The sequence below is a fragment of the Chroicocephalus ridibundus genome, chromosome 4 (assembly GCF_963924245.1).
Source record: "Chroicocephalus ridibundus chromosome 4, bChrRid1.1, whole genome shotgun sequence".
NCBI lineage: Eukaryota > Metazoa > Chordata > Aves > Charadriiformes > Laridae > Chroicocephalus > Chroicocephalus ridibundus.
Genome location: NC_086287.1, coordinates 44,812,232 through 45,100,589, shown reverse-complemented (window position 1 = coordinate 45,100,589; position 288,358 = coordinate 44,812,232). Strand labels below are relative to the sequence as shown.

At 44.1% G+C, this 288,358-nt stretch overlaps 5 protein-coding genes across 25 annotated transcripts; 3 read left to right on the top strand and 2 right to left on the bottom strand.

Annotated features, from left to right (window-relative positions):
- Positions 1-63,993: 63,993 nt before the first annotated feature.
- Positions 63,994-108,461, bottom strand: RPAP1 (RNA polymerase II associated protein 1). Of its 2 annotated transcripts, none has more exons than XM_063332510.1 (26): positions 108,397-108,461; positions 103,196-103,475; positions 101,396-101,544; positions 100,736-100,828; positions 99,208-99,388; positions 96,944-97,120; positions 93,712-93,918; positions 90,048-90,163; positions 89,535-89,633; positions 88,978-89,079; positions 88,012-88,179; positions 86,199-86,381; positions 84,287-84,421; positions 83,911-84,090; positions 81,761-81,918; positions 80,221-80,400; positions 79,239-79,434; positions 77,180-77,289; positions 75,099-75,294; positions 74,211-74,360; positions 73,597-73,739; positions 71,519-72,323; positions 69,337-69,513; positions 68,612-68,668; positions 64,352-67,848; positions 63,994-64,240 (listed from the first exon to the last, which is right to left on the bottom strand). In XM_063332510.1, the coding sequence occupies exons 2-25, from the start codon at positions 103,383-103,385 to the stop codon at positions 67,693-67,695; spliced, it is 4,308 nt and encodes a 1,435-aa protein (XP_063188580.1). In that variant the 5' UTR covers positions 103,386-103,475; positions 108,397-108,461; the 3' UTR covers positions 63,994-64,240; positions 64,352-67,692. The 2 variants fall into 2 exon arrangements, with proteins under 2 accessions (XP_063188580.1, XP_063188581.1); XM_063332511.1 differs by having other exon boundaries at positions 103,196-103,435; positions 108,397-108,455.
- Positions 108,462-120,886: 12,425 nt separating this feature from the next.
- On the top strand, positions 120,887-147,081 carry LOC134514278 (transmembrane protein 151B-like). Its single transcript, XM_063331849.1, has 2 exons — positions 120,887-121,253; positions 141,075-147,081. The coding sequence occupies exons 1-2, from the start codon at positions 121,164-121,166 to the stop codon at positions 142,503-142,505; spliced, it is 1,521 nt and encodes a 506-aa protein (XP_063187919.1). The 5' UTR covers positions 120,887-121,163; the 3' UTR covers positions 142,506-147,081.
- Positions 147,082-148,661: 1,580 nt separating this feature from the next.
- On the top strand, positions 148,662-193,946 carry TYRO3 (TYRO3 protein tyrosine kinase). Of its 8 annotated transcripts, none has more exons than XM_063331887.1 (19): positions 148,664-149,179; positions 152,718-152,866; positions 155,210-155,310; positions 159,397-159,567; positions 162,357-162,443; positions 166,584-166,699; positions 169,510-169,687; positions 170,177-170,319; positions 171,578-171,722; positions 176,011-176,140; positions 178,426-178,526; positions 179,580-179,675; positions 182,016-182,096; positions 183,829-183,921; positions 184,670-184,791; positions 185,290-185,399; positions 186,863-187,022; positions 188,493-188,629; positions 191,494-193,946. In XM_063331887.1, exons 2-19 carry the CDS (start codon positions 152,763-152,765, stop codon positions 191,864-191,866), a joined length of 2,448 nt encoding a protein of 815 aa, XP_063187957.1. In that variant the 5' UTR covers positions 148,664-149,179; positions 152,718-152,762; the 3' UTR covers positions 191,867-193,946. The 8 variants fall into 8 exon arrangements, with proteins under 8 accessions (XP_063187958.1, XP_063187959.1, XP_063187957.1 ...); XM_063331886.1 differs by having other exon boundaries at positions 152,683-152,866; XM_063331893.1 differs by lacking the exon at positions 148,664-149,179 and adding an exon at positions 154,022-154,115 and having other exon boundaries at positions 152,727-152,866.
- Positions 193,947-206,529: 12,583 nt separating this feature from the next.
- MGA (MAX dimerization protein MGA) lies at positions 206,530-271,110 on the top strand. 13 transcript variants are annotated; one of them, XM_063331659.1, is made up of 25 exons: positions 206,530-206,860; positions 220,311-221,452; positions 227,065-227,995; positions 228,336-228,423; positions 228,558-228,653; positions 233,368-233,496; positions 234,923-235,021; positions 235,888-236,531; positions 237,182-237,539; positions 238,514-238,737; positions 239,637-239,777; positions 240,191-240,263; positions 241,752-242,200; positions 243,690-243,987; positions 245,687-246,322; positions 246,910-247,203; positions 248,620-250,319; positions 258,010-258,134; positions 259,516-259,567; positions 261,251-261,436; positions 262,151-262,262; positions 263,816-264,049; positions 265,141-265,317; positions 265,743-265,895; positions 266,518-271,110. In XM_063331659.1, the coding sequence occupies exons 2-25, from the start codon at positions 220,389-220,391 to the stop codon at positions 267,816-267,818; spliced, it is 9,564 nt and encodes a 3,187-aa protein (XP_063187729.1). In that variant the 5' UTR covers positions 206,530-206,860; positions 220,311-220,388; the 3' UTR covers positions 267,819-271,110. The 13 variants fall into 13 exon arrangements, with proteins under 13 accessions (XP_063187729.1, XP_063187728.1, XP_063187727.1 ...); XM_063331658.1 differs by having other exon boundaries at positions 241,680-242,200; positions 246,913-247,203; XM_063331657.1 differs by having other exon boundaries at positions 241,680-242,200; positions 261,254-261,436.
- On the bottom strand, positions 216,211-217,703 carry LOC134514828 (proline-rich protein 2-like). The gene is made up of 3 exons (XM_063333144.1): positions 217,609-217,703; positions 217,108-217,399; positions 216,211-216,924 (listed from the first exon to the last, which is right to left on the bottom strand). Exons 1-3 carry the CDS (start codon positions 217,701-217,703, stop codon positions 216,211-216,213), a joined length of 1,101 nt encoding a protein of 366 aa, XP_063189214.1.
- Positions 271,111-288,358: the final 17,248 nt, after the last annotated feature.

Here is a 288,358-nt window from a genome sequence, read left to right as displayed (position 1 = left end):
CCAGGATGAGGTTTGCCCTCTTGGCTGTCAGGGCACAGGAGTCATTTGTGCACGTCAGTACTATCCTTGCTGTATTTTAGAGTACCCATGTTATTGATGTTTGACAACAGGACACCTTTAATGAACATGAGTTTTAGCAGTTTGCAGTGAAGTACGTACAAGGCATGTCAGTACAAGTCTCCATTATTTCCAGTACAACAAGTCAATAGAAAGTAGTGTCAAAATAATAAAGCACCTACTAATGAAAAATGATAGAGTCCATATTCAGCACTGTTAAATCAGAGCACGGCACCAGCAAAGCATGGCTTGTCATGTGCTGACATTTGATTCAATGGAAAATTGAAAATGAGAGTGCCTGTGCTACTAGAAATGGATGTCAAAAGCCCTTGGGGACTTGTAAATATCCAAGGAGACAGATGAGGAAAAACAGCAATCAAGAATGACTCGGAGTACCTGGAGCTCCTGCCATTTGCCCAAGACATAAAGCTCATAACTGTGAAGGCAAAACAGCAGGAAGGCAGCCAAGACAGTTCGCAAGTCATGGGAGTGTGTCACACAAGAAAACCGATGAAGAAAAGGGCCACCCTGTGAGTCAGTTGCTGTGTAACAATCCCAGGAAACTGTGCTTTCTGACTTGCCTGGTGTGTACAATTAGAATCAATAAGCCTGCCAGCATCTGACAACATATATGACGACAACTTACTAAAAGCCTGTGGATGCAAAAACACTCTTCTTTCATTAGCACCTTAAGCTCACAGACCACCTGAATGACACACAATTTCTTGTTGAGATCCTAGATTTAAATCACATATCATATCCCATGGCAGTGGTTGGACCACCTGCTCTAGCAGCAACATCATGAGACTGATACAGGACGAAAGGTGATACTTAGTGTTTCCTATAAGGGCCCAATGTCACCTAGTACAGGAAACAGGTATGAGGCACAGCCTGAGTTCAGTGAGGTAACAAAGCCTGGTGTTATAATTTAGGCTGGGCTGGCCACTAAACGAACAACAGATGATCTCTTTAACCTCTCTCCCCTTTCCCAGAAGAGAAGGGAGAGAGAATAGGGGAGAGTGAGTTAAGAAAAGATAATAATATCAATAAGAAAATAATGAAATATATACAATATATACAAAACCAGTATCAAGCTTGCAGAATAACGATCACGTCACCGGCAGGCACTGGAAAAGTCCCAGGCTTGACTCGGCAACTGGATGGGAACTGGATTCAGGAACGCACAGATTGGGGTGAAAGGCAGATGAACAGACAGAGTCCTCCTCAGATGCCGGCCATTGAAGAGGCTGACCCCTTTGATCCCTTAGCTTTTATACCAAGCATCATGCAGATGGGATGGAATACCCTGTTGGTCAGTTTTGGGTCACCTGTCCTGTCTGCTTCTCCCTGCAGGTGCAACCCCTTTATGCTCTTCCACTTCCGGACCTCCAACATGGTACATAACAAAGGTATCTCACCTTGCTTGTTATAGCAATAAGTATAAGCAAGAGCTTCTCTGCATACCATTCTTTGGTATTAACTATAAACATCAGACCTTATCACTGCCAGAAGCAGACACTGTCTGAAAAATATACCATTAATTTCAGATGGTGCTGTTAATTAGGAGACTTAACTGAAAATTAAAATTACTGGAAAGAAAATTGGTTCTGTTCTACCTCAAACCAGGACACCTGGCCACAGAATGTCTTTTCATCGAGTTGTAAGGGAGTTGAAAGAGTGGCATGGGAATCAATATTTACCCTTCTCTTAAACAAGGACACCACTTCTCCTGGTGTTTTCACTACTTGCCTCTTTTTTCCTCCCTTCTTATGTGATCCATTTCACATGCTCCATTTTTGCTTGCATCCTACTAAGTCTTTGCTTCCAGCTGCTATTTCTGACCCTCCAGGTCAGGGCTGAGAAACTGGATCCTTTCGATGATCCAACAGCCACAAACAGGCCTGATTTATGCCCTATTCCTTATTATCTTTTCTGTAATGCCACTTAAGAAAATGTTTCTATGTTTCTCCAATGATACTGTCTTTCACTTTGTTTATTTTTACTACACTTTTTGGAAGCATTGCTTTAGAAGATGGGAAACTCTCCTGTCATGTCTGCACAGAGCTTTCTCCCTTTCAGTGCTAGACACCATCTCTCCTTTAGAAGCAATAGGAAACTAGTTCCACCACTCTGAGACAGATGATTTAAATAGCTTCATTTCTCAGTCTGACTTCCCTTGAACTTGAACAAAATCTTGAACTTCTCCTAGAGGCTTCAACCTTTTAGGAGTTATATGACCATTTGATGTCTATACAACAGTCTCTTCCAAACAAGATGGAGTTAAACAAAATAGTTTAAGGTCCTTATACCTATACAAACTTCATCTGTAGCCATGAGGCAACATAAACTGTGTTCTGGTTTCTGAACATCCTTCTCCCACCCTGCACAGGGTAAATGACCAGACTAACAGAAAGCCTGAAGAAAAGGTGCTGTAAGGCTGTGTGGGGATGAGGAGAAATTTATTTAGAAATCTTTTAATTTTCACCTATCTGATCGAATACATCTGAGTTTTCTCTGTCTCAAAGCCATCTTTTTCTAGTTCATATTCTAATATAACCTTACGGTGTGAAAGCCCTTCTCATGTTTACCATATGGTAATGAAAAGAGACAGGAGAGTGCACCTCAAAAAAGTTCCACCTTGAAGCCCTGTTACAGAGGAATGTATTTGTTATGTAATAAAAATAACCAAGTCTGCAATTTCATTGCAAATATCTCCATCACTGTGTTATAAGCAGGATAAAGGATGAAGCAGAATTCTATGCTCATTGTGTCCCCCCATATTATAAGAATTGTATCATAAATAACTAAAAAGTTAAATCAAGTAAACAAACCTTTGTGGAACAACACTAGACAGTGGTAAAGTGCTGATTCAGTATTTTTACAACAGGACTCAGCCCGAGGAACTCCAGCCAGTTAAGAAAGATGAAGCACAAAGCTCACAAAGTAGTTCCTTTCTGATGCTCTGAGGCTGAATTGTACACGCAAGTAGAAGGCATGATTGGGATCTTCACGTTTGAGACTCTGCCTGTTCAAACATTATTTTTGGCATATGCTGTGAGTGTGGGCTTCCCCAGTAGGATTCTGAATAACTGATTTTCAGGTGTTGGCAATTTAACTTCTCTAAACCACCTTATGTAACACCTCCCAAACAAAAATAGCATATATTTAAGCTATGTCTTTAAAACTTTCTCTACAAACTTTACATATAGATGATGTCAGTCATCAGTGCAATGTATCAAATTTCTAGAATATCTACAGATTATTGAAAGTACCTTATACATTCCACCTTTCTAATACATATTCACTATGAGGTGAACATCACCTGTGAGCAGCATAGTTTTTGGGATCGCTTGGCCCAACACACATATGAAGTACAGATAAGACAGAATAATTGTGACCTAAGGTTGAGTCTAAGTATTATATTTACAATCTTAGCCAATATATACTTACATTGGCAGTGTCTCAGTGCACCATTCAGTTATACTGAGGAAAAAGCGGATAAGAGTTGATTTTCTGGTAGGAGTGGTGAAATGATTTTTCAAGGAGTGGTTAAGATAGCAGCAAATTTCATAAGTCCTACCATAGTCCACAAGAAACAACTTTTTAGGTGCTCCTAATGGATTGTTAGATGAAAGACAGGATACAAAGTGGGTCATGACAGTAACTCCTGCACAGCTGCAAAGCAAAGATTTCCTAAAGATTTTTTTGGTAGCCACTTCAAAGTAAAGGAAGTTTACCATAAAATCATCTATAATTATTCATATAGGTTATTGTAGCAGGAAATTATATGTATTTTCCCCAAGATTCATCAATACAAAAATTATATACCTGTTAAGTCAAAACCTTCATATATTAGAGACATTAGATTGTCTCCTCTTTCTGTTGTTAATTAAACAATTAAAGAATTTCCACAAAAGAAGTATTTTACTCTTTTGCCTCTGATCTCTCAATGGACAGAGTATCAAAATATTTGTGCTAATTATTTTGTCAGCACACAGCTGAAATAGAATAATCCACTATCTCCTTGAGTGTTCTCAAGATAGCAATAGAGCTGCATTAAGAATATACAAAAATGTAAGGAGTATGCTAAAATAAAATGGTATTAATGTTGTCAATGAATTAGTGCTTATACTGAATGTTATAATAAATGTTAATTCTATCTGTGGATGATCAAACGCCATCTACAAATTAATGGAAAATGAGAATGGTTAATTACTTTCAGCTTACTGCCCAGGACATACATGCAAAGCAAGCAACAGGTAAGCCAACATTTTATCTTGAAGGCTGTGGTGCCGGATATTATGTCATATTTTCTCATTTACCAAAATAGTGTCAGAATTAGAGATTTCAATTCATCAGCCTTACGTACATGAAGAAGTTAAGGCATGTCCCTGAAGATGGTAATCTTTATACCCTGCATTTTAAAAGATACTGAAATACTTCTCAGCAATTAAGATGTATTTTATTCATGTTGGGTGAACACGGCTTAGTTGCAACCCTTGAGTTGTTTAAGAACAAAGATGATGAGCAACAGTGGAGAGACTTTTCCACTGATGAATGCTAATTGCTAGTGTTTACCTAAAAAACCACAACAAGCTGTCAAGACATGCTGTAAAACCATTTAAATAAGCAGAGAGTGACTATGCAGTGGCTATAAACAAAACTGGCATTTCATTAGCAACATTGGCCAAGTGGTCTTGTTGACTGACGGTGTGGATTAGGCAGGTTAAATGAGTTCAAAAAGAATTCTTATGATACATTTTTTTCTCTATGATACAGTCATAAAATTTCATGCATATTCAGAATCAGTCATTTCTATAAGAGTTGTATTACTGTTCAAGTATTTCATATACATCTGACAGATGATGTGGTACCACCACCCTCCTATGTTAATAATTTATTGGGGTTTTATGCATATTTCCATCATTCCAGCACGCTTATCTTATCTATTGTTCCAGCTTTGGGTATTCTTGAAGTGATTCCATATGTTACTACTTAAGCAGGTAAGTGTTATTACTTTCCACTAAATTCTAGACTGGTAAATGTTAACACTGTGCTGACTTAAATGTTGTTTTATTTTTCTTTCGCAGTGTACTAAAAATATTTTTAAGATAATCCTAAAATTAGAAAAAAAGGATCTTGTGGACACTGAAGTTTATAACATAATGCATTCTTAGACACCTAAGCTAAACAAAAGATAAATGGCAAATTTGTTTTATTTTTTTAAAAGTTTAATAGTCTGCTTTCAAATTCTAGTTCTGTTAAATTTCAGTAATTTATTTGTAAAAAGAGATATAATAAAATTTACTCAAGCTGATATTTACCAGTTTAAATAATAAATTTAAGATTACGTTTACATTACATCCATTCCTTTAGGTCTAACAACACATATAAGGTTCAGCTTCTGTACTGAAAAGCCCACCAAATTCTGCTTATTCACAAGTGGATAGCAGTAAAAAAGTCTAAGCCACTGATCAAACCAAACTATTGGTTCAGATTCTCTCAGTGAGAATGTCAATATCAAAGTATCAGCAGTAATGCAGACATACAGGAGCTGTGTGCCTGGGTTCATGGTACAGGGAAGGCTGAGGTCCTAAGGGCGTACAAGTCCAGCTTGGAGGGAGACAACAGAAAGTCTTTGCTCTCTCTCCCTCTCGTGACTGAAAAAAACAACTATAAGCGTGACTGATCTTTACACATTAGGGTCCAAGGAAAGGCTGTTCTCGCATCTGGTGATCAAGGACCAAAAGGCAGAAAAGGACTTTCCAATGATGGTAATAAAAAGGGGAGGGAGGAAGTAAGGATTTCATAAACTTGCTGGTTTGAACCGATCATATTGGCTAAGTGGTTTGCGCACCATTGTAGGAAATCAAGGCTGATGCAGAAATTTTCTTAAGTATCTATTAAACCTCTGTCATGTCTGAATTCCTCCAGAAATTATTCTAGTATTTCATTTCTGGGCTATGGGGAGGCAACTAGCGGCTTCATTCTTAGGTGTGTGTCTCAGTATTTGTATTTGAGTCATTAGCACTCAATCTGCTTCAACGTCATTATGTGCACAGTTGTGCCAGGAGACAGATGATCAGTATTCACAGCTTGCTTTGCTTTGCTGAGGATCAACATAAGGCCTAGCAGAAAGCAGTGGTGCCCTTCCCAGCTCCTTGTCACTCCTACCTCTTGAGCTAGAGCAAAATGTCTAGCAGTGATGCCTGCCTGTTACTATTGAGACTTTCAAGGGTGCCTTTGAGGTGGCTCCTGGAGATCTCTATAACATCCTGCCTCAAACAAGTTGTTTCATCAGCTTTGGTAATATACACACATCGCTCTCAGCCCTTACAAGTATTTTCCTCTAGAATTTGTTAATGCCCCTGTTATTACATTAAGCACCCATCATAACAACAGTTTCTACTCAGGCTACTCATTTAGTCACCTCCTAATGACATCACAGATCCAACTCTCTGCGTAGATATAAAAACAAGCATTTTTAGAGATTACATTTCTGGGCAGAGTCCTTCAAAATCTTTTTATTTTCTCCTATATTTCTTCTCCTCCTCTTGCCACCAATAGGAACAAATATCCATAGTCCTCAAGAATTTTGGTGTTTAAATGTGTGGTAGGAAAGTGCTTATTGTTCTTTCTTGCTACTTACAAGAAAGAGGAACCTGAAGCACAGAGAGATGAACAACCAAGTTTTAAAGGCATTTAGACACCTAGACAAACAGATGACTGTTTATAGAAGTAGTCCCATTAATATCTATAGGATTTAGGCCTTAGAAAAGGCAAGTGATGAAAACAGACCCTTCAGATATTGCTACTGTCAGTTGATGGAAGGTCTCCTTGGATTTCTTCCAACTTCTGCCAGATCTTGAAATGAAGGGTGTTGGGTTGGTAGCCTGGGAAAGAGCAGCTCTCTACAGATGCTAGGATCGGAAAAGGTTTTACCCTGCTAGACATGCTCGAACAACATTAACATCTTACAACTTGTTAACTCTTGTGATAATAAGGCACACTGTTAGAGTGACTGGCAGGGTTAGTCTCTAGGGTCCACCCAACCACTGCCCTCTCTGCCTACTCTGTAAATCTGTAGTCTTTTGTAATACATTGGGTTGTTACAGTGGTTTTTAATGTCATATGTTTTACACTTTCCATTCTAAACGCAAGGCATAGCTCTGCTACCTGAAATTAAATACAGGGAAATATCTACATTTAGAGGTGGGGAATAAACTCCTATCCACCCATGCCACTACGTGACACATTCTGTTCATCTCCTGGGAGACGATAAAGGATGGAAAAACGTGCATCTGTCTGCACTGAGCAGACATCAGATGTCAATGGATGGCAGTCACTCTTCAAGTAAGTTCAAAGCCATCTTCTATATTAATCCCTTAAACTGTTTGCATTCCCTCTGAGGGAAAAATTATATATAGAGAGACAGACACATGCAAGTATAGAGAATACATCTCACCTCTTACAGAATTTCCATAAAATAAGACTGGACATAGGGTTATTTTTGGAGTCTATGAGTGCAGCTTTACGCTTGATTCCTGGCACAGTGTCACCTTTAAAACAACTGATTTTTATCAGTGTACTCTCCCACGTGCCTCTTGTAGCACCGAGTTCCTAAACTGTCTGCTTTAACTACAACAATCACATGGGGCATTAGAAGGGCTGTAGAGGTCTCTGGTGACCTCCACAGCTTGGTATAGCCATGAAAATGCTCTCATCTACACTGAGAATTAATCCGTTACAGAGACAGTCTAGGCTCTTGCTGTCCTGGCTTCACAAGACTTCCTTGGGCTCAGCTAAGTAGGCTCTGTGAGCTGGTGAACAACAATGAATAAGATGCATTTGCAGTATCAGAAGGTTGCTTTCCATTTCTAACTAATAGAAACACTAAATCTCAAAATATCACTGGGTAATATTAATCCAAATACAATGAATGCAAGCAAAACTGATCTTATCTTGCTGACACGTAAAGTACTTTATTTTATAGAGGAAGCAATCCTGATATATTTTTGGAAAAAAAAATGCAATCCCAAGAGAGAGACATTTGCTAAGGATTTATCTGCTCCAATCATTCCTATTTCATTTAACATGCTTTTAGTTAATTAGCTCAGAAAGTCTAGTGACCTAATGGAAATTATCGAACCAGTCAGCATGAAATGAGTTGGAAATGGTCTACACGACGATAAAAGGAATCCCATAGAATCTAGCTGCTGCAACTTTGTCTGTGACTTGTTTATTTTTATTCACAGTGCCTCTCCTGATTGTTTTTCCCCTCTTCCTGTATTTTATTATTTAACTCTTATCATAATCTCACAAACTCGTGTCACTGAGTGTAGGCTGGCAGTCTTTGCCCTTGACTTTGGAATGTTCCAATCTTTCGCACTGAAAATGTTGCCACATTAAATATCTTCAAGCTAACAAGAGTCTTGATGATTGTAGAACTAATTCGACTTCTCATGGTCTTAGGCAAGTCGCAAGACACTTTGATAATCAGAAGTACCGTCCATATTCTTTCTAATTCCAAGAACTGATGCTTGAAGTACTTTTGTTCTTCTATGTCAGGTAGAGATTCACAGGCCAGGTAAAGCAACTTTCTTCTTGAAGTTTTAATTTTAAAGTATGTCTACTTAGTTTCACCTCATGACCAGACAGGTCAAAGGAAATCCCCAAAACCCATATAACTGTAGAAAAGGTGACTGATGATGTTTTACACAGACTGACTTCTTTTCAAGAGTGTACAATGGCAGGACTCAAACAACAAAAAGTTGTGCTATCTATGCATAAGCTTGTATCCCAGCTGGATTCAAAGGTGACTAGGTTGATAATGAATGGTGAGATGTGTCTTTCCCACCACCATCATTAAAGCTGTAAAAACAGTGATTCTATTTGCAATGGAATATATTTTCAGTGTTTTCCATCTCCTTGAGTTTGGGACTGAATCAAAGGCCTTCTTGCAGGCTACCTGCACAAACCCTAGGTTTTCTGCACTCAGAATTCCTCTTAACCAGTCTAAAAAAAAAAAATAATTATGCTAGGCTGGCTTGCACAGCAAATAATAGATTACCGGCTCAGGTCATTTCCCTACATATTTTTTTGTTTATTGTTCCCTTCCCTTGCCTTTTCTAACTTGCAATTTCTCCCCCATGTATTTTTCCTCTTGTTTTTTTACCACAGTGTTGAGGAACCCTAGGCGTTTGCTGTTTTACCTACTGTACAGCAAGCTTTTTTCTCCCTTTCCTTTTGGCATTTTTTGTATAGCTTTGTATCTCCTTGTTCTTATTAAGATTTTATCATTGGTTCTCTTTGATATGTGTTTTCTAACCTCTTCCACATTCCTTTCTTCTTCTTTTGAAATATTTTAAACAAATTCTTACATTATTACAAATTAATCTTGTATCGTTTATCTTGATTTTGGTGCTTTCCACTGAGGGAGCTCAAAACACTTAGCAAGTACGAGTCCATTTATCTTCTCAAGTTTCCCTATTTGGCATAGGAGGAAATTTAGGCAAAACCCTTGCCATTTTCAAACTGGTCTAAAAGGATTTAGGCACTAAAAGATTCCTACTGGACTTTATTTGGAGTGGGACACCTAATTTCTAGCTAGAGGCAGCTTGGGAGCCTGTTCTGCGTTTTCATCATGACATCATTCCTTCTTCACAGATGTCTAATCATTACTTTTCACAAAGGAAAGCCCACTCTGGAAAAAGCATTTCAGAGAACACAGTCTAGTGTCTTCAGCTGGCACTAACTGACATTGCTGCACCAACAAACATCATAATGATTTACACGAAGCTTTTAATGATCCCATCCCAATACAGTGGCACCTGCAACCCTGACTAGGCTTCAAAAAAAAAAACTAGACATAATATTTTGGATTACAAGTGTGAAGAGTTTTAAGAACTGCAGGAAAAAAAACATGACACAGAGAGAAGTCCCTGTTTTGAACACTGTGCTATACCATCATAAAAGTATATATAGAGAAATTAAAGAAACGTTTTACAGAATAAGTGATGCAGGGCAGCAAGATAAATTAAAGCTAAGGAAGGCAGCCAAAAGCAATAAGAACTGTTGCAATTCCATCTGTCCATGTTCTGTACAGTACACAGGTAGGCTGAAAGAGTTTGTTTATGGAGGTAAAAGTGGCAAGGCAGCCACTAAGCAATGCTGTGCTACATCAGGGGGGAAAAAGAAATCTACATAAAGGGCTACATAAATGAAGGCCTGGAGCATCCACCGTAGATATGGTGCAGCTTGTCATGTATGCCTCCACTACATTGAGTTCACCAGATTTCTACTGTTGGTTGTTACAGAGCTGTCAATGTTTCATTGACATTACACTGAATGACATAGAACTTCAGTCTGACATACAATGATTGTTTTCACGCAGTGACACAGAACTTCAGTTTGACATACAACAGCTGTTTTCATGGCTACCAAGGACACTCATTTTCCCTTTGATAAGGAAAAACATTATAGCAGCAGATAGTATCTGTATACATAGCTAGTAAACTACAGGCTGAACCCCTAGTAAACTACATTGGAATGCAATATAAATGACTGACAGTTGATGTATCTGTCTTTGTTTACACACAAAATTCTTTCAGTGAAAACTTTCAGGCACCCACCTTCTCCATGATAATTCTGTACTGCAGCAACTTTCCATGTTGTCAAAGGCGAATTGGCAGCATTCTTCCAGTGAGCTGCAAACACTGACCATCATCCTCCGTTGTAGGCCTCCAGTTTTCAGAGATAATGACATTGTCTGTACATCTCTCCTAAACCAGTGGAAAATGAGCTATTAGTACAGATTATTTTAACGTATTCTTATAGTAAGTCATTACAACAACCTGGCATCTCTCTTGAGTTACAAGAGACGCCAGTAACTACTCTGATATTTCAAATGCTTGGTGAATATAACAACATATGTTTATATTTTACATGCTTATTTTACCAAAATGAGATGCTCAAGCTCATTAAATAAATTCCAGAATTTTCTATCAAGCCAGGAAAAGACTTAAGTTTCAAAAAGAAAATGTAGCTGGCCATAAGGCCAACTTCTGTTGTAACTTCTGTTTTTTCATGATTTTCTATTCAACTTAATTTTCAGATATACTGTAGAAAATGTGTGTTAAGGCTGGTTTGTGCTTTGCATGGAATAATCAGCCACAGTCTTTCACAAAAACTGTGAATATAAAACAAGAAATCATTTGGCCGAGAGTCAAATACTCAACAGGTCTATCTCTTCAGAGAGCAAGATGCCTTACACAAGACATGCTTTGGCAGAGATTCCGGCTATAGCCACCAAAAAATATTTTTCAAATATGCATGATCCTGACTTTATAATAGAGTTACTGTGTGTTCTCTTTCAAGGACCAGAAGAATGCAAGGCCATACACCACCGCCCCCCGCCTCCTTTGAATTCTCTCATAAAGCAAAGCCTACGCTTACCCCATCTTTTAAAAAGTGACTTTCTGCATACCCACAGACATTACAGGGGTCTGTATGGCAAGCTTGTTTTCACTGAATTTACACATTCACTAATAATACTTGCTAAAGGTGACCATCTGATTAGCGGGAAGCGACGGACCAGACGGACCATCATTCATGCCCAGGAATCACTAGTAGCTTTACATCAAAAAGCTATCTGGTGTAGTTAAGTCAGGTGGGGAAGCACGTGCATTAATAAGAAAATATGGTACTGTCTTCTAAGTCTTCAAATGTTAGGAAGAACAATAGTGGTTGGGAAACTCTATCTGGTTAAATGATATTTCCTCTCAATGGTACAATACCCTGGATTAAGAGTTTCCTTAAATGCTTGGGATTTTATCTACATCATTTCCATCACAAGCGTCATGCACCCACACCCTATAGCTTCTTGATGACCTTGTCATGTGCAAATGTCAGTGGTTTAGATACAGTATAGGTACTAAAGTTATAAGACACTTAAGTACACCATATTGCAGGCCAGTTAAGAAAATAATTATTCCATTTAGGCAATCACTTACAAAGGCCAAACCCTTCTGAGACTAGTTTGTCCAGAAGACGGTGCTCCACAGTGAACAGCAACAGACAAGGAATACAGGAAAAAACAAGGTAAATAAAGTGTTTCCTACAGAAAAGACATCTGTGCCCATGGCACCTGAATATGTAGCAAATACACGTCTCAAGCAATGCCAAAAGATCCCCTGTATGCCCAGCTGCAAGTTAAAGCAGCTGAAGCTACAATACACTGAAGGGTCGCATCAGCTGCTTCCTGTGGACATAAGCCACTGAAGACCATCTCCCAAGTCACCTCTGGGGAAGAAAGCTGCAAGAACATAGTAAAGTGTTATCAGCTTGGTGAAGTAACAAAGACAAGGGAGGGGACATAGATTCAGTGCAGAAAACAGTGCAGAAACTCCTAGGAGTTGGTACAGCAAAGCTTCTTTCAATGAAAGCTAGTTGAAATGAGATGGCTTTGCTGAACTTTTCTGATGCTGCATAATCCAGGACTAACTGAAAGAAGAGTGAAGCTTCTCATCAGCCTCTCTGAAGATTATTTATGCTCCACTGCAAAAGACTATAGGTACTCCTGCAATCCCTTAAAATTTACTATGGAAGGATACCACAGTGCATAATATTTACAGAATTACAAAAGTTAATTATCTGATTCAGCACACAAAAACCAAGGTTCCTTGTTGTTGCAGACAAGCAATTCCCTTTATCAAGGTGTTTAAAGGTACATTTAGGATGGATTGCATCTTTTTTTGTGCAAACTACTCTTACTATATAGGTTTATTCACGCTAAAGGCCTCTATTGTGAAACTGACTTTGGTATAAGGTTTCTGTTCCCATAAAACAAATTAATGCATGATCCCAAAAAATTGGCTTCAACAGCTGGCCATGTTTCCTCCCCATCTCCTTCTGTAGCTTCTACATCTGTAAGCTTCTCTTTTCTCACATTATAGTCTCACATCTTTTGCAACAGCTCTTGCACTAACACATCCAAATCTCACTTACCACTTAGAATGACGCTCCAGAATTTTGGACTCCTGATACCCACTTTAGTCTCACGGCTGGTCATGGCCGTTTTGCATACGTCTGTAAGTAAATAAATCAAAGAAGGCAAATCAAGGTTACATTACAAGTTTGTACAAACTCACATTGCAGCTTTTACTCCTCATGCCCCTGGGTTTCCTAAGACCACATTTCCTTCTGATGCAATTTTTCTACACCTGACAAAAATAGGCCACTAGAGACGTACCAGGTCTGCCTTCTTTTTCCTCTTGTGAGTGGGTTTTGTGTGAAGGGGAGCAATTAGACTGTCAGTTGTCTTGTTTCACATCAGTAGAGGCAGAAGGGAACAAGTTCTCTTGCATGAGTACACCAAATAATCGATTTAACTACAATGCAGTATATGTATATTCTTTGCAAATTATTAAACTTCACACTTCATGGAAGCTTTGCACTATTAGAATACATAAGGTGGGTACATAGTTTTAATGCATTTATATAGACAGGCACAAAACCACACAGAGATCATAAGCAACTTTTCCCAGCTCAAATAACAGTTGACAAAAGGACAGTGAAGAGGACACAGAAATAAACACTTCCCAAATCCATCTCTAATTTGGTTTTGGCATCAGGCTCCAGCTCACCATTGCTGCCATGTATCTCATGCAAAAGCAGCAATAACAGGATAGATGGGAAAGCTCCCATCAGATTTTTAGTCTTTCATCATTTTCTAGCAGGGAATAGAACTTACGCTTAAGGAAATATTTTGGGGTTTAAGGGGGTTTTTTTAGGAGTGCAAAGTTTATAAGCATTGTTTTTAGGTGAGAAAGGTGATCTTGTAATTTATTTCTTTGTAATTTTTCACTTAATACTCAGCAAAATTATAACCACATGTTCTGAATGTTTAGCATATGACAGATGGTTCGACTCCAGCTGAATCCAACTCAGTCTTACCCAGTAAGGAAGAAAAAATTACTGGGTGTTTTTACCTTTCTGCCGTCTCTAGTTTTTCTTAATTTCTCATTGTTGAACAAGAGGAATACAATAACTTCCCCAAATCAGCATGAGTTTATAGCCTATTTAGGAAGGGAAGGGAAGGAAGAAGGGAGGAGGGAGGAGAAGGGACTTCTGAAAGGGTTGGTGTTAGAGTTGATCAATACTGCTGGGAATGGTCCCTTCAACAACACCCCCCTCCAGATTCCCCTTTCTGGAATGTTCAGAGCACAGAAAAGTGTGCTTGTGCCTCAATGCCAAAGAAAATATTTATCACTTTTAATCACACTCAAAATAGGCATAAAAGAATACATTAGCACAATGGAAAAGACAGGGGAAATCTGTTGAGAAAGCCTAAACTTGTTTGTTTTTTCAAGCTTCAGATTTGAAAACACACCTGCTTCCAAAGAGAGCTACGCTGACTACTTTGACTCAGTGACACAGGCATCGGAGCCTGTACCCTTTTCCTATGATCCATGAAGTAATCCCCAGACCACAGAGTTTGGTTACAGACATTTCTTTTAATGAATTATTGTGCCAAATGCAAGGCGAGCAAGTACAACTATCTAACACTACAGTGAGATTATGGTAACAGTCTCAAAGAGATTCTGAAAAAGAGGACTGTGGTTAGTATAGGTGATGAAGGATTTAACAGATCACTTCAGCATCGATAGACACTGAAAAAATATACTAGAAACACAAAATAGTTTTCCATCTTTGTGGGCTTAAAATGCATCACTTTATGGATGTGGCAAATGTCACCAATTCTTCAGCCGGTTTCCTACCTCCCTTCTTAATTGCAAAACAAAGCTCACATTTGAAGCCAAGACCCAGGAATTTGGGCCCTGGGACCTGAAGTTAGAGCAGAATCCCTGAAGGCTTTGAGCCCTGGCTCAAATAAGCAGTTTCCAGACTTCTGGCTACCAAAAAAAAAAAAAACCAACCCAAAAATAAACCCCCAACCTGAAAACATAGTCATGTCAAAAAAAGTAAGATCCTGAATCCATGGTAAGAGGCCCAGAAACCTGCAGCATGCAAATGTTCATGAGTCACATACACTAGAAGCTGTAGAGTTTCCTAAGTCATAGAATCATAGAATAGTTAGAGTTTGAAGGAACCTTAAAGATCATCTAGTTTCAACCCCCTCAAGCAGGGACACCTTCCACTCGATCACGTTGCTCAAAGCCCCATCCAGCCTGGCCTTGAACACTTCCAGTGATGGGGCATCCGTACCTTCCCTGGGCAACCTGTTCCAGTGTCTCACCAACTTCACAGTAAAGAATTTCTTCCTAATATCTAATCTAAATCTACCCTCTTTCAGTGTAAAACCATTACCCCTCATCCCATCACTACAATCCCTCATAAAGGGTCCCTCCCATCTTTCCTGTAGGTTGCCTTTAGGTACTGGAAGGCCTCTATAAGGACTCATAGGAGAGGTGTTCCAGCCTTCTGATCATCTTCGTGGCCCTCCTTTGGACTTGCTACAACAGGTCCATGTTCTTCTTATGTTGGGGGCCTCAGAGCTAGACACAGTACTGCAGGTGGGGTCTCAGGAGAGCGATGGAGAGGTGGAGAATCGCCTCCCTTGACCTGCTAGCCACGCTTCTGTTGATGAAGCCCAGGATACAGTTGGCTTTCTGGGCAGTGAGCGCACATTGCCGGCTCACGTTGAGCTTCTCATCCGCCAACACCCTCTAAATCCTTCTCCTCAGGGCTGCTCTCAGTTCATTCTCTGCCCAACCTGTATTTGTGCTTGGGATTGCTCCGACCCATGTGCAGGACCGTGCACTTGGCCTTGTTGAACTTCATGAGGTTTGCACAGGCCCACCTCTCAAGCCTGTCAAGGTCCCTCTGGATGGCATTCTTTCTCTCCAGCGTGTTGACCACTCCACACAGCTTGATGTAATCAGAAAACTTGCTGAGGGTGGACTCAATCCAACTGTCCATGTCGCTGACAAAGATGTTAAACAGCACTGGTCCTAATACTGACCCCTGAGGAATGCCTCTTGTCACGATTTGGACATCAAGCCGATGACCGCAACTCTTTGAGTGTAGCCATCCGGCCAATTCCTGTCAAAGCTTGTTCGTTTGCATGAGAAACTGAGAAAGATGTAATAGAGCTATGGCCGCTGAAAACCCAGGCTCCCTGGCAGCCTGTCAAGAAACCCGACACACCTGAGCTATGACCTGACTAGTCAATAGTGAGCCAATGTGAGGAATGAGGCCCAGTGCATGCTGGAGCTGAGCACACTTACCAGTGAGGGCTCCACACAAGCACTGCTGAAACCAGCCACCCAAGAAAGGAGGCTGAAGTGATAGCAGCAGTATGTTCGTCACCTTTGAGAGACAAAAATCCCAGCCATGGATATTGTGTGTGCTGCTGGCATAGTGTCAAACACTGTGGTGGCAGCCCTAAATGGCAGAGGTCTTGGAACGGTATGAGGGAAGACTGCTTGGGCCAAAAGACTGTAGACTACACTACATACTGTGTACGAGAGCCCATCTAAGCCTCTGGGAACAGGCGGAGTTGCCAGGCGCCACAGGTACCTCATTTGTCTCTGGACAGGCCTCCCTCTGCCAAGTGCATGAGCAGACCCAGCACTGGGTTTTGGTGAAAAAAATAAGCTAAAATAAAATAGCACCATTCTGCAACAAGTAACTACCAGAGCTCTCACTGTCTGGGAAATCCATATGAAGGTCATATATACCAGTGGACTACAAACATTAGGCATTTAAATCAATCCAAGTTTGAAGCTTTGGGTTTATCCTGCTAGCAGCTTTAGGTATCTCTTTCTTTTAAATATCTAAATGTGCTTTACAGAGATGAGGACACCTGCAGGTTAAAAGCACAGGACCAGCATTATCATTAGCTTGAGTAAGTAGGAGATAAGCTGAAAATTTAATCAATCATTCTAAATAACCCTCCCACCTTTTTCATTTAATGCATACCTTTTTCAGTGACTTTTGCTGTAGGGTAGTATTTGCATATGAAGTGTGCAATTATGAGCTCAGAAGAGACTACTGAAACCAGCTACCAACTTTGTGAAAATTACTTGAAAATGTAGTTCTAAAAAATACATGATTATTAGTATAAAGTATATCCAGATTGTCCAACACTATTATAGGATATTTCCTTCATTGAACATTATCTTTTTTTAAAAAAAAAGTCTGTTAAATTGCAAAGAATTTGTGCAATTGGTATTATTGCTATCTCACTAGTCCTCATTTTACTGGGAATTTGTCTCTAAAGCAGAAAGGACGCAGATTCAGTTGTCTCATTGCTCTGAAGAAACTTAATGGATTTTTAACAACATACTGACATGGTTTCTCATACAAAAAAACCTCCTTTTTTACCCTAGTATCAGTCTGCATTAAATGGTAGTTCCTAAAATTTCATCCATGAATCATTTAAGTTATTAACAGGTTTGCACAACAAATCTCTCAGGGGAATACCTTGTGGAGAGTGTGTGCTCCATTGACAGACAGACAGTTGTTTTTCTCCTGGTTCATGCGTGGCTTTTTCAGAATCTATCAATGTTCTACATCAAACTAAATTACCAACTAAGTTTGTGAGCTGAAAAACAACGTTTCTACCTGAGGACACTTTTTCAGCCACAGATAATGTTAGACACGATTGCAACTCCCTACCGACAAAAGCGGTGCTAATGAAATCAGATCCTTTCACTGGAACAACTATAGGGAATTAGGAGTTAAAATCTCTTTAATTTAAAATCTACTGTTATCTTCAGGACAACTGTTAATTATGGACACAGGCTCACCTGATGAAACTACTGAAATCAATAAGACCTGTTCTTACTGCTAGCATTTAAAAATTCAGTTAACCACATTTAATCAAAGCAAGATTCACACCATCACTCTTTCTTTACTGAAATAGGGCCATCAAATTTTGAAATTGTGGCACTTTTTCTGTTTCCTTAGGAAACGGAGTTAATTAATTTTAATGTTATGTTTGTATCAACATTTTATAAAAGATGCATCCAAAAAAAAAAAGCTACATATACAAAATCTAAGGCTTCCAATTCCAGATTCCAATGTCAACTGCAGCTGAAGCAGTTATGGGAAAACAGCTTCTCTGGTACACTACAGAGCAGTGAGAACAGTGGCTGCTATTCCAAACCCAGAAAACAGACATCACTCAAAACACACACAAGCAGGGGAGGGTGCTTCACTAAATTATTTTCCAATAATGTTTGTGTCTGTAGAACATGCTGAAATACCAGACAGTTCAATAGTTTACAGACATCAAATAAAGGACACCACACAAATTGAACAAATACAATACCAGTCCTCAAAAAAAAACCCTTAAGAGTGTTCCAGCAGTGGAGGACTGCCTGCAGAAAGTTACCCTTAAACTCTGATATTTGCCTGATGCTCAGTAATATCAACTTCTGAATTGGAAAAAGAGTGCTTTATCTGGTACAAACTGAAGTTCAACTCAGAGCAACGGGCACATTCAGGCACCACAGTTTGACATTTGTCCCAAAGGCACATAGTAAATTGGCATCCAGAACACAAATAAATTAAGTCTTCCGTCTTCTAAGCTGCTGTACAGACTACCATGCTGCTATTTACTCCTAGATGCCCATAATCAATCAATCACAGGATTCTCATCTGCTCATCTAAACCACAGGTTTTCCAAACAGCTACTTTTTAAGCTGCTTCTTATGCTGACTACTGCATCTGTTGCACATTTTAACTACAGGGAAGTACTATGGACCTTTGTAAAAATTTTCTAAAAGTACTTGTTACACACAGCAGAGATTTGCCATGAGGGGTGCATATCTCAAATGCACTTCCAGGAGTCAAAATTCTTCCACCCCTATGTTAAACAAAGAAGAAGAATTTTTTCAGCCTGTGACCTGGTTAGCATTTAGAGACTGAAACAGTTAGCTCTATGCACTCCTTCTGCAGTGCTGGCTAAAACTGATAGATTATTTTGTGCACTGGTTTGACAGTGGAGCTGCATATATAAAGAAGACAAAAGTTATTATGAAAGACTGGTTCTCCCTAAAATGACATTTCTAAGATGACATTGTGCTCAATTAGCTTGTTACCTGAAAGGTTATGCATGCTGTTATTTTAGCCCTTAATAGTAAAAACTGTCTCCTGTGGGCTTGAAATGTCAACTCTTTCTAGCAAATATCAAAATATTATTTCTGTCATGTACTTGTTTAAGAGTGTACTCTTTAGCAAGGTTTAAGATTAACCAGTTACTACACATTGCAATTAAACAACTGCCTTCAGACAGAAACATTCTCATAGGCACGTGTATGGCTTCACCCTTTAGAACATCTCTCTGTTATTTGTGCAAATCCCTAACGGCATCTTCATGACAAATAGGGATGAGCAGTGACATTTCTTTACTCAATTATAAGGAATGGAGTTTTTCTCAACCATGGGTTTTATTTAATACTAGCTATATCAATTATTGAATTCTTCATGGAGATCTTTAACGCATCAGGAGCCCACACTGCACATAAATCACTAAACAGTTTTATTCATCCAGGCACAACCCAGCTCCCTTTATTTTCTTGGCAACTGAACAGTTTTAGGAAACTCTAACAAGGAAAATTGAGAAACTTAAGCAAGCCTTGGCTCAGCCTACCTACTGACCCTTTTTCTGTCCATATAGACCCCCCTGAAACAAATAATTTAGCTAAAATTAGGTTTGAAAGCACACAAAGAATCACCGTGGAGCTTAGTGAGTTAGAAGGAAATCACAGCATCTGATGACTTTTCAAAACTCACATTAAATAAAAATTTAAATTGATATAACTGCTATGAAACTTTGTGAAAGATCTTTTAAATCAAGAAATATTGCTGATGATCACATTAAAGAGGCATTGATTCTGAAGTCAATGTTTGTATCACCTGCAGACTTTAGGTTTTATCATATACTTTATTTCAAGAAGATCAGTGCTTGATGCAATTGTCAATTGCAGCGCGATCTAATTAAGGCAGGAATACTTTCCAAATATTCATCCAATGCTACCAATTACAGACAGGTAGGCAGGACAACCAGTAGGCAGTACCAACCAAGAACTCTAAGCAGCAACAAATCAGATCAGACAGACCACACTTCTGGGATGGGAGGAATAAATTGCCCTCTCAGCACAAACTCGGCCTCAGTGCCAACAGAGACACAGCTTCTTCCGTCTGTAAGATGGAGTACCACCACTCCATTGGCAACAGGCCCAAGGCAGAAAGCAGACAGCTGAAAGCAACATCACTGCAATCAGCTGAGCTTGGTGGAAACTTCTGGGGACCATTTTCTATACAGGTGTGGAGACACCTATTCTCCCAAGTCCTGTCCCTGAGATTACTGCGCCTAGGAAATGTAAGAAAGAATAGTTTCCACTCTCCCTTCTACTATTTCTGCATTTGCTGTGTTGTTAGGGAGAATCATATCTTGTAAAGAGCAATTCTTTAACCGGCCTTGAGTCACACAAGCACCACAAGCATCACTTGCTGCTATTCTCTAGAGTAAGAGGCTCAGTGAATGGAAGAGAATAGACAGGTTATCAAGGAAAATATTTAGCATCTGATCCAAGCTGTAACAACAGCTGGCAGAGAAGCTGGAGGCAGCAGCTATATGTAGAGTCGTGCCTTACATGCTGTGTCATTTTTCAAATTTCCTTGGCTTCAGAAGTTAAAACAGACTGGATGTTACCGGGGATGTAAATTAGCAATGCTAATAGGGATCTACTCTTCCTGATGTTTTCTTACTTGCAGAATACCATCCTGTTTTGTCTTGCTTTCCCTGCCATGCAAGTGAAAACATCTGTGTTAGAAAGCTTGCTTGTAATAAATATTTTGAGAATAAGTTATCAGGATCAGTAGCATCAATCTTTGAATTTAAAATGAAATACAACTTCTTGGCCTAAATTGAGATGGATGGTCACACACTGCCTCTTATATGCATATAATGACTCTAATCTTGTCTGGTCAGCTTTTGCTATTAGCATCAACGGGAGATAGACCCAGGTTATTGCCGGGCTTTGTAGCCAGAAATATCCACATGGCAGCCTATGGGAAGAAAATATGCACGTCCTGAATTCATCCCCATAGCAACATAGCCTAGACATGGCCAATAAGCCAGTGAATTGATGGACTCTGATAATCTGGAGGATTCTTCTTGTCTCCAGGAAGTACAGAGTCGCTCAGGCATGCACTTTGCCCACCATCCTGAAATCCTGTCCATCCCCACAGCCACCTCAATGCTAGCATTGGTACTCTCAGATGGTACTCTCAGCCGTAGCTTGCACCATCTCATGGACTTAATTAGTTTACACAAGCAATGCTAGAGCAGAATTTAATATGCTGTTTGTCCACAAGCAGCTCAAGGCCTAGCTGCATTTTTTGGTGTACCAAGAAGCAGGAGTGTAAAAATGCTTAAATACAGGTGCTAGTGCTCTGCAGGGGCTGATCAGATGTCCTCCCTCCCAAATTACCTTTTTGCCACCTTCTGGATGACAGCAGTGGCACAGCTAAGGAGGAGTTACCATCTTCACCCCCTCACCCCCACCCCCCTTATTTTTGGGGTACTAAAACTGATCTGTCATTTTTCCCCATGAGAGCTGAAACCATGGCTGCACGTTTTCCTGCACTTGGGAGTGGATATGCTGAGTTTTCAGCCCTTGGGCTGGGTATTTAGGAGGCTGAGGAAGACTATCTGTAAATATAAACCTCGTTGTCAGCTAAAGGTTTCTCTCCCTGTTCTCATCAGAACTTCCTCCCCTTATCACAGAAGGGAACCAAAATTGATGGATACTTTATGACTTCTCATCCTCATATACCATAGAGAAGGGCAATAAAATTAGAGGTCATCTCAAAATTTAGTAGCATATTTCAAGATACGTATTTACTTTAAACATCTCCATTAAATGGATCACTAATAAATAAAGCACAGGGAAAGAAGATCGGGTTACATCAATTCTCTACCATGCTACAATTTAAAGATAACTCTTAGCAATTGGGACATTTTCCACACACTACTGCTCCAGAGGATACCACAGCTCAAGATAATGTGTCCTGCATGAGCAGATAAGCATACCAAAACGATGAGAAGTAAATCCTACAAAGCAGTACACATAGCAACCTTCAGGCCAGTTCCCCCAAGCCTTCAGCCTTGTTGCCTGTTTCATTCTCTCTTGGGTATCCACAGAGCACCAAGAGAGAAGGAAAGAAGAGGTGCAAATAGGGAGTATGCAGAGCAGCCAGCCTGATTTTCTCACTGTGTCTCACATTCCTGCTGCTTCCACTCTATCATTCTTTCCTTCCTGCCTTGTTTTGTGTGTGCGAGTGTGTTAAGAGCCCTCTCTTCTGCATTTCCAGCTATAGGAAACAGATCTTTTATATATCCATGCTTCATGACGATTGTCCCATTCACTGATAATCACAGTGGGAAATCACTCTCTTCTATTCCTAAACTCTTCTTTTTATAATTTGAAGCCTTTATCTAAATCTGAAACTATTACTGATGTAAATAATCCCATTGATGCAAATGAAACTACCTGTATGTAGATAACTCCTGAAAATTGGAGGACATTTCCTAATCATTTAACACTTAACGTTAAATTCTATTATTTTCCTCTCTTTTGACAGTGCATTAAATAGAAAGAAACTACAAAGACAAGTGAACCATCTCTAACGTACTCTCAAATTATAATCACGTTTAAGCTGTTAGAGAAGGTGCTAGAAGCAGTTAGGGTAAGGTGCCCCATTTCACATGTATCTAGGATTCAAGCCAGGTTTTCCACACGTTAGTTCACCAGCAGTTGAGGACATTAAACAGAATAACCTGATTTAAAGAAAATAATATTGCTAAATTTCAGACCACTGACAGAATCCTGAAGAGGATTTTGCTCTAGGATATAGTTTCTTCTACAGAACAGTTTCTTCTACAATTGGGACACAAGGTTACATTAAGTTAGAGTGGCCAAAATGACGTCTGAGGGACCTACACCATCTCCAACTCAGCCTAAAGCTATGTTCAGCTCAATACCAGTGCCAGTCCACAGTATCCATGCAGTCCTTTCTTAGGTTTCTGGAATTAATGAGATAATTTTATTCCAAGACCTGTATTCTCTCTAGAAAGTGCTTTTCATGCTAATAGGAAGAAACATGAAATATGTTACTTACAAAGACTAGTACAACAAAAAGACACCAACAAAAAGCAGCATGCTTTGTATTTGGATAGACAACTTTTAGGCTGTCCTGTGCTAAACATATGGAAAAAACAGCTACTGGTAATAGGAATAATAAAATAGCTGTTTAACACTGTTTACGCATGCCTGCCCTAAAGGAAGGCAGTTGTCGTGGTTTTGGCCAAATTGGCCAATGGCCAGCGGCAGATGCTCCCTCCCCCCAACCTCTTGTACACGGAGAGGAGGAGGAGAGATAAAGAGATTTATGAGTTTAGAAGAAACTAAACTACTTTAATGAAATATTAATAATAAAATAAAAAGGAAAATAATGAAATAGATACAGAGTATACAAAACCGTATTAAGCTCCCAGGATGATGTCACCGGCAGGCACTGGGGAAGTCCCAGACTGGACTCAGCGACGGGTGGGAACTGGATTCCACAGATGGAGTCAGGAACCCATGGATTGGGATCAAAGGCAGATGAACAGGCAGGGTCCTCCTTAGACATCGGCCACTGAAGAAAGAGAGTTGACCCTTTGATCCCTCAGCTTTTATACTGAGCATGGGGCAGATGGCGTGGAATACGCCTGTTGGTCAATTTTGTGTCACCTGTCCTGTCCGCTCCTCCCTGCAGGTGGGACCCCTCTATGCTTTTCCACTTCCAACCCTCCAATGGGGCAAATAATGAAATTAGTTGACCTTGGTTGTTATAGCAATAAGTATAAGCAAGAGCCTCTCTGCGTACCATTCCTTGGCACAAACTTGGTCTTATCACTCTGAACGAACTGTTTTAGACACAACGTGCTGTTAATTTCAGAGAGTTAGAAGACGCCTAGCTAAGAAATAAAATTACTGAATAGAAAATTGGTTCTGTTTTACCTCAAACCAGGACAGCAGCCTTTAGAAAAAGCCTTCTTTCCAAGCTCTAATGCCTAGAAGATATTTTTCTAACATTTCTGACCACTCATTTAAGAGAAGCAGAGATTTATTTTTTCATGAGGAACAGGAACTAGAAGTGCTGCATGCTAGGACAGAAGTTTTATGTAGTTCCAGGCTGATCACAACAAGTGTATTAAATAGTTTTCAATTCTTTAATACCAATACTTAATTAAAAACTTCTGGCTGTAACAATTTATTCTGTAGCACAAAGGCATTGCCATGTCTATTGTTGTCATCTTCAAAACATTTCTACAAGAAACGTAGAAAAAACATTCGACGTTGTTCAAAACATTTCTACAAAATGTAGAAACGTTCAAACCATTTCTAGAAAAATTTTCTACAGAGGAACACAGCTTACAGTGGAGTAAGTAACTGAGTTCAACATCTCTGAAATCCTAGATCGCTGCCTCATCCTTAGATCACCTGTGCCCTTCGATTACTATACATCCAGCAATGATGTTCCTGAGAAACACGTGCCCACTACATGTAGTAGGCATCACCAGAAGTAGGCATCATCAGAGAAGGTTTCTTTGCTTCATGTGGAAACATGTCAAACCCTCAACAGGAGAAAGAACTGCAGAAAATTACAAGGAACTCTGTCTATGAGGCCTGTTCAGCCCTCAACATCAGTGCTGAGGCTAACTATGAGAATGCCAATCAGTGGAAACTGTGGTTTAAGAGCTCCCTGGACACATGACCAACACAAAGCTAAACTGAACCTCAATTTATTTTCAGAGAAGGAAGTTTTATTAGCCAAGAAATAACATATCTCTGCTTGCTTTGTTGCTGAACAATTCTCTTGTGCGTGCTTCCCTGATCATAGCTTCGCTCTTGCCTTAAAAGGAACAGCTTCTTCTATAACCTCATAAATAGGCATAGAAAAAGAGAGAATTTCATTCTGCCACAGTTTAGTGTAATTCTTTTAATTTTCTTCAAGCTACCTCACTTTTGTTGCATCTGCAGAGATCCTCCAGTCTGACTTTGTCCTCTTCTCAACTCCTACCTGCACATCCAGTACTGCATATATTAGCTACTCTCATCTGATTGCACATCTTGGGTTTTTTGTTGTTTTTTGTTTTGTTTTGTTTTCCAGACCTTAAATGCAACATTGATACATAATCGCTCAGTTTTTCATATTTGCTGCAGTTTCCACTGTGGTGGGAGATTTAACAAAGCAGGAAAAAAACCCTGATGATTCATTGAAGAAAAGAATTGGCAGCCAGCCTTTTGATATATTTTCACATTTTACGATCTCATACAGCTGAAATTCTGTCCTTCGGTGGCAGTTAAAGACCCTAAGAAAGGGAAACCATTGCTATTTGGCCAGGAAAAGTGAATTGCTCTTGAACAGCAGCACCTCTACTCTCAATATCCTCTTCTGCTTGACATCTGTGCCACAGGAGGTGAATACACAGTACGTAGAAGTAGCAACTAAGAGCAACGTTTCAATCATTTTTTTGTTGGTGTAATTTGAACAGCCTCATTGAGTTATGTTGCTGTACTTGGTGAATGTAATGATTGTGCAAGCGGATGGTGAGGGTTTAAACTGCAGATGACATCTCCATTAAAGTGATTCATGTTGTCATGGGATTAGGTCACAATAACAGGGCTGCAAATGCCACAGTACTTGTCAGAAGCATCTCGCTGCACCCTCTCTGAGTGGTGCCAGTGACACATTCAGGACTTGTTCTATGATACTCCAAGTGTTTAGGGACTAGAACATGACGCACAGAATAAATGGACATCCCAGGGGATCATTAACAGGCTATCAAGCTTTCACTTTTCATTTTAAGTTGACATCCAGGGTGGGTCAATGACAACCATGAGCCCTTTCTCTCCGGCCTTGATGGGTTACCCGTGGTACAAGAAGCCACAACACAAAAAAGGCACTTAAAATTGGAAGTACAGTAGAATCCAAATCCTAAATAAGCCAGCTCATGGGCCAGACTTTCAGCTGTGAAAACTTTTGTCATTCGCTGTGGACTGCCAACAGTCTCTCTCTTAGAGAGACTGGGGGCTACAATTGAAGCAGTATCACTCACCAAATGAGATCGAGTGTCTTGGTCCTGTCTTACCCTGATCCATCCCTTGCATGTGCTGTCCTAGATACTCTCCAGCTTTTATAGAAAGGAAGTTCTGCTCCCTACCAATGTGCAGGTCCTCGTATGGGCTTATTCAACCCATGGTGTAGATGCGTAGGGTCTTTGTTGGCACCTGCTACATGCTGAATTAGTAAAGGTAAAAAGACAGCAAAAGAGGCCTTCAGAGACACCTTTTGCATTTCCACCAGCATGTTGGTATGATCTAAATCCTTCCCTTGCACAGCTGTAGCATGAATCTAAACAACTTCCAAGGAACATAAATGAAAGTGAGAGAGAAGCACAGAGGTACTGATTTTTGTCCCTTTCCTCATACCCATACGCTTTGGAAGCGGAACGTTTATTTTGCTACCTTTTGCCCAGTGGTTGGTTGTGCTGCCTTCCTTTATTGAATCCATGGATTATTTTGAGTAGTTCTTAAAATCAGGTATACATAGCACTGTGGATTTACACAGTGGGTTATAAATGCAGACATATTTGTCACCTTGGATAGGATTACAGACTAAAAATAAACACTTCAAGCAAATACAACATAAATCCAAAGCAAAGCCATCAAAATACTAATCAAGAGATTAAAAAAAAAATTATTTGGGGAGAGGTCATTTTAAAGTTAAAATCCGTGCAGAAGAGCAGACAGGTGAGCAGAAAGAGCGAGTGTCTTTCAAGAGTAGGAGAAACTCTGATGGGAGATGAAACTCATGGGATACTGTGTAAAAATGGAAGCAGGCATGGACAAATACGAGGTGGGATGAGAAGTGAAGGGAAGGACTACTGCAGAAATTACACCAAAAAAAAGAAAATTGAAGCAAGGCTGGGTATAAGAAATATACAAGCGCACACTTCTCTCTAGCCAGACACAAGCATACTTGCAAGCGGCACAGAACGATACATATAGGCAGAGCAAATTGAACCCAGGGAAATCCACTTTTGCAAAGCCGGAGCTTGTGTTCGTGCACTCTTGATTGTGCCCCACAAAAGTCTGTTTTTTTGAATGTAAACATAGCCCTCAAAATTATACACAGAAGAACAGGGACAGGACAGAAGAGGACACAACAGACACCCACATGAATCGAGCAATCAGAACATAACCTGGAAAGGAAAGAACAGTCAACTCATCTCTTGAGGACAAAGCTACTTGATCTCCTTTCTCTGTGACCTGCAGGAGAAGCTGCTTTTACATATCCATAATGCAAGCTGCTGGTGGCAAGGTCAAGCATCAATAATTTAGCTAGTTTGTCCACAAGAAGAAAACTAAAATCATTACATGACAGCTTTCTTCTGCTAGCATCTCTCTTGTTGTGAAGTACATGGTAACATGTGCTTGCCCATATACCAGCACTGCAACTGACCTGTTAGTTAGTTCTTCTATCGTTCAAATACTCTATGAAAATACATATACTTACATACGTGGTTATACATTCTATGCACATTTTTTTATGTATAAGAGTCTCCATAATATGTCTAAACATGTAATCCCCTGTGCATGGTTTCTCTCTGGAAATCGTTAGTTATTCTAGTGATGCCTAGAGGCACTTGCAGAACTCCCCTCCCAAGAAAGGAGAGTTTCCTTGTTTCTTGTTCAGTCTGTTTTAACGACTTGACATTGGGTGTCAGGGTACCTTGTCAGGGTAAGCTGCCCCTCAACTAGATCTATTGGGAACGTATTAAGTCAGGCAGCAACAGGAGGTGGCAAGGTATGAACAAAACATGTAATAAGAAAAGGCACAACTTCTTCCAGGATTTTTCCTTTTACTTTAGATGCTCCTGAAGTCCAAGAGAATATGAAGCAAACAGGGCTAAAATCAAGGGACTGCAGAGGAAGCAGGGACAAGTAGATGTTGGAATATCTGCAGTGAGGCTGTTTGGGAGGACTATTTGTTTAAAAGTAGATTAAAAACTGCAGGGTATTCCATCACTTTTCCTCAGTCACTTTACATTAACAGTCCTCTGATTTTAGTTTCACTGAAGTCACTGATTGACTAATCTAAAAGGAAGAGGAAAAACAGCAGAAAAGCAAGGCAGAGTACCATAGCTTTAAACAGCTATTAGGATGGGGTTGGCAAGCCTCTTCACAGCACAGAACACGTTTGAATGAAGATGAGACTCCCAAACAAAATTAGTTACAGCAATAGTAACTCAGAGGAACTTATACAGAGAGCACTGAGGGGAGAGGCAGAGAATGTAATTTGCATCAAGATCTCCCTTGATCCAGAAGAGCAAGTTGAATGTCAATCTCTCAATCTCTCTCGTTATCTGAAAATAAGAATATTTTGTTGTAAATGAAACATTACTTTGAAGCCAAATGTGCATTTTTCTCTTTCTAATACGGGGGGTGCGTGTGTGTGTAGAATTAAAAATACGTTACTTCAGTCTGATGTTTGCTTCACAAGATTTAGGATTTGAAAACAGTGTTAATCAATAGGCCAATTTCTGTACACCTTTTCTCAGAACCTACAGGATTGTATAGGGTTATCAGTGAAGCAGCACAGACATCCAACTGCTGCTATACAAACGATGAGCAGACTACACTGCTTTGGCCTCTTATGAGCCTTGTAACTCACAAGTTACGTAGGCACCACCTAGCAGAAGCCAACTAAATGGCCAAAAGTAACATAGGAAAAAAAGGATGTTAAGTCTGGTATTTCTTTTGTTACTGCTGTAACTAAACATTGTCAGGGCAGGGGTTACTCTTCAGTTAGCTTGCATATTCAGTGCCTCATACGTGTTTATTATTCATAGACTAGCTGACAACTAGGTAGGTAGATAGTAGGTAGCTGGTACTGCCCACACATGGGCTGTAATAAGCCAAGGAGTAGCTATCACTGAGTGCTAACCTGTTACCTATTGGGAACACAGTTTGTAATCAGTCTTGGCTGCCAATACTGGCATCACTATCATTTTTAAAAACCTTTGATAGATAATTGCAGAAGACCAGAAGTTGCTGGGAGAGACTCTCGGGGCATAGGTATGTACAGTTGCCAAAAGCTCTACTGGAAAAGCAGAGATGTGATGGCAGCACCCTGCTGTTGCACAATCAAGGACATGATCTGCCTGCCTACAGGTGTTCCCTCTTGACCCAGGCTCCACAAAAGGCAGTGCGATTCAAAACAATGTGAAAGAGCCCATAGACCATCTTCAGTTATTTCAAGAAGAACCACCCACCAAGTTGGTGTTGGCTGTGGTCCTGGCAAGAATATGATGGGAGGGTGAAAAGGAACAAGAATGAAGGCTCAGGAACACACTGGTCTTTGGCATGAGCAGGATTTGGCTTCCACTCTGCTGCCACCTGGAATGAAGAGAAATTGCTTCCACTTCACCTCAGGATTTTCTATAAACAAGACACAATTATATATGAAACAGGCTAGAAAAAACAAAGGCTGCACTAATGGAGCACTAAAAGGATTTGGTTAAAGTGGAGAGCATGATCTTAGCTGTTAATGGCAAAGCCCCTGGAAATAAAATGTCAGCAGATTCACACCTGTCATTTGCTCTCCCATCCTGTGTCCCCCCCCAGCCCCAATCTCTGGGAGGCACAGAGTCAGCAAAACTCACACAGGCACTGTGCTTAATCCACTCGGGCAGCTGGAACCATACACTTCCACAAGTCCTTCTCTCTCTCTACCATTTTCTCTGCTAAGCAATGATGCCTGCCTGTGAATGGTATGCACTCCAGCAGGAGAAAAGCTCTTCTCTACTTGCTCTCCCAGTGCGAAGGGGAGAGCCTGAACAGTGAGAGCTGTCAGTTCCTATCTTTCTTTGCCACTCAGCTTATTTCCTGATTCCTAAAATGAAGCTGCAGCTGCACTGGATGGATGTGCTTAAATGCAAGCCTCCGGAGATGGGGAAGTGCTGACTGGTGAATTGCCTTCTTTCACCTTGTTCTGATGCCATCCTCTACTCTCTCAACTTTTCTGCTCTCCCCTCCCCCATTCCAAAGGGTGATCAGAAACCTGTTGACTTTAAAATTTTTGTACAAGTTAGTTGTCCTTGCTGAATGCTCCCCCACATGCTTCTCTAAAATGACATCTACTCCAGCTTCCTCGAGCTTAAGGGATTTGAAAAGTCTAGGAATTAGGGCCCTGTATGCAGTTAACTGTTCCCACCATCCCACCCCACTCCATCCCCTTCCCCCAAAGAAACATGTCCTAATGATTTCATGTTCTCTATTCCCTGAAGGAATTATTTCAGGTTCCCTGAAGGAAGCAGTTATACTGCAGCCATAGTCCTTCAAGGCACCAGCCTTGAGACCAAAGCCTTGTTATTATATTGGGTTCCCAAGTAGTATCTAAAGTACTAGAGATTTCCATTCGGACATCAGTCCTTCCAAGTGATCTGACTTACATCTTTATCTGTAGTTTTACAATTGTGCAGCAAAGGGATAATATTAGGCATTTATTTTTAAACCTAAAATGAACACTTTTCAAGGATTGCTAAAAAAAAAAAGTGCTATGAAAAGGAGGTCAAAAATAATAAATATGATTTTTAGAACCTAAGAGAAGACAACGACAGAAATTTGGTCAAATCTACAATCTTTAAATGAAAACATATGAAAGTTTGGGGTTTTAAAACACCTCCTCCCCAGCCAATTTCCTACATGATTAAAATCATACATTTAAACAATCTGTTCTTCCTTCTTCCCTCTCCTCCACCAGAAGATATAATTTAAAGATTTTGACTCCTAGCTGTCCAAACAAAATGTTACACAGCAACAGCCCCTACTGCTATCACCAAATCAAAATAGATCTGGGCCATGAAATCTCAAATTTGAGCTTTTCCCTGTTTTCACATTGTATGGGTGAGAAATTCAGAGTCCACAGGTCAGACAGTTTACCACCGCGTTTCAGATAGACCCAGTAGAAGTGTGGTAAAAATGAACCCCAGTAGTTTCTTGGATTTTAATGAGAACTTAGTCTGTTACATGTGTTACACCTTAGGTATCTGAAAGGTCTATATGGACTTCAGCAAGAAGCAATCTACTATCCTTTTCAAATAATCAGTCCCCCATCCTTATTAAATACATAGACCAAATCAAAATTTACAGTTTGCCAGCCCTAGAACCAATTCAGCCTCCAAAGACCAAGTGCCGTTCTAGTTACAGCACAGAGTTATCTTAGCCAAAGAAACAGTGAGGCTACCCCTCTACCAAAAGCAACAGGCAACAAATTGGTTAATGTAGCTAATGAATGTGCCCATGAGGAACAGCCTGAATATCATCCCGTGCTGCCTCCTAAACCTGAAACTGAAGGCCTTACTGAACCGGCCCCCTCTCCAGTCAGCTGTGTGCCAGGCTGTCACTGGAGCGGGCTGGTCACAGCGTCCTGTCAAACACATCATGAAGTCATGTCCGATCAGCCTTTTGCCTTGGAGCTGTGGGGCGCCAGTCGCTTCTCCTTAGAGCACCAAGAGGGATGCTAATTCTGTGAGTCACGCTGATAAATTTATGGCATCCTGAGCTCAAAAATGAGAGGTTAATTCACGCAAAAAAGAAGAAATAAGTGAGTGAGACAAAGATGACAGTAAAATTGAGCTTTGCAATCATGAAGCAGTGCTGCGACAGAGGAGGGACTCCTAACTGAATGGTTCCTAGCACAAAACGCTACAGAAGGCACAAGTCCCTGGTACCTCCCTGTTCTTCCTCAAGGATTTTGGAGGTGGCAGACCCCCTCAGAATCATCCCAGAACCCCCTCTCCTCCCACCCATAGTTAAAAGCTCTCAATCTGGCTTCTAGCTAAATCAGCCCCCTGCCTCATATATGCACACCCCATGGCTCCTACACAGCTTTGCTCTCTTTGAGTTTGTTTAGCGCCAACCTATGATGTAAAATGTACTGTGAAAGGGCAAAACATTCTGGTTTTACTCTTTTCCTACCTGCCTTTCCAACTGTAAGATTATACTAGGATTTTCAAAATAGCTCAAAAAAATCTTTTCACTATCAGTGTATGTCTGAAAATTTGAAAAAAGTTTACTTTAATTTTCACATTACAAAAACCCTATGATGAAAATCATTCAAATTTTCTTGAGCCTTGGTTCATTTTATAGTGAAACTGAAGAGTCTGGCTTGGCAAAAGTAACAGAGGTAGGAGCATTAAAGTATAGAAAATAAAAAAGACTTACACATTCAAAATTCTTACATAATCTCAGCAGAAGGTAATATAAGAGCTAGAGCAGCTGACATATAATGTGTCCTAAATAGCCTTCTATGAGGGAGGCTACTGTATCCAACCCTTAGATACATGCATCCAACCAAATTTAAAAGAAAAAAAAAGAAAAAAGGAACAGGCTTGCTTCAGGAATAAGTCTCCATTAAGGCTTGGTTGCATTAACTGAACCCAAATGCTTTGGAAAACCACTTTGAAGTTAGTATTACTCTTGGTGACACTGGCAAAAGTACATGATTGTGCTAGCTAGTTAAAATTCGGAGGTTTTTTTCCTCCAACTCTTGTGCAAGCCAATCCTAACTGCACTGTAGCAACACCAAATGGAGACCTGACAAAAGCATTATGTAGATGAGCACACAACAAGTTTCAAGAAAATTACTGGAAAAATATATTTGATTGCTACTGGTACCACTCAAACTTCTCAGAATTTCCAATCATCTTACAGGGAGTTTGAAGGAAAATACTGAAATGTCCAACTCTCATAATCATGGTCAGACTTCTCACAAAACAGGCACTCCACATTCACATACTCTGCCATCACCACACAAGTACAGTTCACAGCCAGAGGTTAATGCCTAGGAATCTTAATGAATATATATGAAAGAAAACGATACATTCAAAATCAGGAAGGAAAAACTACTCTTAAATGTCTTTTGGAGAGTCCCCATTCTGGTTTTGTTAAGAAAATAGGAGGTTCAGAGTTAAAGTGGTTGAAAATGAACACTGAATTCAATGTCTAATAAGTAAAAAAAAAAGAGTGGTGTTTTCTCAAAAAAAAAAAAAAGGATGAAAAATAGGTTCTTTGTTCAATCAGAGCAAGCTTTTGATCAAAGCAAAAATTCATAGAAACCACTACTGCAGGTAACTGGAAAGGTTTTTAGGGTGTAAACAGAGTTGTCATTCCAAAAGCCACGCCAGTATCAGCAAAGTTTAAAAGCCATTTCCTGCCCAGAGAAGACCCAAAATGACTTCACATATAAGGGAAGATGTCATTCTACACAGGACAGATTGTGTGGTTTAAGTGATGGTGGTGGGAAAAAGGTAGATACTGTAAAGAGAAGCACAGACCACATGACTTGAGAGACCTCAGAGTCTGACTGAAGCAGGCCAAGCTGGTACACACACTATGCATTATCAGTAGGAAATTCTCTGAATCTCATTTCCGAGGCCTTTCTTGCAGAAAGTCATTAAGCTCTAATTAATGGCTCTGTGAGGTGGAGGGATCCGCTTTGGCATCCATTAGGGTGGAGGCTCAAATGTCAGACCAGCAATGGCATTAGGCAGACTCTGGCATTTTGCCCAATGCATTGACGCATTCAGCATCCTTTGAAATCTTTAGCCCTGTAAGAAAATCTGCAGGTTTTCTCTCTGCCTGTGTGACAGATAACATCTCTAAGTGATCTGCTGGTCCATTACCAAACACCAACTCTCCACCCCAGCTGAGCAGGAAGAAAAGACTCAGCATGGCCCAGTTGCACAGTCCCTCTCCAAAACAAAGTTAAAAACAGCCACAAATTGAACCCTGGAGATGCCACAGGCCTGGAAAGAGCAAGACCTTTACGTGAAGCACTCCCCACAGTTTGGCTAAGGAAGTAACAGAGGAGGAGAGGGGGCAGAAAATGGCCTAAAAAGCTGGAATTGAAGTGCTGCGCTGTCAGCAGGGGCCAGCGGTGGGAAGTTTGGAAGAACCTGCCTGCAAGCAATGTAGGGAAGAATAGAGGGACCACAACTCTCCTCGTACTACATCTGGAGGCATTTCAAAGGCACTGGGCTATGAATTGTCAATTTGATGTTCATTTTCGCTGGAACCTGCCAGCCTATCAGAAATCACTGTTAGGCAAGGAACTAAGCCAGAGACCAGCATGCTGACAGCCTACCCTTTTCCACACCAATCATCATCTCTCATTCCCTAGCTGCCTCAGCTCTCTGTCCTTGGCCTCTAACTCCCGTGATCTTCCCTTCTTCCTAATTTGCAGAATTTTGTTACTAAGTCACTCACCCTTAATGAGATAGCCGATTCAGAGTTGCATATTGGACTAACCCAGGTAAAAGATACCAAGCTACCAGTTCACTTCTACTGTCTTGAGTAGCAATGCAATGGTAACATTAAATGTATTTTCCCCTACAACTGAGATACATCACTAAGAGTTGTTCAAAATAACTCTTGTAACTTCCGTCCAACCATGTTTTGCTCCTGGGTTTGCCTGTCCCGTTCCCCAGCCTGTAAAAACGTAGTTCTACTCAATGAAGTAGTACATCCAAGTCCTGGAGACAGAGGAAAGAAAGATGCTGAAACCTCATACTGCTAATCCAGCTGGATTATCATTAACTAAACCCCAAAGGAAGTTCTAGCCAGTGGTCCTCAGGCACCCATAAAACAAAAAATAGCCCTTGTGAAAGATAAAATACATGACTGCATCTCTCTCCTGTCAATGATCTCAAAGCACTTCCCTAATACAATCACAAAGCAACTCTGAAATACCATAGAAATGTGTAGCAACATGCCAGTTTCCTCCATGGGAATGAGGCATGGGATAAGTGAGAGGTCTTCTCCAGATAAAGAATGCAAGTAGTGTTTCCAATGCAAGTTCTAGACAGGGTTGTATAAAACCCGTTTTCCAACAAACAATGGTCAAAGCAGGAACTGAACTCCCACCTTCTGACCCTAAGTCCTGTCCTTTTTAAGCCCTAAACTTCCTTCAGGTCTGCAAAAGATCAAATTATTAGTTTAAAATTCATGACAGAAACATTTGAGAGTTTGGAAGTTTTACTTGCTTTACTTTACTTACTTGCTTGGGAGCTTTACTGATTTAATTTCAGTTCACGGTTGTCATGGGATCTTTGAAAGAAAACTCTTTCTTTGTCCCTTTATTTTCTCACCTGTAAAATGTACATTATATTATCTCCCCTGTGCTTCAAAGTACAACTACAAGAGAACAACATCTTTATTCAAATGTGAGGAGTCACTAAGATGCCTATGGCAATGAGTACAACTATCAGCCTCTTGTCTATCAATGATAGAGAATTTGAAAAATTGAAGGACTCACTGACAGCAGGGAAAAAATTTCCTTTCCACCACAAAAGGAAAGTATCGGAGTAACTGCATGGACATTCTGAAGTTCAGTAAAGTCAGTCTGACAGCTTCTGTCAGTCCATTGTTTCCACTTAATACTTAAGAACTGCAGAATCAGGTAAGTGCATTACCATGTTAAACACCAGCAGTATGGACCTAGCAAGTGAAGAAAAAAAAAGAAAAACATCATCAAAAAACCAAGATGAAATTTTCCCCACTGTTTGTATTTTCTGCTGCCACACAGGCCTCTTCCTTGCAAGTGGAGACCCTCACAGCCTATGAACAAGTTTTCTCCCTGCAAACAGAACAAAGCCATCATCCATCCTCATTTATTTCAATTATTTCTCTGTCCTCCCACCAGTCACCACCACTGAAAACAAGCATAGGAGATTAGGCTGGGCCAGCAGTAAAATCAGACAACTGGCCCTCAGATATGCATATGCAAATGCCAAGCTGTGCCGGCTCATTAAGCAAATAGATGCTGGCTGGGAAGAGGGCTCTGAGGAACAGGCAGAATGATCTCTATTGCGCTTGGAGCAAGCAAGGCAGCCGGAGCGAGGCCCAATGCCAATTGCCATTCATTCAGATGGACACCAGTCAACACAGGGATGTAAAGTTTAACCTGGCAGGAAGAAGAGCAGTTTGGCCAACTGAATTTTTGGTAACTGCTGTTAAAGTCATGGGAGAGAGGCAGCAAAGAAGTGAGACAGCCAGTGAGCTGGGCACTGTTTTAAAAGGCCCAAATGGAGCTATGATCAGGGCAACGGTGATGGGTAAACACAAACCCACAGAGCCATCTCTGTCATCTGATACACAGTAACTCTCTTCCACACCAAAAAATACCAAACCAAATGAAGATATGAAAATATTTGCACATGTTCCAAGCTGACAAAACCAGACCAAACTGCTTTAGAACTGTTGTTTAGAAATAGAGGTACATTGGCTTGAGGTAAAACGAGACCCAGACTGAAACATCACACAAAATTCAAGCCAAGGCTGTGGAAAGGTCCCGCAGAGTTTGACTTTATGTGGTAGAAGTGATAACCTCAGGGTCAGAAGCAGAATGGAGCTACACTTCAGTCCAGGCATTTTTTGGGCTTGTTATGGTCCTGCATGTTTCTTATTTCCTTTGATTTCTTCCCTTCTTCATGTCTCTTCTTCATACCCTTAGCCCAGAAGCTGCAGCAGAAAGAGCCTGACAAATTTAACTGTGGAAAAGTCTCCGTGTTGCTTTGTGGAGAAAAACAGAAGCAGAGAAGTACAGAAAAAAATTATTATCTAGCTGGATTTTTTTAAATATGTTTGCTATTAGTTTGAGCAGCCATCAGCTTGCGATACTATGGGCATATTGACATGCAGAGGTGGAAAGCAGGTGATTAATCAACAGCAGTGAGACACAAAGCCAGGAAGATCACGAGAAGTTGAATCTTATTAGAAAGAATCAACTTAAAACACAACAGCTAAACAAACAGAACACGCAGACAACAGGGGGCATAGAAACAGTAGCTTCGTTGCACAGCTTTACAAAGCAGACACAACAAGTTTACATGACATGCCAGAGACCGCACAGCCAGTAACAAAGCTGAGAACTCAGGTACCTGCACCAGTCCCAGCGTTTTGATAGCATACCACCCCACCATTGGTCACTTATTCCACTTTCCCCACAGAAACTGTGTTTCAAACTTAAAGTGGCAAATGCAGGAAGAGCTGTATTGGTAGCCAGTGCTCCCAAGTTTGTCCTGTTAGACAGGGGCAGTGTTACAACAACATTTCACTTTCAGTAGGCATGAAAAGAAGAAAAAAAACCCACTAAACTATTCTAGCTGAATTCCAGTCAGTCATTTACAATGCATGTCTTGACCTAGTCTTTGAGAGACAAGACATATTTTGCTTATTACTCCAAGGCAGCAATGTAAGCATAGTGTTACAACAACTGGAGACTGCGGCACAACATGTTCTATATAAGGCGGACAGACACGTCATGAACTGAAGTTTCCCACATGCTTGAGGCTGTGTAGTAAGAAGACAGACTTAGGCCTTGTTCATGTATGTAAAATGCACTGAATTAGCAAATCCAACAGTGGATTCAGTTTTCCTCAATGAAGACTTTCACATCAGCTTAAAGCCACCACAAACGTGCCTTTAAACAAGCAATCCTAAGGGTTCTGCTACACAAGAAAACCGTGCTACCTTTTATTTAGCACAGGGCTTTGATTCACACACCCACATTGATCTAGCTGTGGTCATACGGGCAAGCAGACCCCAGTTTGCTACCACACCTCCCTACTCATGATTACCTTCCCCACAGCAGATCCCACAAAATATTTAGTGCATCCATCTCCTAATCACTGTAGTTCACAGGCCAGCCAGTGAAGTCAACAACTTACCACAGGCAAACAGTAACAATAATAACTGGGAGACAGACACTCTGCAAACTTACTGTTGGGTGGTAGACTGCAGGTTGGATGGGGCAGACTGTGAAGGCATAGCTCTTCTTATAACCTTGAGCCCTTAAGCTGGACCAAACCCCTGTTTTTCAGTCCCAGTGGTTTGTTATTGTCTTTATGTTGAATACTATGCATAATATTTATGAAATCCACAGAGAGACGCTTGTAGCTGCCTCCAAAAGCAATACAAAGAGGCTGTCTGTAATTTCAAGAAGGTAGAGTCGGCATTAGTGCTGTTAATCAATACATCAGCACATCAGGATGAAGGAAGCTCTGCAAGTTTTTGAAAGCAGACCAGCAAAATAAATAAATACACAGTTCTCTCACCTTTTTTTATAAATGTTCAGTGTGCATTGTACATGCCTGTTCTACAGTCCACATTTAAGAGACATTTAGAGTAGCACAACTGAAGGACAGTGAATATTGTCTGGCCAGCCATGTGTATATGAAAATGAAGGACCCATGCATTGCCCTGCTTGCTACAGCTTAAAAAAGCTTACGTGCAGCACTGGAGCAGGAAATATCACACAGAGACAGAGAAATCTGCCATCAGTCAGAGAAAAGTATTGCTTGAACAAAAGTCATGTAGGGAGGTTGCCTTCAGTTTCCCTTCTCACAATGCATAATAAAGAAAAGATTTGAAATTCAGTCATATCCTGCTTGAAAAGGCCTTCATGGACCTATAATTTGCCTTGAAGGAAACAAGATGGGGCGGGGAGAGGAAACTAGCAGGTGGTTGCATATGATAAGACGAACATAGCTTTGCAGTATTCCTGTGGGCCATATTCTTTCTACCTCACAGTCTGCCTTGCATTCCCAACCACACTGTTCTTTAACATTGTGCTATCTACCAGCATGCAGAAGCTGTAACTCCTTTGCTTGGAGAGAACAGAATTCATCAAGCCTATCATTTGCCTGTGCTTAAGAGGCTGCGTACCTGTGAGTGTGTAGTCCACTAACTGATGCGTTCATTCCATTCTTCATGAGTACCAGGGGTGATATCTGATAATCTGAACTTCCCCAGAGAACTAAAATGGAGTTCTCCAGTGGAAGCTGCAATGGCAGGGATGAGCAGAATGCCATTCTGTACTGCAAGACAATCACTTGACTATTCATCATTCAGAACTTCAAAATCTTAAGCATCTGAATCAACATGCTAACAAACCTCTAATGGTTGTGCACTGGTAAGAAGGAACCAGAGTGTCACAGAAGTCTAGGGGCTATTCAGGAAATTGGCCAGTTGCTGCAGCAGAGGACCCTTCTATACAGCCTGTGGATCAGTGTGAGAATATACAACACGCAAGTCACCGGGCAACTCAATTTTCATTTTGAAGCCATAAGCAAAGATACAGTATTACTGGTTCATGCGGCTCCATGAAATAGTTTTTCAGAAACAAAAGCAATTTTCACAAATGCTTCAAGCTTCTCCAGCTATAAGCTAAGCATGAAGATCATCCTGTTACACATTTTGTGCTGTCTCTTGACCTTCAAGCTATTCATGCATTGTCTCACTCTGACTCATGATACAGTGTACTGTGCCATATCCTGCTTTAAATTTAATCTCCGTATTTACGTTTGAATGGGAGACACTTAGCTGTCCACCAACACAGCAATATACATGCTCTTGGTTTGGTATCAGCTTCAAGTCATTAAATGGAAAAAGCTGGTCACAAAGTGCAATCATTTTTATATAGTTGTCATAGGTGATTACTGCCTGATATGCTGCAGACAAGCTCAAGTGAATGCCATCAGTTTTCTTGTAACTGCAAGTAAGCATGCTTTCTGCATACCATCCACTGCCATGTTCTCTCCGAACTGGCAAATTTACCAAATCTTTTAAACAGCTCTGAATTCATTTGAACCTGCCCATTTTTATTCAAATACTGTGTACAGCTTCTGCCGATGATGTTCAAAGAATGTTTGTTATGCTTTCCTAATGGAATTATTTACATGTTTTAAAATATATCAATTTAGCATACAATACAAGGACATAAACAATTTATCTGTCTTTTGCTGTTCGCACAACCTCAAGCAAGATTAACCTTTCCAGAAGCTGTTATCTATTTGGCAGTAGAAACTGTCGGATCTTTTTCCTCACAATTTTGGCAGCAAGAGCTTTGGTAGATCTTGGGGCACCCAAAGCAGATTCACAGGATAACTGAGGCTGAAAGAGACTTCTGGAGTCAACTAGTCCAGCCTGCTCAAAGCAGAAATAACTCTGAAGATAAATCAGATTGCTCAGGGTCTTGCCCAAATTATTTGGAGACCACAGACACAGAACAGCCTCCCATGAGGAACAGCATGAAAGCAAAGGTGAAACTACACTATGGGACAAAAAGACAGATACTTCTACTTTTAAGACGTTCACTCCTCCACCCTCATTCCCCTTTACATCCCTGTCTAGCTTAGATTCATTGAAGAACATCCACTCAATCCGTCCCCTCACATGAGGCAGGATTGTTATGTAAAAATCACCATAGGCAGACGTTCATCTCACAGATTCTTAAAAACCTCAGATTTCATAACCTCCGAAGGTAGCTCTTCTTCTAGTGGTGTCTTCCTAACTGTAGAAATAGCCTCCCCTTAAAATCTAATCCAACCCTCTCCTTGCAAATACAACTCATCACATTCTTACCTTGTTAGATACTGAGAATATCTGATGAGTATCTTCACTGCAACTACCCGGCATATATTAATATATTTTAAATCATATTCTTTTCCACCCAGTCCCTTTCATCTTTTTACATAGGTTATATTTTCTAGAACTCTGATCAGTCTCCCATCTTTCTATAACTCTGAAAACATGGTGTCAAAAATGGATACTTGTGTATTTGTATATTTGATTTTTCCGTTTTCTAACCACTTGTCTTTACTGAATTTCATCTTATTGGATTTTACAGAATTTCTTCAATTTACCAAGATCATTATGAATTCTAATTTTGTCCTCCAAAAGGCTGACAATCCTTTCTGGCTTGGTATTATCTGCAAATCCTATAAGCATGCTTTTCCTCCCATTGTCAAACTAACAAATGAAAATATTGAATAGTACTGGACCCAGGACAGATTTCTGATGATTTCTGATGACCACACTTGAATGTTCTCTCATCTTGACAAAAAACTATTGATAGATTACTCAGTCTAGTTTTTCCACTGGTTGTGCCAATCTTATGTGGATTTTGCTTCCTGAATTTGCGTACGAGAGTGCCATGCAGCACCGTGCCAAGCCTTACTTAAAATCAAGACGCATCACAGCTGCCACATCTACTTGTCCATTAGGCTGACAACATGAACATGGCTGCTTCAAGCTCTGATACTAATTAAGAGATAACAGATATCAGTTTGAATATCATGTTTAGAAGTTGATCAGAAACGGTTATTTGCACAGGTACACGTGGGTTCAGCTGCTCAGCATGATGTACTGCATGCAACATTTCTGCCAGAATTTCAGCCTCTGCCTAGCAGGCAGGCACCCGACTCGTTTGCTTACCCCATATGCTGGACACTCGTCAGTTGTTGGAGAACCTCTATGTTGCATCCCACATGCTGGTAGTGGGCAAAGCCTAGACTCCCATGGCTTCCCACTTGAAAACATGGAAATCCAGTTAGGTGCCCATGAAGCTTGTTTAGCTGGCAAAATTATGACAGGATTTTGTTATTTGTGTGGGTTTGTTTTTTCTTAAAGGAATTCTATTGTGTTTCTTGTATCTTCTGACTTCACCTTTCCAACCTGTTGTGCAAGTCTGTTACTATTCCCACACATCCAAAAACATGGTTTTGGTCCTTACTGCTATGACTGCTCTCTCCTATTTCTTCTACCTCTTGTTGCTCTTCCAGCAATGAGCTTATCCCTCAGCCTCTTAGTCAAATGTCTCCTGCCTGTGCTGGCTCTGTCCCTTGCTCTGTTCTGTACAGGACCTTCTTACTCCAAACCCCACCAAAACTCCTGTCCCCAGCACAGCAGCTCACTCCCAATACCTTTCAGTTCACACTTTTCCCAGTGACCATCAGAAACACATGAGATATCACAACAGGCACTGTCTATAGCTTTGAGACTTTAAGGATGATCTTTAGTGCAGAATACCTGATGCATCCTGAGGCAAGGACTGAAAGGTGCTGTGATTCAAATTCTTCAGTTCTCAAATGTGTCCCATTTCCCTTTAAAGTTGCCACAGTCACTCCCACACGTTAACTGCAAGTGTAAACTCTCCCATCTTAAGTTTAATTCTCTAGCGATATAGAACAGCAAGAGCAAACACATTCAGAGTTAAAAAGAAAGTTTTCTAATTCAGTTGTCATTTGCTTAAGGGACAAAAGAAAGATAATGCAGAGAGTGAAAATTAGTAAGTGATTTCACAGCAGTTCACCTTCCTGGAGAGTTTCTGTGTTCAGATAAGCAGAAGAGCCTTTACTTATCAGGCTCCTACTAAGGAGTCCTCAGCCACTTTCACAAAGAAAGCTGAGGAAAAGGTAGAACAGCTTCTGCCCCAGGTAACCACAGACCCTGCCAGGCAACCTTGTGGCCCTTTTCCTGATGCGCTGATTTGCCATAGGTGGAGCCAGCCTATTATCTAGGAGGTCCCAGTTTCAGCAGGAGAGTACCAAGAGTCACCACCTCTGTTGTAGATTGCCACTACTGTCTTGGATGTACAGTCCAACACAGAAAGAAAAAAGAATGAAAGAGAGAGCAAAGAAACCCAGAGTCAGGTATTCAACTGCACACAACAAAAAGAACCCAACACCAAGCAGAAGTAAACAGATAGCAGAAGCAAACATATAGGTGGATTCCCAAGCTAGTGCAAGTTGATATGGATGCTCTAGTGTCATTGAATATCTGCTATGCAGGTGTAATTTCAACAAAGATTCAAGACACTCCACAAAGAGGAGAAGCTGAAACTAAAGATATTTAGGAGGCTAACAAACAAGAGTTTCCACAAATGCATACTCACACTTAAAAAAAAAAAGAAAAAAGAAAAAAAAGAAAAATTCTTTCCACTGTAGACCCTGCGCTTCAGCATTCAATAACCTTAAAAGCACAACCTTAAATCTCACTTTTACATATACATTTCTATTCACTCACTTCACAGTTATATGAAGCACCAAGTACAGCTAAATGAAACTTCAGTGATTTCTAAATACGAGCCATATGTTCAACCTTTCTGACCTCTGTCGGATTCTGACTGTTTTTTGCTTCAAAAATGTATGCGGATAGTATTTGCATGTAAATTATGGTACAACATCCTAAAATAGGACTGCATTGAAAACTGGGTCTAGGGCTCTCCAGAGATGGCTTAAATTTAAGTGAACATTCAGATGCACTTTACAGATAGCCTGAAAAAATGTCAAATGTCTTAAACATATCAAATGGTATTTTCAGTTACATACCCTCAGCATCTGCTTTATTTACCCTATTTCCTATTGTAATTCTGCAAACATAGCTGTAACCTGACATCTTTGTACATGAAACTGGCAAGTTTAAACTGGTGGGTAATTTGATTTGTAACAAAATACAAAGCCAGCTGAACTGGTTCTGGGTTCAAATTTCTCTGTAAATATTACATGCGTCTGGTTATAGCTTAAATCGTAATGCGAGGACAATCACGTGGCATCACCTGTCCATTGTCACCTGCACAAGTTCCCTGGGTGGAGCTGATCAGTGAGCTACATGCCTGACCTTTGTATCTCATACTTGGTTCCTACGGAAACTGCTATAAAGCCATAAATTCTATATCAGAACTTAATTGTTTCCTCTGAAACTAATGGTCAAGTGCATTTCAAAACAGGAGAGAAAATACAGAAAAATACAAGAGGACAGATTTACATGCAGGCCATTATGTATTTGAATATCTTTTTAACCTTAAACGTGGTAAACAATAGCAATAGCATAGTTTTGAAAGAAAACGAAGATCTAAAATAATAAATGGCTTAAGCTAGCTAGATCTTAACTGACAATCATTGCCCTAGGATATACTTTAGAAAAGCGATTTGCCAACACTGTAAAGTTACTAATCTTTGGAAGAGCAAGTTGTGGAGATCATGTATTCACACTGTTGTCTAAATGCTTATATACTAGAAAATGACAGGAACCAATTAAGACCATAACTAGTGTTTATATAGTAAGTAATGTTAAACTTTGAAGTTATATTCCTAATACTCACATTGGGACCAAAATCAAACACGAAACCAAAAACACTAGTACACTGTACTAAAAATATGCTTTTTAAATATAGGCGTTATTCGGGGGTGGGAAAGCCTCTCAAAAGAATAATGTTAGGACATTAAAATGCCTAGCAAAAGCATCCAAGACCGAAATAGAGACACACATATTGATGCCAGTAAATAGAGCGACCCTATTTCTCACAAAAATCGTGGTCACTCTCCTGCCCTGATCCATCCAAACATTTTCAGGAATGACCTTGCTCTCCAAGCATTGCACTGCCCCATGCAAGAGCTCCCCCCATCCGACTCTTCCCAAACTTCTCTCCTTAAACCCCCTTTCATTCTCCTCTCTCCCCTTTCCAAGACCCCCTCTTAGAAAGCCTCCACCTCTTTAGCTCTCCCAGCCAGAGATCCCTCCTTCCTTTCACTTATTCGAGCTTTCCAACTCATCCAAGCAGACGCTTCTCAAAAGTGTCTCATATCTCAGTACTTCCCTATCCCTGCCCCTTGCCAGCCTATCCTCTTTTCACTCTGCATAGACAAGACTGCTACCCTCACTTTAGACCTAACCCTCTCCTGCCAGCAAGCTCCTTCCTGCCGCTGGCAGTCAATGTTGCTTTCCTCTGGCTGCAGCAGCCAATCAAACTCTCCTCTTCCCTGGGTCTCCTAATGGTTCCCACCTAGAAAAGGTTTCACTTTCCCATATGGGTTGCACTTCTTGAAAAACCCCACACATCCCTGGCTGCCTCAAAAGGCAGAAAAAACAAAATTAACAGATAGACATAGGAAATGCTAAAACCAAGCCTTTAAAAGCTTTGCTGTACGCATAAATAACAAAGCATCTATTATATAAGGGGAAGGAGGGAAAGGAAGACTCCTCCACCCTGGTGTGAGGTGGGATGGGGGCAGACGTTTGTCGGCAGTCATTTGCAGCTTTTAAATCTGCTGCTGATTGCAGACCCAGTGTGACATTTCCACTCTCCATAAACTCCTGTGAAAATGTTTCCACTCGATCTAATGAAGCTTGCCATGCTTCCTCTTCACCCTCGGTCTTCAGCTGCTGCCTTGTATGGGAACTAATGAGATAACTGGCCACATTTCCTATGCATGTTTGCATAGGAAAGCTTAAGCACCTAAAGCAATCGTATACAGATGCTCTACCAGAGCAGAGCAACTTTGAATGGCTCAGAGGCACCTGAGAAGAGTGGATTTACATAGGTTGGAATGGTGTATCTGTGTCTCCAAGGGACCTAAATACTATCTTGTGTTTGTATTGGGAGATATGGGGAGGAGTACCGTGCATTCTCTCAGCTTTGTTTTGCTGCTTCCATTTTATCTTCCCAAACCCTCCTCTCTAAACTTCCACAGGACAAAGTATAACAAAGGTCATGTTACTTCCAGAGGACTTCTCCCAAGCACACATCTAAAACACTGCATGCTTAAGAGCTTTTTGCAAGTCAGATACACACTTGGTGAAATAACGGGTCTTAAATCCTACAAGCCTTGCCTCTTCCTGGAAGGCAGGGACAAGGCAGGAAAGTGGGTGAAGCTTTGTGAAACTGCTGGGAAGGAGCCAGGGAAGAGTAGTACAATTTTTGCTTGTTATTGCTCTAAATCTCCTTTTGCAGCTCCAGAGAGACTTCTTGGGATTGGACATTAAGTGTTTGTTTGAAAACTCTCCCAGTGAGAGATAATTGTTTCCGCAGCCTGATAAAGGCAATGTAAGTTAATCAGGCATATCACTACTTAATGCTTAATAGATGCTGGTGCAGAGTATAGAGAGGAAAAAAAACCTACTCTTAAATCACTGTACTTTTGACACAAGATTACATAAGTGCCCCATACTGCAGCTAATTAGATATGGCACTGGATCAGTGCTAATGAATTTAATTTCTTCCTCCTTCCAAATTAAGATATGAAGGGAAAAAAAGCCAGGGGAGGGTGGGGGAGGGGGAAGAGAAGGGGAAGATGTATTTCCACTACTGTTTATTGCTGTGGTGTATTCCTCCAACAACAGGATAACATGATTTATTATTCTTACTTATGATACTTTTCAGCAATCTTTTTAAACTCTTCTAAATTCTTACAGAAATGGGGAGGTTGCAAGTTCAGCTTAAGGATGTTGCAATTGAGCCAATATTTATTTCAAGCTCAAAATCCAATCTATCCGTACAGAAGACTAGGACCTCCATGGGTCTGAAGTGACAGACACATGGTCCTGTATGAAACTCATCTACAAAGTACTAACATGACTTGCACTCATTACACCGGCAATTCTAACTGGAATTCTGATAGGAAACTTTTTGAACATGACTAGAAGGCTGATAAGATTTTTGATCGGGCCATTCAGGTGCTGTGCAGATACTCTTGAATGATCCATATAAATGGAGTACATTCAATAACAGAAGATAGAAGTGAATACTAAACACATACCCCGAATTATACATACATATTACATCGTTCACCCAGATGGGCAACACCATGCCAAAAGTTGATAGCTAATTTTGAATCACAAGCAGACTAAAAGCTTCCTTTATAATTAAATGACAAAAGGAGGGTTTTTTTAATTAAGACAGGCTTTGCACTGATCAATGTAAGCTTACAGTTTACACGTCCCCTTTTTGCTCAATAATTGGGAGACAAGAAAAGCTGCTGCCAGGATAGACAGTTACATCCTATCAAATGACCTGTGTCTGGGATTCACCTTTTCCAGTCCATCTCCACCATGATCCCATGTTTACTGCTGACCATCTGAAATCCTAACAAGCAATAGCAGTATTCCATCTTCTGGAATAAAAAGTTGGAGCTACAGCTCTGAAGAGACATGTCTTCCAGAGTCATGTCTGAGAAACAGTTGAACATGGGCAAAAGTGAAATGGAATAAGAGGGCAAAGTTAAAATTATTTAAGATTCTTTACTTGGGTTACTTGAACACTACTGAGAACCCTTCCAAATATACATTCCCTTTCCTTTATTGCCCAGTGCTGACCTCTCCTGCTAGTGATTACGTTTTCAACAGCATAGGTATATTATATTAATCCCTCCCCTTCCTCCATTCTTCTTCAGGGAAGTCTCAGTTCAAATGTGACAATGACAACTGACGCATCAGAGCCTCACGAGTATAAGTGCCAGGAAACCCTATTTTCTCCAGTGAAAAAAGCAGGGCTTTTGTGAGCATCTGCACATGGCTTCAGATCAGGCTGCATAGGAAAACATAAGGTTTGCATTTAGGCAATCGTCATTTTCACTCCCTTCTATCACCATCAATTTGGAACAAGGTTGGGGGAGGGGGGAGTGTTGTTGTTTTTCTTTTCCCTCCTTTTAACACAAATGGGTCAGTGAACTTCACAGCTTGGAACCTTGACAGAGCCATATGTTCTTCATTAAAAGCCATTAATGACAATGATAATAGCACTAATTAGGCTGCATGCAAACATGCACACACTTTAACAGCTCCAGAGCTACAGGCAATCAAAGGTCCAAATTGAACCAGCGGCTGTATGGTATTGATGAGTACCAACACCCACACCCCCAGCCCCTGCCTTGTCCCAAAGTACAGGGACATGCAATCAGCATCCAGCTGTACACATGGAGCAGGTCCTTCTGATACACACATTGGTCAGGGTCTTTTGCCTTTGCTTCCATTGTCCTTCCACCATTTCCTCTTTGTTGTGTGTTAAGAATGATTGGGAAGCACCACCACAGCCTGCGAGCATGTGTACTCCATCACCATCTGCCATTTTTACTTCTCTTATGGGTAGAAGTGAGTCTGCACGCAGGGTTTAAAGAAGAACATAATTGTGTCACACCTGAAAACTATTGCCAGCAAATCGCACTGACTTGCTACTTCCTCTGAACCTGACTTCTGGAAGTCACTTTGTTATTTCCTGCCTTGGTTTCCTAGACTGTAAAAGTAGAAACAGTACTAGTGCACAGGCATCTGTCAGAGCTTCTTCAGAAAGATCAGTGCTTTGAAATCCTTGATGTGAACAACATCTGGAACTTGGAGCTATACTAATAAGAGTTTCCTTTCAATATAACAGCTCAATCACAATTATCAAGTGATCGAGACACTCAAAAAGACTGATCCATAGAAACGCCATCCATTGCAGCAAGGCCTGCTGGATCAACTGGTGGACTTCTATGTGGAAAACCAGAAATCTAGGCTTGCCTCTGGCCTCAGTTTCCTCTGTAACGTTAGGCAAGTCTCTTACCTGCTCTTACCTTTGGGAATAACTATCTGTAAAAGAGGGATGAGGAAACTGACCTCCTTTTGTAAAATGCTTTGAGATATATTCAAAACAGTATTTATTAGAGTCCAAAAACAGTACTCCCAGAAAGTATATCAAAGCACACGCTCCTAACAGATATATAGTGTTGTTCATTTATGTATACTTAAGGTATAACGTTCAGGATGTATAGTAGCAAAAGAGGAACATACTAGTTGCAACATAACCATACACTCAGAGAATTATGCATTCAGAGTCAGCGTAATTGCTGCGACGCTTCAGACAAGTTACTATGGATGCAGAACTGGCAGAGAGAAGCAGCCAGAGCAGCACTGCTATGCAACTGGTGAGAAACCTCAGTTAAGCCCAGGCAATCAATACCGGGTTTTAAAATTGATTCAAAATGTCAACAACCAAGTGCCTTGATGAGTCTTTGAGCCAGAACTGAGAGAATAGAGACCTCCTCACTCTCCACTACCGTGTCTTTCTCGGAGGGGACCATTTCAGACTGACCACACTAACTCTTTGCTAAGGCCAAAAGCTTGAGTAAGGTCCCAATGAACAAGCTTCTGGCCACTCCCTCACCTTCCTGTCTTAGTTTGTCAAGGCAATAGCACATTGCTACCGTATTCATAATGAACTAACAAGTACAAAGAAAGGAATGGAAAGCAATGGCCAGGAGATTTTTAACTCAAGTGAATCTGTAGCATAAAGGACAGGGACTTATTGGAAAAATAAAAATTCTGAGAACAAATGTCCCAGCTACGAAGACAAGAACCTCCTGGTTAGAAAGGTTCTCCATTTCTTCTATTACCATTCTCCTTACGCTCCAGGGATTATTAGTTCACTTGAACCATCCTTCTCTGATAGAGGATGTTTCTTCAGCTTTTGCTGATAAGTCTGTATTCTCACAGCCTCCAGACAGGAACTCTTAAATAGACTAATCCATTCCTACCATTCTTTCTAGATCATAACATTATAACAGCCAGGCTCCCAAAACTTTCTTTTCAATTTCAAAGAATGAATAACTGGATCAGAAGTAGTTTCTTGATATCACAGTATCTGATAAGCAACATTAGAAAGCCGTAAAACATCACCTAGCTGGTTTGCAGAAATATCTATTAATGCAACACCTCTCCTGTTTAACAGGCTGGTGTATAAAAAACACCAACTGGGGGACACACGCATGAGTGCAGCTATAGAAAAAGTAGCTAGACAACTTCAAAATCAGTACGCAGCTACTTTCCTTCTTGTTTCATCTTACAGTGAACTTTTTTTGACAAAAAGTGCAGCATAAACCACATGAGAACTCAGCATGCACAGACTAGTTGTGCTAGAGGACAATACTTTATTAACTTTTCACACAGCTGAGTACAACATATATCAGCTAGAATCATGCCTGCTTAAATGTGACGTGAATTAGAAAGCTCAAATAGAACTGATAGCTTGGTTTGAAAATCTTCACGTTCTGACCTCCAGGCAATGCAAACTAGAAATAAATTTTTTTTAAAAATCATTCTTTTAGAAGGCAGGAGCCGGGCAGCATCACAGCATCTATGTTTTAACAGCATGAGTTTCTCCAAATGTATCAGTGTCGTTTATTCCAGTGGTAATTTTGTATGCCCTGCGCTTTTTTCAGTGACATATCCATAAGCCTCCTGGATCCATTTTCACCATATAGTATTGCCCCTGCCCCCTCTCAGCCCTGCCCCAATCCACAGCAATATTTCTTTATAGTCAGATGTTAATAAAATGGTTCTCTCTAGAAGCAAGTCATTACCCAAGCAAGTTGAAGGAGGTTATCAAGAAGGTGAAATTACTGCACAGTGACCTGTGAAGGTTATTACTCCAAGACGAGAGATCATGAGGAGGGAGTACATGAGGAATATGTCTGTGGCAGAGTCATGTCACTATGCAGCCAACACCTGCTTTTAAACAGTTTTGTTCCTCAATTCCTTTTCTTCCCCAGAGGGTCAGGATGAAGCTACCTGCTAGTCTATAAGGGGTGCCCCCCACACAACAGCAGCAGGCTGTGAAAGGGCTAATTCCCCACAGGCAGCCAAGGGCGAGGTACATGGGCAGAGAGACTGGCAGCTTCTTGCTGACAACATCCATTAGGGAGAAGCAGGGAACACCTGTATGCCAGGTCAGATGGGCTAAGCAAAGAGAGCTCGGCGACCAGACCACGAACCATCCCAATACTTTGCAGTGAAAGGAAGTAACCACGGTTCCGTCCATGTGGGGTTGGGGTCCCATTCGTGAAAGGGCCAAGCTGGCTTAGGAGGCGGCCCACGTGAGTTGGTACTGCTGAAGGCTGGTGAGGAGTGCACGGTTATTCTGGGCCAGAGGAGTTGTCACAAGTCAGGCTACACACAGATCATAGCAGTGAACTCTTCCCCGGGCCCTGCGCTCCGCTGTTGAGACCACACACAGAAACAGCTGGGGAATAGGACTTAACCACTGTCATGGGACAACCAAGCTATAGGACAGGGGAGGAGCTCGCTGAGGAGCTCGCCCTTGATCTCACAACTGTCAGTTATTAGTGAATTTAGGGCTTTCAAACAACAAATCCAGTCAAAACATGTCAGCCAATTCAGATGAACTGACTAATTATGATGATAAAGAAAATGCATTTTTTCCCAAAAAATCATTATTCACAAAATGATTCCACACGGTTGAACTTAGGTCTCAGTTTATCAAATACCTCTTCTCTTCCATTCCTTTTCTCTTTCGTTTTGCCTAGACCACAAGCTCTTCAGAACAAAAGCTGCCTCTTCTCGACTTTCTCCCTTGTACTACCACGCTTAACCCAGAGGGCTCCTGATTCTGACAAGCGTCCCCAGGCACCTCTCTAATTGAAGTAACTTTGTTAAGCCACAGAAATTAAAAGGAAACAAAACAGCTTCCATTCATGTCATAGAAGTTTGAACCCGCTGAAAGTATAGATCAGAAAGATCAGAAGGTGTTAAAATTCCCGTGGCAGAACGGACTCAGTGATCACCTTTTACAATTTATACGGTACATGTTCTCAAAACAACATATTCAAACTTCATGTTTAATAGAAAGAGTATGGATAGGAAGTGCTGTGTAAGCACAGGGTGCCTTTCAAGTATAGGAAAGGGACAGCCCTGTGACACTGGCCAGGGTTCCCCTAAGCTCAGGTGGCATTTGGGAACAGCTCACCCAGGGGATGGCTCCACTGAGTACAGCTGGCAGATGTTAAACTCATTTTTACCTGTACTCTCAGACAACCCAAAAATCTGGTAACTGCATTAGCACAGCACTGAGCTTGAATTAATTATCCCAATTCTGGCTTTAATTCAGGTTTTGGTTGGCAATACAGGAAACCTGAATTTTTGATTCCTCATAGCAGGTTAGTAGTGGCACAACTGCATAAAGCAAAATACTGAAGTATGATATCACTCTGCTGGTTCACAATTTATACTGCTGAGACCCAGCAGGGTTGGAAGCACAGACTAGTCAGTGGGGAACCACAGATTTAGGCTCATAGCTGGCTAACAGAAACATAAATCGTTCCGCTTAGAGCATATGCAGCATGTACCCATTTTAATCCGAACGCTGTGCGGATATTCCCCAAAGTATTAAAATGCCTATCCTGCTTGCATTGGAAAACTTTCCTTCTCCTGGCGGGACAGCGTAACCATCCTTATGAAGTTTAATGAAACTAAGAAGGGAAGGCTCCTGGCGGGAGAAAGGATTGCAAAGTCTAATCTGCTGTAATGGATTAATGCTGTCCTGAAAAACATGCTGGGCTGAGCTTTCAGCCCCTTTCCTCTTAAATATCTAGGACAGTATTGAAAAATGCATGTGCCACCATTACTGAGAAATGGACAACTTCTTTCCATTCCTCTTCCATTTGCCGGGTAAACAGGCCAATCGCAGAGTCAGCAGCCATGGCAATTTCTGAATCAATATTTATCAAGCCCTTCTCCAACTGCTATTTCATGCCTCATTGGTCAGAGAGCATCCTCTTCAAGTGAGCCAGAAAATCCTGACCTTGCAAATGACAGAGGAGCTGCTTGAGGATCACAAAGTACAGCAGCTCCTCTAGCTTAAAAAAAAAAAAAAAAAAAAAAAGAACAAAAGGAAAAAAAAAAAAATCACAATTCATGTGAATGTCCTCATGGCATTACACATTCTTCTTCCACCCCTTTCCTCTCCCATCCCTTCTTTCAGTGGCAACCCTTGAAGCTAAAGCTTCAATTAAGAGCCCTAAAAAAACAGCTTGTTCATTAGCAAAAATCAAACTATATGTAAAGGACATTAAAAGCCATGGATACCTGCAAGGGAATTGTTTTGGGTGGGGGGGTGAGGGGATGTCTGTACTTTTAGTGACATGGAAGATTGATTTCTTCTTACACCTCCTCTAGGCATAATTCACAATTATTCCATCAAACAAAAGCAACTACAACAATTAAGGGGAACAGACTGACAGAAAGGAAGGTATTTGGGGGCACAAAGATGCAATCCTCCATCCTGGCACTCCCCAGAGGAGACTACAGAGGGCAGAGAAACCTGAGAGAGGCCAAGTGCTGTAAGATCACCTCGGGAAAACAGATCACCAAAAAAATCAGCTGATAGCTCAGGGATATCTGTAAGGAAAAAAAGCGCTGTCCTTCCCTAGCGAAAGAAAATAACTTCTTATAAAAACAAGTATGTCTGTGATGCTAAGAGATGAAGTGGTGTTACCTACCAGCACACCCTCTGAAATGTATGGATTGTCTCCAGGACCAATTCAGACAAATTAGCATTAACTGTGCACTGTAGCCCAGAAGGGATTCACAGTACCACACAATCTGGTACCACAGCACGTTCCTCTGCTGCTGCTGGACATGCCTGAAGTTTTCTGGAAAAATACACGTGTACCTGAACACCCCATCAAAATATACACTGAAGGTGAGGAACTGCTCCTGCCAGAAAGAGACTGAAAACACAATCAAAGTGCAAATGTGAAGGACCAGAGAGGAGTCATGCCCCTAAGCACACAAGGAAATTGCATCTTTGAGTTTCCTCTGAGCCCCAAGATAAGCAGAGAATTTCTGTATCTTTGACCACTCTAGTGTAGATGCCTTAGGCCTTCTCTGTACAAGTCCATTATTCAAAACAAAACAACAAACAATAGGTATGATTTCAGTACATTTTCCTCCCATTAATCCCCATTACTCTTCTGGGAACACTTCTCCCAAAACAGTTTCTCTCTTCACTATTTCTTACCCCTCTTTTGCTTACAAGCTAATATAAAACTGCTCTTTTGATTTTCATTATGTTTGTAGGGTTTAGCGATAACCTACTTTGTTCTTTTCAACTTTCCTAAACAGGACCGCCCAGTTCTTCAGTCTCTACTCTTTTCTGAACACTACTCAAAAGATCACATCACCACATTTCAAATACTACGCTGCACTCTGTGTTTGAAGCTCTCTCTACTGATTCAGAGGGTAGTCTTGTTCAGGGCTCTTTTGCCATGGGATATCACTTGGATACCAGCTCCAAATTACATAAAGTGATATAGCTTATCACCACCTTGATCCCTGGGAGAGGCTGCTGTCTGTAATATGTACACACCCAAGCTAAACAACTCCAATTGGCACTTTGTTCCTAAGGAGCCCAAGATGACCTCTCTCAGACTCTTTTGTACAGTTTTATTTCTCCAGTTAAGCCATGTTTCATATGACTTCCACTGTTTGAATTCTGCTGTATTGACTTCTGTCCAGATTTCAAGACTTTTAGTTGCCTTTGTATTTATCTGGTACTCACAATGCTTTCCACATTAGCAGCATCAGTGAACTAATGGGCTATTTGTTATTTCCCAGATCATTAGTCAAGGCCTTCAACAGAAAAAGCCCTTCAGCAATACTCATCCCTGCCCAGGAAGGGCTCTGCTTCTCAGCTTCATTGCTACCATTTTCTGTTTCCTTACATATACCGCCCTCCTGCTCACTAGCAGACTATGTGATAGCACCTTCACACATACCAGTGCAAATGCATTTTTCATTGCTTTTGCTGCATACAAAATGCTTTAACAGAATCCCAAGTGTTTGGGATCCTTTCTTCCTGCATTTCTGCCAGCCAATCAATTAGCACCATGTTTTCCTTGAGATAGATGTATATAGATATAGATATGTGCCACAGATATAGCAGTTACTGCAAAGGAAAAAATAATAAAAACCAAATCTTATTACATAAACAATGGCATGGAGGAAGTTCAGTTTCTTTCACATTATCTCCTGCTACATTCTCATCCACATCTCCTGAACCTGACTTGGTAGTTTCAGGCTCCTGTGCCTTTCCCTGTTTTAGAGTGGCACGCCAGAAGGGCAGGATTCTCTGTGGCCAATCTGGACCCACAGAGCTACTGAACAGCATGCCAGTATGCACGTGTTAACTGGCTAGTTGGCTGCTACCAGACTGAGCAGAAATAGCCAAGCTGTTCTCTCAGCAGAGACACTAACAGATGCCTACTTCTCTTCTACTCGGTCACCAGTTCCCATGGAGCACACAGAGACTTGACTTACTTGCTTTCTGTTCTGTTACATTGGTTTCAAATTGACCTGTGCGTTCAAGTGTTATGAGAGAAGCTCTGAAGGGTGGCAGGATTCCCCAGACCTCATTCCTGAAGAGCCAGCCTAAAACCGTATTTGTGTTGGTCCGCACATGCGCACACTTGCAGCATCAAGTCATTTGGGAGTCAATCATGGTGGCAGATGCACCTCATCAGGATCCTAAAGACTCAGCAAGAGTCAGGCTCAGCCTGCAGTCAAGCTCTGTGCAAGTTCAGGGACTAAAGTTTGAAATTACAATGAATTAACAATGTGTTTTAAAAGGTGAATGTTGAGGTGAGGTAGTATCAAAAGACCTTATTAGGGCTTCCAGAACTAAGAGTCACTGGCAAGTCCAAAAGCTGTAAAGGCTGAAACCTTGACAAAAGCAGTGAGGGGAACTTCGTTATGGTGACAGGAGAAGAAAAGAGAGAAAGGCTTGCACAGGGATTGCTCTCCCTCTGTCACATACTTCCAGTGAGACCTTCACAGTCTCTGCTGTGTTTTTCCATTTGTCAAAGAGGAGTTTATAGACTACTTTTAGATATACTGATGGGGGGAAAAAGCAGGGGCAGGGGGGAGGAGAGGAATGGCACAAGTTGGGGATCAAATTTTGAGGCATCAACTTTAAAGGTGTTCCTCAGGGTTCAATTCTAAGGCCAGTTCTGCTCAACATATTTATCAACGATCTGGTTGCAGGAGCTGAATGCACCATTAACCAAATTTGCTGATGATACCAAACTGGGAGATGCTGTTGACTCTCTTGAGGGACAAAAGGCCTTGCAGAGGAATCTAGACAGACTGGAGTATCAGGCTATGATTAATGGGATGAAATTTAACAAGTCAAAATGCTGGATTCTGCACCTAGGATGGAGTAACACTGGGCACAAGTACAAACTGGGAGACGAGTGACCGGAGAGCAGCCCTGCAGAAAGGGATCTGGGGGTGCTGGTCGAGAGCAGGCTCAGTAGGAGTCAGTAGTGAGCCCTGACAGCCAAGAGGGCAAACCACATCCTGGGGTGCATCAAACACAGTATAACCAGCCAGAGAAGAGAGGGGATTATCCCACTGTATCCAGCATTGCTGTAGCCTCACCTTGAACACTCTGTGTAGTCCTGGGCCCCGCAATTTAAAAAGGATGTGAAGGTCCTCGAATGCATCCAGAAGAGGGCAATCCAGTGACAGGACGTGAGGAAATGGCTCAAAGCTGTGCCAGGGGAGGTTTAGACTGGACATTAAGAAGCATTTCTTTATAAAGGTAACACACTGGAACAGGCTTCCTAGAGAGGTGGTCGATGCCCCAAGCCTGTCAGCATTTAGGAAGCATTTGGAGAACACCCTTAACAACATGCTTTAACTTCATCAGGCCTGAATTGGTCCGGTAGTTGGACTAGGTGAACATTGTAGGTCTCTTCCAACTGAAATAGTCTGTTCTATTCTATTCTAAACAGTAGAGTGCACTGGCAGTAAAAGCGTGAAGCAAGCCTTTCAAGTTCGCTGTGCCAGCTCAGAGCTCTGGGACAAGAAGTTTCCTCTAGACAAGCAGGCCTTGCTGACTTACCTTCCCCTGATGATTCAGAAACTCTGACTGATCTACAATACCATCAGTGATATTTTTTATTTTTATTTTTTTTTACTTGGTTTCCTTCTCCACCCACCTCTTCCAAAAGGACTGATCTGCTCCTACATTTCATTACAAGCTCATCCATTCCTTTTCACTGCTGGTGCCAACCAAATTCCTCAAACATGGCTGTTGCATTTGACCTTCAAAGTCCACAAGTCAAACAATATTGTGTGATCAACTCACAGTCTGCCATTCATGGACACATCAGTGATGAGGCTACCCAGACTGACAGCCAACCATATGACTGCAGCATCCTAAATAGCTTCCATATCAAATCAAGGGTAATAATATATTGGTGACTCAAGAGAGAGAAGCCTTTTGTCTCTGAACAAATTTGTTTCTCTCTGAAATTAAGAGCTTCTGATTTCAATTTCACCTCCTCTGCTGCTGCTGAAACGAAGCTGCTAAAAGCACAGATGACGTGCAGCAATGTCCTCTTTGGGCTAAACAAAACTTCAGAATAAACAGATAGAAGGACTTGGCACAGCTCATTCCTTATGCACCCAAGAACAGAAGAGCATTTTCCTTTGTCCATTTTCTCCTGTCTCAGATAACATCTGGCTTGGTCAGGGAGATCTTACTGCAGAGGCACATTTCTTTGCTGGAGGCCAAAAAGGCCCTTGACAAGAACCACATGAATACACACTTTTGTGCTATCAAACAATGTTACAGCAATTGTGTTTTTGTAGGCAATGCAGACATCCTATGGCCACATATGAATGCGCATGCGAGAGGGTGGAAATCAGGTGGCCACACCATATAAACAAAGAAGTTGTGAACCAGGTCCGTGCTCTATACCTCTGCTATAAAGAAAAGCACTTGCTAAGTTATACATAACATGCTAAGAATAGTTGCTAGGGAGAGCTCCTTTAGTTTCCTAGCACATGCCTCTTCAGAATGGAGCTAGGGTACCAGAAAGGTTTTGCTTATAAGATTCCTAGAGGCTTTTTAATGTGTGTACACATGCACAGGCAAAACACAATTAACTGTGAAATCCTTAAAGCAGGACAAGCATGGCATACAGACCTGCTGCATTTATACAGTTTGCTATGGCTGCAGTTTTCCAGAAAGCAGGAGTGAGGGGTGCCTTTCAGAGAGGTGGCCATGTAGACAGAAAAATGAGCTCACCCACAAAAAGCATTGGGAACTGGATACTCTCCTGAACAATCCAGGAATTAATTGATTTTTCAGGTTTAAATCAGTAAGCAGTTCTGTGCATAGCAACAAATGACAGACATACAAACTGGAAAATATTCTTTGTAGTCTCACTTTGGCCTGCCATAAAAAGGGAAAAACAAATCAGAAAGATACATCAGAACAAAAACTTGTTAGAAACCTCCTCAGGCAAGCAATATGGCAAGGACTCTAAGCTTTGATGGCATTTAGACTCCTGGCTACACAAATCTCTTCTAAAATAAAGCAGTCTCTAGAACAGATAGTCAGATCAGACAATGACAGATCAGTAGTTATTAAGTTCATGATCTTTCAGATGAGACATAAAACTGGGTCCTGACCTTGTGTGATCATTAAAGATCTCATAACGCTTTTTGCAAAAAGAGGGTTGTTAATCCCACTGGTCTGGAAACAATCCAATTTGGGTTAACTACCTAAATCAATCTTACAGATTCATCTAAATACAGTAGTCTTCGCTGTTCTCCAGGCTAAAGTAGTGTGTGGCATTTCTGTGTGCTGTAATACATAACTAAAAGAGTCCTCCCTATCTCAGCATTAGGTGAAACAATCTTTGTATATGCATTCACTGCCACTCCTACAAAGGGGTTATGAACCTTAACGTTTGCTAAGGAACCTGGAGATGCATAATACAATGGATAAGAAATTTATTACGGTGTTCAACACGGTTCAATTTTTCATTAAACCCTTTCCACACTAGAGTAGTTAGAAATTAGAGCTTCCCAACTTTTGAGTGCTAACAGAGAAACTACAAATGCAGGGGAGTAGAATGCTTATGCCTTTGCCATTGAATAAGCCTATTGGACAATATTCAAAGGGAGACAGGGACACGACTTGGACACCTCAATATTGCCTGAGTTATGTCTGCTGAACACATCGATGGTCAGCAGGTGAAACTATAGGCGGTCCAAACCAGTAAGTTTTCGAAACAGAAGTATGGGGCTCTTTGATAGGCATTAAAGGAAAACACACAGATTCATCCTAAGCACAACTTCCAGCTTCCACCCAGGATGACTCATAAGCACATCTCATTTTCAAGACTTCTTTACAAATACCATCACTATGGGTCCCAAAACTCCTCGTGGTTCATTCAATATGGAAATCCATAGAAGCGGATGAAAAAGCAGACAAAACCAAACAACAAAATATCAACAGTGCTATTCAGTAAGGAGTTAGTCTCCCAACGTAGTCAATAATTATCTCTTAGAGGAATAAAGCAGCACCCAAATCCTGCAAGTACACACAGCTTGAGCTATAGAAGACATGAAATATGGATGTAGTAAAACAGCGTGGATTTTTTACTCTAATAAAAATGTAAGAGGATAACCACATCTGCCACGTGAAAGATTAAGTTTTGAGACACACAGCATCTTAACATGAGCATTCCTGCACACACATAAAAGAATGCCTGAGTCAGGGTGTGCCTTTGGATACTAACAGCAAAGGCTGATTTTGAATTGAGCTGTCTGCTCACAACTATCTTATTATTTTGCAGCTAGATGAAAAGGAGAGCTCATTATCAAAGAACAACTCCATTATGGTTACTTACAGCACTTACCTCTTGTGATCCTTTGGCATTACTAAATAGAAGCCATGATACCATTCCCATTAAAAACCTAAGAGTAGATTCCCTGGGGAAAAAATTAAGACTAATCTGCAGATGATTCTCACCTGCATCTTCCTGAAGCAGAACATCCATGTTTTCTTCACCAGGAAAGCCTACTAGGTTACCATTTTCCTGGTCTTCACTGTCTATTTACCTCAACAGTCTTACAATGTAACCAAAAGCCAAACACAAAAAAAGAAGGGATCCAAGAACAAGTAGTTTCTTGTAGTGAAGCTTGCTTCTTTGATGAGCTTGCAGAGTAAGAGCATGTGACAGGGTTTTTTGTTTTTTGTTTTTTGTTTTTTTTTTTTTTTTTTTTTTTTTTTTTAAACACATGTAACCTCCTATTAAAACATTGTGCACTGAAATCAAGAGCACAATCCCAGTAGGACTCTTACGTGGTCACTCTTTCCTGTTCCTCAGTACAGGAATGCAGTAAGGAGCATTCTCCAGTTACTGATTTAGAACGATTTGTTGGAACAATAGGTCGTTACCAAAAAAGAAGCCTGAATGAACTAAACCACAAACTACACATCACACTTTAGGAACCTTGTTCCTATAATTCTTTATAATTAATTCTTCATGAGTATTCTGTTGAGAATGAAGCAAAAAGTAAGAATTCATCTTTGGGTACCATTTTGACACAGTCACACTTAAGTGCACTGTAGCATGAGAACAAGGTGGAAACATCAGAAAATTGGGAACACCTTTCACATCAGAACAGCTGTTAGCCCAGCAGTTTGGGTCTCTCACATCACAAGAGATTACCCTAACCTCAGGCTATTGGTCTTTCTGGGGTGCATCATATTTTCTCTCTAGTTTAGACCAGAAACTGCATTCTGGAAAATGCTCCTGGCAGGGGTTTAGTATGACTATAAAATTGCATTTTCTGTTTAAATAAAGGTCAAGTATTCTATGCTAGCTATAGGCTTATCGCTTCTTTCTTTGATGTGCAGCTAGCTATAGGATTGACTGAAACAAATAACTCCAGAAAGCAGTAAGCAAAGATTGCTGGTTCAAAGGGAAAGTCAAGTTGCAAAATAGAGAACAGTTTCTTAATCTTAAGAGTATCTTACAGTAGCAGAAGACTCATGCAAGAAGACAAACAGTTTATTGTCCGTAAGACAATATTGACAATTACATACTAATTCTAGAGGAGGTCTGCAAAATGCACATGGGCATACCTGCTAACTTTTCCAACAGTGGAATGCTGGGCCTTCATGGCACTGGTGCATACAGAGAATGAAACTGTTTGACTCACGATGCACAGGAGTAGTTATTCACAGTCACTGCTGAATAAAAGTACCCAAGTTCTGCACCCTATTTTTAATGTGCAAATTGCACTGTTACAAAAAAGATAAGCCCCATCACCACCACCCAAATTTGAGCTTCAGAGACAGCTATAAAATATAAACTTTGCTGATAAGAGCTCACTGCAAAGAAGCATGGTCAGCAAGCCCACGCTCTCCTCCATAAATATTTTAAGTGTTCATGAAACAGTACCAAAGAGAGAGAGAAACACACTAAAAAGTATACTCTACATCCCCTTTCCTCCCACTCCTTTTCACAGTGGACAGACAGGAGAAGAGCAATGGCAGCTCCTGCCCAAATAATTTCATCAGTCCAAACCTGATCAATGTTACTGCAGACAGTACTAAGAGGAACAAAAATGAGCCACCATCTGTGGCATCTTCTGGGTGGCAGCAAAACTAACATTTTGCGAGTGAGCTGACACTCATGTCAGAGACAAGAGACACATGACGCTTTAGCAGAAACTTTTGTATCATTCTAAATTTACTTTTGATAATCTATATGAAAGAAATATTGATGCCAGGAGTAGCAAGCTGCTTTTCTGTGAAGGATGCTAACAACGTGTCTTCACAGTTGCACAGCACACTTGTGTGGCTGTCATTGTATCGTTGCAGTGTGACACAAACCAACCCCCCCTCTGAAACTACAGTTGATTATCAGCAACACAATACCTAAACTTAATTCAGAACTCTTGGGCTTCCTGCTGCTCTGAAGAGATCAAAGAGCCACCTGAATGTGCACTGTGAGGGAAGCTGCTAACAAAAGCCCACATGCACTGAGGAAGCCTAGAATATTGTTTTGGAGACGTGCTCATTGATTTTGTGAGGCAAAAAGTTACTGTGGTAGAAGGCATAACAGTGTAGAAAAGTCACTTGATATACAAGCTTCAGTCTCCCTTTCAGCAGACAGATCCAATAGGTTAATTGCTAAAGTGCCGTCAAATATCTGACGGATCAGACCCAAACAGCGTGGTGTGCTTATACCACCTACACAGCAGGCAATCTGAGTCTTAAAAGTAAAGTTACAGCCTCCTTTGCTGTAAGGTTTCCAAATGGACATGTCACGCACATCATTTATGGACATCTGCCCAGACCTTCAGATGAACACGCCAAGAGACACGAGGTTCCACCTCAAACTCAGCGGCTGCATCTCAGTTCTCCAGTTTAACTATTGAATTACTGATTTTTTCTGCAAACAGCTAAAAGAGTGAGAAAAGCCAATGGAGAGGAACTAGAAGTTACTATGATGCGGGAAAATTCAAAATAGAAAGGCAGACAGAGACAGGGAGGGAAGGAGAGCCTAGTGGAGGAAAACAGGGATAGGAAAAAAACGCGAGAGAAGACAGGGAGGGGGACCCTGTGGCGAAAGAGGGGGAACCACAAACCTCACCTCAGCATGAGACACCCAGAAACAATGGCACCTGAAAGCTGAGCCATCCTCCACACTCACCGGCTCACTCAATCCTTCCCTTGGTTCCTTCCCAAAGCCTCAAACCAGCCACTACAGTCGGGGAGCAAGGCTGCGCTGTGGTGGGACCTCCAGTACCCGCTTTCCTGCTCCCCCATCCCCTCAGCTACCGCCAGAATTGGCCTTCTCCCGCCTCCACACCAGGCAGCTGGAGGAGCCGGGGGCCTGTCAGAGTCGCCTCAGACCACCCCAAAGCGAGGCCTCACTGAGGGCAGGATGAGCACAACACTGAGGACTTGGGCAACCCTCCCTCCCTCCCTCCTTCCTTCCTTAGGGAAAGCACAAGGCAACCACCAGCATAGCCCCAAAAACACAGCAATCACCTCAGCCAGGCAAAAGCCTCGACACAACAGGACCGCCCCAGTACACAAAACACATGTTTTAATGTTGCCAACCTGGTCCGCAGCCTCTACAGCCCCTGCCAGCCACCCAGTGCTCCAGAAAAACAGATAAAATGGATGAAACACAGTATTTTCCTCCCATTGATGCTGCTGCTGGCCCCTCTACAAGCTGTCTGAGGGATGGCCCTGCCCCTCCCTGCTCCAGGTTGGGCCCAGGTGTCCCCCATTACCTGCCTGGCTCCACAGCTGCCACCACTCAGGGCAGGCTCCCAGCCTCCAGGCTCTTGCAGAAAACTTCCTTCTAGGCTAACAAGCAACTAATGCACCAACCTCAGACTTCAGCATACACAGGCGTGCCCATGCTTTGACATGGCAGCACTTCTAAGTCACACAAGCCCCCCTCCTTTTTTTTTTGTGGCTGGGGGACATAGAGGGTAGGTGCCCTGGCCTTCCTCATATACCTTAGACTTTGTTATGATCTCCAAATACAGTACTTACTGGAAACATCCATCGCCCCAACAGGACTTTTGAGCTGGTTGCTCAACAGAGTACCGCACAAAAGGTGCCCAGAGGCAGGATAAAGGCTATTGCTCTGGTCTCTGGAGCCACAGGTGTCTGCTGGTATCTGCTAGTTATGACCCAGCAGAAAATAAAGAACTGGACCCAAAGATGGACCAGGTGTCACTGTCTAAAACACCCTTTATCCGTTAGTAACCTACACATAGCTACTGCTTGGGGTCTGCTGGAGGCTCACCGCAACACTGCTGGTGCAGCATCTGGTCCTTTCAGACCACACAACCTCAGCTGGGTTCAATTTGGTCTCTTCAGGCTCTTCTTCCCCTCCTTGGGCTGGGGCTGGCCAGAAATCTACATGCACCATTTTTGCAACAGCTGTTTTGAGACTCAAGATTACCACACAAAAAAGGGAGGAAGGCGAGCACACAGTGCCCATTTCACCCCTGCGTACAAACACTGCTCATCACGCAAAACAGCAACTCTGAGAGCATGTCTTCACGGCTCATTCTTCATTCAAAGTGGGAGGAAAAAAAGCCAGATTTTAAAAACTAGGGCAAAGGCCAGTAAATTACCATGAAGTTATTTTTACAAGGGATATCAGAGGCCCAGCTTTGTGAACGGAAAGCTTATACAAGGTTCTGTAAGGGGAAAGAAAACATGTTTTGCCCCCAGATTTGATTATCAGCTGGAGGCAGCACCACTTCATTGATTAGAGATTTCTAAAGAGAACTTTGTAGAGCCAGGAAAGAGCAAAAGCCAGGATTAACAAGCTTTTCTGCTCTACTTTGTCTGACACCAGAAGAAATGGATTTGTCTGACCCTAGTATATTTACACACCCACATCTTATGGCTTGTTCTATCTGTCCGTGACTTAATCAGCAAAAGGTGTTTAGGCTTTGCCTGATACTAAGTGGCCAGACAGAATGCATTAGTCTAGAAATGGATTATTAAATTCCACTGTCAAACCAAAGTAGTCAATAAATACAAGTCCTTTAATCATACACTGCTTCACGTATACAGTTCCCATACAGTGGGGTTTCAGTCCTATTTTGATTTCTTCCTTGTCTAACTCTTCACTTTCTTCTGCCAGGCTTTGCTCTGCCCTACTGTGTGGTACAGCCAGCTACTGAGTTGCTTACATCTTCTTTGGGAACTGCCCCTGCTCAACAGAGTGGGTCAAGTCACCACATAGGGATTCAAAATCCAGGGAATTCAAACCACTCACGCAGTGGAAGGATCACAAATGAACTCCATTTCTTCTAGGTAGAAAAGGACATGCTTCCAAGCTAATGGGGAGACTCTCTCTCCCCTTTCAAAAAGAAAAAAAAAAAAAAAAAAAAAAAAAGAAAAATCAGTAGAATTCAGAAAACTGCTGCCAGTAAAGTTATGGAATGCAAAACTGACAGCCCCACCATCTTACCTGCCAACTCAACAGCAATACCAGAAGGATTATCTTCAGCTCATCTCCAGTCCAATCAACTGCTTGTTTTTAAAACCACATTGTTGCTGCCTTCCAGCACAGCCCCATCTGAATTTGTCCCATTACAGATTCCTACTGTTCCTACATGGGATAACATCTGTAACTGGGATGAAACCAAGCATTTTCAAGTCACAAAGGACAAGAAGATGGTGGATTGTTTTTTTTTCTTTCTGAGAATTAAAAGACAGCACCTGTAGGGATTTTTTTATTTGGTTGTTGGTGTTTTTTTTGTCTTCTGATCACAGCTACCAGACAACATACACTGTTCTGAGTTCAAACTACTTCAAACCCAGAAACCTACTTGTGGGTCTTATTTCAGCGGAATTATTTTCTTCTCAAAGAAAACTTAAGCTTTTGACAAAGAGTTAAGAAGTCACATCAATTATTGGGACAGTTTTCATTTTCTTCATCTCCTCACTTACTCTGATCAGCATTAAACTGGATTAACAGAACTGGCACACTTTGGTCCTACTTCAGACTGCATTCAGTTTAAATTTTAAGCTTATACTCACTCTATCAGGATTCTTCCAACATGCTCCTGCTGGCAAAGCACTGAACGATTCTTAAAAACCAATCACATCAAAAATTATTTCGTTCTCCACACTTTCTCCAAAAGTATATGCAAAAATTAAAAATGCAGAAAATTCAAACCAGGTTTAAGGGTTAGTTGTTTTTTGGTTTAAGTCCCAATTGCACTGAGCTGAGAAAGTTTGCATTTAAACTAGATAAAGCAATGCCCTCTAGCGTTCTGCGGAGAAATCTGGCACTAGGCTGCCCAAAGCCGTAAAAAATTCAAGTTTAGGATTGCTGTAACATCTCAAGTGACAGCCAGTTTTGAAAGCTTACGGCTCACATACAGTGTCCTTAGAACATTCTGCACACAAGTGTGGCCTGCAAAACGATTTGGGATCCTTTTGTTTCCTTCCCCCCATTGCTGATGCTTGCATCAGAGTTTCATGTCAAAAGATGCAGGTATTTTCTGGGGATACACTGATGGCTTCAAAAACATCTGGGAAGAGAATCTGGCATAAGCCTGATCCTTTCCTTCCCTTCCCAGAGTTCGCAAAATCCACCTCCTCTCTCATCACCTACAAATACCACCCATGGACAGTTTTTTTAAACTGTGTTTTAAGTCACATAATACCCACACCACCCAGTACCTTCCCCCAAGCACACACAACATTTGGTACCCTGTGTTACTGACCCACCACGCAACCAAGATGATGCGTTTGGCTTGAAAAGCTCTCTTACAGAGCTCCAAAGCTTAGCGCATTTCCTCACAGCGGTGCCCTTCCCAAGACATCAATAAATTGCAAACAAAACCATCCAAACTCAAGTAAGATTTAAATAAAGGAGAGCATTCTCATAGTTCCAAAAAAAACCCTGCAAAGCTATCAAAATATTTATTTACACCCTGTACACATTACAAAACTCAACTTTGCATCGCACAAAGGACTGGAAGAGGTTTCATAACTGGAGGTCTGAAAAGCACAAGGTGAAGTCCTTGATGAAGGCTGCTCTTAAACAGGCAGCTAGGAGTCCTTAAATATTACCATCTATTGCTCTTGAAATGACAACTGCAGGGCTCTATCTAGACAGAATAGAAACTTGAATGACTTCAATTAAACTTTTAATCACAACAAGTACTTTTAAAATAATTAACAATAAAGAAAAACACGTTGACCACTGTGCTTTTGTTTTGTGCCATTGATCTGCAGCAGAGAGAAACCACAGATCAAAAGCTGCAATAGAAGGAAAAAAAAATAGGGATTAAAATGAAACATCAGTTCCGCCCATGTCCTATCTGAAATAAGGAGAAAAAAAGACAAAACGGTCTATTTTCTGGCAACCTGAGGGGGACTGGTACACTTAGAAAACTGCAAATGAAAAGACAGCACCACAGCCATAAAGTTGCTAACTGGAATTTGTTTCTTGTCTGGAACAATTTCAACAACTACAAGCTGGCCTGTTAACAGTGTTTCACACTGTTATTAGGACATTCACTGGAGCAAGGTTAATACAGGCAGGGTTTCTTTGGAGGGAAGCTACCTTGGCCTGTTTAATAGATAAAGAGAGAAGCTTAGATCTTCAGGGTAGGCATCACCCTGCACCTTCCAGAGGAATTTATTCATAAGAACAAAAGAAATAACTTTAACAAGTTTTGTTCATAAAAGTAAGTTCTCCAAACCAAAGCCTGCCAGAGTGACTGTTGTTCTGCAAAAATTATTGGATATAAATGAAACATCCAGTGAGATCACACCTAGGGTAAATTCTGGGCTTGACCTGGCACTTGCAATGAGCCTTTAGGCCACTGTATTTGTAGCCCTTGTGTCTGAGGCTGCAATACAGAATTTGGATGAAGAAGTGGGATCAAATTAGGAATTTTTAAAATTAGGTTTAAGCTTAGGAACTCCACTTTTAAATTTAAATTACAATCCCCTCTACTTAGAGGGCAACCAATACATATTCTATTTAAACAAGCAGATATGTTTCCCCCCACCACCACCTCTAATGGGGAATGATTACTGCCAAGCATCCTGCCCTGCAAAGAAATTATTTTTGATCTTGTTATACATGTAACCAAATTAAAGGAGAAAAGAAAGCAGTTTAGAGGCTATCCAAAAGACAGCCAAGGGAGGATATCCAGTGTTTGTACCACTGCACTAGGAACTATTATTTCTTAGAGGTCTGACACAATATGTCCGTGTGACTGACTGTGTGCACAGAACACTGTCCTGTGTGTGTCCTGTATATAAGCAAAAAAAATGCTTATCCATATAAAAAAAAAAAAAAGATCTCAAGATCAGCTTCTTCCCTGCTGTATTGTCATTTTATTTGCAGGGGATAGAGCGAGGAAAGGACCACTCAAAACTCAGGATACAAAAAAAGCAAGGGAAAGATCTGGAAAAAACAGACATCACCTTGAGAACCCACAGTCTCCAGCCTGGCTGAACAAAATAGCTTTTCCACTTCCTTCAGTTTATTCAACAGTCCAGTGCCCCTCAGCCACATTCTCGCCTTCTCTGGGGAGAAACAGAAAAACCTGAAAGGGAACGGACGAAAACGCTCCAGCATTCATCATGGAGAAGCCGCACAGATGTATTGCCGATTCTTGAGATGATGTGCATGGGAGCACTCTACTAGTGCTTCACTTTGTGAAGATGCCAGAAGTGTCCAGATACGACACTGAAAATTTCTGAAGTACATGTAATTTCGTTAGTGAAGCATAAACTGAGCTCTTCCATTCTTCCCCTTGGCCCTCTTCTTGCCCAAGTGTTTTGCTATGAGACTAGCGCTGGTGCATTCTCCTTATTTTCTTTCTGTGTCACCATCTGCAGGTACTTCAGTCGCATAGCAGGGAGCTGCTCATAAAGGTCAAATCCCAAAGGGCTCTCTGCATTCAGCAGTCTGTAGTAGAGTAGGTGCTTTTTCAAGGTCTGAAGAAAGAAATAGCGGCCATTAAGCATGTCTGAAAAGAATCTAATCTTTTCCACCGTGTCTCCAACACAACATAGCAACCTGACAGATAGTACAATTCCATCATGCCCACCACATTTAATTGCATCATCTTCAATAGAAGAGCTATAAAAGATGAGTTTCTTCCAAGAAAATTCACATTTGATTTGCATGAGATTTCCTCTTCTGAACACAACTGCACTGTCTCTTCAACAACCCCTCAACAACGACTTCTTGCCAAAAGCCCAAATGGGGTTTTGAGTGGGAGCTAAGAATTTACCCTGGATGCTAAATATAAAGGGCCAAATGACCCAGCTCCGTCACACACATAATAGACCTTGGCAAGCTCCCTGAGAAAAAGAGAAACCTTGCATCTATTTTGTCCTTTTCAGGGAAAGCATCCAACTAAGAGCTAAGGGCCACCTATTCATAGTTGTGCTAGAATCATCCCCGTAGGACCTCTCACTATCCAGATATAACACTGCTTGGGCAAGAGGCACGGAAACAGAGTGTAGGAGATTCACCTAGGTTCCAATAGGCTCAGTGCTCCGAGTTCAATTACTACAAGAACTGGATAACAGTATTTGTAGTCATCACAGGTCAAAATCCCGCTGCTAGTCTCTTCTCATTCTCAAATTAGCAAGGTAGTTAAACAGAAATTTCAAAAGCCAAAGGTAAACCTGTGAGAGCACCATGTCTGAAAAACAAGTCCCAGTGTCGCAGACAGAACCTTACATATCCTACCTCATCCACCAACAGCCACGTCTTCCGCAGCATGCTTTTCCGAGCAGCATCAATCTCCTGGGAACAAAACACATACTTTGGTTAACATGGCACAATGCTATCTTTGCCCCTACAGCACTCCAGGAGGATGCTTTGCTCATTATGATGATGCCCCAAAGAGCAGCTTGTTCCATCAGAAAGGGCTTAGGATGGCTTTTGCTTGGATCCTGCCTCTCTCCTGAAACTCAGCTGACTTCTCAACTTTCAGGTAGAACTGTAGATCAGAGGTGACTGTTAGCACAAGTAACCAGCTGCTAGAGGCCCCAAGGCCATGGGAGGGCTTCTGCTCGGTTATTCAAGCAAAGTGAAAGGAAAGAGTATTCTGCACCTTAAGATTGCCCCAGGCAGCGGCTAAATCTATTACAAGCTCTCTCTGCCATATCAGCTCCCTCATCCTCTCTGTTTTATTCTTTCCCCACCACCACCAGAGCCCACACAGTTACTGACTTCAAAGATTTATGTAGGATTGGCTACCATTATTGCAAGTGCTTTAGGGTATAACGAACAAAAGTTGTCGTCTCATATGTGAACTCTCAAACAGCTGACCGGTACTCAAAACATTTGCTTACAATCTTTGTTTTCAAGCCCACGGTCAGTGATTCACCACAAGACACACTGGATTCTTGGGAAGAGCAGATGCAAAACCCAAAGCTTCCAGCCCTGAGGCTCTGCTATCCATTACCTACCTGCGTAGTGCTGTCTTGGGAGAAAATAAAGCTGTTCACATGAGTCACAGCCACCACATAAAGAACAGGGCACCAGCTGTGGCGCAGTGCACCAGTGACCAGTGTTCGGAAGTAGAGTCGCAGGAGGTTCAGGTTATCCTCAGGAGGCGAAGTGTATCGCTCAAGAGGCACAGGAAACTGCAAACACACACACACAGAGGCAACATCACAATTTTTGTCAGGGTTTAAGTAGTGAGGGGAAGTTCATGAATTTAGGGTGCCCTTCCCCAGCTGCTTGTGTGTGCACTCCCATATAACATGATGGGCCTCAGTGGCACAACCCCCATTTGGAGCAGAGTTGTTAATGCCCACACCGACTAATGTGACATGCCTTTGACAAAGCATCCTCAAGACCTCTTCAGCTTTATGGAGAGATGTTTTACTGGTCAAATCACTGCAGTTGCTTTTTGGCACAGGTAAGAAGACTGGTTTCAAAGGGAGGAGACAAAGTGCTTTCAACAGCACTGCATCCTGACAGTGTACCAGAGAGGCTTACACTGGCCTATGGATTTAGCCAGAAAATGAAAGCAGATATATGTGCCAGAGTCAATGCTGTTAAGCGAGGTTTCCAACATTTTCCGACTTCACTGTCTTGCTTTGAAAAATAGGTTAGAAAAGCTTTAATTAACAACTTGATTTTGTTTGCTTCTCCCCTCTTCAGAAGCCTAATTTCCATTCTTCTCAATTTTGAGATAAGTTCTCTAGGGCCATATATTTCACTCTGGAGCATCTACATGATTAAAGACAATCGTTGGTTTTACTCAATTCAGAAAACAGTCTGCCTGCTAGGGCATTTAACTCAACTTAAGACAAAAAGGAAAAAAACCCAAACAAACACCACCTCCTCAAGGGATCTTGCTCAAGTTTTCCAACACAAAGTATCTGGCATTTAAAAAAATTTCTCAGCACATGAAAATCAATCTGCTTTGAAATATTCTCCATTGTAACATATGCCGCAATTCTGATGGTACTGAGGGATCTGGCGTTGAGGGATCAAGACAAGATAAAGCATGTGACATAGAATCAAGGCTATGGTTTTCATGGATCATGGTTTTCATCTCTTTTCCTACATATATTTGTGGAACTGGAGTAGAGACAGGGAAGGGCTACTGGGAACATCAAGAGAACAGAGAGCTTACTGTAAGATGCAGGCCAGAATATTTTGGTTTACCTGGCTTAAGAAACAAAGGCTCATCTGGCCATAATGATATAGAGAAACTGGCCGCAGGGATACTACAACCAGAGCAGAAGCACTGCAAGTACACAATGGAAAGCACTGATCTCACATAAACTGCTGCTTCGCAGTTGTTTGGAAAACAGATTTTGAAAGGTTATCTTTGTATTAGCAAACATTTTGTCTAGATTGGTTACTGTCTGTCAACTGACAGAGAACTTAAGGCCGCCCCTGCTCATTCAAAAGAAATGCAGTCCCGCACTTCAAATTTTTTCGCCGAGTTACCCAGCAAAGCACAGCTCCATTATAATTCAATGCGGAAATAGGGCTGAGAGGGAAAAATGACTGTCCATGCATTGCGCAAGGAAAAACATTTTTTTAAGGGAAAGGTTATGGCTGGCAGAAGAACATGGGGTGCAGACTAGCCCTGCATATATATAGGCCATAAATTAGAAGGAGGTTCTCAATTGTTAGACCAAGCAGTGTCTGGGACGGTTTCCATTGAAGACTAAGCAACTTCACAGCTCCTGCCCTCCACATATATGCAACTATCTGCTCTCAAAACAAAGTTCAATAGGTTTCTGAAAATGATTATGTGACAAGGGCCTGCACCTACAGGGGCTGGGCTCTGTTCTTCAGACTGACAATCAATCAAGCTTTTTAATTAAAAAAAAAAAAAAAAAGATAAATAACCACCACAAAAAGAGTATACACTGCTGTCACAGCCTTAAACCAAAAGAACATTGCTCTCCGTTCTTATTCTGTTTTACGTTCCATGCATTGGACTTTCTTCAGGGAGCATGAAAAGCTTCTAAGCAAAGAAAGCATGATTATTCTACTGGACAAGGAGGGATGAGGAAGAAGGGAAAGTGCTGGGAGGATGCCCAAATCAAGGTTGGAGAAACACAGGCAAGAGCCTAGTAACCCAGAAATACGCAGTGACAGGCATCTACCATAAAACAGGATTACCTGCTGGAGCGGCACTCCCAGTGCCCGCAGGATACTTGTGTGCTCCCCAAAAACAGAGAGACGCAGATGAACGCTGAAACGCTTCTGTAGAGGCAGAAGAACAAAGACTCCAAAGAGTGGATCTCCAAAGGAGACACCTTCAAACTGCTCCAGAAGACTTATATAGAGATCGTGGAAGGACGCCAGACCAGGGAGAGGAGCATCCAAGTTCAGGGAGTCCAATGCCTTGGGTTGGCAATACACAGAGAGAAGGGCAGCTGTGTAGCAGTGGATCGGTGCTTCTAGAAAGAGGTCACCACCTGTGAGGAAGACACACATAAGCCGTGCAAGTTTGGCAGCAGTAGGGATGCTCTGAAGGGTTTTAGCACGCCAGGTTTCCAGCAAAAGGACCCATTGCAGGTTCCAGGTCACAGTGTTGACAAGATCAAGTGGGAGAGAATTCAGTACAGCCCCACGTGTCTCTGCATTAGTCACTTTGTTGTAGAGGCTGATAAGTGGAAAGAATGGCCAGTCTGAAGGCAGGATGGGCCCTTTGACCTCAGGAAGCAGCATTGACTGGATGAGGTAATTCCGTCCTTGGTAGGATGCTTGGGAACGCGTAAGGGCAGGCTGCAAGTGGACAAAATGAGAAAGGTAGCAGGAGCGGATGAAAGGCAGATTCTGGTACGATTCTCTCAGCAGGGCACCACGAGTAGGTTTTGAAAAAAACGCTGCCACAGAGCCAGGCTGTGCCAGTTTGGCACTGGTACCCAGATGCAGGATATCAGAGAAGTCAGCTGCTTCTGGCCCTCCGGCTTTCCCTTCCCTGTAAGATAAAAAAACCCCGTAAGTTTAAGAAACAAACAAACAAACAAAACTCCCATCAAACAAATGAAACACCACAGAAATTCATCTCTACAATCTTCCTGGATCAAGGAGAATAGCAGATGCACAGCATTTCCAATGCTTTCCAGCATTCAGCTATGGTAATACTCAGTGCCTGTAAAGCATCGGCTATCTTGGTATTTACAGGAAATGCACAGAACTACATTTGGAGTTGGCAACGCTAAGGCCTTGCCATGAAAAACCTCTACACAATGCCAGTAGTCTGGTGTGGACACTGCAACTCCTTGTCCAGAAAGGCAGTCTTCTTACCAACACAGCTGTCAGGGTGCTGAGATGAAATAGCGCATATCATATAAGGCCTACATGAATCAATAATACAATTCTCGAAATAGTAGCTTTGCCACAGCTGGCAGCGGCAAGGTCAGGGGAACCATACAGACTGGTACTTAGAAATTGAGGGGGTCAAATCTACGTGCCACAATCTCAGACCAGAGACCAACCACGGTCTCAGATTACTCGCCAAATTCTCAGAAAATGGTAGCTCTATAGCAGGTATTTGTAAAAAACAAAAACTAACACCCCAAAAAAAACCCAAGAATTCACTCAAAACCACCCACAAACTTTCCTTCTTTCTGGAAAACTACAGTATCTCCTTGCAGCACCTTGGTCCAATCTCCTATAGGGATGCACCATGGCAAATTTTAAAGAGATTATGATGAACATGATAAACTGCTACCATTTTCTTGGCCTGATACGTGAGGCTTCACATTTGAGATGCTCATGATTTCTTCCAGTGCAAGGTGGAAGACATCACAGTTGTCAAATCAGCAAAAAGCTGTATAAGCACTTGTATAATAAGGGTTTGAGGAAAATTTAATATGCTTTTCAGGCTATGTCAAATTCCCATGTATTTTCTAGACTCACTACTCTCAGGACAGCTGATGCTGGGCCTTAGTGAAAATCAGTTCTGTCAGGAATCACAGGACTCTTGCCACAGAGGAGATCAAAAGAAACCGGTCACATTTCTCAACATTGGTACATTGGAGAGAAGTGTGCAGCCACACTGCTGCTCTGATTAGAAGGCTCCGTGACTGCAGAATATGCCAACGAGTAACTAAAATCTGAATGCAGGCCCTACGAAAGGCCAAAAATGATGACAAAATTGCAGTGCCAACATGTGCTTTTTCAATTTTCCCAAGTTTTCCCATGAAAGTGGGAAAAACTACAGAAAGGAAAAAAAATGCAAAGCTTACGGAAGAAACTCTGGATTAAAGGCAACATCCAGTAGGACCTCGTAAGCCAGATGCTCACTCCCTGGCAACAGACGGCTTAGCAATGCCATGGAAACGCAGTGATGGAGTGAGGTATGCTGGGTGTAATCCGGACAAGAGCCTACCTGTACATGAAACAAAAGAACAGATAAAAGCACTGGATCATTTGTCAACAAAGCAATCAACAGGAGAGTCAATCGAGACATAGATCTCGCTGGAAAGTGAGATACTAAGGCCAACTGCAAGAACTGTCAGCATTCATACTGAGATCTTTCTGCTGCCCCTGATTGTCTTAGATAGTCAGACATCTTTCTAGCAGCACACTTGAAAACTTTGTTCTCACTCTAACCCGAAGACAGGCAAAAATATAATTTTGCCATCCAAAGTATTTTGGATGTAAATCCCCACATCAGTAACTGTAAAGATATTATTTGCTATTGGGGCACAAAAGACAGTTGAAGAGTCACCAGACCTAAGTCAGGCAGGAAAAAGAACATGGATGCAACAAGCAGTTGCCAGTCTGACACACTGAGTGGGAGAGGCCAGCGTGAAGTCAATTCCTTGGGTAAAAGAAATGAAAGGACTAATAACGATACCATTCTCCGAGTCAACGCTAATACAAAGTACTGCAGATGATATTCATGGCGCAGGATCCACGCAGATGAGGGAGTTACAGAGGGAGGTCCGGTCTGCCAGCTTTGATGCAGATAATCCTTCAAGCCTCTGAAGCCCAGCACAGAGCTGTACTATAAAGGAATCAGAAGTGGAGACAAATACTACTAAGACAGTTCACGGTCGGAGGAAAGTAAGACATAGCCCTCTCCAAGGCCTACCCCGTAACTTCTCCCATAAGAATTCCTGTTAGCTACTCCAAAAGCGATATTTAAAAATAGCCTGATAAATATCTGCTTTTCTGCCTCAGGTCTCACCTGCATCCATCATGACCATCCCCATCACAGGTAGCCAATAATCACTGTCTACATAGTGCTTTGTAAGGCAGAAGTCTGGCCAGCAGCTTAAGAAGTTCCCTTCAGCCACTATAGCACTTATTCTCTTGTTTAATTTTATCTCATTTTTCTTTGTTATATATGCTTAAACCATCCCTTTTCTCCTCTGACTCTCAGTTATTTATTTTGCTTAGCCAAACAACGGTTATTTAAGCCCTCTCAACGTTCTTTATAAATCCATCCTCTAAGTGTCATCATCATTCATCACCCGCTCTGCAAATCCAGCTTCCCAGCGTCAACTGGATATTAGAATTCAAAAACAGAAGACATTTCTCAGATCCTTGTCCTACCTGCTCTGAAAACAGGGGTATTTCTCTCTGTAGTAGTTTGATATTTTTAAAATCAAAATACACAGCTATTCCTTTTTAATAGTCCTACTAACATCACTCTTAAGCCTGGGAGGATACAGATACTAACCTCCCTCACAAGTGCATCATCATTCACCTTGAACTTACAGTGAAAAAAATCTATTCTCACCTTGCTGGTCAGGCCCTTGTGAACGTGAGTGATGCTATTGATGAGAAACAGGAGGGCAGTGAGGAAAGGGAAAGGTGACTTGGAGCCAACCAGGCTCAAAGGAGGTTTGCCTCCAGTGCAACTCAGGGATGCAATGCTGAAGACAGATTCCGGTGCTGGGGAACAGGACAGAGGGTTGCACAAAGCAGAACATGGCCTGTGTGAACAGATAAAGAGAGAGGGGTCACGTCAATAGCACTCATACTGCTGAAGAATTATCTTGTAGGAATGTTACTATCTGGATTGTGCCACACATTGCAGTAAAATGGAAACCCTGAAGACTGTGCAAGAAAAAAAACTAGTATTACTGCTGGTCAAGTAAACACTACCGCCATACAGACTAATGCCAGTGAACTGCCCGGAATTCTAATCTTCAGCTAAATTGTTCATGACATGCAGAAACACTGATGCAGTGACACATCTCTGATGTCAAACATTTGAAAGCATCGGGCCTTTGATTAGAAAAAAAAAATACACACATTTCCCCATGTACATACGTAAACCAGGCTAATAATGCTTCCCACCCACTCAAGACATTTCAGTAATAAACTGGCAAGCAAAGCCAAAAAGCCAGCTTATATCTAAAACTGACATTGCAAAATGCTGACCCTTATGTACTCATGAAATGCATATTTTTAAAGTCTATTCAGAAAGAATCTAGCTTTAATGTACATGAAGATGACCATGCATACCACTCTTGGTGCGTGTGTGTGTGTGTGCGCTTACTCTCCACAAGCAAAACTAGAACTTTTCATACCAACAGTGCTTACAGGGCCCACATTAGACATACCATGTCTGTACAGGCAAAACCACTACAAGGAACAGTGTCCACAAGAATGTTGCTCAACAGCAGTGGGGCAATAGGGAAAATCCTGTCAAAAATTCATATCATTATTCTATGACAGAATTAATCCTATAAATGCACTGCTCTTCCTTCCACTGGCTTTACCATGTAGGAGATGCGTGAACACATCTGGGGCTTACACGGTACCCTGAACTTTTGGTCCCAATCTGACCAGAATGTTTACAACAAGATTGTCAAAATATTAAGGCAAAGACTCTTTTTAAGGCTGACTCTTCATTTTTACCAGTCAATGTTAAGAACAGCCTAGGAGAATTCTTGCCGATGGGCTTTTACCGCCTGACCAAACCCATTGTTTCCAGACCTCAAGGACAGGCAGGAAAGGGTCTAATGCACGTCCTTGTGTTGGAGGCTTTGGTGCTAAGAATTTCATACCTCATGAAACTGCAGTCATGAAAGAACATGGGCCAAACAGTTTGGTGACCATTCAAATACCACTTAAAACCAAAGAGTTACAAAGCCCTTATATCAGATGTTCTCAGAAGTAGCAGGATGTCTCCCTGACAACAAGTTAAGCCTTTCAGGTTACCCTCTCCAGAGGACTGATCACAAGCTAGTAGGAAGGCTCCCTCTACAGCAGAAAGACAGAACATCTGCAGAGCTGAACGGTTCCCAGAGCCAGAGACAAAGCTTATGTTATCTAAATGTCTGAATGAACAGTTTGGTCTCTAGCCTTAAACTTTCCTGCAGGGACTTTCAAGACCTTAGTGAAGCTCTGCAGGAGCTTAAAGACCAGAGTCTAAATTATTTTATATAAACAGCATCACACAGAGCATGTGAATGGTACGTGCACGCACACACACTCACCTCCCTGATGTGAGAGGGGCTCAAATTGATGTTACCTTTTTTTTTAAACCCATGAAACCAAAGAAGAACCAAAGCCAATCTGAAATTGATATGAAATATACAGCTACATGGAAGGGCAGAGATGCAGGCCCTGCAGGAGCACCAGTAGGAAAGGAGGAACTGGAAAACCTCTGTGGCCATTAGGCTATTTGCTGTGAGGAGAGAGAAGACAAAGCAGGGTGTAGACAGAGCCCTGCTGCACTCTAATTCACACATATGGGGCACATATGTACAGGGGAAAGAAACGGAAGGGGAAATCTGCCACACAGTACAGTATAGAAATGAGGCTCCCTTAGCTTCTGGCAACAGCATCTTAGCACTGAAATTATTTTACCTGAGCAAGTCCCACATGCTGCGTACGGCTGGCTGGCTGAGAAGGGGCTGCAGCACCTCAGATGTCAAACGTTCCAGTTCCTCTAAGCAGTCAATTGGATTGACTGATGGCTGCAGAAGACAGAGAAATACAGGAAAAGATGATGAATGAAGGCATTCCAGTGAGGGCAAAAAGACAGGTTGATCTAAATGCTTTCTCTGTGTTTATTATCTTTTTGCCAGACCACATCATCTACATAGTGATACTGCTCTAGGTTAGAGGCGGCCTCACTGCTGACAGCATGGAAGCTGAAAGCTGGCACCTCAAGATGTTCTCACACTCAAATATTAAAATGCATTTCTTAATTGGCTGGATTTCTTAATTGGCTGGAAGTAAGGTTTGGGATCCTTGGGACCAAGATTCCCTAAATGTAAACTTGCCCTAAGTGTCTAAACCCCCCAACCCATACCATCTATGTGCTGATCTCTCCGTTTAACTTGAAGATGACACAAAGGTGATTAGAACTACCTTGAGAAAGCAAGAGTGGCACCACGAGGGTCTCAAAAAAAAATAAAATTAAAAAAAAAAAATCAACTGTATAAAGTGCGATTGACCTACCCATCAAAGCATGACTGTGGATGAACACTGTACAGAGGAGGATCTGTGGCTTTTAGAGAACCATCCGAATTCTTCCGACCCTAGTAAGCAATATTCCAGGTTGAAGGAACATGCTGGCAAATTTTAATGTTCTTTCCCTTCACTAGAATGCTGCTTTAGGATATAGAAATACTAATTTCTATAAAATAGAAGTCTAACTTTTCCCCAGCTGAAATCCCGCTCCAGAAATCGGTGACATCTGCATGAAGATGTTCTTAGTGATGTAACAAAAATAATCCAATGTGCCAGAATACACTATTCTAGTTACTAGACAAGTTGATTTTTTTTTGCACTCGTCCATTCAAACATGCTACATACAACTTTATTTTGATTTTTTTTAATCAGATTAGCTAATCACAATCGATTCCAATTATTTTTAAGTGGAAATAAAGAAAATCTTATGTTGTAGTTCAAGAACTTAAGTTATTTTGTCAGACACTCTTCTAGGATATCTATAAAGGTTGAAAAGGAATATTAACCTCTTGGTTATCTTGGTCTCTAATGCTCAGGCCCTAATTACAGCATGCGAAGAGTACTACTAAACTTTGGTGCGCTGAAGACACATTTGAAAGATACTGGCGGTGCCCACCCCAGCCACAGCTAACTCACTCAGTTGCTTTGGTCAAGTTTCAGCGGAGTTGCAGAAGTGTGACTAACTACAGACATTAAATTACCCCCGCACCTTGAAGACAGCTCTCCCAGGTCATACCTCAGGTACATCAGTTTGGCAGTAAAGAGGAAACTTCCATTTATCTTTAGAACGTGAATCTTTAAGGTAACTGAAGTATAAGGCATTTTTCTTCAACAGCATCGCACTGATGTGTCACCTTCAGAAAACTCACTTTAAAAGACTCTATGATTCTACGGTCACATACAACAACTGTAACTGGGTTACAGATTTTGACCTGGAATGTCAGTGGGGCAGCAAATAAGTTTATCTTTATTGTTTGCTATCCAAAGTTCATATGGCATGACCCTCAAATGCTCAATCTTCCAACCAGATTATTGCAGTGTAGCTGTCCACATGTAAGCTCTCAGCAAATGCAAAAATTTGCAACTTGATTTAGCCCACAAGGAGAAATGACTGCCAAACTAAATCAGGTCATATTTGCTTCATGCTTTGGATCTCTGCAGTACATCAGAACAGTCACAGCACTACCACATACCTTGATTGAGACTCTGAGCCCAAAGGAAGAAAGGAAGACAGTGATATTCAGTACTGCTAAGGTGAAGGATTAGCAGGCTTATCTGACCCTAAATGCCACACAGCCTAGATATGAGCTGTGGTAAACAAAATCTAGTCCTCAGCTAGATGTCTCAACATCTGTCTTTTTCAGCACTGCCCATAAATTCAGGTTTTCAGAGGTAATTTACAAGCTGATGCTGGTGAGATAAAAAGCCACCCTGTATTTTCAGGCCTTACCTGTTGGCTGCAAGCACTATAATAAACTCCCAGGTAGATCAGATAAGTTGTGGTCAGAGGCTGGAGAGTTTGCCAAGTTTCTGTCTGGGATATCTCCTGGAGGCATTTTTTCAGACTGGTCTCAAGGAAGGGCTGTAAGCCTGACACTTGATTCCATGCTACTGGAGGAGGTGCAATCGGTTCAGTATCTTCTGAGCTATTACGGAAACACAATGGAAGAATGACACAGGATAGAGAATACGTCTCAGAAACAATTGTCTCTCTAAATTATCATTTTTAATAGAAGATTTCCAATTGCATGTAGTCTGGAAGGCGACACCTGGCAACAGCCACTAGGGGAAAAAAAAGTCTTTGCACATTCCCACAGACCAGATCAAATCAATTTAGGCAGAAAGGACAAATGCAGAATTTACTCATGAAAGCTGAAGTTTCTTCACCTGCACTACTCTGTCCTTGGGCTATGCTCTAGTTTTAGCAGACACACCACCTCAGTATCCAGCTTTAGTTAAAGAGTATCTTGCTTTTCACCAGAAAAAGTACCTGTGTCTTCAGCAAATCCTACTGCTTTGATGTCTATCGAAACAATCTCTTAATCCTGACCCACCTTGGTCTCTGCAAAGAGGTTCTTTCCTCCAAACTTCAGGGAGATTACTTTTTTTCCCCCCAAAGGGAAGGTCAAAGGAAATTCCTAGCTTCTTTCAGCAAGGCATTCAGCTAACACTGCCCTTCTGCCCCATAGCTGAATGCAGATTCTTTCTCCTGCCTCTTACTAGACTAGCAGTTATACAGCTATCAGACTAGATACCCCTTCTGACTTTGTGTCAGAGGGAATACGCTCCACCATGCAGCGATTCATATATGGGACAGTAAACCACCCAAAATGAAGTAAAAAAAAGGTGATAGCCAGGTCTCCAAACCAAAGAGTGGGAAGACAGGACGCCAACTACTCAGATTCACAGAACTGGTGACAGAGATGGCCTACCTGCTCAGCTTGGCCTGCAGCTCTGCTGTGTAGCCTGCTGTTTGCGTCACATATATCAGCAGAGTAACTACTGCGGTAGCTCGCTGGACTAACAACTCAATCACAGGGCTCTTTCCACGACACGCACTGAGCAATTCAGGCAGTGACTGCAGTATCCTCACCAGCACAGGATAGAGATCCCTATAGTACGAATCACAGAATAGATGAGGTTGGAAGGGGTCTCTGGAGATCATCTATAGTTCAACTTCCTGCTCAAGCCAGGTCACCTAGAGCAAGTTTGCCCAGGAACATGTCCAGTTGGATTTTGAGTATCTTGAAGGATGGAGAGTCCACAATCTTCCTGTACAACCTGCTCCAGTGCTTGATCACCTTCACAGTAAAAATTTTTTTCTTACGCTTAAGTGGAATTTCCTGCATTTACATCTGTGTCCATTGCTTCTTGTACTTTCACTTCATACCACTGGAAGAACCTGGCTCTATCTTCTTTATACCCTCCCATCACATATTTACAAAGATTGCTAAAATGAGATTATGAGAACCATCACCAACATCAAAACAACAAAAACAAGCAGACATGGAAAAAAGATAACAAAGAAAGAACACTGTCATTCCAAATTGATCTCAATGGGACCTACCTAATAAAATATTCCAACAATCTCTTGGAAAAACTACTTTTATTTTATTCTTGTTTCCCTAGTTCTCAAATTCTCTGCCAAAGCATCCACAGTTATAATCATGCACATTTAAGGAATCTTCTGCTGTTTCTCTTTCCTCAACATTATTTATAGTGCTGAAAAGTTATACACAGTTTTTACTCTTTATTAACCAATACACCTGATTGGGCTGGAGAACAACCCAATTGTTGGGAGAGCCCAATCTGTTGCAGAGAGAGAGAACCTCTCTTCTGAAACTTAATACTAGTCTCGCTTTTACTTCTCTTCAGAGCAAATGCATAGCCATCTTTGTGCTTCCCAGTCAGTGCAGTTATAGGAGGAAGATTCAATGCTTGAGGTAGGTCAGACTTATCCCAATGCATATCTTCACAGTAAAGCACAAGAACTTGTACCGAACTGAAAGCTGACACAGCGTGCAGAGTTTGACTGCATCTGTCTGCCTCACTTAGCATGCACGCTGGTGACTGCTGCCCATAGACTGCCTTTAGGTCATCAGATTCAATCCTAGGTGTGCTGCAAACTATGCGTCTTGATGTCGCGCACAAGCATGGGTTATTCATACCTTCAAGAGGAAAAAGATGCAGCCCAAAAAAGTTACGGTGATCTCCCATAGTATAGAGGAGAAAAAACAAAATACCAGTGCTTAAACACAGGAGATAAAGAACTACCAGAAAAAAAGACAATACTCAATACAAATACCTTTAGAAACTGTGAGTTTTACTGCAGGAGGCCAGAGAAAGGGAGATAAGACACCATGAAGGGAGCAGAGACTCAGCATGGGGATCCCTATATTTGCCCCTCTGGAAGAGGATGTCCATTTTCTCTGTTGTGCCCTCCACCCCCATTTCTCCAGCTTTGCACTGTACCTGTAGAGATCACAGCCCTGACCATAACCAGCTGCCACAGCCCACAACCGGAACGCTTCGGTGCTTAGCCTGATGGCTTCTTCCCTTGGCAGGAGCAGATCCAGTGGGTCTTCAGCTATAAATCGACTTAACCGACTTTTCATTTCAAATTTGTTAAGCTGTAAGAAAAAAAACAAACAAAAAAGAAATGAACAAACTACAAAAAAGACAAAGGAGTAAGAGACAGTTGCATGCATCATTACTCTGACACACTAAGAGAGCTGCAGATTTCAATTCAGCTCATTCTAAACTCCTCTTACGCTGTTCAAATCTGTCTTTATCTTGTGTAATCTTAAGGAGCATACTATGGAGGATCAATAAATGGTGAATGGCTATTAAGAGAGAAGTATTCCTGGAAGAGATGCTTAGGTGTTATGTAAACCATTCCTAACACAAATCGACTACACCTAAATCATTCCTGACAGAGGTTTGTCTAGCCCACACATACTCTTGTTTTGGATGCTTACTGCAGCATTTAATTGATTTTTTAAAAAAATACATAATTATTCTTCTTTAAGTAGTCATAAATAGAACTCTATTAGCCAAGATTACATGCAAAGATATACCTTATGAAAAACCATGTACACAAAAGTAACGAATTGATGCAGACATTCTTTTGGGAGGTCACGCTATATGGCTTTCAGAGGTCCTACAACCTAATTCTTTCTATGATTCTGTTTATTTTATAAAAAGGGTACCTCCTGCCTATTACTTTTATAAGATTATAGAACTTTGATGCCTTGGAAGTGTTCTGAGGTTACTTTAGTATTAAGCATGACACGACTCATTTGCAGTTCTCTAGAAATAATTTTTCTCCTCCCCAACAACTGGGTATTTTTGCTTAAGCATAAAAAAGAGCTTCTCTTTCCTTCTCCCACGCATCCTAAAGCTTGTGTGTGCTCTGTCTAAACAAATGAGCTAACAATGTCTTTTTCACAACACGAGGACATATTTATAGATAATTTAAAATTCAAATACTTTAGAGACATCTTATAGGGAAATCAATGCACACTAGCCAGAAACCAAAGGAGCTGATGACTCAAACTACGAATTCTGACACCCCTCCTACAGAATAGGGGGCAAAGTCAAATTTACTTCCAGAGAAGAAAGACGGAAGAATTCAGCTGTTAGCTAAAATAAATTCCTACATTGATGATTTTGATTTAGTTTTTTATTATCTTCCATTCCCATGCCTAAGTGCCTGTAACATGCCAGATGACAGTGCAACAGAACCAAAGACTGAGTGGCAGGAACCTTGTAAGCAGTTTTTGCATGCCTTGAAACACCTGGAGTACACAAAGCCTGAAACAGAGTAAAATTCAGGGATTTTCTATTATGTTCCTAGCACCACTTAACAGCCTTTAAATATCCCACTATCCATTATCAGCACATTATTCTATATATTTTATAGCACAGACTGGTGTTCTTCTGCTGAAATTCGCAGTTTTCTGTATGGCAATTTATTAGGTGCTATTACAATACTGAACCAAAAACCCTAAGAGGTGCTCATTGCACTGTAATAGATGCTGCTCTAGGTAGATATTACGCATTTGTAGTGCCAGTATGATGACCTATATGAGTGAATGCAATTATCTCTGAAGTGGAAAACCTGTCCAAAAGTAGATAAGAGGGGTTGGAAATACTGATAAACGACCTCAGAGTTATTAAGACAAATGAATGGCAGTAAAGTTCAACCAGGGTTGTAAAACACAAGGATAGCAATTAAATCTCTGGTTTATACAGTCCTAAGCTGCCTACCACTGGAACATGGGAGAGTACAGAGCATCACACACAAATGTGTGCTCTAAACGTCTGCTGTTAGTCAGTATCATTGAGTTGTGCTATATGATTTTGCATAAATGCACTACATAAAAAAAAAAAAAAGCAGAAAAAAGATTGAGACAGCTCTTCTACTGGTACACAGCAGAAGGCATCATTATTATGATGCTGTCAACAATTCCTTCAAAATACACATATCCACCTTATTCACAATGATTATTTCAGCTTCAGCTCAGAGTCACCTCCGTTTAATCCTTTTTCTTTACTTAGAAAGTAAGGCACAGAGAACAAAGGCCTTTGCAAGCAGAAAAGCTCTTCTGAGAATCACTCACCAGCCTGGCTGTTGCATTTCGGCCTCCAGATGCCAACACTCTGATGAACTTCATAGCAGTGGCACAAGCAACTCCATGGAGGCTGGTGAGTAAACACCCTGGTTCAGCCACTTGGGAATCCCACTGAGTAGGAAGAAATTCCCTGACAATGGTCTCAATCAACCGAGGACAGTCAAGCAGCTGCAAAGAAATAGCAGAATATTTGTGCAAAATAGCAGCACAAATAACTAAAGGTACACAATTATACAGTCGTGCAGAAGACATGCAAAACACACGAGTTTGTATAGTCTCCTTGCCATAACTTTGCCTGCTCCTTTCTTCCCTTTTTCAAACCTTTCTCTACCACTCCAGAGCTCCTGCACAATGGGAGATTTACCTGGCTGCACGCTTCAGAGGAGTGCCTTGCTATGTGGGTAAGGATGTGCAGTATATCCAGGACTACTGTTGGAACAGGTCGTACCACCTCCAGGATGTACCTCAGCCGGTGCTGGATCCGTGTCTTCAAAAGTCCCTGAAAGGAGCAGGGTGGGGTGGGGGAAATAACCCATTATGCTCTTAATGATTGCTTTCTGAACTGCAGTTGCTGGAAGACAAAAGCAGGTTCAATTACATCTTCTGCAGAGAGGAGGTTTTAGAACTACCACTGGGGAAACAAAGAGATAAGTTTCTGCGGATTTTCCAGTACGCCAGCAAATGAACAAGAGTTAGCTCAAGAGAGCAGGAACAACTGAACATCTGTTCTGAATCCCCAGATGGTGGGATTGGATACTTGTGTCTTCCAGAGTATGAAACTGTAAGCAACAGGGAATAGGAAAACAACCTTACCTATAAAGGACTACTAAAACTTAATGTGTCTGAAAAGGATTCTCATGCTCCTTCAATCACTTTGGCTACACACCACCTCCACCTAACACGGCACTCTGTCCGATAGTACCTGTTATGCCAGAGAAAGCTGACAGAAGCAGAGAACAGATGCCAATCCCTATTTTGCAGTATGCAAAGAGAGATGCAGAGAGATGATGTGATTTTTATTTTACGGTTCACAATGCAGAAGACCATGATCAGTGGCTGTGCTAGGAAACAAACCTTGAATTTAAGTGACAGCATTATGCATTCCTAGTTCTGGGGAAAGGCAACTCCAAAACACCTGAGTTTGTAGTACTGATACTTCTAAAAAGTTGCAGCCAAGCAAGGTAGTAGTTCCAGGCCTGACCAAGTTCAGCTGCTAGTTTAAATACTCCTTTTTGAACTGTGTGGAGTTACTGGGTTGTAACAGCCAATAAGCAGGTGTGAAATGGAATTTTACAACAATTGTAACAGTGGAGAATTTCATCCCAAATATCTTCTGAGTTCAGGCCACTTGGAACAATTTAAAATCCATTATGCTGAACCACGCAACTGTTTCCAGAATCAGAAACCAATCTTATCTCTTCTGTCTATAACTCTTTTGTTAAGCTTTTTTAAGTGTCACCTAGTAGAATACATCTGAAATCATGAAGCCTCTAAATGAGGCCACATGCACAAGTACAGTAATTCATTTTCCCAGTGAAGCTTTTAACCAAGTTCCATTCGAACACAGCCTCAAGCACATGGGCTAAGTGATGCAATCACAGGTTTTAATGACTGCAGCAGGCAAGAGAATTGCATTAGCACCACCAAGGTTGGGTTTGAGATAACAGAGATTGCTATTTTTAGATCTCAGGAACGTGGGATTAGGCTTAAACATGTGAGGAATTCCTTCTTAATGCTGTAACTCTTTATCTGAGAAATGCAAACATGAAGAATGAAATTGAGGAAATGCTAAGTAGCCACCTTATGTCAATTACAAAAAGAATGTCACTGTACAAATCTAACTAGTTCTGAATTATCTAGCTGTAATGCCCACATTTAACTTTACAAAAGTGCATACAGACACTTTAATAGTGTCTGGATCCTTTTCACTTTTAGCTCAAGTAAGCAAGCTTGAAAATCATGTTCATATGCAGTCTTTCAGCAAGTCTTACAAGGTCATCAGTGTGCTTGTTGCCAATTTCCCTAGAGGAAGTTAGAGATACTTAATGATACTGAAATCACACAGGTCAAGTCTCAACATTTTCAGAGATCAATGAAATTACCCTCCTGGTAATATATGACAGAAACATAACACCCAATAGCCAGGGAAGAGTTCTATTTCTTGTGCAGAATGTTCTTAACAGTCTACACAGGAGTGCTGACATTTCAAAAGCACACATAGCCACTGTGCAGAGCCTATTTTCCTAAAAATATTTCAGGTCTAGCTTGGTGCTTACCTTTACAACATCATATCGGGCCACATCTGGATCTGGCTTGTTTTCGTCCTTTAGTTTTTTATCTTGAGACTTCTCTGTTCCATTTAATTCTTCCTCTTCCTCCTCTTCTTCCTCCTCATTGTTGGGGACAAAGGGGAATGCACCCATCCCTTGGTACCATGAGAAAGTCCAATCAAGATATTTCTATAAGGAGAGTCAAAGCACATAAAAATAATAAATTCTCACAGAAATCATGGCAGACAAAAAATTTTCAAGGATGCTCTTGATTATAGAATGCTTTATTGATTCCCACCTAATCCCAGGAAAACAGGAGCACAATAAAGGATATTCTTAACACGTACAAGCACATTGCAGTGCTTTTTCAGAGAAGTGATTTTGACCTATGACCCACACACACTTGGGAAACCATGAAAAGCAATAACTGTGAGGTGGATTAAATTCACTACATAGGTAACAGAAATGCAGCTTAAGTGAAAAACGTTTTGGATAAAAATAAATAAATAAACCACAAAGGCTCTAGAAGTTAAACCGGAATTCAGCATTTATTGGTTCTATTCCTATTTCTGGACCTGTGTGGAACTTAGGTCACAAATAATACAGAACGATCATGTAAAAAATGGTACGTTAAAATAAAGACTGCCTGGTGTATCTGTTCATGTTTGATTTAGCTTTTGTTTGAACAACTCTCAGCTTCAGCAAATAAAAAATACCCCTTTTTTGTTCATAGCTAATGACAGTGTCAGATACTCTCAAGTTCTGGGACAATACTGCAATAAGCGAGCTTTCAGCTTTTCAGAGAGGGAATTGCTCCCATAGCAGAACTACTTGCCCCAAAATGTTTTAGAATATAAGAGACAGTCAAATCTAATGCTTGCACTACTTCATAACTGCTTTGAATTTCCATTTCTTAAACTGGCAATCAGAAATAACTACTGCATTAGTTAGAAAAGAAGTGGCAGACTTCAACTAAACCCAAAGCTGTTTTGAAAAATTTCAAATGAAAGTGCCAAGGAAGGGCAAATTATTATCAGACATTAAGAAAAAAAAAAAAAAGAAAGTGCAATATTAAAATTGGCAAGTGAGTGAATGACATGGTCAGAAGAGGCCTAACTTTAGGGGATGAAGCTATGAGTCCATCAGGAATACAGAGTTTGGGACTATAGCCTTCCTTCCACCAAGAGAAGGAAAAGCAGAAGACAGAGTATCCGGGTCTTCGAAGGAAACAGAGAAACATGCTTCTTCCCCACACAAAAGAAGTTTGAACCTTCTAATTCTCCTTCTAATAGGAGAAAAAGCATCAAGGAGAAAACAGACACACAAGAATGCAAAATTAGGTATTTATCAGTGTAAGAAAAGCACATGAGAACAGCAGAAAATGGACGAGAGAAAAAGAAAACAGCATCACTATGAAGCATAAGAGAAAGTAGGGAGAATATTTAATCTGTCCAGAAGCCAGAAAACTACAAAGACAATGACATAAGAGACTATATTAAAACAATTAAATTGTACGTATACATTTGTAGTGGCCTGATCTAGATTGTAAAGATGTCAAAAGGAAGAGAACCTCAGCAGGCTGCACTGAATTTAATCATGGGACAGAGCTAATTCAAGCAGGATAAACGATGTCTGAATCTGTCAAACTGGGATAACACACTCCCTTGTCTGTCCCGAAGCACAGCAATAGCATTCTACTGATGATTAAACTAACCCATCCAGCAAGCCTTTGTTCAATCTACTTACCATGTCTTCTCATTCTGATTCCTGTAAACAGCTCAGCATGAAATCAAACCCAGGCACTTAATGATTGTCTCACCTCATCATCAAGTGACACCAGCAGAGCCTGGAGAGCACCAACAGATGCTGCCATGACATTATCCACCGCATCATCCAGCGAGAAGCGCAACAAGAAGAGAAACCCAGCATCAAGCAGCAGACGCAGAACGCTGCCCTTCAAGGAGGAAGCAAACTCTCCAGCCCTGGCCTGAAACGTATGCCATACAGAGCCAGCGTTAAAGCTGTCTCATCTCAGCTGGGTACACTTCAACATTCTGCATGTTTGCCTCTTCCCATTTTTACTGTAAAGCAGCTAAACCGTATGCAGGGTTTTTTCCTTTATTTTCTCCTCCTTTCATTCTACAGAGGCATGCAATTAAAGTTCCTTAAGGCAGGAAACCTTTCTTTCTAAAAATCTGAACCCATCTTCTGACTTCACCCTGTTCCGCACCATCATTCTTCTCAAAACCACACTCCTACTTCTTCTCTGCCTCCACTGCTGTTGGAGGGAAGGTTAGCACTTCCCCTAAGAGTTAGGTGAAAACGTGCACAGAAGTAAGTGTTCATTTTACTTTATGCTATTGGCATATTTATTTATGCTTTATGAGTAGGCTGGTTCATTCTCACCTCCTACAGAAAAAGCACATCATGAAGCTGGCTCAGGCAACAAGAGTGAAAGGGTCATTGCCAAGACAGGTTTGTCACAAAAGTAACACCAAAAAAAAAAAAAAAAATAACTTGCATCCAAAGCAACAAGAGAACTGAAGTTGCAGCACTGCTGCTGAACAACACGTGGAAGCACCTCCCCCCAAAGAAACCTGAAACTCAGTTTGTTATGTCCCAACACTTAACTCTTCTATCAGTAAGGAGACTGTCAGTGAAAAAGAATGCCCAGCTCGTGATTTTGCTCACCTTCATTGAATAATAGAAGGCAAACAACTAGTTCTGGGCCCTGATCCACCAGAAACTTGAATTACGGGGAGAAGTTCCATGGAAAGTGACTTACCTTTTGAACAATACGACCCAAGACCTGCAGAGCCAGTGTCCGCTGCTGAATAACTTGGCTGCGAGACAAATGAAAGAGCTCTTGGAGAGAATAACCAGCCCTCTAAATGGGGGGAGGGAAGAAACAAAACAAAAAACACCCACACTCAGCTATAGGAAAAAACAGGCCCCTGAAAATAAGATTAACTGCAAAATACTGCATCAGGTGAACTGAAATGCAATGTTGTTTGCTGCTTTGTGGCAACTGCAAAAGAAATTCTAAACGTTGATGTGACAGGAGATAACTGAACGTCTTAAGAAAAGGATACATGTGCGCTTTTTACCAACACAACAGATCCTTACTGGCACGAAAGAGAAAAGCATTAATGGAGTTTTCTGAAATTAAAGCAGTTACTGCATGCAGACCCAACTTCTCTTCAGGAGCTTGTTTCAAAAGAAAATCACCTGGCCTCATTTCCTAAGCTTTTTGTCACTAAAAAGCCTCAACACAAAAGGAATCTGCCAAACCAAACACTGAAAATGGAAATGGCTGTGCTCTTTCTACTATATTACACCTACCTCTGCCTCTTCGCCATGGTGATGCAGGCCTAGATGTGTCGGTAAATCAGCATCCGCAGGAATCAATTCTCCTTTTAGACTGAATCGAGCTTGCATTCCCTACAATGAGTGGAGGGAGAAAAAGATTATTTCTATTGCCTTCCACTCCATTCATCACTTAAAACACCACTTTTTACATCAACTGCTGGAAGGCAACAGTTCAAAAACTCCCCAGGTCAGGCCTCAAATTCTTAAAAAAACTTTACTCCCCTTTCCTTTTTTTCTTAGCTTTCAGACCTGTTCAATCCCCGATTACAATTGCTAGTCTCTCACTTCCTAGCTGTCTTGAGCTCTACGGACTGAACTGACAGTGTATCATCCCACCCTGTGGAAGAAAGTGAGGAATCTCTCAGCCTGATGAAATCTTACAAATTGAGTAACCAGAGGACTAGTTTTTGAAGCCTTCAAAACCATTATTGCTGAGAAGCATGATCCAGACACAAACATGAAAAATATCTGTTTCTGCATTCAAACCTTCTTGGTTTTCTTTTGCCGGGGTGAGGGCAAATCTTTCATCCATTCCAGCTTCTCAAACTCCACATTGTCCATGTGAATCCATTCCTTCTTGGGCTTCACAGGCAGATCATCATCTTTGTGGGGGGGAAAAAAATGGCAGTCTTACCTTCTAAGGCAGGGATGAAGAAAATACTGCTCCCTCTTTGCCAACCTGCTTGGCTTAAAGACTGCATCAAATATGGAATTCATGTAAAATAATAAGAAAACAATTTTCAAACTGACTGTTGGCTGATGCATACACATCAAAGGTTTAAAGCTGTTTTCATCTTTCATGAGAGCTAGAAGAGGAAGTAAACAGCACTGTAATGAAATTCACAGACAAGGCTAATTTGGGAGAAGTTGAACAGAAGTCAGGACATAAATAAGGCAAGTGATCAGAACCAGGGCAGAAAAATATCAGCCCTACTTTTGAGAAAGCAAACTAATATCATCCAAGGAGGGGGGCATTAAGAGTAGATGTGAAATGATTCAAAAGTGTTAATGCAGAGAGGTCCAAGCAAATTATTGGAGGCCAGTATGACTTCAGCCTAGATACACTGGAGAGGGCACAAACACTACCATTCGGGCTTTTGTCACATTTGCTGTGCTGCTCTTCATTGTATGTCCCCCTCTAAAGGCTTGAGGGGATCAGCTTAGGAAGAAAAGATCAAAACAGCTGAAAATTTACAGAGCTTGCCTAAGAAACACCTCAGCAAGGAAACTGGGGAGTTGAACAAGAACTTCCAAGGTACAAGTACTAAAGGAAGAAATTACTGATTTAACTTTATAAAGAGCTTTGACTAGAAGAATTTGAGAAACAAGACATTTTTGCCTGCCATCACAAGAACTGCCCTAGGAAAGAGACAGATCAGCATGTGGAAGAATCTCACAAGTGAACGGACAGAAGAGACGTAACTGGAAGTGATCTGAACACTAGGAAAGGTAATGCTTTGCTACTAGGATACTATCCCATACCAGTATGAGAAGAGATGAGCTAAGAAGTCTTTGCTATCTCAAGAGAAATTACACATAAGGACAGGAACAGGCAGTCTAAGGGCACGAAAAGCAGCAGCATCACCCCTGCTGGAACAGGCCAGAACTCTTTTGCACTGCAGCTATTAATCCTAGTGCTCTGGTCTTCTCTTGCAAGGAACGAGTCCCACTAGGATGCTCTTCTTTCATCAGATCTTTTCCTGCTGGTAAGTGGCCTGAAATCTAACCTTCTACTTTCCTCCAAATCACAGATAAACTTTCAGGAAGGGCACTCAGCCTTTCTAGGATGAAGCTTCACCCTTATGATCAATGTGGTACTGAGTCAGGCAAGGAACCAAACACAGAGTTATCTTCCTCAGTCAGAAAGCTGTTCCGCAGAATTTCAGCCAAAGGCTCAGCACACATTTTAATTGAAGACAAGGAAAAAGCATCTGAAATGTAAGAAAGTGGAATGTTTGTGGGTGGTAGGTGCAAAACTAGAGGAAATAAAATCAGCAGAAAAATGAAATCCATTGACATTTGTAATTCAATAAATTGTTTTCTCCATTAATCATTAAGTTGATAGGGCTGAGTTAATCATTCTATGAATAGGATTACACATTACCACCAGCCCTTGGTATTATGATCTTGTCAACAAGAAAAGACAGATATATATTCAAAGGCATCAGCAGATTGTTCAGTTACCAAGAAATCCCTTCACAGAAACACAAGCTGCCAGTGTGAATGCAACATTTGCACTGAACTTTTTCAGACTTGGGTTATATTAAAGGCTATCAGCCAACCTCTTCCCTTTCTGCTTTACTTCCCTTTTTGTCTGGGTGCCAGAATTTACTTTTCCATTTGCTAAGATTGCAAGCTGCTGGATAAAGTCTTCACCATCTTGTTTATAAGCAACAGTAGCCTTTTACCTCATTAGAGAGGCAGGTTTGACTTTTGAGCAATCCCATTGCTTTGTGTTATCCTCCTCTCCCTGGGGAAATTCAGAATAACCATTTCTGCTGGGTTATTCATGATGAAGTTACTTCTGAGCACAAACAGATGCAAAATCCCAACACTAAGTGCTAACATCAAATTAATATTTTACATCTGCTGTGGCCAAGATGGGCTACAGACACAGACTCAGGTGCTGAAAAGGCCTCCCTTGGTTCTATAACTCTATTCCAGCTCATCCTTTCTTTGTTATTTCAAATATCCTGGGAAAACTCCTCTTCTCCTTTCCTGTGCAGTCTTCCATGGGAAGCAAAAGATGTTGTCAGCACATGATGCTCTGAACACTGAGCTATTCCCAATAGCACTGCTACAATCTTGTTCAGCCTGTAAAGGCTTCTTCTATTGCTCCCAGGTGAGTGAAAGAATGTCACTTAACCTGGTGCTACTTGTGCACTTGATTGTTCTGGAACTAGAAAGAACTAAAAATAGTCCTTTTGATTAAGATGGATTCGTGGAAAAGCAAAACTTGGGGAGAAGCAGTAAGGGACTGTTCAGTGAAGTGTTTTCCTTAATAAGAGGCTAATCAGCTTTCCTCCTTCTGCACGTGTATGCACATATAGACTCACAGACTCATCCCTCTCATCAAGAAAATGGTAAACGGTTGTTATCGCTTGCAAACACCAAGCTGAAATCCAGGAGTGATTCAGAGACCTCTTTAATCAGTCTGCTTGTTGCACTGGCACACAAAGAATACATCAGAAGAGAAGATGAAGAGATGAAAACAGCCAAAAATTGGTGGGGGAAGCATGCTAACGAGGGAGAGAGACATGCTACAAACAAAAGTGTGGGGAAGACAAGAATGAGAGCCTAAAGTTGCCACAGAGAAAAAGAAATGGCTAAAGAAAAAGCTGCAGTGAGGAAAGCAACAATAAGAGCAGGAGCTTAAGGGGAAAACACTTCTTTTCTGTGCCATGAGAATATATGGGTTGCTCTAGCTGCTGGGGATAAAGCAGCTTTCTCCTCATTAAAGAGTTCTGTCGTAAGAGGCAACAGCTCTCTATAATTCTTCAAAAAAAGCAGAAGAACACTCTAAACCTTAATAATTCCCTCCATCCACACCACAAAGAAAGGAACCGTATCTTGTGGAAATCACCACATGGGCTCTGAGATACAAGCCGCAGTGTGGGGCCATCAGGAGCAGTGGACATACATGCACTATATGAGCAATTTCCCTGAAGTGAGATTGACTGTCATCTCCATGCTATCCTGTGAGCAAATTATTAACTCTTACCTACCCAACACCCCCTTGTCTCCAACAGGTCCTAGTTAAAAGAAATTATTCAAGCAGCAGATGAATCTCACTACCACACTCTTCTGTTTGCCCTGTTTGCACAGCTGAACAGAAGAGCAATGATGCCCAGTTTAACACACATTTTCCCTTCAGAGATCTCAGAAAAAATTTCAGAAACAAAGACCTCCCCCACTGAATAGCTCATCTCCACTACACAGTCTATCACCCACCTTTCTAATCTATGGAGCCCAGCTAGAAATAACACAAATGTTCTTTCTTGAAACCAAAATATATGTATTTTTTAAATATGATAAAATTCCGAGTTGGATAACTAACAAAGCACCACATCAATCCAATCTGGATTGATGCAAACACCACACAAACCTTACATTTATGTTCAGAACATTAACAACATGCACTGTTTCTTACCTGTGATTTCTACCTTCATGTTTTCTTCCTTTCTTACAGATTCTTCCAGACCTGACTCCTGCATGGAAAGACATGATCCTACACCATGCTGAGCCACAGGCAGAGATTCCACAAACTCCTCCAGTCTGTTCTGTTCCATTTTTAATTCCTTTTTTTGGCTTTCATTGCCACTACGTCGTGACTTTAAGAAGGCCACTAAACTGGAATCTGCAAGTATTGACAGAGAGATAGACAGAGGAGTGACAGAAAGCCTCAAAATACTTGATACACCTATAGCTCCTGCTGTTTATGTTTTAGCTTTTTGATTCCCATTCCACAAGTCCTCTAATTCTGTACCAACTGTCACTTCTTTTCAAACTGAGGCACTTAACCGCTTTATGACTTCTTCAGCACATAAGCTAGGTACAACTGACCAGCAAGGCAACAGCACAGAAAGAGCTGATAAATGCCTTTCAAGGTAAAGCAACAACAAAAATTCTAGTTATTCTCCCAACTTACAAATAAGGAGATAATTGGTGTCCCCCCGCCCCCCACCTTACTGTCACTGAAAAGGCACATCTAAAAAAAGACTACTCATTGTGGAGAGAATTCTGGTCTGTGATTTATGGGAGGAACCCAGTTTGCCTACCCTGCCTGTGGACCGCTCCATGGCATCAATCTGAATGCTACGAGAATACATCGGACAGACACCACAAAAAGAATTACCTGCTCTTTATTGAGCTGCACTAGAGCTGCAGTGCATGGTCTAGATATTATGTTAGGAGAAGATCTTATTTGTTCTGAACTGACTCCCCACCCTGAGAGTCAATTATGGTCTGACAACATACAGAAAACAGACAGGGACATTCTCTTCATGCTTTGGAGGAAACTAGGAACATTTGGGAGGTAGGGGTGTTTTGAAGGACAGATAATATTCCTACGGCTCTGAAATAGGAAAATTTCAGAAGATCATCATTTTACTTTCAGATCTGCTACAGATATTCCACGTCATTTCTGATGGAGCGCTCCATTCTCTCTGAATATTCTCCACCTAGAAGATGGCACTGGGATGCTTATGCCAGAAGTGAACAGTAAGAGCCTGTACTTTGTGCCTCTAAAAGGTACAGAGATACTCCGATAAGCAGTGTCAGAGATGTATAAAGTAACAGAATATAACACCTACATTGGTTATTTATTCTTTGGACAACAAAAGGTCAAGCAATTCAGAAATGCTCTGTACCTGGGAGAAGTCATCCCAAAAAGGAAACAACTCCCATGTCCCTGAAACAGTTCGAAGATAATGGAGGGATCTATCCCGTACTTGTGATTGCACACACATTATCCCACACTCTCATGATGCAGTTTAAACCTCAGTTGGCGAGGGACAGGCATTCAGACCAATCTCATTAAGCACCCATATTTTTTCCTGACTGCAAGCAGAGCTCTCATTTTCTCACGCTTCACTGTACACAGCAAGGAAAAGACTGTATTTATTACTTCCTCATTTCACACAAACAGTGAAACAAGTCATTGATTATATTAATCTGTGCACGGTATGTCAGAAAGTAAGCCTACTCCTGCCCAGAGTCTCCAGGACCAAAACCAGAACAGTATCAGCACTAAGACCCTGAAGACACTGCCCAGCATGGAATTGTCTACCCACCCTCATAGTCCACATCATGGAATCTCATCTGCCTCATAACTAAGAGGTTAATTCAGAGGCTGGGCAGCATTAAACACCCATAAATTATTCTCGTCCTGAATATGCAGAAAAAGTCTCTTTAATCCACACCTCTGTGCCTGTCCAGCTTCCAAGTTCATCTGTAAGCCAGCAATTTAGTTTAGGAGTTGCTTCATCATGCATAATTCCCTAACCACAGGTATTTTGGGAATGCCAAAATTACTCACAATTTCCTTAAGGCCTAAAAGACAGAAAGATCTACAATTTTAACCCATAGGGCATATAAACAAACACATTGTTCTAGAAAATAATTTATTGTTCAAAAATACTTAAAATAAATCCTATCCTTTTAAAACTCCCTAAGCATTCACTTCACTAATATCACAAAGGACAGAGAGGTGGGGACAAGGAGCAAAGATCACAAATCAGTCACAAGAAGAAAGTGCGTAAACAAGGTATTTTTCATATACATACCATTGTTATAAGCAGTGAAGTTTAAAAAAATATTATTTTTTTTCACCTCAGGTAGTTTGGAGAGCTTAGCTCTCTCAGTGAAAGATGTGCTTAAAGATTCTGTCTACAATCATTTTGCACAGTTCCTTTGCCACCTTTCCAGTTATATGCAGGCTGCTTGGACTGAGGTCAAGACCATTAATATGATCTTTAAGCTAAATCCCCAAGAGACATGCATCTAAAATGCCACTCACATCCAAATTTGATGCTAGAGAATCCGAAATGATGAGAATTTTAAAAGCCCTTGTCTGCCACCCACATCTGTATGTCTGCTCTTCAAAAACCATTGAAATCAATGATCAAAACCTGCATACAAAAATTATTGAAACCGATACCAACAACTTTTACAGTGCCCTAGATCACATAAGTCTTATCAAACATACCACACTCAGTGTTCACGCCCATCTTGTCATCAGCTGTCAGTGACAGACATTCCCAGAGCATGACTGCAGACAGGGCTCCAAACCAGAGACTACACCCCTGCACCCAACAGTCAGGTAATTAAAACACTTTTTTGAGAAGTTTGAGACTAGTTGTTAGTTCTTCTGCTCTACCAAGTACAGATTCGACTTCAAATCTCCCACACGCCCACACGTTTCCCCTAACCACATACTGACAGTTCCGGCCCATAGGTATTTTGGAGGGCAAGACCAAGGGCTCTCTCTCACCTCAGCATTGCTACAGCCATCCTAATAATAGCTTTGCTTTCTTATCTGCTTCAGAGAACTACATTTTAGGACCTCAATACATGTATATGTAAACGTGTATTTGATGTGCAAAGTAACAAAGTGCATGGACCATCTTATCCCACACCAAAGGGGAGACAAGACAGACTTAAGCTAAGCCCCCTCTCAATGAGGAGTAAGCGCTCTAATTCTTTCACACTTAATCTTACTCATAAGCTACTGATGTGACATGGAAGCTAGATCATCCACGTACGCAGTGAACAGGAATTCCAAGCTCCCATCTTCAATCTGTGAATTTGGTAAGACTTCAGGACACCTACACATTCAGTACACTTCCATGCCTCTAGGAGAATTCACCCTGGGAAGCACGTACCCAGCTGAGCCAGAAGCTTTTCCTGCTCCTGCAGTATCTCTTCCTCAGACATGGACTGCAGCTTCTCCAAGTTCTCTTTGTGAATAGCTTGAGCTTCCTCCTCGCTCTTTTGGCTTCCAAGACCCTCTCCCGTTATGAGACAAGGCCGTTGAGAGGTCAGAAAGTCACCAGCTTTATCTGTAAGATCCAACAGAGAAAGCAGTTAGTGACTTAGGTTCTACAGCATTATGAATGTATCTCAATTTTATCATTACCAGGCTCGCATAATTTCTTTTTTCCTTTTTTTTTTTTTTTTTACATTGGTAGATGAGTTAAAATACTACAAGTAAAGAAGTTTAGTTTAGCTTCAAACCAAATTAAAATATTTGGACTTTCATCCCATGTCACAACAAAATCCCATTTCCACCTTGTTTCTTAGGAGTTAAGGGAGGGATGGGGGAACGGAATTTTGTTTCTTTAATGCAAAGCAACAGCAAGAAAAAGTAAATTGGAGCATAATTCACAATTCATGAGTGAGAGCATTCTTCCAAGTTAGTGAATACTAGATTCTTTCTCTGCCCAAGAAAACCTGAACGCACATTTGTATGTCAGATGAACCATGACCTAGTAAATATGTGTTGAGTGAGACAGATAATTAAAATACTATGTAGCCCAGTTTCTGGAGCAATACCGGATCCATTCTTAACACAGGCATGTTTGCTTATAACAATGTCCTGCATTCACCTTTAAGGGCTAAACGTATTAGAAGTTCCGGCATGAGGGCACATTTTTCCTACCCTGAACAAAATCAAGTCTCCTTTATCACCTGATCTAAATTCTTTTTAAAGTCTCATTTCATTTAACTCTAGCAGCAAGGTAACACGTTCCTTTGATCAGAGTGACCCTCCAGCCGCCCTGTAGCCAAGGACCTATACAAGGACCTGACTTAGTGGCTTCATTCCTTATGTTTTGTTCATATGCTCCTTATAATGACTTGGAACACCCCTATGACCCTAAAGCAGCCAACCCTGAAAGCATCAAACACCTGTTCAAACAGCAGTAATAACGCTCATCACAACATCAGCAAGGCTTGGTGTCATTTCCACAGAAGTTGCCTTGCACATTGAGCAGAAAGAGATGAGAAGCCAGAGTGACCTGGTAAAAGATTCAGTAAGTTTCCCACTATCAACAACTGAGCTGAGGGTTACCAGGCACAAACACTTTGTTACTACAAGAAATGCAGCACCACCACCGCCCCCCTCTTCTCCTCCTGCTTCTAGGGATCCTGCTGCAACAATATTCCTGAGGAGGCCAGGCCATTTTCTGATCCATCTGTTGTGCTACTGCATTTTAAAAGCATTCTACTTCACGAGGATCACAGCCGTAGGGTTGTGACAGGACAGGAGTACACATGCATGACTGTAACAGGATATACAGTAAGCACAGTATATTGACTTGGATGGTGGATTTTTGCACACGTGGCACATCTTGGGGTTCTCTTACCAAGTCTCTGACAGGGCTCAAGGCAGACAGAAACCTTAGCCAAACCACAATAACCCTCAAATGACATTGAGCCTCTATTTCAATGTGAAAAAGACATTGTCAGGGAAAAACGCAGACACATGGTGGTCCTAAGCAAACAGGACCGACCAAGCCATTAAAAAAAAAAAAAAAAAAAAAAAAAAAAAAAAAAGCAAGCCCGGAGATGCTGGTACCAGTTGAATTGGTTTCATCTTTCCTTGTCACACATCTTTCCTGTCAGACAAGCAACTGCTGGAGGTGGCACTGACTCATCAGTACTGCCTCACAGAATTCCTTATGGAGCAAAGTCAGTCTCGTGGCAGCAGATCTGGGGATGGAAGACTGAGCTTTCAGCTTCTAGGCAGGAGTGGGAACCTGCATCACAGTGGTCTCAAACACCTTCATCAGACACAAGAACAACCCTATTCCTAAAATTATGGAAATCAATGATGAAATGAGAAAAAATTTACATATAACAAAGAGAGAGGAAAAGGAAGACGAGAACCTTGAAAAATAAATCTGTTTGGCCCTGTGTGAAGCAAAAAGGAAATCAGTGAGAAAGCTAACACAATTTTTTGAATGTTAATTTGAGTCTCAGACCATTTCAAATCTTTGTCATGCCACAGACATTCCAAGCAACCTTGAGAATTCCTGAACAGAGGACAACAGCGCAACCCTAATTTAAAAATAAGGCACACTGATGTTATGATTACTAAGGTGATGTAAATACAGTAGACTGGATAAGTAGAACCTTCTTCACTTACCCTCCCTGATGCTGGGGAGAGGTGCCTCTCCTGTTGATCCCTCAGGATCTGGAGCATCTGGAGCAGCTGATTTTATTTGCACGCACTCGGCAGCAGAGGGAGTTGTTGCTGCCCTTTCAGCAGCTCTTCTCGCTGCCATCTTTTGTGCAAAGATGCTTTTTCTACCAGATCCCACCTTCACCTGCAAACACGGAAGCCATGTGTCACCACTTTCTTCTCCACACTCCCCCTCACACCTGCCACTAACAAATGTATAGATCTGATCCCAAAGACACCCTCAGATCAGACTCTGGGACACGACACAGAGAAGCTGCTGGCAGCCGCATGCCCTTTTCTGTGCTTGTGCTATTCTTTTTTTAACACACGGTTTAATGCTAGGACAGAGAAACAAAAACGTGAATTTTTTTGCTACCCAGAGAAGGAAGACGATTAATTACAAGAGAATTCAAGTCAAGCAAGTACACCTAAAATATCACCAAACACAACAGTTCCAGCATTCCTGCTGTTTGGAAACCATGCATAGCTTAATACTTTGCATTTCTGAGGATAAATGGGGCTGTACTGTACTGTGCTCACCACATGCTTGAAAAAGGCTTCTTATAAGGTGATTAGAGAGCAGCAGGGTGAAGAGATTTACACAGTAAGAAGTGGGCAAGTGGCGCTAAAATAATCCTGACTAAATTACTCTGCTGCTTGTCTAGGCGATGGAAGTGCACGGCTCTCAACAGCCTTGCACAGGAAATCCACAGCAGACTAAGCAAAAAAAAAAACCAAACAACAACTCTTGTATGTCCTCAGTCCAGAGAAGCAGCTTAAAAGGCAGTCTGAATATTTGGTAGCTGCTCTATGCACTCCTGCGTCAGGTAAACCGAACTGGTAGTTTAAAAAGTATTACTCTCTCCTTTCAAAAAAAGCTTTCAAAACAAGCTACCTCTTCAAAGCAACCACAGCTATCAACAACATATCCGATTCCCAGCATCTGACTCCCACTCAGCTAGCAGCTCTTGCTACTATAGCAATGTCTGATAGCAGCCATGGTTTCCAGTTTTACAGCCTCAGAAAAAAAAAAAAATGTCAAAATCCAAAAAGTTTCAAGAGGTAATCTGTGCAACCCTACTCAAATATCATGCTGGGAGGAATCTGGTACAACTTCAAAAGTACAGACTTAACCAAACCCGGTGGACAAATTAACAGAGTTTGTTCCTCAGAGTAAAACAAGCAGCAACCCTACCACAACAGTGAGATTTGATCCACCTCATTAAAGAAGGGGGTCGCCTTTGTTCCTAAACCAAAAGGATTCCAATATTATTTAACCGCAGGGTATGGACTACCTACTTGATGGCAGGTGGGTAGGAGAACTCTCTCCTACGCTAAGGCGGCAATGCCAGAGATACGTTGAGCCAGCTCCTATCTCCAGCACGCCGAGTCACTTATTCTGAGTCCTACCACCCATCAAGCATTAGGCTTTGTCATGGGGAATTTTTAATAGCTAATGAAGGTAGCATAAAACAACTGCTCCCAATCTTACCTCACTTTTTATCTCAGAGCGGTGAAATGTCCTTGGAAATGGGTCTCCCGTGGGCACTGGCATGGTTACTGCTACTGCACTTGTGTCTCGCTCCTGCAGCAAAAAATTCAAACCATGTAGAAACCATTGCAACACTGAGACATGTTTATACCATTTAGCTAAGACAGGACTCAGCTCTGCAGCTCCCAAGCTTTCTGCTACATCGCCATCAGGCTCAAAGGACCTTGTGCTTAATTAGAGCCAAAGTGAGGCTACTTTCCAAAAGGCTGGGCTGCCAAACTCCACACACCACTCAAAGAATCAGCTAAAGGAAAACCTGGGCCAGTGCAGAGAATGAGAATGTCTCCCTTAGAAAGTCCATAAACTCAGCCAAATCCACACTAAAGCACATGCCTGCAGGCAAGCAATGTGACCTGTAGGCAGTCTGGACTGGAAAGCAGATTCAAACCCACATTTAACTGACAGCAAAAATATACCCAAAGACCTTTTTCTTTCAAGGTGCCCCAGGACACTGGTCTACAGTGCTACAAGTGCTTCATTATACTGTAGAAATAAAAAGCAGCAAGAGAACCCTTCATCCCTGTCGACTGCTTAGTTCACAGCATTCCAAAAAAAAAAAAAAAAAACCACACTACACCATCACATAAAAACCAGACATACAATAATTTTGCTGAAGACTGCCGTAATGTGTTGATCATGACTCTCCAGTCTTTCCTCTGGATCTTCATCCTCGAAGTGGACACAGGCACTTTTAATCTTGGACTTTTTTGGAGGAGCTGGAGTTAGAGCTGGGAGAGTATCAGGAAAATCTGGGGAGAGGAAGGAATAAGAAAAAAAAAAAGCACTCAAGTTACTCAAATATAACTACTGTGCAATAGGTACTAGACCAAAGGCTCCCTAATAGCACCTATTATTGCTTTGATGAGAAACAAAGATAAGGAAGCAGTAAGACAATTAATTAAGAGTCCTCTATCTCTGACTTGTGCTGGCTAGTGGTGAGAAACATGCTCAAGAATTTTATTATTTATGTATTGGCACCAAGGTCTTCTTAAAGAGCTGCATAAGCAGGAAAGGGTAGTGAGGCCTGACTGCAAGTATTAAGGCAAGAAGCAAGGCTGTGCAGAAACAGATAGTGTCCTTGCACGTTGTGTTCAGACACAGAAAAGCACATTTCCACTGTCAGCTCTAACAGTGATTGATTTGTATGATCATGAGCAAGACCACCTTTTCACAATGTATAAACTGGAATCATATTTCCTTAACTGGAACTAAACACTGCAAGATTTAAATTCTTGCTTTTAAGAAAGCACCTTGAGCTTCTGAGAATATTAAGCACATGACAGAAGTGTTACAGTTACTACTGACAGAGGAAAACAAAACCACAGGAAGGAGGCTTATCAAGCCAAACCTGCTGGCTGAAAGCTGGAGCTGTTAGCAGAGCTAAATCTCAAAGACACTGACTGAGAACAGGGTCTGGATAGATGGCAAAAGAAGCACTGAGTGTCCAATGGGTACAAATCACAGAAAACACCTCTTGCGTTGAGGCTGGCAAGGTACCACAGACAGCTGATCAATGTAGACAAAGGTATTATGTTGGGAAGGTGGTTCTACTGGATGCTACTAGCATTGGACAAGTGCGTTTTCCAACAAGGTGCTACAGTTTGAAGAACACGCAACAATTTATTGTCATTTAGACAGTTATCATCCGATGATCACTCCCCGCCCAGAAAGGGGAATGGGAAAAACAAGAAAACCTGAGGGTTGCAATATGAACAGGTTTAATAGAATAATACTAAATAATTAACAATAATACTAAAGAACCAATATTGATCCCGATATCAATATAAAATATAAAGGATTATACTCAGCCAATTCTATCAGCAGGAAGCTGTGCACTCCCAGCAGCAGACAGCAAATGTTGGACACTGAGTGCTACAGCTTCGGGAGAAAGGGAAGGGCTCAGGGGTCCAGCACCAGGGCAAGAAGTTCTCAAGGAGGCAGCCATCAAGGAAGAGTGAGACTCCTCAGCAAATTTTCTTATTTATACTGAATGTGACACTCATAGTATGAAATAGCCAGCTCAGGTCAAGTGCCTGGGTCTCACTCCTCCTCATCCTTGCACCTGGCTAGCTTGAAAACACCAAGACCTTGAAACCCACATAGCATAGCTGGCTATAAAGTAAGTATTTTCACAAATTCAGACACTGGAGTCTTCTAAAAATGCAGTTTTCCCTAGCATTATAAGAGACCTTACTGAAAAGTAAAAATCCTGAAAGAGAAATTAATCCTGTGTTGCTCAAACCAGGACACAAGGCTACGAACAAAGAATACTGCAAGGAGGACACACATGCAGGGGAAAAGCAACACTGGGTTGAGAGGGATGCAAAAGGGCAAGCACTGAGGAACACTGAAAGAAACCGAGAAACCTAGTAATTCAAAGAACTCCACAAGGGGAATTACCATCCAACATCACTACATCCTTGCAGTCCTGCAGTGGGGGTCTCTCAGCATCTGTGCTGCCTTCCTCCCCCTTCCTCTTGTCGGCTTTCTTCACAATCTTCACTGCAGGTGAAGCTCTGGCTGCCAGGAACTGGTTTTGAAAGTGCAGCAGGTCTGCCTCGGACTCCCCAGGCTTTGGTCGTGACAACATCCTGCCTTCTTGCTCTTGGAGCCCAGCCCTGTGTGTTGTTCACATGGAACCTATTGAAGACGTGGAAAACTGGTTACAGAACTGGATTTCCTGGGGAGAGAATGGGGACAGCAAGGGAAAACTATTAATTTTTGTCTCACTCTGCTGTTCCTGTACATACTGCAGCCACCATACTTCAGGATCACCCCAGGACACAACTAGTTGTACCAGGGTCACAGACAAACTGTTTACCTTGTTCTTCATTGCCAGATAACACACTACTAGACAACTCAACACCTGGTGTACCAGCCAGCTGGGAGCAGAATGGCATCCATCCAGCAAAAAGCTAGCCAACAAGTGTATCGCTGCCAGAATGCCAACAACACGGCCTTGGATTTGCAAAGCCAGAGAAGCACCTGGTCCAAGACAACAAGTGCTGACTTACTCTGATGTCAACACCAACCAAGAACATCAGAGGCACAGTAGCATGCAAACCTCCTCCCTTCAGCATACGGTCTTCTCAGGATCCTAGCATTAGCATCTCCGTCAGGATGCAAGAGCCTGTCCACTCAGTCTCACTGACTCCGCTCTCCTTCTCACTCAAATCTCCCAAGTGAAAAAAGTTTTTCTTCCTTATCTAGTTCTCCTGCTTTTGTTCTCTCTCATTCTTTCACTGCCCTCTTATTGGCAGAAACCATGCTATTTCCAAACATTTTCATTCACTGCCCAGGCCAGTTTGGGGTTGAAAGCCAAGGGTGGTATTTATAAAGACTTTTACCCCTGTGCATACGAGAAGTTACTATGAAGGCAACTATTCCATTTCCCATCTACTGGGCATGAAAATACTCATGCATATTACTCCTCACCTCTTATTCCCAGAGCCTGGGACTGTCAATCCATTTCTCGCAGGCAGCAAGTAAAGTGTTTGCAAATACATTTCACATTAATTGAATCACTGATCAGCACTAATGCTACAGACTTGACACCCTCCCACACTTGGTATGTTGAAATATTTTGTACATATTTGATCTCTTCCACTTTTAAAAGCCCATCAGAACTTGATGATTTGTTGGGAGGCTGGAAAGGGAAGTGGCTATGGGTTTTTAAAAATACAATTATCTGCCATATGGATAGCTGTACGCAGGAGAAAATGCAAGGCTTGGAAGTGAATCTCTGTCTTAATCTCAGACCAAAACAAAGTTCTGTCATTGTGTAGGAATAGCCACTGCCCTGAAGTGAATGTTTTTTCTTACGCTATTATCATACTTTATTATAAAATGTGTGGGGAGATACCTTGTGGGAAGGATGCGAACAGACAGAAGAATTGCCTCATGCAGTATTTATGACCTACATTTGGAATATTTATACCCTTTTCAGGGATCTCGTTCTTGATGAAGGCTGGTTAGATGCGATGCTGCTGGTTCGATGAGCACAAAGAGGTCCAAGGGAGTTTTATATTTGGTGATTGGCATTTTTTTTGGTGTTTTTTATTTTTTTTTAAATCAAGGCCTTAGTATAAAACCACCAACCACGTAAGACCCACTGAAATTCTTTTTCCTGCCCCTCATTTTGTGCAAAAGCTGGACTAAAACCATTCAGACTTAAGAATTTTGTGCACCAAACCAAAGTGGATTTTCAGAGGTTTCGAGATTTCTGGGGACTCCATTCACTTCAGCACTTCACGACTAAGGAACCAGACCTCTTCATCTGATGCCAGCATCATGAGTTAGTTGCTCAATTTCAGACATCTCAAAACACTGACCTTAATGAAAGCTATCAGCTCAAGAGTCCCAGACCAACAAATTCCATTTACATCAAGCCCACATATGGCACAAGGAGCAGCAAGGGGAACTTCCCTGTACCCTCTGAACCATAAAACCCTCCCCCGGCACACAGTGAAAATGCCAGACTTCTCTGCCAACACTCTCAAGGACATCTGTGGAACACAGCCACCAGCAAAGGCTACTTCAGGGCAGGAAGGGAAGGGAGCACACTGCTATGGTGCCTTGCTACAGTCGGAGAAGGGCTTAACACAAAAACACCTGGGATGTCATTGCGGTTCTGACTGATGTTGAGAATGCTTCTGCATTCCATTCAGCCCAGTTCCCTTGCAACTGCACAGCAAAAATCGCAACTTCTGCAGACAGCTCCTTTTTTGTGCATTCCTAGCAGAAGCATGCACCTATTTGCTCTTTATTTATGGAGCTTTCTGCCACAACAGGGGCTCCAATAGTCACACTTCAGTTGATAGGTCCCTCTTTGATATGCATAAGTAACACCACACACATCAGAAGCCAGGTGTTTCATGCCCTATCATCACAGGCTTCAAAGCCCAAATGAGGATGATGCTAGGATTAACAGACACAAAACACCTAGTTATAAGCAAAGTGTGCTGCTAATCTCTCTGCAACAAGCCTCATCCACACAGGCATGTACATACACTCGTCCGAGTCTCTGCATATTAAAAACATTCAACAAAAATAAAGCAGGCCTTGAAACTGTCTTCATTTGTCTGGGGAACTGTCAGGCACAAGAAGCCAACTATGCAGTCATTTCCTAAAGAGGTTAGATGTTGTTCCAGGAACCATTTCCTCAAAGTCACTCCTTCTTCCACATGGATATAGAGGCCACCCAAATATAGAGAGCTACACGATGGTAATACAGAGGTGGGCATTAGTCTGGTGCAAAAATAGATAAGAGCTTTAAATGTGTGCATTCCACGTTCTAACTGAGTCTAGAAACTTAATACAATCAAGGCCTTTGACTTGGTCCTTCTGCGCTCCAATAAGCTAGAAATTGCTTATATACGTATAGCACTTGCAGACAGACAGAATGCAGTGAAAATAGTTTGTTTTCTAATCGTACCTTTTTCCGTTCCCTCTGGAAGCCATCTATGCCCATTAGCAATGCTTACCTGGCCATCACAAGGAATAATTCTTATCCATCAGTGCTCAGAGAAAACAGGCAAGAAAAATAACACGCTACTGATGATCAGCATCATATAGTCTGGTTATCCCCCATCTTGCAACTGGCTACTTAAAAGCTAATCGCAAACTGCCTAGAGGGACCACCATATGCAACCTGCCAAGAATATTGTCCTATGAATGCATGTAAGGGATCAGAAACGCTGTCAAAGGACCATGAGCACCTACACACACCAGAACATAGCGATTATGTGAATACACTATGATCTGCTGTTGTATCCTCTGTCTGCACGAAGAGTCTCAATAGTTTTCTGTCATGCTTTGGATTTTCTATGGATACTGTTAGAAAAGCCTGTCAGTGATGCAAGAAGTATTACAAATGTAGCTGGGACCAGTGGTCTAAGACAGACTAAAAGAAGACACAAAAAGCACAGAAGGCAGTAAAGCCACAGACTGCTTCAAGTACCAAGATACACTTTTGGATTAACCAACTTCATCTCAAGCGTAAGCCTAAGAAGGAAGGCCAATTAGGACAGTAAGGGACCCTAATCACCAATTAATGCAGCACCAATGTTTCACAGAGGATAGCATTTACTTTACAGAAAAGCTGAGGTTTATAATACTCTTCCAACGGTTTCCAGAAGCAGCATTTAAACTTCTGAGGCGTATATTACCAACCTCTGATGCCACTCTCAGCAGACATAAAACAACATAAGAATCTGGCACAGCATCTGTTTGAGCAAAGTACCACGCCACTGCTGTCCAAGGTTTTTACAGGTGCCACCAGGCTATAAAAAACTGTACTTACTTGATACAATACAACACCACTATGATTTTTATTTTATTCTAGCTCTTGTGCATTTACAATCCATTTTTCGTCTGCAGCAGCAGAAGCCTACAGCCCATGGGAGACACTTACATCACCACAGCAGCCATGAACTAGACACAGTTAAAAGCAAAAAGGTAGCAAGTACATGTAAAAGCAAAGAGTCATCTCTGACTCATACTGATTTCTAAACCCTGTCAATTTTTTTTCCCGCACCCTCAAGTCTACAATTTTGCATTATTTTGCTGAAGTTATCAGTTAGGGGTAAAAGAAGAATACCAGGACCTGCTATCAAATCAGTGCCTCAAATTAGCATATTTCTTCAGACCTTGTTGGTTAAGATAGGGAATTAAAAGGAGAAGCGTAGCCACATCTCAGCCTCTCCAAGGAAGCTCAGCAGTCAATGGAAAAGTACAATTTCTCTGGTCTAGATGTGCAGTCAATAAAAGCCTCACTTGAGGCTCTTGGCTACTTTGCAAAACGGTGATGTGCATGCTGTCCTCTGTCACAAAAATGCCTTCTGCAGACAATACTGCAATGAGTCACAGTCTAAAACATCTAGGTTTGACAAGACAGGTGGCAACTTTAATCTGCTATAGAGAAGGCAGATACTTGTAAAGACCCTCCTCCCAGAAGGAAAATCACAGTCAAAGGCTGCAAGAATGACTCTTCAAAGAGACTCCACAGCTCACGCTGGTCACATAAGACTCTGTGACTGTTTCTTTGCCTGTCAGGCACATACCACGTACACACATACAGCGCCTTGTCTCAGGAAGCACTGCTTTCCCCAGCTTGCCTGAAGAGTCTCTGCAACAAAGAAGCACCACCACAGCACAAGATAAAATTAAAAGCAACGAGCTGCCATTAACAAACTAAAGAGCTGATGTGTCCCGACGCTCCCACCGCGCTCACAGCCCTCATGGGCTTTCCCTAAACAAGTCTGAATCGAAGCCTTAAAGACGCACACGTAGGCTAAGCCTAGGGGCCCAGCGAGGCCTCTCCCTGACGGGGAACTGCTCGGGGGAGGGACTCGGCGAAACAGGGCCCCGCAGCAGAGCAGGCCTGGGGGGCACGGCTGCTGCCCCGGGGGCCGCACGGCGCCTGTAGCCGCGCTCCTCCTCACATAGTAAAGGCGAAGCTCTGTGGCCCCGCTGGCTGTCCCAAGCGAGACCTAGCCTATCTCCGCCGTCCCAGGGGACCTCGCACCCCCAAGACCTGGGCGGGGGGGGGTGGGGGGCGGCGGGAAGGCCCCACCGCCCCCTCAGCTCGGGCGGCGCCTCACCTGCGCTCGGGCCGCGCCGCTCTCCGCCAGCACTTCCGCCCTGCCCCGAGGCAGCTACTTCCGCCCGGAGAGGCGTCACTTCCTCTTGCCCCTGAATCCGCTGGCAGGGGCGGAGCGGCGCCATTTTTCCCTCCCTTAGGGCTTTCGGTCGCGGGGTGCATGAGGTTTCCCCGCGGGGTGTGTGCGCGGAGTGGCCCAGCGGGTACAGTCTCGACGTGACCCTGAGGCAGGTCCCGTGCCGGCTCCCCCGCTGACCGCGGACAAGGTGTGGGGAGGCCGCCAGCTGCTACTGGCGGCTTGGTGCCTGTGGGAGAAGGTTCTGCCTCTGAGCGGCCTCCCCAGGTTCGCTCGTGGCATGTGCGCGTTCTCCCAGGCCTTTTCGTTGGGTCTAAATACAGGGCACCATCATCCCATAGCGTATGTCTGCAAACATAGAAATACACCTATGTAAATGTATGATCTGTGCCTTTTCACTATGAGAGGGTGTTGATGTGCCTGAGACTGGAGGTATTTTGTGAGAGCAGATACATAAAGCTATATAAATACAGCTGTAATTTGTTATTTGTGTCTGATTGTTCACTTATTATATATGCCAAGCTTTATTAAAAGCTACTGGAAAGCTGTCATAACCTGCAGAAACATTGATTTTAATATTGGTCATTAGTTCTAAGTGCTTGGCTTTCAACTTTTTTACCTGGAAGATTAATTCTGTGGGCGTGAGTACAGCCGTAGATCAGAGGGCTTGAGCTGGACCCCAGGGGCCAGTGGGAGGGACTCATAGTTTTATCCCTTCAGAAAACTGTGATTCTACAGCAAAATTACAACCAGACACAAGTTTCATTCATTGTGAGCATTGAAAGCACTTAAATGTATATAAATTAAGGTAAACCTTTACCTTAGCAGCAGCCAGCCAGTCTTAAGCACAATATCAGGGAACCAGCATTGTGCTGAACTTGTCCAAAATAGAAATTCTCAGTGAAAATGCTGGGCAGAAAACATCTCCCTCAGCTGTGCATCTCCGAATGAGCACCACTTTTCCTGAGATGGTGAAGTTGATGACTACACTATTTTAGGTTGTTGAGCACTTTTTGACGTAGGAACCACCAAAATTACTTGATGAGATCACTAGACCAACTGATGAAGCAGCCAAGAGTGACCCCAGTTCCACCCTTGTGAGTGGACGTTTTTCTGCCACCTGATTCTGGCACAGGTGTTTGAGCAGTTGCTACTATTACATCTGGTGGTTATAGGTGCCCCTAGCAGGAGGAATAAATAGAGCTGCTCTTAATTACATTTGGAGATTCTCAGAAGGGAGCCTTGAGAGTGCTTGGAGTGCTTCTCTGACACTGCCCTGCCAGGCTGCAGTTCATCAGCTGGTGGAGCTCTGCTTTGCACTCCCTAAAGGAACTGGAATCAAATTAAAGTCAAACCTAGTTCAGGAATAGCAGTGACTGCTGAGAAATACAATGTCCCAATTCTCCATTTCACTGAAATCAACTGTTACTCTACCACCACTATCTGCCACTTAATTTTGTCATTCCCAGTTTCTGCTGGTATGGGATGCAAGAAACACTTTGAAATAATTGTTCAAGTTTCTTGCAGTTAAACCTGAACAGCTGCAGTTTCTACTTCTTTCTCTGTGGAACTGCCTGATGTTGATGGTGGCTCCAGAACTCTGTTGATTGTATAGGACTGCTCCAAAATCTACTGAAATCAATGCATTATGCCTCTGCTTGAGGCAAAAGGTGAAACTAGGATTTTAGTTTATCGCACCGTTCCTCTTCAGACCGGCCAAGAGAACACCATTAATTTTACAGAAGGGTTCGGCAGATGCACTGGTGCAAGTACAAGAACTCGCACTCTCTGAGGCTTTGCTGGTGTTGAATTTAGGAACAATTTTCCGTGGACCCTGATGAAGACATTTGAGTTCTCTTACCTGGACAATAAGGCAGGGAGGCCTTGGCACTGGTTGTGTTGGAACAAACTTGGGTTAAGTGTTGCGACTGTTTAGACTGACAACCGCTTATGAGGTTGAGCTGTCCTGACCCCAGGGAATTTAATAAGTTGTTGTAAGGTCACTTTGACCTTACTAATGTTGTTCGTCTGTAAGTGATGTAAATGAATTACTATTTGTCCAGTGAAAAAAATACCCTAAAGGTGTTATAGAATAATTAACCCTATGTGTTTTTAACTGAGTCAATTCAGTAAACTAAATGTCTTGAGTCATGAAAGGGCCTGTTTGAGTTATGGTTCTTCAGGGTGCTCCACCCATCATCCTTTCCTCTTAAACCCAGGAGAGGCGCCTATGGAGACATAACCAATTGCTAGCTGAATTTTGCTTTGCCTGAGTAGTCCTCTGATTCTAATCATAAAAAATGTTAACTTTGCCTCTTGCTTTCTGCTGAAGAAAGCCTGTGCCTTTCTGTAATACTTCTCATGTGAATGGTCAGCACTGAACTTCACAAAACTAACGAATGTTATTTGAGTTATATGTAATCTGAAATTAATCTGAGGGTCAACCAGGCAGAACTGGTCAATACCCACAGACGGTAATCTTACCCTGAGCGCGGGGTGGCATTCAAGCCATAAGCATTTTTCCTCCCCGATTTCTGTCACGCTGGCTGCACAGGTTCTGCAGCCACACACACTCATTCTTAGCATGCATGTGAAGTGGGCAAATAATCTTTTTTTGTCAGAAAGATATAAAAATACACTCAGAATGTATTCAGTTTTAATTACTGCAAGACAAGAATGCTTCCCATCAAAACTGCCAGAGTTTTATGTTTCTTTTCTTCATTCCATTAATTATTTACCTTTGGTTTTAATAATACAGTTAAGGGCACTATATATAGCTTATGCTCTATCAATAAATCATGCTTGCGCGTCTTCATATTTATCCTATAAATTATAAGTACCAACACACTTGCGTGGATCTGCTAAGCTATTCTAGGAAAGAAATTCCCACCAGAGCATCTCTAAGAGTTGTTGGAGGTGAACTCAAACATTCCTCACTTAAGGAGAGCTATTTTATGAGGTTTTTAAAAGGTCGTCAGTCTTGTCACAAACCTGGACAATCTCCCCCTCTCCCCTTCTTCTCGTTTGCCACAAGCAAATAATTTCACGTGACTTTCTGGAGGATGGGTTTGGTGTTCCAAAGCAGAGAGAACATGAAAGCCCACAGCCAAATGCTTTCACACTGGATTATAACAGGGAAGGGATCAGAATGACAAAGACAATGTGGCAGCGGCCTTGGTGGGATCAGAAAGGGTAAATCTGTAAATGCAGCAGTACTATCTATGTTGCAGAGATGATAAATATTAGGATGAGTTGTCTAAGAAGCAGGTGACCAAAGAGACAGATAATCCTAGTGGTTTGTTGCCAGAAGACAGAAACTGAAGTCGAGAACAGAGTAGCTGGCAAGCAGGGTGGTGGCCATCATGCAGGTCTGCTTGGGAAGGGAAAACAGATGATAATAAGGGATCAGTCCAAGATACAAGTCCTTGCTTGTGTTCCCTTGGAAAAAAGAGTTGAGTCTGGTAGGACAAAATGTTCAGTAGTAAGTTGTCACCTGTGCTAAAGGTTCAACTCTGAGAGAGGCTAAGCATTGAACTCAGAAGAAATGGTAATATATCATGCCTCAAAGGAGTGCACATCAACACCAACGACTGCAGGAATCCGCCTGGAAGAGCGAGAGCCCTGAGCCAGCAGAGCAGGGACTTGCACACAGCGGCGTCATGCGCAGCACATGGGGACTCTCTGTGGTAGTAAAAAAGCTACACGTGTTCTTAAAGAAATATGCGTGTGTGAGAGCAAAACTGGGTTGTGAGCTATCAATGGTGGCTTTCTTGCTGGTGGGACGACATGACAGGTGAGCAGAGACAGTGTGTGTCCCCAGATATCCTCAGAGGTCCACCCACAGAGCCTTGAGTGGCTTTTTCTGCAACTCTGGTCTACTTTTGGGGTGGAACCTTGGGACTCTGCAGCAGTAACACCTCATGGAGCAAAGGCTGCTGGGCATCCCTGGGACTAGGTGAAGCGGGGATGTTTTAAATCAAACCCCGACTTGCTCACCAATAAAAAGCATGCATCCACGCATCAGTGTGAATTGATTTAACCATCTAAGTGAGGGGGAAGGGTTGTGTGCTTTAAAAGCCCAAAACAGCAGAGTATTTACTCATCTCTAGCAATGCATCTGGCAAACATTATGTTGGCTTTTGACAGTTAGCATGGGATTTCCTCTTTGTTGTTTGTTTTATCAATTGTTTCTATAGAAATGCCATTTTTATCAGACTAACTGAAAATATCCTGAAATAACAGACATCTTCAGCAAATAAAGATATTTCTCACTCAGTCCATGTCATGTATCTGTATCACACTGGGTTTTCCTCCCCTCATTACAACATCGAAATAAAACCCAGCTAAAAGCGAGCTGCTGTACCGCTGAGACTCCAGAGAACAGACTGCTGTGGAAATTAGAAGGGGCAGTCAAGCAAATGTGTTTCTCAAGTCTGGTCATTCAAACACTGCCTCAGAAGAGTATTGCAGGTGAAAATCAGTGTTTGCACAGATGGTGAACGTGTCGTCATTGACAGAAGGCTTAAATGAAAATGGTCTCCCAGCTGATCCTCCCTGACAATGCCCTCTGCCCCTGCTACCACCGCAGAAAGCAACATTTCCAAAATTTCCCCCCCAGTCTGGGCCGAGGACAGTGCCTCTCATGACTGCTGCTGCGGGATTCTGTCCGCCAAAATCTGAGTGACGTAGTGGATGCATTCAAGTCTACTGTCATAGATTTTAAAGGAAGCCTGTCAAAGTGCCTAAGCCTGATATTTCATACAGTTTAAGACAGTTTAAAGTACTGGATATGCTCAGATGATTATCCTCTGTGGCAAATCTCCTGAAGAAGTGGCTGTTTTGTTGGCAATTCAGGATTTGTTCCTTTGTTCTCTTCAGATTATTGAGTGTTTTATCATGGGGAAAACCTTATATTTCTGCACCTGAGCAGAACAAGAGAGCGATGCATCCAAATCCCACCTGTACTAGCCAGAATATAGACTGAAAGGAGCACCATGGGAAGCTCACCTCTCCCAGTCTCCAGCTCTCGCACCTTGGGAAGGGGAAGCGCGGCCTCCGCGATGCACTCGCTTTAGGGAGCTTAATATTCAGCGTAGGTGCGTGCACAGCAGCTAGCTCATACTGCCAGCGGACCCAAGCCTGAAGTACTTAGCTCTGAATAGCTGTGCTAATGCTGTGAGATCTACCAAGAGTTTTTAACAGTGATAACGTCCTGATGATTTAAGTGGTCTGGCAGAACCAACTGCAGTCACACAGAGATGGGATTTTGCCTTCATCTTTGGCAATGTGAAGGGCTGTGGTGCGTAGCTGTGCCTCGTCTTTGTGAGTACTTGCCCATGGAGTCTTATGAGGCCAGAGCTGGTTTCCCACCTCCTTGGGAGCGACATGAAAAGCTGTGGGTTCCCAGAGGAGCGTGCTGGTGGTGTGCGTTTCTGCTTCTCAGGTAGCAGCACACGCTGCTTCGCCCAACCTTCTGGGGAGGAAGACACAAGCAGCCTAATGAGAAACAACTGTCTAAAAGGACAGACCATCAAGGTGGAAGAGACACCTGGAAGAGGGGTGTTCTAAGGAAACTGCCAAAACTCTATTGTATCACATGGGATATCTAATACCTAGATGTGACACTGGTACCTAGTGTCGAGTCACTTTTGAACTCTGTTGCCACCTCATACACTGAAGAAATGCTTTTGCCAGTCTTCTGCGGGGTAGGAATTTGCGCCCTTTTCTTCCAGAGGCTCAGTGCTTGTGAAGTTTGGTGTGTGCCTAGCCCCAGGACGGGACTGTTCCCTCACTGGTGGTACTTGGTGATGGAAATGAAGTCATCAGAAAGCTTCGGCTGTACACGCTTCTCTACCAGGTTGATATGAAAGCATCTTTCTAGTGTACTCTCTTATGCTTATTATTTGTCTGACAACAAGTTCTCTTCAGTGTTGGGTGGGAGTTTTTTTATTTTATTTTCAGAGGTATTTATAGCTGCCTACGTCATATATCCTGCCTACGTCAGGAGCAAAGAAGTTGACAGTGGCCAGAGGAAAGCTCACAGGCAGAGAGCCCCTCTCCTGATAGTGGCAGGCAGTACCACTAGCAACACCAACATTTAAAAGCCCCTTTCTTCAGCAGCACAGTCTCGGGGGAAACAGCAGAGATCACCCCAGTGCTTGCTCAATGTCACTGTGCGGGAGCATTGATTGCTCAGATGCGCGCGTGCACCTTTTCATTTCGGTTTGTCACTGAGGGCCACGCATTTTAAAAGTCTCTTTGGCACTGGACAACAGCCCTGAGCGCTGGCAGGCTGCCTTCTGGAGACATACAGCAGCAGCAACTGCCCGGCTTTCTTCCCATGGGAAAATGTTGGGAACTCTCCAAATTATCAACTTGGCTCTGGAATGGCACTGCCCAGATGGCCGTTCTGCATCAGAAGTCGTGAGCCATGGAGGTCAATGGATAGATTTGGGCTTCAGAGTTTAACTTGGGAAAGAAGCTGGCCAAGCCTCATGATAGTTAGATAATTCCTGCTAAGAACCAGAGGTATTTGCTCTTCTTCCAGTCATACACACCATATTTTGGTGCTTGGAGCCACTGGTGATTTGCCTGGCCTAGGATTGCTCCTCCAGTCAGCAACGGTGTCTAAGGACTTCTCTTTCCTATTTAAGATAACAAAATGTTGTGAACAGATTCTTCCATCACTACTCCCTTTGATTTACAAAGCCCCTCAGAGCTGAGGAAAGATAATCTGGGGAATCAAATTCCCCGTCATTGTCCATAGCACCCCCTTAAAATTGGGGTGCCTTTACAGTATTTTTTAAAGTACTTTGTCCTCATTTGCTGCAAAGCACTTTGTGGACAGGACCTGGGTAGCATTAAGCTGAGCTACCAACTCCCACTGAAAAGCAGGGTACATCAGCTCAGGCTTGGCACAACATGAGCAGCATCGTCAGCCTCAGAGGATGCTGGTGGACTCTTGTAGGCATGGCCTTTTTGTGCTGCCTGACTCTCAGAGCATCTGGCCAATTTTATGCAGGTATGTTTAGCATACATGAAATAGGAAATGTCAGCACCAGCAGAAAACAAAACTCCTGTGTACAGAGGAGGGCAGAGGCAGCTCTAGGTTCTTCATACTGCCCGTGGCCCTCCATGTCCTACCTAGGGCTGAGAGGACAGTATCCGTTCTGTCTCTGTCAGTGGAGGTTGGAGATGTCCTTCCTCACCGGCAGCCCCAAAAGGGAAGAATAACAGTTTGAAGAAGCAGAAAAAGTGAGGTTGGATTCTGCTTTGATACAGTTAGCAGAGGAATACTCTTACTGATTCCTAATACTCTGCTTACTGCTAAGTGCTTCTTGGGAATGACTCAAGGGAGGGCTGTAAGAGGAGATGCAGCTCTTGGTAACAGTGATGGGGACAGAACTAGGAAAGGTTTCTCAGGACTCAAAGATTGAAAAAGCTGGGAAATTAGAAGTTGTGGGAGATGGTGATTGTTCAGGTACTGCAAATAGCACATGGGAAGGAGCAAGATAAGGAAAAGATAGAAACGGGAGACAGGTGCCAAAATTGAAAGGCAGTGCAAATTCTGGCATGTCTGCACAATGTGGCAATAACATTACTAAGCCTCGAGCTTGAGAGTAGGCATCACTGCCACCAGAAAAGAGATGGTAGGAGGCGGGGCAGGGACATCTAAGAGAACTGGAGGGAGACAGTGTGGAAGCAAAAAGCCTGAAGTGTAGAAATGGGTTGAGAAGTAAAAAGAAGCCAATGAGCAGTACCAGGAGGTGACGATGGCAGGATGTGGCAAGGAATGAAGAGCACTTCACCCCTCTAGAGATGGCCCTTGTCTTGGGCCTCATGTCTGCATGGGTGGTACCCATGCTCTCCATACATGTTGGGTCCCCAGAGGTTTCGTATGTTGGCTGTTAAAGCCCAGGCCTCTCTGGGCACCAGGCCTGCTGTTTACACCGGGGGTGCCAGGGTGCGACCAATACCACCCGGCTCATTTCGTGCTGTTAATTGGAAAGGCATCACACAACAGGCTGGTTGTTCACCCCACTGTGATCCCTGGAGCTATGACCATCAAGTTGAAAGTCATTTACATTATTAGAGTCAGAATGCCCCTCAAAATGTGGCCATCCTTTGTCAGCATCAATGTATTAGAGTATGCAAAGACTTTACAACCCAAGAGACAATATTGCCTTTGTCCTCTCTTCCTCTAAGAAGGCAGCAAACTACAAGCACCAGAGGATGTAATCCAAGTGCTAATAAATTATTGACGTCTCCCTTCAGCTTTTTACTTACTAAAAGGATATCAAAGCTCGTTTTGTGAATGGTCCAGACAGATTCCCTTTTGCTATATCCACAATTTAATTCACAAATATTGCACTAAGCGTTAATATTGAAGCAACGCAGTGTTCTCTCTTTACAGGCTTTGCAAAAGATAATAGTCATGTTTTGGATTACACAGACTCATAAACAGATACAGTGAAGGAAATGCCACTTGTGACTCCAATAGATGTTTGAATTTGTAATTTAAAAAAAGGCAGAGCTTATTATGAACTAGGAATACACTTTTTTTTTTTTTAATTTAAATTTAAAGCCTGTTGAAATCCCTGGACTTGCTCCTTATGGATAGTCTGCATAGTTCTTTGGCACTCACACAAGTCGTAGGACAGTATAACTTACTTTATAATTAGTAATAGCTCCTCTCTTCCAATATGCCTATTTGCATAAGTCAACTAATGAACCATCTGTATTAAAAATACTCTTTCCATTACTGTCAGCTTTGGGGCAGCATGTGGCAGTTCGGCATATATTAATTTTCGCTATTTTTTGGAGCAGCAGCGAAGTAATTTGAAGTCCTCATACTGCAATTTCCCTGGTAGGAGTCTCCCCTGGACAGAAAGCTTAATGTTCCTTTTTCAATAAAGTGCTCTGCAAGTTTTGATGTCCAGAAATGCTCAGGATCTTGATAGCTGTCTCATCCGAAAGACACCAAGCTCCTGGGCGTATCATAAAATGGTACCGGATCTTTGCAAATTTAGCCTAAATGCCGTGTCTCAACCGAAGAGCAGGACAAAATCCTGCCTGTTAAATCGGTGCCATGGCCCAGCTGAGCTCAGAGAAAAGATTGCCAACGTTTTAACAGAGGCACGCTCTGAGTGGCAGGGGGCTGATCTTAAACTAACACAAACTGCAGTTCCTGACTGCACCAGTTTCTTCTTGCTCTGAATAGGGGCGGCAGCGCTGCAACTGCATGTTGTTCTTTGCTAGCTATTTAGAAAGAGTGAGTGACCAGGCACAAAGCCCAGAAGAGAGAGCTAATTTTTGCAATATGGTATACGCATTTTGCAAGCCAGCCTGCAAACTGCTTATCTCATTTTTGGTGCTATATACATAAATATTCATAATTAATCTGTGTTAGAATGGAGGGAAAAGCTTCTAAAGAACAAAAATAGCCCCTTCAGGCAGCTCATACTAGTGACACTGATCCTCTGCATTTTGGAAATCAACAAATGAGCTTCTTTGCATAGATTTTGCAGTACTCTGAAATTCAAGCTTCCTTTTCTCCCTGTTCCTTCAGGTTGTGAAGGCGACCTTGATAACAGAGATTGATGCCTTGAATCTGGAGCTAGAGAGGTGGAAATAAAGGCGCCAAGTGAGAGATGACATTTCCAAAGCTTAAATCTCAGGGATAGCAACCTTCATTTTCCCTTCTCCAGGTCTCTCTCATCTTTAGGCTTTTCCCCATGTTTTGGTTTCAGGTGCTAGCAGAACGCTGACAGCGTGGCAGGTGGGAAGATTTACACGCCGGTGCCTTACAGATCGAAAGCCTGAATTCAACTGGGGGCTACATACCCTCAGAGACAACTTCATCCCTTAAAGGTGGAAGAGCCAACTAGCCAGTCCTTGGGACTGCTTGAAGCCATAAGCCAAGCAACAGTCAGGATTGGTTGAGTTGAAATAAATCACAGTTTATTCAACATCAAAAGCAGAGTGTCTGTGGAAATGAAAATAAATTAAAAACCTTCATTAAGCTGTTCAGGCTGCCCCAAAGCTCCGTGGGTGTTAGATGTATTTATTAAATAGAGGTGACTATTCGGACGGGGATAGCAGACAAATCTGACAGGCTGAGCTCTGCCAGGTCTTTGTTTTCCGTCCTTGTCTGACTCAGCTTTTCAATGTGATGCTCCTGCTCCTGGGCTGCTTGGCTTGCCCGGCTGGCACCTTTCTGGTGTGCAGCCTCTCCTGGCTGTCTGTGCAAACGGGGGCCCCAGCTTCAGAAAACTGTCACCCCTTCTGCCTTACCGAATGGGGGTGCTTCTTCACAGCTGCCTTGCGATACACTGAAGCCCATTTTTTTCTACCTCCCTTCATGGTGCCTTTAACTCTTGCTTTTTAACAGTCCCGACAAGTAGAAATTTGGCACAAATACAACTTTCAGCCCAGATTTCTTAGTGCACAGTTCTCTGGCTTGGCACATTTCCCCTCTAACCACAGCACTCCATCATGCCCCAGCGCGGCCACAGACACCCATTTCATAGTGTATATAAGGTCACTGAAACCATCCAGAGACACATATACAGGCTGACCAACCAGAGCAGGGTTTTAATTTCTCTCTTGTCCTATAGATTTTGGTGGGTAAGTCACCGGCACTCCTTATGCATTCTTTACAGCTCCTTCCCGTGTCCCAGATGTGACCTGCTCCCTGCCCATCTGCTGCTCTTATTCCCAAGAGATCATATCCCATTGTGCCACTTACAGAAAGGAAACGGGGTATTTTAAATGTGCATTTTTGTGTGGTTTATGAAGCTGGGTTGTGCTGCCTTCCACTGTGTGCATCCGTCAGGGCTGACAGGAGGAAGAGCCAGACTACTTTGTACGTATATATTGGATGGAGGCAAACAAATGCCACTCCTGCCAGGAGGAGATGTCATCAGGGGAGGACAAGGCACATGCGGCTGTAACTACAGTGGCAGTGGATGCACTGCAGTGTGATCCAGAGCCACGGGGGGGCAAAGGGAGTTTGTCAGTTGTCTCTCGTGGACATCCTGCACCTCCAAAAATGGGTGAGTTTCTCCATCTGGCATCAGCCAAGACTTGTCCAATGCAATGAACACCCTGAAATTCAGATTTAGCAGACCCCAACACTTCTACAAAATCCCAGCCTTGGGGCTTTTTTTTCTCTACATTAACACGCAAAGCACCGTTCCCTGCTCTACAGTCCTCCTAACCAACCTCTGACACAGCTTGAGTGCCTTGAAACTGGAGTGGAGTTTTCCAGAGCAGCATGCCTGAAAAGCAGCAAGCATGTTGTGGCAGGAGTTGAGGTGCGAATATTAAAGTGAACGTTGATGCTTCAAGTGCGCTCACTTGCCTGTTTGCAAGATTTTATGAAGCATTTAAAATATACACTGCTTTAGGGCACAGCAAGAGAAACAGATCAAATGAGACGGGCCTCACGAGGCAAAGAGTGTAATGAAACATGAAGCAAATATGCAGAGATAAGATGGTGCAGCACACCAGTCCTGGTCAGCGGGAGAGCAGATAATGACTGGATGCGCTGAGCAGCAGGATGCAGGCGGGAGGGAGAAATATCGACAGTGCAGGGAGTTTGCAGGAGGCTGCAGTTGTGCGGGGGGAGACCTGTGCTGGAGGCAGATGAAACCGTAGGAAAGGCGCAGGCACCAGGGAGGGGAGGAAGGGGCAGGAGCAGCAGGGTGCCTCCATTCCCTCTGCCAACTACTTCTGCCGGGAGAAAGGAGGTGAAGGTGGGCGGCAGGGCCGGGATGCTGGGGCGGCTCCGCGCCAACGCTCCTCTCGCACCGGGGGCAGCAGAAATGCCACTGCGGGGGATGCGGGCGAGGGGGGGCGGCTGCTGCTGCTCCCCGGCTCAGCCTGGAGGGGCCGGGACAGCCTCAGGGCTCCGTCCCGGCAACGTCGCCCTCTGCTCCCGGTGGCGGCGGGCAAGTTTGTCTGGCTGCTCCGTGCGGGAGCGCTCCCCTGGGGCAGCCTTCCTCCTCCTCCTCCTCCTCCTCCTCCTCCTCCTCCTCCTCCTGCTGCCGTGCCGCGTCCCGCCGGGGGTGCCGCCGCCAGCCCGGGCGAGGTGCGGGCTCTGGGGAAAGGCGGGAGAGGTGGCCGGGGCTGAGGGCGTGAAGATGCGCTGAGAGAGGGCGGCCGGCGGCGGGGGTGCACCCCGGGGGTGGGAGAGGTGGGCAGCGCATCCCGGGGCGGGGGGGGTGTCGGCGAAGCTCACCCAGAAAAGAAGACGAGAGTGGGCACCCCGGGGATAAAGGCAGGAAGGGGCACCGCTGGGAAGGGGAGGAAAAGGGTTCCCCGGGGAGGGTAGGGGTTTGGGAGGGCGTCCCCTGGGAGGGGGAGGGCGCACCCCGCAGCTCCCAGCCTCCCGCAGAGGCGCGCCGGGAGCCGCCGGGCGGTCGCCTGCCCACTTAGGGGGGCCGGGAGCGGCAGGGGCACCCCCCCTCCGCCTCGTCTTTCTCTCCTCCCCTCCGCCGCCTCCCTCCCTCCCTCCCTGCCCGCCTGCCTGGGATGGTGGAGGCAGCCGGGAGCACCCGGCGGGGCGGCCCTGGGCGCGGGGGGCGGCTCGCCCCGGCCCCGGCGCGGGGGGGCGGCCCGCGGGGGGCACCGCCGTCTCGGGGCCCCGCAGCCCCCGCCGCCGCCGCCGCCGCCGCCGGTGATGGCCAAGGATGTCCTCGGAGGGGGAAGCCGAGGCGGCTGCTGAGAGCGGGCCGGGCAGCACCCCTGCGCCGGCGGCCGCCGCCGCCGTGCGGGAGGAGGTGAGCGGCGGCGGGGGCGCCCGCCCCACCCCGGGCCGGGCCGGGGGGACCGGGGGGACCGGAGCCGCGGGGGGGGTGGTGAGGGCAAAGGCAGCCCCGCCGCGGGGATGGGGACGAGGGCGGGCGTGGGGAGGAACCGGAGAGCCGCGGCGGGAGGAGGGTGCCCCGGCTGGAGGCGTCTGCGGAGCTGGGTGGAGGGAGCCAGCCACAGCCCGTCCGCACGCCCGGCTACCTGCAGCCGCGCCGCGGGGGCGGCCGCCAGCCGCCGCGGTGCGGTGCGCGGTGCGGTACCCCGCCGCGCTCTGCAGTGCCGGGGCCGCCGGCGGGACCCCCCCGCCCCCGCCGCCACCCGGAGCCCTCCGGGCGGCCGCTGGCTGCGGGGTTTTACCGACGTGGGCCCGGCGCCCGGTGCCGGGCTCGGGGCGGCGGCTCGGCCCCTCGGCCAGCGGCTCTGCACCGAGACGGTGCAGTGGTGGGCGGAAGGGACCGTGGCCAGTGGAAGTTGGGGTGAATATGCCCCTTGGGTTTTGGCGTAGGAGAGCCTGCTGCTGCCCTGGGACTTTCGAAATGGTCTCGAAAACTGGAGCTCTGCGAGGCGCTGGTGTAAGTGGCAGGAGGGGCACATGGAGCGTGAGAAGGGGTTTGCAGCCGGGGCTCGGGGGCTTTCAAGTGTTTTGGGCCAAAGGAGGAGGTCATCCCTCTCCTGGTCCCCTGGGGCCTAGGCACTCCTGTTGCCTAATCTGCGATGGAAAACACTGTAGAAAATACGGCTCAGTTTGTTTCTTCAGATCAGCTGGGAAGTGCTTACTGTGGCCTTGCGCATCATGGGGAGGGAATGACGGATGTGTCTGAGGGTTGACACAAAAAATCCTGAGCCACAAGGCATTGGTCAGACAGAACTGCAGGGCTCTGTGGCAGTAAGTGACAATGCACGTACAATCCTGCACATTCAGGACAGCAGTCTGTCCTGTATCAGGAATGCCTGAGATTTTCTTCTATGCCTAATGCAGCCTTTGCTCCTTTGCTCCCAACTGTTTTGACAGGTCTGCCATGTACATCGTGTAATCCATGTGCAAATCATGGAAGTGACTGAAGTTTCTTCATAATACGGAGTTAAAAACAACTGTACCTGCTCCTAGGGATGCAGAGAGCAGCCTTAAAGCAGGCAGAGAAAACTGAAAACAGAAGTGAAAGCAACCCTGGAACATTGCTGTGTGCAGTTAGTCCGCTTAAAGCTTTTGCTAACGGGTTCTGTGGCTCATCAACAGTCTTGTGGTCCTGTACTCAAAATCCAGTAGCCTCAACAAAGCCGACGTGAAGCTGCAGTATACTTAGGCTAAAACCAAACAGCAGTTGTTAAAGTACCTGTAATAGAAAATTGACTTTGCAGCTCAGGTTGAAAAAACTGTCCTCCGTTGGTGAAAATTAGGGTTTTCTCCTGTATAATTGCTTTTTAAACACCTGTGACATGGTTCACCGCAAAGAGCTGTGGCTGGATCCAGGATACAGCTGCTGTTCCAACGGTAGAGCTCCCCAATGTAATTATAGCCCTGCAGAAGATCAATAGATGGTTAATGCTGGAAGGGTTTTTTTGATTTATTTGGTCTATGACCAGGAGCTACAGAAGGCTTTCCAATATATCAAGTCCACCATAAAAACATCCAAGCCATTTCCAGACATGAGAGCACTTGATCTCTCTCTCTGCTAAGCACATTATATCTTGCTTCACTCACCCTGTTCTCAGTTTTTCTTCTGTTCCAACACAAACATTTGCACATTTGAGTCTATATCTCAAATGCCTCTAACAGTGATATCTTAAGACTGCAGTCCTACAATATTGGTCTTTTCCTCATGCTTTCTCCATGTCCATGTAAATAGTCTTTTTGTGCTTGGACCTGCAGTTGCATTTAAATGCCCAGTATTAAATGGGCATTTCATGGGCTTCTCTATTAGTCTTGTCATTTATGGATTTCACTTAGATCAAATGCATGGGCTTAAATCTTAACAGTAACTAAAAATTGCCTTAATTAGGTAATAAATCAATATGAGATAAAACCCTGAGCTGGTAATAGAGAATGTGTCTGAAGTCTTTTTTCGTGAAAGCAGGACAGTGCAGCTGCGGAGCAAGAAGGAGAGAGGCAGTTTGCTTACCTGCCGCGGCCCTCGTCCTCTTCTGCCAAGGGCCACTTAGGTTTACTGATGACTTTGCTGAATGTCAGAGCAAGCCCTTGGATTAGCTGCCAGTAGTCTGGTTAGGGCTTTTTCTGTTGAAATACCCATTGCTCAGTCTGGATGATCTGGAACAGCCGTGCTTTTGGTGGTGGTGTAGGATTTTACCATTCCATCAACTCTTGCAAAAAACAATCAAGATCTTTGAGGGGAGGGAATATAAAGTACAGGTTTTTCCAAACGTTTCAGCAGTTATTGCTGTAGATTGGTTCTCTGGACGTATTTGCCTTTTCTTTCCTCTCAGAGGCAGCAGAACCTGCTGCTCTGTACTGCCCTGGTTAAGCTATGGGCTGGTGGGTTTTCTTCTCTTAGTTATTACTGTGACAGCCTACACCTACGCTGAAGAGTCGGTAGGGACTTTTCTGCATTTCTGCCAATTTACACCTCAATCTCGAAATGGTCTTAAATATTTGAATCTTTAAAACTTAGTTGGAAACTGTTTTTCTTTTTCAGCAAATTGAAGCTGGTGAGTACAAACATTGTTTATTTGCTACCGTAGCCAAGTAATCACTGAAGAAAGCTGAAAGCAGCCACTTGACATTTTGAAATACGTATTTGTCTTGTCTGTACCAGCAGAGTCAAACAGCAGTTGGCCATGCCCGGTTTTATCTTCTCTTCCATATGTAAGAACTTTAATTGGGCGTGACGTAATGTAATCAGTTAAGCTATTTACATAAAAGGGGGAAAGCCTCATGGGGTGATGTTCCTGAAACTCATGGTCATCAGCTCACTGATGGAGATGTTGCAGAAGAGAGAGGGCACTGAAAACTGTCTCATCCGCCTCGTACTGCCAATGCAAAATGCAACAGCGAGTTCGTTTCAAAAGTGATGTTTGTGGTCACAACAGCACCAAGGCGTGTTACAAGTTAAGAAAATATACGGGTTGTTTGCAGGCTACAGCTTTACACACTGTCAGGTCAAAAGATAGCTGGGTCCTTTCCTCTTAAGCATGCCACTGGAGAGATATCCTCTACTTGAGAGATTAACTCCATTTAATTTTCTGGTTTGAATGTCAAACATATTTATTTTACTTGTCAAGGCTTATTTTACGGCATTGAAAACATCAGGCATAAAGCCCTTTAGAACTTAGACCGAGTAGCTTTAAATTGTCCCCATCTATGGGTTGAGGCATACTCGTGGGGCTGAGAGGTGGCGGAGGGGGCGAGGCAGGAGACCCTCTCAGGTTTATCAGGTCTGCTGTAGGTACACCTTCCTCACCAGCAGATCCCCATGGTCTGATGAACCGCTTTCCCTTGCAGATCTGCAGGACTCTGTTTGCTCCCCACTGCCTCTCTGATGAGCTCCTCTTCCTCTAGAGGCTTGTTGCCATCCCTGAGACTTCTGTGCTCAAGAGAAATGAACCCAGGAGCAGGGGGTGGAGAGGAGAGAGGGCGTGGGGCCTGTGATGGAGGTTAATGTTGTTCCTTGCCATGGGACCATTGGGTACCAGTCGCCAGAGGGGGGCTATTTCCCTTGTGAAGCTCCCCTCCAAGAACTGCGCAGGACACTGACCCAATGGGCACTGCCCAGAGGAGAGCAGGAGACGTGAGATGTGGCTCCTGAGGAAGCTCCGCTTTTCCTTCCCCTCAGCTCTTCCAAACCTCTTGCAAAAGACCTGCTCAGCTAACTAATAATGATAGCTGCTGGTTAGCCTGTTGGAAGACTGTCACCATCCCAAGCAAGTATGATTGAATAGTTATTTTTTATGTAGTGCATGATATTCCCCTTCTTGTTTGGGGGTCAAACAGGACAAGCCCCTTTCTACCGCTCCTGCCCGTTCATTCAGCCAGCATAAACCAAGGGGTGCACCTCATTCCTTGATCTAAATGGTCCCTCTCATAGAGACAAAGGAAAAGGTCCAGCAGTAGTGGCATCGGAGGAACTGGAAGGCATTTTTTCATGATCCTGCAGTTCCAGGGAATATTTGCATTGCAGATCCTGTCACAAGAAAATCCATGCTGAGGCATCGCTTCTTTTTTCTGCTTTTGTTCTTTTCGTTGTCCCACTTTACCTTCTGATCACGTGTCTGTTCTTGGTGCCCTGAAGTTGGCTGTCTTCTCTGCACTTCACACGAGAAGCTGTCGAGAGTTTAAAAAAAATAGATAGGAAACATCAAATGGATGTGTCTGAGCTCTGAAGGGCAGCCGGGGCTCCAGCTGCGTGAGCTTCTACAGGCAAAGTCTTCCGTCCTCTCTGACAGATAGTGCTCCCTCGCTGCCGTGGCTGAGACTGAAGGGAGTTGCTCCTTCTGGCTGACTTTCCCAATTCCCTCCAGCTTGGGAATTTCGTCAATGGAGTACTGGGCTGGAGTGACAGGGGAGCTCATGGAGCTCTGCCATTGGAGGGTTATAAGGACAATTTAGGCAAATAGCTGTTAAGTATGTAGATGTTGCCTCGCAGGAGAAGGAGAAACTAGGTGACTCGGTGGTAGGTCCCCTCCAGAGCTGGGTTCTAATGCTGTTCTCTCAGGTGGACAGACAGTCACGTGATACCAGTGGAAAAGCAATGGGCCTGCACACTTTTTTGAAGCCCCAAATACTCTGCTTGTTCTCCCTTTCTCACTTCAGAGACCCCAGAGGATGATCTCCTGCCAGAAGGGAAGTGCGGAGACCAAGGATGCTTTTCACTCAGTGCAAGCCATTGCAAGAGTGAGGTAGGAGGTATCTTCTCCCTGGGAACAGAGCGGGAGGCTTCCTCTCATCTGTTTCTATGCCTTGGAAGAAAACAGCTCAAGTCATTGCCAGTGACCAGGAACACTGTGGAAACGGAGATTAAAAAGAGTGAAATGTCCGCAAGTAGTCCATACTTGTTTCTAGGTGTGTCCTAACACATGGTAGTGAGTTAACACCAAAAGTAGTGGCTGCCAAGCTATCGTCAGCACTATAAGGCCCTTTCAGTTGTTACAGTGACACAGTCGTGACAATACAGATAAGGCTGTGTTTGATTTTTCACTTAGAGCAGGAGTTCTACTTTTTGGAAAAGTGTGTTTAAGTTGTTAATTAGTTTTTAAATTCTAATCACGGGAAATATAGTTCACTTTCAGACTAATCATTCATCAGGCTCCTCTGAGTTTAAGAACCACAAAGTTAAAAATAGCACCCAGTGAAACTTTGTTGAGGTCAGTTGCTATAATGGCTTTTTTAACTACCCAAAACTCTTCTAACGGGCTAAGCAGCTTTGCACAGAATGGCCGACGAGGTGTTAGAGCGGGGATGCTGCCTGCAGCGGAGCTGGCAGGGTCTCTGCCATCAGGAGCCCACAGCGCAGGTCATGGGTAGAGGCTGCCTCCGAGAGCTGCCCATGCCGGCTCCTCCCTGAGTGCCGACCGCTCTGCCCACACCGCATCTCATCGGCGGCCGCAGAAGCAAGGAGGAGAAGTGCCTGAAATGAGCAGGACAGATGGCGAGTGGGAAGCTGGAGGAGCCTGGCTGCATGAGGCACCGGCAGCTCCATAGCACCGGGAGGCTGGCAGCCTTCCCGGAGTGGAGTTAAGGTTGTGAAGCGGTGTCTGGTGTACCTGGCAGCCGCTCTCACAGTGCCACGTGTGCCACCGCGAGAGGACGGAGGGGCTTACACCCCACAAAACACCTGAGCTTTTGACTTCTGTGACTTTTCATCAGGTGAATAATGTAAAGGCAATCCCGGCTCACACATAGCACCGCTTCTATACAGCACATCCGTGTTCAGCATCCATCCAGCAGAAGCCTGGTTAAGGAAAGGCTGGTAATACAGGGAAGACATGGGCTGGAAACAGCTGGCTGGTGAGAACAGGGACCGGTGGAAGCTGACAGCAAAGGGCAGAGAGCAGGTCACAAAGTGTCACGCTCCTGGCAAGGAAGCTGACAGTAGGTAATGGGGGTGACTTGCAAATGTGAAGTCTGCATAACCTGACCTTACCAGGGAAGAGGATGGTCTCAGTCAGAGACTTCTACAGGTCACAGCTTATTTGCGGGAAAGAAGTGATTTGTGGCCACGCATCTATGACTGGAGGCCGTCTTCATACCCATGTGATTGATTGCCCTTAGGAGCTGGACTGGGAATTGTGGAGTACAGCATTCAGTTAGTGTGGTAACAAAAGTGATTCAACATGAGGCATCGGCATCTTGCTTTGAGCAGCTCTTGCAAACCAGCATGGTGTGTCCTGCACGACACGAGCTAGAAGAGCCTGAGTGCCATCAGGCACAAGCTGTGCCATCTCCCCTACCCTGCGATGGGCAGGGAGAGCACCAAGCACCATGGAGGCTGGGGTGGTAGCATCTGCCAGTAGGGTCCTGCCAGTATGGGGGTCTCTCTGAGGACCAAACAGATGGAGAACAATCCCCTCGTGTCTCCCTGGAGGTGAGGTGGCCAGCCAGAAGTGCCAGTGCCTGGTGGAGGTAGGGGGTAGTGAGGGCATGTGTTAAAAGGGTAGGAATGACAGTCTGTCTGCAGGCCTGAGGTGTGCCATGGTCCTCTGCAGGGGACTGTCTGTCAGCAGGCCAGGGTAGGAGCTAAATTCCCCGATTCCCACCAGCTGGTACTCTGAGTTGCGGGATGTGACAGCTCACATGCAGATGAGACGTCTTCTTGGAGAGTGCTGCTGCAATGCTCGTGTGAAAGCATTTTATAAATGCTATTTTTTCAGTGTCTTCAGGAGGTATAAAATGGTGTGCTGAAACCGTGCCATGGGTCAAAGTCAAGTCAAGAAATAAAATCCAGGTGTCCTGGCTTCCAGGATCCCTTTTAACCATTAGGTGTTTAAATGAATTTCCAGTGAAGTTTTCACCTGCTGTGCTGTCACATGTTGTTGCAGAATGTGTCACAGAGAGAGAAGCAAGAGGGAGAGAGAAGTGGTATTTATGATGAACCTTCTTTTCTCACAGGGAAGCATTAGCTGCTGGGATGCTATCATCTCATCTTAACAGAAGCACCATCATGAAAAACAGCTGATGGCACTGAGGTCCCAGCTGTGTTCAAAAAGATGCAGAGAGGGGGAAACACACTCCCCAAATCTGACAGAGTCGCTGAAGCCCGAGCAGTGGCTGGGTGTTACTGTGAGGGATGATGAGCTCAGCAGTGCAAGGGACCTGGTGCGGCCGCAGCCTGAGCCGCACCAGCCCAGCACCGCGGGGCTAGCGGGTCCTCTGCTGAAGTGTGGCTGGCTGGCTCCAACTGGGAGGTCACACGCGGGAAATGGGAAGGCTGGAGGTTGAGAGGTCAAATCACAGAGCCACCTTGTCCAGGTTTTACTAGGCAAAAGGACGGCTTTGCAAAAAAGTGAGAATAAAAATAAAACCTCATTGTTATTGACAAAGCTTGATTCACAGTTCACTTTGAAAGACTTCCCCTGACTTCACTGGAGCTTGGATCAGTCCCGGATCACGTTTCTTCTGATGACTTGAGAGATGTTTTTATACCCCATTTAATCTCAAAGTGTTCCTTCAGAGTAAGCAAAGATTAAATGCTATTAATAACAATAATGAACTACTTTTCTCATTTGCAAAGTTCTAAACAGAGGCATTCAACAACCAGGCTGCAAATAGCTGGTGAGGAACTAAGACTCCTCAGGCTTCCTCCTCACAAGGCTGCCTCCTCCCGGCTCCCTGCTTTCACCCCCAGGGAAGCTGGTCTGTGGCTGTTGTCCAGCCTGGCTCCAGGTCAGTCCCTCACTTCCCCATGTTGAGACAGGGAAGGTTGGGCAGGGCACACAGGACCTGTGGCAGTGGTGAGAACACTAAAGCACAGGACGTGCACTCTTCAAGGATGGGGAGAGCACCTGCGACCCTAGCGACCCATGACTGGGAAGGGATGAGCTTTAGTACACCACTGAACTATGGCTCTGACACCCACTGCTGCAGGCTGCTTGTTTGCACAGCACAGGAGAAAATACACCTGCTCAAGGACCACCAGTATCTTCTGGCTGCTTGCTTCTCCCCCCCACTCCCTAGGAGCTGCGTCTCATGAGCAAAGGTGGGTGCGAAGTAGGTGTTACGGGATTCCTGTTGAACCCAACTGGGACTTCGTCAAGCACATAGAAGCTGGCAGCTAGCTACTGTCCCCTTCTCCCCTCCCTGCTGTTCCCATCCATCCCAGACTGAAGCAATGGGAGCTGGTCCCACCAGCCCTCCTGTTTTCCCTTGGCCGATGCCCGTTTTCCCTTCATGTCAGCAAAGCCGCTGGTAACACCGGTGCCGTCAGCAAGTTGCACCTAGCTGGTCCCCTGGGGCTGTGGTTCCTTTCTGTTGCCTGCAGCTTGCCCAAGGGTGCAGGGAGCTGTGTCTGGCTTTCACAGACTGGAGCACGCTGGAGCCTGCTCCTGCCCAGGTGAGGATCACTCCACCCTGCAGCTGTGGGATGGACGGACAGACGGATGCTGCCCTCAGCCCTTCCAGGAGCTCCCTGCAGTGCAGGAGCAGGGGCAAGGGCACCTGCCCAGAAACCTCCATGCAGTGGGGGGCAAGTGGCCAGCTAGGCATGAGGCAAGCTGCAAAACACCGAGCGGCACAGCTATGGCTCATGCCAATGATTCAGTCTCGCTAATCTGGCTGTTGCTGGGAACTGCATCCCAGGAGCTTTCCTGAGGATATGTGATGCTTTTATTGGTTGACTGATAAGTGTTGAGGTAAACCATGTTGTTATACCTGTAAAATTCACCCTGTGTCTACTAGGAACCAGTGATATTCAAGATGGGGGAGTGGGTAATATGAGCTAAGTCTGATGGGTATGCTTAAAGTGCAGGGAAAAAAACTGTTATTGGAGCTACTCACTTGCTCTGAGACAACTCTTCTCCCAGCTTTTCTTTCCTGATGAACTCATTACCAGCATTGACATTACTGGGAAAAATCCTCTGCCCCCAGAATGTGCTCTTTGTGTGGCTGCTGAGTTGAAAGCCAGTGGCAGCAACGTCAGCAATTTGGGGGGAAAAGGGATGAATTTGTTAGTGTAGTTATTTTGTGAGCATGTAGGAAGCTGCCATGAAAATAGCTCTGATTTCTCTTTTGGAAATGGTGACCACTTTGTTGCTAGGTTCTTTGGCACTGAAGATGCAACTGCACGACTTTCCTTGGTGCAGCGTGTGGGAGCATCACCAGCAGATGTGGCTTGGCCCAAATTTCTCACACCACTCACATACCTACCCTTGTATTTTAGTGAGCACCTTTCCCATCCTGCTGCATCATGCAGCATATATATTGTCTGGGATCTAAATGTATTTCTTTTCTGGGATTTCCTTTATTTCTGCTTGAAGAACGCAAAAGTATCCTGCAAGAGCTACTGCTGAATCTGACATTTTAGAGGACTGGAGGCTTCTTCTGTCCTGACCTCTGCTTTCCTCGTCTCCAGATGGTGGCTTGAATTCATGGTGCGAAATAACAGGCTGTCTTTGTATGGTACTTCGGGGGGCGGGGGGAGGTCCTAGCATCTGAAATTTGTGTAAGTCAGCAAGATTTGTGCCTTTTCATAGTTTGTCTTTTCCTGCGATAGGCTCTGCTGGGGTGAGAAATTAATGCTACGATTTTGTGCACCTTCCCACCCTGAGACGTTCCCTCTGACATCTCCATCGATGGAAGGAGGAGATTAAATCTCTGCAGTGACTTAAACAAGAAACCAAGCGATCTGTGCTCGCCACAGGAGAGCAACTGCTGAAGTGAATGCCTGAGTCAGTGATGCTACAAACACGTGGAGTGCATGCAGGTTATTCGTTATAAACCAAGTAACATCGTTTCTGCTTGTCATTGACGTCATGGCCCCCGCTTGCAGGAAGTTTTCATTCTCACAGAAGGTTTCGTGGCAGAAGAACAAATGGTGCATCCAAAACATACGCGCAGCAAACAATGTGCTACGTGTTCAAGGACTGGGGGGAAATTCTCTTTGATGCAAAACGGATTTTTTCTGCTGCCTTCCATCCCTTATATTTCCCTTTCTCTCCATGCTGGCAGCCATGCTGAGAGCACTTGCTACTGGCTCAGCATGAGCCAGTAATGGGCTTCTTGCCGTTCAAGATGGATAGCAGGAGGGATTTTTTTCAGGCTCCCCAGGAGGGGATTTATGAGGTGACTGTTGTAATATCTCCCTTTTCCCTCACCAGGCCTTATTATCAATGCCCCATGCGGAGCCCAGATTGGGTCACATGGTGGAGGAGTACTTCTGCCCATCATACACCAATGTCTGGTTTACCACAGCCCTGCAGGCTCCTTCCTCACCATACTAATGAGTATCTGACCTAGGAGTTCATTTGGGCTTGGAAAGCAATAAGAGCCTGTACTCTGACGCTTCTCCTGCAGTTGTCTTCTCCCTGGTCACCCCAGACTTCTTTGGCCAGTCTTTCACCAGGATTACCTCAGGAGCTGGAAGATGATTTCTGCACCCACGTCTGTCGTGGCTGCTTGGGGAAGGGGGGTAGAGATCTCCTTGCTCTTCTTGCATCATCCCTGTCTGCTGCACAAATGGCGAAGCCTTTCTCAGCACCAGAGGTTGGTGTCAGGGCTCACCTCAGTTATGGTTAACAGCACAGCCTAGGGCTTGCCTAGCAAGGACTCACTCAGTGGTCCTTTCTGTGTTATGTCCTGCCGTGTCTGTTAGGAGGTGGAGCATTTTTCATTGCCCTCTCTTGATCAAGATAGAAGAGGTCTCATAGATAGAGACAAAAATCTGCTTTCATCCAGGCAGGTCACCACTTGCCAAAGTGTGTGACTTGTGGTTATTGATTATTCTTTCCCTTTCATATATCTCATTGGAATATATTCATCACTTCTATAAATCCTCAGAGGCAAATGAAATTGTGACTGGCATTAGTTTATCCATGTTTTTTTTTCTTCTTGCTTCTCTACTTTTATTTCTTTTCTTCCAGTCCTATGTCAGTCTTTCCCCCACTCTTTTTTTTCCCCATGGATAGGAAGCTTGTTCTTGCTAAAGAAAAAAGAAAAAATAAAGAAAAATATAAGATTGACGCTTTGCTCACATGAGTAATCCTGAGCTGTGGAGTCATTTTGTTGCCAAAGACAGTGATAAAGCCACCCTGTAGCCCCGAAGCCAAGTCTTGACGGAGAGCAGGAGCACGCTGTGATGCTGCACATCTCCCTGAGACACAGCTGCACCCTCAGCCCTGCAACGCACTGTCGCTTCTGTGGGAATCTCTGCCCCAATGTAGCACAGCCTTATCCCACCCCCCAGGCTGTGGGGAGAAGATAAGGGCATAGATTTGTTTTTTGGAGAAGTTCCCAGTGCCAAGAAAGCAGCCGTTTAGGAGTACTGCTCTCCAGGTCATAGACGGGCCAGGAGGACTGCTGGCTCATATGATGCTTTGGTGCTGTCAGGTTGCGCGTTTCCCCCATTTGATCCTTGCCCAGGTCCTTTCTCTGGGTCTGATTCCCTCCTGCCCCTGCCCCGGCTGTCTGGTCTCCATCGCCACCTACCAGAGCCCTTCTCCTGCCTTGGTGGCACTGGCATTTGGAGCATGTCTAGGCTATCCTTTCTCTCCACCTCTTACCACCCCCCGTGTTTCCCCCTCATTTCTCTATTTCTATTCGGGCCACATCTTCGCTACCCTCCGTTTTCTCTCATTCTTTCATTCTAGACATGATAGCATTTTGCTTCAGCAAAATTGCAGCTCTTGAGGTCAGCCACCAAGGGCAAACACATTTACACAAGGGGTTTAAAAGGAAAGGAAACGTTTTTGGCATGATTTCCCTGAAGGAGAATTTTAATGCTTTTGAAATTGGGGAACCCAGATATCTGGCTGCGAACCAGACACGGAGAGTCAAACTTGGGCCCTGAACTGTCAACAAACCGAACATTAGAATAAATTCATGCTGTGGCAGCATATTTTCTGCTTTTACAGCTCATGCTGGGGTTTTGAAGGAGACTGAAGCATGAAGTCTGACAGAAGAGGAAAAAGCCATATTGTCAATAGGGAGCTATGGAGAAATAGTAAACATAAGGCAAAATTATATATCAAAATTTTAAAGACTGTAACTCCAAAATAGACGGGTCCATATCCTTTGGACTTTGCAGACTGTTTCTCCCCACCTGTTGGGGAGTTTGGCAACTTTCGGTTCAAATTTATTTTGCCAGTCAAAATCAGAGGTGGACAAAATGAGAGGTTTATCATTGTCACCGTAACCAGCTGCATGCCACAGTACTGAGGCATCTAGAAAAAGAAGAGATGCTTCAAGCCCACACTGCCATACTTTTGGAGTAAAATACAGCTACTGATGAAGAGCATACAGCAAGCTAGGTGATAATGTGCTCCACTGAAGCTTTGGGAGGGTTTCTCTTAGTATTGTATCTAGACCTGCACGCGGGATGACTCCTGGCAGTGAGCACTGGAAGTGTGAGGAGCACCTTGGTGTCCACATAATGCCCACAGCCTTGTTTTTATGACTGACACTTAGCTTTGTGAAGACAGTTGTCTTGTATAAGTTAATGGGGTATTTAGCCATTAGGTTGGCAGAGTTCTGCAGGAATAATTACCGTATTTGACACTATCCACTGGAATTAAGCATAAAATCACTGCTGGTAACATTCACAGTTGGCACAAACATTAGCAGGCTGGTCTGTAATGATGAGATGAGCACAGTCCTACAGAGGGATCTGCTTCATTTGATAATTTCATTATTCGATCCAAAGACAAATCTGAAGTACACATTTCAGGGTGGAGACTGCAGCCAACCCTTCAGCTGTCCTCAGAAACAGTGACTCAAAAAATACCTGAGAGCAAGGCAGGTGAATGGCTGAACATGAACTCCCAGGGTGGTGCTGGGCAAAAATCTACTGATACAACTCTTGGAGACAGTAAAAAGGGGAAATGAGTGGGAATGGGAGGTATTTTATGTTTTAGTAGGGTGCCAATGAAATGTGTTGAAGTCCTGTATCCACTGGCAGGGTGCACATTTAGGAAGGATCTTAAGATGCTGGAGAGAGAGCAGAGGACCAAAAAGAGCTAGGAAAAGGGCTGTGCAGTGAAGGACTTCAAGACCTTGACCCATTTAAATTGTCAAAAAGAAGGCTGAGAGGTGTCATAATTAGAATGAAGAAGCATCTTCAGAGAGAGAAGGCACACATGAAAGGAGTCTTTCATCACCCAGAGAATGGGCATCCCCCACTGCCATGAATGGGCGCTGAAGTGAGGCAAAACTACAATGGCAGTGAAATATCATCACCAGAACAAATTACAAAGGGGATTGCAGGTTCTTCATTTCTTTTAGTCTATCACTTAAAGCAGAGTGTCTTCATGGAGGATGAGCTTTTACCAACCACTAGTAACTGGGCTGTACATAGGACTGTAGAGTGAAATTGCATTGCCTGTGAGATACAGGAGCTATGGGGAGAAGGTGTAGTGTCTCCCAGTCTTAAGGTGTAAATGTAGTTTGTGTTGTAGTAGAAGCTGAACCTTCCTGACGCAGAACAGCCTTGCAAAGTTGAGAGGAGAAATTGCTGTGACTATCTGTAAGTGCTAAGGAACCGTCTGGCTGTTTACTATATCATAAGGATCCCCACCATCACCGAGGGACAGCCACGTGGCTAGTGGGCGAGTCCTGCGACTAGACATGCTCATATCCAGAGGTCAGCAAAAGCAGCGGGCCATCACTGGTAAAACAGAGGCATCGGAGTTTCAGGTTAGGCACCCAAAAACCTGGGCTGCTGGAAGCAGCCTGGGCTTCTCTGAGCATGGCCCTTCCTCCTCCTGCTAATGGGGGGGGTTCATTTGGAAGAACAGGAACAGCCACACCACCTCGACCAGTGTCCCGGGAAATTCGGTAGTCCTTATGTACCCATCAAGAGGAAGGGACCTAGAGACACAAGCACAATTTGCGCACCCAGAAATATGTTGTTCTGGTTTTCCAACATCAGTTTTGCATTTCAACATCAGTCTTTGCTTTTTAAGGTGAAATCAGGGTTTGAGGAGAGGTAATTTTTTGCATTCTTGCCACCCACAAGGAAGTTACTTGCAGGCTCACTTAGAACGGTTACCAGCTACAACTTACCTGCCCATGTCTTAATTCTGGTTACTTGTAAGGAGTCAAGGGATGGGTCAGAGAGCTGAAACCCTGGCCACCAGTCCCTTGCTCTTGCCACCAGAGCACGCTCGGCTCCAGCTGGTAAGAGGGGGATGTGCCAGGCTGTGCACTCCCCCTCCGCTCTCTCTCCACCCCTTTGCACTGGGGGAGATTAACAGCCCAAATCTGCATGCTGCTACCACACAGAGCATGCTTTAATGATTTTAATTACAGTTGCTGCAGCCAGAACCTGACCTGGCTGCTCTTGAGCCAGGACGAGCGTGGGGTGGGTGTGCCTGTGCAAGGGAGGCTCCACACCAGTCCTTGCATACCTGCTTTTGATCTTGGGTATCTGCCATCGGAGGGTGTCTTTGAAGGCAATTGCCCTTTCAGCCACTGCCTGGATGTTTTGTCATTTGCAAACTAAGTTTTGCACAGAACTTTCTTGAAAGAGAAATAATCCAAATGTTGCCAGCCTGGAAACTCCTGTCTGCTACAGGTGTCAGTTGAAATTCCAGTTCTCCATTGGCAGCTAGGGCTTTCCAGACTATTTTCCAGGAACTGCGGCAACAAATTAAATAGCATCTATCATTTAGTGTCTCGGAAGGCTCCACGCCACCAGACAGAAAACAGACCATGGGAGGATGTGGAGCTGTGGTACACAGATCCTCCCCTCTTCCTGAGCTTTCTGGAAATGACAGGCAAAAAAAAACCCAACGCAAACTTGGAGCAGTGCTGCAAGCACTGTGGAGCTCAGTGCAGGGCTGTCCCCAACCCTTGTCCCTCTCCGTAAGGCCCCCAGCAGAGGTACCCCCAGTCCTCCCCACACGTGTCACCTCTTTCCCATGGTATTTTCCTCATTCATGCTGAGATCTACTAAAGAATTTGGAAATATTTGTTTGTTGCTGTTTTTCTGTGTGGAAGAGTAAAGTGAATTTTGGCTTGTGATGATGGATAGTTTGGGTAAGAGGTAGCAGGAGCTTCCAATCCAATCAGGTGTGATGAGAAGGGAGGCCTCTGAAAGGTGTTCAGCAGCATACCAGAGCATAGCAAGTTATTTATAGCATGTGTTTTTAACACAACTTGAAATTCATACACAATAATACTGACAGCTTGGCTGTGCTTCTTCACAGTATTTAATCCAAAACGTGAGATTTTTACAATTTGTACTGTCGTTGGAGCTGTTTGGGACCTTTTCGGTGAAACATTTGATTTGGCAAAGCCATCCCTCTTCACAGAAGTGGTTGTATAGTCACAGAACCATTTGGGTCGGGAGGGACCTTCAAAGATCATCTAGTCCAACTCCCCTGCCATGGGCAGGGACATCTTGCACTAGATTGGGTTGTTCAAAGCCCCAGGTTGTTCAAAGGCCCAACCTGACCTTGAACACTTCCGATGATGGGACATCCACGACTTCTCTGGGCAACCTGTGTCTCATTTAATCTTCTGTCAGGAGGTTTCTCAGGTCAATGCTGGAAGCAAAACCCCAAGCAAAACCCCCAACAAACAGAAGAGGAAGGATGCCTCTCTTGATTTGGGTTAGAGATCCAAATCCGCAAGTCCTAGCTCGCAGGCAAAGTACCTGGTGGCTGAGCCTCCATCTATTCTGGGACAGTCTCTGTTTGGCTCTGGCTTTCTGTCAGGCTCTCTGTCTTTGCCTTCTTCAATTATGTTTCTCTATTAACATTTTTCAGGGGTTATGCTTTTGTTCCACATCAAACAACACAGATCCCGCAGCATTCCTCAAAGGACACAGTTCCTGTTCGCTGGCTGGCCGAAGTTATCATGGAAATTATTAGTTTCCTTAAGCATTTATTGTACTCATCCAGAAATACAAGCTTGCCTTGTTTCGATCTGAAACACTATGCACGGAAAGGAGAAAATTCCACGTAGTACCACAAACATCATGCTTGCAAGAAGGTGGTATGTTAATTAATAAAGTCTGGGAGCCACTGGTTTAACATATTAATGAATTTGTTATGCAGAGAGAGATGGAAAGATACATTTCCTTATTAGATTGTTGAATGTCTGATACTTTTATTATAATTATGTTCTATTTTTTGTCTTTCTTACAAACGCTGTAATAGTGTTTCTAATAGTATAACTGTGTTAGATAATTATGTCAGCAAAGGGAAGAAGAAATAAGGGTATATAGACCAGATGAAACTATTCAGAACTTGAAATAGGAGGGACAGCTGTGAGGGTAGACCCTGGAAAAGAGATCCTTTTATAACCGAGGACCTGCGGAGAGTGGGATCTGCTTAGGAACAAAGGAGGGTATGAGACAGTGGGTCAGAAGAGCCAGGAGAAAAGAATCATGTTTTCCCAAAGGGTTTTGAACATGAAGGCCCTGCTGAACTGGACTGGTAGGTGTGTGAATCAGAGAGATGCAGTGGGCTCTCTTGGCTGCATGTCTTCACTAATGCAAGGAGGAGAGGAGCTGTCTTTTTTACAGACTGCAGTGAGAATAGTGAAGGTAATCCAGCTTGGGCTGATCCAGCCTTTTCAGTGCAGTGGGTTGAAGACCATTTTTGAAGTGTCTCCAGAGGATGCATACAGAAATGTCATGTTGGACCTGCAAGTCTCGGAGCTGCTGCCAGCCCAGCCCAGTGCCAGCCAGGACCGGTGAGACCAGAGCCATCTCTTCCCCCAAAGGGGAGATGGCATTTCATGGAGCTAAGCATTTCCCCCCTCCGATATGGCCACTGATAGCCCTAACCAGCAGGGCTGGTTGAATCACCCCTCGGGCAGAAGCCAAGCTGTGGGTTGTAAGTTGGACTACAGAGCTGCAGAGAGCAGAGAATTTGTTAGTCAAGGGAAATGGAATAAAGGGAAGGTGGGGATTGCAGTGCCTTTGGCAAATAGTGCCTTAACTGACGTGGGACAGCCCTCTTGCATGGCTGTGCCCAGGGCCAGGCTGACAGTGCTTCAAACAAATATTAGAAAAAATTGGGATTCCCAGAGCCACAAGGAGTACTTAAGCACTCACATTAAAGCTGCTGGACCTCTTTTGCTGGATCCACTGGCATTCTTCACAGTGTTAACCATCTGTGATTCTACATGAGATGTACCTGTGGAAACCTGGCTGTGAACTTAAATTCCCGTGTTAGAATATTGCCCAGCTGTTTTCATATGCACAGTCCCAGTAAGTGGAGTAGAGAGATGTTCTCTTCTAGAGTTTTCTTCACCTCAGAAGACCTTCACGGGAAAAAAAAGGGAGAGGTTTGCAATTCTTCATTACAGTCTATATTTTTTGCGTTACTGTAGCACTTAAAAACTCAGGTCTGTGTCAAGAAGAGACAAAGAATAGAAGACAGTAATTTCTGGTGGACTTTCCATGAGTCGGGAGAGCCTGGGGCTCTGACCTGGGGTACAGTGTATGGCTGGAGCAGAAGCCTACACTGGGGCAGTAACCACACTGGGACAGAGCAGTGGGTATTTGACAAGAGTTTCAAGAAGTTAAACTCTCCATGACTGCACATAGACTCAGGGATTCACCCCCAAAACTCCCATAGTTATTTTTCAGCTGATATGGGGACTCCCTGAAGCCACTTTGTGGCTTTCCTCAAGGTTTCCTGCAAAAGACTAAGGAAAACAGCCTTATTCTTACCCATAATAAGGTCTTTTCACAGCCCTACCTACAGAGAAGTTATGTACTGGGTCCTTTATATCCCACCTAGCTTCTCTACACCCATTGTGGACACTGTAAAGAGAATACAGCCCAGAATAATTATTCTTTATTCCGACACATACACACATACAAATGGTTCGGGATAAGAATATAAATTGTTTACAGATTCCTTCTGGATGCATCAGGAAGAATCAGGGGCCAGATTCTGCCCTTAGTCCCTGCAGATGAATACGGGTGTAGCTCCCTAAAATCAATAAAATTACTCTGCACTTACAGTGTCAGATTAGAAGCTACAAAATCAAAACCAAACCCCATGAAGTCTAGTTGTCAGTGCTCACAGCAAGCCAATAGCCACTCTGTAGTTACTTAGAAGTGGTTCTCTGTTCCAGACAAAAAAAAAAAAAAAAAGAAAAAGCAGTACTAAATCTGACCTTAGGGTCAATGCCAATGCTTCCATCTCATTCAGAAGACAGTAAACTCTTCTTCCTAGTGGTGAGGCGCTATTATTTCCTGAGTCATAAGATGCTGCTCCTTAAATTCCTTGCTGGTTGAAGATTACTTACGGAATCCTAACTGCTGTGGGTCCGAGAAAAGCTATACTAGGCGAGAACTTTACTAAGGGAGAAAGAAAGAAAAGACATTTCCCAAACCTAACATCTATTGGCATCTATGGAGCAGTTTGATGCATTAGAAGTGGCCCCTTGGGAGAAGAAGTTACAGTGTGCTTCTATTTTTGCACGAAATCAGGCTCGGCAGAGGGCATGATGATGCATGAATATCAGTGTGTTTCTGCTTTCTCACTGTCATTTCCTCAGAGCTCGGGGGGAGATGGCAGTAACAAGAGGGACGCAGGCAGCCCCTATCAGGGCAGTGGGGGGTCTTGCTTCACACACTTTCTACAGACGGGCAGCTGCCAGCCAGTAACGTAACTCATGCTGCTGCTGCACTTTGCAGGGAGACAACTCCATTTCCGCTAGCTGCTTGGCTTGATTTGGCATTTTTTATTATAGCCCAACGTAGCATGACAATGCAGCTGATTCACTGCGCCATGGCGAGGGTAAGGGCTGCAATCACACCGTCTCAGGGGATGCAGTGGGAGTACGAGAGTGCGAACTCTGGCTCTGCTCCCAGTCCAACTTTCAGGACTTGAAAGAGAGGGATGTGCTACGTTTTAAATATTCACGCATACACCCTTAGCTCCAATGCTTAAGCTTTCAGGTATTCTAGGTCGGAGCTAGTCTTCTAACCAGCCTGAAGCTATGCTGCACCATGCTGTAATCCTGACAATTTTTTCAACTAAATGTACTTGAATCTAGTAATTTTCCTGATGGCTCACCTCCAAGAAAAATGGTGTCAATCACTTGGTAGGTTTCAGGGTTGGGTGTGAGTCAGCTCTGAGTCAGGCAGCAGCTCCGGCTCCACAAAGTGCTGGTCCGCTTGTGCTGGCACAACCCGTGGGGCCACAGCCCTGCAACGGACGCTTCTCCCAAGCCTCCCCAGCAGCACCATGTGGGAACCCAGGTGCTGGGCAATCACAAAGCAAAGGGGCAAGTCCACAGCCCCACACTTTCACCTGTTCATATGCTCCAAAACCCTCTCAGCCTCGGAAGATGGCAGGGTGCGTAGATGATGCTGGCTCCAGGCAGGGAGAAGGTGATGGGGACTTGTCTCACCCCCTGCGGAGGGGCCCATCCAACCGGGGAGCAGGCACGGCGAGTCACTGCCGCGCAAAGAACTTCCCTTCCCAGAGCCAGGAAGAAGCAAGGAAGGAGTTTTGTCCTGAGACCTCTGTCCCTGGCACAGTGTTTCTGTTTGTATTCACATTTATATTAAGTAGGGTGTCTCAGTCCTCCGGCAGTCGAGAGCAAAGCCAGACACAGTCTTGAAGGCAACAGTCACCGCGTGCATGGTGCAAAGTGGTGTGACTGATGGGTTCCTCGCTCTCTCTTTGTCTTTCTCTCCCTCTCTCTGGCACTGTGATTGAAGCAACGCCCCGTGAAGCAGTCCCTGAGCGCCTGCATGTGCCGAGAGTCCCACTGGAAATGCCTCCTCCTCTCCATCCTCATGTATGGCTGCCTGGGTGCAGTGGCCTGGTGTCAGCTGTCCCGAGTCACCAAGCTCAGCTTTGATAGCTCCTTCAAGGGCAAGTCCATGATCTACCACGACAGCCCGTGCTCGGATGGCTATGTCTATATCCCGCTGGCCTTCCTCTCTATGCTGTACGTGGTGTACCTGGTGGAGTGCTGGCACTGCCACGTTAAGAGAGAGCTGCAGTACAAGGCGGATGTGGACAGTGTCTATGAATGCATCAACCGCATGCAGCAAGCCACTCCGTGCATCTGGTGGAAGGCCATCAGCTACCACTTTGTGCGGCGAACCCGGCAGGTGACCCGGTACCGCAACGGTGACGCCTACACCACCACGCAAGTCTACCACGAGAGAGTCAACACCCACGTGGCTGAAGCTGAGTTCGACTACTCTCACTGTGGATACAAGGACATCTCCAAGGAACTTCTGGGCCTGGAGAGCTACACAGCCACCAAGCTGAGGTTCACCAAGTGCTTCAGCTTTGCCAATATTGAGTCTGAGAACTCTTACCTGACTCAGAGGGCTCACTTCTTCACAGAGATCGAGGGGCTAGATGACTACATGGAGGTGAGGGAAGGCATGCAGCTCAAAAACGTGGACTTTAAAGAGCTTATGATGGCCTACGGGGACCCGGATCACCTCCCCTGGTATGTGTCCCACTATGCTTTCTGGGTGGCAGCTATCCTGATGATCTCGTGGCCGCTCAGGGTACTCATAGAGTATCGGACTGCTTATGTCCACTACCATGTGGAGAAGCTGCTGGGCCTGGAGTACACGGCGCCTACGGCAGTGGAGGAGCCCTTGTACCGGTACCGCATGCCCCGAGACGCCACGCAGGACAGCACCGAGCTGGAGTGGCACATCTGCACCAACCGGCAGCTGATCCCCAGCTACTCGGAGGCCATGCTCATGGACCTGGCCAACTCCCCGGCCTACAACAGCTACGCCGTGTGCCGATACGGCGAAACAGCCCATGGCTGCGAACGCTGCAACCGTGCCTCCAGCACCTCCTCCATCTTCTCACGCCACGCTTTCCACAGCTGCAGCGGCAACTCCCGCCTCTCCCTCAACACCAGCCGCTTCTCCCTCTGCCGCGTCCACGGCTCCCACAGGACAGGCCTCTGGAGGAGCCGCAGCAGCAGCATCGCAGACCGGGGCTGCCAGGACGAGCAGTGCTGCTCCTACTCCAGCCAGCTGGCTGTCAACGAAAACCCCCCGACCTACCATGACGCCCGCTTCTTCCCCGTCCTGATTGTGCACAGGCCGGAGGGGCACGATGGGCGGCATTTCTATGTCAGGCGCTCCTCCTGTCTAGAAACCTCTCTGTGACAGGCCTTTCTCAGCTCCTCTGCCCTGGGACAGGGCTTGCAGAAGTGCCGCCAGCGGGGAGCCTGCAAGCATTGGTCTCCACAGCAGGTCGGCAGGACAAGCTTCAGCTCTTCCCCTTGCCATTGCAAGAGGACGCAGTCACTCCGACCAATGGCTAACTTCATTTCCAGGAGCTTCTCCCCCTCCTTCGACTGGTCTCCCTAGTCATTTGTTCCCCCCTTCCTTCTGCTCTTTCGCTCCTCACCCTTTCTCTGCTCCTCCATTCACTGCCTCTCCTCCCATCCCACCCTCAGTCTGTTTTTTCATGTTTCAGTCACAGCATTTGACTGCTGTTGCCACTGGAGGATTTATAAAGCCTGTGCTTTGCAGTGTATTTGCCCTTTCGGATGCCCTGCATGATAAGAAACTCAGATAGAGCAAGGCGAAAGGCACGCGGCCAGCCAGAGTCAAGTCAGAAGGAGAATTCAGATCTGCAGGCGCTGAGTCACCTCCCGCAAACCTGAAACAAGGCACTTTTTTATTTATTTTATTTTCACCAGTCTTTTTTCCTCTTCTGTCATTTATTCTCTCCTTTCTTCATGTTCTCCTCCTCTCGCTTTACCCTCATCTTCATTTTTTTTTCAGTTTTCTTACTTGGGTTGTCCAATTTTTCTGGGATTTTGCAGGTGAGGATGTCTTTCAGGGTGTAATTACTTTCCATTGGGCAAAAATAAGGTTCTCGTGGCACAAATGCCACTGACTGCTGACACACGCCTCTGAGAAATGCTGAGGACTTTTTTTCCAGAGTACTGTCACGCACCAATAAAGCAAAAAGCCCTTTGCTCACCTTGCCCTGCCTGGTCTGCAGCGGAGACACTGCTGCGTTTCCAACTGTAGTTAACCTTGTCCAGCTCCACCCCTGTTAGCAATCTTTGAGAGCCGTAATGTAGATCAGTGCCCTGTTAGTGCCACTGTTTTTAGGACTATAGGTCTGGTTTGTGGTTGTTTCATTCCTACCCACTTGCTCAAAGCAGCACAGGCTGGACAAGGGGAGAGAGGCTGGAGAGGGAAGGGGAAATATGGTATTAATCCTCCCACCGATAGTCTGGAGTTGTTAGGAAGCTCTTCCACCCGCAGCATCTATTGGAGCAGTTGCAGGACTGCTCTACGTTACCCTCAGCTTTCCCTGTGCCCTGTGGAGGGTTTTTGGCCCATAGCCCACTGCCTCCTTCCCACCTTCCAGGCAGGATGCGGTGCCACCCCAGCCCCAGGCGGGGAGCACAGCTCAGAGCCAGCCCCACCGGCCACTCCTGCCGGCACTCCAGGCTCTTCCCGTAAGGCTTCCCCCAGAGCAGGTGCAGCACCTTCCAGAAGCTATCGGATTAGTCCCAGCAATGCCAAACCCAGAAGGTGTCTGTTCCTGGCAGAGAGGATCGCTGCACTCTGTGGGCTGACAGAGACCAGAGACCCAGCCAGAGACCCCCTCAACAGCCAGGGACCGACCCAAGAAGCTCATGGCCACTCTGAGGACCCACCAGGGACCTCGCACCTGCCAAACCTCCATCCCCCAAGTGATGGTCATATGCTGAGCAAGCTGTGTACCATTTTGTCGAGTGTATGGCAGAGATGGTTATCCACCGTGACTCACAGGAGAATGCAATACGATCGCAATACAGTCACTTTCAAAAACGAAGTGTTGTCAATCCCTACAGCAAGTAGGTAAGAAACCGAGCCCCCAGAGGGGCTGGAAACAAATGCTTCCTCCCAAGTCCGTTCTGTGTGTATCTATATGTAATATGAGATTTGTAAAGTCATATTAGTATGTGTAGATTATATATAACTCTGCATACTTATATGGTGATTTCTTATGGCATTGACTGTTGCACCATGTTAAATACATTTCCTTTTGGTTTGATGACTCCGTTTTGATGTGTTTATTTCAACTCCAGAAATAGAAATATTGGCAATACCTGGCTAACCTGCTGCGAATGATGGCACCATCAGAAAGGCTGTTTAAATTCGCATGAGTCGATCTTTTTTAATGTAAATACTTTATGTATGATTTATGTGACATTTTCATTCTGACAGCTTGGCATTTATCGTAAAAGACAGATAACACATATGATGTGTTAGTTTATCACCTCTAAAAAAGAATAACCATCCCAGACACATGGAGGAACCAGGTTTGGGCTTGGGGTAGTGATTATGGTTGGGCTGGGGCCAAACCAGATAACATTGAAATTTACAGAAAAATCCAAACTTAGATCCACCCCACAGTGACCCAGTCCTAGTCCCCCATCTACACTGTGCCACCTACCACCCCCAGGAAGAGCTGTGAGAGTTTGGGAACTAGGAAAAGATCAGGCTTGAACTCAAAGCTCAAAATTATCGCTGATTTACTTGTGTTCTGGAGACGAAGTAAATACAAGTCTTTAATATGGTTCCCTGTCCTTATCTTCATTCACACAGAAAGTTAAAACCAGCACATATGGAAGATGTAAGAGGTGGAGGAGGCTGAAACATCACGAAACAGAGAGGCTGTAATATTTCAACACAGTTTCTTACCGAAGGAGGTGATAGGGAGGAAGACAAGAAAGGAGAAAGGAAGGGATGGTAGCATAATACAAATTAAAAGAGAACAGAGTTCAGCTGCAGCGAAGATAATTCCCAAATGAGCAGCATAACTCATTTATGGCAAGCTTAGCCCAGACACAGGCAGGATGAGTTTCAGGCTTCTTGTGTAGCTGTTGCAGCCACCTGTGGCTTTAAATGCCATGTCCAAGGTCTTGGCATGGCCAGTTTGGGTCCCATATGTATTTCAAGATGGAGAGTTATATTTGGGTCCTCAGAAGCAGCCACGTTAAACAGTAGTATTATCTGACATGAACAAGCTCTGGCAATCCCATTATTATGGTGGGTTGGGCAGAGAATGGAGACAGTTTATGCCCAGTTTAACATTTTCAGCGTCCTCAAAAGCCACTGTAATATCCAGCAGCTCTCCAGCTATGTCCTTGGCAAGGTTTGGAAAGCCCAGAGGGTTTCTGCTTCCTCACTCTGTGTTCTGGCCCAACTTTGGGGCATTTATTTGAGAAGCCATTGCTAAGCTGCAAAAGCCCTCACACACGTGGAGCTCCCTCCTGTCACTTGCTGTAGCCTCTGGCATTGACTGAAAAGCTGGGAGCAGCTCCTGTTCCGGCCTGGGGCTGAAGATGCTGATTTGAACGGATCACACACTCACGAAGCACCTGAACTGCCACCCGGGGTCTACTACACCATAGAGCAGAGCTGCTCCTGCGACCCTTGAATGCCACCTCATTGCCGCTGTTGACATTGCTGCAGCTTCCTGACGCAGGATGAGGGATCTGTCCCCTAGGCATGGAGGGAACAACGCTGCTCTTCAAATCCCAAGTCAGAGGATGGAGCAGACGAGTTCTTGAATCCGAGTGCAAACCAGGCAGCTCTATGGAAAACGCCTTGTACAAACACAGGGATTTTGTATCCGATTGCAGACTGAGACTACTTTGACAATAGAGTAGTGGCATGCGCCAGCAGCTTTTGCTGAACTTTTAGGGCTATGGCTTCTCATGTGGAAATGTGTGTTTTGGGGTGCTTTCTCACTGGGATAACCCATCCTTGTCCTGTTGGGTCTAAATAATTAGAAGGGGCTGAACAGCAGAGGAAGATGAGGAAGTCCAGCAAATAATTCTCTCCCTCCTGCCTTCTCTCTCTTCTTCCTCCCTCCCTCTCTTTCTTTCTTCCTTTTTCCTTCTCCCTCATCTTCAGAAGTCTCCCAGCATTGGGAATTTATCTCTTGATTATTGTGCAGTTCTCCAGGCATTTTCTAGAACATGCCTACACCGCCCAGCAAGTCCAGTGAGATGTGACAACACATGATCGCAACAGAAGAAATACGGAAAGGATGTAAGCCGGGAAGGCACTAGCTTGTTTATAAGCCACTGCGCTGTATCCTGTGAGTGTGAGCCGTGAGCACTGCCACTGGTGTTATGGCCTGTAGAACAAAGCCACGTTGCTTAATTCAGTGGCATAAGAGGCCGGGAGAGTTTAATTGTCTTCAGTTCCTAAAAGCATTTTGGAATCACCAGTTCCTTTGATTTCTGCGTGGTAATATTGCACTCCTCCGTAAGTTTTCCCACAGCAGTTTGCACTCCAACTGGCAACGCGTGCAGGATTTCAGTCCAATTTTCATATGGCTCTTCCTGCCTATCACTGTTGACACAAAGCCCTTTTTGGAAGAGATGAAGCCAGATTCCCTGCTGAGGAAAATTCCCTTTGGTCTTCTGCTTCCAGCACAGCTTTGCTCTCAGAGTCTGGCCTCTACAACAGAGTCCCAGAGTCTGTGCTGTGCTACAACTTCCTATCCCACACTCCTCTTTGCAGATGAAAGCTCCTTCCCCTTCCCAAAGCCTTTGGGAACATCACATATGACATTTGGATGAAGCACAACATGCCTGTCAAGGTACAGGCATGCTCCAGCCACGCAGCGTGGAGCCAAGCCTCTTTCAGCCACTGCCTCCTCAGATGGGCTTGGCCAGGTCACAACGCTTGCCTGTGCCTCCTCTCTCCTGCTTGGACACCGGAGCGTTTCCTGAGCCCACGGGGCCAGTATAATGTTGTAAGCCTCTGTAATTGTAAGGCTGGAATAAATCCTTAGAAGGAAAATGCTGTACAAACACAGCATTATTCTAACGGCCATTAGTTTTTCTCATGAGACAACTAAAATCTGCAGAAGTAGCTACTTTCTGGAAGGCGCTACCGCCATGAGTAAGTGCAGAAACACGCTGCGCACTCGGATACATGGGTATATATGGATACACGGGGGAGAGAGAGCAGTGACAGCAAGTACGCGTGAAGCTTTTAGCAAACACCGGCGCAGAAGCTCTCAGCCCAAGAGCTGTCGTGATCCCAGCAAGAGGCATGTCACGATTTCCTGTCCCGGAGAGCACCCAGGCTTCCTGCAAGGTCTCAGGTGGATGCTTGTTAGTGTCTCCTCATTGCAGCGGGAGGCACTGGGGAGGGAGTGACATTTCCATTCCAGTCATTAAATCTTCTTGGCGTTGCTCCAGTCCCCTAGGAATTCCTATCAGAAATGCAAATGGATGGGTGGGGGGGAGGATCAGAGCTCAGGAGGGAATTACGTGGGCTTGTCGTGCCTCGGTTTCTCCATCCCACTAATGGGGATAACGCTGTTTCCCTGCGCTCCTCCATTTAGCCAGGTTTCCAGAGTACTGCGGGAGCCACTGGCTAAGTGTTGCACACTGATGGCTGTGGCAGAGCTGAAAGCTGCATTGTGTTGTAATGATATTGCTCCTTATGGTGCCTTTCAACCCAGATTCTCACCATAACTCCTACAAAAAGGCAGCACCACACTTTTTTCAGAATTTGTTTGTCGGTGACTTTTTCCACACCGCGCCAGTAACTCTGGCAGCAGAGATCTCCTTCCTTAGACCTCTCCCTACTTTTCCACTAAGTGGAAAAGAGGGCAAGGCCGAGCGGATCCTGCTTGAAGGGCACAGGCGCATCTCCTCTTGTTGCAGGTGCTCCACCACAGATCAGGCACCGGCATAAGGTTGGCCACCATCCTGGGAGCCGGGGTCCGGCTGGCGAGGGGAGCACGGTCCAGGCAAGGAGCCGGAGAGGTCCGGCCGGGGAGGGAAGATGATGGGGCTGGGGGTGCTGTGGGCATGAGGCGAGGTGCTGCTCATCTCGGCAGGGTCTCGGTTTGGGCGGGGCTGAGCCCCGGTGGTGGCCCCAAGCCCTCCTTCCCAGGGGGGGCTGGAGGGCCTGCTGCGGGGCCAGGCTGCCCTCCTGCCTCCACGTGTAGGTAGGGGAATAAGCGACCTGGTTTCCCCCCTCCCTGCCCGGTGCCCCGGCAGCTCCCGCCGATGTGGGTCACCCGCCGCCGGCGCTCTGGAAAGCAGGCCGCCCCGTGGAGCAGCCCCCGGGGGAGGAGGGGGGACGACGCCTCCAGAAATCCCCTCGCCCGCCGCCCCCCCCTCGCCCCGTCCCGCTCTCGGGAGGGGTCCGACGCCCGGGCACGCCGCGGGGCGGGGGGTGTCCGCGCCCGCGGTCCCGTGCCGGGGCGGCGGAGCGAGGGGAAAGGAGGGCGGGCGGCGGGCGGGGTGATTCGCCGCGTCGGGGGCGGTGGGCGCCCGGCTCATGCATATTCATGAGCGTGATGTCAGAGGGGGAGCACGGCGCGCGGTGACCGCCCGAGAGCGCCATTTCCTGGAGGAGGAGGCGGCGGCTGAGGAGGGACGGGCGGGCGGGCGGACGGACCGACACGGGTTGAGGAGCCGCCGAGCGGAGCCGGCAGGGGGACACCGCTCGGCGGCGGCGTCCGCTCCGCTCCGCACCGTACCGTACCGCACCGGACCCGACCCGACCGACCGCGCCGTCGCCCCCCGCCGCTCGCCCCGGCCGGAGCCGCAGCCAGAACTTTGAGCGTCCCCGCAGCCTCCCGGGGGAGTCCGGTGGCGGGCGGCGACGCGGGACTGCCTTAGCCGCTGTCGCCGCCGCCCCCTGCGCGGGCGGTGGGAGCCCCTCACGGCGCCGGGAGCTGAGGGGGGAGGATGGTGGTGCGGGAACGATGGAGCTGAAGCGGAGCATGGCGATCCCGCGGCTCCTTTTGCTGGGACTGTGGGCTGCGGCGCTCCGGGACGTCGCCGCCGTGGCAGGTGAGAGGGGCAGACAGCCCACCGCCGGGCGGGAGGGCGGCCGATGCTGCTCGCCGCGTCTGAGGGCCGGGGACGGGGGGTCAGTGCCCCCCGAGCCCTCTGGGCGCGGCGGGAGGGGCTGCGGGGCACGGTTCCCGCCGCCGGGCCGTGATGAGGGGGGGCTACCCCGCCGCCGGCCGGGTCCCCCCGCGGGCAGCCCCGGCCGCGCCGCCTCTACAGGTGTCGGCAGCACGCTGAGGGCGAACGCCGAGCGCGGGGCCGCCCCGCCGGCAGCGGCTGGGGGACCGGTCGCCTGCCAGGGCTTGCGGGGTCCGCCCGGTGTGGCGGCCGTGGAGGCCTCGGGCAGCCACAGGTGGGGGTCGGAACCGGCCCGTTTTGGGCCCCCCGCTCCGCCGGCTCCCTGGGTGCAGCCGCCGGGCCAGCTGCGCGGCGGTCGGGAGGCGGTGGCGAGCCCGGGCTGTGAGGGTGCTGCGAGCCTCGCCCGCCCGGCTGGAAGTACAAGAGGAGTAGTAAGTCGCAGCCCAAATAACCCTCCTCATTGTTTGCGGAGGTATTGCCCTGGTATGTGCCGAGGAAAGCCGGGCGCTAACGCATTCCTGAGTGGCTTTTGTTGCGGTGTTTGTTTGGTTCTTTTTCCCTCCTGAACTAATTTTCCGAAGTTTCACCCCCGGGTGGGCAGGGAGAGGCGGCGTGTGAGAGCCGCTGGGCGCCCGGGCGAACCTCCCGCCGGCTTCCCCGAGAGCTGGGGCTCCGCGCTGCGGCTGGAGCCGTGTGGGGGGGCAGTGACAGCGAGCCGAGGGGCCGTGGCACGGGTGGGATCGCTAGATCAGGGTCCTGAGGAATCTGAGGAGCGAAAAACCTTTCTCCCTTGGCGTGCATTGGTAGACACCTTCCTCCCTCTCTCCGCTACCAAAATAACTTCACAAAAAGCAGACTCGTGTTCCTAGGAATGATACAAAGGTGCAAGTTTTAAAAAAAAAAAAAAAAAAAAAACAACCAAAAAACCAACAAAGAAGTATGTCACGTATTTTGACAGCTAGTATGTTTGTTTGCTGTCAACTCTGTCTGACAACTGGTTGATAAGAAATTTAGTATAATTGTATTTCCTAGCTACGCGTTTCAACTCCTGCAGCTCTTACAGGTAGGCTTGGAGGAGCCTGTTTGGATGAGATTATTTCATGTGCTGGCAAGAACGTTATCAGATGAGAAATCGTGAGTGGGAGAGCAGAAGGAGGAATAGGTGGAAATTAAAATCCATATTGGCCTGCTATGTGCTTCTTCCTGATACCTGCAGGAAGAGATGCTGCAGCTAAAACTGGATTTCTGTCAAAAACCTGTGACTTTATTAAAAACTCCAGATCTGTATTTCTTCATTTCAGTTGATCTTGACAGAGGGGGTGATGTGGAGAATTACAACTCAGGCTGAATACTTGTACTGTGTATTAATTTCCTACATCATTAACTTGTATGGGAACTGAAAACCATCAAGGATGTCTAACAACGCTTCTTTGTTTAATTCGTGGCTAACTCAGCGGGCCAGTCTGAGGAGAGCTGAGTAGTTTGCTTTTCCATGAAGGCACCTGTAGGTGTCTGTCCATTTGTGCGTGTGTTCAGCAGCCTGGCTACATCAGTTTTCTGTAACACAGAGAGAACTGCTATGAAGCTTTCATGTTTTATTCCAATATTGTGAGTGGTGAAAGGGAGGATGCTTTCTGGCATACACTGGGACATGTAATTTGTGTTACAGATGAGTTAAGTAATGCAAGGTTAGATCATCCTCACCCAAGGTGATTAAATCCTTAAGCCAGCAAATGAGCTGTAGCAACTAAACTAAAGTGATCATCTTAGCAGTTTTCTAACGCTCTTTGTGAATTTGCTAAATTAATAACAGCAGATAGAAAGGCAAAAGACTGAGTGTGGGAAACCAGTCTGGTTTCCCTGTTAACAGGCTGGGGGATCTCATTAAGGAGAGGAATAAAGTCCTTCTGCCTGTGTTCTGGGATTGCTCGGACCACTGGTGCTCTGCTGGGTACCGGCTGCCAGTGGCAGAGCGCCGGCTGGTCCCACAGTGCTGGCTCCCCCCTCCTTCCAGCTGTTAGAACCATGCAGTGAGTAACTCTGCCATTGCTCTACCCTGTGAGCTGGTGCCCTCGTGGCTGCGGGAGGGTGGTGTGTTGGCAAGAGGGGAAGTGGCACATGAGAAATCTCTGTGTTCGATCACTGGTCAGGCTGTAACAGAGTTCGAGAGCAGCGGGGCTGCTTACTTAGCAGCGCTCCGGATTTCACAACTGGCATTTTTCTGTCTGGCTCTGTAGGCTAACGAGGCATCCTGTGAGAAGCTGACCAGCCAGTGAACTGGGTGAAGTTGTAATGTAGTGTGATATGTGGCCTTGCAAGGGCAGCAGAGTGATGGTGTCATTTGTTTCTGAAAGAAGTGAAGGCCACTGCCAGGGCACAATATTGAACTAGGCTAGACCTGTTCTGGTCTGTCAGTCCTGTGCCGCTGCATAGGAAATGGCCACTCTCCCTAACAAAACTAGCTTTACGTTTATTTCCCACCTTCTTGCTTTCCCACGGTCTCCTTTGATCCTCTGGTTCCTCCTTTATATGCCTTTCTTCCTTAAATGCGCTTATATAGTTGGCTTCCGTGTTTTCTCATGGTAACACGTTCCATATATTCACTTCTGCTTGAGGGAAACACTCCCCATCCACCCACACATGTAACAGTGCTCCGGGCCAAATTCTGAACACTTCTGTGTCAATGTAAACCTGAGCAGCTCCACTGACTCTGGCCCTGCTGCTCTGGTGTCACAACTACATAGCTCTGAGTATAACGTGGTCTTTTGACTGAACTGAAGGGTCACGGAGGCTCGTTTGAGCACACGCCCACGTCACACGACAGAAATATCTGTTCTGTAAACATTTCTGCTCCTCGGCGAGGTATGCTGTGGAATAGGCTTTGCTTTCACGGGTTTTGCAAATTGCAGAGAAGCTTTCTGTAACGCAGAGGAACAGTGTACGCTGAATAATGAGACAATTGCTTCTTTCTCGTATCCCAGCTCTTTACAAATGCATACAATGGAGCAAGCATGATGATTTCTTAGCAGGACAGGAACACCGTAGCTGAAATTCAAGCCTGGGGAAAAGAGGGAGGTGTGGTACCATGTTGAGTGAACACACTTAGCAGTGCTGGATCACTGACACCACGAAGCTCCCAGCGTTCCTGCCTGGGCACTGCGTTGCAGATGCTCACCCTGCTGTTATGTGAGTTGAAAAAAGCCCCATGTACGGACTGAGCCACTACTTTTCTCCAGCAATTGCGCTTTCAGTGCTTGCCTTTGACTATTGCTTAGCAGACACAGTAGAGCAGTGCCGAGACTAACAGACCCCTCTGCAGTGTGTGCTGGTAGGGTATGTAATTCCAGACCACCAACCTAGAGTAATTTGCTGTACTCCAACCCCCCTTCTTCTGGGGGTGGGGCGGAGTAGTATTTTTTTTTTAGGTATGAAATTTACAGGATCTCCAATCAAATTAAAGGTGTCCCAGGGTCAACCCGTCAAACTAAATTGCAGCCTCGAGGGAATGGAAGATCCTGAGATGTTGTGGATCAAGGATGGACAAGTGGTGCAAAGCGTAGACCAGGTGTACATTCCAGTAGACGAAGAACACTGGATCGGCTTCCTCAGGTACAACAGATGCAGAGAAGGAAGAGTATCGCGGAAACTATTGCACAGTTTTCTGCTGTCAGCTATATCTATGCAACTGCAGTGCCCTTGGTGGGGCAGGGTCCTTGGGTCTGCAGTTCAGCACATAGCAATGGCATAACTGAGAGCGGACCTGAAGCCTCTGAGGGCTGAGATTTTATGCGCTAGAACTATATTATCTTCCTGACTACTGTGGTGACAGGTGCTTTGCTAATGCTTGCGACGCTTAAGCTGTGACTTCAAGGTGAAAGGATGTTCTTGCCTTGTTTGTTCATCTTGTTCTGCCATGCAGCAGGAAAACCAAGGTTTGACTTAGGTAAATAGGTTTTCTCTCTCATTCCGTTCTCTTACTCTCTCTCAAGCTGTCAGTCTGCCTAAAGGGTGAGGATTATTAACTGAAATGAGACTCCCAAGGCTATATCCCCTTCCTTTCTTTGGGGAGGAGTGTTTGTCACCTGAACCATCCCCGAATCATTTTGCAGAGACTTTCCTAATTTTCTAATTCCTAATTTTGCAGAGACTTTCAATTTACACCACATGACATCAGTCCTGCCCCACTCAGAGGCACAAAAACTTTCTTCTGCAAAGCAGCTCTCTGGGCCTTTATTTCAGCAGAAGGACAATGTTGGCTAGTTCTGGAAGTACTGAGTTAAACAAGACTCAAGGTTCTGCTCTGGCCTTTTCTTAAAAAGAGCATGTACAAGCAAGCATGCCATCACTGTGAGGCCTCAAAACTGTTGACTGACTGAGAATCACTCTTCCCTGAGCTCTGGCTTCATCTCCTGTTAGGTTTCTTAGATTGACGTTGCTCAGGTTCTCCAATTCCAGCGATCAAAAGTCTCTGTGATAAAGCTTGTCTGTAATAAACATTTTGATAGGAAAAAAAAAATCTGTTCCCAGTAAAACTATTGCATAACATTATGTTGTGGAAACAGTTTGTCCTGAAACTATATCATTTACTTCCCCCCAGTTCCCCTAGTTAACTCTCTTTGCCCCTCACAGTCTCTCGGTCTGATCTCCTTTCTCACCTCTTGTTTTCCTCCACTGAGAACTTTCTGCAGCACCAGGGCTAAGTATAGGGTGCTAAATCTAGATGTATCCATATCTTTTTCTCCTTTTTCCTTTCTTCTCCTAAAGTGATCATTTCTACCACCCACTGTGTGACTCTGCTGCGATCGCTGTGTTTCAGAACATGCGGCTGGATGGGCAGGACAGCTGATGCCATTTGAAGGTACAGCTCTGAAAACCAGGCTGTAGTGGGTCCATTTTGTGCATTTCAGCAAACACTCTCTCTTTTGTGTCTTCCTTCCTGAGACATTCTTCCCCTTACCCAAGGCGGACTGCTAGCGTCAGAAAGGCGGGCATCAGATCTGCTGAGGATCCCTGCATGGCAGCAGATGCATGGCTGCACATCCCGCGGCAGGCAATCAACATTTATACATTGACAGGTGCTCAAAGTCACACTGGTGCCTTGGGTAGCTGAGACCTTGTCACTTTGGGACCAAATTCTGTCCTTACTCACCATGCTAGCCTTGTGTTGCTAACAGCAGTGAGGATACCACAGGTTTCCAGTGGTGGGGCAAGGAGCAGAATTTCTCCCCCAAGCTGGAGGCCTACGACATGAATGCTGCTTAGTCCCCATGGCTGCCTTCCCCTGCTTGGATGCATCTTCTCAGAAGGGGAGCTGTTGCTGAGCAAGGGAGGACACAGAAGACTTCGTAGGGTGAGGTCCTGTGCTGGAGCAGGGCAGTGTAACCCCTTGAAATCACAAGTTGAGAGGCCCAAGGGGTTTTGCAGAGCGAGGCGCTCTTAGGATGAGAAGAACACCGAGTGTTGTTGAGGTGAGGTGGGGCCTTTTCTGACCCATCTGTTCCTGTATGAGCCTGTCACCAGTCCTGTCACCTCACTGAGGCAAAACAGTCAGGCTCGTTGAAGGTTTGTGGTGTGGAGTTTCCTGCTAGCTCAGATGTTGTAGGCCAAGCTGTCGCTCTTGAAGGTTAGCTAGAGTCACGATTCAGGATCAAGATGACCAACCCCTTCCTATCCTCAAAGGACACAAATGATGGGTGTTCTGTGGTGGCGTTTCGGAAGAAGGCTGTCTGCTCTGCTGAGGATTCCCTTCACCCACTTTAGAGAGGAGCCTCCTGTCTCCACTGTTCTGCCGCACGCTTTGTGCTGGCTAGCTGTTCTCCTCCTCCCTAGAGCTGGCTGCGTCTCAGTGGGTGTTGTCCATGCATCTGGTTTGCCATACACCGGAGGGTCCTTTGGGGGCAAAAACATGCTTTATCCACATAAAATATCGATATGGCTTTTGACTTTTTTCAGCTTGAAATCCGTCGAGCGGACAGATTCTGGGAAGTACTGGTGCCAGGTTGAGAACGGGGGGAAGAAGGAAGAATCACAGCAAGTGTGGCTCATAGTGGAAGGTAAGGAGTAGTAGTAGTGCTGGTTTCCTTTCAGGGCTGACCCACCAATGTGCTCTAGGTGGAAGTGGTGAGAGCAGATTGCTACAGTGACAGGCTTCTTGGCTCTGAACCATTGCTGCTAACTGCAGCGAGATCACTACAGAGCAGGAGTAAGAAATGGTAGGAGAGTAGTTTCAAGGAGAGGAGCTGTCAGTTTATTACCTTCTGGTTTTATTTTGGCACGTTAGGAAACACGTGAAAGATCCATTCATGCACACACATTTCATTCCAGCCCCTCAATCATTGTTGCTTTGGTGTCCAAATAATTTGTAGAATGATGGAATGGTTCGGCTGAAAGGGATCCATGGGGATCATCTAGTCCAGCTTCTCAAAGCAGGGTCACAGCCTGGTTCTGTGTATATCAGCCAAACAAGTCTTTGAGAGCAAGGTACAGTTTTAGCCCAATCCTGAGTTTCAGGAGAAGTGCTGTACATCAGCACGTCATAGCTGTGACTGTTCCACGTGGCACTGTTTTGCCCGGTCTTTGTCTGATAAAGAATAACTTCTACATGGTTGCCCCAAAGTCGCCCATGGCAGCATGGATTAGTGGCTTCTTACTGTCTCTAGTTTCATTTTCCTTGAGCCATGATTGCGTTAGATCCTCAGAAGCTAGTAGTCATAGGGTGGCTTAATACTCGATGAGGAAGTTGACAGGAGCAGTGCATTTGCAGCAAGAAGTGGCATTTTGGATGTAATTGGTAACATTTTGGGCCAGAGCTGAATCGACAGTCTTAAAGACAGGGAGCGGGGAGGGTGTTGTGGGAGGTGGTGTGGTCTGGGTGTTTTACAGCAAAGGACTCACTCAGAGCTGTGGAAACATTTATAGCAGTTCTCATGGGAGGAGGAGCGCTTACCTGCTGCCTTCCCTGAATCCCAGGCTTTTGTCCACCTGAATTTTCAGGTGCAGTATCAACTGGAGAACATTGTTTACAGCTTAAAACGCTCTCTGTTGTGCAGGGTTTGTACTTCTATGCCAATTACCATGGCCCACTCCAGAGATGGTTGCATTTGCATGGTGGGTGCCTTAGGGGTGATTGGGTAGCTTGGTGTGCTAAGCCATCTGAAAAACGAAGGAGCCCTTCTGGATAGCACAGGCAAGAAATACCGAAGTCACGAAAACGAGCTGCAGCTAGGTAAGGGGGAGTGTTGAGAACGAAGGCCAAAGCTTACAGCAGAAGCTAAAAAAAGGCAAGTACAGCAGAAGCTAGTTAAACTTGAACTGAGCGTGTAATCATGTGAAATGGGAGTTAGTGGAAAAAATTAAAAAATAACAAGTAATAATAAGGGGTGGATTTTTAAAAATGTGTCAGCTGCTAGCATAAAAAAACACTGGGGAATGCAAAAGCCTATCTGTCCCACTGTCACTGTTACCACTGTATGTATTTCTTCTCTGGGAGTACCAGTTTTGTCTAGAAGTGTCTGCTGTGTATTGGTAACAACTGTGTCCTCTTTGACTGGGACAGGATCTTTACTCTGGTCATTTGCAGCCTTCGGTAGTTGCTGATACCACACAAAACAAGTGTGGACTACTGAAGTGAGCTTGAATGGTTTTTTATGTTGTTTAATATCTCCCTTAAGACCCACTTAGGTAGTCTGGATCAGGCAGAATTTGTAGTGATGGTATCTGAACTGTCTTTGTAATACAGCTAAAATGTTTGATCTTATGAAACGCTCCTCAGAATTTACAAAACCAAAATTATTTAGAAACTGTTTTCTGGTTTAGAAACTAGACTCTGGCCTTACTGAGAACATGATAGTATTTGATGCCCAGAGAGGTAATCTAAGAGGCACACTGCGGAGTGTGACCACCTGAAAAATAAGGGTTATGTTTCTTACAGAACTTCCCCTCTGAAATTACACCTCTGACTGTGCGGCTGTTCCTGGGGCTGCTAACCCCTGTTGTGGCTACAGTCAGAGCCCCAGCCACACCTGTATGGACACGTCCCCCTGAATTAACACTGTCTAAAAACTGAGCTGTAGAAAAATAATCGGCCCCAGAGGTCGGGTGCTGGCTTGGAACAGGGAATAGGCAGGCTAATTTTCTTGCTTTGCCACTGGGTTCCTGGATTTTGGCTGCTCAGTGCCTCCATGATGCATCTGTGAAAAGCGGGTGCCAGCAGTCACCTCTTGTACCAGGAACTGGGAGGTTAAATGTGTCGCAGAGAGTGAGGCATCCAGGTAACATACGTATGGGGGCAGTGCAAGTTCCTGAGCTGTGTGAGTCAGCTGTACTCCCTGAACTATGAGAGTTTTTATTGTGGTCTTCTCTAATCTGGCTAGCTGCTCCCAGAGTGAGAAAACCTGCCAATCTGGGCAGGATCCTCCGGAAAGTTTACCTCAGGTGCCATGGCAAAGGGACAGGAGGCAGGGATTCTGCTCACAGGTAGAAGAAATAATGGTATTTTCCCTTCTAATCTTCCTTGGAGAAGGAGGGCAAAGCAGGCAGAGGTGTCACAGCTGGTATCTGGAAAGTTTATTCACTTTTATTGTTTATGTATGGCTGCAATATAAAAATGAAATAAAACACGTAAACAAAAACCAGCAGTGAATCATGATGATGGATATACCTGTCCTGAGCATTAGCCTTTGTACAGATAGGCACCATCATTCCTGAAGTGACCTATTTTTAGACCTGTTTTAGTTTGTTTGTTTACTTGCCACTTCAAAGGGAGTGGCAAGGAAGCGAGGAAGGGACAAAGAAACTGCCACCTGAAAGACACAAACAGTGACTGAATGGTGAGTGAAAGACTGAGGACGCCACTTTCAGATGGAGTGTAGGGGAAATGCCAAGCCTTAGACTTCTAAATCCCTATTTAGACACCTACGTTAATCGTCTTCTGTTGGAGGTGCTCAGCATCTGCCACACCAACTGGAGCCACTCAGGCCTGTCATCTTTGGCCAGGGACAGACAGTGCAATTTAAGCATGTGAATGCACAATGTTGCTGGTTCCTCTGTTTCTGTGAGGCAGCAGATCAGCAGTTCCCAGAACACACTTTTTCCAGCTGAGAATGCCTAATTTCGGTGTAGATGCAGTTGGTAGCAGTTATGCTCGACATGCAAAGTTTTGAGTATAAAAGGGAACTCAGTGTTTCTCTGGACCTTCAGCTCTTCCACCAGCCACCAGCAGCGCACACTGGCTGTTCTGCAGGGTCAGCACTGGTGATGATGGCTGGTGAATTTTGTATTACTCGTTTGGAGTATGGAAACCACAAGAGTTTTGGCATTGCCCATAAGAGGAACCACGTCTCTTCTTGTCTTGAGTTACGCTTAGCTCTTGCCACTTAGAGATGACCTGGTGTAGTTAGCATTGCAGCTGCGTTTTACTCCCTATGGACCTGATCTAAGGCCTGTTGTACCAAGCAGGAATCTTTCCATAGTGGGGAACAGATAGTTATTGAGAGAGCTGTGTTCATGGATGGCCTTCAGCTCTGAAACAAATTACCCCTAATTCCAAGGCAGCCTGGTTCTTGTGGTGTCGGAGCGTGCTGGAAGGTGGCTCCAGTCAATTAAGCTGTAGAGAGAGCATTGTCAATGATCCCAGTCTCTCACCTAGGGGATTCTTTCCTCATTCATGGGTTTATTACAGCTGCTAGTTCAACATGTTCAGAAGCTTCAGTTTTTAATGCATAGCAAGAAGTATCTGCAGATGGATTAGGGATCTTTTAAAGTGTTGTCTGTCACCACTAAAATTATTGACTGTTGCCTCTTTAAACTACAATCTCTCCAGCTGAAAAGCTGAGCAAATACTGCCACTAAAAACGACTTCACAGGGGAGTCTTGAAGGAGACTCAGTGAAAGAGGTTTTTTCAAAGGCATTTTGGGAAGCAAACACTCATGTCTCTCTGACTTCTATTGGGATTACATAGACATTCATGCCCTGAGGTGATCCAGCGTATCTGACCCTTGGTTCTTGTGAAGGGCTTGGAGGGAGTCGGATTAGAGGCAGGGCAGGTGGGTGTCCAGTGTCGGGCACTGGTAGTAGTGGAAATAAACGAGAGAGAGGAGGAGTCTCTCCAGTTATTATCACTTGTCTGTTGCTTTTCTAGGTGTGCCGTACTTTACTGTGGAACCTGAGGATGTGTCCGTGTCCCCTAATGCCCCATTTCATATGGCCTGTGCTGCTGTTGGCCCCCCTGAACCAGTGACAATTGTCTGGTGGATGGGAGACTCTAGAGTGGGGCTTCCAGACATCTCCCCCTCCATCTTAAATGTGTCAGGTAAGGCTGCTGCCAATGCAGGGGAGCACTTTGAGCATCAGAAGAGGAGGAGAGCTCTCTTCTGATCATGCCTAGTGGCGCTGGGTAGCCACATAGCGTGAGAATGGTCTTTGACTGTACATTGAGGGCTGAGAGATCGTGATCACATACAAAGCCAGATCATCTTGAGGGGTGATTGTTGCTCTGTGTATTTTCTGCTGGCTTGAGGCACACAGGCTCTTCAGAGCTTGGGTGGAGCTGGCACTGTGGTAAAGATTCTACTGGACAGGTGATACATTGGGTGCCTCTTTTGTTCCACCTCGTGGAGAGTGTTCATGGTTATATTAAGTGACTCTGTTGGTGACACCCAGCTTGGAAATCTCCAAGCATTCACGTGTAACAGATGCCACCTCCTCCTTCTTTGCACAGCCATGTCACGCACTGCTTTCCCCTCTCTTCCCCCTCTCTCTCTCTTCTTGCAGGCTTGCTGGATGCTTTTGACGTTAAAACTTGACTGCCTTGTGTAATTGTTTGACACTTTTAGAGTGGTTGTATTGGTGCTGAAGGGGTATGTCTGATATCAGAGACAATGGTTTGCCCCAGAACAGGTACTAGGTGCATGGTGGTAAGACTGCCTTCCTCAGCAGGGTCAGCTCAGGAGCCAGTAGGTGTTCAGGATTCTCTTCAACCCACTTTCAGGGAAGGGGTGATATATCCCTACCAGGATCTGACCACAGCTATTCTTGTAGTTACCTCCTAAAGGTAACTTTGTTCCAGTTAGCTGTCCAACAGCTTTGTGTTCCTTCTCTTTGCCGCTGTTTCATTATTCACAGCAGCCCTGAGCCAAAGTTGAACTAGCTATTTAGAAAGAAAAGGTTCTACGACTCAGAGTCATCTCTGGGGCCTCATCATCAGTGTTAGTACAGTTGCACCCAGGGAGAGTTTCTTTCTGTACGTCTTTGGCCATCCTTTGAGCTATGCAATGCTATGAAACCTTTAGAACCTAATTTATATGTAAATCAAAACCTGTTTTGTGATTTGCAATGGTTCTATCATCTGCTCCCTCTCTTACGTAGCCACTCGATGCTGTTCCAAGTTGGAAATGAAAACTGCTCCCTCATGATATAATCTGCCTGTTGAAATGAAAACTGGAAAGATTGATAGTTGAGAGGGGAAAGACAGTAAAAAAATAAGTCTCCCTTGCTCCACTGAATTCATCCCACAGTGCCTCGCAAAACTTCTGTCATTGTGGGGCAGCAGCATGGGGGCCTGAAGAAGGGCATCCGCTTGTCGCGATTCTCCAAACGAATTGCTATTGTATATGTTCATCACCAGCACCTTTCTTTGCCCTTTTCAGTGTTCTTTGGGATGTCCCTTGGGCAGATCTTGTCTTTGCAGTAGAAAAAACGTATCGGGACACAAGCTGCACGGTCAGATTGCCAAAGCATGTCAAAAAAGACGGTTGGCAAGATAACAAGCATTGCTAGCTAAAGAAAGTATCAAATTCTGCAGAAAATAATAGTAATAAAGTAGTGGCTAGAAAGCAAACATTTAGAAGGTTCAGCAAGCAGTTGGTTTGGTAAAAAGATTGTTGTATTTGGAAAGTGGTGCTGGCAATGGTGCTATAGAGTAAGGAGATCGTGGTTTGTGGTATGTTTTGTGTTTTCCTCAGGGCAGGGCTGTGTTTGGTTCTGTCTTTGGGACATGCCTACCATGTCAGGTGCTGCTCTGCTGCCTGGCCTTCAGCCTGCTGGCAGCATTTTTCTCTGGCTCACTAGGGTGAGTGGAAGAAGCTAAAATACTTTGCTCTTTTGTTTTATAGCAGTCCCTCGTCTCTTCCACTACACCTTCTTTGCATTGTCGTTAATCTCAGGCTTGGGAGGTGAATCAAAGGGCAAAGACAGACACTGCGCAAGCTGCTCTATGCAGCTCTGAAGTCTTTTTCCTTCCTAAACCGTATGCCCATAGGGTGCCAATCCTTAACTTTTCTCAGATAGAGCCCTATAAGGCAACTGAGGGCCAAGTCGAGTGAAAACATATGCTGGGCGCACTTCTCCAGGCAGCTTTGCAAATCTGTCTCAATTCTGAGTAATTTGCAATACCTATATGCATCTTGGAGCAGATGGACATCAGTATGATGCCGTGTTCAGGCCCTGTGGCATGGACGGATGGATGGATGGATGGATGGATGGATGGATGGATGGATGCTCACAGAAGACAGGGAGCATAATCCTCGTTTGCATTATATCACCCCTGGAAAGTGCTTCAGTGCTGATGCAGTAGCATTTGACTTGCACTTCCTTTAAGTATCTTCAGAAATCTGATGCAAGGTGAGGGACAGGTGGGCATTTGCTTGACATCTGCAGCATCTGGTTGGAAGTTTGCATGGGCTCATAGCCAGTTAGAAGGTGGTTGTTTCTCAGGTGTCAGGCATATCCAGAGCATTGGGCGGTGCGTAAGCCACGGTTCAGCATGATCCTTGCTCCAAAGATGCTCAGCAGAAAGTGAGAAGTGGACATCTACTAACTGAGCACTGTGAGCTGCTGTTCTGCCAGATTCATCCTTCTTTTTCAGTGCTTTCTGAAGCTCCTGTGGAAGCTTTTCTACATTGCCACACTCTCTCTATTAAAAATGTGTTTAGCACGTTAATTACATTGAAATCCACGTGCCTCTGATTGGCACCCAGCTCAGCCCTCCAATTGCCTGTACTGCCTGAGCTGGATGTCACACATAATTGAAATTCTGCTGAAGGTTGAAGCGGGATTATATAGCTGTTTGTGTTTCGTTTCCTTTTCTTGGCTGATCTCCAGGTATTAATCAAAGCACAGTTTTCTCCTGCGAAGCTCACAACGTAAAGGGATTGTCTTCATCTCGGACAGCCACTGTTCAAATTAAAGGTGAGAGAGTGCAAGACAATGGGCAAGGGACTTGGGTTTGCTCTCCGGGGAGGGAAAGCGGGGCTCCTTAATGCAAGGGGCTGTCTCAAAGCTGCCAGCAGCTAGACCAGTTGGAGCTCTCAGCAGTTGAAATAATGCTTTGTGCTCTAACAGCAGTTCCCGCTTGCTATGCAGGGCCGTCTCCCAGGCTGTTGAAAATAAACCACATCTGATTCAAGAGTGGAAATGTGATGTCAAATAACAGTTTTTCTTTGAAAAGGAGAGTCGGAGCAGTCAAATTGTTTGTGAGAGATTAAATTGGGTATAAATCTGTAGCTGGGGAAATCTTTCCTTCTTGGAGATAGATGGGTCTTGTTAGAGCTAGAGAGGCCATTGCTTCTGCTTGCTTCTCTTTGCGTCAGATTAGATGCTGAAAAAAGACAGGGAAGGTGGTCACCAGTGGCCACTAAAGTCTGCTTATCCACACTGTTTTTATGGATTTTATTTTTTTTAAATTCTTTGCTCTTTAAAAAACTCATTCAAAACAAATAATTCCTAGCCTTCGCGTGACCAGTTGCCATTTGGAAGTCCCTAAGTTGATGTCATGTTACCTCTGTTCCTCCAGGTGACTGAAACAGGGATAATCAGAGCAATCAGTTCTTCCCCTCCTCTTCATGTTGAGATGCTTCTGCATTTAAATTTTTAGTCATGCTTTAACGTGCATTAAGTGACATGATTGTCAGTTCCAGGAGAGGCATGTCACAAAAATTATTTGTTCCAAGTGGTAGCTTATTGCTCAGCACGAATAAGAGCAAGCATTTATGTCTGTATCAGAAATCACAGTTGTATTAGCTAATATTCATTAAAGGATAGCTTAAAATCCAGCTGTAGATCTACCACTCTTACAGTGTGTTTTTCTTCAGGACATTGTGGTTACTGCTATGCCAAGAATGCAGTATGCTGGACTAGTAAGATTTATAACTTAATTTAAAAATGTTTGGAGTTGTTGCCTTAAAGGCTTGTCTACACAGGGGAATTAGTTATTGTGGTATATATTTTCTATGGATATTTTTATCCTGGGATAGAATTTAGTTCACAGAGCTATTATGCTTTTAAAAAATCTCATCAAGCCATAATTTGAAATAACATTTAGCAGGCACAAACTTTTTTTTTTTTAATGTTAACACAGATTTAATATTTTTTTTTAACTGTTAATAAGATAACGGGGTAAAAGCCTTGGAATTCTCGCAATTCCCAGCAATTGTGTTTAGCCAAAAGTGCTCCACGGGGGTCAATCATCAGCTAATGAATCCACACAACCTATTTGGGAGGGACATATCACCATCATGCGCTTGTGCACATGCATACACTTTAGAGCTGAGGAAGAGCAAGCTTAAGTGATTTGCCAAATGTTGCACCAGTATGTGGCATGTCCTAGAGATAAAAAAAACAGGTTGTAAAGAGCAAGTCCAGTGCTGTAATAGTAAAAGTTCTAACTGTAATACCTCAAAGATACGTCTAAAAGAGTAGTTGTAAACTTAAGGAAGTGATGAGGCTCTTCTAAGGAGCAGAAGTTTTGAAAATCTAGTACAGCCCCTGTTAAAACTAAAGAAAAGCTCCTAGCAAGGACATCGGCAGGAACAGGAACAGGCTGAGATAATGTTTATTTAGTCCTTGATTCTATGAACATGTAGACTTCAGTGAAATTACTCCTGGGAGCAGTTGTCCATACATGCATGATTAGGGCCTTCCTCTCTTACACAGATCCATTTGCTAATGAGGATTCTCAAGACTTTCTACAATTTATTAAACAATTTGTTTCTTCTGTGATTCCAGAGGCAAATATTTTTGCTAGGACATTTACAAACTGTTAACATTTCTTCCTATTTGCTGCTGTTGTTGTTCATTATCTATTCTCTGTAGTGCCCACAATGTGCTGGGTGTACTCTAAGCAGAAAATTACTGTTATTGTAGCCCGCAGTCCCCAGCCGTGTACAAAGCCCCATTGTTGCAGCCACTCTAGAAGCATAGAGGAAGTTAACTCTCATTATGTTAACACTCAAGGTCCTGCTTTCAGGCTGGCTTTGCACTTCTTGGTGTGTGTGGCCAAGATTTCTATGGTCATGTCTCGTGTTTCAGAGCACAACAGGAAACAGCCACCCGGAGTTTTTTCCCCAGCGCATGACGGGGAAATGCGTCTGTCTCTTCTACAAATTGTGGAGTTAGGGGAAGGTGCTAGCAAGCCGACCCTCTTCAGTGTCTGTCTCCATTAGAGAGTGGATGTGTTAGCAGTTGATTATTTATTCTTATTGGTGGTATAGCCTGCACCTCCTTTGGGCCTGCCATCCAGTCTTGAAAATTGCATGTTGCTAAGCCCAAAAGTAATCAGTGTGTTTACAAAAGACTTGAGTTAAGGGAATGTTTCAATAATACCCAAGTAAGCAGTGAAAGCGAGCTTTTTCCCCCAAAGAACTTACAAACCTGAATACCTGACATCAAAAGGGAATGAAACCAAAACACAGAAAAGTCTTAAATTAACTTACAAAGACCTTTTGCTGAAAGGCAAAGAACTCATTGCCCATCTTTCATCCCAGACCTGGGCTCTGCTGCCCCACCTCCCTCCCACGCACACTGTTCCTATCTAGGTGGCAACCCTGCCCTGAGTCCTGGTAACTAGTTAACCAGACAACAAAGGCTTTATAGGGTTAATCTGTGGTACCATCTATTCCCTGCACCATCCTCTCCTCTAAGGCCCCTAGAGACCTGGGAGGAGGTTTTGATCTAAGTGTTTCTCCTGCAAGATGGCCCTGTGGAGATGCTGAAGGCAGTATTGTGGTTGTTCTCCATGCAGTGAGAGACAAAGGTGCTCTCTGGCAGAGTAGAAGATGCAGCTGGAGGAATCCTGGTTTTGCAGTTACTTTTCCACTACTGCTTTCCATTGGATACAGCTCAGGAGAGGTGGAAAATTCAGTCTGTAGGCGGAGCCTTGTCCTGAGGACCCTTGGGTTTTTGAAAGAGAACTCCTGAGGGTACAATCTGTTGAGGTGCTGCAGGAAAAGTGTTACTCATGGCAGCAGCACAGGTTTTTTTTAAATGAGCAAAAGGTCAGGGAAGAGGTTAGTATTCATGAAGCTGGTAATTTTTTCAGGCATGGGGTGCCTAAATAAAAACAGAGACTCCGGAATGAAAAAGAGAAGGTGAAGGGTATATCAGGAAGAATAGGAAGTAACTACATGGAATTACAATGGAAGGAAAAGAGAAGGCAAAGGGAAGCGCTGAGGATTCTAAAAGGAAGCCAAAGAGCTCGGGTTAATGCAACAACATACTAGAGGACCCTGCAGTGATGGAGGTGTCTGGTCAGAGCAAGAGCAGAGCTCTGGTGCTCTTCTGTGGTGGTAGGAAGCACAAACATGTGATTAAATGGCCAGTCTGGGAATCCTGACTTTGTTCCTGGCTGTGGCTTCAACTTGTAATATGCTATCAGCCACTTAATAGGCACTCCCTTTGCCTCAAATTGCCCCTCTGTAGAACAGAGTGCTTTCTGAGTTTATTCATCCCAAGCCTGAAGGAGGCATAGTTTTCAGTCCAGGCTCTGTCCCAGGTATTTCAGGAAGGGTTTCTAATGGACACCTGGAGGCAGTGCTTTCAGAGCGCCAAGTGGTCTACTGCAAATCCAGCTGCAGGGTATTTGGATTACTGCAGCAAACCACCCGTGGGCTGGTGCCGGCAGAGCTGGTTTCGGGGGCTGGACTGAGAACCAGGAGAGAGATTTTAAAGCCCTGATTTGGTTTACAATGAAGGTTCACAGGCGATTGTGTGCGCAGGGCTGGGTCATGTGTTTCAATGGAGGGGGCAGGGAAGAGGGTTGAGTAGCAAAGGTGTAAACATCAGAGACTGGCATTGCTATCAAAGAGATCAACCGCTGCCTGTATGCATCAAGCAAGTATGCTGGACTATTAAAGAATGGATGCTAATAGCTTGTTCGGTGTTAAAATAATAGTTTCATTCACAACAGTCAGGGACACTCTCTAAAGATGTGATATTGTACAATTTCTGTTAGTGATTTCATTGCATAATTTCTAACCTCAAGCCTTTGCCATTTCCATGTGAATACCTGCTCAGTTCTGTGTATACTGAAAGGTCTCTTTGTTTCCTTTATAGCCATGCCTCTCCCGCCTCTCAATGTAACTGTAAGCCAAGTCACCAGCAGCAATGCCAGCGTGGTCTGGGTGCCAGGATTTGATGGCCGTGCACCCCTCCATTCTTGCACTCTTCAGGTATGGCCCCTCCAGATTGTCCCCTGTCCTGCATGAAGAGTAGGACTCCCTTCAGCCATGACGCTGCTTGGACCACCTCTTGCTCTCCTGACTGCTTTGTATCAGTGTTTGAATTCTTATTCCACAATTTTGAAACATGGAAACTTAACAGGATGCGACTCAGGGCATAAATAGGTGCTGAACAGCAGGGACGGTTTGGAGCATGAGTTTTTGAGAATTTGAGACTGGCCCCATTCTCCCTCCCGGCAGTTTATCACGTTGGTTGCTCCGTGGCAGCCACTCCATGCAGAGTCGTACCCTGCAGCACATGTGAACTGCATATTGCGCTGTGGGAAGTGCCACCTTGGGTGGCTGCAGGGTCCTGCTAGCCTGGAGCAGCTGGCCCATGGTAACTTGTTCCAGTGCAGCGCAGTGGCCTGTGACTCCCATGCCACTTCAGCCCTGTGCTTTGCAGTGCCAGAAGTAATGCTGGGATCTGGACATACTGGATACAAAGTCAGACCTATTTGTACGTTTCAGAATAATTTTAAGCCCTGCCTCTATATCTTGATTGGTTTTCCATTGTCAAACACCAGTTCTGCCCAGAAAATCAAGGGAGATAATACCCTTTAGCTCTGCCAGGTGCTGTGTACTCAACATCTCTGAAAAATCGGACTGCTTCTTTAGGTTCCTAGGAACAATGGTATGTGTCAAACTTCAGGCAGAGTTAAGTTTCTAGCTTTGCACACCTAACTGTAAAATCAGATCAAACAGCTGATGACTGAGTGTCAGAAAGAAATGGTAATTCCTGAAGCAGGCTATGCAAACACAAGTAGGCACATTCCCCATGGATTTCTCTGCTGGGTGGGAATATTGGGCCCCTGTGCTTTTCCTACCTGATTACAGCAGCAATGTGAGCCGGAGTGGAATTTCTACGGGGTGTTGCCAACTATGTAGAGGAGGATTATAAGCACAAGGTATGCTGGAAGCAGCCTAGCTAATTTACTTGCAGTCCTCTTTTTATTTGGGGAGAAAACCAGAGATTTTATGCTCTTATGTTTTTTCCCTTTCGTAAGTAGAAGAAACCGTCATCTTGTTTTAACTCACTGACAGAAAGAATGGCTGACTATAGCTGGCCCTGGTCTCTGAGTTTTGTTGCTGCTTCTGTTCTTGTTCGCAGTGGAAAATGGTTTTCTTCCGCTGTTTTACAATGCGTGTTATCTCCAGTTGGAACAGCCTATTCTCTCTGGCTTGCATGCTGCAATGCTAATCACCCTGGGTTCTGAGTTCCCACTCTCACTTTTGGCACGGGCAGGGGTGGGGGGGATGGGGCATGTGGAAAAGAGGCTGAATCAGAGCAGCTCAGTTTCTGTCCACTCAGCAGTCTCGCCCCTTTTCTAAGCCTTTTCTGTTCTGTTTGCGGAGGATGAAGTTCCTGCATTTGGATCTGGGAGCAGGCTAACTTGGCAATAACCCTCCACTGACAGAAAGCCGTGCTTCCTCTGTCTCCCACATTGGGAGATATTGTGAGAGACATTGACCCACATTTCCATGTGAAAATGCATAAGCTCCTGGCTCTGCTTGGAGCCTCCCAGAAAGAGAAGGGGAATTGAAGCTTGGCTGTGGTTTTCTGGCACTCGGGAATTGCAGCGGGTGCCCCAAGAGCACTATGTTCAGACAGGCAGATTGCTTCTGGGGACAAGGTGGGAAATCCTTGTGTTTACTGACTGTTAACGTAAGCTGTGTTCTAGAGCATAAATGGGGCAGATGTAAGAGCACCGACATTTCAGACTGTTGAACAGGAACACATCATCAAATTGACAGGGTTTTACACAAAAGTCTGCTTGTTTTTTTTCCTCTGCTTTGGATGACACTGATAATGACAACAATATGCTTTTCTATTAGGGAAAGTTGAGATTCTGCCTTTTTATTAGCCAAATAAATCAGTGGGCCAAAAGTGTGTGTGAGAATGAGCAGAAGGGCAGGGACAAAGGGAGGAAAACTGCTATATAAAGCATATGAAGTCCACATAAGTCTTTCACTTTTGTCAGTACACCTTGCTTTTACTCCCAGCTTTGCTATCTCATATGCACTTGAGAAGAAAGATAGGCTGAGCCTGGGAGCTGTGCAGTGATTTCTGCTATTGTTGGTACAAAAGCAGGAGCACTGAACGTGTCTGTGTGTCAAAAGCACACAGTGGTATCAGATTTAAATTAACATTCATATTGCTTAAAAGTTCAGATCCGGAAAAAAAAAAAGCAAACCCAAAAAAGAAGGGTTGCAGGAGTGGTAAAAAGTTTCTTTTCAGTTTAATTTGAAACAGTTTAGTTGAACCAAGTCACCAGTGGCCACCGTGTCTTTAATCCACTACAAAACTGAAACTACATAAACTTCTGAAAAAGGAGCTGAGAAAAAGGTGACACTAGGCTGCAGGGAAGTTGATCTACCAATTTCCATTGCCCAAATTTAGACAAGCCTCAGAAGCCAGCCGCTAGCACTCAAAGCAACAAGCACATTTAGTTTTATTTAAAGGAATTAATAATCAACTGTAGGATTAGTGGCATATGTAAGCAAATGTATGGAACAAAATTTTCAGCTGGTGAAAGATTGTTGTGCTGCCAGAGTTAGAAGAGTGACGTCATTTAAACCAAATAAAGGCATGGCTCGTGATTCTTAGTTTGACAACTCCCTTTTCAGTATTTTAAACACCACTGGTGCCATATCTATTCTTACGCATTCCCAAATTAACCATGAAATGGATTCTTATCGATATGGACCTGTTAGTCATATGGCTGATGGTAACAGTCTTCTCTGTTTCACTCATGGCACAGGTAGCTGAGTCACCAGATGGCCAGGAGGTCTCCACTGAAGTCACCCCAGTGCCACCCTTTGCCTACGGTGTGCAAGGCCTGAAGCATTCCACCAACTACAGTGTTCGTGTGCAGTGCAGCAATGAGATGGGCAGCTCCCCTTTCACTGACAGGGTTTATTTCCAGACCCTGGAGCTTGGTAAGCAAATAGCAGACAAGAACAGGAAACCAGTTCTGAATCTGAAAAAGAGATGATGAGAAACTTCATTGAACTTCTCCTTACAAATTCTGAAATGCAGGAAACGTTACGCTGTCAGATTGCTTGTTCACTCTAAGGGTCTCCTAACACCTAACATAAAATAGTAATATGCAGTCAAATGTGGTTAACAGGAGCGATGCATGATACACAATTTGATTCAGCCACAGGGCTTCTGCGTGCTAGGCATATGTCCCATTCGCTCTCCAAGATTCTTGGGGTCTTGGAAAAAAATGAGAGACGCTGACTGACCTTCTCTTCTCCGCTTGAAGCAAACATAGTGCTGGTGGCTTGCAGTTGTTCTCTCCCCTCGTGTTCTCTCTTCTGGCTGATCTCAGGAAAGAGGGTAGATCTGTCTTTTCAGCCATTTTCAGTGTGGATAGTGTCTTATTTTCCTGCACAGAGTGATTGTGTTCTGTCCTCTGCTTTCAGCTCCAAGCAGCACCCCACAAAATATCCATGTTATCCAAAGAGATCCTGGTCTGATTTTGGAGTGGGAAGGTGTGGCTCCAGATGTGCTGAAAGAAAATGTCCTGGGATACAGGCTGGAGTGGATTCAGGATAATGTAACTCAGGTAACAGATTTAAAGGGGAGCTAAGCCATTGGGCAGAGAGTTGGGCAATGTTCACGTTAAATTTTCTAGGCATTAGGGTCCCTCATCCTTTATCCATACCAGAGGACTAGATTGCTGGCATTGCTTTTGTGTAAATTGATTTACTCTAATTTGCAGCAACTTGTCAGTATTTGGCCCCGAGATTTAGGCCCGTTTATCCCTTCCTGGCATATTCAGAATTCCTTCCATTTGAATGTTCATCTGCAGACAGACCAGTTCTCTGCTATTCCTTGTACAACAAGGACAACATAGAGAAAATTCAGTTTGTCTCTGCCTCTTTCTAGTGCTGTATCAAAGGCCGTTCGGACAGTGCAGGATCTGGGCTTCTCTCTCCTGTGACTGGGACTTGGCTTTCCAAATCCTAACAGCGAAGGTGTATTTAACAAGTGAATGAGTTATACTGTAAATCACAGAAAGAAGGTTGCGGATTCTTTTATTTAATTTACAGTATGTAGGGTGTTGAAAGGACCCTGTTAGGGTAGAAGGCCTTTCATTTGTTCTTCAGCATTGACCTTTCCCAAGTATCTATCTGCCTTTGAAGTTCACAGCACTTCTTATGGTTTCTCGCTTCTTCATATTTATTTAGCCAGTGCTTATTAATGATGAACAAGCCTGTAATAATAGACAGCTAGAGGGAAAAGAGACTTATTTCCTTTTTTGCATGACCCATTTCATACTAGGTCAGCGTCATTGACTTTGAATGACAGTATTTTGAGTTCCCATTGAATTTACATTGTGTCAGTGGTGGCAGCCAAGTCTTCATGGGCTTACTGCAAATAGCATGTATGAAGAAGACCCACAAAATTACTGAAAATATGTTGACCTTGCCATTCTAAGTGAAAATTGGCCATGAAATTCAGAAGCCATTTGGGATTTGGTCAACAAGTTAAAACAGACAGAATCCTCCCTCGGCTTAAAACTGTCAGATGCTTTGCAGCATGTTAGCGCATCTTTGTGTTTAAACCACAAGACGGAGGTGTATCTTTTAATAGCAGACAAAAACCATTTCTGTAGCAACGTTGATGGAAGGACCTCCAAAGAGGAAATCATTAAACCTCCTATCTTCCCTACGGCCTGGGAAACTATTAGCAATTTTTGAGAAGAGAAACCCAAGATGATAGCCCAAGCACACAGTAATGTTTTGGTTCAGTTTTAAAGGTGAAGTTTTAGACTAGATTCCTTTTAAGACAGTTTACAGTTTATTGCCATTTGCTCTCAGGGGGAGATGATTGTGCAGGATACAAAAGCTAATCTCACAACGTGGAATCCTCTCAAAGACCTGATCATCAGGGTGTGTGTGCTGAACTCTGCAGGATGTGGGCCCTGGAGTGACCTCTTCCTGCTTGAAGCTCAAGAGGTCATGGGTGAGTGTCCACTGCCTTCCCTTCACTTTTGTGAAAAAAATCAGAAGTGCTGGGATTGCTGTTTGTCTCTTACTGTTCTTTCAGTGCTTACAGCGGACTGAGCCACTTGGCTTTACACAGCAGCACGCTTCATCAAGCAGAGTAGAAATTAAATAATATTTAAAGAGCTGGTATAAACAAAACAGCTTCTGGCCACTGCTGTGTCTTATTTAACGAGCTTTCGCTGCGCTTAGTGCAGAGCAGGGCAAGGGGAGGCACAATAGAAAAGGTGCAAATGAAGGTCTGAAGTCCTTCATTTAGGCTTAAGTCACACACATTTACAAGAGTAAATGTGACAGAAAACTCCTCTAACATAGGTTCTCTTCTTTGATTTAATTTGAAGCCATTCCTGACTAGTTTCAGTTGAGCCTGATTTAAACTATGGCCACATGGGGTTTTGTAATGGCTTTACTGAATGTCTTCATATTAAAGCAGTTTAGCTCTCTCGGTGGAAAAGCTGAGCTACTGATAGAAGAGGGAGATGATGGTACAGAAGCTGCATCATGCAATCTGCACCATGTGGAAGGGTTTGTTGGGAGCAAAGAACATGCTTGTGTGGAGTCCATTCCTAGTGATAAAGGGCAGTTAGGCTCATCTGCGCTGGTTTGCTTGCTGCTTGTATTTCACAATGAATGGGGAATGGGAGTCAGGCTATGGAGAGGGGCAGGATGTTGTATGGGGAGATGGATAGAAGGGAGAGAAGAATGCTGCTTGTGGAAAAAACTGTGAAACAACTAGGAGGAAGATGTTCAGAATAAATATACAGATTGGTAACAAGTCAGTGAGGTGTGATAGTGAAAACCCACAAACTCCTGAGATTTTGTTGCCAGTGCCTGTGGCAGGACGAGACAGCAGTCTCTAATCTCTGGTGCCTGACCCATCTGCTGCTGCTTCCTTCCTGACCCACATGCCTTTTGAGAAATCACATGGACATTGATCCCTCCTGATCCCTCCGCATTTAGGGATGGCAGGGGTAAACTAGAGTGGGGTTCCCAGGCAAGTGGGAGGTGGGGAATAGGGGCAGAGTAACCAGGAGAGAACTGTAGCCTTACTTGCAGTAGTGCATCTAATGCCGGGTTTATTTTACTGGGTTTATTTACTCAGAAAGGCCTTTTGCCAACGCAGTTCTTGTGATGAAGTCAGTACTGATGGTTATGTGTGAGCATGCAGTCACTGTGGGATCAAAGCCCTCAAATTATCTAAAGCAGAATGAAGGGGTGCGGAGGTCCAGAGATGACGCTACTGGAGTTTGGGCATCAATTTTTTTCTCCTGCTTTTTGCTCAGTTATTTTCTGTGGCACCCAAATAGAGAGAAAAGTACCCAAAGGGACTAGAAGATCCCTTTCGAAAATGGCCAATGCTAGCAAGAAGCCCCAGGGAATGTATAGGATTTGCATTTTGCAGGAAGCTGGAATGGGATAATCCTGAAAGCACAAAATGTTTGCTTGTTTTTATTTACAGACCACTTCAGAAAAGTAGCATCAGGAGTGGTGCTTGTTTTTCCCAAATGCTGTCTGAAAGCACATATATTTCTTCACAAGCATAACAGGCTGGAAATAAAGGTTCACTGTGGAAACACTGACAGGCCTTAAACAGCAGAGCTGCAGAAAGACTGCAGTTTTGTTTCATGCCTGGTAGAAAATATAAGTCGCTCCCTTTCCTAAAATAGCAAACTGGCACTGGTTGCTTTATGTGAGAAATGCCAGGGGTGGTTTATGACCAGCTCCCAGTGCAGCGGTAAGGATGACTAAGCCTGTATAAACTTTAAGGCGTATTTGTCATCACAGCAAAGCTAGTGGGAGCTCCACCCTGCTTATGCAGAAATCTTGTGCACTATAAACGGAGATTGTTTTAATATTTTCAGAAAGATTTTCAGTAGAAACCTCTCTCTCTTATTGCAGACAGAGGAACAGAATGTTCTAATAGCATTTTTCCTATCTGTAATCTTCATGATTGTATGCAGAGGACTCTTGGATTACATTCTTTGCACACCTTTGTGATATAAAACCTGCTACAGAAATAAAAGGGGTTCTCTCATCATCAAAGGGCTCCTAAATACTCATTTATACAATGAATATACTCTACTATGACAGAGACTACTCTTATACAATGACAATAATACTGTCTTCTCTCTCCCTTGTACGGTCTTAAGGCATATACCACTTAGAAAAGGGGGGTGTGGGAGATGAGAGAGAGACAGAGCTGGGGGAGGAGAGGCAACTCAGTCTTCACTTGGGTTGCAGCCATCCTCTCTAGCTCAGTGGCATGAGTGGGCAGCAATGATCTGTGGGTCAGAGGAGGAGAAGCAGTGAATTTTAACATTCATTTCTATTTCTGACACATTTGCTGTAAACTGTGGGATGGGCTCTTGATTCCTACCAGTTTAGAAACAGGGAGAATAATTTTGGTTTGGTTTGTTTTCATCCATTGTCCTTTTAGAGGGACCCCCCGGAAGGTGACCTAAATCCCTGCTCTCTCACCAGGCCGGCTAGCAGACAGAGACTCGAAAAATAGGCCAAGAGAGGTTGTCTCACCAAAGGGAGAAGGAAACCTTATTGTTAACTATCAGAGAGGACCTTTTACATCAGTGTTGTTAGATGTTACTACCCTGATTGTTTGGCAGGAACAGTTGAAGTGATTGGCTTGGGAATAGTGGAGAGGGTTGAAGTTGTCTTTCGTTGTATTTTCATTCCACTTCTGTTTCTGATCCCTTTCCCTCCTCATAAGCAGCCTTGAAGGCCGGGTTAGAAGGTGCAGCAAGAGGGACTATCATAAAACCCAGAGCCTATAAAGCCTTCTGGGTGGGAAAAGAATATATGAGTCACTGAGGGAGATAAGATGCTGGAAAATAGGTGCAAAAGCTCTGATAATTTGTTTCAAGTGGAGAAGTACTAGTCTGCTTCCTCAATGGTCCAGAATTCTGTTTCCTTAAGCTCTACCTGTTTATTAGACTAACATTGCTTCTTTAAAAGCTTGGATGATAAGGCTGGACAATGTAACTAGTAATCAAGCCTCAGAAGCCTTTTGCTTGCCAGGGCTTTGCCAATAAAGATGTTTGACTCCTTTTCACATACATCTATGCAGAGGTTTATCCAAGTCTCAGCCCATTAGCCTAACATCTCATTTAAAGACAGGTTTACTTATGCTCTCATGACATATAATAGGATTAGTTACATCATCTAAGGCAGATGATTCTTCCTTAGCTTCTGCTAAAGCACAGTCAGCTGCTGAAGGTGAGCAAGGGAGCATGAAGATGAAGGAGGTGGTTGGGGCCCTGTTACCTGTTCTTGTTTGCTCTTAAACAATTTGGAGGTATGAGGGCTATCCTATATTTTAATAAACCCATTCAAATTCACGTTTAATCTTTAGTAATTGTATTTGGAGAAGAAGTCTCTTAGGGAATTGGATTAATTTATCTGTTGTTTGCCAAGCATAGATAATATTCTTTTATTCATAACCATGTTGCTTATCTTCCTTTCCTGGCAGCTTAGTCAGATTGGCAGCATCTCCATTTCTTCTGTAGACAATTTGTAGGCAAAAATATACATATTCTGGAAGCAAATATTAGACCAGAATTGGAAGCTGCATGATGGATAACTTGTTTCTTGACTCGCAAGGCACGTTTTAAAATTCACTTTTTCTTTGGTAGAGAGACATTGAGAAGTTACAACCAACCAACAGCATTGGGAAGTTACAGCCAATACCAAGTCCCACAGGGTGCTTCTCTTTGTGGGAGGGGTGAGGGGAAATGTAAATATTTTCAACCAGATTGCCATGAGGCAATTGTCTTTCTCTTATTGTCTTCCAAAATGTTATCTGCTTGGCATTCAGGCAGTACTGTGTAGCCTGGTCAAGGTTCTGCTGGCTGCCTCAAACAGAACAAGGTGAAATCTGCACAGAAAATGCTCATATTAAGCAACGTTTTTGTCCTGAGACTCCAGTTTAAAGTGCCCCAAATCATAAGCTCATGTAAAGTAGTATAATCTGGAGCAGTGCCTTTTAATTTCTTGAGGCTCAAAACTAAGAATAGGTTCTGGTAACTGGATGCATCTGCTCTGCCTTTACTGTGTGATTGACTGTGACTGAGTATCTGTTTATGCCAAATTCCAGTGTACAATGATCCACTGTGTACACCAGATCCAGAAGCAAGGCTTTTCCATTTAAAAGCAAGAAGAAGAAATATCTCAGTATGATCTGTGTACCATTGACAGTCTTCTGTTTCCTGACTGGTGTTTTCTCCATCATCTAGGTGGCCAGAGACAACCTCCTTATGGGACATCCTGGGTTCCTGTGGCATTGGGCATTCTCACAGCTCTGGTCACGGCTGTTGCCCTGGCTCTTATTCTCCTTCGAAAAAGAAGAAAGGAAACTCGGTTTGGGTAAGGGAGGTTCTCCTTGTGCTGGAGATCCTTGCTTTCTCATCTAGTATGGTTTCTGACTTACTTTTCAACAAGTATTGTGGGTTGGGTACCCTTGGCACTTTCTTTGGATAACTGTTTTTTCACAATTTTGGGGGTCACCCTGAACTACAGACTAGCAGGAAAGTGCACTACCCTCTTCTAAATAAGAACACCAGAATACAGTAGAAAAATGTTCTGTTCTTTGTTAGAGTATGGAAATATAAGTCCATGGGCCCTGATGGGATGCACCCGAGAGTGCTGAGGGAGCTGGCAGAAGTCATTGCTGGGCCACTCTCCATCATCTTTGAAAGGTCCTGGAGAACAGGCGAGCTGCCTGAGGACTGGAGGAAAGCCAGCATCACTCCAGTCTTCAAAAAGGGCAAGAAGGAGGAGCCGGGGAACTACAGGCCGGTCAGCCTCACCTCCATCCCTGGAAAGATGATGGAACAGCTCGTTCTGGGTGTCATCTCAAGGCATGTGGAGGAAAAGAAAGCTATCAGAAGTAGTCAACACAGATGCACCAAGGGGAAATCATATCTGACTAATCTGATAGCCTTCTATGATGGCATGACTGGATGGATAGATGAGGGGAGGGCAGTAGATGTGGTCTGCCTTGACTTAAGCAAGGCATTCGACATGGTCTCCCACAGCATCCTCATAGGGAAGCTTAGGAAGAGTGGGCTTGATGAATGGATAGTAACGTGGATAGAAAACTGGTTGAAAGACAGAGCTCAGAGGGTAGTGATTAGGGGCACAGAGTCTAGTTGGAGGTCAGTGACGAGTGGTGTTCCCCAGGGGTCAGTACTGGGTCCAGTCCTCTTCAATATATTCATCAATGACCTGGATGAGGGGATAGAGTGCACCCTCAGCAAGTTTGCTGATGACACAAAGCTGGGGGGAATGACTGAAACACCAGAAGACTGTGCCGCCATACAGACAGACCTGGACAGGCTGGAGAGTTGCACAAAGAGGAACCTTATGAAATTCAATAAGGGCAAGTGTAGGGTGCTGCACCTGGGGAGGAATAACCCTATGCACCAGTACAGGTTGGGGGCTGACCTGCTGGAGAGCAGCTCAGTGGAAAGAGACCTGGGAGTCCTGATGGACAACAGGATGACCAAGAGCCAGCAATGTGCCCTTGTGGCCAAAAAGGCCAATGGCATCCTGGGGTGCCTCAAGAAGAGTGTGGCCAGCAGGTTGAGGGAGGTCATCTTCCCCCTCTACTCTGCCTTGGTGAGGCTGCACCTGGAGCACTGTGTCCAGTTCTGGGCTCCCCAGTTCAAGAAGGACAGGGAACTGCTGGAGAGGGTGCAGCAGAGAGCTACCAAGATGATTAGGGGACTGGAACACCTCTCTCATGAAGAAAGACTGAGGGATTTGTGTCTCTTCAGTCTGGAAAAAGGACGGCTGAGGGGGGACCTTATCAACACTTATAAATACTTAAAGGGTGGGTGTCAGGAGGATGGGGCCAAGCTCTTTTCAGTGGTGCCCAGGGACAGGACAAGAGGTAATGGGCACAAACTTGAGCATAGGAAGTTCCACCTAAACATGAGGGGGAACTTCTTTACTTTGAGGGTGGCAGAGCACTGGAAGAGGCTGCCCAGAGAGGTGGTGGAGTCTCTGTCTCTGGAGACATTCAAAACCCGCCTGAACGCATTCCTGTGCAACCTGCTGTAGGTGACCCTGCTTTGGCAGGGGGTTGGACTAGATGATCTCCAGAGGTCCCTTCCAACCCTATGATTCTATGATAAACTAGATCAAGATAATTCTAGAAGTCCTTAGCACTGCTGCTTAAGAGATTCAAAGAGAAAAGACTCACAGATGAATCACCTTCTGTGTTCTTCCGGCCTGGGCTCTTTATCCCATGATGGTTTTCAGTATAGCAGCTGCTTGTAACTTCCTGACAACCCAGAACCCTTCGGATCCCCAAGAAAGTCTCCTTTCCGTCCCCTCTGACACTTGGCTGTGGGTTGTTCCCTGCTGCAAGCAAGTTTCCCATTCTTTTCAGAGTCTCCCAGACCTCCTTCTCACAGCAGCATCACACAGGAGTGACTCCCCTCTTTCAGAAGGCTCCCACCCCCTCTAGGTGCATCAGTAAGGCAGCACAAGCCCATCGTTCCTCCTCTCCAGCTACACCCTCTTTAACAAAAGTCTCTAGTATTTATATGGCAAGCGGTGAGAAATCATCCATGCTGTTCAAAATACCCTTTTAGAAGAGAATGGCCCGTGTAATCGTGACCCTGTGTGTCTTTTCTGCCTTCTAGCCATGCCTTTGGCAGTGTGGTTGGCAGAGGGGATCCAGCAGTCCATTTCAGAGCTGCCAGGTCTTTCAACAGGGAGGGCCCAGAGCTTATTGAAGCAACACGTAAGTAAAACAACCTGAGTGATTCTGTCTGAGAAGCTGTGCTCATGCATGTACTGTGCTCTCTCTTTTTTTTCCCCGAAACTGATGCTTTGGATCAAGAACATGGGATTAATTTACAAGGAGACTTACACGCTGTGGATGGCGGAAGTGAAAGGCCAGAATTGCTGTTGCCATACCAATTACATAGCACTTGCTAATTACAGCTACAGTCATTGTGTATACTAGTGCAAGACATAAATTTGCCACTCCCCTGCCCCAGTTTCACACTACAGGGACTCCTTCGACTGTAATATTGTGCAACTGTGAGATAAATATGGCTTAACAATATTAGCAGTATGCTTTAAACTCAGTGTGCTGAGCTGTGCTACAAGCACAAACCAATTAATCAGTCTTGGAAGGCCAGGAATTAGTAACTTCTCAAACAGGAGATAGAGTCCCAGGAATGGACAGAGTTAAGGTGATCCATTTCTGTCTCCTGGTTCAGCCGCTCTCTGTAGCGGCACTGCATGGCTGGGTTAGGATGATGCTCCAGCTGTCTTTGACTTGCTCCCCTGAGTTTAGAGGTGTCTCCATTAAATCTAGTGACCATAAGCTGTTGAATGTTATGTTACACTCTCAGCCAGGTACTGTGAGACTTGTAACTCTACTTAAAATAGTCTGAGAGCCAGTCATTGAAAACTGGTGCAGCTCTATCAACTTAAATGAAGCTGTATGAACCAGTGTCTATCAGTGTCCCTTCTGATTGGATTTTGTCTTCTCAGCATTATTTACAATAGTTCTGTATTCCTGTTGCTCTTGGTGTGTTTATGGGTGTTGTTATCACATCCTCTCCGTTTCAGTACTGTTGGTACATTTTCTTGTGGTTGAAAGTTAATTGACCTCTTGTCTGGGGTGAGGGTGGAGGACATGGAAGGGAGCTCTGTCTTTTTCAGGTTTGCCTGCTTACAGTGTGGGAATCAGATTGGAAATGGATATTAGAACAGGTGACTCTTGATGTTGTGACAGAATATTTAAGTATCCCTTATTTGACTCATCCTTTGGGTTTTTTTTCAGTGGAGAGTGTAGGGATCAGTGATGAGCTGAAGACGAAACTCAAAGATGTCCTAATCCAGGAACAGCAGTTCACCTTGGGAAGAATGTTGGGCAAGGGTAAGAACCAAAACTGAACAAGGCTTTACATTGAAAGTCCCACTTGTGTTCTTTACTGTTGAGTAGGTAGAAGCAATTATAAGCAGCCTGTTTTCTCTCCTTTTGCTTGTAGATGGCAATTTAAATGGAACTTTCCCTTCCTCTGGGATAAAACATTTCAAAGGTTTAGCATAACTAAGAGGATATTGGCTAAGCCATTTCTATAATATGGCTTTACAGAGTCATGAACTGCAGTCTATGCTCAGCTTTCCAAAGTACTGTTGATTCACTGGTGTGTGGATTTATTTCAAAGATTTAAACAAAGGAATATTCAATTAAACTTGTACTTTTTACACTAATAACGTGGTGCTATAGAATTCCTTCCATTTACGTAAGCATGTGTCAAGTATTAAGTGGGCTGAGGCAATACAGAGACAGAGATGATCTACCTCAAACACTCCAAACCCTCAAAAAAAATGTTGATTCAGTTTCAGATATTCTCAACATCTGGGGTGGTTGGACCCCAGATTTTAGTTTGGGCTCTTATAGAGGCACATTTGGAACAGGTACTGAATTTTGCTGACATTTGTCCTCGTTAGTTTACATCCTTAGGAGCTCTTCTGGCTGTGGATCTCCATCTGGATCTCCCACACAGGTGCTCCTAACGTTTCTCTGAGGTTTTCAGGTCAGGAGGGATGGGCAGAGTAAAGGTGGGATGCTTCTCACTTAACTTCAGCTAAAAGATTGGCCCAGAAGCTCTGTGTGAAAAGCTGGTTTTGAATTTAGATTTCCCAAATGTCAGGCCAGTGTGCTAACTGTTGAATCATCCTTCCCTGCTTCTCGGGCTGAAGGCAATCTCTAGAAATAACTGAAAACGTGTAACGATAAAGCCAATAACTAAGAGAGGAGTGTAAGTCAGGGGTCATAAGCAAAAGGAAGCTGTAATGTTTGGCTTCCTTTTTCTTTATAAGACTAGTTTTATTGCAGTTTTCTTTGACCCTTTCTCACTGGGAGCGTTCTTCTGCTCCATCCCTCCTAGACCAAATGTGTTTCTTTCAGAGCAGGAAGATGACCTTCCTGCAGAAGTGGTCTCAGAGGGCTTAACAATTAAACAGCTGTGTCATCTGTTTGTGAGTGTCAGCTCTTGGCCAGTTTCTGGGATCCTGCTTCAACCCTTCTGGGCTGTCCCCATGACATGTAACAAACTGGAAATCAGCTGCAGTGGGGCCCCGGGGATGGCCTTGGTGGGAGGATGCTCGCTGACAGCATCTGGTCTATGTTGTCAGCCCCATTCCACCAACCCCATGCTCAACATACAGGTTACAAGATGGCATTATCTTGGGCTCTGCTGACTCTACAGCTGAGCAACAGCTCTGTCATACGTAAGCAGTATAAAATGCCTTTGCTTCGTCCCATTTTCCTCTTCTGTTGTCAGACGCACTGCTCGTGGTTATTGTGAAATAAGTGTGTGCCATACAGTAGTGAAGGACACTGGTGAAAAGCCAGTGGAAAGATAATGCTTTTGGGGTAGGTGTCCTGAGTGCCATATTTTGCTTCCTTCTTTTCAGTACCAGAGTTCCTCATACTAATGCATGTTGGGTGGGGTAAGCAGTTACAAAATTAGGGAGAGCAAATTTAGAGCCAGATCTAATACAAAGAGGCTGTTATGCTGTGGTATAAAGCCACTTCAGGCTAAAATAATTGTAAGAGGGTTTGGCCGGTTGCATTTCCACTGATCTGCCTTAGAGAACACATGAGAGTGAACACTTCCTCCTGTGAACTAGCATATCACGCACACACGAGTAGGTGTTCTATGTTTTGTCTGGTCAGCTGTGATTCATAGAAGTCATTCCCTGTGTTTTGAGAGATAAGGCCTGATTGTGTCTCAAATGGCTGAGTCCTGGCACCATTACTCAGCTGTGACGGCTGTCAGCACTGAGAGCTTCTTCAGCCAACCCATCCACTTGCTGCTCCAGCTAATAACCCTGTCTCTGACCAGACCCTCACTCAGACTCAGCCCTCATGATATGGTTTCCACAGAAATGTCTGCCTGGGATCCCAGCTCATACTCTGACTCTGCGTTGTCCGTCTGGTAGTGGACTACTTTCTTTCCCTCTTGTTTTCCTTTGCCTTATGGACTGCCAGCACAGTGGCCTCTGTCTGCTGGTAGCGCTACCTCTTCTAGGCGCACATATGCTGAATGCTGCTGGCTGGAACTGCAGAATGAAAAATGAAGCTGGTAGCTGTGTTTCTTATGGTTATTCTGCTTCTTTGCCAGTCACCCCTGGAGTGTACCTGCTGTGAATCATGCTTTCTTCACAAGAAGCTGTTCCCTCACTGCCTGCTCTGGTCATTTCACAGGGGAGTTTGGGTCAGTTCGAGAGGCACTACTGAAGCTAGATGATGGCTCTTTCCAGAAAGTGGCAGTGAAGATGCTGAAAGGTAAGTGGAAGCAGGGCTACCTGAAGTACTTAAGAGGAGAGAGCTTGGAAAGATGAAATACTAACTGTCCTGTTCTCCAGCAGACGTCCTCTGACGCTCTTTACTCCTCTCTGAACTTCCCACTCAGCCACTCTACCCATGTTGTCTCCCATCCGTTTCATGTCAGTCTTTTTGTAGTAGAAGCTCTTCAGGGAAGGACCTGTACCACCTTAGTTGCTTGTACAGCACCTAGCGTGTGGCGAGTGCAACCAAAACCAAGGCATAGCTACAGCTTCTTCTGTGTATAGAGGATCTTGTTCTGTTGCTTGATTTAACACAGCGCTACATCATGTGGCATAGACAGCTCAGACAGGTCTGCTTTGTCCTAATAATTCAGCAGTGAAAGACGGTATTCCTCCAAGCGTATATCCTAGAATAAACAGAAGAGTGTTTGGGCTGAATGCAGTGACAAGCTAACTCATCTCAGTCAGGCGTATTTGACTAAGTAGTCTAACTCCCTTCTGATTTGTTATTTGATGAGTGTACATAACCAGGGCAATTAACACGTTCATCAGACAGAAGTCTGTAACAAGAAAAGCAATTAATAGATAGGTATAAGTCAAAGCAAGTATGTACATATATATATGTGTATATATATGTTAACCTATGTTATTTCATGCCTGTTGCCTGCAAGGCAAAAATTAACTCTGACACTTAAGGCAGTGTCACACTCACTTATCTCTGGAGCTGAGTTTGCCTGACACAGAATACCAGCTTTTGATAAATATACTAGTACCATATTAGCGTAAGTCGCATCATTTTATCCAGTTTCAACAATAATTCTAATCAGTTTGCAAGCTTTTGTGTAGTCAGACCATCTACCTTCAGGCACGTAACTTGGGAACTCTCTGTCACCCTCCAGAGGCACCTTCCTTACTGCATTCACTGTAAAAAGGGAATCTACTTTTATCTTCTGAATCATATTTAAATTACTTGCCTAAAGCAGATAATGTGAATACTCCCCTACAGGTCTAAGTCTGATCTTGTAGCAGGACCGGAGGACTCCTGCTAAATTCAGCAGCAGCAGCGGGGATAGTAGACCACTGGGCTAATTCTTGATTATGTTGACAAACTTCCATAAATCTGGAGTAATAGCGATGAGAAATAATTTACTCCAAATTTATGCTGATTTATGTCACTGCTGAATTTGGTCCAAGCTCTCCAGTGGTGTGGTTATTTAAGAAATCTTAGCTCTTGCACCTTAGAAGACTCAATCATGCTACAACACATAAAAGCATTGATATTCCATGCCATCCTTGTCAGAGATGATACGGGGTCTGCTGTGCCAGCCAGGGGCTACAGGCCACCTCCTCAGTTTCAACATTTTCTTTAATTTTGTGTGCCCCCACCCCAACATTGTGGTTTAGGTCCTTTTAGCTAATTAATTCTTACATCTTTAAGCCACACATGATTTCCATGGCTTCCAAGGAAAGTTGTTAATGAGAAAAGAGCTTGCTAATCAGCAGGTCTTTGCTCTGCCAAGAACCAATTTACCAGATGTCCCTGATGTGCACTTACTGCTGCCCATCCCAGGAGAAAGGCTCAGGCTCTGCTTTGTTGTAAACTGGCTCATCTAGCTGTAGGTCTGAGAGGATGTGCTGTGCCGCAAAGAACAAGCTTCTGATAATCATTATCTGCAAAGCCCCTTGGAGCCACGCACAAAGGAAGAAAACTTACATTGGCTTTTTTCCAGCGGACATCTTTACCTCAACTGACATTGAGGAGTTCCTGCGAGAGGCTGCATGTATGAAGGAGTTTGACCACCCGCATGTCACTAAACTGATCGGTAAGCCAGCACTGCTGCTTGTGGAGCTGCAGAGCACCTCCCGTTCCTGCACAGTCCCACACAGCCTCACATACGCACCCCCACTGCTGTCCAACAGCAGTGTTAGTGCCGCCACCTCTGTGCTGTCTGGAGTCGTGCGTATATCAGCATTGCTCCTTCCCAGGCCTAGAGGGAGTTGGAGTGTGTGTAAGCGCTCACAACACTTGCCCTTATACACCGGTAATAAGCATTTCTTATTTAAGCCGTTTATTTGGTTCTTGCAAATCCTACATGGAGAGTGTGGCTGGCTGAGAAATGTCTAAACTCCTGTGAAATGCAGACAGGTGGGTTGGTAGGCAAATAGAGTGAAAGGAGATTGTGCCTTTTTGAAGTACTGTGTAGGAACTAAGACATTAATGGGTGGGCATTAATGGAACATGGGCAATTTCTAGAATGTGGAGGTTGCTCTGCAGACCCTGGGGTTTGTGGCTGTCTGGTCTGGAGTGATCCTGGAAACATTTATAGCCAGTCCTGCAAGTAGAGCTGAGCACCACTGGGCACTTAGTGATGCCTCTGAAGTAAACAGGGTTAGAGGTGCCTTAACTTCTCCTGGCATGAAGCCACGCAATGGAACTTGGAGCATGGAACCTACCCACCAAAAGTGCATGTTCTCCTCCAAATGTGTAAGAGAAAGACACAGCAGCCTGTAAAACTCCCCTTGGGACTAATCTGTTTGCTAAAACCCCTTTGCTGTGTGTGTCCTCATTAGGAGTCAGTCTACGGAGCCGTCCCAAGGGCCGTCTCCCAATTCCCATGGTGATCCTGCCCTTCATGAAGCATGGAGACCTTCATGCTTTTCTGCTGATGTCGCGGATTGGGGAAAACCCTTTTGTAAGTCTGTCACGGAATCACGGAATTTTTCAGAGTTGGAAGAGACCTCTAGAGATCATCTAGTCCAACTCCCCTGCTAAAGCAGGATCGCCTAGAGCACATCACTCAGGACTGCATCCAGGCAGGTCTTGAAAGTCTCCAGAGAAGGGGACTCCACAACTCCCTGGGCAGCCTGTTCCAGTGCTCTGGCACCCTCACCGTAAAGAAGTTTTGCTGTAGAATTTCTTCTGGGAGGGTATGGATTTTCAGAGAATGTACTCGGGTTAGTTTGGTGTTGGTCTCACAAAGGTGTTGGCAGATGACCAGATTTTGATACCAGAGGAAGTTATTGGATGTGATGTTGACATATTTAATTCCATGCATGTTGAGGACCAACTTGTCCATTCCTTTCTCTCTATATCCCCCGACACTGCTCAGTAATCTAGCAGCAAATCTTGAAGTTTGCCATACACGCTTGAAAGCTTCCAGGAACAGGACTTAAACTGTAATTTCTTTCAGAATTTGCCTGTTCAGACACTCCTCAAGTTCATGATTGACATTGCCAGTGGGATGGAGTACTTGAGCTCAAAAAACTTCATACACAGGGACCTTGCAGCTCGGAACTGCATGTAAGTGACCCGTGAGTTTTTTGGGGAAAGAAAGAGGGTGAGAGAGGGATGAGAAGCCTTTCACGTGACAGAAGTGGGGAGGGATCTTGTCTGAGAATGCTGATCCTTGCATTTAAGTGACAATGGGCACAGGGGAGCCATGCCCATGAGGGTGGGGTGTGTGGTCGTGGTGGTGCTGGTGGCAGGGAGCAACTCTTAATGTCCCACTGAGCTTCCAAATCAACCCTATTTATAAGGAACTTTTCCATCATTGGTCTGCACATGTATTTGCATAGGGTTGATTACAATATGTGTTTGTAATTAGTCACTCTAATGGCTGCGTGTCAGCATGGGCTATTTGTTCTGCAATATAATGTAACCAACAGGAGAGAATGGGTTTGGCTGTGTTAGGATAAAGGAACTTTCACTGTAGCCTGAAATCTGTATTTCTTATATCTATTTTGAGGACTTGATTATCACAATATAAGAAATGCAGAATTTCCCTAAAGGTTTGTGACGAATGGCTTATGCGGAGAATGCCTTTAGAAATAATTGCATGGTGAACACATTGTATGATTCCACATTGCTGTTCTTGTCCCGAAACTGCCTTGCCTGCTTTGAAGGGAAGAAAAATCCTTTTTTTATCCTTTTCCCTCGGCTTCTTCACTCAGAATGGAGTAAGGAACAACTCATTCTGGCAGACAGAACTCTGCCTCTGAACAAAACCACAACAACCAGTAAAATTTGCAATGAGACACAGATTTCTAAAGGCATTTGAATGTCCAGATGTACAGGCAGGACCCTGACAGTCATAATGAAAAATGATGGGTTAGCCTGCTTTGACATTTATGAGAAATCCATACTGATTTCCTATTTTTAAACATGTAAAAAAGTACAGACTTCCTTCAGAGCAAGCTGAATGTCTATTTCATCATGTCTTCTGGGAGAGGCAGGGAGTCCTTTATGAGACCTTGGAAGCATGAAGTCTTTTTGGGCTTCACTTGCACTATCTACCAACGTGTCTGGGTTTAAGTGGGTGACAGAGAAATTCAGACCATTAACCAGGTCTGGAGAGAAGATCTTGCAGATCTAGTCTGAGCAGTCTAGGCAAGCATGTATATTTTTTGGTTGCCTCTACAGGGTGTAGGCCTTAGTGGTAGCAATGAGCGCTACAAATGTCCTCTGTTTATCTTGGAAACTGCAGAAAGTATCTGAGTTCACTTTGGCTGACAGAGTAGACCATCTGAGCATGGCTATTTCCTTACTTTCTTAGTCCTAATTATCTCCCTATTAGTCTCAAGGAACTGACTTGAGACCACTAAACTATTTCACATTGGTCATCAAGTAGATGAAGTCATTATCCCTCTGGGCAATACTTGGTGAACGATATACTTCAGTTCCCTGGCCAGACAGTCCTGGATGTACCTCTTTTTTGCCTGAGGTAGACAGTAAATCTTTTCTCAGTCATTAAAACTTTCCCTTAGGTTGGATGAGAACATGAACGTGAGTGTTGCAGACTTCGGGCTTTCTAAGAAAATCTACAGTGGAGACTACTACCGTCAGGGCTGTGCTTCCAAGCTGCCAGTGAAGTGGCTTGCTCTGGAAAGTCTGGCGGATAATCTGTACACAACACACAGTGATGTGGTGAGTTTGCCCAAACGCACCAACTGTATTCCTGCTGAACTGGAGGAATCCTGTATTCATGGGGGTGGGAAAAAGCCCTGTTGACGGGAAAGGGAGCTTGCCGTGTGTTTGAAGGACAGTGCTACCTCTGCCTTGGGTGCTGTCAGAACTCAAGACTAAAAATATGTGCAAGTTGTTTATGGCAGAAGATATGAACCCTTTTCCTCTGGTCCTTTGGTCCTTCATTTTTCAGTGCTTATCCCCATCCCCTCCTTCACCTTTCCCGTTCTCCTCTTCCTTTCTCTCTGTTTTGTGCAGTCTCTTCTTTCTTTTACTCTTTCTCCTTTTTCTTCTGCGTGACAATTTGAAGGTGACATTTGAAATGCATGTAACCCACACACTCATGTACAAGTGAAGTGTCCTACAGAAGGCATTGGTGGAGCTTCATAGATTCTGAATGTCAGTGTTTAGACACTCCTCTCCATAATTTCACCCATGGGGAGTGAAGCTAAACCCATTCATCTGAAATTTTTGCTTCCTTTCCCTTTGTGTTTTGTTTTGTTTTGTGGGGTTTTTTTCTGATACCTTCTCCCCTCTTCCTTGCTGCCTTTTGACCTGATTTCACGCTAGTTTTGTCCTTCAGGCCTATGGACTTGCCTTCCCAGTTATCCATGTCGCAGTGTCCCTGAAGAGAGCACCAAGAGTGCCTTGTAACTTGGCTGCTGTGTTGCCCAGTGATTGCTGTAACCATCATAGACAGTGTTTAATGATTGGCGATCGCTAGTTCAGACGTATTACAGTATTATTACAGTATTATTACAGTATTATTACAGTATTATTACAGTATTATTACAATAATATTACATATTACACTGGACAGGGTTTTGCTTATGAAAATAATTATTTTTTGCACCTAACAAACCTTGCAGTTTAGTTTAAGTGTAGAAGTACGACTGATGCAGTGTAGAGCACAAATGAACGTGAGCCATTGCCCTGCTTATTGGCTAAATTCCTTGCCCTGCTTATGGGTTAAATTCTTCTTTTGTTTGTGCCTGTACATTTCCAGGAACTCAGAATCTGTCTCAATGAATTAAGAAGCTGATTTGTGAGCCCCAAACCAAAATCTTCTTGTAGCTGGGAACCACAAAACTGATACTGCATACCTTGAAGAACCATGAGTAGGAGATGCTTGGGGAAGGCCTGCAGGTGGAAGACAGCAGTAGCTTCCAAATCTTCACCTGCTCCACTGCAGGATGGGGCCAGGCAGGGCCTTCAGCTGTCTTCAAAGATGATGTGTCAGGATCAGCAGCATGTGATGGGTCGTTTCTTTCTTTTCTAGCTAGAGTTTGGATAGTTCTTGCATCACTGCTGCTCATGTAACAGTGGTGCTCCCTGGACTGGGAGGGTCGGCACAGTCTGAGCATACTGAAACCCCACCCCAGCGATCAGGGAACTGTCTGTTCAGTTTTTCTGTGTGCTGTTCCCTTTTAGTGGGCGTTTGGGGTGACCATGTGGGAGATTGTGACCCGAGGGCAAACCCCTTATGCTGGCATTGAGAATGCAGAAATCTACAACTACCTCATCAGCGGGAACAGGCTGAAGCAGCCGCCGGAGTGCCTGGAAGATGTGTGAGTATTTCCTCGCCCTGCTGACATGTGATTCCTTGAGAACTTTGGCTCACTGGAAGGAAACAGGGGCAGCTGGCTGGGATGCTGATCTGAATCTATCCACTTCCCAGTACACAGAGGCATTCACTAGAAAGTCTCTGGGTTAGCTACCAGATACTCTCTGCTGGCAGAGCTCCCTGGAACCTGTGGTAGCTACATGAGCAGCTAACTTGGCTCAAGGGTTTGAACAGTGTCAACATTAGCAGCCCTTGGCTTTGTGGAAACTATAGCCGTGTTTCCAGAAACTCACTGCTCCCTAGCTTCTCAGGCCAGCGTCTGAGAAAAGAGATGAGTTTCGTGGCACACCCTGAAGGCTGAATAGAAAAGCAATCTAGCAAGACTACAAGGAAACTGGATTGCAGAGACACTGTCCTGCATACGTCTTTCAAAGTTGGGCCCAGTTTTCAAAATTGTATCTACTACTCTCACAGAAATAGCAGGATGAAAGAGAAGAGGGCAGACAGGAGGATCTAAAGTTCTGTAGATCAATGTCCCACCTTAAATTACAGGTGGAAACAAATCTTGCAGATACTGGTTTCAGAGGTCTTCAGACTTGCAGGAAGTACTCGGGTAGACCAATGGGGAGCAGGCAGCCACATGCTGCAGCCTGTGCCTCTGCCTTAGTCCTGCAGCCAAGGGAGCATTCTTGGCCAGCAGGTTACGTGAAATGGTTGCTCAGGAGCCCTTGATCCACGGATGGCAACTGGAGTTTCCTGGAATCCACACGTGGGGCTGCGGTCCCTCAGGGAGTGTCACTATAACTTCTCCCAGCGTAAAAGCTTGCCTAGTCCAGAAAAGGTGAAATCATTTCACTGAGTGCCCAAGCAAGTCTCTTTTCTCAGCGTCCTGCCCAAAGCAAGACATAACTATGAGCATTGATTTATTGCCCTTTTCAAGACATTCCTTGTGTGTGAAATGGACAACGTGAGGTCCTCTCTCCTCCCTCTTCCCTCTTGCTGTAAAGGTGGATTATTTCATGTGGTTTCCTTTCTCCAGCCTTTTTTCCACATAGGGAATAATCTGTACGCATGTTATTAAAGCTGTAGATTTTAGCTTCTCAGCAGTTTGTTGTAATTGTTCTACCACTGCTTAAATTCATTGTATGTCTGCATCTTGACTGCTGTGAGTGGCTTTTGTTCCAAGTTGTGAAGTTTGTGGACATACGATGTTAGAGGTGCCAAAAGTAGAAAAGAGATTCAAAAAAGCTGCTAGGCATTGAAGAAAAATCCATCAAAAACTACTAAAAAGGTACAACCTCCATTTCAAGAGGCCTTTGAGCTACAGGTTATTGAGACCTGAGAGAATACACCATAAAGATCTCGCTACATGCTCACCCTCAGCTTGTGTGCTTTCCCCTGGCATCTGCCACTGGCCACTGTCAGAGGCAGGATACTGGGGCAGTTGAACTTTTGGGCTGATTCCATACAGCCAGTAGTTTTCTACTTTTCTTTCAAATGAATTTCTGCTGTTTGCCAGCGAGGATAAAAGAATTGGTGCCACAGGATAGTAAGTTTCTATTTTACCTGGAGCATTTAGAGTTATTTCTACTGTTTGTGAGGGACCTAAATCAGGATTAAGACAACTGAACCGTAGAAGCTTTCTGTAGAACTACTGTGAGATCAAAAACAGTCTTGTAAAGCTGACAGCAAGCAAGGGACACAAAGTAAAATAAAAGCCATCATTAAATGCTCTTTTTCCCAGTAAAGGCCATATCGGATTTTTTCCATTTACAAGTTTAACTGAGGTTCGTTTGTCTGCGGTGTTTTTCAGTGCCAGTACTGTGCTTTGTTCCCGTTCCCTGCAGAACTGGCAACAATAACGCCATAGGAATGCAGCTGCCAGTCTTGTGGGTGATGCACAAAGAGGAGGAGGACAATGGCTCTGGCCGCGCTCCAGCCCAGTGGGCTCCGGCGGGAGGCCAGCCAGCACAGGCGCTGAGCAGCAAAGGCGGCCGCAGAGGGAGCAGAGCTCCTTGCCCCTTGCCTGAGCGCAGGCCATCGGAGCCAGCGGCGTCTCCTCGTGCTGGCCCTCAGGCAACCAGAGTTGAGGTGGCTGGCGTTTGACTGCAAGAGAAACGCTGCAGGACGGGGCCTGAGGCTGGTAATGGCACCGAACATGTCTTCTGCGTAGGGGTGGTGCCTTTGTAGTAGAAAGGCCATTTCAGCATCCCTCGTCCAGCAGTGAAGCTGCTGTCCATTCCTCCACAGCCCTCTGAACAAACCCACTGTGCCTTTTTCCAGTCCCGCTGGCAACCTGTCGGGCAGCAACAGCGGCACGCCTCCATTACGCTGGGAGCACTGAGTTAACACGTTGTGAAAAAAGAATATTCAAAGAATATTCTGGAAATAACTTGCACCTCCCTCAGCTGGATCTCTGTTTTCTTTTTTCCTGTGTTTTATCTGCTCTTGAACTAGAATTTGGAGGGATGGCTTCAGCCGCAGCAGAGGTTGTCAGGATGCTTTTTGTGAATAAATTCATAAGCTATTACTAAGTGGTGTCACACTCACGGTCCTATACTAGCTCTCCAGGGACAGTGGAATGAGGTTTTTACCAAGAATTTCAGCATCCTTTGACAGGGCTTTTGGGTTTTTTGTTACTGTCTAAATAATGATTTTGACAAAAAAGAATGCCTTTGAAAATGGGAAGGAACAAGGAATTAGATCCATAATGCCTGCCCACGTGCTGTCACCTGTGCAAGGCCAAAGCCGATAGGTTTTAAGGAAAGCGTCTGTGCTTTCTAAGCTACACTGCACGGAGCCCCTGTTCGGAGGTGCAGGGGGTGGCGGCTCTGCTTCTCAGTGCTCTCGTCTCCCTCTATTTTGCAGCTACGATCTCATGTGCAGATGTTGGCATCCGGAGCCCAAGCTGCGCCCCAGCTTCGCAGTGCTCCGCTCTCAGCTGGAAATGATTCGGGGGAGGATGTCTGTACTCTCTTCCAGTCAAGATCCTCTCTATGTCAACATTGGAAAGGACAAAGAGGCGTCTGCGAGTGACCCTGCCCTGCACGCCTCCTTTGGAAACATGGACGGTGAAGAGACTGTTGCTGGGGCAGCTGCTGCTGTCACAAGTGACTATCGCTACATCATGAGCCCCTTGTGCCTTGGAGATGATGCCGAGGGTGAAAGGCATCCAGATGGGCAAGAAGGGGAGGACAAAAGCCTTCTGTATGAGCTGGAGACAGGAGAGAAAAGTTGTTAGCCTGTACATAGCAGTGACACTCTGCTTCCCTGGGACGGGATGTGTGCAGCCACAGTGCCGTGTCGCCTGGGGCTCTGATGCCGGATCTGGAATGGCGTTGAACAGCACTGGCCAGAGCTCTTGGGCAGCTTTTGTTGCTTTCACCACCTGTGTGGGCTGCAGTGGCGGACGGCTTGGAAGGACCACAACCCCAACAATCCCTTGGATTTGGGGGAGGGGGACAGCAGGGTTACAGGTTGATGGCATCCTGCTGAAAGGAGTTCAAAGCTAAGGTGGGCGGTCAGAGTCTATGCTCTGCTCCTTCTCACTGACTGCTGGAGCAGAGCTGAATACACCTTCTGTTCAGTCCGTGCTCGCTCTTGTGTAGATGTTGTCTTCAATCCTGGCTGCGTGACTTCGGGACTGGTACCTCTGAAAACACTAGTGGGTATTTACACTGTCATTCAGGACAAGAGGGCAAAATTCCCCTTGTGTTCACTCAGCAGTACTGCCTAGACTTGTTGCCTACCTCAGTGGTTCTCAAACTGATCTGCAGATCTACCCAGAACTGAATTGAACATCTGGCTTATTTCATGCAGTGACAGTTGCTGCTTCCTCAGTTCGGGGCTCTTTTAAGAGTTTCAGACATTTTGATAAGCGATGAAATTAGAAAAAAATGAAAATCCAGCATCCCTCTTCACCCCACATACCTCCTTTATGTCTTTCTTTTTCTTCTGTTTGATGCCAATTCAGGCCTGACCAGACTTGCAGCTGGCATTAAAATGCGAAGGGAGGGAGAGCAGCTGGCATGTGTGAGGACAGAATCCAACTTCAAAGGCATGGAAAGGAAACAGTGTAGAGAGGACTTAACAGCAGTATGGGGAAACAGTGCTCATTAATGCTAAATGCTGCCCTCCAGGAGAGGAAGGAGACAGCTTAGCTACAGAATGGCAGACTTGCTTCAGTTTCAGCAGGAGCAGGATTCAGCATTTGCTTTAAAATAGGATTCGTTTAATCTTTCTCTTTAACAGTCCTATGACTTTTTCAGGTAACCAAGTGCTGTAGCTGCTGCAGTGCAGGTGTGAAATCGGTTTTGGGAAGGTGTGTGTGTGTGTTGGGGGGAAGGGATCAGTTGGGAGATCTCTTTCTGAAGAGAGAGTCCTCATGATGAAAAAGCTTGAGAACCACTGGCCTTCCTATTTAGGAGGTCTTCTGGCATGCTATAAAAGCCACATCAGAACACAGACTAGTATCACTGCAGCCTTCCAGACAGGGCAAAATGAATGGTTTTGCCCTTTGGGTTTTGTTTTGTTTTCCAATCAGCATGTCTGACTCACTATAACTGCAAGCGCTTGTGTGGTTTTTAATAATTTAATATTTTACTGTAAATCAGCATTTGTTTTGTGCAGTGGTTCCCAGCAAGGAAGTGCAGTTACATCTTACTCTACTTATCCTAAATATTTGCTAGATCTTAATTTCTTTTATTTCCAGCGCCCTGAAAACTCGGCAGTATCACAAGGCTTAGGATTCCACATTGCTCTTTCTCAGAAACAAATTCCACAAATGTCATCCTTTGCTGAGTTGGCAAAGGTGGGACCAATAAGTCAAATGAGATTGCAGACTTGATATCAGAACACTCCACCGTGCGATGCCCAGTATGTGCGTATTGTAAGTTTTAGGGCTAACTACAAAATTCAGGTCCGGTTTCAGCCCTTAATGAGGACACTTTCTAGGGAAGGGGAATTTCAGCCTGGGGCGTGGGCATGGGTCCTTTCTGTAAAGTTTCCTACTGAACAGTGATGTCCTACAGCCATCTCTCAAAGTTCAGTGCAGTTTCTCAGTTGCAGATACAAACTGCACCATCTTATACCCCAGGCAGTACAGAGTTTTCATTTAGCTGGAATGCTGTAAATGCAGGTGAGAAGATAACACCTAACAAAGGGTAACAAAAACCTGTGCGGTGCATGTTTGCAGTGAGGGCAGAAGGCTATGCGCCCTGCAGCTGCCTGGGAAGCGCAGATGTACATATGGACTCTAACTTTGGGAAGCATGTCTTTAGTTTTTATGCATTTTTTAATAATAAAACATGTACTGTGTCTGAGTTCCAGCCTCTTATCTGTGGCGGAGTTTGTGACCATGCTCGCTTACTGAGTGGGGTCATAGCGAATCTGTCAGCCCCAGATGAAAGACGTCTTTCTCCCTTCACCAAACATCACAAGCACGATTAAGCTACTTCTTGGAGGCAGAGAACATGTATAGCTTCCCCTGGCTGCAGTTACTCTGCATTGCTCCAGCCTTGAGACTCTGAAGCCGAAATCTGATGGGCACGGGCCGGTGGTTCCGCAGAGACAGGCTCTGCAGCCACCACTGCGCGGGAGCCTGGGGAGGCGCCCTTACTGGGACGTGCTGCATCCTACCTGGGAGCGCAAAACCTCTGCATCAGTTTTTCCCTGAAAGCTGTTGCCTTCACCCATCCAACTGCTGGCAGTGCTCTCTATGGAAGAGAGGTTTGGAGGCGGTGGGTAAAATTCAGCTGCTGAGTCAAATGTTCCAAGCACAACATAAAAGAGCCCCTGGATTTCCAGCTCACAGAGAAGAAAAGGTGTACCTCGCTTTATTCTTCATCAGCAAACAGCATGTTGCACGCCCTCTGCCTGCCAGCTCACACAGAGAGGAAGAGTGATGGTAATCGGTACAAGCATTCACCCCCCCATCTGCAATGCAGGAAAAACGACTTCCGAAGCACGAAGTGACTGATTTAGTTAATATTTTAAGGTTCCATTGCCCAGTGATGTCCCTTGGATCTGGTTCCAATGATGATTTAATCCTTTCGCATGCAAGCCTGGTCAGACCAGGCTGTGTTGTGGGTGGGAGAAGTGACACCAGAAGAAGAGCTAGTGAGAAAAGAGGGAGGGAAGGAGATTTTAAAATGGGGACAGATGGGCCGAGCTGTGAAGACAGCAAACGAGGGAGTTGAAAAGCAGAGATGGGGAATTTTGTATAAGAAATCCCAGCACAGAGAAAGCATTGCCCCAGCTGGGACCAGGCAGGGGTCCAGGGTGGGGGCTGGCTTTGTGTTTTGGTAAAGGATGAGATGCTCTGGTCCAGCCCGAGTGCCCTGCAGTGTGTTGCTCCTAAATCATAAAGAGTCTGTACGTGGCTGGCCTGGCTCTGCCTCCACTTGGCGACAGCACTGTGACCCTGACCCCAGGGAAACTTTAGCCTAACAGTTCTGATCTAGGCACAGTCTGGCACACTGGGTTCCTAACTAAACCAAACATTTCCCCCCACAACCACTTTTGTTTTGTTTTACACTGCCCCAGGAGAACAGTGCAGTCCCTCCCATCCTCCCGAGCGGCAGCCCCATCCCCTGCGGTGGGACAGCCAAGGGGCACTGCACGTCTCTGCCGAAACAACCTCTGTCCCACACTGGTAAGCTTGGCCACACTCCTCCATCCACACCTTCCTGAGGATGGGACAGGGTCTCCTTTCTAATGCAGGCTGAAGCCACTCAGGGCAGTTACCAGCTCAGTCGTCAGACAGCGTGACCCCATGGTGCTTCACAAGGGCACGGCAGAAGCTCGCAGCACCGTCTGTGAAACGTAGGGGTAGTTAATGCGTGAGGGGAGATGCCCCAGTCAGCTCCAGGGTCAGGGCTGACTGATGGGCCCTAGACCGCGGGCTCTGCTGGCAGCTCAGCCTGCAGATATGGGGATGCTCCAGCCCAATCCGATACCTGGGCAGCGTGGGGAATAGCAAGCTCAGTGCTGGCAGCTCAGCAGGTGCCTGCAGTGCGTGGATGCACCTCGGAGCTAACGCACACCGACCCTGGGACCTGCCACCTTCCTTCTTGACCTGTGTTTTGAGGGAAGCCTTGACTCACTAAAAACCCTCCATGAAGTCCAATGCAATTAATTTTGAGTAAAAGTTTGAGCCTGGCTGACCAGAGAAATGAACAATATTTGCAGGTACATATTTTTCTGATCCACGTTCTGTTTTGCTGGCAGTATTCATTTTCCCCTAACGCTCAGACAGCCACCAGTTTTTGCAAATTTCTGTATTTTTTACCAGGGATTTCTGTGAGGCAGCCTCATACACAGTCCTAATTTTATATCAATTTGTTATTTAGCACCAATTATGCTCCCTTAAAATAGCAAGTTGTTCTATGAACACTTGGAGCGAAGGAAGCCTGGTCTCCTGTGGATTTGCATCCCACGGGTGGTTGCAAGCACCGGGTGAAGCTTGCCCCTAGTTAAGGTACTTACAAGAGCTTTTCCCTTGGTGGAGTCTCTGGTGTCCAAAACAAAGTCACTGCATTTCCATCTGTGGTGAAGGTACCGATGTGGCACTAATAGGGTCTGCCACACACAGCCTGTTTTCAGAAAACTTGTAGGAACTTAATTATCCTGCAGACCTCGATCTTGCCATCGCATTTGGCTGAAATGAAGCAGTGGATTCAAAAGCTATTAGGGCCAACACGTGCAGCTGGTGATCAGAAAGCCTTGTTACCATGGGAAACCGAGCTAAAAATCAATTAGTCCAAGAACAGAAAAGACTGACGGACATGGTTTTTGATTGCATTTGCTCTGTCATATAAAAGGAACTCGGCGTCAGTATGAATCAGACCTCAGTCACTGCACTGAGGTCTAGTGACAAAACAAAGAAGATCGACTCCTTGCTTACTAATTACTCCATGGATCCTCCAGCTCGAGGCACGCCAAGCCAATTCATTTCTAAATGTGGGTAGGCTGGGGAAATGGCACATCTTTTGGTCATGTTGACAATAGGACCGAAATTAGGAGCTGGGTGTTTCAGCGGTTGTTGGCTCCCACCGAGCCGTTTGCCAGGCGGGCGCTCCGATGAGCCACCAGTCACAGCTTGGAAAGTATCTAAACAGCTTTTGTTTCCTCCAGTTTCTCTTCACTGGCTTAAAATAGAACTGAAAGAAACATTTGACCTCAGGAAATGGACAGCACTTGTTGATTTAAGATTTGTTGAGTTCAGTAGGGATTTAATGGGACTGGACTAGTTTCCAGAAGAGTCCTTATAGGAGCTGGCTCTTGCCAGCCTGCAGCGTGAGGAAGCAGGAATTCCTGAAAAGGAAAGAGGGTTTGCACACATAAACGATCTAATTGGGAATATAAGGTATTGCACTATATGCTGGTAAACACGTTGCCAGTAAAGGTGACAAAATGGGGGAGCTGAGAGAAATGGTGGGGCATGGGAGAGAAGCACGCTCTGTACACTGCAACGTGGCAATTAGTGCAGCAAATTCAGAAGGTGGCTGCTTTCTTAGTTAAATATATAAGACAACGATCCTGGCTGCTACCCTGTCATTACCCGAGCTGCGTGGGAGACTGCTGCTGCCTCTTTACTTCTGCTCCGCCAATGAATGCCTCTGCAACAGCCGCTTTTGCTTGTGCGGCACGGCACGGGTGTTAGCTGGAGCAGAGCGCCCTTTGGTCACTCGCTGCTGCCTCTCCTTGTTTCTTCTTATTAAATTACCTTAAAATAAGCTAAAAAAACCAAGGTTCACATTGCTAGATGATCTAAGGCAGCATGCCTCTGCTAACAACAGGTAAGGTTCAGACTTAATTAATATATTTCCTGGTATTATTTGTCTACGTTATCCCTCCTCTTGCACAAAGATACACAAAGAGAAGCAGGAGCAGAAATATTTTGCAGGCTTGTGGCTGGGCGTACGAGGCGGGACTGAGCTTTAACAGCCCTTCAGTGACCATGAACCTTGCACCCGAGCTGCAGGGTGTGAGGGCAAAGGAAGATGCAGACTTGGGGGTTACGCACGGGACCCAAACTGCACCCCGGAACGAAGCAGGCCCTTAACTGTTTCCAGAACCCACGGTACTAAAAATCCCTGTGTCAAATTCCAACTTCAAGGCTTGTCATTTACTCAGCAGTCAGCTGGGGCAGTTTAAGAGCCCTTTCCCCAGTATATGTTAGCTCCCCCTCTTCTGGAATTGGGGATCCCGGCAGCTGGGGCCGGCTGTGCCGGCGCTGCTGAAGGTAGGGAAGACAGCAGAGGATGCACAGAAAAGGATGAAGCACAGGCACGTGTTTCTACCAGCACTGCTGTGGGGGTGGAAATCTCCGGCAGAGCAAACAGCCGGTGACTTCTCACACTCCCTCCCCCCAGTCTGATTCACTCCAGTTTGTCTGCCAACACTCCCGGTTACGCCAAGGCGCTTTCATTGAAGCTGATACGCTGGGCTGTACCTGAGGCAACGATTGGGCTCGCTTATGTGAAATATTTCCCATATTTTCCACCTATTGATGAAATCTCTCTGGGTCACCACTGAAATTGCTCAGGGCTGCTGCCCTGCCAGCAGGCCAACTTTTTCTGCAGACATCATCAGGCAAGGGTCCAAATGAGAGGAGCTGAACCTATTTATAGCAGAAAATAACATGGCTCGGTATTTCTCCTTTTTCTCTCTTAATATACTCTGGGAAATACTGCCAGTCTGCTGAGCTCTGCAAGCTGTAGGTAGGGGGTACAGCTGCAGTGCTGTAACTGAAGGCAATAGTTGGCCCACGGGGACTTTATTTGGGGATTTATACTCTTGCATTTGACCCTCGTTGTGTCAGTGGAGCAGACCTTATCCCAGAGGCCTCCTGCACCACGGGCCTGACTTGCCCATTGCTGATACTGGTGTAAATCAGTGAGAAAGACACTGAGATCATCAAAGGTTGGTTCCCTAGCAAGAAAACAACACAGCTGAGAGAAGGACATAGTCTGTAATCTGGAAATGCACCCAGCCTGCCTTTATACCGTGCCCTGACCTCTCCTGGGTAAGGACGAGTTGCTGGGACGACATCAGTTTTCCTCCTTGTGCTTGTTCAGCTGCTGAAGTGTTATTTAGCACCGCTGAGCCCTGATGCTGATCCCATGGCAGGGGCAATGCGCAGCAGTTCACGGAAGTCCAGGGGATGATGCCGTCACAAGGCTGGCAGGAGTTCAACATCGTGCTTTACAGCTTGCCTGTTTCTAGACTAATTTCTATTGGCATCAGAAATCTGTGAATGTCGGAAATCTGCATTTGCCTTCGTTCCAGGAAGGCTCTAAACTTTCATGAGAAAAAATTAATGGATTTATTTTCTCAGTAAACATCTTACAAATGGTCTGGGCAACAGAGCATCACTGACAGTGAGCTTGGCAAATAAAGAAAAAAAAGTGTTCTTTGCTCAACATTAGTGCGAATGTGGGAAAAATCCTAAAGAAGACAAGGCTTTCTGTGGTCTGTCTTCCTATGCATTAGCAGGGTGAGGTGTATCTCTGTCTCCCCCACAGCTCTCTTTTCCTGGACCTGCTATCGCAGGTGGAAGCAAGGTGCTGCCTTGTTTTCACCAGCTATGGTGGAAGGGCACAACACACCTTTCCCTTGGTGCAGATGAACCCACAGACAATGGCAACTGTCTGGTTTCTTCCCACTTGAGCTTTTGCTTGCAGGGAGGATGCTGGAAACAGGAGCTGAGCTGGCTGTGCAGGCGTTGGCTGCGGGATCCCTCCTGACATGCACAGAAAAGCCCCAAGGCAGCCTGAAGTGGGCAAGGTTTTACCCTGAGGATGTTGGGGATCAAATTCAGATTTGGCCCCACAGGGCTGGCTGCAGAGGGCTGGCCAGGGAGCTGGCATCGGCTGCTTCAGCAGAGAGCTGGGAAAGCTCAGAGAGGGCAGCGGAGATACCTCTCTGGACACAGAGAGATAATGTGCCTGTGGGGGACATTTTCCCCTCTGCAGTGTGATGTTTGCGTCTCTCAGAAACGCCGGCCTCCTCTCCTACAGCAGGAATCGTAGCTGCTCTAGGGGCTCATATGAGAGTAGACTTTGCCCTCGTTCTTAAAATCCCTCACATTTCATTGTTTACATTCCCCAGAAATGTGCCCATAAAGGCGGTTGAACATGGGCCCTTCAGAAAGCTGAAGACATTCATTAAACGACCTGCAGGTCTGCAGGAGAAACCCTTCACCATTCACCAGAAAGCCCTGTTTCCCCCACAGCTCTCCTTCCAGCCCACCCTCCTGCCTGCCTGGCCACGAAATCCTATTTTGCATCCTGCAAACCAATTTCAATACCTCCCCTTGGCCACATTCTCCTTCATGTCCCTGCCCCGACTTGGGTAGAGAGCTGCCATCACCACCAATGGCAGCCCCTGAGCCCCGGCAGCATCTCCACCCACGAGGATGCTGTGCGTGCCCGGCTGGATCCTTCCCCTTGCTGACCAATTCAAGACCTTTGCCACCATGCCACGGAACTGTGCTGGGGGTCTGAGGTGGCAGGCACGCTCCCCCGGCTGGCCTCCATGCTCTACTCTGCTTAGCAGTTTTGCTGGTGAACAGTGAAGAGTAATCCTGCTTATGTTTCTGAATATATATTTTAACGTGAGTCAGCCGTTGAGAGAGAGTAGCAGATTGCTGAGAGAGAGAAAATTCTGGTCTCTGGCTCCACACAGTCTGAGAGTTGGGAGATTTTCTTGGCCAGACTTTTCCTTCTGCTCAGTTACACCTATTGACTCCTGCAAAACTACAGGAAGCAACTGAAATGAGAGTTCGGCCACAAACTATTAATTTTTGCTTTGCATTGACATTCGGCGTGCAAAACCTGATGAGATTTCCGGATGTACAGTTGTGAAGCCAACAGTGAAACTGGCTTGGGAGAGATGCAGAAACGCCTTTGACGAGTGCCAGCTCTCAGTTCGTCCAGAGTTCGTTGCATGTTTGCTCCCTGGGACGCTTATGCAGTTTTGTGATGTGGTTATGTTGTTTATCGGCAGCATCTATGGGGAAAGTGCTTTGTGTACTTGATGGCTGCCTTCTCTGTGCCATTTTGTAATTTCTCTGGATCCATTTCAGTGAAACGCGTAACGTGAAGACTGGCTTTAACTGGATGCTTTAGCATGTCCTTGCTTTGGATAAGGATGCTGCTTTCATAGGGAACGTCCTGATGGTCCCTCCTCACCATGTACTGCAGGCTTTTGGCTGAAGCCCCGCTGGGAGATGGGCTGTGGGAATGCACCTACTGCCCACAGGCTGCCTGAGGGCCACCAGTTCCCAGGCCTGGAGAGGAGATGAACTGAAGCAATCGTTCCTGCCACAAATGGGTGCAGCACAAGCGGCAGGCTGCTCTTGCCAACTCTTTTGGTCTGTGAATATGCTCTGGCTGCACTACTCATTGATGCAGCCCTGGCTTTTGAGCAAGTTTCCTTGCCTCGGGTGAGACGGTGAGGGCTGGTGCTCTGCTGCCTGGTGTCTGAGCTGTCTCTGGGTTACGTGCCTGCCTCAGGAGCTTTATTTTGCCTTTGCATCAGCCTCTGAGGTAGGACATGGGTGGCAGCCGAGCAGGCAGATGCTTAGGGCAGTGAGTTGTTTAGGGTAGCAAGATTGCCTGTCCGTCCTGCTGCTTAGCTCTTCCCCAGGCAGTGCTGATGAGGCTGGGAGACAGGGGAGGGGAGAGGGTGCCCCCACGCACAAGGGGGATGGCTGATGCCTTGGGCTCCCCCCGCCTGCTGTTGGCCACTCACACACCCTTGGGGAGGGCAAAAATTTTGCAAATGTGCGTGAGCCTCTAGATAGCCCGCAATCGTCTGAAGACGGTTTCCAACCCATCCAGCAAACTTGGTGCTCTCTCTGCTTTCCCTCTGAGGGGTGCCCCGGCCCCTGGCACCTGCCCCTTCCCTATCCCCTTCTCCTCTCTCTCCCTTTTCCTTCCTCCCTGTTACCCCTGGGAAGGCCTCCCGCTTTGGGGAAGGGCCAAAGCCTTGGCCCCAGCGTGCTGGCAGGTGGCAGCCCGGGCTGTGAGGGTCCCTTGAAGGAGAGACGAGCTGTGCCTGCTTCATGCCCCCTTGCACCAATGGAGAGGCTGCAGAGCAAGGATGTAGTCTGTCTTTTAGTGCCATTTAGATTTTTTAAGATCATTTGTGGCTCTCAAAGCCGCTTTAAATGAGGATATTGCAGCACAAGAACTACTGGCTCCGCATATCTGAGAAATCATCAGCACTTCCAGCTTACAAGGAACTAATTCTGGGAGCCAGCCAGAGGCTTTGGCGCTTAAGGGAAGGTCAGCCGGGAGCGCTGAAATCAGGTGCCTCAAAACCGCAGCTGCTTTTGCACCGGTGCCGACAGATGCCTGTACGGGGTTTTGCAGCTGGTGCTTTCTGCCGGGTCTCCAAGGCAGCCCCCTGTTCGTTTGGATCAAGAGCAACCAGCCTTTGGGTCCCCGCGGTGTCCCCTCCCTTGGGGACCTGTGTCCCACGGAGAAACCCCGGGCACAGCTCCTGCCCCTCTCCCCGGGGGGGGGGGGTGTCCCTAACCGAGCCGGGGCTGCCGAACCAGCCTCCCTCCGCAGTGTTTTTCAGGAAAGGCTTATCCCCACCCCCCTGCCCCTATTTATTAAAAGGTCTCGGATTTATGCGGCTGCGATAACGATCTGCCCCCGGGGAGCTGCGCCCGCATCCTCCTTCCCGGCAGCTTTCGTGGGAGGAAGGTTTAACCCCTCACTCCCGGAGTGTCCTGGTTTGTCGCCCATTGCAGCAGGGAAGGGGCAGCACAAAGTGGGGTGTTTTCAGTGTTTTTTTCCCCTTTAGGGAAGGGTTTGTTAAGCTGCGATCCCTTCAAAAGGGGAAAAGAAAAGAAAAAGAGCGGGCTCGGCAAGGCTTATCGCAGCAGAAGAGCCAAAGCTCTTCGCAGCTGGGAGGAACAGTAAGGCTGGAAGAGCAGCTCCGGGTTGTTTTCTCTTCCCTCAGGGAGGGATGATCTTGAGCCAGATCCCAAAGGTACCTTGTGCCCATTAGGAACTGGCCCACAGCAAGAAAGCCAAGTCCAAGGGTCTCACCACAGATGCATCCCCAGGAGGTTTCTGCTTTAAATAAGCACCACGCCAGGAGGGAACTGCAGAGAGAGGAGGCAGCCAGCAGCTCCCCTCCTTTGGGTGCTGCGGCACAACTCCTCTCTGTGGAAAGACAGAGGCTGAGGGGCTGAAGTGCGGTTCTGTCTCTGCCCAGCCTTCTTCAGGCTGGGGAGGGCAACAGTTTGGGAATTCACAGGTCATGACTGTCCCCGGTCCCTGTGGAGGAAAGCTGGGATGGGAAGACCCCTGCGGAGAAGAGGACTTGGCCATTTTCCAGTCTTTTGCAAAAGAGAAAGCAGGAGCCCAGCCTCAGCGGCGCAGGCTCTCGTGTGCGCAGAGATGGAGGGGTGTCTTCACCACGTCAGGAAGACGTAAGAAGGAAGGCCACTGGGGCGAGCAGCCTGGAGACTTCCAGTGAGCGGCTGGTGGGCTTTATTACGTTGGTGAAACTAAGCCAACAATACAGCGAGGGGCAGGCCGTCTACTTTGCCTGCCGTTTTTCCTTGCAGAATTATTTAAGAAAATCTGGACAGGATTTCCTCCTAACCTCACCTCTCCGGTCCCAGCGGCTGATCCCTGCCCTCTGGCTTTGGAAAGAAGAGCCTTTCTTGCCGTAGAATGACAGTGCTGCCTTGGCAGCTCTGGTGACAGGTATAAAGGGAAGGTTCAGGCTTAAATCGTGACGATGATGCACAACAGCAGTGGCTCCGAGTGTAACCAAGACAACTGATCTTTTTTAAAACTTTGCCCAATAAAAACAACATTAGGGAACTCTCAGAAAGCAACCACCACCGGTGAACCCTTTCCCTGTATTCAGAAAAGAAAGTCCTTATTTGGGATGCAAAATTGACACTAGAAAGCTTAGTAAATGCCAGCTTCACAATTATCTCAGCAATCTTTATCTGGCTCCCATGTGCGTAATGCTGATTTCATGAAAAATTCACACATTATTTTCTTCACATGATCCTGACTCATTCGTTGCCCAGGAAGTTGCATCCTTAGTTCTGACATTTTGCAGACTTTGAGTGATTGATTAAAGCATTTAAATAACATACTTCAAACATAAGGGTGGTGGTTGTTGTTAAATGTAATTATTGTTGTTTAAATGTAATTATTTTTACATTATGACTAATTATAAATGGATATTATTAATGGGAGAACAAAATTTGTTTATCGGGGTTTGAATTCTGCAGTCATCAGGAATAAACACACCAGGTAATGAGTTTGGCAATAAAATGCCAGCCTTAGGCATAGACCAGATTTAGCACCGCCCTTTCTCTTTGTATCACACTTCCTTCCTCCCACGAGTTCAGCCCACTCAAAACCTGTATAATTTCTTCCTAGAAAAGGATGTGCCTGTTTCTGCTCAGTTTTCACAAGCATATGCCTTTATTTCCTAAATATGTTCCTCAGTGGGAACTCTCCTAATGGATTTACAGGCCGATTTTATCACCCTTACTGGGATGGGTGGGAATGGAAGAGCGGAAGAAGCTGGGGTTTGATTTCGAGTGAAGGGGAGGAGGCCCGCGGCGAGCGGGAAAGCAGAGAGAAGTGGGATAGTGAGGGAAGGGGAACCTCTGGCTGAGCTGATGATGTGGAAGAGCAGCGCGGTCCCTGGAAGAACAGGTACTGCTCTTCCCCCACTTTCCCCCTTTAAAGGTTTTATTCAGAAAGGAAAGGAGTGGGAAGAGGAGGAATATTCTTTTTCTCACTTATTTAAGCTCCCTGAATCTCTAACGAACTCCAGCTTCCCAATACTCAGCTTTCAAAAAAACCTCGATGCGCCAACAAGCAGAAGATTGTTTGTAGGTGAAAAAAAAAAAGCAGAGGGAAAGAGCAGCAAAGAATTTTTCTGCAAAACCTCACCACCTTATTTGGGCATCTCTGCTTCAAATTACGCGCACATTTTCAAAATTAAGGTTTTCAAATCTGACTTGCATAGGAACTCCTTCAGCAAAGAAGCTGTGAGATCTGCCTCTCTTGGATAAAGATGGGTTTTCCACTAAGAGACCAAAATACCAATTTTTTTTTTTTTTTTAAGCCGTATCACACTGTTGGCTCATTTCTCTGATATTCACAAACACCATCAGGTTTCCTTCAAAACTGCTCCAGTCAAAATGTCTTTTTCCCCTGAGAAATAAATACCAATGACCTACTTCTGTACGTGTTATCTTTCATTTGTCCAGAGCCCCAGCATTTTTGATTGCCTTTGTGTTATTTCTGTGTTCTTTCCTGGGTTTGCAGCATCATTACATTTAACGTGAAATGGTAAATTTCATTTGCGTGATGTTTCCTCTGCTCGCTCTGTTAACTCAAAACGCATCTTGCGGCTGGGAATTGGGCACTGCATCCGTTCTAGCGGCAGGAGTTTCAAAGAAGCGGGCTGAAACTCGCCTGTCCCTCCATCTGCTCCAAAAAAAGGAGCAGGAACTCCAAAAAGACAGGACCTAAACCCGCCAGCACGTACGCAGCTGGCACCCAAACGCTTCCAAACCTCGTCTGTGAGATTGCAAAAACCCACCAAAGGTTTAGCTTCTGCACCAGTTAATATGTAACCTTTTTATAGGGATTCCTCAAAAATATTTATCCAATATGTGAGAGAAGGTATTTTTGAGCTTCTCAATGATCTGGGAACACCCACTTCATTCCACTGGAATTCAGTATCGCTTCCAAAGGAAGCTCAATTTTGTAAAAGTATAAATGTCTGCCTAATTAGACACCTCCCATTTTACATCCCTCGTGGACTCCTAAGCCATATTGTCACAAATTCTCAGTAACGTCCCCATGCCTGGGGAACGCCAGTTGCTGCGGTGACGGAGAGCACTTTTTGAGGCCGAGACCTCCATTGCAGAAATTTCAGCCGGGGGGTTGCATCACGATGCCGTTCACCATCACCTTTTGTTTGCTTTTTTAATTGGCTCCCATTACATGTGATGTGCCCGTACCCGAGTCCACCTGGAACTACTTCTCAAGGCTGTGGAACACGCTTCGCCTTTGTCATTGGCACAGTTACCACACTCAGTGTGTGGCCACTGCCACCGAGTTCACCCAGCCTCATCTATCCGTAGTGTCCACGCTGCCCATAGCCCGGGGGGATTTGTTTACTTATTTTTTTTTTCCCCCTTACTTGCTCTGTTATCTTACTCTGGACCGAATATGGGCTTTCTTGAGGGTAATCTCCAGAAAACGCTTTTGTTTAGACACACTACTGAACAGGTCTCCTGTAGGGCCTTTATTCGTTAGCAGCTTCCCGCTAACTCCGTAATTGGCAGGACTGCAGGGCTGCGGATGCTCCACACGCGGGCTGGCCCCCGCGAGCCCCGCCAGAAATACGGAAGCGTCGGTCAAACACGTTTAACGGCACCGCACCGCGGCCGTTTGCCTGCGGCCCGAGCGCCGCGCCCCGGTGCAGACGAACCCCCTTTTTTTCCCCCCCACCTCATTCGCAGACGCGTCTGCGCGGAAGGAAGGACAGACGAGGCCGCGGAGGTACCGGCTGCTGCAGCGGGGAGGCCCTGCGGGAGGCCCCGGGGGGCCGGCGCCGGGCCGCGGCCCCCCACGCCGTGAGGGGGCCGCCGTCAGCGCCGCAGCCGCGGGAGGAGAGCGCCCACCGGAGGCGGTGGTAGGGACCGGGTCGGGGCCGGCCGGGGGCCGGTAGTCCCTCGCCGCCGACCACCGTGGAAGGCGCCCGCCAACGGCGAACGCGCACCCGTGCGGCCCACGCGCGCGCAGCGTGTTTCCCTCGCGCGAGGGCGGGGGAGGGGCAGGAAGGGCGTGTCCCGGGCGGCGGGGAGCGGAAGTGCGTCGGCGGGCGGCCCCGGCCAATCGGCAGCGCGCCGCTGGCGGGCGTCGCGAAGCGGCTTCACGGCGGCCGCTGCTGGCTGCTGCGCTCCCCCCCTCCCCCCGCCACTCGGACGGCCGCGCCGGTACCGGCCTCGCGGGGGCGGCCCGGGGCCGCGGTGGGGAGGAAGCGAGAGGAGAAAGAGTTGGGGGGGGGAGACAGGAAAAACGGGAGCGGCCCACGTGATGGGCCGCTGCAGCCAATGAAGACGGCAGGAGGTTGCGCGTGGCAGGCGAAGGCCGCGGGAGCCGCGAGCGGGGCGCGTGGGCCGGGGCGTTGCTCGGCGCCGCGCGGAGCCGGCGGCGGGAGGCAGGTAGGAGCCCGGCCGCCCCCGGGGCGCGGCCCGACGTACGTACACCCTCCCTCCCGGTTCCCCCCCTCCCCCTCAGGTCTCCCCGCCCCGGTTTTGAAGTTTTATTCGAGGAGGTCGGCGTGAGGCGTGCGTGTCACGTGAGCGCGGCGGCCCAATCACACGTGCGCGCTCCCTCCCCTGCGCCTTTGAGGCGAGGGGCCCGCCGGCCCGGCCCTGGCGGGGAGCGGCGTGCGAGGGGGGGGACGCACGGACTGCCCTCGCTCCTTGCCCGTCCCCCGCGCCGCGCAGTGCTGGGGGACCTGCAAGGGGGGCTGGGCAGTGGGTGGCGGTCAGCGGGTGGCCGTCACCTGACGCGGGGGAGGGGGGGGCGGGGGAGGGGAAGGTTAAAGGGACCGAGAAGCCCCGCGGCTCCGCATCCGGGCTCTCCGGCCGGGAAAGGTCGGGGTGAGGCCCGGCCCCGAGCAGCTGCCACCTCCCAGAGCCATCGCGCTCCCGGGGACCGTCCCCCGGCAGGGGGCGTGGCCGGCGCCACCCGTGAGACGGGGCCGGGCTGCCCGCGCCCCGCCCCGGTGGGAGAGCCTCTGCCGGGGACCTGCCCCGGTGCCCGGGGGACGTGCCCGCCCCTCCGCGCGCTCGGCGCCACAGAAGGGGGGCTTCGGGGGTGGAGCGGGTCGGGGATGGGGGTGGGTGGGGTGGTGGCTGCCGGGGCCCCCTCAGCCGGGGGCGGAGCGTAACGGCTCGGTGGAGCGGCCCGAGGGCGGCCGCTGGCCCGCGGCGGCGCGCGTGAGTCTCGGCACGTCGCGTGAAGCGGCCGTTGGCACCGGGCGGGGGCAGTGCCCCCCACCCCCCTCACCCGCCGCTGCCCCCGCCCCGCCGAGGGCCAGTTTACCGGGGGCTCGGCTGCCCGGCGTAGGCTGGCCACCGCCGTTCTGGTATCTTCCAGCTTTCCCCCAGCGGAGGCCGAGCGCCGCCGGGCCGAGGACCCGCCAGCGTGGCGCGGGAGGCGGCTTCGTGTGGCGGGATTGTGCGCTCAGTCGGTCCCGGGGTTGTCGCTGCCGGTCCCGCCGAGGGGAGCTGGATAAATAAATAACGGTGCGCTCCTGGAAGGGCGATGCTGTGCCGGTGTTGGGTTCAGCGGTTGGTGGTGGCCTTAAGTACCACGCTAGTTGATAAGGAGTTTAAAAGGGGGTCAAATAATGGTAAGCTGGGCTTAATCTGTAGTGGGTAAGGTAGGCATGAGGGTTAGCATAACTTTCATCAGCCTGGTTAGATGAGTGGTTTCCAATAACATGGTGTGAGTTTCTTGCCTAGCTTCTTAAGATGTCAAAGCCTTACTCCTGAGACAGTGTCCAAACTCGTTTGTCATCTTTAATTGCACTTGATGGAGTGGTCTAAAGCCCCTGAAGATTTGAAGTTGCTACAGACTTTGAAAACCAAAGGTTGTTTAAAGAAGAGGGCAGGCTGATGAATGGGTCTTGCCACTTTAAGGTATTTTGCCCGAAGCAGCTGCTTGCTCTGTGGCTGCAGCACCCTTTCAGTGCCCTCAGGCACAGTTCCTTCTGAGTCTGTATTGAGAACCGGAATGGGGAATTGATTCTGCTTGAAAAATGTTGCCGTGGGTGAGCATTTTTGTGTGTGCGTGTTTATGTGGGGGAAAAAGGCATAGTTTTTAGGTCTGGCAGAGGTGGGCAGCATTCATTCACTTACGTGTTCCATCTGGCAGCAGCTGACTATTAACCTCACCTACTGTTTGCTCAGTGTTGGTGCAGATGCTGTTGTGCCTGTCATGGGAGAGAAACGTGCAACTAGAGGAAACCAATGTTAGTCCCACTTGCGAATAAACTTGTTTGGTCACCTACCAGGAAAAAAAATAATTGAAATTCTTTCTTTATGAGCTTATGCCACTTCATTTATGCTCAAATCAACTAGATCACTTCTAAAGTACATGGTTGTGTATGTTGGCTTTTTAAAACCTAGTTTCCAGAGGAATGGAAAGTCCAAGACATTTTTTTTACAAATGCAATGAAATAGATCTCTGCCTAGAGGAGTGACAAGGAGCTCTCATCTAAGAAGAGGGTGTTGTCCGTTTGCTGTTTCATAGACAGCAGAGGATCTACTAAAAAATTCAGCCATGCTATGCACATAGGAAACGGTGCCATTAGCTATGACACCAGCAAGGCTTACTTGGTGTCTTGTTCTTCCATAATTAAGGATGTGGTGTGGTGTGTGGTTTGGGGTTTTTTTTGGTGTATGCGTGTTTTCTTTGTGTGGTCTTTTTTTTGGTTTTGGGGTTTTTTTGGTGTGTGGTTTTTTTTTTTTTAATACTAGGTGGCTTTAGAACAAAGAGTTGAATGGTGGTGGTGGAATTGCTCATCTCTCTTCACAGAAAGATGGAATGTGCTTTCACTGTTGGATTCTTTCTGGTTTCAGTACCTAGGATAAATCCTTGATATATCTGATATTTCTGGACTGGATATGGAAGAATGCAGTGAGAATGGTATGGGTGAGAAGAATAATGAAGGCTTGTCATGAGAAGAAAGCAAACAGAAAAAAGGGGTTTTTTTGGCTTTTTTTTTTTTTTTTTTTAATCAAGCCCAAAACAGAAAGGCAGTAAGGGATGTGAAAAGCATAAAAGACAGCAAATGAATGTGGGAGCCAGATAAAACATATCTACAATAAAAATGTTTGCATTCATTTTTGCAGTTGCTATCTTCAGAAGAAGCCAATTTGGAGAATGAAAAGATTGCGACCTAATTACTGTTATACAAATACTTGTGATAATGGAATTGTGCTGTTTTGCTAACTCTTGCAGTACAGTGCTTTCTGATAACATGATGTGGTCTGCCTGACCACAGGATGAGTCAGTAAGTCAATAATGAAGATGGATACAAACCTGGAACCCATCACTAGCAGTCTGGTACTTTAATTGGTGTTACTTTCCTTTTTACCATAACATAAAAGGGGAATAGAGGTTCCCTGCCAGTTCTAACTTGATGAACCATTGGTGACTGTAGCAATGACTATTGCTATAACGCAACAGCTCAATGAATAGGATAGTCCTGAGCTCGGGTGTGGGCTTTTTTACTTGCCTGACTTGCTCTGCTGAATTTTCTTATTTTTTGCTCTCTTTTTTTTTCTTTTTTTTTTCTATGATGTGGACAAGATCTTCAGCTGAAGATTCGTCATGTATGTGATAAATGTTCCTCGTGATGGCCATAAAGAGATTGAAATTCATCAGAATGGTGTTACTCCTGCTGATTATGGCTTGTTTCTGCCACTGTTGCATGGCAAAAAGCATGAAACATTGCTTTATTATTTTATTTTGTAATTTTTGTAATAATAACCTATTGTGTACAGATAAAAAAAAGTGCAATTATTTGTAGCAAGCACTGGTGTTTATCCCTGCCCTCTAAACGGTGGTTCATAATTTATATCAATGGATTGTGTGTTCTGTTTTGTAATCTTTGGTGTTTGGGAAGGTTTCTGTATTTCCCCAAAGTTCAGGGCACTCTTGGGAGATGGAGAGTGTTGTGCGCCGCACATTGCAGGATTGCTGTTTAACAAAGCACCAACTTCACCGGGGACTGAAAGTTTGGTCTCTTGCGGCAAAGTGTTGGTATTGGAGAGGTGAAGCAGGTATTTCCCTCTTCCTCTCCCTGCCCCTCCCCTCCCGGCTCAAGTGTTTGCCCTGTTCCTCCAATAGAAGCTGCTGCTTTTGCAGGGCTGTAGCTGACAGTTGATGAAGCACTTCCTGAACTACCACCTCGTCATCTTGCAATGGTCAGGGCTCTGAGTGTTAAGAAATGAATTTGGTTTTAGTATAAAGTAACCAAGTGAATTTGCTTGTAGTATAAAGTAATGCTCTGGGCTGAAATCTGGTGGCCCACAAGCTGTGTTATACTTGCTGTGGAATAGTGCACTCTGTGTGCGGCTGGAGCATGTGCTTTTAGCATGTTTGGATCAGCAAGAAGACCTAAATCTGGAAAAGCAGATTTCTTGCTCTTTTTTTTTTCTGTGCAACAGTCCATTTCTTGTAATAAATTTTATTTAATCTCACACTTTTTAGCTGGATTCTGCCACCACTTTCATCTTTAATCTTCTTGACACTGGATTATACCTCCTCAGTATAGCTAAAGGAAGAACATAAGCTACTTCTCTATCATAAATAAAACAATGTAAATTTTTTTTAAAGGAGATTTGGGCTAGGATTCTGTTGCCTAAGGACAGAGGTCTGGAGCTGTCATAGATGCTGCAAGTTATTAGAGACATCTGTGTAAAGCAAACATTCAACTGTGGGAAGCCAATATTCTTCTGGAGAAACAGTTGGAGACTAGTGGGGCTGGTTATGGTGTAGAAAAAGGGACTAGATACCTTCTGTAGGCAGTTTAGTGCATCCCAGAGTTTCAGAATTAACAGACTTTCTTGTGGGATGCTACTGTGTTAATAATTCTCCAAAGTGTCAAAACATTGGCTAAAGAAAGTATGGGTTTGTATTTTAACCCTTCTAGTGTGCACATTACACAACACTTTTGACTATAGATAGCATCACTAAATTTTCAGGTCTTTAAAATTTTTTTTCTTTTTTTTTCAGTGGCCAAAACTTGGGACTTTGTATGATTGTCAGGGCTGCCTGATCATAGTTAGTAATAAACCTGTAGACTAGGCTCTGCTGACTGACTGCCGCTGGGGGTGTATTACATTGGCACAGTTGGTTTTGATAGCTGTTGTTTTCAGCGAGTCTAGTTGCAGCTAGTGCTCATTTTTAGCTAATGAATTTGAGAGTTGAAAGCTTCCTTTATGCTCTAGTAATGCTCCAGTAGTAGTGCCTTTCAAAGTGTACAGTATGACAGAAATGTCCTATCGTGTATCTACTTGTGTAGTACAGATCTTTGTATTCGAACCGAAAAGGGGATTGCTAACAAAAAATCCGCACCTCCTTTATGTTTTACGCAGGTTGGCGACTGTTACATTGTGTTTAACTATGTGTGCAACATATGTTGCTCTCCCACATACACATATTTAGCAAAGCCTTGTGACCCTTCAGCTTGTGATCTGTTACTGAATCCTCACTGAATCTTTTTTTTTGAAGACAAGTTACAAATAAGAGTGGATGAAGAACAAAGCTTTTTGCTACAGCTCCAGCTAGCAAAAACTGGATTGCTGTGTGGTGAAAGTTACAGGCTCTGTGTTATTTGTAGTGGCCAGGCTTGAACTGGCGCTTTATGCTTGTAGGCATTCCTGAAAGAAGTAATGTGATTTACTGGCTATTGAAATAGTTTGTAAAGACTGTACTTCATACTTTGAAGGTGCTGCAAAGCAGGGAATATGTCTGAAAGAAGCATTTGGGTAAGAGGGTACTTCTTGGTAGTGGACTTCAGCATTTCAAATATGACCATCACCTTACTGCTTAGTATAAGGTAACTCCCTTTGATCATGGAGGGCAGTATTCAGTTGGTGGAAACCAGTTCATTTATATGCTGCCAACTGGTGTTTAGCACAAACAAGGCCTTAAAACTGGTGTTTGTACTGGTCTAAATGGGATGTAGTTCTTTATTGCAGTACTTCTATTTCCTGTCAGGTATAAGCTGCTTAGAACCAGGCTACTTAAGCTGGTGGGAATCTGTGGTACTACTGTTGGATCTGCTCTCCTTATAAACTAGAGATTCCGCTTTGCGCTCCTTGTAAACTAGAGGTTCCGCTTTTGCTGCAAGCAAGGATTTCTACCTGCGTTAGGTGAAATGGTAACAAAATCCCTGGCAACACCAACAGTCTCCGGTGTTGCTTCTCTTATCGTCACTGGAACACGTGGCTTGTGGGCCATGAATGTGGCACTGTCTGTTATTCAGTTCTGTGTGGCTGCTCTTAGGTGTACAAGTGTCCCTCTTGCTGAAGAAAAAAAGACATTTCTGTATTGTCACTGTTCAGAAACATATTGCTTAATACAAAATAGAGTGTCAATGTATCCTGTGACCCTAAAACTTGATGACTGCTGTACCTGATATACGATTGCTGTAGGTATAAAATGACTGTTCCTGATCAATCCTGGACAACATGGCTTAATTTTTTAATTGGTGTAATTATTTCTGATTGAATTTGTTAAGGGGGAAAAATACTGTGCTGGATCTGACAGCTTGAGGCTGCTGCAGCTCCGTGCCCCCAAGTATAACCAGTGGTAAGGCTGAAAAGGTATTCCCGATAAGCACAAGCACATAGAGCATATGTATACGTGACATATACATGTGTACACGTCTGGCCACACAGATCAGGCAGATACTCACAGGAACACAGACAGCAGCACACCCTTATCCTCTTCCCCCTCCCTATCTGAGCAAGGTGAAGGCCTGCTAGTGAGAGTGGGTGTGCATATCTATTTTTATATATGCACACATATGTATGTGTATAGATATGTACAAGGTAGATTCCCTCCAGCAGATGGGCTTAAACACTTAGTCTGCCCAGCAGCTGGTTCCTGGATCCCAGTCTCCCCAGTTGCTGCCTTCTGGACATTTAAGCTGCTGAGGCCATAGGTGTGCTCCAGGTGCTGGTACATGCTGTCTCTCAGCTGACTGGGACTGCCCTGGTTTGCTGATGTCCAACACCCCTCCACAACCACATGACCTTGCCCTTTAGGGGGACACACATGTGCAGTGCACATACACACAGAGCTGGTGGCAGTCCTCTGGTCCCCCAGGTCCTTTATCGAGCTGCACACCCTTCCCTCCAGTGTTTATAGCTAAACCGGAATGCTTTCTTGATTTCTTTCTTCCCTTTACTTCCCATTTGCTATGTGAAATGTGAAGACGCTTGACTGTTAGCCTTGGCTTTTTCTCGTGCAAAGATATTTTAGAAACTTCTGAGAGAGAACCATAATGTGAAGCTGTTTTAGAGAATAGCTGAACATGACCCTTAACAAAAAGAATACTATCTCTGTGTGATTTTTTTTTTTGTATCTCCTTACTTCCAATTCCTCTGAACCTTTTTTTTCTCTCTCTAAATCTGCTGTTGCCAGCATTTGGGTGTTTCCCTTCCACCATGCCAACCTTATCTAGTATATGGATGTTGTGATTTAATCCTGGCCACACACACACAAGCAAAGTAAAACAAGGAATTCAAGGCCAACAGTATCCTGGCCTGTATCAGGAACAGTGTGGTGAGTAGGACTAGGGAAGTGATCGTCCCCTGTACTCGGCACTGGTGAGGCCCCACCTCAAATACTGTGTCCAGTTTTGGGCCCCTCACCATAAAAAAGACACTGAGGTGTTGGAGTGTGTCCAGAGAAGGGCAACAAAGCTGATGAGGGGTCTGGAGAACAAGTCTTATGAGGAGCGGCTGAGGGAGCTGGGGCTGTTTAGCCTGGAGAAGAACAGGCTGAGGGGAGACCTTGTCGCTCTCTACAACTACCTGAAAGGAGGTTGTAGAGAGGTGGGGGTCGGTCTCTTTTCCCAAGTAACAGGTGATAGGACAAGAGGAAACGGCCTCAAGTTGCACCAGGGGAGGTTTAGACTGGATATTAGGAAAATTTTTTCACTGAAAGGGTTATTAAGCATTGGATCAGGCTGCCCAGGGAAGTGGTTGAGTCACCATCCGTGGAGGTATTTAAAAGACGGGTAGACATAGTGCTTAGAGATATACTTTAGTGGTGGTTTTTGTCAGAGTTAGGTTGACGGTTGGACTAGATGATCTGAAAGGTCCCTTCCAACCTAGGCAATTCTATGATAATTCATTCACTACTTCCCATCGGCAGGTGGGTGTTCATCCATCTCCAGGAATGCAGGGCTTCATCATGTGTAATGGTTACTTGGGAAGACAAATGCCATAACTCCAAACATCCCCGCCTTCCTCCTTCTTCCCCAGCTTTATATACTGAGCATGATGTCACATGTCATGGAACGTCCCTTTGGTCAGCTGGGGTCATGGTCCCAACTGTGTCCCCTCCCAACTTCTTGTGCACCCCAGCCTACTTGCGGGTGGGGTGGTGTGAGAAGCAGATAAGACCTTGACATTGTGTAAGCATTGATCAAGCAGTAACTGAAACATCCCTGTGTGACCAACACTGTTGCCAGAACAAATCCAAAACATCGCCCCATACCAGCTACTATGATGAAAATTAACTGTCCCAGCTGAAACCAGCACAATGGGGCTAAAGCTTCCCTCCTGCCTCTGCCCATACCTCACCTTTATAAATGGCTAAAGTGTCAAAATCACAATCTTATATTCTTTCATGAATGTAGAATTTGGTATTTAAGCAGTTTCTCTCTACAGTGAATGTGCTTAATCCTCATTTTCTTCAGCCTGAGTTCATTCTTCTAGTTAAAAGAGAAAAAATACTCTGTGGTCTTCTACAGACCTGCCTATGTTGCTGTTCGGGTGCGCATTTTTTCAAGTGCCTTAAAAATGTATTTTCTTTAGCTATGTGCTTCTGAGATGATCTCCAACAGCGTAAACTTACATTGCCAAGAAACCTTCAAAGGGGTGCTGGCCTTTGTAACGTTGCTCGTTTTGCCTTTTTTCTCCATCCTGACAGCAAAGGCACAACTGTTCATTAGACTGAGGAGCAGCCCTGCTGAAGTTACAGCCTGTAGTAGGCGGCAGTCAGTACAAAATCCTGGTCTACTGGTGACGCTGGATCTTGGAGTTAGCTTGTTAACCCTGATGCCTTGACTTTTTGGCACCACTGTTAATATCTGTCCTTCCAGAATGGATGCAGTCTTGTAAAATGAATATTCTTGATGGAAAAAGGGGTGGTGGTGGGCTTCACAGAAGTGCACGGAAATGCAGCCATGCTGCATTTTGGCGTGCATTCCCTTAACATTCGGAATTCTGTTTTAGGGGGCTTATTCTCAGAAGTGCCAGGTTTACAAAATGTAATTTCCTTGGCGTATGTGAAGGACTGCCAGTCTAGGTGTGGTGTGGTGGGCTGCCTGGTGAGGTGCCGAGGGTGGGAGGATTCTATTAAGGTTATGCCGAGATAGACTGTGGCAAGGCGGGTTTTGTTTGCTAACTGGTTCGCCTGACATCCCCCAGGGCGCCAGGCCTTGGATGCTCGGTTAACCTGGGTACTTGGTGTGACGTGTGGTGCGAGCTGTCTGAAAGTCACTGGGCACCTCTGCACTGTCGGTGGTGTTGGGTCAAATTCTGACTGAGCTTTGGCAGATGGGTGAGAACTCACGCAGAGGGAGGGAGGCATGATGCTGATCCCGGCCGTACCGTTACCTCCCGGGCTGACGCTCTCCCCAGGCTACCCACGTTCGTGCCTCGGAGATCCGTTGCGCCTCGCCTTTGCAGAGGGGAACGGCGGCACGGGATGAGGCAGCCTCTGCCCCGGGGATGGCGGTGCGGTGCCGGCTCCCTTAACGCCGCCGGTGCGCCGGGACGATACGCAGGGCTCTGCCGGGGCGCAGAACGGCGCTCGCCGGCTCTGTCCAGACCGGGCTGCCGCTGGGCGCCCATCCCGCCGGCGCCGCCCCCCGGCCGTCGAGTGCCAGCGCGGGAGGCGTCCCCGCCGCCGGCGGGCCCCGGGCCAGAGCCGTGACCTGAGGCGCGGCCGGGACTCTCCGCCGGGGGGAGCGGAGCGGTGCGGTGCGGTCGGGCGCCTCGCCGGGCGGCAGCGGCGGGGGGGCGGGGCCGCGGCGGCGGCTCTGCCGCTCGGAGCCCCGCGGGGCTTCGAAGGCGGCGGCGGCTGGCGGCGGCGGCGGTGCGCGCGGCGCAGCGCCGCGTCCGCGCCCGTTCGAGAAGCTTCCCCGCGCGCGCGGCGCGGCGCTGTGCGCGGGGCCGGGCCGGGCGCCGGGCCCGGCGCTCGGCGCGGGCACGTGACGGGCAGGCGGGAGGGAGGGGGGGGCGCGTGAGCTGGCGGTGCGCCTGCGCGCGCTGCGGCGCGGTGACGTCACCGCGGTGCGCACGCACGTTGTCCCCAGCTGGCGGACACACGGTCCGCGTGAGGAGAAAGGAAGGGGGGAGGCCCCTCGCTTCGCCGCACGGTAACTACCGGGGAGCGGGGGCGCGGCGGGGGCGCCGGCCGCCAGCTCCGCGCGCTTTTCCCCCGCGCCTCCCGACCGCCGCCCCAGCTGCGAAAATTAACACCAGGCGCAGCCACGAGGCGACGGGGCCCGGGCCCCGCCGGCCGCTCCCCGGCGGCGACGCGAGGCGCCGCTTCGGGGCCGCCCCACCGCGCGCGCCGCGGGGGCGGGGCCGCCTCGGGAGCGCCGGCGGCGCCGCGCCGCGCCCTTGTCGCTGGGGCAGCGCCGGACCGGGTCCCGGCGAAGTGCGGCGCGGCTTCCCCACGTGCGCCGGTGTTGCTGCCCTCCGGTCTCCGCCAGCCACCGCAGGCGGCGGTTCCGGCCCCCGCCGCTCCCGGAAAGGCCCGGCTGGCTCCCAACGGCGGCTGCCTGCCCCCATCCCGAGGCTTCCGGCTGGGGGCCGTCCGGCGGCGGGGGGGCCGAGGGGGGGAGCGTTAAAAGCGACAAGTGCGCCGCTCGGCCGGTGACCGTGACGCCACCTGCCCCGGGCGGGGCGCTCGACTCTCGCCGCACCGGGCGCAGCCTGCCGGGCCCGGGCCGCCCCTCCGGGTCTGCGGGCGGGCGAGCGGCACCGCCGCCGCGGTGTTGAACGACAGCGCCGCGCGTTCAGCGCTCGCTGCCATTGGGCCCGGCGCCGGGCTCCCGTCGGCAACGCGGCGGCGGCGGTTGGCGGGCTGTGCGGCGGGTCTCGCGCTCCGCAGCTCCCCTCCGCTGCGTGATGGCTGTTCTCACGCGGGCGGCGGGATGTCGTCATCGGCTCGCTGGTGCCTAACGGTGCTCGGCCTGCGGCAGGAGAAACCCGTGCGGAGCTCCTTGCTTGTGAGCATGACGTACATAAACCGTGGTCGTCTTTGCAGGGTGGGGTGGTTTGGGGTTGTTTCTTTCGTTTTGGGGTTTGTTTTTTTTTTTTGTTTGTGTTTTGGCACGCGTTTTTTCACGTTTGATTATCTTCCTGCTTTTAGTACATCTCAGTGCAACTTTGAGTACGTTTTTGGCCACTGCTGTCTAGTTAGCTGTTGCTCCTCAAATAGACCTTATAGACTTCTCTATAGGGTAGAGAAGTGAACATTCTGAAGCTGATTAGAACTTCAGCTTCCACAAATGCACACACTTTCCTTGAAATACTGGTTTAGAAACTCCGTGCTTATAATAAAGCAGGCTAGTGTGAATGGCCACGTGTAATAAAATGTGCGAAATGGTTCTGGTAATAGACCGTGTCAGTGCTGAAATAATGTAGCTTTTGGCTACTGTAATTGGACATAATCGCATTGTAACCACACACATCTTTGACTTGATACTGTGAGCAGTGCCTATGGTAGAAATAACTACAACCACGCAATGCAAGAACTTTAAATGTTATAAAACAGAAACTGTGACTCAGTAGCTCTTTGTATGCATAGAATTTTTGCTGAATGCATGGTTGTTGAGCTTTTTTGAATTTATTTCTGTGTAGGTTCTACCTCAAGTAAATTTAAAGTTACAGGCTTTCTGCATATATTAAACCAGACTTGAAATCGCTTTGATAGTGTATTTCCTTCCTGAGCTAATACAGTTTTGATGTATATTGCACAGCATTAATGTGAACTCACTATATGGTTGTATGTTCAGTATACGTAGGAACATGCTGTAGGCGTATGTAGAGAGGGTAAGTTGGTGGAAAATCACATACAACTCAGGATGTGATTTCTTTCTCCCCATTCCGTGTATCTGATTTTTAGTAAGAATTTATCTTTCTATTGTGTTTTTATAGATGGAACATGAAAAAGTTTTTCTTGGGGATAACTTTTTGTGTTGCTGAGATGTAGGATGTGCGTGCTCTACTGAAAAAGCAGGGCAACATTCTTAAACTAGAAAATATGAAGCTGATTTTGAACAGCTAATTCATTTTGTGTTCCAGACTCTATTAAGTAGTCCTGGGTGGGTGGGTGGTTGTGAGTGTATTTGTGGGGAAGCGGTTCCTCCTCAAAGTAAATCTGTGCAGAACAGTTTTGTGTTTTTTCCTCCAATTTAACTTTTACCTGAAGTTTTGTAGTGCAAAGTTTAAAGGGTAGAAGTAGATCTCTCATATTTCCTAGGTGTCAAGAAGAACACTTATCATGGAGTATAAATTGCCTGCCTCCTGAGCTTTGAGGTCATTTCCCACATGCATGTGGCAGCTGGTTTGCACAGAGGAGTGTTTCCTCCTACAGTACCCCAGTCCTAACAAAATAAATGTGTCTTATTGAATACCTAGTTCACTTAAAACTCATGAATTTGATTAATTCTCTGGAAGGAACTATGATTGTTTTCAAGCAGCTAACTGCTAGTGATGGTGATTCACTCTTGCTTCTGGTTCCCACCAACTAGACATTTGATTCAAGAATCTATCATTTTTTGTCAGTGTTGTGTTCCATATACAATAAGGGTACAAATACAAACATTTGAATGTGGGAATGGCATTCTTGTGAGTTACCAAAAGCCCTTACTTCAAATTTTCACATTGGGAAATATACAGGCTCTTCGAAAAATGAAGTTGTTAATCATCTTTTGTTAGAGTGTTGACATAATACTTAACTACTGTGAGGTAGACACACAAAAGTGGAATTGCGTATATGCAGAAAAAGGCAACTATTTCAGCTCCCTAAACAGTGATTGGGCTAATCATAACAGTACAAATGTTTTCTTATTTGATTTAAATTATTTCCGTAATTTAGAAGATAGAAGTAGCTAAGATTGCTTTGTGCTTCCAGGCTTACGTTCATCCATTGCATCTTATCTGCATGGCCTTTTGGGAGTTAGTTTGTCTGTTTCTCCCCAGAGCTTATCTGTTTGAACTATTTTTTCTCTCCTGTTCTTTGTCTCTGCCTTGGATGGACATTTAGAAGTTTTTGGGGTTAGAGCGGGTGGGAGCAAAGAAATCCCAGCCACACAAACTTAGTCTTTTTCAATAAAGAAACTTGGGGAAAATGTTTTTCATATACTTTTTTCTTTTTCCTTTCCCCCCTTTAAGTTTTGGGAAGTTTTGGACCTCTGGGAACTCTTTCTTTCTGACAAGAGCAAATGACTTCTGCCTTTGTGTCAGAGATGTGCCATTTGCTGTTCTGAAAACTTCTGCACGTTTTGCCAAATGCTGTTTGTTAAGCAAATGATCTGAAGAGTTGAGGCAATATCAGAACAAAGAGCACTTTGAAATATCAAGCAAAGCAAAGATTGTGGCAAAGCATTACATGAAAATTCAGTTTAAAGGTGTCATAGCCCCCGTGTCTATAAGGCCTAAATTATATACACACAGGCAACCTTGATTTGATATATCCTAATTGTGCTTGATTTTATAGTACTGATTATCTTCTAAGTTTTTAATGTGGAGAACTGTTACAAAAAGGATTTCTCATGAGACTTAATTACTTTCTTAAGCTGTATTTGAATAATTGTAACTGGGTTTTCCTTCTTTCCAGAATGGTGAACACACATAGAAGATTTTCAGAACTGTGTGGAATTTGCATTTGATTTGAGAAACTGTAAGAGTGCTCGTCATGGAGAAACAGCAGATTGTCTTGGGTAGCCGGGATGGTGGGACTGTGTCTGGTGCAGCGCCTGCTTTTTTTGTCATCTTGAAACAACAGCAGGGAAATGGTAAAGCTGACCAAGGAATCCTAGTAGCAAACCGTGATGCTTGTGCTCTTGCCAGCAGTGTATCAACTCCAATAAAATCCAAAGTCAAGACCTGCCTCCCAGCTGACTGTGTCTCAGGGGGCATTACTGTCACCCTAGATAACAACAGCATGTGGAATGAATTCTACCATCGCAACACAGAGATGATTCTGACAAAGCAGGGGAGGCGCATGTTCCCGTACTGCCGATACTGGATTACAGGTCTGGATGCCAGTCAGAAGTACATCCTAGTCATGGACATATCCCCTGTGGACAATCACCGATACAAATGGAATGGCCGTTGGTGGGAGCCCAGTGGGAAGGCAGAACCCCATGTTCTTGGTCGAGTGTTTATTCATCCAGAATCCCCTTCCACTGGCCAATACTGGATGCATCAGCCGGTATCCTTCTACAAACTCAAACTTACCAACAATACCCTGGACCAGGAGGGTCATATAATCTTGCATTCTATGCACCGTTATCTGCCACGACTTCACTTGGTGCCTGCAGACAAAGCCACAGAAGTCATTCAGCTCAATGGCCCAGATGTCCATACATTTACCTTTCCACAGACAGAGTTCTTCGCAGTTACAGCCTACCAGAACATCCAGATTACCCAGCTGAAAATAGATTACAATCCTTTTGCTAAAGGATTCAGAGATGATGGGTTGAATAGTCGACCTCAGCGTGATGTGAAACAAAACAGTAACTTAGAATTGGAAGGAGGTGATGTTCTTAGTGCTGCTAGCATTCGTGGTCGCCCTGCTGAAGTTGATGCATTAGATTTGCATCAGAGAAGTTTAGATTCTTCATTCATTGCTCAAAATCCATCAGACATTGATCTGGAAAAAGAGTCCTTTAATGCAGAAAGGGACTTCCTGCGTTTCCTGGACACTGACCTGTCTTTGGGTGATATGCCAAAGCTAAAACAAGAAGTCTCTGAAAGGTGGGTTAACATTCTATTTTTAGAACAAATACTGGTTGAGTGGGGTATTTGGTAAAAGATTAAATAATAGGATGTTCAGTATACAGATTTACAGCTAAAGTTTGCCTGACTCGAAGTGGCAGAACAGTTAGTATTATTAAAGCTTTTCTTTGCTTGAGCAGTCATATATCAGGCTGGACTTTCTAATGTGTCCAAGGAGTGTAAGAGTTCAGTATTTTTTCCTATGTTTCCTTAACTCCCTTTCTAAAGAAGTGTTGGGGGATTTTTCTTAACCCTCTTAGCATTTAAGAAGACTAAATTTAATTTTTCAGAGTTTTAAACAGAACACATAGCAGTCATCAGAACATCACCTTTCTTTTTAGGGTTGCTTACTGCAGCGACATGCTGTCTCTGTATCTTCAATTTTCATTAGTGTATGGGTGAGGTTGTGTGGTGTGTATGGGTATTTAGGTTGGGTATGTGTAAGGATTGCTACAAGGCAGTTGTAACTGGCAGCATGCCACTGTTTTGTCACTAACTGCTTGTGTGAATTCTTTTATTCCACAAAGTAGCCTGCCTGTTGGTAGTCAGTTGCCTCATGTTTGCTGGGAGGTAAGGGAATCTGCACCTGGGAAAGTACTTCAAAATAACTGTTACCCTGTTCAGACCTTAATTTACTCCGTGGTAACTTTATGTCTATGTGCTTATCCAGTATTGACTTTTTGAACCATTCTGTTCCTATCACACAAACAGTAGCAAAGCAATGTAGTGTACGTGGAGAGCCTACCTGTAGTACGGAAATTGCTAACCAGTAAGTGTTCCTGTTGGTAAAGCAAGCCTGGCAAAACCTGTTATTTTACTGCAGTTTCACTTAGTTTCCAGATTCTAAGGAATAGAATAGAGCAGACTTAGTGAATAGTTAATCTGTGTCAAAAGGTGCTAGAAATACTTCAAACCTGAAGAAGTGATTTAAAAAACAAAAAAAAAAGAGGTTTCTCTTCTGCCATGGTTCTTCATGTCTGTCTCTGAATACGAGGCTTAATTTGCTAAAGATTTAGTGACAAAAGCAGCCATACATAGATCAGTACACCAAGAAATTATTTAGCTGCAGGATATCAGGATGATGTTAATGGTGTAATTAGAGGCCAGTTCCTAGAAGAAGAAAAGTTGTATTTATGACATAATTATACAGTTTGTTTCAAAGGCTGTATTGCTGTCCTACTTCATTGTGTTTTAGAGAATTTTACTTGATTGTTTGGGTTGTTTGTTTTTTTTTTCTTGGAGAAAGCCTCTCCTTGCCTTTTGAGTAACTGAAAAACTTCAAATTACAAAGTTCACCATCTTTTGAGACTTTATTGAGTTTAGTTGTAATAATTCTTAAGAGTACTAACATTGCTTCTTGGATCTTGTGTTCTAACCTTTCTTTTGCAATATTTTCTGATATCAGTGTATTAGGGAGAAGAATGTCTTCTAGATGTCTTATATTCTCCAAAAGTATTGTAAATTCTAGAGAAACATGTCGGGAAGACTGAAAGTACACTGATTTCAGAGAGGATGGGCTTTCTTTAGTTCCGAAGAGTACAGCATGGAGAAGTGTTTAGATAACTTTGCATATTGGAAGTAAAACAGTAAAACTCTGAAAACAATTACTGAAATGTTATTTTGTCTTCGAAGTGATATTTTTTTTCTCCTTGGGGTCAGCTGCAGTTGAAAAAGTTAAATTTTTATCACTTTGTTTGCCTGAAGGGGTCATTCCAAATTATTTGAAAAACTATTTGAATTGGACAGCTTGGGGTGTTTTTGTTCCCTTCTTTCCCAAGGAATAAACCCCATCATTTTAAGGACTCAAGGACCTTCCTTAAGAACAGGTGATGCAAATTGGCAGACTTAATTTCTTTTGGTCCAAAGCATGTTAGATGCCTTCCCTGGTTTCACCTCCAAGACAATTTATTTCTGAAATGCGCTAAAAGCTGTGCAGACAGGGAAAGACTGTAAAGGGTTTTTCTCTATTCCGGTCTAGGAAGCATCTATCATTCGATGAAAAAAGGTTACCATAGTCCTAGAACAACCCTCAAGCATTGTCCAGCTTTTTGTTTTATGTTTTTGTACTCTATGTGAAAAAGTCAGATTCTGTACTTGGAAAGACAAAAATGGATCTTATCCAAGAAATGGCAGAACTGTCTTTTTATGCACTGGAGTTTTTCAGAATGGTATTTCTTCTTTTTCCTTCAGATCTGTTTGCAGTGTTTTCAGGCCGTGCAGTTGAGATCTGCTCATAAATGTGCCAGCCTTTCAATGACAGTGTTGAGCGAGTGGCATTTTTCTTTATCAAACTAGATACATTAATATATACATATTATATATGTATATACATACACATATTATATAATATATACATATTAACGATAGGGCATTTTTTTGGTCATATGCCAACTATTACTAGTAGTTGATAGACACTATCTTGCTTTTATGCAGGGTAGTGATTTCTGTTGAATTTAGATCTGGATGAGAGTCAGAAGATGGGAACTGCTGCCTCTCAGATGATGCTCTCCAAAGGAACTGGAGTTCTTAGTGCTAGACTGCGTGATATTTCCCACCACCACTCATTTTTTCTGACATTTTTGAGAATGGAACTGTGTAAAGTGTTGCATATACCGAAGAATAATTTTAATCTTGAGTTATTAGTGCACTTTGGAAATAAAGGACTGTTTTCTTTAAACAAGGTGGTATGTTTGGTTTGTTTGTTTTTTGTTTTCCTGTGGCCTGGTAGTATGTTTAGTTTCATCAGGTGTATTTTAAAGAAAGTAAATGTTTTATTTGAGTTGTGGACACTACCATAGGAATGCTTATGCCTGGAAACACTCAGACATTGGGGGTATGAAGGGAACCACAGACAAACTTTACTGGTTCTTAAGTCTTACAGGCTAATGTACCCTTTCTCCCTTTCAAGGTCTTTTGCATTTCCTGCTTCAAAAATGCAATACTGTGAGATTTTTAATGCTCTAATAGCCTTGTTTTTCTAATTTAGTTCTCTTGTGTTTAGTCTGACAATTTACTTTTTCCCGCCTTGCCCGCTTTTTGGAAGAGGAAGGCAAGTGATCATCCTTCAAACCTCAGCCACAGATTGCTAGACTAATTCCAAAAGAAATCAGTTGTGGTTTGTTTTTTTTCCCCATGGTGCATTTTAAAATGATCTAAGTTAAAAATAAATAAATAAAACTCCATAAATGAGCAGCTAAAAGGTTTTTAATTTGGCAAAACGCAAGAAAACGTTTTCCCTGCTTTTGCTGTTTTATTGTGAGGGTACCAAATACATTACTTGGGGTTTAAAGAAGTTTGCTTAAATATGAGCATTGCTGCATATCAGGCAAAGAAGGAGCTAGTTAAGACATTATTTCACTTTTCACTGTTTTTACCCAATCTCGGATTAAGCTGAGAATTTTGAGAGGACAAAATTGCATGATTCATCTTCCTATAAGATATAGAAAGAGAAGTTTCTGTGACTGCTGATGTTGCACATAATTTCATTTGGCTTTTAGTTTGTGAAGTTACTTCAGTGCTAAAAAGCAACATTTTATTGCTTGGAAAGTTGATAATTGCACCTGAATTTAAAAATCTAGAAAAATGCTGCTCACTGTTTGGTGCAAATACTTCTTCTTCTCATACAGACACACAGATGGGTGCTACCTATTTTGACACCATCTGGCTTATGGTTGCAATATGCAGAGTAAAATAACATTTGTGTCTAGAACTGTAATTTTTACCACAGCGCTGCTTTGGTTTTGAATACTGTCCAGATCCCTAATAGAAAGGTAATCCTTAGCTTTGACTATACATTTTGTAATAGATAAAGGAAAATGTCTAGAGAAGTCCAGACTTTACGGAGCTTCCAACTGGAAACAGTAGAACTCAGATGAGAAATTTATTCCTGGCCAGCAAATTTATTAGGGTTTTTTGTCTCTTTATTTTAGAGAATGTTAAGATAGAGGAGCAGATGACTAGGTCTTCTTAATAGCATTCACTTTAATTGTGGATCTGCTGTAATGTGACAGGATTTTGAGTTGCCCATAACCCGTAAGTGGATTATCTTAGAATTTCTTTCCCAGTAAACTCACTGAAGAAGAAAGTCGTCTTAATTTACATTTGACGTTCTTAATTAAATGAAAGCTAGAAACTTTCTAATAGGAAACTTATTGTCCAGAGAAGACAGTAGACAAAGCAGGACTGGTATGCCACTCTCCTGCTGCCTGCTATTCCCTCAGAAGGCAGGTTTTTGCTTCAGGTTTAATTCTGGTTACTTAATGTAAATATATAAATCTGTGTTTTGACTGTCTGCTCCCTGTTTTAACACTGCAGTCTTTCTTCATGAGGTGGAGACTCCCAGCTCCATGTTGTGACTCTTGTGTGTCCCACGTTTTCTCCCTTAAGTATGTCTTCAGTCTAAATGAGGAGGAAGCAACCTCTTCCCCCACATCTTCCCCTCCCTCAGTCACAGCACAGGGTTCAACTGAGTGTGGTCATTCTTTAAAGGCTGTGGAGGTGGGTGGGTGGATAATAATAAAAAAAATGCACATGCATATATGCACAATATATAAAGCAATATTCCCTTTATATATAATATATTGTTATTAAAATTTAGTTATATTTGAAATTGCATTAGCATTAACTAACATTAATAAATACTGTTTTCCTTAATAACAATTAACATAACTTTAATAGAATTTGAATAATAATTTAACGTAACTAAAACTGTATATAGTACCTTACAAAACATATATAACGGGAATATTGGAATATTATCTGATGTTTAGTAAATAGGTTCTGACTAATTTTCTGAGGTTCATTTTGGATATGAGTTTCTGGTTTCATATCTTAGTTGTTTCCTTTTATGACAAGGAGCCAGCTTCTGATGCACTTCACAAAACTGCTGACTGCAATTTTTTGAACTGATGTGTGTGTCCCTCAAGGAAGCCCATCATGCGCATGTAACTGGTTGGACCTTTAGTTTTCAGTATCTAATGGTGATATGTCAAATTCTGATTAGGTTAATACTTGGACTTAATGGAAGATGGAGCATAATTCAATAGGATATTAACATTCTGTAAGTGTTGGAACAACAGTTGAATTTAGGAATTGTCTGTATGTGGCTTCAGGATGAATTAACTAAAATGTTAGTTAAATCATGTAAATTGAAGTGTATTAGGCACTCACTTGGCTATTTATTTGCAAGCACAAGGCTTTAGTAAGGTGACTTAATGAGATACACAGCAAACTGAGGCCACTTCTGAGCATTTAAAACATGATAGCTTGGCATGAGTTCATGCTGAGTCTCAAATAGGAAAAAGTACAAATGTCACCCTGCTGTTACGCTAGGGAAGGAAATTGTGCTGCTGCCTTCAGATAAGAAGTTGGATTGTTTGTAATGATGGCAGGTTTTTTTTTGAGTGCTTACTTCTAAAAATGTAAGCTTGTAAATAACAGCTTATTTAGCAGACTTGTGTCTTGGGGCATTTTGGAAGTTTTTTGTAATATGTAACCAAAGATTATGGGAAATGATGGAATTTCGGTAAAAGAAGAGATTTGATAAAGACTTTGTGTTGTGTTTTGTTTTTGTCCCCTCCCTCCCACCCCAGTCCCATTGCTAGCAGTTATGAAGGCAGTTCCCGTGTGGCATCCCCACTGGACCCAAATGGACACTTTAATGTAGTCATTAAAGAGGAACCAGTAGATGACTATGACTACGAGTCAGGTATTTGCACACAAGGAATAAGTGTGAAACAGGAAGACACAGATGAAGAGACGGATGAGTATTCCAACACGGATGATGATGATCCCGTTCTACAAAAACACCTGATGAGACGCAGGGAAACAGATGGAATTGATGGAGAATTCAGGTCTAGGAAGCGTGTGCTAACCAGTCCTTCAGGTGTTGCCAAAGCAAAAATGTTAAAACTGGATAGTGGGAAGATGCCTGTGGTCTATTTGGAACCTTGTGCAGTCACAAAGAGCACAGTGAAGATATCTGAGCTGCCGCAGACCATGCTCTCCTCTTGCAAGAAAGAAAAATCCCCTTTGAGTGCAATACTGGATTCTTTGCCTGTGTGTTTTGAAAATCACAAAGGCTCTTGCTCAGGCACAGCCACTGTAACTGAGGAGTTGGTGATGAAAAAACAATCTCCTGGGAGTAAAATGTCACAGAAATACTCTTCAATCAGAGAGGCCCAGTGGGCTCTATCTAAATCACCTAATTTTAATCTCAGGGGCTCAGCAGGTTGTCACTTTTCAGCTAAAGAGATCTGTGGAAGAAAAAGGCCTGGCATACTGAAGAATCCTATGTCCCTGAAAAGCTCTGGTAGCAATCAAAACACCCTGTCATCAGTTACAACTAAAAGAGGAAGGCCACGGAAACTGAAAATTTCCAAGGCTGGTCGACCACCTAAAGGAATAGGGAAAACTGTAATAACAAGCAAGAACACCTCTCTGGGGCCTGGGAGCATCCTTCCAGATGTTAAACCGGACCTTGAAGATGTTGATGGAGTCCTCTTTGTGTCCTTTGCATCAAAGGTAAAACCTGTTATGAGTAAAATTAAAAACCTTTTCTGATGTCTCATTTTTAAGCCCTTTCTATTTATAAGCTGAAGGCATGTTTTCTTTTAAACTGAGTTTTGAGATTTACGGCCTCTTTCCAAATCTGTTGTTATTTTGTCCCTATGTTAATTGTAACATTTTCTTCTTAGCAACTTGGGGAGCAATAGTGGGATCTAGAGTTCTGTTTAAAAGAACACATACTTGTTTATTAAACAATGTCATGTTTTGAATATTTCAGTGGTACTTTTGATGTGGCCTAGTTTGCATCTCAGTCAGTGTTTTAAGGTATCTTATTCAAGGCTCTGTATGTATGTAGGAAGCTCTTGACATTCACACTGTTGATAGAGCTGGAGGAGAAGAGTCGCAGAATCTTCAGGCACCCTTACTGACTACGAATGATCCAGGTATGTTTTTGGAAGCGGCTGTTCTCTGCAAGAAGGGGATTTGTAAAAACACACTGGGAAATTAATAATTTAGGTCAATTTTTTGCATGGTAAATGTTTTTTATGTGTTCTCTCTTTTTTATTTTTTTGAGTAGACTGTCAAGCAAGAATACAAGTACTGGAAAAGGAATTGATGGAAGAGCTGAAGACCTTGAGGCATAAGCAAGTAATACATCCTAGCCTTCAGGAAGGTAAGCTGGCAGTGTAGATATTGTTGCACCTGGTTCTATATTATACTTAATCTTACCGATTTGGTAATTTCCTACTGAATGTAATGCTATGTATGCCCAATACAGCTGGGATCTGATTTTGGTTATTTTGTTTTTTCAAATGGAGGAAAGCATACAGGTGTGTATGTACAAATGTGAGAGTATGAGAGGAAATTTGTGTGAAACTGTCAATTTCCCTCTTGCCAGTTGTGGCAATGAGAGAGAATCTGTGGTGTCTGACCCATTTTTTTTCCTAGAGGCTTTAGAAGTAGTTTCAGCCAGCCAATAGAGATGTTTTCGTTTTCACACATTCGTGTTGCAAACTAGAAGAGGTGGAGGAGGCGAAAGATGAATCCTGAATCTCCAACAGCAGAGCAAGAGGCTGCATGTCATTGTAGGCCTCTTGCAGAAGATGCTGAGCCTTCAGACTTGAGGCCATGCCTGTTTTGTAATGAGCTAATTCTTGTAGAGAGCAGATAGAGTTGATTTTACTCCTCTATAGAAAATAGCCATTTTCTGGTAGGAGGGTAACTAGAGATCCAGAAACACTTAACTGAGACTACATTTGCTATGTTTGAGACCATATTGCTTTGAGTCACTGTAAATCCAGGTTTACTAGCCACATAAGAGGGCCAAGCAAGGTACTTCTAGTTGTGATCTTTCATTTGTATACAATATTATCCTGAGGTCAGATGGAAGAAAGTCAAGGATCAACACAGCAGAAGTTAATGTTCTCTCCAGTGATGATGTTGAAAATCATCAATAGTAGTCCTGAGACCAATGGTGCTAAAGAAGGCATCAGAGCAGAAGACGAAGAAATTGATCCAAGTGGAATCGTACCTCATGCTCTTGAGGTTCTGGCCCTGAATTTTCCAAACATTTAACTGTAGTGCTGTAGGGGTTGAGAGTCCAGATACTGATCTTGACTCTGATACTAGTTATTTTGGGTCCTCACAGTGCTTCTACTGTGAAGAACCCTGGATTATCCTGAATGGTCTGTCCATGGGGCAAGATGAGAACTAGCAACCATTGAAAGGGATGCCTTTGCGTCTTGCTGATGTTGAGCTGACATTCCTGTGTTCCACCTTTGCAAAGCACTCTAAGAAGGGTAGTAGAGAGCTCTTAAAGCTCCATATCGGGTATGGTGGGAATGAGACAAGATAACCTATCCCCAGCTAGGTTGTACCTCAGTGGTGTAGCATCAGTGTTGACAGTTGTTTCGTGGATGTCTAAATGCAGTTTTCCCCTCCCATCATTCCAGAAATAGGCAGCCCTGTTTTCTAATGACCTCGCTGGCCAGCCTGCTCTCACTGGTCTGCATGTGTTGTGATATTTCAAGAATGGTGGTAAAATGTTTTTGGTAATGGTAAATGGTAAAATGACCCTTTTGTGGTCAGCTGCTGGCAATGCTAGGTACAGTGCTAAGCAAATGTTACAGCAATGTTAAGGCTTTTCAGGATTATATTATGGGCCTCATAGATGTTATCTTTACCCAAGAAAAGTATAATAAAATCATGGTATGTTGTCAACCACAACACTAGCGAGGGGTATTTTACTCATAAGATGATCCTGAAATTGGGAATGTGTAAAACACGTGCTTTTCCTCCAGCTTCTGAGCAGTGATGAAGTGTTTGGTGCTTTCTGAAGGGTGTTGATCAGCTCCCAGATACTACAAAATGGACAAGAAAAATCAAGCATCAGGCTAAGAAAAAAAAGATCTGAAGAATTTTTACTTTCTTAAACGCTTGTAACCATCATTTACAGTGTTGAACGGTAATCTGCTGAGTGTGTTAAACGAAATTGTGAGTCAGCAATGAAGAGAATGACCCTCACCTGTCTAATTTTTAGAGGGAAAAGAAGTTATGTGAAGACTATTCACAGTGAGAGCATTACTACAGACAGATACAGATGTGATTTGATCAGGCTGTGAAGTGAATTACAGTACATATATTTCAGTTGTTAGACTTCATCTGCTGCATGTGAACTGGAGTGAATCTTTATTCAGATTACCTTCACCTTCCAAAATGTTACAGGTCTTTTGCCTTCCGTTACAGACTTGAGATTGGGGAAGGAACACAAAGATATTAATGGAGAGAAGAGGGATTGTTGTGGGTTTTTTTATTCTTCTCTCTCTTTCTCTCTCTCTTCGTCCCCCCAATATCATTGATAAGACATAAGAAAGCGTCTGATGAGTGGCTCTAGGCCAGTCTTAAGGGCTGTGTCTTTTCCCAGACATACTGATTCTAAATAGCATCTTGGAGCTTAGTGCAGTCTCATTAGCATTCTTGATTCCGATACTTGTTCTCCAAAATTTCTTGGCCACGGATCATAACTAATAGGTATTGTCATCTGCTACAGAACCAGGAAGTTCCCTTATGTCTGGAAGATGTGAAGTGCGTGTTTCTAAATGTGCCTTCAGCTCAGCCATTTTGTAGAAGCTTACTGGCTTTCTTGTCCTGACTGCAGTATGGGAAGTGGACATAGGAATTTTGATGTTAACTCTGCTTTTGGTTTTAGACAGTGTGGTTGAGAAGCTTAAGTTTCTTTTTGAGATTCACTGGTGGTGTGTTGGATCTGTGCCTGAACCTCACAATTACTGTTGATTTGTGAATTTAAGAAAATGGTGATTGTGGCTATCTAGATCCTTAGAGACACCAGGGCTGAAGTAAGAAGATGCATCAGAAAGAAAGGAATTCAACTTGAGCATGTTAGAAGAAAAGCTCCTGCTGGAGTACTGGAATGCTATGGGATACCTCTTCTACCGGAGCTAGTTTGAATCCCTTACTATATTACTGAAAATCAAAGGCACTGTTGTCAAGCATTGTATTTCAGATTTAGTGGCTGCATCTGGTGGAGAGGAGAAAGTTCTGAAGGAGATGGTTCTTCATTTGCTATTATTGGATTATAGCAACTGAAATTTAGCAGTACAGGGGATGATCGAAATTAATAAAAAATGATAATTCATGTATCATGTATGGTGGTGTCTGTACTGACATATACTTACTGTTACCATTTATTTTCTCTAGGCTGTCTGCATTCATTACATGTTGCGCTTGTCAGAATCATCCTCTGTTTTTTGTCTGGGTGCTTTCTACTTCACAATCCTAAACTGAAATAGTTAATTTTGTGTATGGGTGATGTTTTGGTTTTTTTTTTGTTTGTTTGTTTGAGTGTTAAACAAAGCGAGGCTTGTTTTTGAAGATGACAAAATAATTCAAATTGAGTGTCAAGAAAAATAAATTGTGTGCTCGTTACATTTTATTTAAATCGAGTTTGAAAAGAAATGGATGGCATCTTGACATTTGGCAGTTGACATGTTTTTATACAAAATGCTGGATTGACTTGCTTGTTGCTCATTTTCCCTATGTAGGTTTGAAAATTAAATCTCAGTAGACTGTCTTTGATAACGGTATCTGTTTAAACAACCATGTCTGAGATTTGTTCCACGTTGAATGTTTTTGGGCTGCCAGTAGTCAGGTCACTGTGTTGCCACTTAGAAACTTAAATGTGTACCACCAACACAAGTTTTCTACTGTATGTGCAAATACTACTGTATGTGTCCTGAGCCTTGTCAAGTTGTACACTTTCAATTTCAAAACGCACATATTTAATATATGAATTTCAGACTTGTTGGCAATAGGACCAACATTTATAGGTTTCTATAGCTAAAAACCAAAACAGATCTCAACTACAGACTGTCAGCTGAATTTGATTGACAAGTCATTTTTTGAATTCAGTGTAACAATATTTTCTGAAATAGGTACTAAGTCAAATTTGCTAGCTTCTTTTTTTCTCAGCATTTCATTGTCTATATTTGTTTTGCCATGGACAAAGATGCCTTTTGTGGCCGAGTCAAGTCTTTCAATTTAAGTATTTTTGGAAGAGTTAATGAAGGAAGTTGATGTAGGCATTTGTGGTGGCATCAACAATATGAATTGTTTAGTTTATAGCCGTTTTTTCCCTTTGCTTCAAAAAAAAAAAGGGTTTTTTTTCTGCAAACTGCCAAGCCTGGGAGAAAATAACCTACTGAGACCTGGATCGTTGATGAACTAGTCCTGAGAACGCTGTCTGAATACAGCTTTGTTTATATCATAATTTTCAAACATGCACGCACACTTCTTCAGAACTAAAATGTGGTTTGCTCTTGTCTCTTATTGCTGTTTGAAACTGAAGTGTGTGCGGCATATGTTCTTGCACAAGAACAGGTTTCGGTAGAGAAGGGGATATGTAAGTACCACTAGCAGGATTGATAATTTATGGAGTCATATGAAATATCAAATAGTCAGCTGGGTTGGTTCAGGCAGTAACTCTAGCTTTCAAGGATATAAACAGTGCTAACTTCTTCAAAAAGTGAACAAGCAAAAACTTGTGTTGCGAGAATTACTACAACACGGGCACTTTGGTTAATAAATTTCTGTGGAAACTTCAGTAGTAATCAAGAAAACTCTGAAAAGTAATTCCATTTTTTTCTTGATTTCATACTCCCTAAAATACTCTTTAATTCATACCTGCTGCAAATCCAGTATAAGTAACAGTTATAGTCACTAATACTTTTTTTCAGGTCTCTTAAAATGGTGGGTGAATGCTAGAAAAGCCTGTAGGTAACTTATTGGTTTACTATTTAGTAAATATCCTGACTGACTTTTTCCTAACATTTTGCTGCATGGAGACATTTACTGATACTTGCCTCTTGTAGTGGGACTGAAGTTGAATTCTGTGGACCCAACAATGAGCATTGACTTGAAATACTTGGGTGTGCAACTTCCCCTTTCCTACTCAAATTTCTCCTTGTGGAGCTATCCAGGAACCAATCCCAATTCTCCAGGTGGGTAGAATACAAATTTGCCGAAATCTCAAGTATTACCTTTTAATTATCAATGATCAGAAGGAGGGAATGGCCATTTAGTTGAACTTGATATTTTAAAGAGATTAAAGCAGTATTAAAATGACAGAATGTGAGAACTTCCTTAAGTCGTTATGCGCATACTGGCCAAGGAGTCCTGAGTAGTTCTGTCCAGATTGTCTTTAGCCTTTAATTTTGTGGTGGTTGTGATACAGTAATAGCGTTTGTCTAGTTTATTTTATGCAGGCATGTTCAGTTTATTTGAGCTGGATTTTCTAAACATAAATATACGCATTAACTACTCTCAAATGGCTCAGAAAAAGTCTAAGCAGTCTACATTTCTCTGATGTTGCTCACATGCAAAACAAAAAAGTTATCTTTCACAGAGCTGAGTATCAGAACTTTCCAGAAGAGCTTGAGGCACCACTTGAGGGCTAACCTATAACTTCATGATAAGTTTTTATTACGAAAGTGCTGACCAATTGTGGTTTTTTAAACTTTTATTTGGTATCCACACAAGTGCATTTCTCATTATAATGTGGCTATGATTCTAATACGGTTCGTAGATACTATTTTTAACAATAAACTGGTTGGACAAAGTATAGGGGTGCTTACCTTTCTCCTACTTACTACTTCATCTTACTTTAATATTCTGATTACTGAGTCAGTCTTATATCTCCTGCTTTTGGGAGCTGGTAAAGAGGCAGACGTTGTATCTCAGATTTGTTTACACTGCAAAAGAGGCAGATACAATTCAGAAGACCTCAGTCAGCTCGGTGTCAAATGTGATTGTTTTCTAGCCTAGCAATATGTAAAACAGCCACACAGATCCCTATTAGTATTTTTACATGGTAACTTAGCTCCCAGAGCGGCTGGATAACTTGAGAGAGATGCCGCTGTTTGCCTTATGTGATTATTCCCTGTCTCTACCCCTAATTAATACTCACCTGAATTTGACAGAACAGCAAACATCATAAGTTCCTACAGGTCTTGTAACAATCATTGACTCAATTGAGGGGAGACACTCAAATTACTTTCCTCACTGAGAGAGGTTGTAGTATCTGCTCAAAACCTGCCTGTTCCATTTTAGCCTACTAACTTGCTGATTTGCCTGGTTTGAATTTTGGAATCAACCGCTTGCACCATTGCGAAGGACACTAAAACCGAAAATACGGAAGACATCTTTTGTATCGGGTAGCAGATGCATGGCAATACAGCGGAACTCTACAGGAAGCTTGGCTTTGTTAAGTGTTCTGTTAATTAAAAAAAAAAAAAGTAAAGAGCCAAGTCTCTTTATTCAGCCTTTTGATATTCATCTATCCCTGAAGAGAAATAAGCAGAGTTTGCTAGGACATTGATAAAAATCAAGCTTAGCTCATAAACTGAGGCTACCTTTCTTCTTTTCCAGATACCGGATTTCCTTTTGTTTCCAGGACAGGAAAGACAAATGATTTCACAAAAATCAAAGGCTGGCGAGGGAAGCTTCATGGTGCTTCTAGAAATGAAGGTAAAAAAAAAAAAAAAAAAAAGAGATCAGTGTACATATTTCCAGCACGTGGCCTTTTTCTTGACTTTCCATAGGTCTTGCAGTTTGGTGATTGTGTGTGTCTTAATGAGAGTTTTATTTTTTTTATATTGAAACTGTTATGAATAAAGAATTTTTTCATGCTGATTCCGTGGTTAGAGTGGGGGTTTATGGGAGAATAGAGAAACTTACTCTGAGTAATATAAAAAAAAAAAAGTCTGTTTTACACAGAAGGCTTGAGTGAAGATCAAAGGTGTAATAGTTTTGATTTTGTTTTTCAGTTTTGAGTTTACTTGGAAGTATGGTAACTTCAGAATTCTGTTGCCCCAGGGACCCTAATGAACTAGAGTAATTTTCATTAATATCAGCGTATTTTTAATTCCAGTTAGAGTAGATATTCCTTACATATTTGATTACTTTGCCCTGCCTAAGGGAGAAATGGATATTTGGCAATTTGCCAATTTTCACTTAATATTTAGGTTGAATATTTATATTGTATCTTCTGCCCTTTCATACAATGTTGTGTTGGCGTATTCCAGATGGATTGTGGTGTACCAGGTAGGCTAAATGTTCAGGACAAAGAAAGTAGTTGCTTAGAAGCACTGCCTGTTGAAGGCTTAATGTTTTTCTGAACAAATATATATGTAAAATCTCCACAAAAACAGTTGTTCAGACAGCTGGTTGTGTTTCAGTCTGGATTATATTTGGTGTGCCTGTGTTGTACTTTTAGAAAAGAATTGTATGTATAGTTTTAGAGAGGTATTTATCTATTCTATATTGTTTAATTATTGTAAGATTTGTCAGTATGATTTTCCAGGAGCTAGTTAAAGTGCTCTTTATTTGTTTAGGTGGCAGCTCAGAAGGTTCCTTGAAGAATCGCTCAGCGTTCTGTAGTGACAAGCTGGATGAGTACCTGGAAAATGAAGGGAAGTTGATGGAAACGAGTATGGGATTCTCTTCGAGCACTCCCACTTCTCCTGTGGTTTATCAGCTTCCTACTAAGAGCACTAGCTATGTGCGAACACTCGACAGCGTTTTAAAGAAGCAGTCTACCATAATTCCATCAACATCTTACACTTTCAAGCCTGTTCCTCTGTCATCTACCTCTAGGAAGACAAAGACTCAAAACAGACAGACTTCTGCAAACAGTAGAGTAAAATCATCTTACAAGCCTATACTGCCTTCACCTTTTCCTGCAAAACAGAAACAGAACTCATCAGGGGAAAAGGCTGCTAAGTCTGTCTCAAATAGCAGTTTGACTAACCAAGCAGATGGTTTTGTGGTGCCAGCTCTGGATGAAAACGTACTTCCAAAACAGATTAGTTTGCGCCAAGCACCACAACAGCAACAATCAGCTCGTCCACCAGGTTTGTCTAAATCTCAAGTGAAGTTAATGGACTTGGAAGACTGTGCTCTCTGGGACGGCAAACCACGGACCTATATTACAGAAGAACGAGCAGATATCTCTCTGGCAACCCTGCTTACAGCTCAGGTAGATCCTTAATAGTTCTTTTCCTTTCTGTACTGTTGCTTTGCCAAATCTGTGCACTTATTGATGTTGCATATAGACACAGAAAATAAGAGTGAAGCTGCTAAGGAGCATGACGAAGCATGATGTTCCTTTGTGGTGTAGTCTTTGCAGTGAAAGTTGAGAAGTGCTGACTTAGCATTATGTGAAAAAACTAATTGTGATAATAGTGTGTTGATATGAATCATTAATAATTTGAGTTATCTCAAATTTTCACTGTTTAAAAATTCTGGTTAATACAATTGTTATTCAGTAACTGCATTTCCCTACTATTTGTCACTTTTTTTTTTTTTATGGTTGAATTAACTGCAAAAATAACCTGGTCATGTAACTTGGTTGTGACATGGTAACCTCTTTTGCTTTCTTCACATTCTACTTATGACCAGGATGGTTCAGCTGTCTCAAATGGCCTCTCAGAAGACTTCAAATGCGAACTCTCCTCTGTTCTGCCTTTTTTCAGTATAGATGACAAATTTTCCTATGTGAACCATGTAGCTGAAGGGGTTACTCTAAATGAACTTTGAATAGCAATTTTGCATGTGATTGATTTAATCTTACTAAAATTTCCTCGTACTAAAATTTGAAATATATACTTCTTTAAAACTTTTTTTTAGGCTTCTCTCAAAAACAAGCCTATCCACAAAATAATAAGACGACGAGCACCTCCTTGCAATAATGATTTCTGTCGGCTGGGTTGCATATGTGCCAGTCTAGCGCTGGAGAAACGTCAGCCTACCCACTGTCGCAGGCCAGACTGTATGTTTGGTTGTACTTGCTTGAAGAGAAGAGTGTTGCTTGTGAAGGGAGGATCAAAACATAAGAAAATAATGAAAAAGGCTGTACGTGGAAATCTTGTGTTCTATGGAACACAAGAAAATCAGCAAGAGGATGAAGATGTGGAAGAAGAGGGTGATGGGGAGGAAGATGAGCTAAAGCATAAAGATAAGAAGAAGAGAAAAAGGGTGGAATACAGTGAGTATTGCTGGGCAAAAGTGATTACTTGCAGCTTTGAAGGAAGCATCTATCTTGATGGGCATTTTTATTAGGACATAGTAGTGATGACATTTCTAAATCCAGACATTGGGAGTCAGTTCCAAGAGGTGTCTGCAACATCTGCTTTTGTATAGCTGACTAGCAGGAAGTAACACCTTTTCCCTTTTTTTTTTTAACTCTTATCTGATCAGCATTTTGGGCACTACTTAGTCGTTTATTGTGATGAAATAGATGGAGTTTCTTTTGATACTCTTGCTTAACTCTCCAAATATCTTTAAAGACTAACGATACAATTATTGCTATCATGGCCGTAATCTTCACTGTCATAGTACTGTTTTCTTTCACTCTTACCAAGTGAGTATCTAGAACTGTATTATCAGTTGCTGTATATAGCTGCATAGTTCACTGACTTCAGTGGAAATATAGTGATTTACAGTAGTTTCAGATCTGGCCTAAGGTATTCTTAGAAAGCCACATTGGTACAAAATGACAATGAATTTATGCTTTCACTTTCTTGCTAGTAGTACTTTTAGCAATAGCTAAAAATGAACATGGTGTTATCTGATGTTCCAGTGGAATAAGTGAATTTTTTCATAGAGCTGTAGTATAAAGTCTGGGGTTTTGAGGAGTGTTTGTAATTTTAAGTGTACAGCATCAATGAAGATCACTAATTCTTCATTATTTTTCTGTATCTTCTATTACAGTACAACTGGGAAACAATAATTAGTGCAGAATCATTTTAACTTTCATTTTCTCTTTCTTGTGGACAAATCCCAGTCACTTTTGGCTAGAATTTAGAGACAAGAAAAACAACCAGTAGTCTTTTCTGACAGTATGAACTAGGGATTGCTGCATGGCTAGACCTCAGGCTCAAACAAAAGTTTTTGTTACTGCTGTATTAGGTGATGTTTCATTTATAAGTAAATTGTGGGTTTTTTTTCCTCTTTTTTCAGCGATCTGTGACTCGGAGCCAGAACAGCCTATTAGGAATTGTCCATTGTGGGTGAAAGTAGAAGGTGAAATAGATCCAGAGCCAATTTACATCCCAACACCATCTGTTATTGAACCAGTTAAATCTGCAGTACTGCCCAACCCTGAAGTCTTGCTTTCTAGTAAGCATAGATCTTCCAGTGGAATGAAATCAGGCAGAGTGTATACTCCTAAACCCAATCCAGTGGTAAGAAAGGAAAAGAGATGCCTTTGTTTTTCTTTGTATTGAAAACTTGTTTTTCTTTGTATTGAAAATTAAACAAACACTGCCAAAAGCTTCTGTGCTAGTCCATTTTAGATGAAACTTGAGATGAAAACCTGACAGCCCATAAGTATGTTGGTAAGGTAGGATGAATTGAGTGTGTATAAATCTTTAACTGTGTACATCTTCTGTTGAGAATTTACTGTAGCAATACGCAGATGGTGAAAGGTGATTGTGATTCACTAATAGCCTCATTTAAAAAATGCAATAATATATGCTATTTCTGGCAATATGATTGCTGGTCCTGTAATGTTTGTATAAGTTGTTAGCTGCATAATGAAGCCTCTCTGATTAATGAATTACTTGAAAAAAAATGTTGGGATACAGACACACAGTGTTCAGTGTAGTTCTGGAGTTTCTTTTTTTGTTCTTGTTTGAGGTTTCAGTGCCAATGTTGGAAGACTCTGCATTTGCCTCTTCTCTCACCTTAGCATCTAACAACAGCAGTAGAGTTGGGTCTAGTTATGTCTGAAGAACAAACGTACCAGAGTTGCTATTTAATGTATACCAGAGAATGTTAAACAATGCATGGCGCTTAAGACTCATTTCCCCACTTAGAAGAGTATCTGAATGAGTCTGGGGTTTTGGGGCTGGTGGTGGTCTGTTTCTGCCCCCGCCCTGAATTTGGAGGCAAGATGTAGACTGGGCTATGTGATACTAAAAGGGTGGATACAGCTTTAAATGCTAGGCCTTTCTTTTGACATTTACTATTGAAGCATTAATGCTGAATTGCTCTTAGAAAGCAAAACTGTTTCATGAATCTAATGTGCATCTAGAATGGAGAGGTTTTCTTTTTTCTTTTTTCTTTTTTTTTTTTTTGGTAGATTCGAGAGGAGGACAAGGATCCTGTCTACTTGTACTTTGAAAGTATGATGACTTGTGCAAGGGTCCGAGCATATGAACACAGAAGACAGGAGAAAAAGCAACAGAAAGACAAAAGTGATCCACAAAGTTCTAGTATAAAGGTAAGAAGTCACACTGTTATGTATTACAGAACTGGTAGAAATTTTGAAAATGTTTAATTTTTTCCTGGGAAACTGCTATGTGACATGAAGGCTTGAGTTGTATTGGTGATAGGGCTGTGGAGCTCAGAGCCAAAATCACCTCGTAGTGCTGGTAGACTTTATCTTTTTACTATGATAGAAATTGTCCTGTCTGTGGAAATTCCTGGCTGCCAAGTGCATTATTATGTAAGACTTAAATGTTCATTGTTAACAGAGCTGTTCTAACATGAAAATTGTAACATTGACAAAGTTAGTGTATGTGTTATGATTTGGAGTGACAGTATGGTGAACTAATTTATTTTGTGATGTGATGTTTAGTATGGAAGAGAAATACACAGGATTAATGTTTTTCTTGCACTTCTTTCCTCCCACAGGAGCATGAACCAGAGCTTCAGTCTCCTGAAAAAGCAACCTGTGAGATAGACAAAGACAGTGATAAATCAGGAGGTAAGAGCCAAGTCTTGAGTATAATTCAGTCTCTTGGTAGTTCCACATTTTCGTGGTGTTTTTTGTGTTGCATTTATTTTTTTAAAAAGTTGCAGCTAATGATGAAACAAAAGTCCATTTGCTGGGGAAGTTATTGCAGTTGTCAATAAAAATCTTATGATGTGCTTACAGTTTCCTGTTTTCTTAAGCATTTGTGTGTGTGTCACATGGGAGATACAGCAGGCTAAATACCCATTACTTGCTGTTGCTCTAAGGTTAAAATGACCAGTGTTACAGCAGCTTGTTTAGCAATAAAAGATTATACTGTACAGCATACTTGTCTTCCAGAGCGATAATTTAGATACTTGGGAAGAAATGGAGTTCACTGTTCATGGTTTGTCTGGGTTGGTTTTTTCCTCTTTTTTTTTTTTCATTACTATTACTTTGTAGTTACTGAAGAATTAGTAAATGTCCAAGTGGGAGGATGAGATCCTGTGAGAGTGGGATCCTCATGTTCTCCACTTAGAACTGTATGGGACAAGGAAGTGCCTATACTTTCTTTGGAGTTGTTTGATGTTGAATTCTTTTAGTTCAAATTGAAAGGTTGAATTGAAGTTTTGCTACGTGATATATATTGGGTTTGAGTTTCTAGTTCATAAAGAAGTAGGCTAGACATCTGTGTTCTCATTCAGTCTGAAGTGGCCCATATCATGTTATGAACTTTAAAATGAAACATATACTAAAGGCATTGTGTCATCCACTAATGAAATATAGCTGTCTTTTTGAGCTGAATTTTTTCACGGTTTGATGTATACAACAGCGCACTCTACATTTAAGGATGGGAATGGAAAAATAATACAACTAGTTGAAAATGCTGGTGAATTGGTAGGTGAAATCAAAATGGCCAGGACACAGGGCTCAACATCCTTACAGTTTTGAAAGAAAAGTGACATTGCATCTCTAATGACAACAAAAGGTCATGCTTCTGTTTATACATCTTCTGCAAACACAGTTCTGCTAGTGGCATGTTTGCCTCTCGTACTGTTATAGGACACTAGTCCTTTTCTGACTCCAAGAGAAAAGTGCCATCTCTCGAATAACCAGCGATGCTTTCTTCTGCATGTTGGTGTTGCTTGGAGATCTTTCATCCATGTACTGAAACAACCCAGCTTTGTTTAGCTTGTGATGCAATGGGATACAACTTGAGATGGTATGGCTGCAGGGAGTGAACTGTGAGAACGTTACTTTAGTTTTGCATTGAGTTTTTGCTTGCTTGTGAAGCTCTGCAAGGGGAAGTGATGCTTTGAACAGTTCTTTTACTTATTGTTGCCCTGCAGCTGAGACAAGGGTGGAGGTGTGGGCAGAATAAAACTGTTTTAATATCCAGGTGATTAAAATGCCATAGTATTGCAGAAACCTATTTCAATTCTTTCTCAGAGAAAAGCTGGTGGTCTTCCCATAGTGAGGGGGACTCTTCCTCTACCTCCTATGTTCATCACACCACTCCAGGTGGACCAACCAAACTTATCGAGATTATCTCTGACTGCAACTGGGAGGAAGATCACAATAAGATCTTGACCATCTTATCACAGCATATCAACAGTAACGCGCCACACTGCCTCAAAGTCGGTAGCTTCATTATTGAATTGGCTTCGGAACACAAGGCCCAGGATGAGAACCACCCTCCTGTCTACTCCTCCAGAGTGAAAATTTCAGTGCCGTCCTACCAGGACAAGGACGAGAAGCCTGAGATACCTGTCTTGGAGACTCCTGATAGCGGAGTGCCGTCACACAAAACCCCAGAAAATCTAAAGTACTTGCGGGCAGACACATTGGACAAACTGCAGGAGAAGTTGCATGGGGGCAAAGGCTTGCCTTTTTATGCAGGCATTTCTCCTGCAGGAAAGCTGGTCGTCTACAAACGCAAAGCTAATGTGAGCCCCTCAGGCTTGATTCAGGTGGGTCCCTCTGCCTTTACTGTGGAGATTAGATTCAGTTTCATCCAGCATCCCAGAACTCCATGAAGGGGAGAGCACTCTTTAATTTGTCTACCTAGTCTTTTGCCTGTCCAGACAAGGATTCTTAGTGTCTAGTGGCATTCCTGCCTCTCCATAAGCTTGTTCCTTTCAAGATTGACTCAATAACAGGAAATCTGATTAGAAGTCTGAAATCTGATGGTTTGGCTTGTCCTTTTGGCCATTTGGGTCTTGGTGGCCCAAGCACAGAACCTCTTTCAACATCTTTTTAGTCCTTTGGAAAACTCGCTGCGTTTGACAGATAATACTTCTAAATAAATGTCTGTTAGAGGTCACAAAAAGAATATCTTCTGAGGACATGCATGCTGGGACAAAACTTTAAAATGGAACTGTAAACATTAAATTGCTTTTTGCTACAGCTTACTGTTAATCTTCACTAATAGCCTGCGAGTAGAATATATGTTGTCCATCAAGAGACTTCATAGAACATAAGTTCAAAGTGAGTCCTTTCCCTGCACATTCATGCTGCCAACTTGGTCTTATGAATTGGTGGTAGGAACTGTAGGGCTAGGATGAAGATCTTTTTCAATCAAAGGTATTTGTGGTTATGGTAACACCACTTTCAGAGAAGGCATATGAATTAGAAAATAAGAGTAAAATTTATTTTCATGATACTTTGCAGATATGGCACCTTCACAAAGAGACGCTAGTGGAGAGAAAAAAATATAGGGGGAGTTTTCTTATTTTTAATAAAAGTTGATCAATAAAAAGAGTCAAGACCTTATTTAGTAGATTGTTAGATGTATTTGACTTTTAGAAGGTATTACAACCTGAAAGGAAAATGCAGCACTACCAAAACTTCCTGTTGACCCGTAGGCTTAAAGCCTGACATTCAGAAAGATGTTCTGTTTCTTCTCTCCCATATAGTCAGTTACCACTACAACTCTGAATTTGAAGTTAGTCAACTCAAATACCTTAATTACAGTATCAAATGACAGTAGGGATAAGAAAAAAGCTGATAAAGCTTTTACAATCTCTTTAGAGTTTTGTCCCAATGTATATGACTTGAGTATTCTTTCTTCTGTAATGCTAGATGTTAATTAGGTTTGAGAATTTTATCCAAAATTGTCCTCAAATTTGGGAACCCATTTTTATTCAGGACTGTAGCATAGGTAAGGGACGGGAAAAATAAGTGCTAGCTTCACTCTTGTCTAATTTTGGTGATTTCACATGCTCCTTTGGACTCTGAGATTCTATGTGAGAGTCTGGAGTAGCATCTAAAATCTGTATTATAAAGTTATAACAGAGTTGTTTGAAGTTCTTCTGGGCAGCAAGGAAATTGGGAATTCCCCTTCTGAATTGCAATGGTTTTTTGAAAAGGGCACTTGGAAGTCCCATGGAATGAAACACCTCTCCAGAGGTGGTGAATTAGCATTCTTTTCACAAAATTTCCCTTTTCCACTTTTTTCAGGTTAATGATAAAAGGTTTCCTCAGGCCAAACTGCTTTTGGGACAGATGGGGGCATTACATCCTGCCAATCGGCTAGCAGCTTATATCACAGGCAGGCTGCGACCCACAGTACTCGGTGTCTCAACCCTCAGTACTGTGATCTCCAAGGTAGCATCCAATGCTAAAGCAGCTGCTTCTGTGACACCATCAGTCCAGGTGCCCACAACATCAACTCCCAAAACTACATCTTCCACCAGCACTACTTCAACCCCCACTGTGACGACTCTGAAAACCCATGTCCCAGCACAGAGACAGATAGGTAGGTTGGAACTTATTACTGTGTTTTAAATTGCGTGAAGCTGAAGTAAAAAGTGAGTGTACAGCATTGCCGTTGATTTCTGTGCAACAGTGCATGCTGCCTTTGGCTGCATTGCCAACCTAAACTGCCTCTGCAATAAATAACCTCTTTAAAGCAGAAAGTTTTATTTTGACTTCAGAATAAGATTACAGATGTTGACTAGTATTTTATTAATGCTACTAGAGCATATTTTCAAGAGACAAGGACAAGTGGATGGAGACATGCTGAATGTTAAGCTTGGATTTCTGTTCCAAGAGTTTTCCTTACTATGATTTTTAGTTGCTTTTCATCAAGCATGGATTTAACTGGAAATAAGTAAAGGATCACTCAAATCTGTGGTTCTTCGCTGTTAGTTTTTCTGATGATGTTGCACTTACAATTGGAATTCCTGTGACCACCAAAGATGTGTGAAGCAGCAGTGAAAGACTAAGATGGTCCAAATCTGGATTAGCAAAACAACAGGTGTGCAGCCAATAACCACACCGGCCTGTAATCTCATTGGATTTCACAAGCTAAACAGGGTTGGACTTAGCACTTTGAGTGAAAAAGAGAGAGTATTGGAAGAAGCATGTGGTACTTGGTCTGAGTTGGTACTGAAATGGTTACCCCAGCATGGCAAGAGAGGAAATTGCCTTTAACTATTACGTTTTGCATGAGTTTAAAAAAATATAAAATAAAAAAAAAAATCTAGTGCCCATCCACATATTCCCACACATTAATTAAAGATCTGAAGAAGCTTTGCAAGAGAAAAGGATGTTACCTGTGTCCTGGCAAAACTTTAATTTCTGATTGATTGTTTTGTTTCTTTCTGCCTAAATTTTCATTGCCATGTAAATGGGTGTGTTGTTTTTCTTGTCCTGTAATAAATTCTTGTTTTGTGTGTTTATGCAATATTAAAGAGCTGACTGCATTTCATTGATGGGTAAAGTGATTGTTGCATATATGATTTAAGTGTACTAGCATATTCTGCGTTAAAAATGCTATATGCATAAATAATTACGATATCTCAGTTGGGCTTTCTTCATAATCTCTATGCTGTTGTACTCATCTGTAGGCATGTGGAGTGATGTAGATGTGTAGTATTCTGATCCCTTGGAGAGCAAGGGATGAGGGAAAGGATCTTCCCAATACTCATTACTTGCCAGTGGTTAAATTTGTCCCTCAGTTGCACGAATGTCACTGCAATGAGAAAGTGACATGGCAAACTCTCCCTCACGCTCCCTTCCCCCATGGCTGTGTAAGATGTGGATACAGTAGAAGGGGAATGAAAACCAAGAAGCGGTCAAGATCACACAAGACGTTACAGGAAGAATTTGAGGTTTAGAACATAGTTTGAGCCCATTATTTCGCTTAGGTGTTTGTTTTCCTGCACTGTAATTAGAATTGTCAGTTCATAGTTTCACAATAAAGAACAACCCCTCAAGACCTGATTCTTTTGTGTGGCCAGGAAGAAATGCAACAAAAAGCCATAGAAGTGGAATAAAGCAGACATATTTCTAATATGTAAGGCATGTTCAGGACTGCCATAAAGGTTTCTGTTTAATTACAAGATTCAAAGAAAATGGAGGCTCAAATTCGTGCTGAAATTACAGTTGTAGCACATCATGAAAGGCAAAGAGGAAATCTATTAAAATTTTGACCTGCAAGTTTTTATTTGCAGCTGCCCGACCCTCACCTGGTGGTGTGTTCACACAGTTTGTGATGAACAAAGCCGGAGCTCTACAACAGAAGATTCCTGGAGCGAGCACACGCCAGCCTGTATCAGGGCCACAGAAGTTCAGTATCAAGCCTATGCCAATAATGGTGGTCGCTCCTGTGGTTCCCTCAAGGCCATCTCCAGCTCAATGCACAGTCTCTCCTGGGGTCACCGCAGCCACCACTACTTCTCCAGTTACTGTGGAAAGTACCAGTGTGGCAGCATCTACTGTGACCACTCCTAGCCAAACAAGAGCTAATGAACCTGTCTGCTCTCCTCCTGCAATTACAGTCACAGCTGCTCCAGCAACACCTGGAATCAACACCTGTACTACTCCCTCATCCAGCACTCCTACTACCACTGTGAATATAACAAAAGCAACAGGGATTGTTGCACCAGTAGCAACGACATCATTCCCTAAAACTGTAATAACAGCACCAACTGTTACTTGTCCTGTTGTCACAACATCCACTTCTACAGTTGTGTTAACAACAACTGCAACAGCTACATCTGTGGTGACCACACCAACTTCCTCTGCTGGCTCTGTTCCAATTATAATATCAGGAGTTAATTCTAGTCCTTCGCTGAATTCAAAAAGAGGTAAGGCTTAGGGACTTTGGGAGATTATTGCAACTCTTTTTTTATTCTGCCTCCTTCATAGCTGGAATACAGTCTGCAACTGTAGAACCCAATTTAAATATAGATTCACTTCCCTCACCCTTCTTTCCAAAATAGGATAAGAAATGTAATCTCTTAAATTGCTTGTTTTATTCCAGCCTGAGCCGGTAGAGGAGGAAAAAAAAATGTAGCTATCTGGTCAGTGACTGCTATGAATTGAGCTGGAAGTCTCACATCAGTTCTTGGTCCATAGAAATGTATAGCACAGTTATGACTGCTAGAATTTCACTGTTGGCATAGAGCCCAAGAAGTAGGTATGAAATTACTTTCTTGTTAACATGGGTGTCTTCTGAGTCATGGTTAAGAAATGTCAATGGAACTGCATGAAAAAGACTGTTCTGGCCTGGCTGGTTCTATGTCCTGGGAATAAAAAGAAAAAAAATTACTTTCTAATAAATTGAAAGAGATCCAGTTTTTCCAGAATATTTGTGCTTGTTTTCATTGAGGGTAATGCCTGATTTGTAGGCTGTTCTTAAACTGATTTTTATTTAACTTTTAAAATGTTTCAGAAGATGCTACTCCACAAGCTACGACTCCCCCGAAGATGTCTCCTGGAACAGAGAAACGTGTAGGACCGCGATTGCTGCTGATTCCAGTGCATCAGACATCTCCAGCTTTGCGACCAGTAAACAACACACAGCTTGCTCAGAGGCAGAGGATGATCCTTCAGCCTCTCAGGAGTCCTGGTGGTGTGAACCTGTTCAGACATCCTAATGGGCAGATAATTCAGCTTGTCCCTCTGCATCAGTTTCGAGCGGCAGGTGCCCAGCCCAGTGTGCAGCCAGTGATGTTCCGCAATCCAGGTACAAAGTCCAGTGTTTCTTTCTTGAATGACCGATGTGTTACCCAGAAATGAACAATGTAATTGTAATCTCTGTAATGCTCCGTTCCCCTGCTGGATGTAATTGAGTAGTCTAATTTGGTTCTGCGTGAGTAGATGAAGAACATAGTGTAATTATTCAGATGTAATGTAACTTAAGTACCATGTGTCTAAAATACAGAAAGTGCAGTTAATAGCTAAGTCACCCAAATTTGGGACTTCTGTGCAGCAAGTGAAAGGGCCTTTGTGTGTATGGCAATGGAGCCATGTCCATTGTACTGTCATAACTTAAAAGAAATTATTTTGATCTGGTGATTCAAAAATAATTCTTGTTGGGGATTCCCTTAAAAAGAACGAGCCGTTATCCTGTATCTCATTGGATGTGCTGCTCTATTTTTGTTTGGTTTGCAGGTTTGTTAGTGCTTTTACAGTAGATACTTGGATCAAATGTTATGCTACAGTACAAAATTGCTGGTTTTTTCCTCCTTAGAGTGTGAGAAGAAAAAATTTTATTTTCAGCTGTTTCTGTAGTGCATAGTTGAAGATAGGGTTGGAAGAGTTAGATATTGCAGGTATCGACAGAAAACAGGGTGCTTGTTGAGCATACAGTTCTACATATTTGTAAATAAAACATGTTTGTAAACAAAATATACTTTAAATGCATGTTTACTTTCCAGTAGGATTTTTCTTCTGTCTTCCCTTTATATAGAAGCGCCTTGAGGAGAGGGAGGCAGAGTGGTGTTGAAAAGAGAGAGGCGAGAGCAAGCACAGTAGATGACAAAACTCGGGGGAGGAGAGAAAATAATCCTGTGCCTTAGTTGAGGTTTGAGCATGAAGTCTAGTAAAGAATCAGTCAAAAAGTTCATTGAATTCCTTTCTGGTTTGGGACTTTGCTGTACAAGAGAAACTATTTGCCAGTGGTGGTGGTTTTGCTCCTTGTTTTACAGAGTTCTGAAATGCTGCAGAAGAGTTAATTAAGTTCAAAAAGATTGTGGTATAATCATTTAATCTTGTTACAATTTTTCTCTGTGGAAGTCTTTTTCGGGGGGCGAGGGGAGGGGAAGGGATGTTTAAATTAAATACTCTTACTTTCCTGTTTTCCAGTAAATGGGAAAGTAAGATGCAGAGGGCTTTATTTAAAGGCAATGCCTTTTTTGATTAAAAAGCTTAATGCTAGAACTTATTAAATCTGTTAAAGTAGCCACCTCATGTATTTTATTGGGGTGTATATGTCTTTATGCAGTACCAGCACTTTCACTGAGAACTTGTGGTCAAATACCTGATAACATTGTGATCACTGAGAACGCTGGCTACTTTTAGTACAGCATCAAATACTAAAACTAAAAGAAAAAAACCCTACTTTGAGGACGTATTAGTTGATGTTTTGTTTTCCTCACAGGATCTGTTGTAGGAATCCGGTTGCCTGCACCTTCTAAGCCTGCTGAGTCACCTGTGTCTCCCACTTCCTCTGTGTCTTCCACTTCTCCTGCCACAAATTCAGCTGTACAAGCTGCGGTACCCAAGTTATCCCCCACATCTAACCTAGCCACTCAAGCATCTTCTCTTCTTCCTTCAGTAACAAGTTTTGTGTCACAGGCAGGCACTCTGACTCTGAGGATCTCTCCTCCTGCTGCTAGCAGCGTGACAAATCAAACAGCCTCCGAGTCTAAAATAACCTGCAGCACAGGTGGTCTGCCAGCTACCACTGCAAATCTCATACCTTTACAATCCGGTAGTTTTGCTTTACTTCAGCTCCCAGGACAGAAGACTGTGCCAAACTCCATTCTTCACCATTTTGCATCTCTTCAGATGAAGAAGGATTATAGGAAAATATGCAAGAAAGAGGACTCAGATGCTGCTCAGCAGAAGGAGAATGGGAAGGCTTCACGCTCAGATGACGTTGAAGTTACAGAGTCCGAGGTCACAGTGTCAGATAGGAAACAAGAAGAAAATGAGTTGTCAGTTAACCAGGCAAATCTTGAAGAGCCAACATCTGGCACAGTCACGCCTGATCGAAATTCCACTACATTAGAGATGGTGGAGAAGGACTCAAAGGTGCTAGAGAGTTCTTGTGATGATAGCTCTTCTTCTCAGCATGATGTTTCTGCAGATGTCATATCGTCTGACCATTCGTACATCAGTGAGAAGCCAAATGATGAGGAAGAAAAAGGGGCTTCTGAGGAGAAAGAGGATTCTGTCAGTTCAGAAACTGTAGTGGAGGCTGTTTCAGCTAACTGTGAAACTGTTTGTGGGTCATCAGATCCGTCTGTAGTTGCTCCTCTGGATAACGCACATCCAGAGAGTCTGGAGAATCAGGAGACTGCACAGTTGAAGAATCATGGGAAGGGACAAATACCTGCTGAACAGGAAGAGAAAGCAGTAAAAGAGGAGGAAGGGGAGGCACAGACACAGATGGAGGACATCAAGGCAAGTTCTGGGCAGTCACAGAGTCAACAAGAGCAAGACGCACAGCTGGAGAACACGAAGGAACAGAGAGGGACTGAACCGTCTCAGAGCAAACAAGAATGCCAGGGTGACGCCATGCAGCCAGGTACGGAAAGGAGTGAGGACAAGAGCTCTACAGAAGCAGAAAGCATAAGAGAGAAAAAAGGAAGTAACTCTGAAATCAGTTCTGCAAAAGAGCAGGATAATGCTGCAGGAGAAAAGCATACAGTCCATACTGAGGAAGGCAAAGCAAACATAACTAGGCAGGATGGCAGTAACAACAAAGAACAAGATACTTTTGATTCTCAGGAAGAAATGAAAACAGGTCACGATATTGTAACACATGTCAACAGTTCTTGGAGCAAAATATCTAGCATTGTACCCGCTTTAGAAAATAAAAGCGATGCAGATAACAAAGCTGATACGTCTGAGAAAAGTGACTTCCTGACACCAGAACAGAGGGCACAGGAAGCCAGGCATCACAAAAAGGGTTACCTGCCCACTATTGATATAACTGCTGATGACATGGAAGAGGAAGAAGAGGAAGATGATGATGAGGATGAAGAGGATGAAAAAACTGATGATTCTGCTGATGAGATGCTGGATGGTGCTTCTGACTTCCCAAGTGAAGAGGAAGTAGATGTTGAAAAAGTGGTAAGCATTTAACTATTTACGAAGGGATTTATTTTTTTTTAAAATTGACCAACTAACACGTCACAACCCATGGATTTGAAAGACATGGTATGATATTTGTGTTCTGGGCTTCAGTTTCTTTAGAAAGTCTAGATCAGGCTTCCAAGTGGAAATGTCTTCCGTTTCTTCTTAGTTGCATGCTTTTTTGTAGGTAGCATTGTAGTGGCCTTTTACAAATTGTCCGTTTTTCAGGTAACAAGACTTATATTGAGTGAACTGTAATAGAACCATTGCATGCTGTCTTCCTCCAGTATCTGTTCAAGCAATTGGTTCCTTGTAATATGACTTATGATCCTAAAATATAGTAGCTAATCTAGTATTTCTGTTATTTTAAGCTGTTCCCTTCTACTTAATTTTTGTAGTTCTTAGTTAGCGTTTATTTCTGGAAGGAATGTTTGAATCTCTCCTTAAATTCCTCTTGAAATTTAGTAATACATCTAAGTAGTGCGTGAAAGCTGTCATTCCATATTTGATAAAAACCAAATTGCTTTGGAAGTCACAGAATAAGAGTAAAACATTTTGGTTAGTGTAGTTAAAATATATTCAGATTTTAATGCTCATAGAATTTCCATCAAATTTTGCCCAAAAATTAAAAGAAAACAATCCCACATTTAACTTCTTGATGTACTTTTTATATATCATTATGTGACTTGAGAAACAGTGCATTGTTACTTAAAATCTATGAAGTTGTGGTTTTGTGAGTCGTTCAAATGGACGTAAGAAATAAGGTAGCCATTTCTTGGGGTGAGATAAAAGTGGAAAAAGAAAGATTAAACTGGGAGAAAAATTGAAGAACAAAAAAATTAACAATAGGAGAGATTAGGTTTGTGTGTTCAGGAATTAGAAAGTATATAGTTCTTTTAGCCCTCTTGTGTTAATGTAGCCCTCTCGCACTTAAAAACCAAATTAGACTTCTTTTTCTGGACCATATCCAGAGCAACTCAATTAAAGCAACTCTGGCTTTTAGAGAATCTGTTTAACTTCCAGAAAAATTGACTAATCAGTTAGTATTCCAGCTTCCTATTCTCAGGCAAGATGATAGCATCTCAGCTGCATGAAGGTGAGGAAACCAAGAGCAGATGTGACTTTTAGAAGTTCTTCCAAGCTGAAAACTGAGCTGTTGCTGTCTTGTCTTGAGTCAGACGGTGACAGTTTAACTGCTGTATCCTTCAAAAACTTCAGCAGAGTTATCATCAAGTTTTGAGAACTAGACTTAATTCATGCCTGATCCCTGGTTAAACTTTCCAGACAAGGTAGTCTTAGGAATCTGTTGGTAAGCCAACAGTTGCCTAGGTCACAGAGTAGCCTGTTATCAGGGTTGATGTTTTAAAGGTGTATTTTGTCCTGCAAAAGGATGATGAAATGAAAAAATAAATTATCAGAGATGATAAGAAATGTTTGTTTATAGAAGAAACTTACTATGCAGGTTTTGGCTAAAACAGTTTGGTAAGCCATATAAGGATGTATGTCTTCACCATAAGTTCACACAGACATGAGTCTAGCTTTGGTTCTAGAGCAGTAAAGCTGAGGAATAGAGATCTCTGGAATGAGATGTCTGGAATTTGGGCAAGCTCTTGGCCTGTTAGTCTGCTGCCCGCAAGTTAAGTTAGCATGTCAATGCCTAATAGAGAAATCAGTTTTAAATCTTGAGTATCTGAGTCTCTGTTTTTCATAGGGATGTTCTCTTTTATCAGCGTAGTGCTTACAAAACAGGCTGCACCGCACAGGTTTGTCATATTGGATGAAGTCAGATAATATAAACAGACTACTAGAGGATGTTTATCTGTTTCATTAAGCTAGTGGAAACATAGAAGCAAAGTGTACACGCATGTCCACTAATATTTTTGTTCAGTGGAAATACTAATGACAGCTCTTTCACTACTAGTTTGGAATATGGACCAGTTTTAGTTACTCAGGAAATAGCCATTAAAAACCCCAGAAAACTCTAGTCAGGATGATTGCTACTTACCTGTAGGAGCTCTTGCTGTTTCTTTTTTAGTACATTTCCCCACACTGATTCTCATTGCAGTGATGACTTCATTGTTCTTAATTTTGCATATCGATGCTCTTCAGATGGCCTTCTTAGCTTAGGAGGGTTGATCGTCTTGTGTTTGGCGATATGAATAAAACCTTCTGAGAATATCTATATAAGCAAACTAATCATTATCGGGACCTCTTGTCTGAATAAATTCTAATGTGATGGTCTGGGACATGATGTTAAACTCTTGATCTCCAAGGCACGATGATTGTACACAAAGTTCCTGTTGAGAATGGCTGCTTGGCCTGGGCTAAGTCGCAGACTGTGTCTGTGAGTTGTTCATTAAGTGCTTGTTGGCTTAAGCCAAAAGCATGCCGGGGCTGGTTCTAGTATTTTAATGCTACAGAGAGTCCTGTGGTCCCATTTAACTTACTAGTCTTAATGTAGCTCTGTGTCTGACAAGTTATTTTATTTTAAATGTTGTTAAAATGTGTTTCTCAATCATTCTTTTTCTGAGCTGACATTAAAATGATAAGGAACTACTATGAATTATTATAGCATTGTAAGTTTAATAAAAAGTGTAAGTGACATATTTTGTGGATGAATGAAGTTCTAACAATCTCTCGCATGTTCTGAGTTTTTGGTACAGGCCATGTGTGAAACCTGCAGACGTTATAGCATAGAAGGCAGAAATGAGGCATTTGCTTGGGTTATGTCATCTACCCTCCTTTCTCAGCACTGTCACTGAGGATCTTTTGCCATCAGGCAATTTGCTCTTCAGGAACCAGTAATATGGGTGTAGGCTGCCAGGAACAGACAGAAGTAAGAAGAGAGCACTTAGAAACAGGCATTGACATGCAGAGAGATAAAAGTGCTGATATTTCTGTAGCAACTTTGGAACTTTGCTTGTAGTGCAGGATGGCTCCTCTTGTGTCTCCATTCCTTAAGGTATTTTACTCTTATAAGCTCAAAGGCATTTAGAAGTTTCGTAACTACAGGACCTGTGGAAAGACTGATGCTAGAAAGGTAGGGCTTCCACAAGCATTTAAAAAGTTTTGCACCTTGACAAGAAGTCATGCTAGGCTATGAATAGGATTCAGCCTATGACAGGTTGGCACTGCTTGCATAGGAATAGGTGTTCTTACGATATTTTTCCTGTTGTTAGGAAGTCAGAGGTAGAGAGAAAGATTTACCATCCTGAAGCATTTTTCCCTTTGTTGTTAGATATAAGAATGAAAAAAGTAACGTTTTTTGTCTTACGTATGTCCACATTCAGGATTTTTAAACTTCAACATGTGAAATTCTTGGTGGGCAGTGGAGACTTTATACTTCTATATTTTTCCCTGTCTTTCCTGAAAAAGATGCAGCATCTTGGGTTTGGAATACTGTTTCTCTAGTATGATAGCATGTAGAAAGTTCTACCATGAGAACAGCTCTAGCTGGATAATTACTATCAAGCCCTTGGTTAGCCTAGTGTAAACGTTCAAAAGCTTTACCATGGTAGTGTTTCTACAGTAAGCTAATGTCCCGCGTTTTTTTCTTCCCCTCACCCTGTGTGTTGTAGCATCTTTTGAACTGCCCTTCATGTCTCCCTTCCTTGCAGTGTAATGATGTCCAAATGCAGTTTAGGCAGGGTGGTCCTGCCCTCTGAAGAAAACGAGTATGCATCTCTTGCAGGGAGAATCGCAGCAATGATACTGTATAAAATGGAAAAGCTAGAGAAAATATCAGGAGGCTTCCATCATCAAGAAGGTTTTAGGGATGACCCAGGAGAGCGGGCAAGAATGAGAAGTGATCTTTGTATAATGAAATACAACTATGTTACCATAAAATTTGACCTGTGCCTCTCGCACATGTAATATTTTCAACATAATGTGGCAGGTATCTAGTCAGCAATTCTGTAATATAAATAGTATCTTTGTTTGAATAAGTTTTGTTCAGCCAGTTGGTTTTTTTCCTCTGGCTTTATGATGCTTTTCCTTCTCTCATCAGGCCCTGGGGAGGATTAAAAAAAGGCTGTAGAAGCACCTATGCTACATGTTTATATCACCTGTTGTAGCTCAACAGAAGGTCTGCGTTTGGGGAGATGATGTAATTTTGGTATTTTCCAGCTTCTTTTCTTTTGCTTTCCCTTCCCTCCACTCTTACCAGCTAGTAGACTTTAATTTCAGATTCAAGCTTGTGTTCTTCTTGGCTGAAGAATTCTTTGAATTTCAGCACTCTGGGTCCTCTAATACATCCTGTAGTTCACTCTGTGAACCTGGCATAGCAATTAAGGACTTCTAGAGAATTTGGAAATCTTCAGTTGTGTTTTTGATTTTCCTGCCTTTCTGTGACTTTGTGCAAATGGGTTGGTCTCTGCTTTTCAATGGGGAGGCTACAGAATTGACATAACCGCAAATTTGATGAATCTGTTGTCTTAAGAACAAAATGACTTGATAAAAAAAAATGTATCCAAAAAGTTGTTCCTGTTCATTAAAACTGGATCTTGACAAAGTCTGTAACGAGTGAAGCAAGCTTGAGGAGGAGTTGTTGAAAACATGCTGGCTGTTTGCATAAGTGATATTCTTCAAGTGAGATTTTATATAGTAGAACTTAGATTTCTTAAGTTTTTGTAAGCCTTTAGAGCCACTCAACAGACAGGAAACAAAGCTGCGTACCATTCACAAGCAGTGTTTGAAACTTGTTGAAATACCTATGCTGAAATGCAATGTAGTCTTAACTTGGTCACAATTTCAGTAGCCCCTGCATATGTGTTCAGATCTAGACTGCAAGCAGTATTTGGTTAGACCTCAGCAAAGCCCCAGGGATGTGGTGTCTCCTGACTTTCATTGTCTTGCTGTCTTGGGGAGCTGTGGTGACACGTAGCCTCCTGACCAGTCTGTCAAGTTCAATGTGGTACACAGCTTCCTTGGTAAAAACTGATTATTTTCTCTGTGCTTTACCTGGTCCCAGTGCTAGCAACTCTTGCTTTGTGGGAGCATATTTACAGGATGGAACAAATAAGGGTTTTATGGGCTTTCACGCACAGAGAGAAACAGTACTTCCTTAAGTTCCTGCCAGTGCCAGTAGCATACTTTCAAAGTAAGATTGAGAGTTGGTTTTCCCTCCATGCTGCTTTTTATACTCATAGCAAGAACTGTCATGGCATAATAAAGATTCATAGCTACTCTGAAGGAAAGCTGCAAGAAACCCCAGAAGGTAGTAGTAGTAGAATAATTTATTTATGTCCTTTCCAAGTGCAGAAATCACCAGAGATCCGAGCTGCTTTCCTGGGCAGAGAAGAGTGGTGTCTTTAAAGTCAGCGCATGTTTAAAATATCTTTGAAAGAATGAGTGAGATTGTTCTCTAGGGCTAGTAATTTCTCATCTAAGGTCACTCTCCTTACTCTTCTCTTTCTTTTTGAAAAGACATTGCTTTTTATAAGCATAGACATAGTAGGTAACATGGGAGTGTGCATAGCAACTTGTAGAAGTAAGGATGCTTTTCTGTTCAGATCTAGCAGCTATAGCTGATAACCTGAGCATCACTTTTCTTTGTTTCAGCGGTAATATCTTGATACTTCATAGCACAGGAAGAGGTGTCAGCTTCTCTGCAAGTGAGTAGTTTAGAAGTTTATGCCTCTTTCTACACAGAATCTATACTGCCAGCACTTTGTAGGACCCCTCATGACGTGAATGGAAAGTGATGGAAGACTTGAGAGTATTTGAGAGTGGTTTTACAGGGGAGGATGCTGCATGGTTTCATTCTTCTTAAAAGACTGGAAGTATTCTCCAGGCAGTAGTGCATACGTGTGTGTGTATGTATATCTAGGCACTAAAATATATGTACGATATACACACACTTTTTAAAATATATATATATGCACCCTTTTTCGTGTATATATATGCCCATGTACTCACTATATACTTTACTAAAGGCTACATTGCTACAAAGTATACATTTTTATACTTTCCAAAGGTTAGGTCCCCTGCGTAGCCTTTAGTAAAGGAGGGCAAACTTGCTTGATTTTTCATACTGATTCTGTTCTCAATTTTCTGTAGCCTCGATCGTACAGCCATGGGAAACAGCAGCATGATTCCCTAGCACCATGATTAGAGTGGTTACTCTGTGGTGTCACTCACGTGGCAATTTTGATGGTGATCTCTGAATTTTAGGTAGCCCTGCTGCGAGCTGTGGGTTTTGGGGTTGTGTTTTTCTTCTTTTTTTGGGTTTAAAAAAAGTTATGTTTATTCAGTATGAAGAAGACAAGTACTGTATCAAACGTTAGGTTATTAGAGATCCTGCTTCTCTGTCAAAAAGGAAATAATCAGCTAAGATTTACTGTCAGGTTATAAATAAAGTCCCTCTGAACTAACATAGCTGCAGATTTCACAGGTGTAAATTTCATGACTGGTGATTGGAAATGTGCATCCTTAACCACTTGTTAGTTATGCTTGAGTGGTAATTTGGGCTGCTTATGTTTGTTTTTTGTTATAGTGTTGTATATAGCCTAATCTGTGGTCAGCTGAGTAAATGCAACACTTTTCTAATCAGTTTCTTAAAACCTCAGTGTGAGTTGCAGATAACTGTAAATAGTCAGTGCCATGAAAAGCATTTATTAGAGGCCACTTACTGATGCAGTATTGCACATTGCCCTTCTTTTTCTGTTCTGCAGTTAGTGTTTTTTGTGATTAACTGTTTGCATCAATTTCAGGTAAGTATTCAGTTCAGAGGAGGAGATTGCAGCTCCTCAAAAAGAAAGAAAAGGAGGACAAAGAGAATGAAGGAATGACAGAAGAAGAGAATAGGTGGAGGACAAAATTGGGTTAGTTCAGGGAACGGGGTGAAATAGAGTAGAGAATGGAAGTATAATTACATTTTTTTACTTGAGGAGGAGAAAGAGTTCTGCATTCTGTAAGCAAACCAAATATTATAATATAAAAAATTTCAATAAAAACTCTAATACAGAAATTTGCTTGATTAAGGCTTGTTTTGTTGGGGGGTAATCACCTGGTACTACAAATGGCCACAATATTGATATTTGACTCTTGCAGTTGCTGCAGCGCTGCAGCTGTCTTCACAGATGGTAGCAAATTTTCTTGGTCAGGCAAGCATGGAGAAAAAGTACTCTTCAGAATATCATAAATATTTAAAATAATTATTGGGCAGTCCTTTGGAAAGAGCCAAAATCATACTCTTCTTCATGTAAGCAGTTTACGACCCAAAGAAGCCTGGTTCTGCGATGTTCTGACTCTTGCTGTCTTAGGTGTGAGAGACCATTACCAAGGTGATAACTATCTCAAATCATCTCAAAAACAATGTTAGTTAGCAAGTGTCTACAGTAGTAGGTTGTAAAGGCAGTTTAATCTTATTTGAAAACGGAGGCAGGAAAGCTCTGCCCTGTGAAAGCTTTTTATCTCACCCATAGTAAAAGCATAAATGACAGAGGTGGGTTTTGCCCTTACCAGAATTCATTTTGAGGAGTTGGTAGTGGGAGGAATTCGAGGTGACAGTTAAAATAACCACCTGCTTAGCACTGTTTATTGGCCAGTGTAGCTGGAGATGTTGATTCTGAAATGGTTCTTAATGTTACTATGTAATCTCTTTTGAGACTGAAGTGAAACTGTTTTGGCCTGAGCTCTATTGCTAAGTAGATACTCATTTTAAAAAACAAAACACAAACTGTTCCAGGATGCGTGTGAATACAGTGAGGATGACGAGCAGGTGGACATTGAGACCGTGGAGGAGCTTTCAGAGAAGATTAACATTGCCCGTCTGAAGGCCACAGCTGCTAATATCCGACCTTCCAAACAGAAGTAAGCATCCTTGGAGAGCGCTACAGTTTTGTATTTTATTGATGAGCTGGCATTGAATGAACCCATTAAACAACAGGTTTAATGTAATGGTAAGATAAAGCGAGGCTTGTGTCAGGTCTTCCTGAGCACTGGTGCTTCCCAGTGTCTGTGAGGACGGTGCTGTCAGAATTAAGAGTAGATTTGAGGTGTCTTAGCCTTTGTTTTTTTTAATTCCCTGTAATTAATTTGTTCCTGGCGATGTGTATCTTGTAATGTGAAATTACTAGTGAATCGCCTCCCATCCTGCAAACTGAATATGAGCAGGGTCGGCTTGGTTTTAAATGTGATTTTACAAGCTTTGTTTATTCTTGCTGGTGGACTTGTTATTTTTAGGCAAGGAGCAGTCATTGATTTAATCCCTGATCCTGTAAATGAAAGCTTTGTCTTTGGGACCATTGCCCCAGTGAAAAAAGTATTTTCTTATTTACATATAGTCTGCCATGGTTGGATAGCTTGGCTTTTTCATTGTTCTGTTTTTGTTTGTTTTTTGTTTGTTTTTGTTATTGTTGCTGCCCTTGCATTTATAATGACAAAATGCAATGTAGAAACATGGCTTATTTGAGATACGTAAAGATGGTCATGGCTATTTCTCAGTTGCACCAAATAAGAAAATGGGGAATGTTGCATCCTTAGTTCTTTTTGTTTGAAGAATTTTTTGGTAGAAACTTTGAAAAATCTGTTTGGTGATGTTATATACCTCCCAGATAGTTCCTTTTTTTTTTTTTTTTCCCCCCTTCAAAGATACAGCTCAACTTTTATCCTTAGATGGTGACTTTGCTATAAATTGTGAAGCTCTTTCAGTGAGAGAGAAAAACAGATGTCATGTTTCGTGGAAAAAATAATTATTTCAAATGTGTATTGTTCTTTGTTTTCTTGAAGCTCCTGAGATGTGAGGAAGCTGTTATTATATATTAGGATAGTAATAAATGTGAGGATTTTGGATGCTTGTTCTTGGTGGGGGAGGGATTGCTCTGCCATCTGTATTGAATCTGTGTTTTTTCAAAAAAGAACCAAAGCATCATTAAAAACAATACTTTCTGCAGCCAAAAGTCATGGGCTGAATTTATTCTCATTGGCATATCATGAAATAGTTTGTCTTTTGTACTATGGGATACTTTTACAGCTTTCAGAAGAGCTGCGCTTTTTCCAGGATGATAGCATTGGAGATAAGAGTTCACTTTCTTGAGAAAGCTCTACAGTGTCCTGCTTTCATGTAGTTATGCAAGAAAGAGTTAATTTCAAGGGATAAAAATGAGCAGTTCTAGGCTGTTGGAATGTAGTTAATGAGGATCGAGTGCATGAGATGAGTAGTGTTGGGAAAAACTTTTTACCTTTCTTCCAGATACCATGCTCGTAATTCTTCGGATGAAAAATTTTCAGAAAAACCTACGAAGGTATATGTTTGCTCTCCTCTTTCCTTTTGGTATCACAACTCCATTTTAAAGATAAGCTTTCATCTCAAGTGCAACTCTTAACGCGATTTATCTACCTTCCATATATTTATGATCAAATGCAAGAAACCAAATGTGTAAATGGGGGGAACGGGCCCAGTCCAAATCTCATTAAAGAAAAAGGACTGTTACTGGCATGAGTGGGTTTCAGGTTCAGCTTTATGTGTGGGAGGAATATCTGCCTTTTATTTATTAGTATTTTTGCTTAGGTTTTGTGTTCTTGGCATAAATAATTTTTACAGCACACGTAAAATAACAAATGAGAAATGTTTTCATGTGTTGAAGAAGACAGTACGTAGGTTTATATAGGCACAGCACTGAGAAAAGGATTTCTGAAAACAATATTTTAAATAATATGTACTTAGGCGAGTTAAAGATAACACAGAATCCTTTCAAAACAAAAATTGCAGTCTTATGAAGTTTATGCTGTACTTTAGGGTGGCTTCGAAGCCAGTTTCACTAACTGTCCGTGAAAACTATCTGCGATGTATTTGATATCAGGTCTAGAGCTACCTGGTGGGATGGGGGTTTGAGGTGGGCTGTGAGCCTGGTGTATGTCTTGTACATTAGTGCAGGCTGGTATGTATGCTTTTGCCTGAGATAGAGATGGGTCCCAGGATGCTCTGCCTGCCTCGTCTTCTCCATATATTCTTCTCTCTGCCCTTGAAGTTACGGCACGAGGCCTGCCCTTGAAAGCAACCTAATGCCTAACACAAGAGCAGATGCAGTTGCAGCCTTAAGGTGCTCAGGCTGCCTATGAGAGCAAAATGGATGTCAAGAGCCAGGTTTCAGGAGACAGTCTTCAGATTCCTCCTCAGGTCAGCAGGCTCAGAAATAGTATCACTGGACCTGAGGAGTCTTTCCACTGATTCACTGGGACTTGGAGGCAGGCCTAAAATGATGTAAAAAATGCATTAGTGCTACTTTTTAAGTAGTATTTCATCGTGAAATAAATAGCATAATGGTACAAAACCTGTAAGAGTAATGATGAAATAAAAAAATCTTCAAATCTGTAGAGATTAGTAATTATGCTTATTGCCTGTCAACCTTTTTGCAAAGCAAATTCAAAATCAGCCTGTCTTTGACGCTTTCTTGGTTAGATGTCTGAGGTGATAAGTTTCAATGCCGTCTTTCACATTCTTACTTACAATGTCTCTTGGCCCCAATCCAAATGTACCCATGAAACAAAATGGAAATCGAACTAGTTTTAACTCCAGAGAAAAATTCAAGTGTCCTATATTTGATGTGATTGTTTCATCCATTAGTAGACTCTTTTGAGCAAACAACGGAAAATTTCTCAAACATGTGTGATTTTGCTGTAATCCTGTGGTTTACCTAAGTAGCCTCGTACTGGAAAAAAAGAAAGCTTATGAATAGAAGGGACTACTCATGATCTCTTCCTTCAGGGTGGATGTGATTATGTTGGTCATTTCTTTTTGGTCAGCATTTCATGCTTATTGCGTGTGCTTCTGACACTGAACTTTCATGAAGACATAATAGCAAAATAACATGACATGAAATCTTCAGGTGTCTGTAGAAACCTTGTAAATCGGGCATGCCTTTGAACATTGTTTGCCACTACATTACCTTTTTTATTTAAACTGGTTAATATGGTTACTTCTCCAGCAGAAACCTCAATTCTGGAAGAGAAAGCTGAAGACTGAGGCAGAAGCCTTTGCTCATTACCGCCAGACGCACACAGCAAATGAACGCCGGCGACGTAATGAAATGAGAGATCTCTTTGAAAAGTTGAAGAGAACTCTGGGGTTACACAACCTTCCCAAGGTCTCCAAATGCTACATTCTCAAGCAAGTAAGTATTGTGAAGCTTAAGTGAGGAGGAGAATCATTTAATCCGGACAGAGTAACTAAGCTAGCGTGAACTCTTTGAGTGAGTCCCAGTGATAGTGTGAATAGAGAATTTCTGTCGCCTTTACGCGACTCTCTAGAATAAAACAATATCTGAAAGAAATTGTATTCCTGAAAACTTAATCTTGATGACGCAGATGCACGTTTTCAGATTAGCCCTCCCCTTGTTGTATTCTTTGTGAATTTAACCGTGGAAGGTTATGTCGTAATTCCTTAGTGGTTTGCTGTGTACATCAGGCAATTTTGAAAGACATTGAAGACTTACTTTTTAAATGCAGGAGAAAATAGCATTTAAGTATTACACTGACATTAAAAATGTAACTGTAAAGATGTAAATGACAGGAAACAAAACATAAATTGTAGATACATAATTATGCTTATCAGCTGTACCTTGAAATGGTGGGAGAAAAGCTGTTTTTTTTTTTTTCTTTAAAATAGCTGAACTTTGGAGGAAGGATGAACAAGATGTTTATCATTTTTCAGCTTGCATTTAGAGAAAGCTGGCATTTCATGGAAATTCACATGCTTTCTCTGAGTCCTAGTTTCTCAAGATGATGAAAATGTCTAAATAAATTTTGTAAAGGTTTCTGGGAAGGAAAAATACTGTATTATTTTGTGTATTGTTGATTTATAAATCAGTTCCCTATCACTCTTCTAGGCCCATGAAGAAATCCAAGGATTGACTGATCAGGCAGATAAACTTATTGGACAGAAGAACTTACTGACACGCAAACAGGATGTTCTGATTCGTAAAGTATCCACACTTTCAGGTGAGATAGTTTTTTTTGGATACAAACTAGCTGGAATAATGAAAGAAAAGGCTTTTAAGTGTGGGAGTGAGTGGAGTATTCCTCTGTGGATCTGTGTGAGTCATGAGTTCGCATGAAATGTAGACTCTTGACGCCAAACAAAGACCTGCTAAGCTCTGACTCAGCAATACACTCATCATGCTGATAAGAACTGCTTGTATTTTTCTTTATGCCTAAAGGAAGCGTAGAGTGCACCGTGCTGCAAGCCACAGACTTGGGTTCCTGTGCATTTGGATATGCTTTAGTGAGGGGAGGGGGGAAAACCATTTCATTCTTGTCACTGGTCACTTCCTGAAACGGCTTTTCTGCTCAGTGCTTCGCAAGTATACACAGCTGTCTTTGGTCAGTACCAAAACCTCTGATTCCTTTGGTCAGCTTTGCAAATAACTATCCTTGTAATGCTTTTCTGAGAACTAGTGCTAGTAGTGTCCAGAAGAAGGCAGCTCTGTCCATAGAACAAAATCGCTGTATATTCTGAGCTGCTGCTCATCTAGGCATTTCAAGACAAGGCCATGTCGTATTTATTGTGTCTTTCTGTCTCATTTGGAGGTGTAGGAAAGCTGTGACACGTGTTCAGCCAGTGCCAAAATGTGTGTGAACAAACAAAACATTTAAATTATTATTGTAATTTTCTTACTGTCTGAGAATAAAAACAGGACGCAACCTGTAAAGTAGAAATTGATACTTAAATCTCGCGTATTTATGTGAATCATTTAATGCATATTTGAGATACTTGGTTAAAAAAAAAAAAGATAGGAAAAGTGCTTTAGTGATTTCTCATCTTAATCCAGAAATATTTGATAAGCCTTTTGGGCAAATAACTTTGGGCAAATAACAAAATAGTTTTCTGATCTCTTGCATCCCTAGTGAAGTACCTCAAAACTGACGAGGAAAAAATCCTCTTGCAGGAGAGTTAGTTAAGTATAGACTTGATTCAAGATAGACCATGATGTTAGAACATAAATACTAAGCAAGAAACAAGCCAATACAGTTATTTCAACTTTGATCCTATTAAATTGTGTGCATCCACAGAAAACAAATTATTTATAAAATCTTTGGGTTTGTTGAAGGTTACAGTTTTCATGTCAATAGTAAACTGTATGTGAGTTTACCTCTAAATGTTATTTGAGTAACAGGGTCCATTAATCCAAGAAATTTCACACCAGGTAACATTTTGTCTGGTAACCATACATTTATTATTAGGAGAGATGTGAGGTTTTTTTCACAGATGTGGGTATTTTCAAAAGATAGTGCTTGTCCAAGCTGATTTCTGCTCATTGAAGTTGCAGGTAAATTCTAAAATGTATGAATGTTTTTGAAGGAAAAAAATATCTTGGAATAAATAGGTAATTACTTCCCTCTGCTATTAAGTTTGCTATTTACTTGGGGGTGGTGGTTATCTATTGTATAGTAGTTGAATGGTGTCAACAATAGATTTTTAGTTCTGTCTTCAGCTCTTTAGTTTTGGAAAGAGAGTTTGAAGATAGGTTGACTCTCTGATAATTTTTCTGTAGGGAAGACAGAAGAGGTTGTCTTGAAGAAGCTAGAATATATTTATGCCAAACAAAAAGCAGTAGAAGCACAAAAAAAGAAGAAACAAACTGAGCCAGAGGAATCTGTTGTAACCTCAACTGCAAGCACACAGCAAGAAGGATCTTCTGCTCCCTCCAGAGAGGTGGCCCAAATTCCTATGACAAATAGAAGAGGCAAGCCATTGATACTTGCCAGAAAAGGAGGCCGTGCCACAGGTGAGCTAAGAGCGATGCACATTTCACGTAAAGGGGAGACAGACATTGAAGCAGCACCCCATGGGATGGCAAAATGCTAGCCTGCTTGTGCAGGAAACTTCTTTCTTGAGGCAAAATTGAGTATAGGACCAGGAAGCGTCCATCTAATAGATGCGGAAACCACTTGTTTTCAGTAAGGATGAGACCAGTACTACTGAGGTCTTCAAATGAACATGACTTTTGAGTTTCAGAATGATGGGAAGTAAATTCCTATTAAGTTGCGTTTGGTCTCATGGTGTTTCACTGCAATCCTGCAGTAATTTGTGAGAGTCTAAGGTGGTTCTTTTTGTGCTGACTCAAAACCTAAAGTTCAACTCCCAGAATACTGGAGTTGCTAGAATAGACTCAGTTTTTAAAACACCCCTCCCCAAACAAGCTAGTTCTCAAGGTGGTGGACGACTTGCTCTTGAATGAAATGACAGACTTGTCAGACACTTGAGAATTTTTTTTGGAGCTGAGAACTTTTGGAGAAGTATTTGTTGTTAATGGGGACTTTTGCACCATAAATGTAGGAAGGAACAAAAGAATGGCAGAAGTCCAAACTTTCATGGTAGTACCAATATAGTACTCTGTAAGGATCTGGTGATGTCTCTTATTTTGGTAATAATAAGTAGACCTTACTTGAAGTGGTCTTGGGCTTTCATAAGCAACTGATCGTTCTGGTTTCCCAAGCCTGATTTTTGTCCAGGGCTGGGGAAGTTTGACATCAGAATTTGGATGTGGTGAGAAAATGTCCTTTCTTTGGACTGAACAATTCCCCTTTGTAATTTCAGCAAGACTGCTCTGATACTTGGTCAGGATGCCACTCCATAGAGTTAGGATTATGTTACGCTTCATGAAGAGATAGCACAGACTGGCTCTAGCTGTGTAGATGAGGTTCCTGGAGCTTGCATAGCTCCTGTAAGAGCTTTCTGATCTAGTGCTTGTAAACCTTCTAGCTGGAGTTCCTTCCCCTTCCACAACTGTACTTAACACTGGATTGCAGGGTATCTTTTGCCGTCAAGGGTGCTATGCCAGAGTAAATTACTGATTTACATATTTCTTTTTTACAGAGGACACCTCATCCTCTCTTACACTAACTGCTGCAAGCCTAGTGATGACTCCACAGGGGCAGGTGCTTACACTGAAGAGCCCACTGGTACCAGGGCAGGTAGCAGCGGTTCCTTCCACGCTATTGCAAGCTGAATTAAAGCCTCGAGCTGTCAGTACGACCATGACAGCACAGCCAGGTATGATCATGTGAGAAAGTGTTAATCAAAGTCAGTATAATGCTGTTCACAGATGTGCACAGCCGTTTACAAAGTAGCATGTTATTTAATTTTTGCTTTAATTTTTTGGGTTTTGTTACAATTTAACTGATTGAGGTAGAACCTGACTCTGACAAGAGAGATTTGATATAATTAACTCAAAACTATCAGTTTATCAACAGGTAAGTAAAATCGGTTAAATTTTTGCTATTCCCAAATTAGAGAAACATAGGGAAGATTTCTTAATCATCTAACCAATCTATATTTCTATTTCTTACCACTTTGATATGGTATTACAGTGTAAAGTCTTGCCTAGAAGTGCGAGGCTCTTATTTTTCCAGGCTTGATTGAGTATCTGAAAGGCTCTTGTTTCCTCCTCGTCCCCCCTTCCCCTTTTCTTGGGTAAGGTATTGCTTCTGTGATGATTCAGCTGCCAGGATCAACAGTTCCTGTCCAAGTAAAAGGAATCCTTACTAACTCGACTATTCCCATTACATTGTCGACTGTTGCTGGAAGCCCAGTGCCCTCAACAGTAGTATCAGCTACAGAGCCCCATTCAGGTAGGATCTTTGGGTTTTTATGGATCTTTTTGCTTGCATGCAGGGAACGTTACCCTTGCAAAAATGAAGGTAAATTTTTTTCTCACTTGGAAATAATGATGGGTATTGTCTGGGTATTCAAAGAAAATCACTATTAAATGTTTTGAACAATTTAGAGGGGCCTCTAGGGGATTATAGATGAGAGCTTTTTAACTTCCCTTCACCTCACCGAGCCTCCTTGCCCTCAGCAAAATCAGAATAAGTGGGGACTGGAATGTGTCTGTGGTGTAATGCATCCTGCTGGAGAAGCTGCAGTACAGAAAGAAGATTGTTAGTCTTTTTTCCTCTTGCATCACCATCAGAATTGTAAGAATTAGTTACCTGTATTTTGGCAGCCTGCTGAAGGAAGAAAAAGGGCAAGTGGTTCTGGGATAGTAGGTGTGGAGCTTGCCTTTTTTCTGCGGGTTGAAAGTTAAGCTATTACTGTTTTAAGGCTTCACTTGACCAAAACTCTGTAAGCAGTTTAAATTGTGAATAGCAGCTTACTTGAGGAAGACCTGAAAGTGAGCAAATTATATTTAATTGGGAATTACCTTGCAGTTAGCATGGATCCTGATGGATGCTGCTTTGTTTGGTTTTACAGAAAGCGAGGATTCATTCATGATGCCAAAGATCGTTAATGTAACATCACTGGCTGCTGAGGGAAGCATGAATCTAAACCTAAACAGAAACAAAAATGCTAATACAACAACAGCTGCAGGTGCTCAGGCTTCTGAGAAATCCTTGGTTGCAGCACCCCTTGAAAGTAGGAAGAGTGATAGTATCCTTTCGGAAGAAAAAGCCAAACCTTGTCCTGGAGACAGTGGCGGAGATGGAAGAAATACCACAGGCCCCACAAAAGTTTTCTTTGAAAATAAAGATGGCTTTCCACAGCTCCGGAACGTATCGAGTACAAAGGAACCCCTAGAGTCCTTTAGCAAAAAGCTTTGCGTTGGTGAGTTTGTAGGAAGCCAAGCCAGGAGGAAAGATGGTGATCCTGGAGGGGAAAGATTAAAATCTAAAGAATTGTCATTCCGCAAGCTGCAGATCAAAGATTCCAGAATAGAAATGGAATTGAGGAAAGTAGCATCTGCAATGGAGGAAGCAGAACTGGATGCAAGTGAGTTACTGAGCAGCATCGAGGAGAGTGATGACACTGATGAAACCCTCACCTCGCTGCTCAATGAGATTGCCTTCCTCAATCAGCAGCTGAACGATGATGCTTCAGCTATGTCAGAACTGCCCGGCACTCTAAATTCAGATTTCGCTCATGAACATGCAGAAGCCCGTCGGGGAACAGCCAGTGATCTCACTGCTGCAGATGGGTCTTCTTTCCAGTTTGGCCATTTGGGAGGCAGTTTTAAGGACCTTTCTGAAGTTCCAGAGGGTGGTGGTTCTATAAGCCCTCTCCTGTTGCACCTGGAAGATGATGACCTTACTGATGGGGACAAGAATTCTGGGGAGCCTTCATCTGAAGCAGATGTTTTAAAGATAGTAATAGGTGCTGAAATGAAAGATCCCCTTCCCAATCTGTCTGTAACCAGTGGTGGGAATGGCAAAACCGTAACAACCTCGGCAGAGACCACGAACGTGACTCCACCAGTTTTGCAGATGAAAACTAATCCAGAAGCTAGTAATGCTGACACTTTGTGGAGGCCCATGCCCAAGCTGGCACCGCTTGGCTTAAAAGTGGCAAGTCTGCCAGCGGACTCAGAAGGGCAGAGCAATAAAGTGATGCCCTTATTGGCACCTATAGTTGCAAAACTGGCACCCAGTGGGGTAAAAACTTCATTACCTGCAACTGTTCAAGAAGGACAGGATAACAAAGTGATGCCCACGTTGGCACCTGTGGTTACGAAATTGAATACGACTGGGACCTTGCCTTCAAATTCAGCAGGCAAATAAATGCATATATGTTTTTTATCAGACCGGAATGGAGATCTGGAGCAGTGTGAACCAGTGTCGGAGTTTGCCAACCTCCCTTGTCTGCAACACTCGTTTTCTGTATGGCATCAGCACTCTCTTCATCTGAGGGCAGGCCCTAAATTAAGAAATAAGTGCTATGAAACTTTAAGCATGTTGACATATTTTTACCTCACTGTTGTATTCTGGGTGTTCTCCTTCCCCTTCAAAAAATAAGGAAGATGATCTATAACCATTGCTGGGCACATGGTATCCTTCCAAAATTGGGTCCTTCACAGAAATCGTTCGTCAAAGGCCTGAGAAACCTAGGCTATTGCAAGAGAATTTCCCACCCCACCTCCCCCACCCTCCCACTAGGAAGGCAGCTGTCTTGTTGGGGAAAAATTGGATTACTTGTTTTTGTACCAGGCAGATTATCTATGCAGAAATGGATTTGTTCATATTTGCTGTTTTTAATTTTTGCAAAATATGATGAATGTGCAGAAATTAGGTTGCAGTTACTCTCAAACTTGTTACCTAAAGCAGTGGAAGGGAAATCCAAGACTGTGCAGAGGGCTGAAGTAAAAAGTTTTTGTTCTTTGGTGCTAGCTAGTTCTCTGGCAGAGACTCATTTTTAGGAGCTTATACACAGAAGATTTTAATAAACATCTATAACTCTCACTACCTGGGGAAGAAAATTATATTTCCCAGTGTAATTAGAAGTAGGACAGTATGTTAACTTCAATAAAACTACTAAAAAAAAACCAAACATCACTTTCGCCTCCTGCCCCTATACAAATACTCCCTCCTTTGATGCTTAGGGCATCTGGAAGGAAAAATTACAGAGAGTAGAAAGAAATTTGGGCACCCTAATTCTGTGACTTTAAATACATTGCTGAAGTAGCTTGAGTGTTTTCCCAGTTCTTATTTTCTTTCCTCCTGTCATTCTTCAAGATGTATTTGGTGGCTAGGAATGTTAATAGAAGTGTTGCTTCATAAAAATACAGAACGCTTTCAGGACTGTTGCAGCCTAGCGTAAGTGAGCGAGGTGTATATGTGAATGTATATATGAAAATATGTGTATAGCTTTCCAAACCTTCCATTTCTTTATAAATTCAGGAAAGGTACTCAGAGGTTTCTCACTGCATTTGCACAAGCTGTGTATAGCAAAAAAAGTCAACAAAAATGCTCATTACCAGGGAAATAGGGCAGTATTGAATCACAAGATGTATTTTTTATTCTTCTCTGCCACTGCTTACTCAATAACCTGTAGATACTCTTCACTGTTCCGCTGTTGGATGTGAAGGGTCTACAGACTGTAAAGATATTTATATTTTTGTACACAATTTTTGTTTTCATAGTTTTCTTGACAAATTAAATTTTCAGCCTAGGAGAGATGATTTGTTAATGAGTGTATACACAATCTTTTCCTATCAGGTTTGTAAATGAGAGCTATGGTGCGCTTGAGGGGCTTCTTAACTGCTCCAAAAAGGTAAAAAAACGTTGCCATGAAAATGATACAGAATTTGGTGGTGCATTTTGCTTTATGTTTAGGAATGTAATCCCCCTGTCTTACTGTTCCAGCAACAGCAGCTGGGATTTCCCCCTGAAATTCCCCATCTTTGGTCATGCAGTAATGCAGGAATTTAATCTTCCCAGCGCTGAGGCTGTGCAAGTGTTGAGAGGGATGTTCTTCCACAGTTCAGGAGCGATGTTTGTGCACAGTGCAACCATGGGCCCTGTTCAGTGAGCTGCATCTTCTGGATCTGTGTCTAGGTTAGATCCACCGGGGGAAACACGTACCTTGGGTGTTTCCTTGTCTTGTTTTTATGATTGTATGTTATGCTGCAGAGGAGAGAAGCCCTTCAAGCTCGGTATGCATAAAGTTACTCCAGAGCCTACATAAAAAAGGTTCTTCACCTGGCCATTCTAAATGGTGTGTTTTAAAGCAGTTACATCTAACTCTTTATCGCCTTTTGCGTATTTACTATTTTAATATTTGATGCAAGTCCTGTATTAGTGATTTGGAAAAGAGAATGTAGGTCAGCATGAGAGTCATGCAAGGTCTTACAGTTGTCACTGAATGCCTTAGAAAAGGGAATTTACAGTATGGATAAGTATTTAGACATATGTTGCTCATTATTAAAGGATTTTAATCTTATTTTAAACCAGTGAAAATCTGCAGTAACTGAATTAGTTGCAAGCGCTCCATCAGACTTAAATTTATTTACCTGGGAATCTGGTTCTGAGCATTTCTAATAGGCCGAAGTTGCTTATTTTTTTACCTATGGCAGTTTGTTTTGCCAATCGATTTCATTCCTTCTATATCTGAAACAGCAACCAGAACTGTGCTGTGATTCCTTTCAAATTCCTAATCCCTGACCTTTCTTTCTGCACCCCATCCTCTCGTGGTTCTGAGTGGCTAATTTTAATTACAGAATTGTGTGCTAATCGTATCTGAATAGTTTTTAAAAGTATGTGTGCTTTGCACACTTCCATGGGACAGAGAAAGCTGTAACATGAAAACCATTCAAATATTATCTAAAATAAATGCTGTACTTTTGAAGATGTTTTGTCCATTATGAAGGTAATGGAAAATGCCTGGATGTATTTACTGTTTGGCAGTGGGCAGGAATTTTATTGCAATAAAAATATGCCGTGTAAAGATGACAGCAAAAATTTTTGGTTCCTGAACATGATTACTAAATTAACTAAGAACAGACCCCCGATTTGGCTGCAAAAAGTGGTAGTTGGTGCAGTTCCAAGAAGGATCTATGACGGGTTCTACCAGGCAACAAAGCATGTTCGAAATGCTCTTAGTTTTTTCCTTTCCTTGTTCCACCGTCTCATGTCTGCAGCTTAATATTTTGCTATGAATTTAAATGCTGACTCTCTCTTTTTCACTCTTCCCTCAAGCCCCCGTTGGTTTGGAACAAACCTTTTAAAAATTATATATGCTGTCTTTTGAGGCAATAATGCAAGAATATGACACAAAATGAAAAGATTTTAGAATCGGAAGAACAAAGGAAACCCCTGCAAGGCGCACGTTCTCACTAGACCAAGAGACCTGGAAATTTTCTGTTTTTTACACATCTGTAAATAGACTGGAATGTTTTTAAGAATATAATGAAATGTCAGATTTAGCTTTTTTCCTTTTATATATTAAAATATATCTTTCCCTCTTTTCTGCTTTTGAAAAATTGATATTTTTGTAGAAATCTAACAGTACAAGACTCTTAAATAACTGTATGTGAGGGACAAAGTGTAAAACTAAAATAAACCAATCGAGGTCGACTAGAAACTGGCTTTGAAAGTTTATTATGGGGGGGGGAGAGGGAGCAGAAATGACGTGGTGGTGTGCTGTTGTTGGTGACACGTGGCATTGGACCTGAGCAAGTGACACACACGTATGCTCTGAGGCAGAAGTTTTGGCAACAAAAACATCTGGTTTTTGGTTCAAGTAATCAGACAACTGGGAGGAGATTTCTCTCTTCAGTCCTGAGCAGTATGCAGGAAATAGTATTGGTTGTAAAAAGGGATTTTTGACTTGCGAAATGCAGAAAAGGTACTGAAGGGACTTTATTTTCAACAAAATACATCTGAAGTGGGAAGCCAATGGGGTTAACAGTCGATAACATAATTCGATGTAACATTCGATTCAACCCCAACAGTTGAAGATAAAAGTCCACATAACATCACTCTCCGGGCTCCCTCCCCCAGCCTTAGGTTAATCCTTTGTATCTGTTTCCTTTAGAGAAGTTAGACAGCACAGCTGTCTGCACCGGAACAAGCTGGAAGATCTGTCTCCGAGTAAAGTGTTAGAGGAGATGCCTTTTTAGAAGTAATAGATAAAATGCCTGTCACCATCTATCACTTCCACATCCATTAAATGGAAGGTTAAACACTTGCTCAATGGTTTTTTTGTTTGTTTGTTTGTAAAAAGTAGTAAACGTCTACAAATGAACAAGTCTGACTTACAGACCTGAGAAAAGAAAATGAAAAGAATGGTCATGCATGGGGGTAAGTGATGGACTGGAGAAGAGATGTCGCAATTTTTTTTTATTATTTTATCTTAAAGAGGAAGATCAGATCTCACAGGAGAGGATGAACAAAAATGGGCGATAGTCAGGTAATGCGTTTTTGAAAACAACTGATGAAACCTTTCAACAAGGCCTCATCCCATGACCCCTTATGTTAAGGGGTACAGTTACTTCTTGGAACGGAAAGGAAACAAGTGTAAGGTGCATCCAGTCAGGCTTGCAATGGAAAGAACTTGCCAACAGTCCCATGACGGTGTGTGCTGGGGACCTGTGTTTTCCAGTATATACGTTGTGTTCTTGGAAACACAGATGATGGTACAAAAAAGCTCAGTTGACCACTTGACTATGAAAAGTTAGAGGAAGCCTTTGCAATAACTGATTTAAAGCCAGATTTGAGTCTACAAGTGCAACCTGAAAATGTGCAGAGGAGTAGTTTGTCCGTAATTAGCAACGAAGGGAATGAAATTAATTGCTGTCATTTAGGATCCTGGTAGTGGAAGAATTATGGCGCTCTCTGTGAGCAGTTAAGCTCTATGCGTCATCTGTTTGCCCTTGTAACTGCTGATACAGACCAAGAAGGTGTTTTTGTGCCACTGTGTACTTGGTTGTTGCTGTGCATTTGGAATTTTGTGTCTTTTGTTGTCTGTCTTGGGTCTCTTGGGAGTTGGAGGCTCGTCACAGCCCTTGTGTAGGCCCCCCCTCTTAACACAATTCTACCCCTCAAAAGATTTGGAGTCTCCACTTGTCTGAGAGTCTTTTCTGATGAAGAGGAAAGGCCATAGTCTGTCCTTCTCATCAGCCACCCACCTGGACCTCGCAGGCTGCCAGCACAAACAGCCTGTGCAGCATTTCAGGCAACTGGAAATCTCTTTGCCCCAGGTTTGCAGCCGCACAGCCTCCAGCATGCTCATCAGCACAAGCATGTCCCCGCTCCAGCGAGGCCTCCACCACCCATGGTTACGTCTGTCAGTGATCCACTTACGCATCCACCCCGCCAGCCTGGAGTGTCCGACCCACATTAGTGCGTACGTGAATATGCCCCTGCCCTCCCCTGGTCCGGCGAGGTTGCTCTCTAACAGCCCCTTGCTGGCAGCAAGATTCCTGGGATAGAGAGCACAAGGAAAGGAAAACCTCTCCTTGCTTGAACAGCGTTCAGTTACCTGCTTCGTCGTGCTCTCATGAGGGTTCCCTCATTTTTGTAGGACTGCCCGTGTGCAGGACTGGGTCCTTGAGGTTACAGCTGTTGGCCCTGGGTCTCCTCCGGTGAAAGGCAGATGCTGGAAATCAGAGAATGGTTTAGGTTGGAAGGGACCTTAAAGATCATCTAGTTCCAGGGCTAGGAACATCTCCCAGTAGAGCAGGGCTCAAACCCCATCCAACCTGGTCTCAAACACTTCCAGGGATGGGGCATCCACAACTTATCTGAGCAACCCGTTCCAGTGCCTCACCACCCTCAGAGTGAAAAAATTCTTCCTGATATCTAATCTAAATCTCCCCTCTTCCAGTTTGAAGCCACTACCCCTCATCCTATCACTATATGTCCTCGTAAAAAGTCCCTCCCCATCTTTTCCTGTAAGCCTCCTTCAGGTACTGGAAGGCTGCTATAAGGTCTCCCCTGAGCCTTCTCTTCTCCAGGCTGAACCCTAGCTCTCTCAGCCTGTCTTCACGGAAGTGCTCCAGCCCTCGGATCATCTGACAAAGTCAAAGCTGCGGGACGTGAACCTGGCGGTGACTTTCTAACAAAGCTGTCTGCAGCCTTCGCTCCTTGGCTCTCGGTGTGAGGGCAGCAGCCTCAGGATCCCCACCTGTGTGACATGGGGACATGAAGGGGGGGTCAAGTGAGGGCAGCCGTGCCCGTCTGGCCACAGTCGCAGGTGATGTGGGTGTAAGGGGGAGGGCTGCGGTCCTGCAGGAGCAGGGCTTCCTCCCCTGTGCCAGGCTGCTGGGAGCAGGAGGAGACAGGCTTTTCTAGGTGGTTTTTGAGTTCCTTTGCTCTCTGGTCGGTGGCAGGGCTGGGGGCTGCCCCGCAGGGCTCCCACCGGCGGTGGGGCGCCTGTAGTTCCCCCGTCTGACACACCGGGGTGCCCCTCGCCAGCGCTGCGCCCGTGGGCTCAAACCAGGCAATTAAACAGCAGCTAAAAAAAGATACACAAACATAAGCCATGTGCCATTTTCAGTGGCTTATATTTTGGTTAACTCCTTGGACAACAGCTGTATTGAAACGACTTGCCTGGCCCCTCAGCTCTTCCCGAGCCGCTCCTCTGGCCAAAACCAGGGCTTGAGGGCCTGCTGGGCAAGGACGGATCTGCGGCCATGAAGGGGCACCCATGAGGTGGGTGGCTCTGCCCCCGTCTCTCCGTGTGTGGGGCTGGGGTCACAAAGCCCCGGGCGAGGTCTGCAGCCTGGCGTGGGTCCGCACAGCTCACATTAGCAACGGGCTCCGATTGCAGCTGAGGCTCCCAAGCCCTGCGAGGGTATCAAATATTTCACACCACTGAGGTGCCAAAGGACCTGGAAAATGGACTTTGGATCCCTGGACTTTGGGATCCAGTCATCTGTGATTGCTATTAGGTGGGGGAAAAAAAAAGCAAAATAACCTCTGTTATCACCAATCAGCTTAAAAAAGAGGGGGCAGAGTTTGTCTTTTAAACTGTGCTGGTTCCAATCTACATAAAAAGCTAAATGGGAGGGTGAATGTATGACAAAACCTCGCTGGTTTCTGGAAAAGCGCAATGTGTTTTCAGCCCACGGGGACCGGCTGACTCTGCTGACCCCCGCCCTTCCCCTGGACCTTCTGCAGCGTGAAAATACGATCAAGACTTGTTTAGTTTGTAGCTACGTGATTGTTCTCATTAACAAGAGGCCCATTGGCAGGACAGTAACAGCTCTACAGGTGTTTTTACTGGGAACAGCTGTTGCAGCAGCACGTGCTGCTGTAGCCTCCTGTTGAAGACCTGGCCAGGGTTTCGCAGAGCAGTAAGAGGAGAAGGGTGGGTCTGTGATGGAGGTGACGGGGTGGTTTGGCAGAAGAAACTGGGGAAGCTGACGCCAGCTCTTGCACCACCCGTCCCTCGCTGCCCCCGCGGTGCTCTGTGTGCCAGGCTCCCTCGTAGCAGTTGCACAAGCTGCTCCTGGCCCAAGGGGCAGGTGCTCCTCATCCTCCCCTTCGTCCACCAGTCCTTCTGCCTGCTTGGGCCTGGACCTCCGAGTCCCCATCCTCTGCATAAAGAAAAGGGGCTCAAACCCGGCTGCTTCCCACATTCCACCCTGGCCTGCCATGATACACACCCAGCAGCGCCTCAAAGCCCAGGCCCGTGGCTACACTGGCCTTCTGGCTCAAAGTCAACTGCTGAGCACATGTTGGGTTTTCTCTTCCGAGAGCGAGACTGGGGCAGCCTCCCAGTGTGCGAGCGCTGCAGCAGAGCCCTGATGGTCCCTGAGAGTGGAGCTCCAGTCAGCCAGGAAGTTGCAAACAGCAGATCCACAGCACCAGCCTCCTACCCCTTCTGGTAGGTATATCCATATCCAGTAGGTAGGTATACCTATATCCAGCTATATCTTGGTTTCCTTCAGGTGCCGCCTATCGTGCCTTATCCTGCAACCAGCAAGGGCACATCGCGCACCCCTCCGGTCGTGTCTGTGCCGTCAGAGCTCGGCTGGGCGGCAGTATTGGGGGTGAGCCCTCTGCTCCCCTCTGCTTCCCTACTGCTCGCCCCGCCCTCCGCATGACTGAGGGCTTGCCCGTTGTGCTCTTTTATTCACACAACATCTTCCACCCTGAGGTGGCCTAAAACAACAATAAAATGGTTGAAGGGATCCTGGAATTCCTTGCTGAGTTGCTTTTCTCCTGAAGGAAAAACCCAACGGTGACCAGGTGTCTGGTTTCTTTCGGTATCGAATGAAGCCCAGAGCTGTTTGGGTAAACAGCAGCTAAAAATGCCTCTTCCCGTGGGAGCTGCTTGTTGCTCGGTGTGGATGAAGCTGGGCCATCCCAGCCACGAGCCCTTGGCCCTTTCCTCAGGGGACACAGCTCTCGGTTAGACAGCTCTGCCTCTCCCTGCCTAAGCCTGAGGCTCTGGCGGCGCTGAGCTTTGAAAATGTCTTAGCTAACGTTATGCCTTATTTCTGAGATGGGCTGGAGCTGGACTTTACTGCAAAACAACGTTATGCAGCTGGAGTAAAACATAATTCGATAAACCATTAGTGTCCCTTTGGGGCCTGGCCGGAGCCACATTTTGTATGCTCAGCCTCGTAAAGGCAGCAGGGCCCGGACAAGGTCCCTCCCGCCCGGGCAGCCCCGTGCTGGAGCGAGATGCTGGGAGGGGTGGGAGCTGGTGGTGTCCCTCAGATGCAGGGTGAGGGGCAGCTGCTGGCTTGGCTGGGCTTTGCTGGGTTTGGGGCGTTCAGGAGATGGTGGTGGGGCCCGCTGATGGCCGGTAGCCCCTCTCTGAGGGCCTGGGACAGGTTATGGGGCTGGCTAAATCTGGACAGGCCATGCTTCAGCAAAGTTCCAACATACGTGAATGTTTCTATGTACGAGATGGGTAACACAGCAGATAGATAGGATCTTCCTGCTCTGTTTATCTTGATACTTTTCTTTTTAATGATGTAGATCTTACGTGATCGTGTTACAACTTGCGTTAAGGTGACTGGCTGCAAAAGCAGGACAGAAAAAGAAGGCACCTGTGAAGATTTTGCAGCAGTAATGATTAACTCCTGCTCCTCAACCAGCGCTCTCAATGACTCTTTGGTTTTAAAAAATGGCTCAACCAGACTTTCAGCTCTGTGAAGGTTTAAATTTGCTTTCTCAGCTTTTGGATGTCCACGGCAAAAAAAGACAAAAGTCTTCCTGCAGAATTTCACCCCACAAATGTTTTGTGGCTCTGACATATGGGGCAATCAACTTGAACCAGGAGGCTTAGTCTCCAGGAAGAAATTTTAATAAACAGCTCCCACCAGGCGAACTGAACTGATGGCAGCCACAGTGGGAATTGTTTACTACCGTGCTCCAGCGTAGACAAGGCCTCATTGTCTGGCTTTGACGGGGAAAATGTCCAGTTTCGCAAACTTTGCTGAGCAAGGGAGAAAATAATTATATTGCAGATCAGCTTACAAGGGGCACATTCATGTTTGAAAGAAAACTTGATTTTCATAGGGTGAGGAAGAGAGGCATAACTGCCAAAGGGAAAAGCCAGTGGCTTCAGTGACCTACTAAAATTGCCTCAAGTCAGAAGTTATTCCTGGCTGAAGGTGGGTCCCAGGGGGCCGGATCCTTGGCTGTGGCTGGGAGGCAGGCATGCGGGAAACCAAGCGCTCCTCCGCCTCCGGAGCTACTCCATGGGCAGCCGGCACCCGTGTCCGAGGTGGGCAGGGCAGACAGCAGAGCCCTCACCATGGTGGGACAGAGAGCCACCGCTGCTGCTGCGTCGCACTCGAACCCCAACGCCCTCCCGTCTCCGAGCTCCCCAATGGGGGTTTGCCGGGGCAGAAGCTGTGGCATCAGGCTCACGTGTCCCAGTCCTCTGCCTGCCTACCCGGGAGCCCATGGGCGCTTCGGAACCGGTCAGCACAGGGCACCTCATGAAGCCGCGCAGGTGGTGGGCTCCCCGGCGCCGCTCACCAGGTGGGTGACGTCATGCCTCTGCCTAGAATTTGCCTGTTTTCAACTCCCAGTTGCCACAGTTGTGATTTCATTTGCAGTATTTGAGCAAGGGATTGGCAGCGTTTTGCTTCGTGTGTTTTTATTTAGGAGGACAACAGGGCGAATATTGAAGGAGTATGTTTTACAGAGCCGGGATGAGCCACACGCAGCTGGCCTGAGCTGCTGACTGGCTGCCTTCCCCCTGGTGCTGGGAGTATTAGTTGAAGCCATTTTGGTTGTCTCCCCAAGGGGGAGGATGTAATTATCTTCTCTTTGCAAGATTGCATGTAATTTTCTCCCCTCTATCTTAAAACTGAAACAGAAGCAGAAATGAACTGTGTAACACGCTGATAACCTATTAATTCTTCCATCAAACTGAAAGCAAAGCTTAAAGGAGTTTAGTGCTATAAACCTCTCTGGTTTTTTGTGAACATTTCTCTCAAGGGAGCATGTACTCTCCTCTTTGCAGGAAGCTGCGATACCAGCAGAAACCCAGTTTGTTGTCATGGCAATGTCAGTAGTTGCCTTATCTGTATGCCAAATCGTAGGCACTTGTAGGATCAGGAAAATTCAGGTGGGGAGGGACCTCTGGAGATCTGTAGTCCAGCCTCCTCCTCAGGGCAGGGCCAGCCGTGAGATCAAACCTGGTTGCTCAGGGCTTTCTCCAGCCAGGACTTTAAAACCTCAAGGGATGGAGATGGCACTGTCTCCCTGGGCAACATTTCCAGGCTGTTGCTACCAGCCTTCCTAATTCCAGTCATTCTGGGAATAACATTTTGGGTTTGCTGTGTCTTTGACATTTATTCACTGTGCTCTCTGTTTTTCATCACCTTGAGTCTATCCAGAAGAGGAATTTCCCTTCCACTTCAATTTCTTTCTCTGTCTGCAGGGTTGTTACACCTCGCTTCATTGCTCATGAACGTACTAGCGCAGGCCACACCGCTATCTTGCATTCTCTTATCTGCTGAGGTTTTTGATGCCATCCTTATCACCATGACATCTGAAGAGTTTCTCCCGTGAACTTAAGATGTGGCTATACTTTTATATTTCCCTCTTTTTCGGTCAGTCATCTTGCCAGATGACTAATTGGTTGTGCTTTCTTGTATTTGACATTTGTTTTCTGCCCACATTGGCACTGCTTTAGGAAAGCATCCCTAGTCAGAAAAATATTTGCACACTAGCAATGGGAACAAATGCATCCATACGTACAAGTTAAATGTGCATTTGACTGCTCTTCAGACAGGCGTACAAGCATGCAAATGTTGCCATTAATCCCAGTCCTTCCTGTTTGTTGTCACCTCTGTAAAGTGCATTGTCCGAAAGAGAGAGCCACGTGTGTTTGTGCGTGTCCTTGTCCTGAAGGGCACCCACTTGCCAACTCTCTTTTGACGGGATTGTTTCATGAGTTTTGTGTTTCACTCTTCTCCTGCTTGTATCGTATTTGGTATGCCATGTCCTGAGGGCAACTGCTGTTCAAGGTTTGTCCTGTTTAATTGAATTATGGTTGCCATGGGTAGTGGAAAGGTCAAATTTCATTCTGCATGGTGAATTCTGCAAGCCAAGGTAAGTTGCAGAGGAAGGGGGAAACCTAGCTCTCAAATTCTCTGTCAAGGAGCCAGGGGTTGAACTGATGGGGATTTTGAAAGGCATTTATGGTAATTTGTTGCCCTGCTTCCCAAGGAAATGCAGATGGATTTGGGTACCAAATTTAGGCTTATTGGAAAACTCCATCTTCACAGCCAAGTGCCACAGCTCTTTTTGTGCCTGTCTCCATGCCATCTCTCTGCTTTCTCCTCTGTCTCCTCCGGGACAGAGTCGTGCTTCACCTCAGACACCTACCAAAGTCCTCTCAGCCAGTCTCTCTAGAGAACCAAGCACAAGTGACGGGACTGACATAACCTGTGTACTTGTAGGGCTGGGCAGTGTACCTGCAATGGGTCTGGAAAAACACAAATAGATGCGGTGCCAGCATTTCTGGTATTTGGTTTCCAAACAGCATGAAATGTTGTTTGCACTTCAGCCCCTCTGCCTCATTTCAGCATCTCTGAGGCGAGAGGATGGAGCTTGGCACTCAGGGATGCCACAGTGCTAAGCCCTCCCCTACAGGCCCTGTAACAACCCCTGGGGACCTCTGTAGTGACCTCCATACTGACCTCCGTACTGGCCCGACGTACTGACCTCCATACTGACCCAACGTACAGACCCCAACGCAGCTCTGCCTGCAGGAGGGGGACACAGATGTGGGCATCCCAGTGGGAAGCAGCAGAACATCTCTGCAGGAGGGTCTGGGACACAGCAGGAAGTTTTGGAAGGAAAAAACCCTCTTGCGAGGTTTTGTTTTGATGTTTGCTTTTTGTTTTTAAGGATGCAAAAGGCAAAGAGCAGATCAAGTAAAGGGAATGTTTGTGAGATGTCACCCTCCAAGCAGGACTTCGTGAGAACAGATGGGGAAACTGAGGCAAAAGGCAGTGCTTGAAACCTCGCCAGCTGAGTGTTGCTCAACAACATGTGAGAACAAGAGAGAGAGATGACTTGTGTGCTACATTGCATTTGGTTTTCCAACATTCATACTTGAGCCCTGCTGGGGAAGGCAGGGTTGTGACATGTGAGGAAATTTAGAACATCAATGCACTCGGTGTGATTGTGGAAGACATTGCGAGCAGCTGTGAAAACTGATATAAATGGGTGAATTTCATGGCTTGCAATATAACACTTTGACATCACTTGTCATGAGAGGGCTTGCTTGCTCACAGTTTTGCTGTAGTTCTCTAATTTTGCTAACAGTAGTAATAACAAAAGGCATCTGTGGATGCCAGACGGCCATACAACACATTCAAGCTGTAAGATCTGTCATGTTGTCTTCTCAGAGCAAAACCCAAAGCTGTCTGGGTTCTGGTTTACACCGTCAGCTTGCTGAGGATCACCGAGAGCAAGACTAACTCCAGCCACGGCACTGTCTGCTTTGGGCTTGCAGAAGATATATGTGCTACATTGTTCTCCTTAATTACTGCTCTCTGGAAACATAAGGCATGGGATGGAGGAGAATGAAACAAACAGGCTTATTTAGGTCAATTACAGAAGTACGGGCTAATTGCGAACAAAGTGGTAAAACAGGAGCAGAAGGGGCTCAGAGGAAAACAATGTCAACAGTGACCTACATACTCCCGGCGAGGGAGGGGGCGGTTAGACAGCAGGCGGTGGGGAAGGCATAGCTCAGCATGAGAGGGGTTTGCATGCTTCTCTCCTTTCAGGTCCCTGGGTGAGGGCCAGCCTGCGCGCTGAGTGCCATCCCTGCAGTCTGCACAGAGCTGACCTAAACAGGTAACAACATCTAGGGAGACATAACCCAAGTGATGCAGAAGCATCTTTCCCACGTGACGTTTCGTCCCACAGGAAGCTGCAAGACCTCTTCCCCGAGCCTCAGGGCAGACCCGGAAAATAACAGCCCCCTGCTTTCAACGCAGAACAGCTCTGGAGTGAAAACGCTGTAATTTGTGCACTCCTGCTTATGCTGCCAGGGGGAGGACAAATGAAGGACAGTAAGTTGCTTAGACACATGCTGGAAAACATATCTCATGATCCCTCTCTCTGTCTGTAATGGTAAGGAGCTCTTTCTAACCTAACGCAACATAACCTAACCCAATATAACATAACCCAACATAATCCAACCCAACCTTTCTACAGGAAACAGGCCCTTGGGTGATCTTAGAGCAGTAAGGCAGCAGCTTTCAACCTCTGCCCAGTGAGCCCTTGAGTACTTTTAAGATGTTTGTGAAAGGTAGCTGTTCTCAACTACCTTTTACAATCCCCCTAAACCCACCACCAACAGCCTGAAGCATGTAGGTGTCCACACCTCCACTCACTGCCAAATGTTTATGGGTCCAAAACCGGGAAAGGTAAAAAGTGACTGCTCTAAGGGAAACCTTTATCATTCCTTGCAGAGTTCAATGATAAGTTCATCCTGTGCTTCATATTTCCAAAGAGCAGTAATCAAGGAGAACAATGGAACACAAATAACTCTTACAAAAGGGAACAAGGATTTGGCATCCCTTATTTAAGTACCAGCTCAGTCAAATGCTTTCCTATCATGTGGTTTTCAGCTCTGGACTCTCCCTCCTTGCAAGTAGGGACCTCTGTATCCAAGACCCTATCTCTGTGTGCCTGCCAGCCCTGGCACGTGGCCAGTCAACGAGAGACAGCCCTCTCCTATCTGCACGCTGCTGTTCTTGTTCTACCCACGTCTAAGGTCCCAGCTAACTACTCTTTAAAACAGACGGAGTTCATGCAAGACTGTAGTTCCACTGTGGGCTTTTGAGACTGTCAAACCATTTGGTCCTGTGTGTAAATCGGACCAGACTCCTATCTAAGCTTATAGAAAACCCTGCGGATTAGCCTGGATAACATGTCATGGCTTATCTGACCAGCCAAAGCCGTGATGGTGGGGAGTTCACAGGACCCAGCCAGTGTCTGGGTCGAGTTTTGCCTCAGTACTTGCTGTACATCCTCTCTAATAGCCTCCATGTAGACAGCAGGAAGCACAACACGTTTACATTCAGCAGCTATGGCATGGTATTCTATTCCCCTGCCACCGAAAAATGAACAACACAGGCAGGTCCTGCTTCTGGCAAAAATTTAATAGGGTTGTAACATAATTTACCTCCCTTCACAAGCTGGCTACCACACGTATGTGTGGGCCAAGCCACAGCTAGTGGGGGTAACTGTTCACATACAGCGCTGTACTAGCCAAAAAGCTGGAACAGAAGTAGCTGGGGCTGCGGCACTGCCCTTGGGGAGCCGCTGGCCCCCACAGTGCCCTGGCAGGCTTGTCCACCCCTGTGGCATCCAAGTGCTGATGAGGCTCTCGTGAGGATGGTTCAAAGCACGTGCTGCCAGAGGTGGCTGCGGGAAGTCCTGCAGCCATTCCTCCAGGCTTAAATCAGCCGGCCCGGATTTTTTTTTAATCAATCACATCTACCTCCTCACAGCAAGCTTGGAAGCGTACCTCACTGCACACCGGATGCGCACATGCCTCGGGCACCAGGTGAGTCAGAATGTGGCCTCGGTTTGACAGATGAATGGACACATGTACGCACTTCGCTAATAACGTTAAAAATAGTTTTAAATGAGGGCATGGATTTTGTTGATCCCTTGAAACACAGGAGTGAGACGTAAGTGGACTAGTTCACCTATTATAATAGCAGAGCCAAAATTTAAATTAATTTGTAATTTTTTCCTTCACTTTAGGGCACATTCTTCTAATTCAGCAAAAAAAATATCAACATAGCTGTGCTTGGGATTTCCAAGTACATCTGTGCACCTTTTGTCTTATTACAGAAATTATCCATCCTTGGTGGATACAAGCCTTTTCTAAGCAGCATCTTCCTATCTTCAGTTGGGCTTTCTATACTACACATTTTGTTCATATTCCCCATGGTTTCTCTTTATCAGCACAATTTCCTGGCAGCCAGCTGAATGGCATTCATGCATGTATATTTTTCTTTTTTTAAAGCTCAGCTGGGATCTGTGATATAAGTATATTCTCCCTGGATGCATTACGAACCATAGATGTCTACATGACTTTTCCATGGAAACACACGAAGGAAAGATCCTGTGTAACTACTGGCTGGAATCTAAACATTTCAAGTCAGGTACCAGGAGCCTAATAAAAAGACCCAGGCTATAGTTGGAAACAATTTCCAGAAACTGGTTCTGCTTATCCCTTGTAGCTGTGGCAATAAAGGAGAGAGAGTAAGGGACAAAGCTCACTGGGGAAAAACACGTCAATAAAAACAGCGAAGTCTGGTTGGGCTTCATCACCTGACATGCTGTACATTGAGCTTTGGAGACCTTTGTGTGTCTTACAAAGAATCCTTGGTGTATTTTGCCAGGACAAACTCGTATCTAATTAGGGGGTTAATAAGAAAATTATTATTAATCTTGCAGTCATTTTCATAGCTGGAGAAAAATTAAATGTCAAATGTCCTCTATATACTGCATGGTAACTGCTTTTCTTTTCTTGCCCTCTACCCTTCTATTTTCTAATATAGTTACTTTTATTCTGGACTAGACCAAAGCTGTTTATCTTTCCTCCTCCACCCTCTCTCCCTGTCCGAGTGCCTGCTGTTCACTGTTCTAACAAGTCAACAGGTGGAAAAAGGCGTTATGACCCTGATGAATCAACATCCTGTGAAGCTAAAATGATAGCCGTTAGCCTAACTGGAAAGCAGCACCATGGTCCTTTGGAGGTAGTAGGGTAGACAGCTCTTATAGAAGAAGACTGAATGCTCTTCTTTCATAGGGTTTCAAAGTTTGTGGGAAAAAAATGTGTTCTCTGCTCTTGACTTGGACTGAAAGCTGCTCAGGAAAGTGGCAACGAGGGTATGGAGTGAAATGTCTGTCCTTGCTATTTTTGCAGATACACATGACCAAGTTCAACCCATGCTCTGAGCTGTCTGGAAGCCATGAATCTGCACAAATGTGATGCTGATCCCTGACTAACTCACCTGGTCTCTGAGCTGGCCTCAATTGCTCATGCTGGCTGCCACAACTTCCAGTTTGGAGCTCCCTCTAGTACCAGGAGAGCAGGTCAGCTCTGGCACGTTGGTGTCTGAAAAAATAAAATCCTTTCTCAGATGTGTTTCTTTGACTAAGAAATCAATAAAAAAATGGCAAAAATCTGATCAAGCAACCGTCCTGGCTCATGGCTGCACTGTGGTATCAACACACTGGGGTTTCAGAGGCACGGAGCACCTTGCTGCCGCTGTCACACAGGGTTTGAGCAGCGCTCAGCAGATCCAGTGATGGGACCATGGCTGCCCTCATCATGTCAGCACAGCTGGCTGGAGCATCGCCTCACGCTCCCTGCAGCCACAAGCGACGCGAAGAGCTTTGTGTGTAAGGAGAAAGTTCAAGGAAAGGTTTTAATATCACGCTGAGAGGACTTCTGCTCTGCTGCTTTGTGTCTTTTACATGCTCTTTTTAAACATATTTTTGTCTAGGAAAATAATTTTGTTTGAAATTACTTCTAAAATGTTCCTTTGCTCGGAGCCCTATGGGAGGATTCCAGGATTATTTGCAAGATGCTATTTCTTAGAAAAGTAAGGAGGATTTCTGCAACAGAGAAAAACATTTCCAGAAAATTCGTTACCTAATGCTTAAAAACACGGCATTTAATTTATTGAGGCATCTGTTCTCTCTCATTATTTATGGCATCCCTCAGAAGACTACTTTAAGAACACATCATTCAAGAGCAAATGCCGCAAATGCCAAAGAAAAAGGATATAATTTATTCGTGTTACATTGTCCTTTCTGGCAAGAAAGGACTCGTGACCTCTAGAGTGAAGCTGAAAATCTTGTTGCCTTCAGTTATCATTAACTGATCTCAGTCAAGGTGCTGCCCTATGGAGATGGGCCATACAGGAACACACTGTAAAAGACAAGCCTTGTTCTGCAGTAAAGGCAATCTACAAAAACTTGAGCAATAGTGAGAAGACAATTAACGGCAGAACAAAAGGAACAGCAGTAATTGGTGGGGTGGGTGAGCACAGCTCACCATCATGAGCCACACGTGTACCTTTAATGACTTCCGACAGATGAAGCAGTGAATGACCAGCCAGCAGACTGACTGCTGCTGTGGGAGAGCGCTTTTTTTGGATACCATGAGCAAGAGCAACATCAGGAGGCATGACATGGAGCAACGGGTTTACCAATTGCTTCCAGACATGCCACTGGATGAAAAGTAGAAGTTTATTTCTCTTCATTTCAAGTTATTTGGTATTTATTGGAGGATAGGACTGGGAGAACAGAAGCCACGCAGATTAACATCATCTACTCCAGTTTCACCCAATCTAAAGCTCTAGTAGTTGCAGTGTCAGTGCAAGGGTTTTGCACTAACCTTTCATAAGTTATTACAATTGGAAATCGGGCCCTTCTAATGACGAAATAGGTGTGTGGTAAGACTTGTACTGCAATACCTTGAGGAAGCTGGTGATTCCTGCTTGTTTTCCTTTTGTATTAATCGGATCAAAGGAAAAAAGAGCAAGTGTTTGTGTTAATAAAACTATAGAAAAAGTTTCTTTAAAAATCACTGGCAAGATCCTTCTCTTTAGGATGAACTGAAGAAACTGTGACATTTCATCCTGCTTAAAAAATAACTAGAAAGGTAGTATGCTTTAGTCAGAAAATCAGAAACATACATTCCCTGTCCCAGTTCCTTTTCACTGATTTTAGAAGTCCACTGATGTTTCAGAGTTAGCCCGTCTCCTCAGTCGCTTCACAGACACAAAGAATTGTAATCACAAATCACATTATGCTGTGCTCAGCTTTCAACAAAAGGGGAACAATGCTAGTTGCATTTAAACAGCGTCTCCCAAGCAAACATCTCAGCTGTCCCTTGTTTTCAAAGACGTCCCTCAGTTCTTTCTCAAATGTATGCATGTTTCTCCCAGATGTGATGACTCTGGTGTTTTACTGTTGAACAGCAGAAATTTAAGAACTATCAACTACTTTTTTTTTTTCCCCCGCCCTGTGCAATGCCAGGTCCCAGTCCTGTACAGGCTGGTACATGTTTTTAACTCCATGTCCAGTGTGAGTAGTTCCACTCACTAGAATTTATCCTACGCTGGATAAAACTAAGCACACGTGTAAATCTTCAAAAGAGTAGGGATTTTATTTTTGCAGCAGCAGCTCTGGTTTCCTTCATGGGGTTCTCCTCACCCTTAGCAACAGGGCAATGTTATTCAGCAATAGGACAATTGAATTGGTAGGAATGGACAACATTCACATTTTCTAGAAGAATCCTTTCGTTATGTACCACCTCTTGGGTTGCAGGCCATGTCTGGGGCTTATATTCCTAGCTCTCATGGACTTCAATTACTTTTCTTTGAAAAATAATTGCAACATTATCAACTCTAGCAACTTCACAGTAAATCTCACAAAATTTTGTACCTTTCTGAAAGACCCAGACATAGCAACAAGTGTGGATTTCCCTATGGCACCTGTGTATCAAAACTAAAGCCTAAGAAAGGTCAGAAACTGACATTTTAAACTCAATTCCTGCAGGTTATTATGGCATGACTGGAGCTGACAGAGAGTAGAAAGATGTCCTGTGTTATGCCTCTGGGTGTTTTCATCAATACATGCAGGTTTCTAACCAGTCAAGCCTTAAGATCCTAATCCTGCAAGCACTTGTACCTGCGCAGAATCCCACTTTGAATGCAAACAATCTTTTCTGGAAATTCAGGTGGCGCAGGTTCAGAGTCACCAGCCTGTGATGGTGGCAGTGTGCTGGCCACAATGGGCACTGCTAAGGGGAAGACCACAACCCACGTGGATCATCTGTCATGGTAAATCTGTGCCTGAACTTCAGCAAATTTTCATGGACTATATTTTTGGAATGATCATCTGCGTTTGCTGTGAATACTCTGGATTTGCATTAGTCACTGAAGATGGGACAACCACCAAAGATGGAAAGGGGGGAGGGCACCCACAATAGGAAACAAGGAGCCAGAAAGATGTTCCAAGGACAGATTGCAACAAATGCCAGAGCACGCGAAGGAAGGGGGTGCTAACAGGACTTTTCCACTCTAAGAAATGCTGGTTTTCTTTCTCCTCTTTAGGGCTTTGTTGTGACGGTGTTAGGCCAGTGTGGACCCGTGCAGTCTCTTTGAACTTAGAGCGCTACATCCTAAATGTACACCCTTTGATAGCAATTCAGGCTTGATGGCCTTTGAAATCTGCCCCCCCCCTCCCCCTCCCCCCCCCCCCCCCATGGTCAGTACCTGCCACAGCATGGCAGGGCCGCTGTCTGTCCCCGTTTGGGAAGCACAAGAATTAGCATAGTGGCTTCTGAACTCTTCCATGGGGAACAGCCATTAGGCAGCTCCAGGGAAAACCCATCTTGCTGGCCTCGTGTATGTTTTGTTGTGTGCTTATGGAATTCTTTAGTATTTCATCAGAAGGGGAAAAATGCGTATGATTTCATCTATGCTATGTGACTGTTCAGTTTTCTCTGGGCCAAGATAAAACATGAGGTGGACTTGTCAGCGTTAGGTTGGACTCCATGATTTTAAAGGTCCTTTCCAAGCTAAATGATTCTATGTTTGCTTCTAGGCTCCCATGTGCTATAAACCAGCACACAAGCACCCAAATTTCTGACTCCATGGTTTCCATGCCCGTATCTTGATGTGCAGTGGGCTGCTAGACTCCTGGCAAAAACTTTGGAGAGCTGAGAAGCAGCTACAGGACCTCTTCATAGGTGGGAACTGCCCAGTTGCTGTGGAGTCCTACCATACCATCGTCAGGCTGTGGAGTCCCACGGTCATCCAGTAACGCCCAGCTCAGCTGCTATGGGCTTGGCTTTGCTGGCAACCTCGGTATCAGCTGGCTCCGTGACTATTGTAGCCCCAATAAAGGATCCAAACACCACACGTACAGTGTTACGAGACGTGTATCATCCATGCTTGGCTACCCTGAGGTAAGGTGGTCACTCAACAACTTTTTCACCTCCATAGTGAAATTATTACCTCCATAGTGCGTCCTTCCAGAAGCGTCCTGAGCACCATCGCCCTCAAGGTGGCCTGGAAACCCGGTGGGTGTCACAGCAACGTTGCGTGTGGCAACGCCACCCGGGCTACCCCACAGCACCAGGGCACAGGCTGTCTGTCCCCTTTCCCACCCCAGAGTGGCAGGACAGTCCCACAGCTCCCGGCCCCCTCGCTTCCCCAGAGGTGTCCTGACACCAACGGCAGCCTGTGGCGCCGAGCCAGAAATGGCGGGCCAGGCGTGTGGGGCAGACTGCCCAGTGCGACGCTCCCGGTGACAGCAAACCGCCCTGCGGCACGGGGACGGCGGCGGCAGGGACA

Coding starts and splice junctions, on each gene's coding strand:
- RPAP1 (XM_063332510.1), bottom strand. CDS start 103,385: ATGTTGTCACGACCAAAGCCTGGGGAGTCCGAGGCAGACCTGCTGCAC. Junction 86,382..88,011: donor TGGTGTCACTTGATGATGAG/GTGAGACAATCA, acceptor CTCTCCTTATAG/AAATATCTTGATTGGACTTT. Junction 67,849..68,611: donor CGTGGCTGTTGGTGGATGAG/GTAGGATATGTA, acceptor TTCTTTCTTCAG/ACCTTGAAAAAGCACCTACT.
- LOC134514278 (XM_063331849.1), top strand. CDS start 121,164: ATGTCCTCGGAGGGGGAAGCCGAGGCGGCTGCTGAGAGCGGGCCGGGC. Junction 121,254..141,074: donor CCGCCGCCGTGCGGGAGGAG/GTGAGCGGCGGC, acceptor CTGTGATTGAAG/CAACGCCCCGTGAAGCAGTC.
- TYRO3 (XM_063331886.1), top strand. CDS start 149,092: ATGGAGCTGAAGCGGAGCATGGCGATCCCGCGGCTCCTTTTGCTGGGA. Junction 178,527..179,579: donor AGAGCTTATTGAAGCAACAC/GTAAGTAAAACA, acceptor GTTTTTTTTCAG/TGGAGAGTGTAGGGATCAGT. Junction 179,676..182,015: donor GGGAAGAATGTTGGGCAAGG/GTAAGAACCAAA, acceptor GTCATTTCACAG/GGGAGTTTGGGTCAGTTCGA.
- LOC134514828 (XM_063333144.1), bottom strand. CDS start 217,703: ATGCTCACAAGCAAGGAGCTCCGCACGGGTTTCTCCTGCCGCAGGCCG. Junction 217,400..217,608: donor GACGACATCCCGCCGCCCGC/GTGAGAACAGCC, acceptor CGGGCCCGGCAG/GCTGCGCCCGGTGCGGCGAG. Junction 216,925..217,107: donor CCGCACTTCGCCGGGACCCG/GTCCGGCGCTGC, acceptor TAATTTTCGCAG/CTGGGGCGGCGGTCGGGAGG.
- MGA (XM_063331652.1), top strand. CDS start 220,389: ATGGAGAAACAGCAGATTGTCTTGGGTAGCCGGGATGGTGGGACTGTG. Junction 227,996..228,335: donor TTGTGTCCTTTGCATCAAAG/GTAAAACCTGTT, acceptor GTATGTATGTAG/GAAGCTCTTGACATTCACAC. Junction 250,320..258,009: donor AAGTAGATGTTGAAAAAGTG/GTAAGCATTTAA, acceptor AAACTGTTCCAG/GATGCGTGTGAATACAGTGA.